A 249,929-nucleotide genomic window follows, 5' to 3' on the forward strand; every position below is an offset into this window, starting at 1 on the left:
TTATGTAATCACAGCATCTTCTCTATCACACAAATAAATATTGTTGGAAAAGAGAAGATAACATGATGCAGCAGAAAGTATGAATCATAATAGCATTAAATTTAATAACAATGAACCAGTGAGAGCCTTCTAATCATAAGGTTAGTTGGTAGATCGGGAGAATAGCCTAATCCTTATTTTAAATATCGCCCAGAATTGGAGCACTCAAAAACAAGAGAGGAAAATCATGGAGGCACTAGCTAAACATAAACTATATTTATCGTTAAAAGCAGAAACTGAAGGCATAGGTTTCATCTGATGCAGAACTTCCTGTCACAGAACTCTAGGAAACTAAAGTTTGGGAAGAAGAGAGAAAAACCTATTAGCTGTTGACTGAAACATTTGAGCTAGCTTAATAAATTGGTAAAGAACGGAGCAAATTCTTAGTGTATCAAGAAAAGAATAACTGCTGTGAGGAATAGCAAGTCTGGATAAGGGGGAGATACTTTACTGAGAAGTTTCCGATTAGAATAGTTGCAGAACACAAGTCGTTAGAGTGAAACCAGGAAGTTGAAGAATCAAAGCGTCCTGCAGGGTGTCCAGCGGGAACTGGCTGTAAAGCCATGTAGCTGAAGACATGTGGGAAGAGGACGAAAGATGAGAAAATCAGAAAACCCAGATGTAAAATTCGAGTAAGAATCGTTGTAACAGGCGAGGAAAGCCGTCTTCTTATGATATCTTTAACTTTTGTACACTGAAAACAATGCTGGAAACATTACTTGTAAGAGTTGGTAAGGTCAGTCTGAAAGAAAGTGAAAGGAGAAAAGAAAAGAAAAACATGACTTGCAAGATCTGCAGCGACATTCGGAAAAGATTGAAAAGAAGTAGAAAGATAATTAAAGAAATCTCTTTAGACCGTCTGGTTATAGGTATCACTATATTAGACCTATTTCTCACTCTTGCGATCGGTTGTGTCAGAAGTTGGATTGTGGACGGTGACGGTGATGCTTAAAACGAAGAAGCAAGCGAAGAAACTCATACCCATTAGCTGAAAATGAAAATAAAGAGTTCATAAAGTAGAAGAAGAAAGAAGAAAATGATGAGGATCTCTTCACCGGGAAACAAAAATAAAAGTAAAGAACAAGAAGAAGAAGAAAGGAAAAAAAAAACTGATTGTACATAATCCTTGAACAATCTAACCTTCGAGCAATTCATCATCTTCAATAGATAGCAATCCGCTCATCCACACAATCTGCTCGAATTGGTTACCCAACTTCAGTTCGAAAAATTACAAGATGAAGAAGACATAAGAGAGTGGCTGGCTGGCTGGCAGGCTGGACAGCCGTCTGATTTTCTCAGTAAGGAGGTCTTGCAGTGGCATTCCCGGCCCAATCCACGGGCAGCTGACAATTGGCCATATTGAGCGGCAAATTGAAGAACGGTAACGCCGATGATGGGTCGGGAAAAGGGTTAGGGATGCCGCCGCCGCTTCCACCGCCGGAAGATTGAGAAACCGGCGGCTGTATCTGCAAAGGCTCCTCGTCATCAAGCGGGAGCCTCTCATACGCCACGTTGGTGAACGACGCCGCGATCACGATAACCGGCCCCGCCGCGATAAGGGCGCCCACCACGCTCCCCCCGACGACCTGACCCTGCCCACCGGCCAGAAATATGGTCAGACTCGTGGCCCCAGGCGGTGCCGGCGGCGGCAAGAAGGAACCCGACAGCGACAGTATATCAAATCTCCCATGTAGCGTAACGATAGCCCCCGCGGCCGCCGGCTGTCGCAGGCTAACGTTGGTTACAGTCCCGCTGCCGCTAAGAATACAGATCCCGCGCTGCCGCCGGCGGGCGTACGTCGACACGCTCTCGAACACGTCGCAGCCGCTCCCGACCTCCAGAATATGCGCCCGCAGCGTATTAGCACTCTCTCGCGTGATAATAACGGGGGGCTTGGGCTTGTTCTTGGAACCCGGCGGTCGGCCGCGGGGGCGACGCCCGATGATGTCATCCGGGCCCAGATTAGCGGAGACGAGCTCCAAGCCCTGTCCGGAGTCATCCCGCTCGGCGGAAAACTCATGAGCCCTGGCGTTGTCCTCATCGGAGTCCTGGACCTGCTGCAGGTGCAAGTCCGACCGGTGAAGCTGGTGGTGCACGTATCTCGACGCCGTTCCTAAATCCAAGCCCGCCATGGCCACATCCAAATAACAAAGAGATGAAAAGAAGGAAATAATATAAATTTGGATTTTAATATTTATAAAGAAAGGATGGAGTTGAAACCCAGAACGCTAGAGAGAGCTGAGGGAAAGGGAAGGGGAGACGGAGACGGGAGGGAGAGAGGAGGGAGACGCGGACACTGATGGAAATGCAGCCATTCCCAGACCCCGCTTTCTTTTCTATTTCTCCCCTATTAATTAAACAATTCTTTCCTTTTTTCCCCTTAAAAAAAGAGCGAGTGGGCCCGATGAAGCGAGTTGTAACATCTCGGTTATCAATTAATTTAAATCCAACGGAGGAGGGTGGTCAGCGCGAGCTTTAATCAGGGTTTAAGGAATTTAACCCATGGTTAAGAGTATCGTGGGGTCCACTTGAAAACGAAGGAGGGGGATGGGCAAGTGGCCGGGAGCTGCGGCGCGTGGGGCCAACCTTGTCGCTTCGTGACGGCTTCGACTACCGGCTGGTATGGCTCCACTTTAGCGCCGGGCTACATGAATGATGGAGACCAGAAATCCTCCTTTTTATCAACATACTTGAAATATTAACTCCAATAACTATTATTTATTATAGTCTCAGTTGACAATCACTAAGAATTTATTAGTAACTAATTACTTAATTAGTAACTAATTTTTCTTTTTAATTTTAGGTCTTTTTGAGGTTTTATGTTTTGCATTTGTATGTAGGAAACCGAGTGGAAAATTCGTGAGCTCTACTCATATAGAGGTTGAAGAGTTGGTTGATGAAAACGCCATTGTGTGTAAGGTTCGTGGAGCTAGGTCGGGTTACGTTAAGAGCTTGAATTTGTCTCAACCACCTCTACGTAGGATGCTTTGACCGTCACTTACGAACAGTTAAGAAATGTTCAGTGTTGTGAGAGCATGATCATCATGTTGGGAATTATGATAGAAAGATAGAAGAACCCAGAGATGAAGCTGCAATGGTTCTTTCAATAGGTACAAACTCATAGCCGACCACCTCAAGATTCTCCCTCTAATGGTTTGTAGTTTTTTATTATTTTAAATTATTTATAGATTTTGTATTTTTAAAAATATCTTGTATAATTTGTAAAGTTTCTAGGTATTTTATTATACATATTTCATATATTGGTAATTTTATATTTAATTAATTATTTTAATTTTAACGAACTTATCTATTAAATATGAAAAAATACTTTTAAAAGAGTAATAAAATTATATTAAAAATGATTTACCCCATAATTGTGAAAATAAGAAATTCTCTGGCATGGGTTGCACATCAAAAGGACCCCCTTGTCAACAAAATCAGTGAAACTCGCTGGCAAAGATAAAAAATTCCAAGTAGAAAAACTTTTTAATTTTGCTGGCATAGATTTTGATTTGCTAGTAAAATTTTAACTTTTTTCAGCAAAAAATTAGCTGACAAAAGTCTAATTACTTGTAGTGTCTCTAATATCGATCTAACCACCTAAATAGTTTTCAAGTGGCACATAATTTTTTTTTTACCTAATTCGAAATTGGTATCACTTAAAGAGCTTTGTAACACAATAAAACCTGGCTACTTAATACGGATACGATACCACTAGAAAAACTTCCTATCAGTACACAAAACTCTAGAACATATAGATTATGTTAAGAAAGGGTAAAACCATGTCTCTACCCTAGATAACCCTTTTTAAAAGATAAATTTAAGTGGTTTTAAGTATCTCTAAGAGATCAACTAGAATTTAAATTATTTTATCTTGTTTAACTTTATAACTAGTATGTAATGAAAAAGAAAAAAATGCAATATATATAGGCTGGTTATGTTAGTTATAAATTTGGATGCCTTAAAGATATATAGCTAATGCTAGTCCATATGCTCAAGGCATGGCAAGTGCTCAAAATTATGTTTCATGGTTAGTGCTATAGTGTTTGATTAGGCAAGGATGAGTTTTGACACCATGACTTGGAAATAGTTTAAGTTGTGGAAAAATATTTGTATGGAAAAGAGGTCACTCGAATTTCTAATACTTGCATCCCCTTTGCCCACCGAAAAAAAAAACTCGTACAAATAAATTAAATCTTACATATTTAAAATAAAGCAATGACCATTTAAAAAGTAGGTTTTAAAAAATAGGACGGTTGCGATATTTAAAAAAAATATTACCTTAAAAAAAATGGATCATAAGACAACACTAAGTGAGCCTGTCCATAGTAATATTACCGACCCTAGATTAAATGCTTCATTTTTAATGCCTAAATAGGTTATAACCCATAACAAACCCTAATTCTATCTCCATTTCTTCCAATCTGAACAATTTGACCAACTTATTCAACCAACTAATATATGAGATATTAATTAATTTATTTCCCTCCGTAGTTGTAGTTATATTCAATGAGTTTCCAACTGCATCTTCAGACTTGATAGAGATTTTTATAACTATAAATACATGTATCAATGAAAGTAATATCATCGGGAAACATTCTTTTATCACTTGCTATAAGAATTACACTTACCCTTCAAAATTATGACATCTCTCTCTCTCTCTTCCCAGTTTTTTGTAATATAGTGTTTGATTACTGTCTAATTACGGATTAAACTTCAAATTTAAGCAGTGTAAACGTGATTAGCAATTCAAAGTCGCGCCTCAGGTAAATCTATCGTCGTGTTTGACTTTACTTAACCTGAAGACGATTGAATACAGAAAAATAACTCCAGAAAGTAAAAAAATGGAGAAAAAGATGGCCGAACGTCGTCTAATCTGTAGAATATTTAGCCAATTGGAGATGAAAATCAATCGAAAGCGATAGACGTTGAATTCAAACTTGTTTTTTCTTTGGGACAAAGGAAGCTTCTACTCTTTTGGCTTTCCCGTGTTCTCTTTCCTCAAACAAGTCCTCTTCTCCTGGAGCTGGTAGAACTGCTGCTTCTGGAGTCAAATCTCTCTTCAGTACATAACTGATGAGTTTAGTAATGGCTTCGTACCGTACGGTATAGTGGCGGAAATGCCAAAAATTAAAGGAAACAAGAACGTCGAAAGACTCACAACAACCAGACAAGGAAGATAACCCTAGCATCGAAACTTGTTTTGCTAGCTTTTATAGTCTCTTTTAATTAATTCTCTTATTTGCGTGCAATGAAAGGGATCCTTTATTTATTTCTCTGGGTCCTTCGAGAAAATTACATTGGATTCAGACGCCCAAATAAGATTTTCACGAATCATTCGATCTGTTTGTCCCAACAAATTGTTTCCTGAAACTCCCTTAAACTGACAATCACAATAGACAAGACGTTCAGAAAGGATTGATTACTCTTGAAATAACAGTTGGAGTCTTTTTGGCTATTATCCTTACGACATTGTGAAACTTGGGTTTCATTTTTAAGGAAGGAAGGGATACCGCGGTAGAGAGCGGAGGAGAACAGCAGCGCCGGAAAACTAGCGTAAATGGGCGGCGGTCATCTTTCGTTGTTTACTTACAAGAACGGCGATCAAGCGACTTCAAGGGACAGACGATAAGGTTTAGGAGAGGAGATGGAATCATCGAAATTGAATAAGAAATTATTGTGGGAAATCCGCAGCAGCAGCAGGAGCAAGAGTGGCTGCTGGTCGTCGGAGTCTATGGTCGCTAACTCACACAAGGAACACGCGAGACAGACGGATCGGAGGATCCACCTAATACTGAAGCAGACTCTGCTCGGCTCGGCTCAGCTCGGCTCCGGAGGTGAGGGTGTGGTTCTGTCGATCACGTGCGGTCATTAAGTCAAGAGCGCCGATGGAGAGGGTGCACCGAATAGCTGTCGGCCACGATTGGCTTTCATCGGGAATTGGTCAACTTGACCCATGACCTGACGCGATCCGACTCACCTCGACTCGACTCGACTCGACTGTGTCCGATCCAACCTGTCATCTCTCTCCTCGTCCCCTTCTGGGTCAGTCGGCTTTCCTTTCTGGTTCCTCTGCAACGCTGCGGGATCGCTGAAGCGCGAAAGTGAGAGGGAGAAAGAGAAAAAGGAGAGGCTTGTCTGAAACCTGGAAGTCCGAACTCCCGGGTTTCCGGGAAAAAGAAGGGAGAAACTCAGTGACGATTAGATGTCGCCGCAGTCTGAAGTCTGAGCCCTCCGGCAGTCCGCACGAGCCATCTCGTTCTACTTCTCCTCCGCTGACCGCCTGACATTGTAATTTTACTAGAGACAAGTCAGAAAGACAAAGTAGATGTGACCGCGATTGCATCCGTCCTTGAACCATTCACCTACCCAGATCACCCACGTCAATATCAATTGTCACCGTCCCTCCTCCCTCTCTCGTCAACCCCACACGTCCCCCGCTCTTCTCCGGCGAATAATTAAGCAGAAGAGCCATTTTCAAATTTGCAAATTACGTTGGGCGGAAAGAAGGAATGGGTCCGACTCTCCCAGCTTGCACACTTGCTCAAGGAAACTGGGGTCCCATTCTGCTTCCTTTCTTTGTCGCTTTGCGGTGACGCCCTCACCACTTATCTCCGTCTTCCTCTCTCTCTCTCTCTCTTCCATCATGGAGCCCAACAGCAATCACTAACCTCAGCTTTTGTTTATTTTCAGTTATCTCAACCTGGTTTTTAGGGTGAAAGAATGCTTCTCTTTTGGCCTCCACTCCGATATCTTTTGTCCTACTGAAACCTAAAGTCGATTTAACGAAAACTTTCTGTCATCTTTCCCTGATTGTCGAAGGTTGGCCTCAAATAAACAAACGAGCTACTGTACTCACTGTGGAGAAACCAAGAGAGAGACACAGAGAACAGATTAAATTCGATGAGTTGGGAAAAAAAATTACAGAAATTTAATTGATAGATTCAACGACAACTGAATCATGAGTTGGGTACTGTTCCATGATTGCTCCAACAATTATATAATGCAATCTAGTAATATTTTGGTCCACTTAAATGCATAAATAATGTTTGATCTAACTAACTATTTTACTAGCTTATATTAATTATGCAACAAGATCATATCTGCCGACGTGCTTAGGTATCTTTAACCATGGTTAAGGACCCAGAAGCTTTGTTCTTCAAAGTTCATAGTTATCGTCGTCTTGAATTGTTCAGAGTCATTGGCTCTGTGTGAATCATCCCTGTAAGTTGAAACCCTAATGCAACTACCCCAGTCTGTCTTTTTTGCTTAAGAAAACTAAACATAGTTTATTTCGATAACCTCAATGCTAACATCATCATCGACGAATCAGAACCGCGTCTTCGGACACGAGAGAAAAAATTAAAGCCGACTAATCGGTGTTCAAGTCCGTCGAACCGGCTAATCACATTTCGACAACAACCATAGTTCTTCATCTTTGAATTGGCAGCACTATTTTAACACCTGAATTCTGCATAGGGTTTCATTCCTCCATGTTAGGACCAACTGTCATCTCATTAGACCCAAAGCTTCCTTTAGAGAAAAGACAAAGCTCCTTGCTTGGTCTATGACAAGATAATGAATTCAAATCTTGTATGAAGCCTTAGTTTAATAACTTCACCTACTACAATTAACAAAGTCATTAGTGAGTTAATCGAGTCGGATAAAAATAAGTAGACCCTTTATAATATGAACAATACATTTACAGTTTGTTCAATTTCAGCTGTGAAATTTAGGGGGTTCAAAAGGGTACTTGATGCTGGTGCAGATTATACATTAAATAAAACAATTTTCTTATGTGTTTCATGTCCTTTTGCTTGTTTTTTTTTCGGTTTTTCCTTTCAATCATTCAATGATGAGCTTCCTTAAAGGTCATTTCAAAACACCATAGATGAACTAAATAATTGTAATTGACTTGGATCTTTGTCATTAAAAAGTAACTATTTTTTATTTAAAAAATAAATAAATTTTGTAATTGGTTCAGTATAAAATTGACTAAGTAACACTTTTCATGGTGGATAATTGATATAGAAACACACATCTAAGAAACTAGATTATTGTATCAAATATTTATTTCTTCTTAGACTAGAGGCCTTGTTCCTTAAAATTTAAATTTGGAGGTCAAATATTAGAATAATGTGTTGGTTGTGCATCAAAATGATTTTATTATTACACTAACTTACAACCACTACTTGAGCATAACACCTTTTTCCTCACCTAATTAATCTACATGAAATGATATTCCCTCTTGAGCACTAAAAAATTACAAAAAATCCAAGCATAGATAGTAGTAAATGCTTTTAGGGCGAATTTTTTAATCGAAAGTTCAGATATGATAGTATTAATTTTTCACTTGAGTCCTTTTTATTCGGAAACTCGAGAAGGTTAAATAAATGAGTAGAGAAGATAAAAGAGACATAAATAATTGAAACGAGCGACTTCGGATTAGTGAAATCTCAAGGCTCGCTAATGACTTTCAAAAAGTTGATTGACTAGGTAACTTTAGAGTCATTTCTTGAGATCAAATAGGGGAGGTGATGGATTAAGAATGATTTTGCTAATAATAAAGTAAAGATGGAAAGTGTTTCTTTGATGCTTTGGGGTTCTTATAAGAATGGTTTTTTGAAGAAGACTTAGGTAGGTAAATAACCTATGATTTGATGAAATGAATTTATTATAGAACTCTTTCATGATTATTAGATTGTACTAATGATACCTTATTATCAGTTCTCACTAATTTTTTATTTTTTGTCTAATTTTCTTTTGAACAAAACCAGGTTGTCAACCTTCCTTATAAGAATCTAAAGCATGATTGAAGAAGAAAGAAGCCATGGGAAGACTGATCTAAAGGGCCAACACAATGGCCAAGGGCCAAGTCTTTCCTAACCAGGGACAGCTCCAAACTTATCAACATCACCTTGACTAAGCATTTCTTAAATTCTTAATCAGCTTTTGGCCAACTTAGGAACCTTGATATAATATTCAAATGGAGGAAAAGATTGGGTGGATCACATAAAAAATGTTCCTATCCCCTAGTGCTTAAACTATTCCTAGGAAAATGTCCTCTTAATATAATTATATACCCACACAACCATTACAGCATAGATTCGATGGAGCCCCGAGATTAATTAATTCCACTAATTTCCCTCGGTTAGAACCAAACACTAAGGGGGCAAGGGTTGCCCTTCGCCGTTCACGAGTCACCACGTGATCGATAATGATTGCATTATCGTCGTCGTTTTATTTTCAAATTTTCGTCTAAGCTATTTGGGATGAAACATAGGATTTGTTTCCTTGTGTGTGTTAGTTCTAATTACAATTACTTAGGAGCTTAAACATGGAGTGAAATGAGAAGGGAGGAATATACGTATTTGAGTATTTGGGACCGTAGATTGGCCGTATGGCGGGAATCACGTGCAGGGTAATGTCTCATCCTTAGATTTCATTCATTCCCAGGTAGGAAGCTCCGTACCGGCGCACGTGCGCGCGGAATTCGGAGAAGGAGACGCATGTGCGCGGTTAATGGGTTTGGATTTATCATCCGACTCACGCTCCCACGTGACGGCCGGCCGTGGGTGCATTTCACTCTAACCTTTACCCTTCGTCTAGAACGAAATTACAAAACGTACCTCACCGGCCACCACCTCGAGTAGCCTTCCTAGGGTTTTGAACTGGAGGAGAATTTTTCTTTAATAACTTAAACGTATACGTATACGTATTTATCATGAAACGTAGGTCTTGGATTGAGGCCGGCTTCTCGGTATAGTTGACACGTATCATGTATCGCTACTACGTACGATATTTCGAGGATCAAGAGAGTGCTAAAGAATAACATATGCCTTATACGTTCAAACATACGGTGACGATGTAACGGACATATACTAATACTAATACTAATACTCACCACCCTAGCTTAACATATATGCTCTAGTGTATGTAATGTGTAGCAAGAAATAAAGTGGTGAAATATGTAATGTTGGATTATTAAAAGTGACACAGCATAAAATATGCAAGATATATGTCAACCCCACTAAGGCCATGTGGGTTGAGGGCTGTAAGTAAAGGAGATTAGGCTCTCTTTTTTGGCCTTGATGGAGAACCCACCAAATATAATATGATTAAGGATGCTAAGAGAGGAGCATTATGACATAAAGCAGGGAAAGAAAGGAGGGGGGAGAGGTAATGGTGGGCACAGTTCCAGGGGCTCTTTATTGGAAGCCACTCTGCCCTAATGGAGAGCATATGCAAGTGGGAAGGGAGATGGAGAAGGTTGGTCACCATCCCTTCTTCCTCATTGCTTGGATTCTCTTTGACTAAAGGGGTTTTAGTTCCTTTCCTCATCTTTGCCTTTTCTTCCCTCAATGAAACTCTCACATGCATTAGAGAGAGAGAGAGAGAGAGAGAGAATCAAGTTGTGGGTCTTAAGCAAGGATAGATGAATCAAGTTGACAAGAGAGTATTAATTTGTCAGAGTTTGCTTTGAGCTTTATCTCTTTCTTTAAAATGGTTTCTAAGTTGATCAAAGCTAGGTAGTGATTACATGTATAAATAACAATGGAATTGTGGTCTTTGTTCTTGATACAGAGAACAGGGATAAAGAATATGCAGTCTAAAGGGGTGACTGTGGAGATTATAATACTAGAGCTTTTATCCCATTTTAATTTATACGTTGTGTGGGCTTAACAAATGGGTTCTTTCCTAACGCTATTTAGGTTGAAACTCCTCTTTTTTTTGTTTCTTTCTGTTTGCTTGATTTGGTTGACTCCTATTGAGGGTCAGTTCCTTTTTATTTTCCTTTTTATTGGGCTTGACTCCTCTAAAATGACTGATTTGCCTTTGTTTTCTATAAAACATTCATGGGTATACTATGATTAAGTGTATGAGTTTGTTATAATCAAAATTAGGACATTTAGAAGAATCTTGAGCCTTTATTCTAATATTTGTATCCATTGTTGTCTCACTTGTATTTTTAGTTTAATTTTTTTAAACAATTATACTTGAAATAAATAATAAAAATATTTACCATGAAAATTTCCTCCATTAGTAGTTTTCACATTCATGGGGTTTGCCCCATGAAAACCTTTCACAGGTTTGAGGCATCGATGGTGTTCCTACCCAAAAATCATCTTTTCAACTTGTTGGGATGTTACTTTGAGAAAAAAAAACTATCCGTATATAAATTCCAAGAATCAACGAAGAGGTTTCTGGGTAGAAAGTGAGGAATAAAAAGCCCTGTGAAGAAGCTCCCATCCACCCTGATTCAACCTTCTTAAAGATTTTCTGCAACACGCTGTCCTCTCCCAAACAGATAAGTTCTTCGACTGTGTGGAAATGGCGAGGACGAAGGCATCCTTTGTGTCCCATACCTCCAACGTCAAAGAGAGGAAGACATAAGGCCTCCTACCAACTTCCTTCTTTGTGAGACAAAGAGAGGCTGCCGGGTCTCCTCCTCGCCATCTTTTTTCGTCAATGGAGATGGAATAAGGTGCCGCCCCTCGCCAAATGTTTCTTATATTAAATAATTAATTAGAATTAATTATTATTTTACTATAGAAGGTATTAAATAAAATTTTAAAATAAAGCGTAATTCTATTAGTTCAATTGATGTCTAAAATTTGATTTCATAAGGTCCTACTTGAAAATTAAGGCAAAATTTAGATAATTTTATTAGAAAATATGAGTCATATAAGAATTTATAGCTTATCTATTAATTATGATAGCATATTGACACGGCTTTATGTTAAATTTCTGAAAAAGAAAAATACTTCACTTACTTGATGTGATTTGAGTATAATGAACCTCTACTTATAATAGAGTAAACAAGTAAAATTTAATCCCAGTTACACTCAAAATTAAACACTAAAAGATAAATTTTAACAATTGAACAATTGAACTACTGAACAATTCAACATAAATAGAAAACTAGCATAACTAAAATACTTTTATCCGAGACTCTTCTGTGAGACCTCCTCTTGTGAAACTCATGTACGAATTTACCATATTAATTTTAGCTCTATGAGACTTATTATTATGAGAGTTATGTAAGATTCTTTCATATCTGCTTTTCAACACTCCCCCTCAAGCTGGAGTTCATAACTTTAATTTGCAATGAAACAAAAAATTGATCCTCGATTTTCATTTGCTAAATGTTTTTCATATATATTAAATCTTCATCATTTGTTGCCCCCCTTTCTTGAAAATTTTGGTCACATAAAAATTACCACTACATGTAAAATAAAACACCTTTTTTTTTACACTTATTATTCTACTTCTTAGCCTCAAGTTGGGGATAAAAATGACATAGAAACCCAATTTGGACAAAACACAATGTGTGAGAAAAAAATCACTCCTAGTTGTACGAAAAAGCACCATACACTAGTCAAAATGGTCATAGTTTGAAACATAGTCCGCTTAATTTTAAAGGTGAAAAAAAGGCCTAACTTTAGGGCTTAATAAAGAGACTACTCACTTTTAAAGGTAGTTAAAACACAAATTACCTCTTGGGTGAATAATAAAATATTTGACTCAAGCACGATGTTGGGCACACTCATATACTTCTTAGGTAGTGGGTCTAGGCATTACTCTGAAGTGATAAAAACACAAGAAGATAAATTGAAGAAATACTAGAAGAAAACAACTTTAACCAGAAGGAAGCGACTATGTAACACTTATACTTCCAAACGAATCTAGAATATAACTATTTAAAAAAAAATTGGGGGAGTAGAACTTAATAAATTTGATCAAGTATAATTATTTTGAGGGTGACCACAATTTTCAGAGTTGATGATGCATAAGATACACAACCAAGTAGCTAAAATACAAAACTTGAAAATCACATCGAAGCAGGAATTTTTTGCATACCATGAACAAGCACATCATAGAGTGATTAATTCTGACTAAAAATCTATGATTAGATGATAAATTTGGCTAAAAAATAGGATTCTAGGAGAAAAGGAAACTCAATTTACATCAATACAGGGAGAGATAATAAAAGAGATAATTGGAAGAAAAAAAGACAATTTTGGCAAAATTGACCTTCAATATTTCTTATATCAATTTATCCCACAATATAGATCAAAATAATAAATCATTTATTGTTTAAGAAACCAGACTCAAAGAGATTTAATTTTATACCTAATTTAACATAAAAATATTTGTTCTTGAATATGTTAAGTTTCCAATGTGAATATCTCCTTACATATATATCAGATTGACATGAAATTTTCTGTTTCTGAAACTAAAATGCAATACCTTTCATTAAAGTATATATTTTATTTATAAAATATACTTCTTTTGAGAGAAAGAATTTGATAGATTTCGAACTCTGTAGTCTGTCTGAACTGTATACTGTTTCTTCTTTAGCCAACATGACCATTGACTCTTCTGATATTTATATCTCCCTTTAGAAAACCCAGATTGAGAATTGGTTTAATAAGTAAAAAGACAGACTTATGGATCTATCTTTTGACATATATTTCTCCATAGAGTCTCATTCTTGAAGGTATAAAATGCCTAAAAATTGAAGCATTTTGTTGCTGCTCAAACCTCTCTTGCAGTCTGACCTTTGCAACTGCAAATGTAAATTTCTCTCTGTAAAACTCTGATTGATAAAATTCTTTTTGCGTTGGAAAGTAGACTCAAAGATTTTTTCATCAATATATAATTTGTAATATGAAAAGTTTAGTATGGAAGTACGAACACCAAGAAAATAATAGGTACTTGGAGATAAATGAAAGTAAAAATATAGATTACAAACCTAAATTACTAGAGATGATAAATAAGAAAACCATCACATCATCTTTGTGGGTTGACCGAGTCAACTTACATAACCTACTCTGATACTAAGTTGAATTTCTAGAAAAGAAAAATAGTTCATTGATTTGATGTAATTTGAGTACAATGAATTTCTATTTATAATAGAGAAAACTAATAGAATCCAATTGCAATTAAACTATCCTTATCACCGTTACACCCAAAATTAAACACTAAAAGATAAGTCCTAGAACAATTGAATAATTGAACATAAATAGGATACTAACATAACTAAAACACCTTTAACTTAGACTCTTTAGTGAGAGCTCATCCTGTGAGACTCTTGTAAGACTCCATATTAATTTTGGCTGTCGAAAATTTCTTTATATGAGAGTTATGTAAAACTCTTCCATATTTTTTCTTCAACACTTTGCTACATAAAAGGAAGATATTAAGTTGCATACATATGATAGATTTTCAGAACTAATCTCTTCCATATTGACCCACTGCTAATTAATTCAACGAAAATCTTCTGTTGACTAGCTAATTGAATCCACAACTATAACATGCAGCAGCTCTCTTTGCATATTTGAACTTTTGCATTTCTTTATGATTAACTTAGCTTAAGAGGCTAACTAAATCATCCATTCATGTCTGGCTCAATGTGAATGGTGAGCGATACTGTGACAACCATTGGACATCCTAGGGATGTACATGACCAAGGGTTAGATCTGCTAGTAGTATTGAACTGATCCCCAACAAATAGATGAAGATGATGAATATATCTCATTTCTTTTTAAATAGGTCTCTTTCAACTTTTGAGGGAACCAACCCTGTTGCTAATAGACGAACCAGCAAATTTGATCTCTAGAACAGTCATATCTTCTGAGAATCATAGATAGTCTTTTCCATCTTCAGAATCTCCAAAAGCCAGGATAAAAGAAATAAAATATAGCAAGGAGAATATCAGATTGGAACAGATAGCAAAAGAATAAGTAAAGATATAAAGGAATCAAGAACACGTAAGAGATGCCATGAAGCTTCTATACTACAATATATATATCAATATCTTGCCTCATTCTCACCGCCCTGGAGCACAGATTGTCACGAAAATCCCAACACAACCTTTTTCTTCTTTGTAAACTAATCAAAAGTTCAGTTAAAATGTCTGTCATCCCAAGTTTTTTCGGCACCAAAACAAACATCTACGACCCCTTCGATCTGTTCGATCATGGCTTCCCATTCAACAAGAGTTTATCACCCATGAGCACTGAGACTTCCGCCTTCGCAAACACTCATGTCGACTGGAGAGAAACTCCAGAAGCTCACATCTTTAAGGCCGACCTTCCAGGAGTAAACAAGGACGAGATAAAGGTGGAGGTGAAACACGAGAACATCCTTCAGATAAGCGGGCAGAGGAGCAAAGAGTTCGAAGAGAAGAACGGTAAGTGGCATCGGATGGAGAGGAGCAGTGGAGGGTTCTTGAGGAGGTTTTCTCTGCCTGATAATGCTAAGGTTGAGCGAATGAAGGCATCAGTGGAGAATGGAGTGCTCACTGTCACTGTGCCCAAGGGAGAAGACAAGAAGACCAAACTGCGCCCAAAATAGATATTGTTCCGTTGAGAAATCTGTGTTCTAATCAGGGACAACTTATCAATCTATGATATACTGCTGCAGAACAGAAAATAAAATAGTTATTAGTTTCTTCGTAGTCAGGTTTGAGATCAGGGATATGCTAGACCACTTCATCCAGTAAACAATCATTCCAAGTTCTTGTACTTCAGCATAGATGCTGCTCAATAACCTATTATACCATGTACTTAATGCTTTACGGTCCAAAAGAGTCCTTCTGATGTAAATATTTTGAACTTACAAGGTTCAAGTATTGGACTGTTTCAAGTATTGAATGGGTACTTTCTTCTTAGGCCTACATGACCTCTGATTCTTTTGATATTGATATCTCCCTTTAGAAAACTCAGATTGAGAATTGGTTTAATAGGTAAAAATAGACTTATAGATCTATCGTTTGACATATATTTCTCTATATAATGTTTCATTTTATGACATAAAATATCTCGGAAGTTGAAGATTGCTGCTACTTATCGAACCTTTCTTGCAGTCTGACCTTTGATACTTCAAATATTAATTTTTCTCTATAAAAATTTTCATTGACCAAAAAAAAAAATTGCATTAGAAAGTAGACTCGAATATTTTTCCGTGAATATATAATTTGTAATAGGAAATATTCGGTATAGAAGTACGAACACCAAGAAAACAATGGGTACAGGGACATCAATGAAAGAAACAAAATAGAATACAGACCTAAACTACTAGAGATGATATATCAAAAAAACCATCACATCATCTTTGAGGGTTGATTGAGTCAGCTCACTGAACCCGCTTGGATACCATGTTGAATTTCTAGAAAAGAAAGATATTTCACTGACTTAATGTTATTTGAGTACAATGAGCTTCTATTTATAATAGAGGAAACAAAATAGAATCCAATTACAATTAAACTACCTTTATCCCAATTACACCCAAAGTTAAACATTAAAAGATAAGTCATAAAATAATTGGACAACTAAACATAAATGGAAGACTAACATAATTAAAACACCTTTAGTTGAGACTCTTCTGTTAGACCACCTTTTGTGAGACTCCTGTAAGACTCTACCATATTAATTTTAGCTCTATGAGATTTCTTATTATGAGAGTTATGTAAGACTCTTACATATCTGCTCTTCAACACTTTGTTACATAAAAGGAAGATATTTTATTGCATACATATCATATATATGGTTTGAGGTTTGTTTATTGTTGGAAGATGAGCACAAGCCCCCATGATCACACGAGTTGGTGGGACCCATCATATCACGTGAGGTGGCATTATGAGTCTTACATAAAAAAAAGTCTTACAGAGCCATAATTATTATGGAAGAAGGTCTCACAGAAGAGTTTCAATTTAAAGGTGTTTAATCATGTTAGTCTTCTATTTATGTTGGGTAATTTAATTATGCTAGAACTTATCTTTTAGTATTAGAGTTTGGATGTAATTGGGACAAAGGTAGTTTAATTTTAATTGGACTCTACTACTTTCTTCTATTATAAATAGAGGTTTATGTACTCTGATTATATTAAGTAAATGAAGTATTTCTCTTTTCCATAAATTCAACATGGTATCAGAGCCAGGTTTTATGAGTTGACTCGATCAACCCACAGAGGTAATGTGATCTTTTCTGATTTATTATCTCTAGCAGTTTAGGTTCGTATTTATCTTTTTTTCAATCCCTATACCTGTTATTTGCTTTATGTTTTCACCTCCATAATGAGTTTTTCATATTGCAAATTATATATTGACGGAAATATATTTGAGTCTACTTTCCAAGGAAATAATATTTTTTCTAATTGGATTTATCTAAAAAGAGAAATCGATATTTGTAGTAGCAAAGGTTAGATTCCAAAAGAGGTTCAAGCAGCAGTAGAAAGTTTCAACTTTTGAGATATTTTATGCTATCACGAACAAGGCTTTATATGGAGAATTATTTATCATAAGAAAGATCTGTAAATCTATTTTATTACCTATTCAACCAATTCTCGATATGAGTTTTTTATATGGAAATATCGATCTTGAAAGAGTCAATGGTCATGCTGGCAAAAGGAGAATGAGTACTTAGTTAGGCCAGATTATAGAGACCAAAATCTATCATATTATATATTTCAATAAAAGTATATGGATAAAAGGTATTTAAGTCTATTTTCAAAAGAAGAAAGTTTCATATCAATCTGATTTATATTTAAGGATATATTTGCATTGGAAGAATCAAATGTCATATTGGTATCCCGTTGCATTGAAAAATCCGAATTTAAGCCGAATTATTTAATGTGTCCTTATTACTCTTAAGGACTTTCATTATTTACCGTTTATCTACTGCTATACTACTACAAATTTGGTAAATGTTATTTGAGCATTGGCCCATTTTCACAGCTTCTATTGTGTCTCTTTGATTGAGATATTATTATGAAAGAAGGACTCCTCAGTTGCTATCTATTGTCAGCATTGGTTATCCTGATAAAGATTTGAATAAAGAACATTGTGGCTCCACCATCTTATCTTCCTTTTATTCCCATTATCATGTTATTGTTATTGTTATTACGACATCTATGTTATTTGGTTCAAGCCGTGATAATTGTCATTACCTCCCAACTTGAGGGGGAGAAGTAGTAGAAAAAGTATAAGAAAGAGGTATTTTATATGTTGTGGTAATTTTAATGTGACAAAAATATTCAAGAAAAGGGGGAACACAAAGATGAAGTTTTTGCATCTAAGAAATTTTTTTTGCAGCAAATAAAATTGAGGACCAAGAATCCTGACTCACAATAGTAATTGTGGTAATTATTGGTGATACCTGACTCGATTCTATTTTTCAGGCTGGATTATTATTTTGAGGTATTCACAACATATTCCTTAGTCAACATATTATTTGGTGCAAATACTCGCAACGAATTATTTCATGGGTCCTTTTACAAGGATTTTATTGTTCTGGTTTGTGTTATATGGGCACAAGCTCATTTCAGCTGCAATTATTGTGTCTATTTGGATGAGACACTATTATTGAAGAAGTGGTGGCCTCAGCGTCCTATCTTTGTCTTTACCCATTACCCTTTGGTTATTTGGCAGTCTTTCTCCTACCATCCTTTATTCGACTCTCACATACCTCTTTGGGCTAACCTTTTGTGTGTTGCTTCGGTTGGGAGTTTAAGTTCATCATGGTTGGGTGCTTTAAGTCCATTGAGACTTTATATATATACACACACACACTCGTGGGTCTTTTATCACCGTCTTGTGAATGACAAGCATTACCACTTATCACGTCTTTTATTGTCATCTTGTGAATGACAAGCATTTATCATGTATCACATTTTTTATTGTTGTCTTATGAATGACAGGCATTTATCACCCATTTCTACCTGTGAGAGTCAGTACCTGGGTTGGGACACTGTGATGGAGGAGCTTATTACTACATATATGTTACCCCCCTTAATTGGTATTTATTACTCCTACCACTTGAGAGTCGTTATCCTGTGGAGGGACACGGTGATGGAGGAGTTTATTACTACATATATGTTACCCTCATTAATTGGCATTTATTACTCCTACCACTTGACAGTCGTTGTCTTGTGGAGGGACATGGTGATGGAGGAGTTTTACTACACTTCTGAACAATGCGTATAGACCCACTACTTGTGAAAGATAGGAGTGCCACTACCTACGAATGATAGGCGTGTGCCCTACATCCAACATGGGTTATGACTGGAGTATGGAGCGATGTCATACGGCTTGGAGTGATTTTACTCTCACTTATCTTTTGCCAATTGGGCCTCATGGAAGAAAGCACCAGTGTGAGGGGGAGTGTTGGAAGATATGAAGGATTGCCATTTTATATGAGAAGATCATATACATCATTTGCAGCAAGCTAGGAATTCATGATGTTTTCTCACCCCCAGTTTGAGGGGGAGTGTTGGAAGATGGGCCCTAGCCCACACGACCAAGGAAGACCCACATATCCAAGTGTGTTGGAAGATGGGCCCAAGCCCATAAGATATGGACCCACCATGATCACGTGAGGTGGTATTATGAGTCTTACACAATAAGAAGTCTTACACAAGAAGAAGTCTTACAGGGCTACATTTATTATGGAAGGAGGTCTCACAGAAGAGTTTCAGTTTAAAGGTGTTTTAGTCATGTTAGTCTTCTATTTATATTGGGTTATTTAATTATGCTAAGACTTATCTAAGTGTTAAAGTTTGGGTGTAATTGGGACAAAGGTAGTTTAATTGTAATTGGACTCTACTACTTTCCTCTATTATAAATAGAAGGTTCATGTACTCTGATTATATTAAGTCAATGAAGTATTTCTCTTTTCCATAAATTCAATATTGTGAAGTTGGGTCCAAGGCCCATCCCAAATAGACAAGCCCACTTAGGAAGTCTCTTTCCCAACTAATAAACTCAAGATCTTTATACTCACTAATTCATGTAGGACTATTCCTTAACACTCCCTTTTCACGTGTAGACCCTCTTTTTTTGTGGCTCTACATGTGGATAATTTGGGTGGAAGCTCACATATGAATATCTGCAATGATACTATGTGAACTTGGGTCCAAGGTCCATCCCAAATTGACTAGCCCACTTAGGAGGCCTCTTTCCCAGTTAATAAACTAAGGTTTAGGGTCTCATGATGTTGATCTCTTTGCATATGTGAACTTTGAGTTTCCTTAAGATCAACTTAGCGTAAGATGCTAACTAAATCATCCATTCATATCTGGCTCAATGTGAATGGTGACTACCATTGGACACCCTAGGGATGTACATGACCTGGGGTTAGATCTGCTAGTAGTGTCCAACTGATCCCCAACAATCAGATGAAGGTGATGAATAAATCTCATTTCTTTTTTAAATAGGTCTCATTCATCTTTTTAGGGAACCAACCCTATTGTTAATAGACGAACCAGCAAATTTGATCTCTATAAGTTATCTCTTCTGAGAATCATAGATCTGTCTGCTAGTCTATTCTTTTCCATCTTCAGAATCTCTAAAAGCCACTATAAAAGAAATAAAATCAAGCAAGGAGAATATCAGATTGGAACAGAGAGAAAAAGAATAAGTAAAGATATAAAGGAATCAAGAACACGTAAGAGATGCCATGAAGCTTCTACACTACACTATATATCAATGTCATGTTCTCACGAAAATCCCAACACAACCTTTTTCCTCTTCGTAAACTAATCAAAAGTTCAGTTAAAATGTCTGTCATCCCAAGTTTCGTCGGGACCAAAACAAACATCTACGACCCGTTCGATCACGGCTTCCCATTCAACAAGAGTTTATCACCCATTAGCACTGAGACTTCCGCCTCGCAAACACTCATGTTGACTGGAGAGAAACTCCAGAAGCTCACATCTTTAAGGCCGACCTTCCAGGAGTAAACAAGGACGAGATAAAGGTGGAGGTGAAACACGAGAACATCCTTCAGATAAGCGGGAAGAGGAGCAAGGAGTTCGAAGAGAAGAACTGTAAGTGGCATCGGATGGAGAGGAGCAGTGGAGGGTTCTTGAGGAGGTTTTCTCTGCCTGATAATGCTAAGGTTGATCGAATGAAGGCATCAATGGAGAATGGAGTGCTTACTGTCACCGCGCCTCTGTTCTTATCAAGGACAGCTTATAAATCTATGATATACTTCAGCAGAACTGAAATAAAATAGTTACTAGTTTCTTCATAGTCAGGTTTGAGACCAGGGGATATGCCAAATCACTGCATCGAGTAAACAATCATTCCAAGTTCTTGTACTTCACCATAAATCTTAATGCTTTACAGTTCGAAAGAGTCCTTCTGATGTGAATATGTTAAACTTACTAGGTTCAAGTATTGGACTGGTTCTAATTTGGGCGAGTAATTGTAGAGTCCTACGGTGTGACAGTAAAGAGTCTATTCTTTTAATCATAATTTGTGCCGACTAAAAACGATTTATCACTCAAGACCGTGAGATGAAGACGACGAAAACGATGAATCCATGGCCACGGACGTATCAAAGGATAGCCAGAGGAGAGAATAAGCTGAAACAACAAGACGAGTTGCATGTGGAGACAAAGAGAACGACGCAGAGATTAATACGTTCGACGCAGGAGCCACCGTGCAAGGAGGAGGCCTAAACGTTAGGCGGAGGATCAGACACGTCCAGGCCAGTCTGTTACACGCAACATTTTGCCTTTAAGCTGCAACAAGACGACGCCCATAACAGGGATAGCTCAATTTCTCTTTCGTAAAGAAAAAAATCCGATTTCCCTTTCAAATCTACACTTTTTAAAAGGGTTATCCACTAATAGCGATTGCCCACCATAAAACTGGCTTGCAGGGTACATAGACGGCTTTTGCCTGTTCTTCTGCTCTGACCTTGGGTTTTGGGTTGCTGCAATCTCTGATATAACTGCTCATATTCTCGCCAACATATTGTTGCTGTCAAGTACAGCTTCTCCTCTCTGGACTTGTGATTGTCATCTTCCCTTTTCTCGTTTCTGGTTCTTGCACGGAGCTACCATGCACCATACACCCAGTAGAGTCGTAGGTTTGAATTCGCAGGCAGAGACAATTAGGATATTTTTCCTGCATCGGTTCCGCTCCCCCTCATTTTCTTTCCTCTCTTCCCAACCCGTTTCTGTTCTCCCTTCCTTAGCAGCTCATCACCATTGTGCCGTGCCGCTGGTTTCTATATTACCCTTTTTTTAAAATAATAACATAAATAACTAATTTTTGAACTTAATTGTAAAAATGTCCAACATTGACCGGTCAACTACATGTGTGTGCAGTCGAAAGTCACAGATAAGTTTTGACCGCACATCATCATGCTACATCACAAAGACTTATGCCTTGTCATCGATAAGCCACGTCATCTTCCTTGTACGTCATCTTCCTTGTAGGATGACACATCATTTGCCATGTCAATGTATGCCACAAAGCCCTCCACGTCAATTTGCCTTTTTTCTCCCATTTTTTATTCATGATTTATTTAGGTTATTTAATAATTAATTTCTTGTTTTGAAAAATCTTACAAATTTCATTACATTCATTTTAAAATAATAAAAATATAACAAAATCATTATTAATTATATTAAAAAAATATTTTTTAATATAATTAATAATTTTATTTACTTGATACCTTAATGTAATTATTTTAATTTAAGATATTATTTTATTTAATACAATATTTAGTAAAAAATAATTTAGTTTTAAAATTCTTATTTTTTGGTACAAATATTCTACCTTCTTTTTATAATAACAAAACATTTATTCTTACCTATTTAACACCTTTAATTATCAATTTAAATATTTTTAATTTAAAAATATTATTTAAACAAATATTTAAGAGTTTAAAAATCTAATTTATCAGTACATGTTTTATTAGCTTATATATAAAAATAATTTAAAATAATTATTTTTTTATAAAATTTATTAAAATCATAATTGTTTTAGAAAATATATATTTTTTAAATAAATATTATTTTTAAAAATTATTCATTCCATGACATGTCATGATGAAGTGGCACCCTTCGGGGTGATAGTCATTTAGTAATCATATTTTACAAGAATGACCTTATAATCGAATTTTAATCCACATAGGCATTTAAGTTACTAATAACTAATAAAATAATTAAAACTCAACTAAATTAGAGTTATTAAAATTAAAAAATATATAAATATTTTTTAAAAAAAGTGGAGTAGTCTTCCTCCTCCTCCATATATGTTTGCGAGTAAAGCAAGAGTATGGCCTTCCCATGTCCCCATCTATGTCGTCTAGGCCTCCTCCTCTCGACCTCCTTGCTCCAATATTAAAAACTTGGATAAAACCAACCATTAAATATGGTCCACCAATCTAATTCTTAGTTCTTGTGGTTCAATTGTAGAATTATGTACTAAACTAGTCTAGATTGAATCCCTCTGTCATCTTTTCTCTCCCTTTTAGTTAAACATGGGAGATTTGTTTTCAAATAAATTTAAATACGAAGATGGAATTATAATGTAACCCACATACAAACATTTCATGGGGTAAGAAAGAATTGTCCTAACTATGTTATTGTCAAATGGGTAAAGTTATAGAACTAGCAACTAGAGAAATTGCTAGAACTATACCAGCCTTTGCCAACTTGTGGTTAAGCCTTAGACTATGCTGCCAATAGAAATAAATGGAGTGGGTACCCATTTTTGCATAGGAAGTCCTCTTGGGTGCAATGAAGTACATAAGGCAATCACCACTTCAATTTCTTAAAATTTTTAGTTTTATTGTATAAATGGCATCTGGATTAACTACTGATTTTTGAATTTTGACAATTAAAGTAGTTGACCCATTATAAAGAATTAAACTTGGTAAATTACTCATTTTGACAAATTTGACTTCGAGAACTTGAGATGGATAGACTTTAAGTCTTGTGTCATTATTTCCATATATCAAACTATCAATTAGTTCTTCAAAATTAGTAATCATACCTTAAGGTTTGAATTTCTAGGCAATCTAAATTTACAAGAAACCCTAAATACCCTAAACCCTAAACACTAAAACCTTAGACCTTAAACCCCAAAACCCAAACCCTTAAAGATCCTAAACCATATTGCTGAAATGCTAAATTACCTCAACTCTAAAGACCCTAAAACCTATTTTTGAAACCCAAAATTACCGTAAACCCTAAATACTAAAAATACTAGATTAATTACCCTAAACCCTAAAGACCCTAACTACTAAAAACTCTAGACCTTAAACCTTAAAAACCCCAAACCCTATTTTTGAAACCCTACACACTAAAAAAAACCTTAATCTCCATGCGGCAAGGAGATTATTTTCCATTGTGAAAGAGGGGGAATATGATGGAACCATTGTATGAATTTTTTTTCTATTTATGTGTTGCAGGATGAATTATAGTTGCCAATTTTTCTTTGATTACCTTACTTACTAGGTTGGGTAGTCAATGGAAGAGTCGGATGACCATAAGTTTGATCGAGTTTAATTCTAGCAATAATACAAACAATAAGACAAGCATAACATGTAGAAACAAAAAAACAAACATAATGTGAAACAAATGATAGGAGTAATCACATGTAACAACTCCAAGTATAATACACAACATATAATTCAACAAAAGCCTAACTACAAAATGTGTAATAATTCATAACATTATACATAACATGTATAATGCTCAATCAAACTTTATTACTGGTCAAAACTTTAGTGGTTTGTGGCCCGCTTGAATTAAATAGACATCTATCATCTTGGTATGGGTTCCATATTAAACAACAACTGCTAAAGTTACATTGTTAATCCCACGCACATCCACAACGAGCAACTTGAGGCAAATCGTAGGACTCAAAATAGCGGCACTGTAGTAAATGAATTCTACGAGGACAAGTACTTTGATTACTATGGGGTTATAACTGATATAAGTAGACCACAATAACTAGGAAATAATTTAGTTTATGTGCTCAAGTGCAAGTAGTTTGATGTAAGCAATTGTAGACAAGGTGTTAGGAATGATAATTGGTTGACCAATGTTAACATGCTACAAACATGGTGCAATAGTGACACATTGGCATTGGTATTTTAAGCAAAACAAGTTTATATGTAGCTGATTCTAAAAATCGTAGCCCATGGCTTGTAATTCAGAAATTGATTATGAGAAATGTATATGATGAGTTAGAGAAACCATTAACCATATCTAATGAAACAAATGCCTTCCAAAAAGAGGTGTCAAGTGATAATCTCCATGTTGTCGAAGTAGATGATGAAGTTGAGAACTTGGTAAGGTCAAACATTTTGCCTGAATGCATAGTATGCGTATTCACATGGTAGAAAATGAACACAATGAAGATGAGGAAGAAGAACAAGAAGGAGGAGAAGAGGAACGTATGGACATAAACAAAAAAGAAGTGTAATTATCTATGCCAGTGAAGCTCCCATTTTGCTGGCATAGTTCGAAACCTATGCTTGCAAAATTCCTAGTTTGGTTGGCAAAGTTCCAAGTCTATGCCATTGAATGAGAAACTTTGCTGGCATAGTTTAAACTTTATAACAACAAGATGAAAATTCGCCAACAGAGTCTACAATAAAATGTGAAATTCACTGGCAAAGTTCAAATTCTATGCCAACAGTTTTCCAAATAAGTTCTCTTAGTTTTTCGAACTATGCCAGTGAATTTCTTATTTCATTGGCAAAAAGTCTACTAGCGAATTTTTCATTGGGAAAGGTTTTGCCAGTGAAATTTAAACTTCTACCAACAAAAGTCGTATTCATTGTAGTGTTATAATTTCATGAGCAAAGGTTTCTTGCAAAAGAATTTTTCTCTTAAGAAACATTTTTCCCAAGGAAATTTTATTCTCCCACGGGAAACCATTTCCAGTGGTAGTTGATCCTCATCAGCGATTTCACATTCCATTTTAGCAACTTGATCTTTGGTGCCTAGTTTCTCAATGATTGTTCTCTTTAATTTTTATGTATTTGTGTGATATTGTATCAAAGTGGAGAGAAGGCGGTGGGGGATAATTATCTTGCTATTGAAAAGGCCTCAACCAACAACATTTATAGTTTTCTATTACAAAAAAAAAAAAAAAAACTTTATACTAATGAATTTCTAATTCATTGTTAATTGTTCACATAAACAAGCAAATTAAAAAAAATATTAGTAAATAGCTATCACGAGAAATATTCCCACTCCTGGGAATATATTTTCACCAATGAATTCTTCAATCTATCGACATCTATCTGTTAGTTGGTCTCTACGCAAGCAAATTTACATTTTTCCAGGGCCTTTGATATTTTTAGGTTGGACTTAATTGGCCTATTAAAATTTTATTAACATTGCAAATGGTCACATAGTGTGGAACCATTTGAATTTAAAGGCAAAGAAGTTCAAGGCTTACATGCCCAACCAGTCGGCCCACGGGTACCCCCATATTTAGGTAACTATTAAATATTTTTTTCGATTATTGCTTCTTTTTACACTTGACTTTGTTGCTAATTTTTATCATGATGTTTTATTTTGTTTGTTTGAAGGGAAATTTTCTGGTTGATTTAAAAAATAACACATATGCATGCAAGGTCAACATGCTTTGAATATGGGGGTTTGCATTTCAATAATTTTGGACTAGTAAACACGATTGTTTCAAGCAAAATGGGAGTTATCCTCAATCAAGGTTGATACCCTGTCAAGGGGCTCCTCTCCAAGATTGAGAGTGGCTTTGTGATAAAATCTTCAAGACTAAGCAGTTCCAAGTAAATAGAATCATAATGTTAAATATAATAATTTTAATTATATGAATTAATACTAAAGTTATGTAAGTTTAAATATAAAGAGTTTTCCAACAAAATACCAAAAACATTAGTAAACAAACAATTTGACAGAGTACGGGTCTCAAGTCCTTCACATGTGTTAGGTTCTGGGGTTGCATGTTTAGAGAACTTATGGTTTGTAAAGAGAAAGTGGAAGAAGAAGAGAAGAGAGAAAGGGAGAGAGGAAGACAGATCAAGCAAGTGAGAATAGAGAAAAACAAGGGTTGAGAGCATGTTCAGTATGCCCTCCCCCTCACCACTTAATTTATAGATTTGAGGGCATAAAAACTCCAATACATGAGTGAAGAAAAAGACTTAAAAAGTTTTACATAATTATATCTCCATGCGACTCATTCTCTAAATTACATAAGATGTCACTTTCTTCTTTAACACTCTCCCTCAAGTTGGTGAGAAAACATCGTAGATTCTCAGCTTAGAATATGTTGCTGAGAGAAATTTTACTGTGATGGCCTTTGTAAAGATATATACTAGTTGATTCTTGGATGGAATGTGTTGTATTGATATCATCCCATCTTGTAACTTTCACGAACAAAATGACAGTTTATCTCGATATGTTTTGTTCTTTCATGAAACACTGGGTCGATTATGATAGAAGACTAACATAACTAAAACACTTTTAACTGAGACTCTTCTACGAGACTCTTCTACGAGACTCCTTTCATGAGACTTTGCTTAAACTCCACCATATTATTTTTGGCTTTGTGAGGCTTCTTTTTGTGAGAGTTATGTAAGTCTCTTTCATACATGCTATTCAACAATATTCTATTTTTTTTCTTTCTTTCATGTCACAATACCTATTGTTTTCATATTGTTTGCACCTCCATACTGAATTTTTTATATTATAAATTATTTATTGACGGAAATATCTTTGAGTCTAATTTCCAATAAAAAATAATTTTTTGGCAATCGGAGTTTTCAAAAAAAAGAAATTGATATTTGAAGCAGCAAAGGTCAAACTACAAGAGAGCTATAAGAACTGACAGAAAGCTTCAAACTCTGAATCATTTTATGCCATCAAGAACAAGAATCTATATATATAATTATAGATTTGTAAGTCTATTTTTTTACTTATAAAACCAATTCTCAATCTGAGTTTTCTAGAGGGAGAAATCAATATTTAAGGAGTCAATGGTAATGTTGGCCAATGAAGAAAGAGTATTCAATTCGGCTAGATTACAGAGCCCAAAATATATCAGACTCTTTCTCTCAAAATAAGTATATTTACTTAAAAGAAAAGTATCAAAGTTTAATTTCTTAAGGAGAAAAATTCATGTCAATCTGATCTGTATGTAAGAAGATATTTGCATATGAGTTGGCAACCATCAAGCTACAAAATGAAGAAAATAAAGAGATCATAACAGATTCACGAACGAAGCTTTTTATGTCAAATTAGGTATCAAATTAAAAAAAAATTAGTCTAGTTTCTTAAAAAACATAAGTATTATGATTCTAATATATATTTTTGGAGATATTGATATCAAAAGTACTAAAGGTCAGTTATACTGAAAATCTCTCATTTTTCCTATTTTCTCTCCTATTATCTCTCCTTGCATTAGTGTGAATTGAGTTTCCTTCTCTCCTAGCATTCTAGTTTTTTAACCAAATTTCTCTTCTAATCAAAGAGTTTTGGTCAGACTTAATCACTTCATGATGTACTCGTTCAAAGTATTCAAAACATTTCTGCTTCAATGTTGTTTTCAAGTTTTGCGTTTTTGTTACTTGGTTGTGTATCTTTTACAGCGTCAACTCCAAAAATTGTGATCACCCACAAAAAGTTATACTTGGTCAAGTTTATTAAGTTCTATTGATATAGTCACCCCTAGTTTTTCAAAAAAAAAAAAAAAGGGTCATATTCTAGATTTTTTTGGAAGTATGAGTGTTGCATATTCATCTCATTCATATTAAAGTTGTTTTCCTCCAGTATTTCTTCAGTTTATCTTTTTGTGTTTTCATCACTTCAAAACAATGCCTAGACCCAATACCTAAAAGATATAGGAGTATGGCTAACATCCTGCTTGAGTCAAGTCTTTTATTCTTCGCTTAAAAGGTGATTTGTGTCTTAGCTACCCATAAAAAAATGAGAAGTCTCTTTATTAAGCTCTGAAATTGGGTTGGTTTTTCGCCTTTAAAATTGAGCAAAGTGTGTTTTAGAGTATGACCATTTTAATTGGAATATGGAGCTTTGTCATACGGCTAGGAATGATTTTTTTCTCCCACATTATGTTTTGTCCAAGTTGGGTCTATATGTCATGTCTATCGCCAGCTTGAGGGGGAGAAGTAGAAGAATAAGTACAAGAAAGAAATATTTTGTTCCACACGTAGTGGTAATTTTTTATGTAACCAAAATATTCAAGAAAGGGGGAGAACAAATTATGAAGATTTAACATCTATGATAAAAAAAAATTAGCCAATGGAGATTGAAGACCAAGATTCATTTTCATTGCATGCTAAAACTATAAACTCCAGCTTGAGGGGGAGTGTTGAATAGCAAATATAGAAGAGTCTTACATGACTTTCACAGTATGAAGTTTCACAAAGCCAAAATTAATATGGTCTCACAAGAAGAGGTCTGACAAAAGAGTCTCGGTTAAAGGTGTTTTAGTTATGTTAGTCTTTTATTTATGTTCAGTTGTTCAATTATTCTAAGACTTATCTTTTAGTATTTTACTTCGGGTGTAACTGGGATAAGGGTAGTTTAATTAGAATAAGATTCTACTTGTTTCCTCTATTATAAATAGAGACTCATTATACTCAAATTACATCAAGACAATAAAGTTTTTCACTATTCCAAAAATTCAACATTCATATTCATTTCTCAACTCTCTTTGGGCAATAGCTTTGCATATTTATCATTGAGTTTATCATTCTCTTTCTCTAGTTCTTCTAATTTTGAGGAAGTCTATCACAGAAGCTTTTGAGACTCAATCTCTTTTTCTAACTTAGGGAGTTTCACACCAAGTTCATTACTTTCTTGTGTTTTCCTTTTCAATACAATCATTGACTCATCTAGAAAGGATAATAATGTTTCTAAGTTGGGTTTCTCATCACCTCACTATTTATCTCACCATCTCCATATGAATAAAATTGGCTGCCTACACAATGCCTTATGTTTCCCACAACAGCAAATCCAATTTGTCAACTTCCATTTCTCAACTACAACAACATCTCTCAAATTCTTTGTGGTGAAAACGGTCTTTACCACTAAAGGTTTGACCCAAATTACAAAGATTACTTGCTTACAATGAAGCCCAATGTACACAATTTGCCTCCCAATAGGCTACTTTCATGATCTAAGCTCAACAAATAGGCACATTGATCCTTAGTAGCTAAATATTATCAATAACATAAAATAGTCCCTAGAAACTTGATTTTAAAGTTAAGACAACACATATAGTTTTCAATGACTTGATTTGAATAAATATGCAGCTCAAGATGACTTGCTTTAAAAACGTGTGCTCAACGTAGATCTGGGATTGGTTTTTCCAAGTAGGAGAATGCACACAAAACAACTAAATGTTACATTTGATTTCAAAATATATCCCGCGAGAAGTAATTTGAACTTATACATATGATTTTAAAGTATTCTAGCTTTAGCTCAATGTACTCTACCAAGTATAATCAATCTATTTTAAAGTATGAACATATAAATACTTGGATTTGAAATATTATCCCCAAATTTTATTTTACTTTGTTGCAAAACCCCCCTTTCAAATGCCCTAATAAATAAGCATATAAATATGTAAGATATTTTGATAATATAGATTTTGAATGGTAATTAAACGCACAATTACTCACAATATAATCGCTAGATCAAATATGATGTTAAAAACACGTGGTATACATTCAACAAACTGATTCTAAGTATTCAATCAAGATTTAAAAGATTGACACTAAAATACTTAGTTTAATGAAGAAAATTTTCAAATTTGATTTTACTTCAAGGCTTGGAGGAGACTAAAACTTCTGAAAACAAGTATGAGGACTCGAGAGACTTGGTTTTCACTATGGGGAGAGTGAGTATTTGTTTGGGTTAAATTACATGATTCCCAATGTTCAAAAATCTAGTAGCTATGAATGGATAAACTTATTTTTGGTATTTAGTAAAAATAGGTCAAAATTCAAATATTAATGAATAATTTGATTTTTATATTGAACATGTTGGTAGGTAATTTACAAAAATCTAGTATTCAGAAAATTTGAATTTGTGCAGCAAGGGTACAAATCTTCTCCCCAGGATTCGGATCTATTCCTTCAAATGATAAGATTTTGTAGTCAAATCCACCCTTCGGTTCGACTCTTTAGACTCTTGCTTCTATTAAAGGTCAAATCCATCATTTGTGCCAAAACTTTATTTTATTAGGGTTCTCATCCTTTTTGTTATTTTTCACCCATATGGGGTCAAATCCACCCATAGGTTCAACTCCTATGGTGTGCGTTTATGGTACAAGTTTCGAATCAACTTTTAATCCCAAAAGTTTATGTAACTAGGGTTCGCATCATTTTTATTTTCTTTGCTGGTGTGGCGATTCACATCCTGTCACTTGGGTTTGAATCCTCCCATGGGTTCAAATCCACTCATAGGCGCCAACTTCTTTTCTTCCTTTTCTACTATATGTATGACTCCTTCTATCTTTTCACTTCAATTGATTTTCCCCTCCACATGGCCTAGTTGTTAAGTTTACGGGTCTAGATAAGCTAAGTTTCCTAGTCTGAATAGAAGAACTGAGAAAGATATGTTTCATAGTTTAAATAGTAGAAGCACAGAGAGAGTTTCATTCCAAATCATGGCTAGGGGTATGCAAACTCTAAAGCTTCTATCTTGTACCCACTCCACTCCTTTGGCACGATCCTAGAGCTTCAACTCTTTTTTCCTCCCTTGCTCTTCATGAAGCCTAGCCTTGGTACTTGTGCAATTCATCTCCTTCCCAAGCATGGAGTTTGAGGTCTTAGACTTATGCAAAAAAAAATTCTTAACCTTCAATAGTTGTCTAGATATAAAAGCTGTATAGAAGTATTATTTAAATATTTCTATGGGTTTAATATTTGGTGGACCAATTGAAATGAAAAGCAACTTGTAGGTCATTTCTTCTAAATATTTTCACAAAGTAACAAGCTTCTTGACCATCCAATTAGTACTTCATCCATCCCTAGAGACTATAAGATAATAAAATGATAGAAAATTCATTTTCACTTTGACTAATTTTCGCATTAAAAATCTTTCCAAGTAGAAAAAAAAGTCTTTTTGACCCATTTTCTGTGTTCATGTTACCTTCTCGTATTTTTTATATTATTACTTATTGGAGTAATAGGAAACTCATTTTTTTATTATTTCTAGTATTTTTTGGGATAAAAGAAATCATAAATAAAAATTTTCTCATCGTCTAAAACTAACACAAACACGAGAAAATTTTAATGAACAAAAAAATTTCTATTTGCACTTTTTACATATGATTAATTTCATATTGTGACAAATGCACCCTTAAAACAAAACCAGTGACAATGTATTATGGTCCTGGGGTTAAGTACATATGTCTTCCGTTCCTAACAGGCCGATCTTTTGGATAGTATTGGCTAGGTGCTTAACATTTGGTATCAGAGCTGGCGCTACGTCCCGAGTTTGACTCCCGCACGGGGCGTCTGTGTGTGTTAATCTCGGCAGCCATGGTCGTTGGCTCGTAAGGGTGGGTGTACTGTTATGGTCCTGGGGTTAAGTACCTATGCCTCCGCTCCTAATAGGCTGGTCTTTTGGGTAGTATTAGCTAGGTGTTTAACACAATGGCCATCATGCATGTAACTCAAGTTTGGTTTCTAATTATTCAACTCATGAATAGATGTTTAGATAAGCAAGTCCATTAACACAAGTTTGGTTTCTAATTATTCAACTCATGAATAGATGTTTAGATAAGCAAGTCCATTAACAAGTTTATGACTTCTATGATGGTATTTACTGAAGTCACTGACAATAAATACTCGAAGCACCAAAATTTTATGTAGACAATCCTTCTTTCTTCTCTAATTTTGGACCCCAAGGCACGAGTTCCAATTACATTATTTGGGATTAAGAAAAAAAATATGCGCTGTAATAGTAATATCCTGAAGATTTTGCCTGATTAAAGCCAAATTCTAACAAGAGCTGTTCCTGTCAAAGCATTAATGAAACTCTAGACTGCTCGAAGCGTAAAACTTCGTTACCCAGAAGCTCTGCAGACCTATTTCAGTTGAAGCAGGTTACGAGTTCAGAGGATTCCGGCACTCAATAAACGTCTCTGGTTTCCATACGAAAACAAATCCGACAGAAAAAAGTTACTGCAGATTTATTGATCCCTGAACAGGGTCAAATTCATTAGGAGCAGGTACGTGAAAGCGTCTCGATAGGCTTTTACGAACCGTACCTGGACCACCACTGTAAATTACTTCAGCCCAGAACGATCTCCAACAACATTCACCAGAACCCGAGCACGAAGACGAACACCTCCCATCTAATTCACCGTTGACACACATTAATTCAAAAATTGATTTCCAACAGATAAGACTGCAGCGCTGCAGCTGCGCTTGTTTGGAGTGGACGCACAGATTAACAAAATCGCCGTTCGTCAATCTAGCGTACGTACGACAGCCTGGGAGAAAAAAGAAACTGTTTGCAGGGAGCGACTGAGCAGGACCGTGGTGGTCCCTCGAGGTCCCCCCCCTTCCCTCTCCACAGAGGGAATGGACGTTTCCGTCACGGAACAGTGACCTGAGATGAGGAGTTCCCAGAGAAGAAGAGCCTTCCCCTCCCCCATTTCCCTCTCCGAGCTGTACCGAATCTGGGAGAAAACAAAGAGAAAATTCTCGAGGGGTTAATAGGATCTTGCTGAAAGGTGTCGCACCGACGTGGTTGGGAGAAGGGAGGGAGTGGTCGCCATCGGGAAGGCGGAGGCGCAGAGGGGGAGAGACAGAGAAGGAAAAGAGAGGGAGTGAGATGTGGTATCTGAGTTCAGGTGGGGTGCACTTTGAGGGGATGCAGCAGCCATGTGCTGCTTTCTTCTTAAATCCAACGCAAACGACATCTCTGGCCGCTACGTTCCCGCCTTGGTCCTATAAAAGTGGATAATATGTTTCACTATTCTCCCCACTCATCTCTTTAACTACATAAATGCCCCTCCACTTATAAAAACATAAATAACAATTTAGTAATTTTCTAATAGGGTCTCTTTATATGCCTTAATTTCAAATCTAGTTATTTAAATATCGATTTTTCTAATATCTTTCCGAAAAAATAACCGAGCCATACGATATCTATATAGAGGGTAGCATTAGAAGGGAGGGTGGGTGCCACTTCCCCTTTCGGGCCAACCGCCAATAATGACGAAAGTGAGGGGGGAGCCCTACTTTGGCTACAATAATTTATTTTTTTATTTTAGAGTGTAACAACATAAATACACTAGATCTTGATTATTTTTTTTTATAAAATTCAATATTTAAATGTTTCATTTTGAAATATGACATTAAGTGCTAATTTTGACAAAAGGAAATTAAGGACCTATGTCTATAAAACTTTTGTGCACCCAATTTCAATTTAACTGACAAATTTTATTCATTTTTATTTTACATTTATTTATTATCTCATGCACTTATATTGATGTTAATTTGAAATATTTTAAATTTTTATCAAATATTAATGGTAAAATATAGATAATGGTATTATTGTAAATATACTGAGATGACATTCTTGTGAGAAAAATAATTTTTTTTAGAAAAAAAAATTTTTTGAGTGCAACTAAGGTTAGTTTGATTGGTCCAACCTCCTTTCCCTAACTAGAAAATTATTCAAAATAATAAAATGAGCCTAGGGTTCTTGTTGCATCTCAACCACAACTCTCCATCTATATTGGCTTCCACATTAAGGAAATATGATAGTCTTATTTGGTTTCATGTTAAAAGGTAGCTAGAAAGAACTCAAAAGAAATACAATCGAAAGAGGCGGTTTCATGCATTCATTTAAGACCCACAACTCAGGAAATATTCAGGGCCAGGCCAACAGAAATAGTTGAATTGGCGTAGTGTGACGAACTTAAGTATAGAATAATGACTCAAACATGTTCTAAGTCGAGGTCTTTTCCATGTTGACAAGTTTTACACAAAAGCATACTAGTACGAAATGCTTGGGGCCTCGACGACGAAAATGTTGGCTAGTGACATGGTTACCCTATTTATTAATCATATAATAAGGTTGATAATAATGGAAAATTTTATGTGACAAATATATAAAAAAAACTGAAGAATCATGATGAATATCTTTTTTAAAAAAAAATATTACATGTTGCTTGTTGTTTTTGAGTTTGATAGTTTTCACTAAACTAAAGAGCTCATATTTGATAGGAACAATGGCATTGGTCTCATTCAAATAAACTGCTTTGGAACATTTACATGACAAATGGATCTTATTAGCCCTTTTTTGTGTGATTGAAAGAGATATTTCACATGCTACCATATCTCACCCTAAACTGCTGATAGAATTTATTATCACAAAGAAGCATTGAGCCACTAAATTTGATGAAGCTCAGAGCTTTTCATTTTCTAGTCATGGAAATAATGAAAATCCAGACAGTAGCAAGATCTATAAAATCTGCAATCTGGGTTTGGTGACATCCGCTTTAAAGGAGCCGTTTATGAGTTATATTTTCAGATATTAACCTGAATCTTTGGCTGGAATTCGTTCTGGTTCAACTCCAACAGACAAAAAAGCATGTAACCAGAAAGACAAACAGTGGGCACGGAACCATGGTGTTCTCACTGTGCGCTCATGGTAAAAGCTTCACTTTCCTGCTTCATCGTGTAACCAAACAAACCAGATTTCATTACTATGAAGATACGCAGTGTAGTGATATTTCTCCTTTTCTGATCTTCTGCACAAGTTGGTTTCTCTCTGAAGTTTCTCGAAGATGAATTCTGGTTATTAATAATGAGGAAAACAGGAAAAAAAAAAAAAAAGATAAAAGAGTATTTCAGCCCTCGCATTTCAGTCGCCTCCATTGAAGAACAGAAGTGGTCGTCTCTCTGTTTTTCTTTTCTTCCTCGGAGAATAAAACAGGGATGAAGGGCATTTTGGTAGTTTGAACGGCGAAGGATATCAAATCTTTTCCTAACACCAAAAACATAGTCCCCACGGAATGCAGAACCAGAAAACCGCGAGCTCTAACAAATGTGTAAAAGAAAACGACATTGAACTGCAAGCTGTATTCTCCTTCGGCACTCCTTTTCCCCTAATCCCACTCTTACTAGTACACGCTCTCTTCAGTGCTTAATTTCTCTCATGGCGGACGCTAGCTTACAAGTGAAAGAATCAGACAATGCGGGTTCATCTCATTGCACTAGTCTGTGGGTTGCAAGTGGTTGATATAAACTTGCACAGAAGGAATCAAGCAAAGAAATCCACACTCACAGTATAGATTAGAAGACCAGACTAAAAAAAACCCATACTCACGTATAGATAAGGAAACCAGATTAACTAATTTTGTTCCCCAGTCGCAGCTCTAAATCCAGATCTTCAACTACAGCTTGGGCGTTGTTGCTGGCGTAGTTATTGTCTTCATCATCACCATGGCTGATTAGTACTTTGTGTTCAATAGTCTGCAGAGTAAGTGAAGGTGAACATGGCGACATGTACCCTTTGGCAGGATGATAAGGCGAGACGGAGAGAAGAGTAGAAGGAGGAGAATCCAGGGAACCATGGAAGGAAGGCATAGGAGGAAGAAAACCATGCGTGGCGTTTGGAAAGGGGTAGAGAAGGCACAGACCGCCATTGGCGACAAGCTCCTGAGCTGGGAAGAGGAGGGCCGATGAGGAGGCGGCAGAGGAAGAAGAAGCGTCGGAGCTAGGGGGAGACTGCTTGAGACGAGCTCGGTCGCGGCGGTGAACGTTCATGTGGCCACCCAGCGCCTGCGCTGATCTGAATTCGCGCCTGCAGAAGGTGCAAGTGTAAGACCGTGGAGGCCATGTCGTGCCCATGATGCTCCCCGTGTCTTCCGCAAAGGCTCGGACCTCCCATGAGTCGTCCTCCTCCGGCGCCCGCCTCGTGGTCCACATCCAAGTCCCCGGAATGGAGCTAGGGTTTGCGTTTTGTTGAGCCAGTTTCTGCAGTTGGGTTAAAGACATGAGACCGAGCTCCGCAGTCATGAAGATGAAAGAGGTGGTCGCTTCTGCACTGCTAGTAGCATCTAGGAAGACGAGGGCAGGACGAATGGTGTTTGAACTTGGCCTCGCATACGATTAAATAGCAGCAAAAGGGCTGATTTCTTTGTTGCCGGAAGTGCCAAAAAAACCCTAGCACCGATTATATCACCGAAATCTTCTTTAAATGATTGGAATTTAGTAAACCGCATGAGAGGCCCCAGTATTATAATAAACAGACCACGACTCACGCAACTGGTCTGGGTTCTGTTCCATGGAAAGAAGACGACATCTGACCTTGGCTTGAACGCCCGCTCCTCCCATTTACCTCTTCCAAATTACCCAACTTCTCACGCCTTTCCCTTCTTTTGATCCTGCTTCTCGAGCTGTATTTTTCTCCTCTGATGCTGCAGACAACGACGTCAAGCAAGTGCTTTCCTGCAACTGAAAGCACACAGAGGTTGAGGTCTCCATGTCTTCAAGGTAGCCTTATTGTCCCAGTACTGTGCCCATCCTGTCAAATAATCTGGACGGTGGACCACGTGCATAATCTAAATTATCTAGGGATCCTACCCATCTCATGATTAGCCTTTTTTTCTTATTTCATTGTCTTATGATGATATCCAGGCATTACTGTACAGTAACTGATGCAGTTTATTAGGCAACGCCACACCATTAATCAATGCATTAAGCTCAAATTTTCCAAGTACCAATCGTCTCCGTCTTCGGAAGATGTGACTTGTATAGTCGCCTTCAGTTGGGAATATCCTCAAACAATTACTGTACCTCTTCCATTTATTTCTCTGGTTTCTGCCCATGCCCACCATTTCCACATGCTGTCATGGAAGTAGACTGTTATTCCCAGGATAATCAATTCCCATCTCCTTCAAATTATTTATATTCCCCCGCTTGTTTCTTTCTCTTTGACTTCACTGATCGACATTCCCTTACCGATCAAACCTTCTTTCTTTAACGCACGAACAGCATTAGACTAATTTAATTCTGAGTTGGCAGCAGCAGTTCTCGTCCTACGCTTCCTGCAATTTTGAAGGATAAACAGAAGAAAAAGTCTCCTACGCTTCCCTAGCTTGCATCGCCGTTCGACGAAACCAATGAAAATCCAATCTCACTTTGGTCTGCCTTTTCGCCATTGTTTCCATCGTCTCACAGCTCTTGCCACCACCGAACCCCGACAGCCTCCATTAAAGAATCTGTCAACTGGTCAGTTAACGAAATTCTCATACTCAGATACATCTTTTGTCCCACCACCGAGCAGTTCCGATGACTTGAACTAGTTAAACTCGATTAATTTAACAACCCTTCCACTCAATTTCTCGATTTGCTTATGTCTTGCTTGAGTTTTCAGAAAGAGAAAATGGAGGCATGCGCTTGTCATGTCGCTTCTGGTTTATCGGTTGTGCCGAATGGAGAGGATAGGATACTCTGAGGGGATGGGGGGTTGACATATGCTTTGATTCAGCCATGCGCGTACGTGGATTAATCAGTTACGTCGGGAAGGAGAAGAGAAGCGATTCGTCCAGTGTATCTGCGTTTCCCCAGCACAGCCACTTTGGGAAGTGGGTCCCGAAGCGAGTGGCTTATCAAGGTTGACCTTCTTGGGACCTTCTCATGCCATATTTTAGACCATTCGCCTTAATTTAATCAAAGCATGTCAAATTAAATAAACCCTTGTAAGTTCATTTTAACTCGTGGCAAACCGACATGAAGAAGATGTTTATGTGCTTAATTTAGTGATTAAATCTTTAAGAAAGTATTTAAACAGTCTTGTTGATTTGTTCAAGTAAGCCTACTTAAACTGCTTCATCTTGCTAGTCGTTGGTGCGGTTCACGTAGGTTTTATATACTTCCGGGAGGGGAGAAAGGAAAAAAAAAAATACTTCTTTTTGATTGTTAATGGCACTAGTACTTTGAAAGCGGAGAAAGGAAAAAAAGAAAAAGTGGAGAAAAACGAAAAAAATAAAAAGGAAGTGAAGGAGAGGGGAAAAGGAAAAAATAAAAATAGGAGGCGAAGGAAAAAAGAAAAAGGAAAAAAATTTTGAGGAAAAAGAGAAAAAGAAAAAAAAAAAAGGAAAAATAAATTAATTTATAAATAATATTTAAAATTTTAAAAAGTAGTAATCTTTTGTGTTCCATTAGCTTCCCCAAGATGCAATTGAGGTTTAGAGAAATTCGAAACTATAAAACTTTGTGCATGCAATTTTTTGCGAACCCCATTTCATGGATTCTTAATGTTAATGCATAGAACTCGGTTACTTTGTTTAGCTCTGGTCGTGAATTATGTAAGCACAATCTATTTTCATTGTTTGTGTGAGTAGCTCATTAAGGCGTTCTCTTTTTATGATGTTTTCTTCGTACGTTGAAATTAATAAAATTTTATTTGAAAATAGACTAGTAGTACATTAGATTAGTTATTTGGTTAATTAATTCAATAATTAGTTAGATAATTAGCAACTATTCAATTAGTTAATTCACTTTTACTATTTAATTATTAATTAATTAATTGAATTATTAATTATTACATTAAATTGGTTATTGGGTTAATTAATTGAAAAAATATGGAATTAATTAGTAAGTATTCAGTTATATAATTAGTTATTACAGTGAACTGTTAATTAATAATTAATTACTTAAATTATATAATTATATATTGATTAATTATTTGATTCTTCCATTAATTGTTAATTATAATTAATTACTTAATTATATAATTATATCTTGATTAGTTACTTGATTCTTCCTTTAATTGGTTCATTTAGTAATTTAATTAATTATTTCTATATTTGTGAAAAGGCACAATGCAGTTCAATAAGAAGTCAAGTTTGATAATTTAACTTGTTTGATAATTTAACTTGAACTTAACCCAATTGTTACTAGTATCACTACTTTGAAAACAAGGTCGAGATACTCGATCAAATTAAACAGATGAGTAGAAGTATTTTTATGGGTTTGCTTTTTTTAAGTGATTAATTATCCATTTAGTCACAGTAAATAATTAAGTATAATCTATTGAAAATTAATTATAACATCTTATTAAGATTGTTTACACTATTGAATTGAATAGTTTATTTTATTTACTTAAAAAAAATGAATTCTATTTGTTTCAAAATACAATAGATATAAAATTAAAATTAAATTAATGACCAAAATAAATAAATAGTGTCTACAATAGATATATTTATTTAGTTAAGATTTAAAATTTATTAAAATATATTATTTCAATTAAAATTTAAAAAATTATAATCAAAATATATAATATGAAAAACTTTATTATTTTAATTTTTATTTAAAGTAGACAATACTAAATATAAAATAAAATTTTAAAATAAAATTAGTTATAAAAATAAATTTTACTTTAGTGAAATATATTTTTATTTTAAATTTTATAATAAATTATTTAACCAATTATCCAATCAAATAATTAATTAAAAATAATTTTAAAATATTTAGAAATTAATTTATTTTTCCTTATCCTCTTTTTATTTTCTCCTTTCCTCCTCCTACTTTTTCCTTCTCCTCTTGTTTTTTTCATTTCTTCCCCACTTTTTTCCTTTTTTTTCCTTTCTCCCCTTCTTTTTTCTTTTCTTTTTTCCCTCCCTCATGTTTTTTCCCTCCCTTCTTTTTCTTTTCTTCTTTCCCTCCTACCTTGCCTCAAGCCGTATGCATAAGAACTTCTCCTTCCTTCTTTTTTCCCTTATGTTAATTTTTTGGACTAATACATAAACACAAGATATCTCAAGGAAATGGGAGAAGAGAAGAACTCTAGCTGTTGGGAGAGAGGAAAAAAGAACCAAAGGGAGAGAAAGAAGAGGAAAAGAGAAAAAGGTATAAGAACAAATTTGAGCTAAGAGGAACATGTTTGAATGCGATACCCCATGCGATACAGTTGTATTTATACTTGTGAAAATGTACTTATAATGACTATAATGCCCTTAGGACTACATTATTCAAAAGAAAAAAAGACGTAAGAGGACATATACTAGCTTGCATAATCACAATTCTATGTTATCCCAATGGAAGTTCTCCTTATTTACTAGTCATGTCACCCTACACATATGGGTGGGTGTCTTTTAATACTCCCTATCAAGCTAATGTTTGTAACTTCCTTTTCCAAATAATCTTGGTCAAAACTCTTGTATGCTTGTAAAGAAATTTTAATTTTGTGAGACACGAAAAAAAGAAATCTTGATTGTCTTACTTTGATTCATTTTGCTCTTGTTCACATTTTGCTTGTAGTATACATATTCTTTTCCCTGTAACGTTCAAACACTATTTACTAAATAATAAAAATAACTTAATTGACCTAATTATAACTTTAAAATATATAAATACATTGTTATATAAAAACTATTATGCAATTTTTATCACTTCCAATAAATAATTAAATATTTAAAAAAATTGATAAAAAAAAGATTGAATCTAATTGAGTTTTATGAAATTACCTATTTTTCAATGAATTTTTATTTAGTTTACACATAAAATACAAGATAATATATATTTATCAACAAAATAATAAAAATTAGTAATGAAAAATTAGAAGGAAGAAGATTAAGGATTTTTCCATTTTTAAGGACATACGATAGAATTGATTAATAAGATATTTATATCTGAATATTTCATAATTAATGGATTTTTAGATGCTTTAATAATGTCATTTTAAGCATTTTGTTTGTTAAGTAAATAATATTAGTGATATAACAATAAAGAAGATGGTTAAAAAATAGTTGTATCATTAATAGCAAGTTTTTTTACAAAAATAAATACAGGGAATGATTTTAAAGATATAAAAACCTTAAAGAGGGGTATTTTAGATAATTTTCAACACTAATTTTAAGCTCATATAATGTCGGTGATTATGTATTTCGAGGTCTCTAAGCAATTAATAATTAAAAGGATTTTTTTGTATTGTAGCCTTTAAATTTGAAAGTAGTTTGTAGGGGCATTCACTTAATTGAAATATTTTGAACCTATTTTTAATTTATATTAATAATTTTTTATCTTTTATTTTTTTATTTTTTCATTTTTCCTTCTTCTCTTTTTCTAACTCTAATTTTCTTTTTTTTTCTTGTTTTCCTTATTTATTTCCTTTGTATTTTTTTTCCAAATTTCTCCTCCTTATTTTCGTCATCTTTTTTCTCTTTTTTAACTAACAAGATTGAACAATATTAACTATCAAAAATTTCGATTCTCCTAGAAAACTTTCTCCTATTACCAAAACTGGGAAAACCCTTCAATGGAAAAAAAAAAATTAACAAACATAAAAAAATGTTAGCGTAAAAAGAATAATAATAGAAAATACAAATAGCTAATAATATTAAATCTGAAAAATATACACTAAAATTAAATTGATTAAGCATTTTACAAGTCATAAGAATTTAAAGGTTTTTGAGTTATTTTATTGTAGAAATTATTTTTTTAGCACTAAGAAAAAGACAATTTACATATAAGATTTTTTTAAACAAGCACCAAATGTATACATTAAAAATTAATTTATTGATATATTTATTTAAATTTTTAAAAAAATTTATTTAAATTTCTGAAAAAAGAAATATGTATTTTACTTTTTAATTAGTTAGTCTTTTACCCTATTATTTTTATTACTCTTTTAAATAATAATATATTTATTATTTAATATTTTATAATTTAACTTAGTTTATCTTTTTCTATTTTTATTAAATAAAAGTAAAAAAATCCTTGTATTTTTATTAATTCATTTATTTACTTTATTTTATGTCATATGTTCTATTTTTATTGCTATAAATAACTTATTTAATTTTATTTTCCATTTTATTATTTTGTATAGCTATTAATAATTTTAATTTTCACTTTAGAATTTTAATTACTAATTGAATTTATTTTCCTTATTTATATTGTCAAAACATTTTATTATTAACTAAAAATTATTTATTAAATTTTTATTCCTGTATATTGATTTATTGTTGTTGGAAGTGGTTCAAAGGATCTTTTGTCACTGTTTCGAGTGGTTTAAATTCACATCAAATTGTTAAATATAATACTCAATCCTTTATATCTGATTTTGCTCCATAAGAAAAACACGTCCCATAATGGAGTAGGTCGGGTTAAGACGGGTTCATATTGGTTTTTAATTTTTTATAGGTTTTTAAAAGCCTTTCTAAAAAAAAAAATTATTTAAATAAAAGGACATTTATTTCCATAAATTCACTAAATAATAAATGTTTAAATGGAATCATTTAACATAATTTTCATATATTAGAAATACATTATTCAATTTTCTCACCTCTAAGCATCTAATAAATACCTAAACACCATAATAATAAATAAATATACAACTAATGAAATATCAGTTATAATTTTGCCTATTTCTAAGGAACATTTTTATATTTAATTTACTTATAAATTATATGAATGAAAAAATTATATTGAACTGCAATTTATGATCATACCTCTTTTCGAATGAAAATGATTATATTCGATTTATACAAATATATTTCTCTCTGTTAGTTAATAAATTTTCTCTTATAAAACGATAGAATTTGGGGAGAAAAGAAGAAGAAATAAAAATTTGAGATAAATTTTTAATCATAAAAAAATTTAAAATATTATTAATTTTCTTTTCTTTTTCATTTTATAACATGGTATTATTGGCAATAAAGATTTCATTTTCCGGGAAACTTTTTTGTTAGAAAGTTGGTCCAATTTATGGTGCAGATGTAAATAGGTTTATTTCAATGTTATTTATGTGTATTTTGGCACGTGTCACAATAGAGGCATGTGGGGTCCCCGTGCGAGACTGCGACGCTCTCCTCCGCTGGTCGCCTCCGTTTGCCACAGAAAAGGAAACAAGAAAAAGGGATTTAAAATCACGAAATCGGCGCTCCGTTAAATCCCAATAAAGAGGCTTTTTCCCCCATTTTAGAGATTTTGCAGCAGCAGCAGCAACAGAGCACGCTTCTCTCTACTCTTCATCCCTTCTCTCACTCCGCCTCAGATTCGCCCAATTTTTTTCTTCACTCTCCGTTGCGCACGTTAATTATCTTCAAATACCTAATTCGCGTTAGCATCCCCCCCATTCCGCCCTGATTTCCTCTTCTTTTTCTCCGCGGCTGGGTCTTGCGGTAGCACACAGGACGGTAAACCCTAATCTGATCGGAATGGAACCAATTTAATCCGATCGATCGACCGTTCTCTGACAGCTTATGACGAGACGCAAGGAGCGGACCTTAAAGGAGCTGTATCATATCACTCGGAAGATTTCACTACCGCAGGCATGTAAAGAAGTTATAATTTGGTGATAATTAGGGGTTCTTGGGATTTTTGAAGATTCGATTAATCTCATTTTTGTTTACCGATTGCTTTTCGGAGTCTGTGCCTTGGTTTTTTCTTTATTGGATTATGACATTCATCGTGGAAATACTGTGTAGGGGTTGTTTTTTGGTTCTGCTCCTTTTGGAAGGGGTCACAATAATTCTTATTGGTTTTTTTAACCTGTTAATAGTTCGGTTTCGGGAATTAGTTTTTTTTATCATTATTTTTCTTGTTGAGTGGGGAAGCGTACTGGGGTCTTTTTTGGTATAATCTAGATGGCATCTGTTTTTAGGATGGTTTTCCTGATGAATATCTGACTGAGCTGATTGATTTTATGCTCTGTTCGTTTAGTTTCTGCGTTGTTCTTTATACTGCAGATTCTTTCCTCGTTTTCCTTGTCCATTGGAAGGTAATTTACGTGGTTCTTTATATTCTTTTTAGATCACACCAGTCTTGAGAGGGTGTTTCCGTATACAAGGACCCATGGATGAGGCACACCAGGAACTTCGGGGAAATAAGGTAAGGGTTATTTGAAGGAGATTAGATTCATTGTCCGGTCTTTCTGTATGTACGGGTATGGGTATTATTCATTTTTTGGATATGCTAATGGGTTTCATGCGAAAAATCTCATGATAGAATTTTCATCTATCGCTGAATTCACTTCACTTCCTATCTTGCTGATTGCTTGAAATTCTTTTTAGCCCTTTCCCTGTGTTTTTAGTGAGAGGCTTCTTCTTATTTCTTTCACTTTCTTTATGAAACCGATCAGCCATTTAAAAAAAAATAGTTATTCCCGTTAGGTGGAAAACGGGATTTGAGTATGGAAAATCTAGTTTGCATAAGAAATTTTTACAAATCATTTCTGATGGCTTGGAAATTTTGAGGTATTGAGATGTCTATGTATTAGATTTTGCCTTTTATATGTCATCCGTAAGGAGCTCATAGCCCCATAAATGCAAATGACTTGGGTTTCCTTGTGCTGCATCTAAATCAGATTCCTTTTAGATGATTGATCATGTAGGATACTTTTCACTTATCTTATTTCTAATAGTCTAAGGGAAACTAAATTGATCAGTGTATCAACATAAAAAGTCAAAAATGGAAATTTGGTGCAGAATCAACAATGTCTGTTATTCTTGGTTTGAAATTATTTTTTGATAGCTCTTTCATAAAATTGTTATGAGCTATCACCATAGGAAATGTTATATATGTATAGCTCTTTACCTCTAATGCATAGTGGCTTTGGAAATGGAAAAGACAAAAAGGGATAAGGAAAAAAAAAGAGCCAGACTTCTTGTAAAATAGAGAGAGAAGTGTTTGATAGAGTGGAGGCAAAAATGTGGGTAAAATCAGGATAAAATTTTCTTTTCAGAAAAGTGCTTTTTTAGAAATTTAAAATGTAAAATGTAAGGCATTTTAGCTAAACTTGCTCCTTGGCTTTGTTCAACTGTTTAAACATAACAATTGTCTATGATGACTGGACCAGGGGTTGTGTAGAGAAATTTTGGAATTGATCTTAATTTACTCATGTCATGATGGTTTTAGAATTGGAGATTCGAAATAGTTGGTTGAATCTCTACATGAACTATCTGAATCTTCAATGGAACTTGCAGAGTCTTCATTACTTGGCTAAGCAACTATCAGTGCTAATGTGCAGAAATCTGCTATTCCAAGTATTGATGATTGGAAATCAAGTCTGGTGAGAAGTGCCTCAGTTGCAGCAGCATTGATGAAAATCCACCCATGCCTGGAAACTGAGTCTGGTGACAGTGAGAATGTGCCTTCTAAGGTGACAGAATCTCTGGTCATTCACAATCAAAATGGAGACAGCATTTCACTTTATGAAGAAACAAAAACACAAAAACCTTCATCCCAGTTGGTCTCTGACAGTGAACCATCTGGATCAGATGTTTTGGAAGATGACGTGAGTTTTCTCTGAGAAGTTCTTTTTTATGGTGTTTTCATCATTGTTTTATGTGTACATAACCTCTAATGGTTTTTCTATTTCATTGTGATAAAAGCTTCTGCCTCTTGTGTTAGTCTCACTGAAGGCAGTTAGATCTTTAACATCATTGTGTTGCTAAAAGAAGTTGGTTCAACAGGTCAAGGTATGTGATATTTGTGGAGAGACAGGTCGAGAGGAATTGCTTGCTATTTGTAGCAGATGTAGTGATGGTGCTGAACACACGTAAGTCCTATATAGGAATCATCAAAACCCTTCTTTTTTGGCTTTTTTTTAGAAGAAGGTTTCCATTGGAATCCTTTTTAAAACTTTAAAATAACAAATTTGGATTTGTCATTACTTGTTTTTTTTTCTTCCAATCAGCTATTGCATGCGAATTATGCTGGATAAAGTTCCAGAAGTTCATTGGCTGTGTGAAGGCTGCAAGCTCAAGGAGGATGCAGAAAATGAAAAATCTGAAAAACATGAAAATGATAATGTATCTGGAAAAACTGAATCAGCAGCTTCTTCGAAGTTGCCATCTTTGAGTGGCCTGACTCAGCATGATGGACCTGCTTTGAGTCAAAAAGACAGGCTGCAGCCCAAGTTGGATACGAAACCACAAGAAGCAGAGGGTGCTCACTTAAAGTCTGTCACGAATCCTCTATCAGTTAAGAGATTATCCGACAATATGGAAGTTTCCTCAAAGCAAAAGAGACAGGCTAATGAAACTATCGTTGGATCTAATGGCAAAAGAACTGCTTTGACCCGAGAGAGTTCCTTCAAGAACTTGGATGCTGAGAAATTGAAATCAGTCCAAATTCAGGCTGCAAACAGGAACCATCTTCAGGAATCTTTTCAATCTTTTGCAGTCTCTAGTCCCAGCTCATCAAAGATAGGCACACGACTTTTGTCACCCAAGGGCAAGTTATTGTTCCTTGTAACATTTGCATGAAGTTGTTCAATAACTACGTTTGCTCCTCCCCCCCCCCCCCCCCCCCCCCCTCTGTCTATACTGAAATATAGCTCCATGATCTTTTTTCAGGTTCACTTTCAATGTCAAATGCATTTAGCAGCATAAACTCAAAACCTAAAGTCAAGCAGGTTTTGGATGACTGCACTCAAAAACAAAAATTGGCCAAAGAAGTGGGTATTAACGATGTTAAAAAAGAGGGGTTCAACCAAGCTTTAAATAAGTCGTCGTCGTTCAAACCCACAAGCTTGGGTCATTCAAATTCCAATGCCTCACGAGCTGAAGTTGCAAGAGGATTCAAGTTTGCTAAAGAGAAGCAGCCATTAGAAGGGAGGAATACTTCGAAGCCTGAGCGCCCCATGGTCAATTCTATGCCATCCTCTCCCAGTATTCAGTCTTTTCCAAAGCCTGATTCTGTTATTGCTGGTGTGAGTAAGGGACTCGAACTTCTTGTTTCAGGTATGCTGCTACTGTTACACTTTTACCTTTAACAGAAAAGTAGGTGAAAATTTATTTTCATGTTTAAATTTGAAATAGATTCATCTTTTGCCATTTTGTCTTATTCTTTCCTACATCCGTTGTTGTACTTAGGCGGAGGTGGTGAAGAGAAGAAGTTGCTAGCATCCAATGGTGTTTGCAACTCCGAGGAACAGAAACCATATCATGTCAGACACAGGCAAGATGCTAAGACAAAAGATATCTCCTTCCTCAGTGGAACCCAACAGGCCATTTCTGCTGGGGGTAGGGTTAATCGATGTCTCAAATGTAATGACACAGGACACAATGCCCAATTTTGTACATTTAACAAGCTTCGTGCTTCAGCACATAAGGCTCCAGCGGCAAGAAATTCAAGGGAAGGGCTGCAGGTGCAAGCTGCTATGACTGCGAGTAAGCTGTCTGAACAGTTTGATGAGCAGACTATGTCAAGCATTGATATAGGTTTTGAGGCAGTTAGCAAGAAAGATCAATTGTGTAGTTCTTCAAGCTATTTGAGAAATTTCTCTTCCCTTGAATTAGCACAACCTTCTAAAGAGATAGACCAGATGCCATCCATGTCAAATAAGTCTTGGACGACAGGAATGTCAAGTCAGACTTCTGAACTTGGACAACTATTGAGAAACTCAGCCATCCCAGAGCATGACTACATATGGCAGTATGAACCATCTTCTTTTCCAAAGTTAAGAATTTTGGTTTGTTGTAGGATCCATGTTACTTTGAATGTTCCTGAGTTTCTGAGCTTATATGGCTTGCAGGGGTGGTTTTGAAGTGCAGAGAAGCGGTCGAAGGTGCTTTGAGTTCTTCGATGGACTTCAAGCTCACATATCTAGCCTTGCATCACCTAAAGTTCCAGAAGTTGTAAAAAAGTTTCCTCCCAAACTTCAGGTGGAGGAGGTACCTCGCATGAACTCATGGCCTATACAATTTCAGAGAAAAGGTGCTGCGGAAGATGACATTGCCGTTTATTTATTTGCAAAAGATCTAGAGAGGTACTCTTTTGTGATTATTTTTTATACCCTTAGACTAATATCTGATACATATATTGATTTCTTTTCTGGTTTTCATAGCACAGTTATAGAAGGTGTTATAAGAAGTTAGTTGAGAAGATGGTTAAGAATGATTTGGCTCTCAAAGCAAATTTCGGTGGGGTTGATCTTCTTGTATTCCCTTCAAACCAGCTGCCAGAGAAAGCTCATCGTAAGTTAATTGGTCCCAAAATTGCCACTTGCATTGGTCTTTTGTTCGATAATCCTGACAATAACATTTAGCAATTTCTTGACTGCAAATTCATTGGCTTGTCCAGGTTGGAACAAACTTTTCTACCTTTGGGCTGTTTTCATAGCAAGAAGGGAAAATGGTGCGCAACCCTTTCCATCTTCCTTGAAACATGTTTGTGGGAATGGTTTGGGTGTGGATCACACTTTAGGAGAAAGTGGAACCAATAGGAATGGCACAAATAGAGAGAAAATCTGGGAGCAAGAGTACAGGGTGGATAATGGACATCAGCCAGAGAGAGATATTAAGAGGGATCCAATTAAGAATGAAGACATGGAGTTCAGGGTCAACAAAAAGCGGCCTCGTTCAGATTGTTTAGAGATCATGTCTGAAGCTTCTGTTGAAACATCTAGGGCAAGTCAATCAAAGACCTTGCCAGAAAAGGCAGATTGTACTCTATTTGATGGAGAAAAAGATCATAAGAAGCAGAAGAGTAATATTGAATTACCTTTTAGGGATAGTTCTCAAGGAGACAGATTTTCTTGCAGAACAAACTCAGACGCCCTGTTTCCTGAGACTTTTAGGGCCACTGAAAGATCATTCTTCTCAGTAGATTTTGGTCCTGCCAAGGATAATAAGTTAGAATCAACATCCTGGAACATGGTCTCATCAAAAGAAGAAGACCCTGCAGAATCAGACCTGCCAAATCTTGAACTTGCATTGGGAGGTGAGAAGTCATCTAAGAAAGAGGTTTTACCTTTGTTTCTTCAATTGATAGAAGAAAAGAGTATCAACAGCAAGACTATGGAGCCTCCCATAGATGATGGTGTTGACGAAGCTTCGGCTGCTCTTTTGCTCTCCCTTGCTTTTCCTGCCCCTGAAAAGAAACAACTATGAGGCCTGTTTCAAAAACTGAGCAACTCTTACCTGAAAGCAGACATGTTAGTACGTCTGTCTCTCTTGCTCTTTGGTGGCTTCACTAATACTTGGATCCAGTAAATACCCATCCCTTTTTAAAGGGAGTGGCGTATCGATGTCTGTCAAATACATCCAGAGATGATTGAGGATCATCCATGGGTATTAACGTGCCCGTCCTCCAATATGTTAATATATATACCAATTTTTTTTTTTTTTCCTTTTTACCTTGTACCCCCTTTTCTGGGTTCTTGGTTTTGGGAGTCACGGCTTTTGTATATAAGAGAAGGAAGGCCGGAGTCTTGTACCATGCGGGACTCTTTTCACTAGTCTGTAAGTGGTGGCCAATCTACACAGTTTCATATCACCTTACATGTTTTACTTTGTGTTAAAAGATGGCAGATTATAGTATAAAATGGGCTTCTAAGGTCATATTTTGATTTGCTTGCAAGCGGTAATGTTTTCTCGAGCAACAATATATTTCATCGTTGTTGTCTGCTTGTTTAATTTGTATCTCTGCTGAAGCTTCTAATGGATTTGTTGTTGAAAAACACTAGCATCAACTTGAAATTTCATTGTTGGTGTGGCATCTAGGACAAGCAGTACTCTTCATAATATCCAAAGGCACCCTGTGTCTTGAACTCGAGCTAATGTTTACCTGCAGCTGGTTCAATCTTTTTGGATTCTTTACTTACCTCAAGTAGCCCCTTTTCAAAGGTGCATTACTCTCTTGTATTACGCATACGAGAAAGTCAGATGGATCAATTCATATTGTTGCCTTTACTACCTCTGAACTTAAAGTTCTGCATACTGTTCCTTTTAACATCGTTTCAGTTCACGGTTTTACTGTTTTAACGTTTACCTATTTAAAATCTAAATAGTGATATTTAGCGACTGGGTTTTCATAAATTATTCTGTTAAACACTTTTGGTTTCATCAATGGGGCAACCTCGTCCTCTCTTTCTGTTATTGCATGAAAGAAGAGAAGGGGAATTGCTTCCTTCAAGGGAGGTGCAACATTTTGTTATCAAATGATTTTTTTTGTAGGTTTGTGGGATGATGAATTACATGAATAGTGAACTCTGATGAATCATGACTAAGGTGGACTCGTGCAATTTATTAAGCTTGGAGGGAGGTGCCCCGATGAGCCATCGAGTTAGTTGAACGATAGACAATGAGTCTAAACGCAGAAAAGAGGAAATACAATATCCATAATCATGTGATATGTCATCCAATGTTGCCATGTAGCTCCGCAGCAGATGAACACCATCTGATCAAATCCAGAGTCACCTTTGATGACAAGAGGTCCACTGAGAGCAGAGAGTTCCGCCTCAGTGGAATTGGTTAAAACCTAAGGATCCGCATAAGATAAGAGGGTAGATCCTTGAGAATCTCTGAAGACACCACCAACTCTAGCAATACCTAGGCAACCATCAAAATTGAGTTTGATAAAATCAGGAGGGGGTGGCATCCAAGCAATGTTGGGAGGAAAGTGTGACGAGGGATGTGCCCATGAAACAAGCAAATTCTTTCTTGGTGTGAAGCCAAGTGGAAATCTGGCCGGTGAGGGAGATGCAAAGTTCTTAAGCAGATCAGGATTTATGAACAAAAAGTCTTTGGTTTCACTCCTTCCAAATTACCCGAGGAATGTGGGCAAGGCAGGCTAAAAGTAGAACTTTCCCAGCTAGGGAAGCTGAATTCCAAGGATAAATGCCAACAATACATGATTTTAGGAGAGTGATCCCGCCAGCTTTTGATAGGAGGTGACTTCTCCAGGTGGCAGATCTGACTTCCAATTGTCCAATGATAGGGAACCAAAATAGTTTGTTTGGTCAGCAGTCGAATGGGAGAAGAGCCAGATGAATAATGAGACACCCGAGAAAGGAAGCCATCTGCCATAGCTGATTATCATCAATGTAGACTCCAATAATGGACGTTTCCGTTCCCCCCTCCCCCCAATCGAACATCCCACTAAATCAAGCAGCCACGCCAATCGCCGATAGCTTCTGTTTCCCGAGGACTTCTTTGTAGTAATCTTGCCTGATTATGCATATTGAACTAGAGCAGCACACATGAACTTAGTTTGATCAGCAACATCTATGGACTCATCAGATGGATTAGCAGGTGGGTCAGGATAATTTGGTGAAGTAGAACTGGTGGCACTAGTAGAAATACTGTCATAGCCGACGGTTGTAAGTTTTCTTTGCTAAGATGATAAGTAAGGAATTGTGTAAGTTCTTTAAACATGAATTCAACTCTATTTATACTATTTAGAAAGATAAAGAGTATTTGTAGTTTCACATAATTTCTTACGAATCTTACCACTACATATATCTCTTTGAGTGCAGGTGAAGTGTTCCTTCATTGTGTTGGTTTGAGGACGATTATTAGATAAAAAAGCTTTCTGGGATTCTTGGAGATACTGTCTAATTTCTTTTATCATTCATAAAGACGTTTTCTCATTGCCAAAAATGACAACCAACAAAAAAGTTTTTGCATCTTTAAGCATTGATCTCTATATTGATTAATGGATTTTCCAGTTTTAGATGAAGGTGAATAGTGATTCTTAGAAGTTTGTAGTCACCTTTTGGCTGGTGCTTTCAGGCTATGTGGCTAGCCACATCTCGACCTTTATACCCAAGGTAGATGTGCTTTGTATGGAACAACATACATGGACATTGCAGACACTTTGGGTTACTCATCATGACTCTCCCTTCCTCCTACCTTGGCCTCCCTCTTATTGACTGTAAGCTACGGATGGGGCTGTGGGCCCCGATGATTGAGAGGCTCGATCGACGGCAGTCTACTTGGAAGGGTAGGCTTCTCTCCAAAACTAGCAAATTAACCCTTCTCAACTCTTGTTTGGCCGGTATATCCAACTACTTCTGTTTCTTTTTTGCCCCGCCTCTGTTTACAGGCGCATTGACATGATTAAGAGGTGATTCCTATGGTGTGGTACTAGTAATGAGTTCCACTATCAGCTCATCAGTTGAGAAGATGTTTGTATGGCGAAGTTCTTGGGCTGAGACAAAGTACAGGTTGCCACTAAGATCAACATTAACTTCTTCTTTAAATTACATACAAACCTTTAGAAATACAAGTAACAATTGGATGAAAGTCCCTTAAAACAATATTCTGTGTTTACGACCATTGTTTGGATCTATCTAGCTTTTTTAAACTATCAATAACAATTTGATATCATGAAACGAGAGCTTTAGAAATCATACTAGCAAACGAAGAACATCACCATCCTAAGACGCTAATCGAAGTGAACAGGGAATACAACATCTTCCTTCCAATCTAATCAAATAAATAAGCCGTTTGAACCATTGGTCAACTTGCCTGATAACGCCCTATGAACCTATGGACATGGATCACCTTCTCCTTATACCTGGACTTTTTGCTTTGAAACACTATAACAGTGGAGAGACGTCATTTCACATGATTCAACCGAGTTCAGATTTAGCATTTTCTTTTTTAAGAAAAAATGATCTGTTTTGAAGAAGATATCAGGTCAAATTTAACATAAAACTGGAAGGCAGCGCTAGGTTCGTGGTTGGCCCTTTTGCAAGGGCTGGTAACCTGGTCCAAGGACTAATTGTAAAAAACGAGGGGTCCAAAACATGATCTGATTCAGCTTTTTTATTCTAGATTTTTGAGCATTACAAAATGCTCAAATTAAGTGGAAGTAGTTGCAATTTGTCAGGACTCGACTGTACGCAGACAAAAGATAAATATGGGCAACAGATATCTACATTGCAGCTTCCACTTCAGAGTCGGTCTCGATCTGCTCAATAGGCTCCTTCGATGCACTATTACCACCTCTCAGGCGTGACGATACATTGTCAATTGCAGAATTGAGCTGGCCAATCTTTGCATTGAGAGTCTGCCGGGTTTTCTGCATGTCCAAAATTGAGAGCTGAATTAACTGCTATTTAAGTGGATATTCTTCAAATAAGAGGTGAAAAAAGTAAAGATTGAAGAGAATATAGAGAGAGAACGAGGGGAGAGAGAGGAACAAAGAGAGCTCCAAGTTTCGGAGGTGGTGCTCGACCCCCTCTCTATTTAATGAAGTGATTAGCATAATTACTAAAAATGCCCCTTCTTACGCTTAATCACTTAACTCCTTATATCTCCTATTCTACATATCTAAATTACATTAAAATTGAACTATAAACTTAAAAAAAAAACACAGAGAACAAGATGACATAGCAATATGTAATATATACAGAGATAAAATGACCAAAATACCTTTAGGTGGATTTTCTAACACTCTCCCTCAAACTAGAACATATATGTCCATAAGAGCCAACTTGTTCTAGAATATTATAAATTCATGTTTTCTTAAAACCTTAGTGAACACATCTTCAAGTTGACATCCAAAATGAACATAAATGGTGACTACTTCCTTCCTAACAACAGCATCCCGAATAAAATGACAATCCACCTCTTTGTGTTTTGTCCTTTGTTTTAATATTAGATTTTTGGCAATAAATGTTGTTGCTTGATTGTCACAATACAGTTCATTCAGACAAAAACCTAACTCATGTGTCACAAAATTTTTCCCCCAGATCAATTCACTAACAGTGTGAGCGCTCGCTCTATATTTTGCTTTAGCACTAGACCGAGCTACAACCTTCTATTTATTACTTTTCTAGTTTATCAAATTTCTATCCAAAAACACACAATACCAGGTAATAGACTTCCTATCTAATTGGAACCAGCATAGTCAGCATAAAAAAAGGCTTCAATTTTTAGGTGATCACTAGGTCTAAAGAAGAGACTTTTTTTTCCAAGAGATCCTTTCAGATATTTCAAGATTCTATGTACAGCTCCAAATGAATCTTTTGTTCCATAAATTGACTCACCACACTAACCACAAAAGAGATATTTGGGCAAGTTACTGTAGTATATATGAGCTTGCCAACCAATCTTCTATACATTGTCTTATCATTGAGTTAAGCACTTTAATGATCGTGGAGATCATGTCCAACTTCCATTGGGATATCAACCGGTTTAGCTCCCAACAAGGCCTTCCTTAGTTCTTCCCATTTCAACACCCAAAAAATATTTAACTAAGGACCTTTTACCCAGTGTTGCTGCAACACCAAATGACCGCTTCAAGACAAACAATGAATGGTCAAAATGTCTTCTAAAACACTTCATTGACATCACCATTTGGCTGAATTTCTCAAACCACGCCCGTGGACTCTCTTTTAAGCCATATATTGCTTTCTTGAGTCTACACACTTTATGCCTCTCCCCTGAGTAACATATCTTGGAAGTTGCTCCATAAAAACTTCTTCTTCAAGATCACAATACAAGAAAGCATTTTTTATGCCAAGTTGGCATAAGGACCATCCTTGATTCACAGCAAGAGAGACTAAAATTTTGACAGAAGATAACCTGACAACTGGGGAGAATATCTCAAACACATCTATGACATAAGTTTGTATATATCCCTTAGCTACCAACCGACCATTGAACCTATCAATGTAAACATCAACCTTATATTTCACTGTATATACCCAACAACAACTGCTCTCGAAGGGAAGTCATATAATTGCCATGCTCTCGATCTAACAGTGCCTCCATTTCAACATCCATGGTCTGCTTCCACTGTGGAGAAGAAAGAGCATCATGCACTGAAGAAGGAATAGTGCAAGTAGATAGAGACAACACAAACCTTTTATATTTGTCACACAAGGAATCAAAAGAAACAAAATGGGACAATGGATGATGAGGTACCTTGTCTTAAACCTTTCCGTAGAGCAACAAGATGTACTTACCTCTGGATCTATAGACAAAATCAAGGTCATGAGCCAACATGAGAAAGGGAACTGTAGGTTGAATAGAGGGCACTCACCGTCGATGATATACCTGCAGTAATTTCTCAACATTAGCATTCGGTGAAAGTCGAGGACAATTATTTACCAGGAGAGAAATAACAGATCCAGTACCCATAGAGGAAGAAGGAACAACTTCAAATACAAATGTCTTTCTCGTATACCCCAAGAAGATGCATTTGACTACACAAGATTGATCAAACACGAGCAAAACATACCCAAACAAAAACACAAGGTGACACAGGAAACAACAAAGCAGAAAGAAGCAAAACCTAGATAGGGATTTTAGCCTCAAGGAAAGAAGAGGGCATCATGTAGATAAGAAAGTAAGCAGTAAGAACATCATCGCCCCAATATGACTTTAGTGTATTCATATGAAACATCATTGTGCATTCCACTTCCAACAAATGATGTTTTTTGCATTCAACTACTCCGTTTTGTTGAGGACACCCAACAAATGATGTTTTTTGCATTCAACTACTCCGTTTTGTTGAGGACACAAGACGACTGATGAGTGATTCCTTGACTTTGAAAAAAAAATATCAATTTTTTTATTCATGAACTCAAGACCATTATGAGTACGCAACAAATGAACAAAAACAGTAAACTAATTTTTTATTTCATTATTCTCCAAAAGGAAATATACCTAAGTACACCTACTAAAATCATCAATAAAGGAAATGAAATATCTATAAAAAAATAAACTACTTACAAGACAAGGACCCCAAACATCTGAGTGAATAACTTCAACAACTGATCAATCTTGTAATGCGAGACTGAAAACGGATTTCCATGACACTTGCCTAGCTAACACGATTCACACTGAAATGAAAAACTGGAAGAAAATGCAGGAAAGAACTGAATCAATTTTGCCGAAGATGGATGACCTAATCATAAATGCCACTATAGAGGTGAGACTGCAGAGTGCAACGCATGTAAAGTATTATCTAGCAAGTGACTCTCCAATAATACAATCATTCTCCCTCACGAGCGGAGCCAATCATCTCTTTCATCATGAAATCGTAAAACATGCAATGAGAGTTGGATAGAAAGTCAAAGAACCATTCATCGACTTAGTCAATTGACTAACCGACAACAGAATTAAAGAAAATTTAAGAACTAGTAAAGCAGGTTGAGGAGATAAGAAAGGCACAGGAGTAACAATACCAACACTTTGAACAAATGAAACAGACCCATTAGCTAGATTAACATGTTTAACATTTTTTTTTTTTTTGAGAAAAAGTGTGAAAGTATATTACTGAGAGAGAGAGAGATACAAACCTAACTAAACAAGACCTTCCTCCACAACAAGATGTTGGAGAAAAATACATGTTTTAGCTTGTTTATCCGCTAAGTGATTAGCGGATGTAGGAATATAATTCCATGTACATTGTAATTGAGAAGTTAAGGTACATACATCATCAAATAGATTCTAGTGACGCCAAGGCGGTTTACATTTCTTAGTCCCCCAACTGATAACGACTTGAGAATCGCCTTCAACATATAATGGGCCTACTAACCTTTGATGGAATAGTTTGAGACCATTAAATAATCCAGATAATTCTGTCGTAGTAGAATCTGAAATCCCAATAGGTCCAGCAAAAAAAAGGAGAAGATTCCCTTTATCATCGTGAATAACCCCACCATAGCCAACAGGTCCTGGAAAACCAAATGCATTTCTATCAAAGTTTAGTTTAAAGTACCTGACCGGGGGGGGGGGGGGGACCAAGTCTTCATTATAGGAGGTCGAGGGGGATACGTCATTTTTGCAACCAGATTCCAGTTTTCTCGTAAGTTGATTCCTTCAAGGATTTTAAATTCTTTTCTCATACGAATCCAAGATGTAACTTGCCCAATAACTTGATTGCTAAGAACACTATTAGGGAGCGATTTTTTATTAAACCTTCAATTATTCCGCTCTTTCCAAAGGGCTCAGATGATGTGACCAACGCAGCAAGAGATTAAAAGCTTTCCAAGTTTTGGGTGATTAGACTTAGTGATTGTATGAATAGTTTCTGTGCGGTTTTGATAAGAGCAATACTGCAGGCCGATTTTGTTGATGAGTGGTCCACACCGAGTGAGCATATTTACACAACAATAATATATGATCCGCAGTTTCAGTGGAGACAAAGTAGAACGGGCACATAGGATCAGCAACTTGAGTTCCGCGATATATTAACGAGTCCGAAGTCAATATTTTATTTTGGCAAGTCGTTCACATAGGAATTGTGCAAAGTCCACGCAATTGCAGAGGAGTGACCAGATTGAGTAGGGGGGTGAGAAGAGTTTTATATGCAATTGAGGTAGAGAACGTATCAAGAGCATTGCTTACGCAAACCGCAGATAATTTCGTAATAAAATCAACAACTTCAAGAGTTTCTGTTTCTATTAGAGTTCTACGGAGATTTAAGTTCCAGTTACCAGAGTTCTGCCAGACCACTGAAATATAATCGTCATTGTTCCTTGCAAGAGAGAAGATTTGACAAAAGCTAGAGTTTAGGCTAGCTTGGGCAATCCGTCCAAAATTTTGTCCTATTTCCAGATCCCACATAGCACTTGACGGATTTTTTAAAAACAGGGAGCAGCGCTGCTATATTTTTCCAAACAGAAGATAGCTTGTTATACCTTCCTCCTTCAGTCCACCATCCGGAGGATTTGTTTGCTTTACCGGCCACTATATTCTGCCAAATCAGAGACGGAAATATATTGAATTTCCAGAGCCATTTCAGAAGAAAAGCTGAGTTAGTTGTTGCAATGTCACGAATCCCAAGATCACCCTCAGCATAAGGCTTACAAACGTCAACCCATTTTACAAGACTATATTTTTTTTCCCCGTTTGCCCTCCCCATAAAAATCGTCTTTTCAGAAACTTGATTCTCTTGCTGACAGAGACAAGACAGCGGTACAGGGAAAGAAAATAAGATGGAATACCATGTAAACAAGACTTGATCAGAATGAGTTTACCAACTTTAGACAACAATTTCCCTTTCCAGGAAGAGAGCCCACCTTCCAGCCGCTCAATGACGGGGTGCCAAGAAGATTTCGAGGGCAAGGCAGAGGATAGGAGGAGACCCAAATACGTTCCCGGAGATGAATCAACTATACAGCCCAGATAATTCCCCATGGAGTTGAGAACCAGGGGGTCAATATTAAAACCTAAAATAGAAGATTTAGCCCAACTTACCTTCTGTCCAGAGGACAACTCAAAGAGATTTAGCAAAGCTTTCAAATGCGAGATTTGAGAGAAGGAGCCTTCTTCGAAAAAAACGGTATCATCAGCATATTGTAGTAAAGGAATGTCCTGGCCCGAATCTGTTGAGATAGGATTGAGCCAGCCGGATCTTTTGGCAAATTCGACCATAGAAGCAAGATGCTCCCCCAAGAGAGTGAAAAGGAAGGGGGACAGAGGGTCACCTTGTCTTATTCCTCTCGTGGCTTTGAAATAACCACAAGGAGTCCCATTTACTAGAACAAAAAAAAAAATGGGGAAGATATGCAGCTTCTCATCCAAAATTTCCACCGAGTCCCGAAACCCATTTTATCAAACAGGTAATCAATAAGTTTCCAATTTACACGGTCAAAGGCTTTCTCAAAGTAAATTTTAAGAACAAACCTTGGTCTATTTGATTTTTGAAGGTGTCAAGAAGCCCATGGGCAGCCATGGCAGAATCTAGAATGTTTCTTTCTTTTATAAAAGCACTTTAGCAGGGGCTAATAATTTTGGAGAGGTGGGGCCGAAGGCGGTTAGCTAGCAAACGGGCAATGATTTTATAATAACTTGTGGTGAGGCTGATAGGTCTAAAATCTTGGGGATGAGAGACAGCAGATTTTTTCGGAATAAGTGCAATAAAAGAAGCACCTACTAGAATCTAACTGACCTGAAGTTTCTTTCAAGGTGTTGATTCGAGCAAAACACGTTATATTCTATTTCCCCATTATATTCTGGTCTAATACCACTGTCACTGTGGCCCATAGAATAACACAGGTGGACGTATATGGAACAACCATAATAATTAATTTGTTGTTCACCAAAACTCTTTTTTATGCTTTATGCATATGGAACTCAACCCAATTCTGTTATGTTAGACTAGTAATAAGTCTAGTAAGTATGTATTCATCATGCCTTGTGAGTGATGCCAACTTGGTGGAAATTTCGGACAAATTCGAAAACTTCTGGTTTGATGGTATCCCAAAACTTATGATAGAACTCACCATTAAACCCGTCCGGACCGAGCGCTTTGTCCTTCGGAAGCTTCATCGTAGCAAGTTCAATTTCTTCATTGTTGAAGGGCTTTTCCAGATCTGCAGCCTCAGCCAAGGAGATTCTCGAGTAGCTGAGCTGAGGCAACTTCGGCCGGTTGAAGTGTTCTTTGGAATACAACTCTGAGAAAAACTTGACAAAAATGTTAGAGATGGAGGGGCTATCCGTAATCACTTGGTCTTCATGGCAGATAGAAGTGATACGGCTAAACCTCCTCCTGGCCGAGCCTATAGCATGGAAAAACTTCGTATTTCCATCCCCCTCGGCCATCCAGCGAAATCTTGCCCACGGTTTCCAATGAATAGTTTCACAACGAAGCAAACCAGAAAGCTCAGAATTTAATTGACATCTAAGATTTAACTCAAGGGAAGAAATAGACCTTTGTTCTTCAAGTAGATCAAGCTCCGATATGCGGCGACGAACTAAATTCTTCCAAGAAGCAACAGCAGCACGATAGGATATAGACCACGATCGAATCTTTAACTTCAAAGCTTTCAGTTTAAGGGCAAGATTCCCTAGAAGCCTACAATGAGAGTACTAAACAAAAAAAACGTTTAGAAACTCTTCAGAAATTAAACAAGTTACAAATCTGTAACATTTGTTTTTATGAGAAGTATTACTGCGAGTTTGCAAGTTACTTCTATAAACTGCAAAAAGAAGATCAGAAACCTTATCTGTCTATCTTTTATGCAAAATTGCCAGAACCATTTGCACATGTAGCTGAAAAAGACTACATTACAAAGTATTGGCAAAACAATCCAGAACTTGGTACATTAACCATGGACATTTTCCTAAACATTGATACTTTAGGAAGAAGACATAGATTTGTACAAGACATGTTGGCAAATCTTTGTGAAGCCCAAAAACTACAAAAGAAAAGTAGTAAGGCAAACAAACAAACATTATGTTGTTCAAACCAGAACAAAAATGTAGGAGCTTATGGTTGCAAAACCACCTCCCATAAGCAACGAAAATATCCTAAGAAATTTCAACAGAAAAAATTTAGGATACAAAAAAGTTCTACAACAAGGTATACTCCTAAAAAGAGATACTTTCGAAAAAGAACAAATTTTGGCCCCACCACATCCAGTAAAGGGTCAAATGCATACTGCCCAAAGGGGAAAACCCCAAGCAAATGCAAATGCTGGATATGCCAGAAAGAAGGACATTTCGCCAGAGATTGTCCAAATGAAAAACAACAACGACGGTACAGTACATACATGGTACTAGCCGAAGAAAATGGATTGGAAATCATCCATTATGATGACATCCAGTCAGAAGATGAAGTATATGAACTTCATCTCAAAACTGAGTCTTCCTCCTCAGAAAACTCAGAGAACATGTCAGACTCTTCAGGTTCCTTCTCTGAATGAGTATCCGAATAAACGCAGAGCATGTTGCATCTGGAAATTCTTATATCACGGTCATGCTTAAACTACCTGGATATATCAAATTCCATATACACGCTCTCGTAGACACAGGAAGTTCATATTGTCTAGCTCGACAAAATCTACTTCCCACGGATCTATGGAAACCGCTTGAAGTACCTCTTCAAGTAACAGTTGGCTCCGGCGACACTATCTCTCTCCCTGCCGAAGCTCGAAACATTCATCTCGACATTGGAGGTGAAAAGTTTATGATTCCAAAACTCATTAGTTTAGGATCAAACATAAATACAGGACCAGATTTAGTCCTAGGAAATGAATGGCTCATGTTTCATGCCCCAGTAGAGCAAACACCAGCCTACTATAAACTTCGATGTCGCACTCGACGTGAGATCGATAATACTACTGTATTTGTCTACGCAGTAAAACCCACTGAAGCCTATGCCATTTCTGGCAATGGAGATGTCCTCCATCAAGTCTTCAAAAAACGCAGCAAGCGTGGTGATGAGATTCCTCCCTTAGAAACTCTGCTCCTCGCTGAGTCCTGTGAATCTGAAGTTCAGCAACTTCTAGAATCCACTTGTTCCACCCAGGATTTGGGTGATGATTCAGTTCTTCCCACCAGACCGGGATGGAAGAATTGAAAACTTCCAACAGAGTCCAAGAGTTTTCAAACCGGAATGGAGAAGGATTCCGAGAGGGGGGGAATGTATTGATATGAATGGGCCAGTGGTCGGAACCGATTTTGTTAAGAACTTGGCCAAATGTGTTTGGAAAAAGATTAAGCCAATCATTGTTAACAAAAAAGTGGTCCAACTTTGAGAGGATAGGAGGGCATTGGCAATTTGACCATGTGAACTTTTCCTAGATAAAAACATTTCTGAGAGATTAAGACTACAGATGCGGTCGGAGAAGGCCCGCATTGCAGAGGTGGTTCTGGGAGCAAGAGGGCTTTTTTCAGAGCAAAGCAAAATAGAGTTGAAATTGCCTGCTAGAAGCCAAGGCAAGTCCCATAAGCGGACTAAGTAAAATAGTTCTTCCCAAAAAAACGCACGATTAGCCGATCTAGTCGGACCATACACACCAGCAGGACCCCACGACGTGCCCAAGGTATGATCGTAAAAACGGATACCAATGGAGTACTGCCCCAATTGGCTGAGGTTAGCGTCCAAAGCTTTTGGATCCCAGAGGACAAGAATGCCACCTGAGTGCCCAATAGCATCAACCGTTGCCCACGCTGGGTCCAAGTTATACCATAACTCGCAGGCGATAGAATAATCAAAAGTTTGTAGTTTAGTTTCCACAAGAACTACAATTTTTGGCTTACATTCCATAAGGGTGGCTTTGATGATAGCACGCTTAGAGTGTGACCTAATTCCTCGGACATTCCATGACATGATAATCATTGAGAAACTGGCAGGTTGATATCCTTCTCTGGCTAGCGAGAAGCGTTGGGGTAAGAGCTGAAGATCACGGCAAGTTCAGCTAGTTCGATGTATTCTTCAGGTGGGAGATTGACTACTTGCTCTTCCAAGAAAAAGAGGATATCCTCAGCCGGGGTGAGTTTGCGCTGAGTTTGGCTGGTTCAGGTAGGGACTGAGGCAGAGTAGCTGGGGATACGTGTATTCCATTGGAGGTATTGGGGGAGGCGGGAGGGGGGTGGGGAGGTAGTGAGGAGGGGAGGATGGGGATGTTCATGTACTGGGAGGAGGTGGATTTCGCTTTTCCCTTTTTCTTTTTTTGGAGTAGGTAAAGAGGGTCGGGGTGGTTAACGTTCTTTTTTTCTTTCTCGGGGTTTGCCATATCAGAGGCTGGGGATAGGGGAGTTCTGCTTTTAGAAGTTGACGCCTCCATGGTGGGATTTGGTTTGAATGTTTGTAAAGGAACGGGTGGAGAGGTAGAGGTCGTGGGGGGGGGGGGGAAGGAATTTATATGTGTTTGGGGAAGGTAGTATCCCAGACGGTATCAGAATTGGCAGAGATTTTGTTTGATTTGGCCAAGTTGTCAGACTGATTGGCGTCAGTCCGAATGGGATTGTACTGGTAGATTGCCCGTCTAGGAATGTGATGTGGTGGGGGAGGTTTCGAAGATATCTTTATGCCTGGTTTAGGAAGGGAGAAGGATTTTTTTGGGTTGGAAATTGTGTTGTGTGGGGCTCGAGGGAAATGAGGGGATTTACAGAAATTTGGATATGAAAGGTTATTTCTGTCAGGTGTGGAAGATGCCTGATCGGAAAGGAAAGTTGACGTGGAGGGAGATTTTTTAGAGGCTCGAGGGAGGATATGAGGGTGAAGAGTGTTGCTTTGTTTCGAGGGCAGCGGAGTCAGAAAGGTGACTGGGGGAGTAAACGAGGTGTTATGAGTGGGTTGTCTTTTCAGGTTGCGGACCAGGGGTAGAGAGGTTGAAATAACATGTGAAGTGATGAAGGGTAATGGAGGTTCAAGGTATGAAGTGAGAGATCGGGCTTCAAGATTTGGGTAAGTCAGAGAAGGATGTGACGACGACGAAAGGTTTTGGTTGTCATGGAGGGAGGATGGGACATATAGGAGTTTAGTAGTTGGGGTTGCGGGATTCTGACACGAGGAAGGAGTCAGGGGCATATCGAGGGGGGATGGCGGAATGATGGGAGAAAGTGAGAGAATGTCGGGATGAGAGTTGGAAGGCAGCAATGGGATTGTGTGGGCTAGAGTTGTGATGTTTGGAAGAGGGTGTGATGTGAGGCGGACCTTCGAGGGAAGGTAGCGGAGGTGTGAGGATAGAAAGTTCAAAAGGTGATGATGTTAATGTTTTGATTTTGGCAGTCTGACATGAGGACGGGCATGGGAGGTTTTTAATGGGTGGCAATGGGATGTTTGGAAAAAGGAGGGATTCGCCAGTTTGACATAAGGACGGGGGCGGGATGTTTCCCAAGGGTGGCGATGGGATGTTTGGAAGAAAGGGCGGTTTGGCAGTCTGACATGAGGACGAAGGCGGGAGGTTTCCCAAGGGTGGCGATGGGATGTTTGGAAAAAGGGACGGTTCAGCAGTCTGACATGAGGACGGGGGCCGGAGGTTTCCCAAGGGTGGCGATGGGATGTTTGGAAGAAGGGGCAATTTGGCAGTCTGACATGAGGACGGGGGCTAAAGGTTTCCCAAGGGTGGCGATGGGATGTTTGGAAAAAAGAGTGGTTCGTCAATCTGACATGAGGATGGGGACGGGAGGTTTCCCAAGGGTGGCGATGGGATGTTAGGAAAAAAAGGACGATTGGTTGTATTGGGATGTGACTCGGGCGGCGATGGTGGAGATACGTTTGGTGGAGATGTGATAGTTGGCCAGAGGTTTTGGTTTTTCTGGAAAGGAAGGTTAGGATGTGGCGAGGAAGTGGGGCGATCTAGACTAGGTAATAATGATTTTGTGGGGAGGGAGATGGCATGTAAATAGGTTTTTTGGATTTTTTGGCTGTTTGGAGTATCGAGAAGGGGATTTTCCCTATGCACGGCCATGATTATTGCTTGCCCCTGAGTTGATTTGGTTAACTCAAAGCCTGATTTTGGGCAAGCTAGGATTCTGTTCAACTCAGGACTTGGCGGTTTCCCGAGTCTAGTGTGGGTTAACTCGGAAGCTTGCGAGTCAATGTTCATGGAGTGGAGACAGGTCATCTCCCTGAACTCCAGAGTAATCCAAGTAAAAAAGTTTCCAGAGTGGAGTTTGATGAGATGCGTACCACTTACAGGGGCCTTTTGGCTTGATGATGAACTTTAGCAAGAACAATTATGTGGCTTTTTCTTCCACCCAAGCTAGCTCTCCAAAAATGTTGGCTAGGCTTTCCAGGGTATGTCTACATTGGAGCTCCGATGGAATACCTCGGGCAATAGCCCAATGACTGTTTAAGACGAGCCCAATGGTCTAGCAAGCTAGGCTCTCGATTGGAGATGTAGTCTCATTTTGCAAGCGGAATAATTCATTTCTATCTTCTTGTGTTTGAGAAAGCAGTAACCAGCTTTGGTCTTGTATGTGCATGATGTCTAGATTCTTTCGAAATTTTTCTCTTATCCATTCCCCAATCTGTTTTGCATTGTTGGACTCCGGATGCACAGTGATGATTATTGCCATTGATAAGCGCTTCTGGCCGTCTATCATGGCTTGGTCCGGAAGAATTAAGGAGATGTGGTTTTCGTGGTGGCTGAATTTGGAGGAGGGAAGGGGCGGGAGCTTGGCATTCATTTCTGGGGTATTTAGGATGTTTTTGCTTTGATGGGGCGGCAATGCCCTTTTCTGAGAGATTTCTTGGACAGGAATGGAGGGAATTAAGGCGGTAAGATTTTTCTGGAGATTGGCGGATGGTGGAAGGGGAATGGGTAATTTGGTGAATGATTCTTTCTGTGATAGTTGGAGGATCATATTGTAGAAATTTTTCCAACCCATCCCAGATTGGGAACTCTAGGGAAGTAAGATCATGCCCATGATTTTTGCTCCTCTTCTCTGCGAAATTGAACATTCAAGCTTACCTCAATGGTATTGTGTGTGCATCTGGAATTCCAACTCCCTAGTGAATAGAGATCTTCCGTGGTTCGACCCGTTTTTCCATTACATACTCTAATCAGTATGATGCCGAAAGCTTCCAGTGCTTGGCTGGGTATGGAGATGAAGGATTTCTTTGCTCCTGATCTGGAAGTGATGCGGAAGAAGGATCCATTGTTGATTTTTAATTTCTGAATAGAGATGGAACCTTTTTCGTTTTTGAATTGTATTTCGTCTGGATTCTCCACCCTGATTCTCCTTCTTGATGTTCGATTGATGACCGTCAGCCATTCCGATTCGTCTTCCTATACCTTCGAGTGGGGGGGGATTGTGCTATCACTAGGATCCGTTTATGTGGCTGCTTTCTCTGCTGCTGCGGTGGACTGGTTCACTCCGAACGATCAGAGCTCTGCTCTACTTGGAGAGGTGGGGTAGGGTGATGGTTTGTGGGTGATGGTGGTGGGTTTCGGGGGGGTCCCAGGAGGGGCTCACTCTCGCTCATTTCTCATAGCCCATCCAGAAGCTTCAGAGACAAAAAGCTAATACACAACAAGTTTAACATTGAAAGACTCTTTCAGATCAAATAACAAAGACGTAATACCTGACATAAGCCCCTCAGTCAAGAACCCACATAGATGACAGACACACATGAAGAGTAAACATACCTGAACTTGCCTGAGTGGCAATAGAAGCAAAAGCCTGAGCAACAGACACAAAAAGGGAGGCAGCTAAAACCTGAGCCATAGATGCAAAAGGAGGGGTAGCTAAAAGTTGAGCCAATTTGTTGTTGTTGTTGTAGTAACCGGTGCATCTCATCTGGAGCCCCTGGTGTAGCAGTGTTCACCACCTCAGTCGAGGTTTCACTATTGTCATGAATGGTCGAGTTTGCCGGTTTACCACATTTAATCCACCACCTATCCGAGAAGTGATTTGTTCTTCCAAAATGGTTACATTTCCTCTCAGACTTACCATCACTTTAGCTTCAACCTCGACTAGATCCATCTCTACATATGCCTCTGCTAGCACTGTTGCGACCCCTAGATGATTTTGTGAAACCAACAGTATTAAGGATAGTGGCTTCCACCACTTTAACTCCTTTACCCCCCTTGGGTACAACCATATTCCAAGCTTGCATAATTTTGTTCAAAGTGATGGACAATGTAGACACATTATCTGAAGCAAGTACATGGGCTTTAATTCCATCAATTTCAGAACCTAAGCCATCAAGGAATTTAGCGATCAACAACTTATTCTCTTGCTTCCTTAACTCATGTTCATCTATAGTGAATGGATGATACACATTAATTTCCTGCCAAACTCATAGAAATTCACTAGAGTACTCAGTAATAGACCTATTACCCCTCTTAAAGCCAAAGAAGTTAGTATACAATTCACACACTCAAGACAAATTTCTTGTGCATACAAAAATTCTAGGGACACCCACATGGCTTTTGTAGTTTGACAATCTATGTAATTGAAAATCCAAGTCATAGCCTAACTGTCCTCAACCTCTCAATCATCATTCATAGGAATTGGAGGATCATCCCAAATATAATAGGACTTCCTCTTGGCTTTCAAGTACATTTGGACAGACTCTACCCAATTAAGATAATTTGGTTCATGCAGCATTTCCGAACTAATCACATCCGTGTTTTTCCCATCAAAACTACTAACTTCTCTAGATGGAGTGTAAACTTCACCTGAATCAACCATACCAATAGAATATTTTCTAATCCAATGAACTCCTATGCGTGGACCAAGTATGTGAGCCCCACTTCAAAAAATAAGGGTTAAGACAATAATATGATGTGAGCACTTAAAGAAATCTCAACAACCACAATTAATACAATTTTAGAAGAATTAATCCAAATACACCTCAATTAGGGCTGACATCAACCTAGGGTAGGATGATGCAGGCACTGGGACGGGGTAGGTTTGTGCACATTCCAAGAAATAGGCTTGAGCCTAATAAACCCTCATAGGGCAATTAAATACTTCAGAACTACTCAATAAGCAGCAGAACCATTAACCCTAGGGTTATGGTACAGAAAAAAGGAAAAAAATTGAGTTTTTACCAACCAGTCAAGCACGATTTGTGCACATTCCAAGAAATAGGCTTGAGCCTAATAAACCCTCATAGGGCAATTAAATACTTCGAAACTACTCAATAGGCTGCACAGAACCATTAACACTAGGGTTATGGCAGAGAAAGAATGGAAAAAAATTGAGTTTTTACCAACCAGTCAAGCACAAAGTTTGAGAGATCCCTCTTCTAGGAATTCACACCCTTCAATAGAGTATGCTGATGGCAAAGAAGGCCTCCCAAATGCGATCTACTGTTCTAATAATATTAAAAAAAGTAAAGATTGTTGAGTCTAGAGAGAGAATGAGGGGAGAGAGGAGAAAAGAGAGGTCTAAAAAAGAGTCTCATTGGGGATCGTGTCAACCCCCTTCTCTATTTAATAATGTGATTAGCACAATTATAAAAACGCCCCCTTCTTACACCTAATCACTTAACTCCTTATATCTCCCATTCTACATATCTAAATTACATGAAATATGAACTATAAACATAACAAAATATGTAGAACAAGATGACATGGAAATATGTAACATACACAGAGGAAAAATGACCAAAATACACCTGAGTAGATTTTCTAACAAGAGGAATCTCACCTCTAAACCTTCATCATAGTATATTGGTCGTTTAGCCCTACGAAACCCATATTCGTCCTCATTCAGTATGGATCTCCTGATCTGCTTAAGGAAACACCAATCAGATTGAAGGCTCCTGAGCATTTAACCATTATTAGTGGCATAATGGACATAGGTTAGACGTCTGAATGCTCATGAATTCAATAAACACCCAACTTTGACATCAGATCAGGGATAAATAGCAATCCTGATAACATCAGAAACTACTGAAGTGTATGCAATAACTACAGTCGATATTAAAGTATGACCTGTGGAGCAAAGACATATGCAAGTGTCCCAAAGATTGCCCCTCCCAGAAGGAACCCAGCAAGGAAGTCCCCACCTCCACCTCTTGAACCATCACTGCACATATGAAAAAAAAAAAAATGATATAATACAAATAACATAGCTCCCACAAATATCTTCTGTGGGTCAAGGAAAAACAAACAGGCTTAATTCAGCACTTGTCCAATCCTTGAAGCTGTGTACATCATTTACCATCAATTCTTTTCAAAATAGGTAAAGACAGGACAGGGAAATGTGATCTCAACATCAGAATCAGGTTCGAACCCAGAAAGAGTGAGAGCACCAAAAACCTCATTCACCATATATTGTCTATTTCTGTCTGACAAAACCTTAACTACTTTATATTACCAAAAAAAAAAAAACACTTCAAAAAAGACACAGCAACTGAATATTTCACTAGTAAAAGAGATGAGAAGCAGAAGCATAATAAAAAATGTAATGAAGAAGGCATTGAGTAGAGATCTAGAGTAACTCTTTCCATATCAAGACCAGCTGCTCGAGGGTTTACTTGCAGTGGACATTTAAATGTTAAGATGTCAAACAGGTCCTGTATTTCTTCTCAGCTGCTCAGCATCTTCCGAACAGCAGCAGATGGGAACAGCCCATGCTTTCCCATTCCATAAAAGATATTCTCCAATTTTGATATAGTTCATTTTTGCTTCTTTTTCTTTTTTTCTAAGCCACCAAGCTTCATGTTCTCCAATTCTTTCTTTTCTATGTTTTTTTCCTCTATTTAACATATTGAATCAGAGGCGAATCAAAATAAAATTGATTCCACTTCCTGGAAGGGAAGTAGAGATAATGAGCCCTGAACGATAAGATGAATTTTAAAGGGTGTGACACTTTGTATGGACAACAACCTATTTCCAGAATTTCTCTTGAGAGAAAGAAAAATTAAAAGTTCGCACGACCCCAAACCATGAATGAAAATACTCACTGTTCAACAAAAACACAAAAATAAAAGAAATTTTTATTTTTTAGCACCAAATTATTAAAAAATGTCAAAGTAGATTGATAAATTTTTCTAATGAACAACAAGAAATATAGTAATCAATATTTATTGAGAATTGTGTTGGCATTTGGGCGGGGCAGCAAAGTACAAAGAGATAAACAAAAAGAGAGACAATCCTTTTCATCAAAAAAAAAAAAAAAAGAGAGAGAGAGAGAGACAAGGCACATCATTCGTGTGTCTTTCTCCCCTCTCCCTTATGTCACTCCCTTCAAATGAAACCCATCACCATAAGAATATCATCTCTTTTCTTACTTGAATCTATGACCGTTTCCAGAAAACACAAGTGGGCTCCCTCCTCTATTTCATTCTTTTCTTACTTGCGTACAAAACTATTTATTTGCCATTGTATCAGATTACTCGTGCTTAAATATTTGGGTTTTTTTTTTAATAGAACATATTCTAAATTCAGCAATTGGCAATCAAGACATTTTTCACATAATTACGGGTCTCTGACAAAGAAAATGTTGATTCTTCACTTGGAAAACATTAACATGCACACCTACATCATCTAGGCTTTTCCAATTAAAGTGCTGGTATAACCCCAGAACTTCAGAAAACAAATATGATGTTCACCAGCTCATTAACAGGAATGTTGCAACTTGGTTAAAGAAAATGAAGACTTCATTAAACTAGAAGCATCATGGAGTTGTTACAAAACACACATTCAAGCAAGCCATTCATTTGGTAGCACATGTATACACAAGAAATGTTAATAAGGTCCAATTAAGCAGAAAAAAATCTAATATCGATTAAAAATTAATAATTAATATTCCAGGAAGCTGATTCTTTGGTTCTTATAGTAACTTTTAACTTTTAATTTCCAGAAAGAACAACTTCGACCCAACTCCCAATTAATTTCCATTCAATGCCCAATCAAATAATATATTTTATTAGGAAATTCTGAAAGCTGAGAATATCATACTTGTACTCTGCACAAACACAGAGGCTTGGTCTTGATTGGCTCAGTTTTCTTCCAGATGCTGCTCTCACTTGCCTCCCAAAAGTGTGGAGCTTTGTGGACTGAAGGTCAATTGACTTGAAATGAGATCCATCTGCAAATAAAAATAAGTGAAAGCATGATAATCAACTATCAAACATTTTACAGCTATTGCTATTAGACCCTTCAAACTCACATTATTTGGTAGAAACAAAATTAAAAAAAAAAACACAGACAATAAAAAAAAGGGCAGCGGATAGCACATGAATGAATGATCGGAATAAATTTTCAACGCCCGTCATCAAGAATGAGTGACCTAAGTAGTTTTGCACAAGACAGGGATTTGAAATTTTTAAGGATACGAAATTTACATTTATGGGACAACGGAATGCGGTGACTCAGAAAGTTTACTCTTACATTCCAATTATTATAACATACTGCCACCCACCCTTTACTCTCTGACAGCCAAACAGTGCACGTCGCGCCAGCTTTCCAAAAACCCTTTTCAACCACCAAGATGATAACCCCCCCGGATTTTTCAACCTTGGCCTTGAGTCGACCCTATTGAATTTATGGAAAAACCAACCTTTTGCAGACGAGTCCGTGGCTCCACCAAAATCAACACAACCCCGATGAACTCCAAAGCCAACCTCACCTCTGGGGAGATGGACGCGCCGGATGACTCCTCCCAGCACTCTCCGCGGGATCCCGCAGATTTATCGGATTCTGGATCCACAACTGAGGCAGTTCCCTGTCCAGAAATACCATCACCACTAAATTCTGGCTACATACCCGAGATGAAGAAGAAGAACTACTCCAACCGCCCCTCCCCCCCCCCCCAACTGTAGCCGTCTACCCCTTCCTCCTCCAAATGATAGATCTCAGAGGCTGGTCGCGAACATACAGTCAGAGCGTCATCGGTACGATGACGAAACATGGCAAAATATGATGAATTTGACTCAGCTATTGGGGGTGGTTTACCATGGTCAGCTTCTAGGAGATAACAATTATTCGGGAGTCCAAAAGGAGAACCATAAATGATTCTGATCTCCTGGAATGTTTGGAGAGTAGGTTCTGCTCTGAAGCAAGCAATTATCTATCGCTTCCCGACCCAATTCAAGCCTTCCATTATTGTGCTTCAGGAGACAAGTGTGAAACCTCAGACAACAGGCTCGCTCAAGACCTCTGGATTTGCTCCTCCTTAAATTGGGCGGCTTTAAATGCTATTGGCCACTCAGGAGGGATTTTGGTGCTTTGGGACACTTCATTGTTTGCGGCTATAGATATTCACTATGGGAGGTTCTCAGTTGGCATCCATTTTTGGGATCGTACCTCGGACTCCTATTGGTGTCTTGCTGGGGTCTATGGGCCAAACTGATATCGATGGGCCAAACTGATATCGAGAGAGAATAAGTTTTTGGGAGGAGCTCCAACTTCGGTGGTATTCGCCTTGGATTTTTGCGTGATGAACTTAAAAAAAATCGCCACTATCGCTGCACCGGAGCTTCTAGAAGCCAATAATCATAACATAACTGAGGATTCTAATACAAGAAAAATTGCATCAATCCTTTCGTGCACAGCATATAGTTAGTAGAACGTTAATCACAGCAATTCTTCAGTAAAACGTGAGATGCATCTTACGGTTCATGCATAAAGAAAACGGAAAATACAGTTTGAACAGACAGCAATCCATGATCAACAGATCAACATGAAGAGAAACTAAAACCCTAAGCTTCATGGAGATCAGGAATGAATATCATCTAGACGAGGACTCATGGTAGTTAATACTTACTGGAAAGTGAAACCGCAGATGCGGACACAGCCATGGCACCTTAGGCAAGCTGGAGAGAGGCTCAAGAGAGGCCACTAGAGGACTGCAGAAAGGAAATGCTGCTCGGCGGGCATGCCATAAATATCCTCGCTTGAATCGCGACAGGGTAGTGGTTTTATTGGCGTTGGATTGTCCGTCCGTCTATCTGTCTCAGTAAACGGGTCCTACAACCGGCTTCAGCTCAACTAACAAGGTTCCGAATCCGAAATCATTTATTCGCCCAACCGTAACCGATTCCACGACTCATGTTGGCTTCTTTTATTTATTTTTTCTTTTTCGATTTTTCAAGTTGAATTATGGGTAACTTGGTTGAGTCAGTTGGGGCAAAACCTTGTCCTCGCCCCTATTGCCAATGGGGGCGCAAAGATGGGCGGATGGGGTAAGATTATTAGTAAAATTCAAATAATTAAATAAATGAAAAAATTAAGTATAATTATTATATTAAAATATATATATTTAAAAAATAATTAATTATTAAAGTATTGACATTTAATAAATAAAAGACATAAAATAAAAATAAATAGAGATTATAAATATTTAATAAATAAATAGAGATTACAGATAATTAATAAATAAATAGTCAAATATCATACTAAATATGAATGAATTTGTGCAATTCAAATTGCGCTTTCTCTCTTATCGGTTTGTTTAATTTGTATCACCTGAAAAATATTGTATATGTATCTTTTTTTATCAACTATTGATGGGCGATGGTTTCGATCTAATTGATTTGTTACTCTTATCGACAAAGATTTATTAACATTCTTCTCAAAATTGGTATTCTTTTCATTTTTACAGCTATATGTTAATGGTTGTATATCCCATGGACCATGGTAAAAACTACTAGGGCACCATAAACAAATATGTCTATCCCTAAAGAGTCAAAAGTGTGGGTACATGAAGACTCATTTATTTTTTAAACTTTCATTCACACCCAAAAGGAAGGAGAGTTTGATCGACTCTTATCTCCTATTTCTTTGAACTCCCAAGTTTTTCACTCCTCTCCCATAAATTTTGTGTACATAGAGGATGGGGCAAGAAGAAGAGTTACATTTTCAGCACACTTAAAACCTATCAAATATCATTGTTATACTAACTATAATAGGGTTGATCCAATACAAAAGGCGATTTCGTGAGAAACATACGAAACGGTTATCTTAGTCGGAAAGGGTTGTCTTAGTCTTTGATCTTAATCAATGGCGCAATAGGCTAGGCGAGACATGAGAAGAAGGGAAAAAAAAAAGGGGAGTGAGGAGTAGGAACTAGGTTTGGCTTTTGTGCTGTTGATGAAGACCAGATGCCTGAAATAACCATTTCCAAGTTTTTCACTCCTCTCCCATAAATTTTGTGTACATAGAGGATGGGGCAAGAAGAAGAGTTACATTTTCAGCATACTTAAAACTTATCAAATCTCATTGTTATACTAACTATAATAGGGTTGATCCAATACAAAAGGCGATTTCATGAGAAACATGCGAAACGATTATCTTAGTCGTTTGATCTTAATCAATGGCGTGATAGGCTAGGCGAGACACGAGAAGAGGGGGAAAAAAAGGGGAGTGAGGAGTAGGAATAGGGTTTGGCTTTTGTGCCGTTGATGAAGATCATATGCCTGAAATAACCATTTCACATATTTCGTACGAAATCACTTTTCGTATTTGATCAACCCTCCTACTATATAAAGATAAATATTTGTACCAATATAACCCATTAGTGGAGTGCCTCCATCTCCCTTTTCCCATGGCAAAAAGGAAAGAGATGAGAGGTGGGTCTATACTCTTATCGATCTAAGTTCTTTATTTTGTGTTTTTCCAACGTTGTGTTATCAAACTTAACCAAATTGATCTAAAACATGAAATTTTTGGGGAGGGGAAAATGAATTTTGAAACCCATGAAGCCATATGAATGACTTGAACATTTCTCCCAAATTCTCTCGCACTATGATTAGGTCAAAATTCTCATTTTCTTAATTACCCTTGCTAAAACTAATATTAATTAAAATCTCATATATCTCATAAGGCCCAGACTTGCCAAAGAGCCAGGTCAAGACGAAAGGGTCGGTCTTCTTTTCCTTTTTCTAGTAGCCGAAAGCGTGTCGCTTTTAGTAGCCGGGAACGTAATCAAATTGTCCGAGAGATCCCTTTCACAAAATTAAAATTCAGGGCTCTAATTTATAATTAGTTTCTCGAGGAGGGACGATTATGAAATATTTCTGAACACTTCGTCCTCCCCGTGATCTAGCATAGCTTCACTTTCTTCATCATCTGCATTTTCAAAACCGCGTCGCTTCTCGTACCCTCACTAAATTTCCAATTTGTTTCCGTTTGTTGCTTGATTCGTTACGTTCTCCAGCGTATGGAGCATCCGGTCAAGCACCGGCATCGTCAGTATTAGATCTTCTTTCGCTCTTGTTTTTGGCGGAAATAGGGTTTCGACGTCCTGGCAATGGCTAGGGCTTACCACAATTGGGAGCGCCTGGTGCGTGCGACATTACAGAGGGAGCAGCTCCATGGCGCAGGCCAGGGCCATGGCCGGACCTCGAGCGGGCTCGCTGGCGCTGTTCCGCCATCACTTGGGAAGAGCACAAATATTGATGCTATATTACAGGCCGCCGATGAGATCCAAGACGAGGATCCGAATGTTGCCAGGATATGTAAGTCCAAAATAGTTCTTATTTCCGTGCTGATTTATTGTTTCTGGCTTTTCTATTTTTTTGGAGTGCTAGTGATTCTTCTTTCCTCAACGCACTAGTATTTTACAGATTCGTAAACAGGGTGCTGTTTTACTTGAAGCTGAACTGAGTTTGTCGATGAATAATATAAGTCAGTGGCTTTTTGGTGGGATAATTTTTTTCCCCAAATTTGTTTCGAGGGTTGTTGAGTGACGTATAAAACAGTTCAGATGCGATATAGAATACGCAGGCCTGATTTTTTGAGCTTGAAAGTGTGTTCCTTCTCGTTTTTTTTAGCAAAAAGAAGTTAGTGCGAAGAAGTTCAGATTTTCCAGTTTACTCAGAAATCATTTTTCTTTAATCTCTATGACTTATGGAGAAGTTAGGCGAGTCTAACCAAATTAAAGTATGTCAAACTGTACTCGAGTCATTCGTTTTACATAAAAAAAACCTCTCCATGTTAGAGTTAGACTCTTATCTGCTTTCATGTTCGCCATATTGTTAGAACTTTAAACTGACAAAAAATGGCTGGAGTATCTGTCCAACATATGGAGGTCCTGCATATAGGGTGGTATCAACTGGCCAGAAATTCACCCCATTTGCAGGACACTGTTACAAGTGATAAGGTTTGGATTCTCAGCAACTCCTGCAAAATATGTGCGGTTTAAGGTAATCGAGTCCCTTTAAGTCAATTTCTTTTTATATGTGTCTGCTGTACACTAATTTCTGAAGACTCTTATGTTACTGATAGTTTGCTATTATACTATGTAAGTTTTATCCTGGCTAGCCTTTCTTTTTAACCAATAAAATTTATAACTATTATTTTTACTTTCATGTTTAATTTTGTCAGATTCACCTTTACTTATGTATTTGTCTTCAATAACAGTGTGTGAACAAGCATACACAATGGCTCAAAACCTAGACCCCAACAGTGATGGCAGAGGCGTTCTCCAGTTCAAGACTGGTCTAATGTCTGTCATTAAGGTACTCCAATTAACTTATGGATGGTTGATATCATACAGTAATCCCATATTTAAACTGATGCATCTGGAGATTTTATTTTCATTGTAGGCCATTTTTTTCTGCATTTTTATAGGGTTATCTCAATTTTTTCTAAGCCTTAGATTGATATTGTGCAGCAAAAGCTTGCTAAAAAGGATGGATCAAGAATTGATCGTAATCGTGATATTGAGCGTTTGTGGAAGTTTTATCTAGCTTATAAACGGCGACATAGAGTGGAGGATCTTCAAAAGGAAGAAGAGAAATGGAGAGAGTCTGGAACCTATAGCACAACTTTTGGAGAGTATGCACTAATTCAAGTCTTGTCTTTCTTTTAATTGCGTTTGTCAGGATCTAGCCATCGACATTGATTAGTGTTGTGCTGGTTGATATTATGATATTGAAGAAAGCGGGATACATTCTCTACCAAGAAGCCATTTCATCCCATCCCTAATTCACTTGAATATATGAGTTACTGAATTTGTTTCAATCATTTTGCTTTTATAACTTAGTTTTCTCTAGAGATGTTTTGTATTTTTAATTAATTGTTTATTTTAAATTTCAGTTGCAACCAAGAAACTCTTATGCGTTTGTAGAATTTGATTGACTTTATTTTTCACATATATTGATCCCATTATATTGGTGACTTCTCGAAGAGTCATTTGGTGTTTGATGCTTTTTATGATATGCAACAAAATCTTCTAATACCAGGTCATCCACAGATGCCGGTTTCTTTTGTTATTCCAACATGTGCAAAATGGCTGATTTTGAATAATTTCTTGTTTCAGCTCGGAACTTCGATCACATGAAATGAGAAAAGTTTATGCTACCTTGAGAGCCTTAATCGAGGTCATGGAGGCTCTTGCTAGAGATGTGGTAACTGATGATGGGGTTGGCAGACTCATTATGGAGGAGGTAAACTGTCCTGTTCTCATAGCAATTAGATATTATGTACAGTTTGAGTGGCCATGACCCTCAAGAATTCATGAATCTGGTGTTTCTGTTGACAAAACAATTCAAGCGTGCAGAGTGAAAAGTCTCTAGTTTTTTCAGAAAATTGCTTTCATGGTTTTGTCAAAAGCAGGGCCATGAGAATATATTAATTTCCCTTCAAGTTGCATAGTAATTATCTCATGATAGACTTGAAAAGTTGGATTGTAACTGGAAGGTGATATATGAATAAGCCTTTCCTTTTTTTTTTTTTTAAATTTTCATGTGTTTTGTCAAACATCACTAAGGAATACATGCTTTAAAAAGGTAAGCTGCTTTGTCTTCAAGAAACCTTTGTGTAGCTTTGAATCCTTTTGCAGTTTAATGAAGATTTATTTAGTAATTGGATCTTGTCATGAAAACACTGGCTTGTATTTTTATTGAATCTTCTTTCTTCAACACACCTATTGACTCTTTCTTTCTTTATTTAAACTTTTGACTTTAATTCAGCCAGTATTCTATTTATGGTGTCTTGCAGTTAAGGAAGGTGAAGAAATCTGAGGCAACATTGACGGGAGAGCTCACTCCTTACAATATTGTCCCCTTAGATGCTCCATCAATGACAAACCTTATCGGACTTTTCCCAGAGGTAGACTTCTCTAGATGGTTACTGTGTTTGTGTATGCATAGATCCCCATTGTGTTATATAGTTTTTTATGCTTACAACCGGTGTAAAGCAGTAGATTGTACCATGTCCATGTAACTATAAACTTTTCTTTTAGAATAATATAAGAGAAATCTGTATGGCAATAAAGTGCTGGTACTTCTATCTCTGCTGTGTGTTTGTTGCACATAATGAAACATAATTACATATATCATGTTTTTTTGAATTTTTAAGTAAGAATTTTATTAAGAAAGTTGGCTCCAAGGGGCCAAGAGCAGCTACAGAAAACCCAAAATAACACACAAATACATCCAACTAGAAAAGTACCTCCAAAGCGATCAATAATCAGAAAACATCAAGAACTAAGAGGAATAGAGTCTCAACATTGGACTTTGTTTAAGTTGATCTTAAAATGCTTATGATGCTTTATTCAGGTGAGAGCTGCTGCATCTGCAATACATTACACAGAACATTTTCCCAAATTTTCTGCTGATTTTGAAGTTCCTCAACTGCGAAATTTGGATATGTTTGATCTCCTCCAGTATGTGTTTGGTTTTCAGGTTTGTCTGTGACTCTCTCTCTCTTTCTCTCTCTCTTATCTATCCATATCTCTTTCTTTTAATCATTTAACATGTGATTAATTCATCTTGTTATTCTAGTACCATTTTCATGAAAATAAGAGCAGAATTTTCTAATTGAAGTTTAATTTTGTAAAGTTTATGTTTTCTTGCATTTTTTCGGGAAAAACAGGGTATGATAGGGAAAAATTAGGTTTGCTATTTTTTATTTTGAAAGACAAGTGTTGTGTGTTACTATAGATAAATGTAGAAGACAATGAATCCATGAGACCATCATGAATATTGAGTAATATGTGTGTGTGTGAAATTTGACCAAACGATGTATGGAAATCATTGTTTTTCATCTACTACATTTGTTTGTAGTATTATCTCATTTGAACATGTCAAAAACATTTAAAACTAGGTCTCTTTTGATTTTTTTTTTTTGAAAAAGATGTATTTATACTAACAAGAGAAAAATTACAAAGGATGAGGGAGCAGATCCCTTACAACAAGAGATTGTAGGGAAGCTCCCTGCTTGGCAAGCACATCAGTTGCCGAATTTGCAAATCTCGGAATGTGAGACCAAATACAAGAAAATGATGAAACGATATCTAAAATTTCCTGAAATATGTCCCAAGGCCTCCATGGCGGAGGGGAATTACGCTGACACCAACCAATCACTACCTTGGAGTCCCCTTCAATGTGGATAGGCCCACTGCAGTTGTCTCTGAACACACGGAGCCCATTAAGAAGGCCATGTAACTCTTAGAGTCTGAGATGCCTAATGGACCAGCAAAAGAGAAACATTGATTTCCAGATAAATCCAAAATCACACCCCCAAAACCAGCAATCCCCGGATTGCCAAGAGAAGAGCCATCGAAATTCAATTTTAAATAGCCAACCTTCGGGGGAGTCTACTCCTTCATTACTTGAACCTTGGTCCCAATGTGCATCCTTGCCAGATTGCTCCAGTTATCTCGAATGGCGGTGCCCTTGAGAGAGCAAAAAGGCTTTTTAGTCAGAAGCCAGGTGGATATTTGCCCTGTCACTCTTTCAGCTACTCTTGCCTCAAATTCACTTTTAGCATCAAACCTCCGTGTATTCCGTTCATTCCAAAGCCCCCATGGAACGAAACTAGCGTAGGCTGAGATTATCAATTTATCGAGACCAGGAAGGGGATAGCCAATGATCGACTTGCAAAAACCGATCAAATCAGCATATATACAGAATTGCATCCCCAACTTGCATAAAACAGAGGTCCACACATTCCATGAGAATTGACACAGGAGTAGAGTATGGCTGGCGGATTCGGCTTCATTGTTGCAAAAAGGACATAGTGGGTCTGTAGATGGGTGACCTCTTATTCGGAGTACAGCCGTAAGAATTTTACTTTGGCAAGCACTCCACATGAAGAGTTTTATCTTTTGAGGGGCGCATAGATGCCAAACGAAGTAGATATCATGCTCACTTTGCGTTGGATCCCAACCATTAATGTATCTATATGCCGATGAAACTGAGAATTTTTTGCTTTTGTCAGGCCACCAAATGAGCTTGTCTGCATTGGAAGGCCTTGACATGATTCAAAGAATCCAATAAACTGCTTGCTTCCATAGCCTCCGTGTCAGATAGACCCCTTCAGGGATGTAGGTTCATACCACCCCCCTCAAATGCATCGGCTACTGAGATCTCCCTTTGTGTGGAGAGAAGGAAAAAATTTCTGAAAGAGTTTCACAAAGGTTCTTGCCCTGTCCACCAATCATCCCAGAATTTAAGAGATCTCCCACTGCCAACAAAGAATCTAGAGGCTGAGGAGAAGTTCTAGAGAAGCAGATAAAGAGATCTCCATATTGAGGATAGCCCTCTCCGATTTCCTCTGGACATTCACCATGGCGGATTCGACCCTAGCTCTGCCCGAACCATTTCCTTCCAAAGATTAGAAGAATTTGTGTTGAACTTCCAAATCCATTTAAGAAGTAAAGCTTTATTCATTTCTTTTGATTTTCGAATCCCTAATCCACCCAATCTCTTAGGAAGACATACTTCATCCCATCTGACCAAGTGGTATTTGAAAGAATCACTTGATCCTCTCCAATGGAATCTTCTTTTCATTTTATCCATGGCTTTGCATATAGAAGATGGGCAAGGCATAAAGGATAGAGCATAGTTAGGGATGCCATTAATACATGATTTAAGGAGGATTACTCTGCCCGCCTTACTGAGGAGGCACCCCTTCCAAGTTGCGCTAACCGTTAGTCAATCTTTTCAACCACTAGGTTCCATAAACTTTGGGAGATACGCCCATGAAAGAGAGGGAGGCCAAGATACTTTGTCGGAAGAGTAGCCGTAGAGCAACCAAATAAATTTGCCATCTCTGCAAGATTCTCCGGGCTCACATTAAATCCTATAAGAGAGGTCTTCCCCCAATTAACTTTCTGCCTGATGCTATTTTAAAAAGCCCTAATACTGCTTTTATCCTCCTTGCACTATCCATATCACCGATTCCAAAAATAATAGTATCATCCGCATATTGCAAAATAGGTATATTAAATGCCTGGTGGGGGCTTGTTGGGGAGAGCCATCCAAGGTCAACCGCCGAATAAAACATAGCAGAGAGGAATTTTGCTACTATGTTGAATAAGAGCGGGGTCACCTTGCCTAATCCCCCTAGTTCCTTTAAAATATCCACATATCGAACCGTTAAGGGTCAAGGAGTAGGATGCTGAGCCCACACAACTTTCTTATCCAAAATCGCCATTTTTCTCCAACTCCCATTTTTTCCATTGTCTCAGCAAGTAGGATCCAATTAACTTTGTCAAAAGCTTTTTCAAGATCATCTTGAGGGCAATTCTTGGGTCCTTGTTACGCCTGAAGTGGTTCATAAGCTTATGCGCGGCCATTGTGGAGTCTAAAATTTCTCTCCCCTTGAGGAAAACGCCTTGCCCTTTGTGGATGACGATGGGGAGCAATACCTTTCAATGGTGGGCTAGGAGTCTTGCAATAATTTTGTATGCACTCATGACCATATTGATAGGGCGAAAATCCTCTGGTTTCTCCACACTTGCTTTCTTTGGAACCAAAGTGATAAATGATGCACCGATGCTGCGGAATGTTATGCCATTTCTAAAAAAAACCCCAATCATAGCACTGATATCTTCCTTAAGATGGGCCCAAAACTTTTTCAAAAAGTATCCATTAAAACCATCAGGACCTGGGGCCCTGTCACTTTCCATGCCCAAGACGGTGCGTTCAATTTCGTCCGAAGAGAAAGGAGATTCTATAAGTGAGGCAGCTGCTGTGGAGATACGAGAGAAACTAATGTGCGAAAACCTCGGCCTGTTGGTACACTCCGTCGAATATAAATCTGTAAAAAACTTAACCAACTCTTTAGTGATTGAGGTGCGACACGACGTTACCTCATTATTAATGCATAATGAGGTAATTCGGTTGGATCTCCTCTTTGCCGAGGCGACGACATGGAAAAACTTTGTATTCGCATCTCCCTCCTGTAGCCATTTAAATCTAGCTCTTTGCTTCCACCGAATCTTCTCTTGATGCAAGATAATATTGAGTTTATAATTTAGAGAATTTCGGAGCGAAAACTCATCAGAATTTAAATACCTTTGTTCCTTCAAGGTAGTGATTGGTTGGTGCCAGCGTAATTCCCCTCCTCCATAGAGGCATTGGGACATATTTCAGGAGATTTTAGATATTGCATCATCTTTTTCTTGTATTTAGTCTCACATTCCGAGATTTGCAAAATCGACAGCTGATGTGCTTGCCTAGCAGGGAGCCTCCCTGCAATCTCTTGTTGTAAGGGATCTGCTCCCTCATCCTTTGTAAATTTTCTCTTGTTAATATAAATACATCTTTTTCAAAAAAAAAAAAAAGAGCCCTTCTCGGCAACCATAGAGGTCTGGCGACTCGTGGCCCACTCTTTAATTTTTCCTTTTAATAATCACAGCTTTAGAGGGAATGCCCACTCCCGTCTACTGAAGCTAGGACCCGCATCCCACCAATCATCAATAAGAGCTTCAAAATTTTTCTCCATTAACCATGAGTTTTCAAAACGGGAAGGCGAGGGCCCCCACTTTTCGAATGCGGTAGTCAGCATGATAGGCCAATGGTTGGAGCCGACCTTATTGAGAACTCTTCCTGTGACATTCTCAAACATCTGCAGCCAGTCATGGTACGCCAAGAAACGATCCAAGTTTGATAGTATGGGCTGTTGCTGGCCATTAGTCCACGTGTAATTCTTCCTGGATAAGGAAATCTCATCTAGCCCACACCCACCAATGAAATCTGAGAAGCCTCGCATAGAGGCCGAAATTCGGACTGACGGAGGCTTCTTTTCATGACAATATCTGATAGCATTGAAATCCCTTGCAAAGATCCACGGGAGATACCAATTCTGCTGAAGCAAATTGAGCTCGTCCCAAAAAAGGCTCCGATCCCCGTATCTGGTCGGACCATACACTCCGCCCCCACACCAACTTCTGTCGGAAGAGAGATCTCTAAATTGAATACCCAGTGAAAATCGGTCCTCAATGATATTAATAGAGTCATATTTAGCCGAGTCCCAGGCTAAGAATATACCTCCAGAGTGGCCAATAGCATTCACAACTGCCCACTTAATTGAGGGGCACGACCAGAGCTCCTTGGCAATGGCATCTGTCATCTCTTGACACTTTGTTTCTTGGAAGATAACTATAGAAGGCTTGAATTGAGAAAGGAAGCTTGATATCATGCCGCGCTTCCGGACAACACCAATTCCTCTGACATTTCAAGATAGCAAGATCATTTGCTACCTTGGTTTTGAACTCCCGATGCAATACTGTCCCCAAGCAGCTGACCTTGGTAAACAACCCCCATTAAGCGTGCCAATCTCATCATGTTTTGCCATGTCTCTTTGTCATAATTATGACGCTCCACTTGGAGTTCCTCCACAAGACGAGTAGATCGTTATTTGGAAGGGGGGGTGTTTGAGCCATATTTTTCCTCTCAGCAAGTCGAGTAGATTCTCTCTTCGGTAAATTAGTTTCCAAATGCCTTCTTCTTCTTTGATATGTAGCCAGGATAGGTGGAGAGATTGGTTGCGGATGAGGGGGGGGGTTTTTCTAGGTCTGGAAATTTCGACTGCTCAAGTTCCATTTGAGTGCACTGAGGTGGGGTGGAGTCCGTCTGCCTTTCTGTTCTTGTAGAGACAAAGTCTTGCTCCACAGGAGTGGGACAAAGGTTTCGGTCTGTGAGGGTGGCTTCGGGCAGGTGTTCAGTCCGATCCCTAAAAGAGACAGAGTTAGATCCACTTTTATGATGGCATTCTGTGATCCCGGTGTGTTGCTTCTCTTTCTCGTTCGACGACATTCCGGTGGTCTCAATATGCAGAGTTCCCCGAAGGACACCTCTATCCACACGAAATCACCACTGAAACTTAATTTTTGAAAACAAGGCTCTCTTCAACGGGAGTTTGGGTCGACAAATGCCATTGCAACGTCGAGCTTTGATCCTTCCGTTGTGGTGTCCGACCACTGGATGATCCTTCCGAATGTGTTAAAGATTTTGTTGAGCACCTCGATCGACCATAACTCAAACGGGAGGCCTCGGATCGAAACCCATTGGCCGAGAGGCTGGCATATCGGAGTTTCTTCCCACTTCGATACAAGTAAATCTTCTTTCCGTAACCATTTCCTGTTCTCCAGGATATCTTTCGTCTCCTCCTTCGTTTTAGGGAGAACCAGCCATTTCTGAGGCTCCATCCACGCTACCATGGGCTGAAACATGAAGGACTCGACGAACCAAAGCGTGAGGCTAGTGCTATTCCATCTTTCAGAGGATGATTCCACGATTAATCCGACGTTGAGCTTTTGTTTCCCATTTTCGAATATTTCGGGGGGTAAGGTTATGGTCGGGATCTGGACAGTCGTTTGGGAGATATTCTGAAGGGGTGATATGGAGGGTGGTGGTTTAGGAGTTGGGCTTTTCGAGTTGTGAGTTGGAAAGGGGGGGAAGTGTCGAAGGTCTTTTCTGGGTTGGGAGTGGGTTTTTCCATTTATTGGCATGGGAAGTTCAGCATACTTCTCTCCGATGGCCAGGATTGAGTTCCGCATCTCTTTCCAGCACTGAGCCTGCCCGAGAGTCTCTGGTAGGTATACCCGCACCATGATTGTAAGCCCTCTTCTCATGATTACCTTGAGCTCTCAAGTCCCTTGTTTTCTGAATACGGAAAGGGAGAAGGAGATCTCCCCACTTCTGATTTCACGTAGTCTCGAAACATTTCCAGGATCTCCCTCCTCCAGGCATCGCGCGAAATCTGAGACAGAGGTCAGGGGAATCGAAATAAAGGAGCTTCTTTGCCCGTAGCGTGATTTGGATTACCTTGGTATTCTATGATCTCAGAATTGCCGTAACTCCATGATGAGTCTCCCGCCTTGACACTTCCTTTCCTTCTCGCTGATCTTCCTTTCGCCGTGCTCCAGGGGCCATCCTCCTCCGTCGCCGGCGATTTGCCGCGGTCTTCTTGTCTCAGCTGAGTCCCTGTAACGGGATTCTCCGTTGCGACTGCTCTTCCGAGGAGATGATGTCGATCTTTCTCCTGGTCCGCTGCTGCCAAGGTGAGAGTCTGATGAAACTTCTTCTCGAGCAACGACGTTTCCTCCTCACGTTCCTTCGGGCGTCGCCTCATTCTCCTTCAGTGCCCTACTCTGATTTGGACCAAAGGTCTCTTCTGATAAGATTGTTGGATGCTGTACCAATTATGAAAAGGATAACTCAGTAAATAATGATGACCACCTGAGATCATTTCAAATCCAGCTCTCATGCAGAATCTGGCATGCATAAAAGACTTGGCTCATTTTGGGTAAATTTGAGCCTAGTTGGATGAGACTTAGTTCATGTTATAATTTTTTTTCTTCAAAATAGATTGAGTTAATATTGCTAGTTCCATGTAGAAACAAGGCCATGGCCTGAAAGTGCGATGTAGTTATATTTTTAAAATGAAAAACACTTTAAAAATAAAAAGAGAAGGCAGGAAATAGGTGTTCAATAAGTGCAAGTCCCTTGCAAATTATTTGCTAAATTTAGGTTGTCTTTTTTCAACTATTAAGTGAAGGATTTTCCAAGTTGAAACCAGCACGGGATTCTCCCTTTTACTCTGAGTCACAATCTGCTAACTTGAGAAATGGGTACCCATACTGATGCAAAATGCTAGGACTTTACCCCTGCCAATGCTCACCTTCATGTGCAGATTCCAGTTGTAAATGAGGAACTTGGCATTAGACGTATATGACAAGTTCAAATGGGCCATAGGACACACACACAAAGGCCCTTAAACAGAAAGAGATGTTCTTGGGTTCACTCTTACACCATGTTGGAGTTGGGCTGATTCCTTTTAGAATGACTGGGCGTAGTTAGGAGGACCTTTTCCAATTAATAAGTGTATGATCTTTCCTAGTGAAACCATTTTCATACTATTATCCCCCAATTTAACTCACTCTCCACTAGTGTAACATGTGGAACACATGTAAATCCATAGAATCGTATGACCCTTTACCCATCAATTCTAGACATCAAATTTGAGTGTTAGTCTACAGTGTCAACTATTTTTTTGTGGATTATTTAAAAAAACTATTTTTTTGTAGATAACAGGTATGAGAATTATTTAAACATTGGGAATTACAAAAAGTAACTGCGAAAATTGTAATACAAAGCAAGTTTTCTTTTACTTCCTTCCCTAGGCCTTCCCTTACTTCTTCAGAACACTACTTATTCTATCTTTGCTGAGTGACCAAGCAATGGAGGGTACGAGAGGGGGTTTCAAGAGAGACCGACATGCAAGAGGAAATCCAGGGAGAAAAGATGCGGTTTTGACAGGACATTCATAGGGCAAAGATGGAGTTTTGGTTGCGGATCATGAGGAAGATGCTGGATGGTAGATGGTCACACAAAGGAATCAGATGTACCAGAGACGAAGAAGTGATAGTCTCACTACAATGGAACAGTCCTGAAAACCAAAGAAATAGGACCAAAGAGCTCCCAATCTATAAAGATCTTTGTCATCAACAGTGAGCCAAAGTCCTTGTTAGTGATTCCATCCAATGTTATTCTCCTTTTCGTACAACAACTGGAATCACCGTTCAAAAAGCATGATGGAAAAATCTTCTGCAAAAAAGTTACATCATCTCAGTCTTTCACTACATGTGGACTGAGTGCAAGATCATCCATCTTCGTGCAATGAAGCTAATCGCATGTATCTACATTCCAATGTCACCGGAAAATGGCTTTAACTGGTTCCAATTTCTGGCCTCCTTAAACCAATTCAGAAAACCCAACGATAATCAACAACCTCTTGGTCTGGACACTCCACTAAAACCAGAGGGGCCTGCTTTACCAATAGAGAAGCCTTTAAAGTATAGTATAATGGTGCCAAAAATAGGAGGTTCCTAGACAGCGGTCCTGGCAGGTTCAAGATTTTTGGCTGTATTCCAGATTCACTCCACTGGCTCACTATTTTCAGCGTTGGCCTCAGGCTCCCTTGGCTTGGCCACAGTATTTTCAAGGCATGTCTTATCTTTATTCCCTGGAACATCTGGTTTGAGCGAAACTTGAGAATCTTTTAGAACGCCTCATCCTCCCGGCTTATGGTTGTGGAAAAATTGCTCTCTTGTGATTTCTTGACTTGGATCCCTTGAAGCCTTTTGAGGACGTTGGTTCAGTTGCTATCTGACGTGAGTGGCTTTAGGTTTCTCCCTCCTCCCACCCATATACAACATGAGAAGCAACAATGAAGAAGATCGTCAATGTCCTTGTCTGCTTGCTGGTAAAGGGAACAAGAATGGCTAGGAATTTGTCACCCCGACGGATAAGGTCGTCTCTGGTGAAGATTTTCAGGTGAAGAGCATTCCATAAGAAAAATTTAGCCTTTGCCAGCCGTGACAGAGTCCACACTAAGGCTATTAGGCTAGAGGAAGTGCCCTAAAGCAACAATGTATAGCATGAAGTGACAGAGAATTTCCCATTTTCATGGGGCACCAGACAAGCTTATTAGAATGATTTCGATGGATGAATACCTTGCTCAGTTGATACAGAAAATTGTTGATCTCAATAGTCTCCTCAACATTAAAATTCCTAAAAAAAAGTAGACTCCAATTGACATCCAAAAACGCACCATTGATGAGAATGTCAGAAAGGGAGGCATTGGGTGTCTAGCAAGCAAGAAACGCAAAAGGAATTGCTCTTTCCACACCCCCAGATCTGGCAATCATTTGACATACTTTCACTCTAAACGGGGATCTTCCCTCCAACACCTTGTTGTGGAGGACGGCCCACCCCGCTAGGTTGTATTTCTCTCTCGTTTTATTGAATTTTCACACACCTTTCTTTAAAAAAAGGAATTGCTCTTTGAGGGGGGTTTTTGCCACACCAAATATCTTACTAGAGTCGAATTCTGTCATTGGTGCTAGGGAAGAGTCTAATATTATGGTTGAAGAGGGTGAACCCCTTATGGATGTACTTCCAAATGGGGGAAAGGCGATTGAAGAAGCCATTACCAAGATGCCATGGCTCATTAACTTCCCTGAGTTTGCGCCTAACAAAGGGGATCCATTGGAGATTACTATACAAATTGATTCTGTAGCATCATTTGGTTAAGAAAGCTTTGATTGTCTCCAAAATCTTCCTAATACCCATCCCATCATGACACTTCTCTTTAAAGACATTAGACCACTTAACTAAGTGATGCTTAAAACCATCCGTGGAGCCTTTGTAAAGAATTTTTTTCATAATCTTCTCAATTTCTTTGGCAACCTTTACCAGGCAATGGAGAAAAAGAAAGGTATTGGGAAAGATACCCTTTTTTGGACTAGCTATCAGAGATATTCCAGACTTCGGGCTCACCCTCGCTCTTCGTGGGCAATTTAAATGCCCTTTGTTTCTTTAGCGAGAAGAAGCCCCCAACTCCCTCCATCTCCTCCTCTATGTGGGGTGTTCTAGGCTTCATCAGTACTTGTGCTTTGGACGAAATCACAGTCAGGGAAAAACTTTACCTGATCAACTGGCCAACAACAACCAATTCTATCTAACCTGGACTGCTTTTTTGCCTGTCCAACGTGGCTGCAGTTTTTTGGAAACGTCACCAGAAGGTTGCTGAATAAGGTGGGGTCTGATCATTGGCCTATTATGCTCTCCATCTCTTTTGAGAGATGGGGGACCTCCCCCTTTCCGCTTCGAAAATTCATGGTTGTTGGAGAAAAATTTCGACTCTCTCATTAATGGCTGGTGGTCCAAAGGCCCAATATATGGTAGAAGGGAGTGGGCTTTTCCTCTTAAACTCTACTTCCTAAAAGGAAAAATCAAGGAATGGTGTTAAGTTGTGGAGCCTAATCAACGCCCTATGCTAAGTCGGTACACAGATCAATCTTTGCAGTAAGGTCGCCGTGGGGGGTTGCCGCCCCCCTCCCGGGGGTGTGTGTAGGGGTGGCATCGAACCAAGCCTGTTCGCGAGCCGCTCAAGCTCGGCTCGATTCGATTCGATTTTTCTGGATCTCGAACCAGATGAGGCTCGTTTAAATTAACGAGCCGAGCTCGACCGAACCATGATTCGGTTCGAAAGCTCGCAAACTGACTCGTTAACTTAACGAGGCCCAAGAGGTGCGAGCCGGGAGCGGGACGGGATGTCTTCGAGTTTCAACTCGTAGAGTCGAAACTCATCGCTGATTCACCCCGCCCAGGTAAGTGCGTTTTGCCATCCTTCTATCTAGAGTTTTATAAGCCCTCCTCTCATGTGATTCTCTTCTTGTTACCTATGTGGGACTAATAAGCCTCTAGTGAAGAGGAGAAGGAAAAAAGAAAAGAAAAAGGAAGGGGGTAAAGAAAAAATAAGGGAAGAAAATAGGAAAAAATGGGAGAATAAGGAAAAAAAAGAACATGAAAAAAATGGAGAGGAAAAAAGGAAAATAAAAATAAATAAGAGTTGAATGCCAAAAGGAAAAGGAAACAAATAGCAAGAAGAGGAGAAGAGTGAAGGAAAAAATAAAAAATAAAAAATAAATTTAAAATTTTAAAATGAATTAAAATTATCATTAAAGCGAAAATGAGGAAATAAATATAAACTATTTTATAAAAATATAAAGAAAAAATAAGGGAAAAAAGGAAAAAAAGAGGAGAGGGAAAAAGGAAAAAAAAGATTTGAAAGACAAAAAGAAAAGGAAACAAATAGCAAGAAGAGGAGAAGAGTAAAGGAAAAAATTAAAAATCAAAATATATATTTAAAAATTTTAAATGAATTAAAATTATAATTAAAGTGAAAAATGTGGAAATTAAATATAAACTATTTTATAAAAAATATAGAAAAAGGAAAAATGGGAGAATAAGGAAAAAAAGGAAAATGAAAAAAAAGGAGGAGAGGAAAAAAGGAAAAGAAAAATAAATAAGAGTTGAAGGACAAAAGTAAAAGAAAACAAATCGCAAGAAGAGGAGAAGAGTGAAGGAAAAAATTAAAATATATATTTAAAATTTTTAAATGAATTAAAAATATAATTAAAGTGAAAATTGAGGAAAATAAATATAAACTATTTTATAAAAATGATATTTTTATACATAAGAAATATTTTGTTAATATTTTCTTATACAATTGAGCCATGTACTTAAATCTTGTTCTCAGTTTGAAAGTTTCTCTTGTTCATAACTTAGAATGTATTTCAATTCTTTGTGAGGCCCGAAAGGTCGAAACCAGATGAAAGTAGGGAGCAGTAAGTAAAGGAGATGAACTTGATCCTATTAATTAAGACTCAATTATTAATATGGATTGTCAAGTAAATAAGACTCAACTAGAATACCCTTTCAATTTAATTGACCCATCACATAGAAAAATTTCTTGACATACAAAATATGTAATAAAAATTTATCAAAAACGAAGCCATATTAGTGTTTTTTTAAAGAAATGTTGAAAAGACATTTTTAGTAGAAATACGTTTCTAGGGACTATTAGTGCCTCATGTTTTTGGAAACATTTTTCTAATTGGAAATTCTTATTAAAAAAATCAAATAATTTTCTAAGTAAAATTTTCTTATCAAGATAGGTTTGAAAACCATATAGAAAATTTTTGAATAAGTATTTGACAGTTGATGCTTATTCACCAAAGACAAGAAGATCGCGGCAAATTGTTGGCGACGAAGGATGATGGTCCTTGGAGCACGGCGAAGGGAAGATCTGCGGGCCGGAAAGGAAATACCAGAAAGGGAGACACATCGTGGGTATATGGTGACTCTGAGATCTCGTTGGCCCTAACACAAGGGCGAAATGCCAAGGTAATACGTATAACGATGAGGAATGGACGAAGGAGATCTTTTATCTCAATCCCCCTAGCCTTTGTCTCGGATTTTGCTCGTTGTTTTGAGGAGGGAGATTCCGGAAGTGCTCCGAGGCTCCGCGAAATCCGAATCGGGGAAATTTCTTTCTCCTTTTCCGTGTTCCGAAAAAAGGGTATCAGAGAGCTCAAAATAATCCAGCGGAGAGGATTAACAGTCATGGCGCGCGTCTACCTACTGGAAACTCTCGGAGATTCTCACTGTTGGAAAGAGCTATGAAGCTCGATCCTAGCCATCAGCGAGAAGTTTGCTGAGGTCTCCATACCTAGAAAAGGAAAAAACCATCCTCCCCCCAGAAAAGACCTTCGTCATTTCCCCCCCTTTTCAGTCCCCATCTCGGAAAACCCAACCCCTAAATCACCTTTCTCTATATCACCCCCAAGCCCCCACCAGAAAATCCCCCAACCTTCTGTCCAACTCCCGACATCTTCAAAAATGGGAAACTGAAGCTCAGCACCAGCCTAATCGTGGAATCCCCCTCTGAGCGATGGAATAGCACTAGCCTTACTCTTTGGTTCGGCGAGTCCTTCATGTTTCAGCCCAAAATAGCATGGATGGAACCCCGGAAATGGTTGGTTCTTACCAAATCGAGGGAGGAGACAGAAGAAATCCTGAAAATTAGGGTATGGTTACAAGAAGAGGAACTATTTGTGTCGGAATGGGAAGCAACTCCGGTAGGTCAACCGCTCGGTCAATGGGTTTCGATCCGAGGTCTCCCAATCGAATTGTGGACGAATGAGGTACTCAGCAAAATCTTTAACACTTTCGGTAAGATTATACAATGGTTGGACACCACGTCGGAAGGTTCAAAGCTCTACGTTGCGATGGGTTTCATTGACCCCAACTACCGATGGAGAGAGGCTTGCTACCTAAAACTGATTTTCAGTGACGCGAAAGAGAAGAAGGTTCCTCTAGAGGCGTTCAAGTGATGCTTTTAAGTATCACTTGGTCAGTAGGGAGGATGTGTGTTTCCCAAAATACTCTGGAGGGGGGGGATTCGGAAATCAAAGGACATGAACTAGGCCTTGCTATTAAAGTGGATTTGGAAATTCATCACAATCTCTTCCTACCTCTGGAAGGAAGTGGTCATCACCAAGCTTGGATGTTCGTCTCCTTGGTGGATTTATGGAGGTAACAGAAGGAGTCTACCGCCAATTTGGAGATCCCTCTACTTGCTTCTTCCGACTTTTACCTCGGCTGTCTGATTTTATGCGGGTAATGGTAGGTCCTTAAAATTTCTAGGGAGACTTGGTGGGGAAGGAGCCTTTTCAGAGAGCTTTCAGAAATCTCTATCTTCCCTCCTTGTGGCACGACATTTTGGTGGTTGTGGGTTTTGAGGACGGTGGTTGAACCTTCACCCCCAAAGGGTTTGTTTAGATACTAAGGCCTTGGAGGCATGTTAGTTGATGGAAACTATTCGCTTGATAAGCTCATTTGGTGGCCCAATAAGAGCAGTACCTTTTCTGTGTCATCTTCTTACGATTACATCAAAGGTTTGCACTCAGATCAAGTGGAGTATGAAGTTATTTTCTCGTGGTGCCTTTGCGCCCTGCCCAAGGTAAAATTCTTAATGTGGAGTGCTTGCTTAAACAAGATCCTCCCGGCCGAGGCTCTTCGACGGAGAGGACACCCCTCAATTGATCCCCTTTGCTCATTTTGTAATTCAGAGGAAGAAACAATCAGCCATATCCTCCTGCTGTGCTCCTTCTCGTGGATAGTGTGGACCTTCACTCTTCGTAAGGTCGGGCTTCAATTCTGTATGCTAGCGGACCTGGTCGCTTTCAGTAAAATGTTCACTAGTACTTCCCTTCCTGGTCTGGGAAAGCTAATGCTCTCGGCCTGGGCTGCTTACATTCCGTGGGGCCTTTGGAATGAGCGTAATTGCAGGTGTTTCGATGCTAAGTATGTCCCAGTGGAGAGAGTTGTAGACCGGATCTCGGGTCACATTTCCGCTTGTCTTCTTTCTAAGGTGGCTTTCTCTTCTTTTGTGGGCACCTCTATCCGCGATAACTGGAATTGCTTGGCTAGAATACAGATTGGTAACAAGCCCCCTATCATGAAGACATGGTCCTCTCCGAAGCCCGGATTTCTTAAGTTAAACTTCGATGGCTCTTCCCTCGGCAATCCCAAGATTGCTGGCTTCGGCGGTGTTATCTTTGACTCCTCGGGTAACCAATGTTTCTCCTATGTCGGCCCCCTAAGTATCTTTGATTCAACTACGACGGAGCTACATGGCCTTATTAGTGGGCTTCATATCTTTAGGGACAATTGTGGGGATCCCCTTCACATCGAAGGTGACTCTAAGGTGGTTATCGACTGGTGTGATCGTGCAACCTCCCCCCCCGGCACCACTGGGATGTCTTCTTGGAGATTCTGGATATTGTTTCTCACTTTCCTTGTATTTGGTCTCACATTCTAAGATCCACTAATTCGGCTGCTGATGTGCTTGCCAAGCAGGGAGCAACCTTCCAATCCCCTGTTGTTAGGGGTTTGCTCCTCTAATTTTGTTTGTTTCCTCTTTATTAGTATATCCATCATCATTGTTTTTTAAAAAAAAGGGTACAACCAAGCTGAGTTTGAGTTTTCCTTGGTCAAGGAGAGTTTCTGGAAGTCGAAGGTGGTGTAAGGGTGGTGATAAGGATGAGAATAGGGAAAGGAAAGGGGGTTAGGCGTCCTTTGAAGTGGTTGTGGAGCAAGGTTGATTTGAGACAGGTGTTGTATGTGTTTGACTCTATATTGGCCTCTTATGCTGGTCTTCTTGATGTCTCTAACTCCATCACAGCAGAGCTTCAAGCTCTCTGCCATGATCTCTTGGTCTTCAAAGATAAATTCGTGGTGGTCACCTCCATGTTGTAGGCGACTTGAGATGTGTTGTCAACTTGTGTGCTGGTTTGAAGGGGTCACCTTGGAGTCATTGGACTTGTTTTTTTCGAAACACAGGATCGTACTAGATCTATTGGATGTACTTGGAGTCATGTTCCTAGAGTGGCTAATGGTTTAGCTGCCTCTCTTGCGAGAGAGGGGGTTTTCCTTCAAGTGCTCATTATTAGGAGCTCCTCCTTTGTTGTAATTGCTCTTGGCGCTTTTTTGATAAAATTTTGCCTGTCTAAAAAAAAAAAACTACTTATATTATCTTTCCTTTAACCAAAAAGAAGATAATTTTATGTATATTTTTTTTTATCAAGCTTAACTTAAGTGTCTTTCTTTATCTTTGTAATTTTTTTGTGTGCTAACATTTATATCAAGTTAGCATTATTTTCTTCAACAATAAAAGGAAAAGTTGGCTTTATTCCGAAGTGAAAGTAACCAAAGCAAGTTTAATGTAATTTGAAGTGTTCCTTTTTGTACACCGAATAAGCACATGATAATATCTTGCCATTTAAGTTCCATAGTAATTTGTATCAACCAGAGTTTTTTTATTTTATTTTAAATTTTTAGGAAAGGTTCATTTCTTTCCAAGCCGGAAGGCAAGAAAAATGAAAAACACATGCAATATATATTTATATTAATATCTTTATATATATACCTATGGTATTAGTCAAAATGTTTGTCTTTATGTTTAAATTTGTAAATAAATTTCCATCTGTAAATTGTGCATGTATTAATGTGCTTGGCTGTTTGTCTCTGCAGAAAGATAACATCAGGAACCAGCGTGAGAATCTGGTTCTTTCTATTGCAAATGCCCAATCGCGCCTTGGCATACCTGATGGAGTTGAGCCAGTGAGTAATGTGCTGTATTTAAGGGTGAATTAGTTAAATGTGTTGTATTGCAGCTTATCTGGTTCAATGCTTGAGGAAAAATCATTTAACTTGTATTATTATTTTTTGAGATTGTTGGGTTGAACCTGGTTCCATCCCAAAATGATTAGCAACTAAGTTGGCCTAATGCTTAACCTTATATAACTCAATAACTTTTCTTAACATATCTCAATGTGGGGTTTTTTTTTCCAGGCAACACAAGCCTCCACTTCCAGGCTCACACAAAAAGGGTCTAAGATGTGAGCACAAACTCCTAAAAAAAACACAACACTCAAACTCTCACCTCATGAGCTCACAACACATAAATAACTTGGGGATCACAAATTGGGGCTTGACACAAACATCCTGCTCTAATACTATTTTTGAATTGAATCTGGTTCCATCTCAAAATGACTAGCCTTTTAGGTGGCCTATTGCTCTCAACAGAGATTATGTAAAAAATATTTTAGTTTGTATAAACGCATGCAAACAGGCGTGCACACTCATAGGTCAAAAACTTCACTTTCTGTACCTTTCAATTATACTTTTGAATTTTTATCCTTTTGTTAATGTTTATTTACTTCAATGATTTCTGCAGAAAGTAGATGAGAAAGCAATTACTGGGGTTTTTCTTAAAGTTTTGGATAACTATATGAAATGGTGCAAATACCTGCGTATACGGCTTGCATGGACTAGGTGATGTTATTTTCTTTTCTTCCAAATACTGTAGGTGGTTGTTATCCTTTTTTCATTTTTCACTTTGTTGTTGTCCATATATAACTTGAAAAAGAATATGTTGTTTGCAGTATAGAAGCAATCAATCGAGACAGGAAGGTTATTTTGGTTGCTTTATACTTTCTTATATGGGGTGAGGCTGCTAATGTTCGTTTTGCTCCAGAATGCCTGTGCTATATATTCCATCATGTGAGTGGTACACGTCAATTTTCAATAAATAGATTACTTTCTTTTTTGTTTTACCTTTTTTACATTTCCCTCACTTTATTTCAGTTTCTTCTCTCACACATGTTCTATATTCTCTAATATAAAAATGTCCCAACTACCTAAAATCTATTGCCATTTTGTTTTCAAGTGGTCTCATCTGTAAGCCTTAGTTTGGTTCATTGACATGTATTGCAAGTTAACGTGCCTGTCATTACTTGAATTTAGAAGGGTAGTTTGGTATTACTTTTGTATTTGTGTCCTCTCTCTTGGAGTAACAGGTATTGGTTATTGATCTATTCGGCCAAGAACTTGGGTTGGCTCCTCCCCACGTCGGACTGTGCAACCTTTGATGTGCTGATCCTTCAATTTGCAGACGATACCATTTGCTTTGGGGTTGGTACTAAGGATCAGATCCGAAAACTGCGTGTTGTATTGGGACTATTTGAATTGGCTTATGGTCAGAACATTAACTGGAAGAAAACCACCCTCCTAGGCTATCATATCAACTCACCTGTGCTTCAGGGTATGGCTGATTTTTGGGGGTGCTCAGTGGAAAATTTGCCAGTTACATATCTTGGACTCCCACTTTTTGACCCTTCCTTCGGCAATGCTTTGGTCCCCCCTTATTGAGAAATTTGAGAAGAGACTAGTTACTTGGAAGGGTAGACTTTTATCTACTGTAGGGCGACTCACTCGTCTCAAGTCTTGTTTGGCAGGACTGCCAAACTATTTATTTTCCTTCATGTACTGTCCGGCCTCCGTTTGCAAAAGGATTGATGCCATCCGTCAGTGTTTTCTCTGGAGAGGATCAGAGGACACCTTCAGATATCATTTGGTGAGTTGGAAGGATATTTGCGTGCCCCTCAATCGGGGTGGTTTAGGCATCCGGCCTACGAAGGAGATGAACAATGCCCTTATGCTCAAATGGATCTGGAACTTCAACATCAATCATAACAGCCTATTGGGAGATATGGTCAGGTTCTATCTTCAACCTTTGGGTGCCTGGTGGAGCGAGGATGGCGCTACTTGTCAAAGTGGTTCCGTCCACTCTTGTAGGCGGTAACTTTCCGCACCTAACAGATCGGTCTATTGGCTTGTATTGGTTAGCCGCTGTCATGGTATCAGAGTTGGGCACGCCACGTCCCGCGTTTGAATCCCGTGAGAGGTGGTCAAGAATGGGCGGGGTGCGTGTCAGAGTGGTTCCGTCCACTCTTGTAGGCGGTAACTTTCCTCACCTAACAAACCGGTCTTTTGGGTTGTATTGGCTCGACGTTTGACATGGTATTAGAGCTGGGCATGCCACGTCCCGCGTTCGAATCCCGTGAGAGGCGATAGAGAATGGGTGGGGTGGGTGTCAGAGTGGTTCCGTCTACTCTTATCTTGGATAAGTGTGCTATGCTTTCCGCACCTAACAAGTCGGCCTTTTCGGTTGTATTGGCTAGGCACTTGACACTACTCGCTCCTATCCCTGATATGGAAATCAATTCAAAAGCTCCTCCCAATATTCAAAGATGCAACTTCCTTTCACACATGCAAACCCTCCTCATTTGGTTGGATGAATAGTGCGGCCCCCGCCTCCTCTCCGAGGACTTCCCAGGGATCTCTAGGGTAGCGAGGGACCTCTCTTGCTCAGTGGCTGATTCTTGGAGAGATCGCTCATGGAGTCTCACGTTTCGCCGAGGATTAAATGATGAGGAAACTTCAGCTTTTTGCTCTCTCCTCTCCAGACTCAGCAACATTACTATTCGTGAGCATGCAGTTGATAAACTGACATGGAAGCCCAACGTTAATGGCCGATTCACAGTTGCATCCGCCTACTCTCACATTAGAAAGCAAGATTACAACATGCATGAGCACAAGGCAAACCTGGCATGAAAACTCTCAGCGCCTAGTAAAATCAAATTCTTCGTGTAGACGGTCATCAGGGAACAAATCATCACTTCTGACAACCTCCATAAAAGAGCTTACACAACCCATGATTGTACTTGTCCCCTTTGTGGTGTGTGCAACGAGACAGTCTATCATGTTCTCTTACATTGTGATTTTTCCTGGCAAGTCTAGATGAAGATATTTCAGAAGATTTGACTCCAAATAGGGCTACATCCGGACCTTTCGGCACCTATGAGATGGTTATGGGGATCCGCCTTCCTAGGTTGGGCAAGATAATTCTCTTGGCATGCCTTGCGCATGTCCCATGGTGGCTCGAGCGAAATAATCGAAGATTCAACTCCAAGGCTAGCACCCCGGATAATACAACTTCTCAGGCAGTGGGCCTTATCTCGAGTTGGTTACATACTAGGAAGGAGTTTGCCTCTCTATCGGGCGTTTCCCTGCGGAAAAATTTGGGTTTGATCACGCATATGGCGGGCCCTTGTAGGAATCTGGTTATGGCCACCTGGGATCCTTCCCCTTCTGACTGCATCAAACTCAATTTTGATGGCAGTGCTTTAGACTGTCCTGGGTCGGCTGGAGCTAGTGGTGTTTTAAGAGACAGCAGTGGAGACCCTATTCTATCTTATGTTGGGCCGGTGGGTATTGTTGATTCAAATACTACTGAAGTGTGTGCTCTTCTATTCAACCTCCAAATCTTTAAAGAGCGGCTTCATGGCAAACTGCTTATTGAAGGAGACTTAAAAACTGTCATCAGCTGGTTTTCAAAAGATAGCTCCCCCCCTTGGTGCCACTGGCCAATCACTGATTGCATTGCTGACATTGTGTCATCGATTCATTGTAATTGCAACCTCATTCCTAGATCAACCAATTCTTTGGTTAATAAATTGGCAAAATTCGGAACTTCCCAGCATTCTCTCATTGTTTGGGAAGGCTTCCCCTCTCGTAATCTGCTTGTTTGAGCTCTCTTAATAAAATTCAGCATCATTTAAAAAAAAAAGGTATTGGTTATTGGGTAAAGTTAGGCAGTTTGGTTTTTTCAACTGTGTTCTATTTTATGGGTTTTATTGGTAGTAATAGAAAGGGGCAATTCAATCACGGATGGCGACTGTTGAGGCTGACCAACTGAGCACGCAGATTGTACTCTGTGAGCGAGGTGGAATCGAAAGACTCGCTGACGATGGATTTGATTCACCAAAGATGAGATGAGAAGAGACGAGACGAGACGGAGCACTACCTGATCGGAGACGACCAACTTGGATGATAGAGTCCTTGCGCTTAGACTTCAAATCACCTTCTCAATGTTGCGAGCACAAGACTTCTCGATATGGCATTTTGATCGACAATGTGAGGACCGTTGAAGCTGAAGACGACAACAGTGAATGAACCACTATGCACAGAAGATCAACCCATGCCAATACCCACCATGACCTTGCTCCCTTGCTCTCTGGTCCCTTCCGCTTCGCCTATGGCCTCACTACCCTTGTAATCACCAGAGTAGACCTGTGTTTTACTCCTTGCATTCACGTGATAGTCCAAAACGTCGAGAAGCACTCATTTATTTCCATCTCCACGATAGCCTGCACCTCCTGCATACACCAGTTCGCGGAAGCCACAACCCCACACCAAGCCATCACACCAAGGACAAAGGAACTCTGGATAGTGTCATTGTGCACCGGAGAAACCCCACTGAATGCCGAATCGTTCAGTATCGGGGATGCACCGTCATGCCGCATATTGCTATTCCTTAAGCCACCAACGCCTCCTTCAGATGGGACCGCTTTCTCCAATGCTTGTGTAGCTTCCTACCGCCTCCACCATCCATGCACCAATGATACAACTGCATTCCCCTCTGTCCAAATCAACGCCCCAACTCAACCAGGAACCCACCAATACCCTCCCTGCCACCCCAGGCTCTCCCCCCTCACCTACCCTTGTCACCCTGACCTCTCTCACTCCACCTGCCTCAAACAATCACCCCCCTATCAACAATGCTGAGGAGAACCCACGTCCAATCACACCCGAAACCCTTGAACAGCCCACCGTCACCCCCTCCCCCTCTCTTGCTTCGTAGCCGTCTAGAGAAATTGGCATTTGCTGCCAATGCCAACTTTGGCGCCTCACCCAACAATGTGTATTGCTCTGGTTTGCCCAACAACTTCAATTGGATTATCACCCGCCATCCTCATATTTGAGACTTTTTTTTTTATGAAGGATGTAAAAATTTTTATAAAAGAGGGAGAGAAATATACAAACCTAACTTAGTGGGCCTTCCTCCACAAGTTGTTGGAGGGAAACACCCAACTTAACTTGAGAATCTGCCAAGTGATTGGTAGACCTAGGGATGTGGTCCAAGTACAATTCAAAAGAGAAGTTATATTACATATTTCAAAGCAAATGTCTCAATGTTGCTAGGGAGGATTGTTTGCCTTTGCGCACTACTCAATGACAATATTGGAGTTGCCTTCATAAGGAGGGGACCCACAAGATGGCCCTGGAAGACCTGAAGCCCATTGAGTAATCTAGAGAGTTCTGCAGTGGTGGAGTCGGAAATTCCCAACGGTCCGGCGAAAGAGTAAAGGAGACGACTATTTTCGTCATGGATTACTCCTTCGAAATCAGCAGGACCAGGGTAGCCAAAGGCGCTACCATCGAAGTTCAGCTTATAGTGGCCGCTGGTGGAGGAGCCCAGATCGCCATTGTTGGAGGACGAGTAGGATGCGCCTTCTCAACAACCAAACGCCTGTTCCCTCTGAGATTAGAGCCACTGAGGTAACTGAATTCCTTCTGAGTCATGTGCAAGGTTGATACTTGACCAACAATTTTATCTACCAGAACTTCAATTGTGGAAGATTTAAATTGAATTTTCGGCTATTCCTTTCCTTCCATAAGGCCCAAAGGATATGGCCCATACAATTAGATATGAGCCGTTTTCCGAGTTTTCAGAGTCTTGCACTAGTGATTGAGAGGATAGTGGATGGTAAATTTTGGGAGGTACAGTACTAGAGACCGATTTTATTAAGGAGGCTAGTCCAAACTGTATGGGCAAAGTGGTAGTGGAGAAGGACATGTGTGGCTGTTTCGGGGGTATTTTGGCAAAAGGGGTCCTGGACAGAAGTGCCGCGCCTAATGAGGGAATCAAAGATGAGAATTTTATTTCTACAAGCACTCCAAATGAAAAATTTCGCACAAGGTGGGGCAAGTAAGGTCCAAGCAATGGCTGCAAGGTTGCTTGGTTTAGGGGAGTTGGGACTGCGAAGGAAGTCATAGGCTGAAGTGGTGGTAAAAGATCCTTTGGGGCAAGGGGTCCAGATAAGTGTATCCGGCAAAGATGCCCGGATTTTTACCTTGGAGAGGCTGGTAAGGAGATTTGATGCCAAGATGGCCTCAGAGCCCGTAAAAGCTTTCTGAAGGTTCAAATTCCAGCCACCAGTTTCAGACCAGAGGTCAGAGATAGAAAGGTCAGAGATAGAAACATCAGTGCTCCTGGCCAAGTTTGATATGGAACCATGACTGCTTTCAAGACTACTTATGTGAGGTCAGCTGATCAGCTTGAAGATGTTTTACCAAGGTCCTCAGGAAGCAAGAGTTTTTCTTTTTGTAATAAACTAGGTTTTTTTGTATATCTGTGCTTTGATTGAGGGAAAGTGTTAGAAAATATTGCTATTTATGTAATTTCACACTATATATTTTGTTCCTCATTGGTTAAGAAGTGTCACAGGTCTTTGTAGAAATTGTTAGAAGTAAAAAATCAGAGAGTTATTAAGTGAATAGGTAAGGTTTATTACTCACATATATGGGCCGCAATTTAGTTGGTGGATGTAAGTTAATATGGAATGGTGAGGGGCCGCTTTGTGACCCCTAACGTGACTGCTCTGTCTGCAATGGATCCATATTTTCTCTCCTTTCCTCTCTTTTGCGTCTCTTTCTCATGCTTCTATACTCTTAATTATAAATTTAACAGTAAACAAGGACTTGCATTAGTTAATAAGAAGTCTTAACTTTTTCTTGGTTTGCTCCTAAAACCTTATTTGGGTCTGGTACCTGTGCTTTGTTTTTTGGCACTTGCAGTTGAAAGTCGCTTTACTGCTTTACTCACTTGTTGTGGCTTTAGCAAGTGCTTGAATTCTCATCATTCAGATTGCAAGTCTTGCTTTGAGTTCTCATTTCGGCTGGATTGATGGCTATTTTAAATAAAACAAAGAATTGTTGTTGAAGAACTTCCATGACCAACTCAAGGAAAGGGACAAAGGCCTTGCCTGTCTCACACCATGTTTTCTTGGGAAGTATCCAATGGCACACCCGTTAGAAAGTTAGATAACTGGGTTCTCAAGCCATGCTTACTTGGCAAGTATGGTTTATTTTTCATCCTAAACTTTTATGGTATGCAGATGATTCCCTGAAATAAAGTGGGTTTAATAGACAGATAGGGATCCATCCTACACTTATTTTCAAGAGAAATTCATTGATACTATTGGAGTGAAAACTCCTGACCTAAGTCCGTGAAGTGCATTGTCCATTGTGCAAACCATGGTTTAGATATGTTCTTGCTGTATAGAGGCATATGGAAGTGTTACAGAGGTTGAAGCCTAGTATTTGTACATTAATTGTCAGAGTGTTCCAAGTATTGTTTCTGAGTATGTATTTGAGAAAAGCATTTAAGTTGGTAAATATTCTCTTTTGGTAGGTTGTAATAGTTTCTAGCTTGAATTGTATTTAGTTCCTTATTCTGAGTTCCAAGTCTAAAAAACTTAAGTAATATCTCAAAAAAACAAAAGATCAGAATTGAAGTATGACTGGTCCATCAAAAATCAGTGAGGAGGCTTCTCTTTTCTTTGCACTCTATCAAAATTTCCTACTTCTCGACTGGCTCATTCTACTTTCTCTCCCTCTTTCTCTCTCTCACCACACACACAGGTTGAGAAAAAGAAATTACTAAGAAGAGTACATGTGACTACTTAAGGATGCATATTTGTCTCTATCCAAATTCTCTCTTATTGCTCATATCTTCTTCTATTAGACAGAATAACTAACATGCATGCACGTCTCAAATGACACATATGTGTCATTAGAGATGTGTATGCATGTTAGTTAGTGGTTCTTTCTTACATGGTCAGCTGGTACCATCTTTTATCAAATATTTGATTTCTGTGAACTTTAGATGGCCAAAGAGCTTGATGCAATATTGGATCATTCTGAAGCAAAATCAGCTGCAAGTTGCACCAGCGACAATGGTTCTGTGTCTTTTCTCCAAGAAATTATATTTCCTATTTATGAGACAATGGCAAAGGTCAGTGCCTCTTCTGTCTTAGGTTCTGTACTGAGTTTTGTTTATTGCAACTTTCTCTCATCAACACTAGAACCTTTACAAATCTGCTTTCTCTATATTTGCAGGAGGCTGATAGAAATAACAATGGGAAGGCGGCTCATTCATCTTGGAGGAATTATGATGACTTTAATGAATATTTTTGGTTAGGATCTCTGTATTTTTGTGATATTGGCCTGTCTCATGCCCACATTTCCTTCTTAATCTTCCTTTCTTACTTCTGTTATTGGTGCTTCTATTTGTAGGTCACCAGTTTGCTTTGAGTTAAACTGGCCAATGCGTAAGGATGCTCGATTTTTGTTGGAACCAAAGGGATGGAAAAGGGTAACTGAAGAGCAGATAATTAATGCCAATCTTTGCTATGTGGATAGTTTTTTTATTGTTGTTATTGTTGTTGTTAAATTGAAGTTCGAATTGTTTCTGATAGAATTTTGATTTTATGAGGCATCTTCTACATATCTCATGTTAGTTTGCTGTCCTTCTCTCACTGCTGTCCTTCCAGCACACACACACACAACAAAAAAAAAAAAAAAAAAAAAAAAAGACAATAGCTTCTATTGCTCACCTTAGTTGAATTTTATCTTTACCTCAATTTGCCTAGTAGTTTGTATTTCAGAGAGCTTCACAAAATGAGGGTGACAGATCATGACTAGGACATAAGTTTGCCTGGCACTTGAGTTTCATGCTTTTTTTAGAGGGAGGGAAAACATTAAAGCTAATATGTTAAAATATTTAGTCCTAAAGCTTTGAAGTCGTGACAGTGTTCTATTCGCTATAAAGATCAATTCTCAATTTGGCCATATTTTGTTCTTGTGTTTACAATATGTGCTAAAGGTTTGCCAAATTAAACTGGAGATGTTTGTTTGTTGTTGAAGTATAAATCTCAATGCACCCAATTCCTGATTTCCATCGATAGATCAACTTCTTTGAACGAATGTGTCTTATGGGACAGTTGTTGTGTGGTGATGCATTGCTGTTGGTAGAATCGGTTTCAGTTTACTTTATCTCTCATTGCCAGACAGGAAAAAGCACATTTGTTGAGCACCGGACGTTCCTTCATTTGTATAGAAGTTTTCACCGGCTGTGGATATTTTTGGTCTTAATGTTCCAGGTTCAGCACTGAATAATTTTTTTTTCTTTAGCCCTAAGACATTCACTATGCTTGAGTTGACATTGGTTGTGCTGTCATTCCACATTCAGGCATTGACAATTGTAGCTTTCAACCATGGCAACATAAACCTTGACACTTTCAAAGAAGTTCTTAGTGTTGGCCCCACTTTTGCAATTATGAATTTCTTGGAAAGTATGTTACTTCCATTGAAGTTGGATTTTCATTTTTGTTTCTCCATTTTGTGCTTTCTGCACATTATATCTCCTCATTTTCTGAAAAGTATTGTGTTTGCAGGTTTTCTGGATGTCCTGCTCATGTTTGGAGCCTACACAACAGCAAGGGGGTTTGCAATTTCAAGATTGGTTATCAGATTCTTTTGGTTTGGCATCTGTTCAGCATTCATTACATATGTCTACTTGTGAGTAATAACGACAATGAAGGCCACTATTGCCATGTGTTGTGCTTTTCGTATCAGATTTCCCTTTAGATTGATGATGTCCTGTTAACTTTCTCTCAGGAAGGTTTTACTGGAAAGGAATGATCAGAGTTCAAATTCAGACTATTTTCGCATTTATATTCTTGTGTTAGGTGTATATGCTGCCGTTCGCGTATTTCTTGCTTTATTCCTTAAATTGCCTGGCTGCCATACTTTATCCGAGATGTCAGATCAGCCATTCTTTCAATTCTTTAAGTGGATCTATCAGGTGAGTTGTCCTTGGTTAAATATATTGTTCCCTTGAATCTGGTTGGAATCTAGCTGCTCTAGAGCTTATGTGTAAAATAGAATGTTAAGTTTCATATTGAAACCATTTGCCACATGGAAGGCTCTAGAATCCGTATGCTCAGTCTATTCAATCTAGATGTTTAACTATGCATCTGCATACTACAGGAGCGGTACTATGTGGGCCGTGGTCTTTTTGAAAGGACAAGTGACTATCTCAGGTTTGTAAACTCATTATGAAAATATGAATACGTGATCCATCAATAAATAATGTTGCATTGTTACATTAGTAGTATGATTATGAGCTTTGGAGGGGATATCATCCCTTCTCATGATAGGGGAATCATTTGTTTATAATTGTTTTTATATTGGCGATTAGCCCTTGACTTTATAGCCACATAGGGGTGGGGGTGGTGGACGGGAGGGGAGAGGGGCTTTTGAGTGAGGTTTTGAGTTGGAGTCTCACCAGGGAGTTTGGTTGCAGTTCCTGTGTGTCATCTGCATTAAAAAAAGTGTTTAAAGTAATTCCTTTTCACAAGTGGGGAATCATTTTGTCACCAATTATTTGGTTGTTTTCCTCCTTGGTTAATGAAGGATATTCCTTTTGGCAATAAAATAGTTACCAGAGATGTAGTAGACTTGTATCTTTACAGCTCTTTGCTTCTTGCTTTAATCGATTGGATTTGACATTGTTTCTTCCCTTGAATAACAAATTTCCTGCATCTGGCATCGCAGATATGTTCTTTTCTGGTTGGTGATTTTTGCATGTAAATTTTCTTTTACATACTTTCTTCAGGTAAGCAACTAATTCTTTCACAAATCATTCCTATAAATTTCTCTGCTTTTCTTATCTCTTTTTTGTAAGCTTATTTTCTTCTTAAAATTATTTTTGTTACTGTTTGGTCTCTTTGCTATGGTGTTCCATTGCAGATTCAGCCTCTGGTCAAACCTACCAATGTAATCATTAATATTCCAGATTTAGAGTACTCTTGGCATGATCTTGTCTCTAAGGGTGAGCTTCAATGTTAAACGTTTACTCTTCTGCAGGAATAAAATGATTTTTTACTCCATAACATACGGTCTGATGATCATTCTTCTTCTTTTTTTTTTTGTGAACTGAATGATCATTCATTATACAGTATGTGTACAATGAGAAAATCTATTATTTCTTGCTTCATCTCTGGCTTGGTGTGAACAGATTGTTGGGTTGATATGATTGTATCGTTTTGTATATCTAATAGTTTTCAGTTGCTCATTTACTTTCTGCTAATCCACAAAGATTAGGTATTTGAGCTTAAATTATGATCATGGTGACTCTTGCTTCTGCTAGACATGTTATTTATGTTCATATTGTGTTGCTTCAGCTAGACATGTTATTTATGTTCATATTGTGTTGTTGCTGGAATAACGTCTTTTATTTTTTGCCAATTTCCTACTAAGAAAGATATCGTGAATGCAAAGTTCTCATATATTTTTTATGATTATTTTATGCAGGCAACCATCATGTTTTGACAGTTGTTAGCCTGTGGGCACCTGTTGTGGCAGTATGTTTTTTATTGTAGTGTGGTTTGGTTATGCCATTTGACATAGCATCTCTCAAACAAAAACTTAATTGCATTTTTCAGATCTACATCATGGACATCCACATATGGTACACTCTCATGTCTGCTGTTGTTGGTGGTTTGATGGGTGCCCGGGGTCGTTTAGGAGAGGTAGTGCTGCACAGCTGTGCTAGATCTTGTAGGCCTTTTTGTTCCCCATTTGGTGGATCGTTGAATATATAATATTAAAAGATGCTCGATGAATGTTCATTTGTTTATAATGGTAACTTATTCCAATTGATTGTAATTATTGTCACATATACTGCAGATTCGCACAATTGAGATGGTCCATAAGCGCTTTGAGAGCTTCCCAGAAGCCTTTGTGAAAAATCTTGTGTCAAACCAAACAAGAAGGTTGCTGTTGAGATGTGCATACTATCATTTTCTTTTCCCCTTAAACTCAAGTACGTTTCTTTTGTGTCTCTTGCTGAATGTTGCCTATTTCTCTTCCAGGATGGCTGTTGAAAGACAACAATCTCAGGTATGTATTTCTGCCTGTATTTTTCAAGTTGTGCTCTGTCTTATGAAGAATGGAACTGTTATTGCATTCAAATGTGTCTGCTCTGAGAGGAATTTTTGCTTTCTTTTAAGGATCCTTTTCTTTTGAAAATCAGTCTCCAGAAATTGGCATTCTGTATCGTGGTTTCATGCAAGAACAATGATATCTAAGGGCAGCATTTTTTTTTTAAATGTTGATAATTTTATTTCAAAGAAAAAGAAGATACAGCAAGGGAGACCTCCCCTAACAACAAGAGATTGAGAGAGGGGGAGGGGGGGTGGCTAATTTAGCGCACAAATCAGCAACCGAATTGGCTGATCTAGGTACATGAGACCAAGTTCAAGAAATGCTGCTGATCTTGTAATTAGTTGTTTTTTCAAATATGTAGAAAGTGTGGGCAATATGCAATGAGAAAAAAGCTAAGTTTCCAAAGGATATAAGAGCCTAACAGAAGGATCATTAAGACAAAGCAAAAGAACATTGAAGTCACAAAAAAAGGAATCTATTTAACAGAAGAGCATTGCCCACAACTAGGTGTTGAGAGGAGGATTTCAATTCTAGCCAAGGAAGTAGTTAGCTGTTGGAGGTAATTCATTGTTGATTATTTCAGGATCCTCAAGAAGTGGACAAAATATATGCAGCAAAGTTCTCTCCGTTCTGGAATGAGATAATAAAAAGCTTGCGAGAAGAGGATTATATCAGTAACAGGTATGATGCATCATGCGGCTGAATATATGTATGTATATATCTACATCTATATATTATATTTGTGAGGTGCAGATGGATATGTTTTAGTATATGGATTGTCTTTCAAAACAGTTATTTTTTTTTTTTTTTTTTGAAAAGGTTCAAACCCTGTATTTTGAAACAAAATCATCACCGTTTAAAAAAAATGCTGTATTTTGCTCCTTGTTAATGTTTTCACCATTCTTTATTTCTTTGGCTGTTATTTTAGGTATATGCTATTTGAAAGGTGCAGATGGGATATGTTTTATCTTTCAAACACAGTTTTATTTCTCTTTTAAAAACGTTTCCGGAGTTGTTTTTTTTTTTCTTGAAATGTCTCGTTTCTTCATTTTTTTGTTTGTTATTTTAGAGAGATGGACTTGCTTTCAAATCCAAGCAACAGTGGCAGCTTAAGATTAGTCCAGTGGCCTTTGTTTCTTCTAAGTAGTAAGGTATATGCTGTTCACTTATTCAACCATTACTATGGTGCCTTATTCTAGTCTCTTGAGTTGCTACTTAAACTATCTTGTTTCTGTGACTGTTAGATTCTGTTGGCTATAGATTTGGCATTGGACTGCAAGGATACACAGGCTGACCTATGGAGCAGAATATCTCGTGATGAGTACATGGCATATGCTGTTAAGGAGTGCTACTACAGTATTGAGAAGATTTTACACTCGCTGGTTGATAGAGAAGGAAGACTCTGGTATAGACTTTTTGGTTTTTTCTTTTGTTATGTCGTTAAGATGATATTGGTTTCAGTGGAGTTGCAAGAATTGGATTCTATCTTTGTTTCTTATGTAATGTTTCTTCAAAATACAAGTATGTAATCTGATCTCCTTTATTAGCTAAGGAGGGGGTTAACCCGCAATCTCGTTAACCCGCAATCTCTTATTGTAAAGGGTTCCCCCCTCCTGTTCTGTCTTCCTTAGCCTTCGGACTTTGAAACGAAACATGTCCTTTTTCAAAAACAAAATCTGATCTCCTTTATTTACCATGATATTCTCAGGGTAGAGAGGTTGTACCATGAGATTAATGACAGCATCATGGAAGGTTCTCTTCTGGTGACATTATCACTCAAAAAGTTGCCACTTGTTGTCTCAAGACTCACAGCATTGACTGGTTTGCTAGTAAGTGTGACTGGATCTTCTTTAATTGTCAATGTGGTTGTGGTCTTTCTTTTACTAGATTTCTTTGGAAAGATACTTTCTTTTTTGTGATCTTGTATCTCCTTTTCTTAAATGAAATTATCATTGTTTCAAAAAGATGTAGTTGTGATTCTTAGCTGTTTTTAAAATTTTAAAGTTTCCGCTTTTGTTTGTTGAAAAGATTCATTTTTATGATAAAACAACAAGTAGATTATCATTTTTGCTGCTGGCCTAGGCCTGCCTTAAAAAGGGTCTGGGAGTGTTATTGTATCAGGTAGGTTGATGGCTGGTGTAAAACGTTTGCCACATGTTACAACATGAATCAAGGATTATATAGTCGGTCCTTATATTTATGGGACAGACAAGCAGAATGTTGCATTTCCATTTTGTTATTATGTTGCTGTATTTATAAGATTATGTATAAAATTCTCCTCTGCAGATACGAAATGAGACCCCTGAACTAGCAAGAGGTGTTGCAAAGGCTGTGTTTGACCTATATGATGTTGTTACTCATGACCTGTTGTCATCAAATCTAAGGTACTGAGGTTCCCATATACTACTGTTTTCTGCATGGTGTTGAAATTTGTTAATGATGGTGTTGAAATTTGTATTGGAAAATTATAACAAAATATATCAACTGTTCTGGAAAATTAGATATATCAACTGATTAGTTTTTATATTTTTCAGGGAGCAATTCGATACATGGCAAATTTTAGCAAGGGCAAGAAATGAAGGCCGCCTCTTTTCTAAGATAGAGTGGCCCAAGGAACCTGAAATTGTATGCCACTTTTTGAATAATTCTCGATGCATTTGAGTTAATTATATGTTGTGCTAATTGTTTAGTTAATCTCTACTGCAGAAGGAGCAGGTGAAAAGGTTGCACCTTCTTCTCACTGTAAAGGATTCATCAGCTAATATTCCGAAGAATTTAGAAGCAAGGAGGCGGCTTGAGTTTTTTACCAACTCTTTATTCATGAAAATGCCTTCTGCAAAGCCTGTCAGCGAGATGATTTCTTTCAGGTATTTGTAGGACTACAACTATGAGTACATCTAACTATGACTACAACTATGTGTTTCTTTGAATGTGCACATCTAACTTGATCTCTTTGCTTGAATATAGTGTGTTTACCCCGTACTACAGTGAGACTGTATTGTACAGTTCCTCGGAACTACGGGTTGAAAATGAGGATGGCATCTCTATACTTTTCTATCTTCAAAAAATCTTTCCAGGTAATCGTCCTTTTTCCTTTTATTAGATCAGCAATCTCTGTTATTTTGTTATTCTTGTTTTCATAATATTGAACTTATCTGTTCAGCATCTTATGTGGTTGTATAGTGTTTTAAATCATGTTAAAACGTCACTCTCCGAAAAAAGAAGAAAATCATGTGAATACCTTGTGGCAATTCTCTGTTCAATTGATGCCCTGCTCATGCAGCATCTTCATTAATTGGTTGACTTCATACTGACTGTCTTTTGAATAGATGAATGGGAGAACTTTTTGGAACGGATTGGTCGTGGTGAATATACCGGAGATGCTGAATTACAAGATAGCTCAAGGGATGCCCTGGAGCTGCGATTTTGGGTATCTTACCGTGGCCAAACTTTGGCCAGAACAGGTAAGAGATTTAAATTAGCTTTATCTTGGTATCAGGCCTATATGTTCCCTGGTGCATGTGATACTTCTGCTTTAGGTTTTTTTCTAGTGACAAATATTTACAAGACATTTTTGCTCACGAGTAACACTCTAACAGACTATTTGTTGCTCTTTAAAATTTAGTGCGTGGTATGATGTACTATAGAAGGGCCTTAATGCTACAAAGTTATTTGGAAAAGAGAGTGCTTGGAGGTAATAATAATGACAATCCCAATATTTGTTATGTTGATCTTACTTGAAACTTTCTTACCCCTTTTGCCTAACCTTGAAGAAATTGAGGATGGCAATTCTGGATTTGATTTCACTAGCGTAGAAGGATATGAACTGTCTCGTGAATCTCGGGCACAAGCTGATTTGAAATTTACATATGTGGTGTCATGCCAAATTTATGGGCAACAGAAACAGAAAAAGGCTCCAGAGGCCGCTGATATTGCCCTTCTGTTACAAAGGTTGGTCATTTCTTTTCTGCATGTTTTCATTTGTCTAATAATGCATGAGTGATAGAATTATTGACCTTATGTTGGAGCTCCTGTCTAATGTTAATGGAAATTAGGTAAGAAGTAATTTTTATATATATATATATATATATATATATATATTTTTTTTTTTTTTTTTTTGAAAAGGTGATGATTTTATTGCAAACAAAAGGAAAACATAAAATACATCAAGGGAGCCCTCCTTTTACAACAAGAGATTGCAGGGTGGTTCCTAATTTAGCATAAGAGTCAGCAATAGAGTTTACTGATTGGGAAATATGAGACCATGTACATGAAATAGACGAAACAAGGTCCAAAATATCTAGGAAAACATACCAATGACACCATGGAGGGCTTGAGGGTGAAGAACACCAGCCGATCACCATTTTAGAGTCTCTTTCAATGATGAGGAGGCCGCTAAACTAGTATAAGGGAAGATTAGAAGACCATGAAGAATGCCTGAAAGCTCAGCAATAGTAGAATCAGCAATGCCTATTGGTCCAGAATTTGAGATGAGGGGGTGCCTCCAAAAAGAAGTAATTTATAAATGATATCTAACCCTTTTTTTTTTTTGAAGACAATGAGAAATGATCCTCCAGTATCAGCATGTAGCAAAAAGATGAAATACGTATAACCAAGAAATGTCCTATGTGAAAGCAAGTGGGAGGAATTTCTCAACAACAAGATGTTGCTAGAACATTCAAAAAGATAAAAAAAATGTTGTTAGGATCCATTCATCGTGGGAGAATCAGCCAGATGGTTGGCTTTGCGCGGAATGTGTATCCCAAGTTGCTAAGTTGAGAAAATGTTCACAATCTCATTGACATATTAGTGGACTGCTAAGGAAGATCAGAATAACCAAAAACCCAACTAATATGTAAGTCTGAGGACATTGCCTTTATCCTCCAATTGCTTGATTAACAACCTTTCTAGGCTCAAAAGTGGAGAGGCTCGGCTTGAGACGAAGATTATTTGAAGAGATATTTTCTCATTAACACCATCCACAGATCTAGTTTTCCCTTTGAAAGTGTGACTTATCCTCTCTTTCTACATGGCCAATGTGATGGCTGCAAAGGACAAATGCCAAAGGAGTTTCCTAAACTTAGTTGTATGCCAATGAAAAAGCTGCTATCAATGTTGTTTGATCTGACCTCTCCATTGATCTGAAAGGTTGCTGCGCAGGGTTCAACAAGAAAAACCTGCCAATCGATTGGGCATGATGATGAAAATAAATAACAGTCAGACCAGAATCACTGCAACAATGATTTCTCATAGTTCATCAATGACTATTGTCTCATTGACCCATCACTGGCTGATGTATACGTGGTGGAATAGCAGACATATTCTCATACTCTGAATACTTGTCAGTTTCCTTGTGAACCAAGAATGGGTAGTGACATACACCCAACTACTGGATGAGTTTTGTCTTTGGACAGCCTCAGACCACAGCCCAGTATCGTTTGAACACCCCTCGCTTTGCTCTGAAGTTGGATCTTGAGAAGGCCTTTGATAGGGTAAATTGGGATCTTCTGGATGACTTATTGGGTCGGATGGGATTTGGCGACTGATGATGATTATGGATTAGGAGCTGCCTCTCTTCGGCCTCCTTCTCCCTTCTCATCAATGGGATAGTTTGAGGCTTCTCAAGGGGACCCACGAATAGGACTAGGAGATCTGTTATCCCCTCTCTTATTCAATATTGTTGCTGAGCTCCTCTCATCTATGATCTACAAGGCTAAGGATGTTGGCTGGTTGGAGCTGATTAGCAGTATTGCCGCTTTTGATGTTCCCCTTCTCCAATATGTGGATGACACTCTTATCTTTGCGGTCGGATCCTTGGATTACATTATGAAGAGCAAGGCTTTGCTGGGATTATTTGAAATTGCTTTAGGTCAGAAAATCAACTAGCAGAAGACCACTCTAATGGGGTTTAATATCAACCCGGATCAATAAGGAGCTTTTGAACCTGGTTATTGAAAGGCTGGAGATTCGGCTGGCCACCTGGAGGGGCCCCACTTTCTTTCAAAGGCTGGAAGACTTATTTCTTCCCAAATCCTGTTTGGTCGGTATCCCCAATTATTTTCTCTCATTTTTGCATTGACCTGCTTCAATTTGCTAGCAAATCGATAGATTGATGAGAAGAATTCTTTTGCATGGTACCTCTTCGTACTTTAAGTTCCATCTTGTGGCTTCAAAGAGCAACTCCATGACAAGCTGTTTATTGAAGGAGACTCAAAGACTGTCATCAGCTGGTGTTCAAAAGATTGCTCCCCCCCCCTTGGCGCCATTGGCGTATCACTGATTGTATTGTTGTCATTGTGTCTTCCATTCATTGTAATTGGAACCTCGTTCCTAGATCAACCAATTTTTTGTCTGATAAATTGGCAAAATTCGGAACCTCCCAACAATCTCTCATTGTTTGGGAAGACTTCCCCCCTTGTAATCTGCTCGTTTGAGCTTCTCTTAATAAAATTCAGCATCATTTAAAAAAAAGTTTCATCTTGTGGGCTGGAAGGATGTGTAAACTTCCAAATCTAGAGGAGGTTTGGGTATTCGGCTTACCAAAGATATTAACATGACCCTCCTCCTCAAGTGGATTTGGAAATTCCACAATGTTGGTGACAACCTTTGGAGATCGATGGTGACTTCCAAACTAAACTGGCAGGAGCACTTGTTGACCTCAGAAGGAAGGAGATATGCCCTCTTTCCAATATGGAGAGCTATCTACCTTCTTTTCCCTTTATTCTGTTCGGGCATTCAGTTTCACGTTGGTAATGGTTGCTCGATTCGGTTTTGGAGGATTGGTGGGTCAGATCTGGGCCTTTGAGGACTTCCTTCAATAGTGTTTGGTGGGCTTCCACCCAATATTGTCTCTCAGTTGCTGATGTTTGGGGATCTGGTGCTTGGGACCTCCGCTTCCGTCGTGGTCTTGACGATTCAGATGCCCTGCTTGCTTCTCGCCTTCTGGAGGCAATTTCCTCTTCTAGGCCTAGAGATTCCTTGGCTAAATCGATGATTTGGTTGTCAGAGGCTAGTGGTGCGTTTTTTGTCTATTCCATTTACTCCCTCATCAAGGGATGGATTGAAGCATCTCTTGATCATGATGTAGCTCTTATTTGGCAATTATGTGCCCCCTTGAAGGTTGAATTCTTCTTGTGGAGTGTCGGGCTCAATAAAATTCTCACTGCTAACAACCTTCACCATCGTGGTAACCACAATGTGTGCACCTCTTGCCCTCTCTGTGGTCTCGAGGAGGAGACTATCAATTATCTTCTCATATCTTGCCCCTTCTCTTGGTCGGTTTGGATGAGCACTCTCAGTCGGATTGGCCTTCAATTATGTTTGCCTCATGACCTCCTCCCGGTCGGTCGTATGCTTCTTGGGATTTCTATCTCCAAATTGGGCAAGATGATCATGTCTACTTGTGTTGCCTTCATTCCCTAGGGCATCTAGAAGGAACACAATAATAAGCAATTCATTGCAAAATACCTCTCCCATGAGCGGGTCACCTCTTCTATCATTGGCCTCATCTCCTCTTGGCTTCACTGTAGGAAGGAGTTTTCCTCTCTTTCGGGTCACTTGCTTAGGGACAATTGGAGTGCCATTGCTCAAATGGGCTCCCCGACGAGACCTCCCACTATGCAAGAGTGGCAGCCTCCTCAACCGGGCTTAACTAAACTGCATTTCGATGGTAGCTCCCTCGACCATCCTAGTATGGCAGGCTTTTGTCGTCTTTCGTGATTCTGAGGCAATCAGCTCATGTCATACTTTGGGCCTATGGATATTTCAGATTGCACTTCTGCAGAGCATCAAGCCTCCTCAATGGACTCACTGTCTTTTGTGAGTATCTCTCCAGCCCTCTCTACATTGAGGGAGACTCGGCAGTGATTATTGGATGGTTTTCCTCTCCCTCCACCCCACTGTGACGGCATTGGAATGCTTACTACTCTGTTTTGGACATTCTCCCTTCATTACTTGTATTTAGTTCCATGTTCCCAAATGTGCCAATTCTGTTGTTGATTCTTTTGCTAAGCAGGGAGCCTCTCTCCAATCCCTTGTCGTAAGGGGTGTGCTTCCCTAGTTTGTTATTTGCTTCTCTTAGTTAATAAAATTATCACTTTATAAAAAAAAAAACAAGTTTGAGAGAGAATTTAGGAACAAATATGACAAATTGCGGTGATATAAAAGTAGATGGAATCAATGTACCTATTCTTCGTATGCATTGGTCCATCGGCCAAGTTAACATTTTTTTATAGAAGTTGACTTTTTTAAATAAAAAAACAAGGTGGACATATCTGACATGTGAGTTAACGCTCTCGTGTCAAAGACCCAAGTGGAGGATGGACACACATGAAGGGCCGACATACCTGAATTGGCCAATGTGGCTGTAGGAGTAGAAGATCGAGTCACAAATGCTGAAGAGGAGGTAGCATTAAATCGTGCCATACGTTGAATCAATTGCTGCATTTCATTGGAGGTGCCTCTTACAACTTGTACATGGATGATTCAGAACTCTAATGAACAAGAGAGTTGACCCATGCAGGTTTACCAAACTTCTCCCAACACTTTTCAGAGAAGTGGTTTGTACAGCCTCATTGAATACATTTCTATTTGGTTTAGTGTCACCTCTACCTTTTCCTCTTCCTTAATTATCTTTGCCTTTTCTTCTATTGTTCCAATTCTGCCCTGAGAGTTCAGTGCTGATGTTGGAATGCTGGCCACGTCTAGCCTTCTTTGCACGCAATACTTGACTATAGGCTGTGGATAATGATTGAGCATCCTCAAAGGCTAATAATTAAGCTCTAATAGAGTCAAATTCATGGCCTAATCCATCAAGACATTTAGCAATGTGTACTTGTCTATTCTGTTTTCTTATTCCCCTTTTGTTCGTAGTGATGGGATGAAAAGCATTAATCTCCTGTAGTATATGAATCAACTTACTGTAGTATGTAGTGACAGACCTCTGACCTCTTTTGAGGCTAAACATTTTGGCATACAGCTAAAAAACACGTGACAAATTGCTTTCTTGTGCATAAACAGATTCTAAGGAATTCCACATTTCCTTAGTTGTGCCATAGTTCATTACCTGATTTCTTAAGTCAGTATTTAGGTTGTTAAGTATCTAGGTCGTAACCTGACTATCTCCAGCTTCCCAGTCTCCATTCAATGGGACAAGAGGGTCATCCCTAATGAATTTTGTCTTTTTCTTACCCTTCAAATGTTGAGTGACTGATCTTGACCAACTCTAGTAATTTTGGCGATTGAGTCTCTCAGTAGTTATCATAATAGTATCCCTTCTTTCTGAACTTATAGAACCCCTTGAAGGAGTAAAAACCTCACCCCAATTAACCATTAACCATTAGAGTTCCTAAACAACTCCAAAACAACACACAAAGTCAATATACACAGTTGTTGTGGGCCCCACTTTGCAGAAAAAAATTAGGGTCTTACAAACTGGAAGAACCAATTTACCCTAACATGCAATTCTATCTTCATTTGGGCATGATACTGGTGCTGGGGACTTGAGAGCATCAAAGCCTGCGATGCAGCCTTGCTGTCGAGTTTTTTCTTGATCAAGCCCTATACTATGAGAAAGATTTCAATCAATTATCTGAATTCATGATTGATATTCATCTGCATAAGTGGTTCAGGATTTTATATCACATTTCTGATTGGGACCAAGTCATGATTGGTGATTTGGGATTTGCAGTTTTCTGTTTGTTTTTGTTGCAGAACATTGTGAGGGTTCAGGTGGAGGGGATGCGTTGGGCAGGGTCAGAAGTGGGCCTGCGGAAAAGAAGAGTTGCAAATTGGTGAGAGGTTGGGAGAGGGGGTGGGCATTCTGGTTTGTGTTGAAGCATACAGAGGGGCTGCAATGCTTTTGTGCTGCTGATTTGAATGGCCAAGATGGGGGTGGATGGAGGGAGCTTTTAGATACGTCATTGACGTCCACAGAACAGCAAGATCAGGTGGTCTTTAGAAGGGGAATAGTGTATTGAAGCTTTTCTGTGTGAGTGTGGTGGATTAGTTGCTCTGCACTTTAGGAATTAAGACTGGATGGCTGGAAAAGTGTAAGGGGCATTATCATAGAAGTAGTGGGGTCAGGGCGCATGACTCAGATGTGTGGATCACACTTGAAGAAATTGGTTAAGAATCCTCTAGGATTATGGTTCTGTGAGGGTTGTTAGTTTTGTATCCTGGTTGTGTTTTTCAACCGTTGGGTTTATTTTTGTTTTTTGCAATTAACTCATTTCATCTCTATAAAAAGAAATTATTTTGGTTTACTGAACTCCTCTAATTGGTTATTTAAGTATTACATTTCATTCCTTATCTGGTTTTTCGTTTCAGGAATGAGGCTCTTCGAGTAGCATTCATCCATATAGAGGAGAATATCAAAGCTGATGGAAAGGTGTCAAAGGAATTTTATTCCAAGCTTGTTAAAGCTGATATGCATGGAAAAGATCAGGTCAGTGGCCATTATTACTTGAAAAAACAGGTTATTCTTGTTTTGGAAAAAGGTCTTTTGGATTTATTGTCAATGCTCCAAAGGGCTCGAATACACCAAAAGAATGTGTCCATTATGATCATGATGATCCCACTACCTACCAATCCCAGAGTTCCAAGAGCTACTATCAAAGTTCAGCTTGTAAGATCCTATTGGAGGGATGCAACTGGCAATTCGCTTTGGCAAATGAGAGGACTGGTTAAAGGATTCCATAGTTGTCTCTAATGAGGGGCCCCTGGGAGTTCACAAAGTAATTCCATAACCTCTCCCTATACATTTGAAGCCCATATTGTATGGTTTAGGTAGGAGGAAAAAACAAGCAGTCTTGATACGTTTATTTTGGAGAATGGAATCTTCGCCGCATTGAATTCTTCTGATTAGCAAACTCCAAAGCCGTTGGGAAGGGGATTGATTCATGAGCATATAGATCTGTTTCCTAATCCGCATAGAGATTTAGGAAGACAAATGTCACTCAACTGGTCAATGCCTTCCCAAAGTAATTTCTTGAGACATGGCTTGGAGGAAAATAGAGGAATCTTCTTACATGGAAGTTATTTTAATAAAAAAGAGTACAGAAGTAGGAAAACGTTATGTCAACTAATAGGTGGAATTAAACGAATTAATGCATTCTATTTTGTATTGATTTGAATTTTTGTTTTTTACATTTAAAAAAAAAATTGATTTAACGAATTAATACATTCTATTTTGTATTGATTGAATTTTTTTTTTTACATTTCAAAAAAAAAAATTGATTTGAATTTTTTTCCTTTTTTCTGTCTTTCTCACATGTTCTATTTAGTTTTTAGAGTTGCACAATTTGACACAATATGCTGGAAGTAATGCCTCACCTCTTTCATATTTTGCGAAACAAGGTTTTTATGGTTCTCCAATGATCTGAACAGGAAGTATATTCAATAAAGCTGCCTGGAGATCCAAAGCTTGGAGAAGGCAAACCTGAAAATCAAAATCATGCCATAATTTTCACACGTGGAGATGCCATTCAAACTATCGATATGAATCAGGTTAAGATTTGGCCTGAAACATTTATTGTGACAAATTCAGCGTTTAAAATCTGAACTTCTAATTGGATTGTTGAACCATATATGCATGAGATTTATGATTGAAATGGCTTTTTTACTTGGTATAACTTAACTATGTTCTTGGTGGAATAACTTCGGCTGCTTTAGTGCATTGGAATGATCTAAAGTGTCCTTCTGGTATGACATGCAGGATAACTACCTGGAGGAGGCCATGAAAATGAGAAATCTTCTAGAAGAATTCTGGCAAAATCATGGGCTTAGACCACCAACTATCCTTGGTGTGAGAGAGCATGTCTTTACTGGAAGGTAGCCCTGTTTATAGCTCTTATTTTTAGTCCGCTGAGTTTGTTCTTATATCTTTTTATTTGAATGTTAACTTGGGGTGCAGTGTGTGGTAAAGTGAAAGAAATTAAATGTATGAGATGTGACCTGCTTCCAGGTTAGCTTTTTGCAGTTATAAGCTAGTCTTTACTAATGCATAAAGTTTGAGTTGATACACCAGTCTGGAAGAATCACCATGGAAATATCTATTGTAAAAGAGTAACTATGCAAATATCTATTGTAGAAGAGTAACTATGCAAGTATCAATTGTAGAAGAGTAAATATGCAAATATCTATTGTAGAAGAGTAACTATGCAAATATCTATTTTAGGAGATTCCGTTACTGTTGACCACTAGAGTTTGATGAGTGAAATACATGTGTTAGATAATCCATATGATTGCCTAATTCGTTTTTGTTGCATCTCTTCAGTGTCTCATCCTTAGCCTGGTTTATGTCCAACCAAGAGACCAGTTTTGTAACATTGGGTCAACGTGTTTTGGCAAATCCTCTCAAGTAAGTGAAATTTATATACATATTTACTTCTTGAAGTTCTTAAAAGGTTTATGAAAGAAGGATAAAAATAGAAGAATAGAAGAAGAAAGAAGAAGAAGGAAGTGAAAGGGAGTGGAGAGAAGAGAGTTTGTTGAAGGGGAATGGGAGGTTATATCAGAAAATTTTGAGCCCCTCTCCTTTTATTGATAACTTTTTAAGTTGATTACAAATGATATTTTTGCCTCTACTCACTTAAACCACCATAACTTCCTAATTACATATCAGAATGACATGTAACTTGAAATATAGACATCTAACAACTAACCAATCTGATTAAATCAACTGCAAATTAATACAACACGTATGAAATGACCAAAATACCCTTACTTGATACTTTAACACTCCCCCCTCAAGCTGGAGCATATATGTTAAAAAGCCCTAGCTTACTACTAAACATATTGAACTCATACTTACCCAATGCTTTGGTAAAGATATCACCCAGATGATCCCCTAATTGAACATATGGCTTAAAAACTTATTTCTTCATCTCTGCATCTTTAAATAAAGTCGTGGTCAACTTCTATATTTTAGTTTGTTCATGAAACACTAGATTGATTGCAATAAGAATAGCTGCCTAGTTATTATAATAGATAATCATGGGTTCTACAGTATGCATGTTCAGCTCCTGGAGAACAAATTTGATCCACATTAACTCACTTACATCGTGAGCCATTGCACTTGAGTGAACCACACTATTTTGCTTCTTGCTTTTCCAGCTCACTAAATTTCCACCTACAAATACACAATATCTCTTTGTGGACTTTCTACCTACAAATACACAATATCTATTTGTGGACTTTCTACTTACAAATACACAATATGTATTTGTGAACTTTCTACCTATAAATACAATATTTATTTGTGGACTTTTTATCTTGCTTTGACCTTGGATAATCTGCATTTAAGAAGGCCTCTATCTGCAGAAGACGGTGAGGCTCAAACAATAACCCATTTCCTGGTGATCCCTTTTAATTATTCCAAATCCTTTGAGCAGCTTTCATATGTACCTTTTGTGGATACTCCATGAATTGACTCTCCATACCCACAACAAATGGTATATTGGGACGCGGAATAGTAACATAAATCAATTTATGATCCTATCTTTGATACATTGTTTTATCTCTTAGTTCATCATTGTCCCCATTATGAAGATCATTACCAACTTCAATTGGTGTCTCAATAGGTTTATCTTCGAATAATCCATACTCCTATAGCATGTTAGTAACATATTTCCTTTGGGTTAAAAATAGCTCCAACCTTACTATGAGCAACTTCTATCCCAAGGAAACCCAGATCTTTAGTTTGAAAATGTTTAACCAAATGTTCTTTTACCTCTTCAATTCCTTTGTTGTCATCTCCAAACAAAACAATATCATTTACATAGACAAGCAACACAACAACTCCGAATGGTCTTTTCATAACAAATAAAAAGTGATCACAATGACTTCTAGAAAAGTCTTATGACAGTACTACCTCACTGAATTTATCAAACCATGTTCAAGGACTTTGCTTGGGTCCATAGGAGTACCTCCTTTAACTTGCATACTTCCCGAGTTTCCCCTTGAACAACATATCTAAGAGGTTGCTCCATATACACTTCTTCCTCTAGATTACCGTACAAGAAGGGAATTTTAATATCCAGTTGAAGGAACGACCATCCTTAGTCACAACCACTGATAGAAGACTGTGCAAAGAGGTGAACATAGCAAGAATAAAGAAAGTTTCAAACACATCTATATCATAAGTCTGGGTATAACCTTTTTTGCTACCAATCGACTTTATATCTGCCAATGGAGCCATCAACATTATATTTAATAGTATAAACCCAACAACATCCCGTAATTGCTGCATCATGAGGTGGATCATATAATATCCATGTACCTTGATCATGTAGAGCCCCCATCCCAGCATCTATAGCTTGCTTCCATTGTGGAGATACTAAAACATCTTGTCTTAAAGGAATGGTATAGGAAGATAGAGACAATGCAAATGATTTGAAATGACCACCAAGGGAATCAAATGAGACAATTACAAATAGGGTGTCTAGTTGACTTGCAAACACTTTTTTAACAACAACATGTAGATGTAAATCACTTACCTCAGGATTCGTAGACGAAGAGGTTTCTGGCACAAGTTGGAGAGAACATTTTCTTTTTTCTTATCCATGTTTCTATAGTGGCTTTTGTTGTGTATTGTCATGCGAGTTGTTGGGGACATCCTTCATTGGAGTAGATGCAACAACCTTTGTATCAACCATAGATGGTTTAGACCTTTGAACTTACCTTGAAAAGAATGGAACATCTTTAAGAAATATCACATTAGCATATATAAATGTTGTTTTGGTGGAAGGACGATAACATTTATATCCCTTATGTGTACGGGAAAACCAAGAAACACACATTTGATGGCCCGTGGGGACAATTTATCAATAGATGGCCCAAGTGCATGTACATAACATACACAACCAAATGTACGGGGATAGAGAGTAAAGAACACAACCTTTGGATTGAGTATTTGAAATGGAATTTGGCCACCAAGTACTGAAGAAGGCATCTTATTAATAAGAAAACACGCATTAAGCATTGTTTGACTCCAATAAGATTTTGGGAATAACATAGTACGAGCAACTTCCATAAGATGGCAATTTTTCATCCTGGCTACTTCATTTTGTTATGGAGTAAACGCACACGAAGATTGATGAATAGTCCCATGAGATTTATAAAAAAAGTTAAAAATTATATGATTCATGAATTATAAGCCATTGTCAATACGGAATATGCAAAGAGAAGCATCAAACTAAGTCTTTATTTCATTGTAAAAAATTTGAAATACGTTGGACACTTCTGACTTCTTTGGTAGGAAATATACCCACATAGATCGACTAAAATCATCAATAAAGGACAAAAATACTTATAACCAAAGACATATGAAACCAAACACGGTCCCCATACATCAGAATGTACTATTTCAAATAAGCCATTGTCTAACTCAAAGGAAACGAGGTTCGATGATGTTTTTCGAGTTGACATAATTCACACTGAAAAGATAAACTTGAGGGTAACTCTGGAAGTAGCTGAACCAACTTTTGTTGGAGAAGGATGTTCTAACAGTAGATGCCACTGATATGGTGAGATTGCAACATGAAATGATGATGGATTATGTTGTGATGAACCTTCTAAATGATAAGGTTCATCTCTCTTATGCCCTAAACCCTTCATCCTCCTCCTTGTTAGATCTTGAAACACACAATGAGTAAACTAAAACGCTACTAAACAATTCATAGATTTTTGTGAATTGACTGATTGAGAGAAGATTAATACGAAACTTGGAAATAAATAATACAAAGTGTAATGACAGAGATGAAGTATGTTTAATTTTGCCCACTCTATGGACATGGGAAATTGCCCATTAGCAAGAGTGATTTGTTTAAAAGACGATGATGGAATAAAACTTGTAAAAAGAGAGGACATACCTGACATATGTGATGACGCTCCTGAGTCAATATCCTAGGAAAGACTAGAATTCACATACGAGGTAGACGTGCATAAACTAACAAGAGTCACGATAGCAAGTGGATGTTGAGTTGTAGATGCAGAGGAGGATACAAATGTCAACTGAGTCCTTTGTGCTAGTTGCTGAAGTTCATCAGGAGAACCAGGGATAATCCCAATTACTTGAATAGAAGATCATTGCTTTCTTGAATAATAGACTTGGCCCATGTTGGTTTTCCAAATTTATCCCAACACTTATCTGAGAAATGGTTGGTGCATCGAGAGTGCACACACCTATCAGCTTTGCCATCACCATGGCCCCGGCCTCTACTAGATCCATCACGGCCTCTACCCCTACCATATCCACCACAACCTCTCATAGAATCTGACCTCCCTTGAGTATTAAGAGCATTTGCTTCAACCTCTTTAGTTTCCTTTGCACCTTTGGAGTTACTACTATTTTTGCACACATTGCCCGATTGAATGCCTTACAGAGTATGGAATATAATTTGGTGCAAGTAATTGACCTCTAACTGCATCAAATTCTGGTCCTAAACCATCAAAAAATTTGCTACATGAATTTGACCTTATTGCTTTCTCAGTTTTTTTTCATTTGCAGTGAAGGGGTTAAAAATGCTAATTTCTTGCAAAATACTTTGTAATTCACTTTAGTACTTGGTCTCTGTTCTTGTAACTCTCTTCAGACTTAATATTTTAGCATACTAAAACCTAGAAAGATTACTCTCCTATGCTTACAAGGCTTCAAGTGATACCTATATTTCTTTAGCTGTTTTGCAATTCATTATTTGTTTTCGCAACTTAGAGTCCATACTATTCGGTAGTCAAGTCGTAACTCGGCTATATTCTACTTCCTAATCGTTTGTAGTGGGAATAGGTAGATCATCTCGGATAAATTTTGACTTTTCTTTTAGCTTTCAGGTTAAATGGGACAATTTTGGACCACGTTAAGTAGTTTTGACCATTCAGTTTCTCCATAGTGATGACTATGGTATCTTTCCCATCAAAACTTCCAAACTCTCTAATTGGTGTGATTATCTCTCCCATATCAACCATAGATACCAACAAACAAACACACAACAGTCACAATTATCAATTTGAAATACATTGTCAGGCAGTGTGGGCTCTACTTCAATAAAATTAGGGTTTCATGCACAATACTTCAGGTCACGCATAAATAGGCACATCAAGACTCAATAGTATCATTTAACACCCTAAACAGGTCACCAAACTGCATATGTATGCTGACATCACCTATTAAACATATGATGCAAGCTGTAAACACAGGAAGGGACCTTGCACAACTTTCGATTGGGAAAAAATTCCCAAGTTACAACCCTCTTGGGGCACTAATCAAGCATATATATACTTAACAGATGGTAGAAGCCATTAACCTTAGGGATATGACACGAATAAGATGATAAAAAATTAATTTTTACTTCTGATCAACCATAGATTCTGAAATCACTTTCGCGGAGTACTCAGATGTCAAAAAAAAGAAGAGAAGTCTTGTAGGCTCCAAATCAGTATCTTACTACTCTGATGCCATGAAAGAAAGATAAAAATAGAAGAATAGAAGAAGAAAAAAGAAGGAAGATAAAGGGGGTGGAGAGAAGAGAGTACGTCAAAGGGGAATGTGAGGTTAGGTCAGAAAATTTCGACCTCCTCTCCTTTTATTGATAACTTAGTTGGCGTGATCACAAATTACATTCTTGCCCCTACTCAATTAAATCGGCATAACTTCCTAATTACATATCAGAATGACATGTATTTAAAAAAATAGACATCTAACAACTAACCAATCTGATTAATCCTACTGCAGGTTAATACAACACATGCAAAATGACCAAAATGCCCTTACTTGATATTTTAACAGTTTATTTCATAAATGTTTTAGAAAGATATCTCCTTTTTGTCCACAAGCCATTATTTGTCTGGGTGACACCTTTGATGATTATTTGCTATTTTATTATCATGTTTTATGGTTTTTATGTGTTGAAGTGCTGGTTGAGTAAAGCTATTTTATCACTTCGTTTCAGTAGTTTATTTAACGGAGATACTCTGCATCATTACCTAGGTGAAAATTAGTCCATGATTATCTGTTATAAGTTTTCATTTTTGTGATTAATTGCACATACTTTGAGTGTGTCAACATCTGTATAACCTTTCTGCACTTTTTTCTGTTTGAATCAACAGTATGAGCTCTAATATCTGCATTACTGTCTGAAATTTATTATAAATGTCATGGCATGGCATTACAGGATCCGCATGCACTACGGGCATCCTGATGTGTTTGATCGGATCTTTCACATAACACGTGGTGGCATCAGCAAGGCATCTCGTGTAATTAATATTAGTGAGGATATCTATGCTGGTCAGTTTGACAGATGCTGATCTTTTACTCCCATTATTGTCATGTATTCATGAGTTTGACAGCTTGTTATTTAGTATCTTACAATAAAGTCACTGGTGTATCCTTATTGTCTTTTTTTAAAAGCCAACGACCATTAAAAAAATCACTGGTGCATGTTTCTGGCTTTTGAAATCTCTTGACATCTTTCCATTGTATTTGAGAATGAAGACAGTAGGTCTTGATGAAGATTCTCGAATAGTATTTAGGGGCATGGGCCCATCTTTATTTGCGGAATGACAAGATTGCCTTCTGAGGCATTTAAATAGTATAATCTCATAGTATGCATTTATTGGGTATCAACTGGCTATTGTGATCCTTGTTTCAGAAAGATTCTTCTTCATATACTCGTTATCTAATGAATTTGGAATAATACTGCAGGGTTCAATTCCACATTACGGCAGGGCAATATTACTCACCATGAATACATTCAGGTTTCCTTTTGGTATCTTGTTGTGTAGTTCTCTGCAATCATCAAATCTGCTTTGGAGTTCTTAACTTTCTCCTTTTTGTGAAGGTTGGGAAAGGAAGAGATGTTGGCTTGAACCAGATTGCACTTTTTGAAGGGAAAGTGGCTGGTGGTAATGGAGAGCAAGTCCTGAGTAGAGACGTGTACCGTCTGGGTCAACTTTTGGACTTCTTCAGAATGATATCCTTTTTTGTGACAACTGTTGGTTTCTACCTATGCACAATGGTATGCTCCTTCTTTCATTTGAAATTATGTTTCTGTATAGTTTGGAGGATTGTAATATGTACTATTTCTGAGAGAGACTGTAATTGCAGATGACGGTTCTGACAGTGTATGTCTTCTTATATGGAAGGGTCTACTTGGTAAGTCAACACCTTAGCTGTGTTTTTCATTATATTTTTGTATTGAATGTTAATCTTCCTTGCATTATGTACTTGAAGTGTCATTGATAAACTTAATAAGGTGGGCTCTTAATGTGGTTTTTTTTAGAAATAAGTAACTTTTTGTTTTTTGTGTATGTGTTTTGGGTGGGTGGGTTGGGGAAATGGGAAAGTGTTAGTCGTACTTTCACATTTCCTGAGAAGAGACTAGTTGGTGCTAAAAACGATGTGGCAAACCTGGAAAATTGTTAGTTGTACTTTCATATTTACAGGTTAATTCAGAGATTCAATGTGTGGATCCTGGTCTAGAACTTATCAGACTTCAGCAGTAGGGTGCTGGTGTTGTCTGATTGATTATGGACCTCAATACAATCTTGGCTATATGTTATCAAATGGACATGGCCTCTTGTAATATAATGGCAGTTTCCCCCTATTTCGTTCAATAATAGCTGTCCTACAAAAATAATTCCCATGAATTTGCTTCCACTTGCAAGGACAAAACCATGCTTCACAATCGTGGTTGTTCTGTTTTAGCGAAGACGACCCTACTCTGATCCTTGTTTTGTCATGGCATAACCACCATTTTTGCATTGTCCACCTCTATGAAACTGAAAGTAATAATTGTTTCCAGGATCAGGAAAATGATTTGGTCAAGGCTTGAAACTTGTGTCAATTAAGTACTGTTGTTAAGAGCCAAGTACGGCTAATGTTTGCAATACTCTCACATTAGTTTGGTAAAGTTTTAACAACTTCATTAGAGCTTTGATTGGGCCTCTCTATCCTAAGCTCAAATTTTGAGTTGGATGTCTTTCCTTGTGGTATTAAAATTGGTCCATTAGGCTTCCATTGGCAGCTAGGCCTGCTTCTAAATTATCCATGTATTCAGAGCCAAAGTAAAGACTTACATATGAGGGAGTATGTCGAGAATAATCTCACATTGGTTGTGAATTGCTCCACATCATAGCATAAGAATTTTTTTTTTCTGAAATGCCCTAGCATAAGAACTTGGATTGAACCTTTCCACATGAGGTTTGCATTTTTGAGCTAGGTATCTTTCTTCAGCTTAGATATCTATAGATCCAGTTGGTATCAGATTTTGGTTCAGTTATATTATATTATTTTTATTTTCTCTTAATGGTGTGTCCAAGTGTACAACATATACTGGGCCAAAGTTGGGGTCCTAATGGACTACTTGTTTGTTTTCTTTAATGAATTTTTATCTTGCCAACCTTGCAGGCATTTTCCGGACTTGATCAGGGAATTTCAAGAGAAGCAAAAATTTTGGGCAACACTGCTCTAGATGCAGCTCTAAATGCTCAATTCTTGGTCCAGATTGGTGTTTTTACTGCAGTGCCAATGATTATAGGTTTCATTTTGGAACTAGGATTGCTTCAGGTCATTGTTCTCTGCTCTTTATTTGAGATGTTAATTCTTGAATGATGAATTAGGCCTTTCCATATTTTCATTTCAATCTTTTGATGTCCATTTTGATATGGTTTATGTCAGGTGCTGAATGTTTCTATTTTCATTGGTCACTTATCAAGGGATCTCTTTCTCATTGTGTTAAAAAATGATAACCATCCTAGTTTCTTTTTTCTTTCTGTCCTCCTACATTTCGTTTTACTGTTTACTTTTTGTTTATACTTTTTAGTTAACTCCAATTTATCTTATGTTTCAGGCTGTTGTAAGTTTTATTACCATGCAACTTCAGCTATGCTCTGTATTCTTTACATTTTCCTTGGGTACTAGAACACATTATTTTGGACGAACGATCCTCCACGGGGGTGCAAAAGTATGTAATTTCTTCATTCTTTTATTTTCAAACAATCATCTTGGAGATGAGATATATCAATATTGATATCTCAAAAACGATTATCAGTACAAGGCAACTGGTCGAGGTTTTGTTGTTCGTCACATCAAGTTTGCTGAAAACTACAGGCTTTACTCAAGGAGTCATTTTGTCAAGGCGTGAGTAGTATTTTCAGCTACACTTTTTGCTACTTGAATGTGCTTTTTCTAATCAACTAACAGATTTATCATGTGTGCAGGCTTGAGGTGGCACTTCTTCTAATAGTTTATATCGCCTACGGTTATACACGGGGAGGGGCAACTTCATTTATCCTAATTACTATCAGTAGTTGGTTCCTCGTTATCTCATGGCTCTTTGCTCCTTATATCTTCAATCCCTCGGGATTTGAGTGGCAAAAGTAAGTCATTGATGAATTGGTGCATTATTTAAGATTTTTTATACTTGAAGTTTCATTTTGTTCAGATTAACTGACAACAGTGAAGTATTAGTAAACTGCATGATCAGTGATTATCTGCTGGACATCATTCTTTCTTATTTGGTGAATATTTTTCTGTAAAATTAATAGGACTGTGGAGGACTTTGATGATTGGACTGGTTGGCTTCTTTATAAAGGTGGAGTTGGGGTGAAAGGGGAGCATAGCTGGGAATCTTGGTGGGAGGAAGAGCAGGTGCTATTCTTTCCAAAAAAGTAGTCGTATCTATCAAACTTGGATGACTTCCATACCTACCTTTTCTGTTCAATACTTGAAGCATAAAGCTTCTTTTAAATAATTTTTCTGAATTTTATAGTAGTTTGTATTCTTCCATGTCAAGAGGATTTTAGCAACTGAAAATTGTTCTGGGATCTGTATTTAGGTAATGAAGTGGTTATTTTCATTATATCAAGGAGTGCTTCATTCACTTAGTGAAACTGTAATTAAGTGGGGTTATATGGCTATGCAATCTTTTCTGCTATTTGTTATTCTTTTAAATCCTTATTGCTCTTCTTCTTAAGTGAACTTTTCTTTCTCTGTTCTTTTCCTCATTGTTCTTTCTCTTCCAAGTAATCGCACTGACTACAGAATTGTCTTCTTACACTTGCTGTTTTCTTCCAGATGCATATTCAAACACTGCGAGGCCGTCTCTTGGAGACGATCTTGAGCCTGAGATTTTTGATGTTTCAATATGGTATTGTCTACAAATTCCATCTGACAGGGAAAGATACGTCACTTGCGGTAAGTATGTTGGCACTCCATAAATGCTAACACATTGACTTAGAGAAATAGTTCGTAAAGGCAAACACACCCACAGAAAAAAAAGTGTTTGTGAACATAGCTTGCTGTTCACTGTGTTGTTTGGGTTATCAATTAGTGCCACGCTAGGCCAACCATGACGTGCAGTAAGAGTGGAATAGGGGGAAAAACTTCATATAGGAACGGACATCAGTAAGGCAGCAAGAGTGGAAGAGGGGAAAAAACATCTCTTTAGATCCAGTGCCTGTAAGGATTGGAGTGGGGTCTAATTTCCATTATATTTGGATGGCTTCCATGGGACCAGACCTGGCTGAAGCTGGAGCTAGAGGACTCACTTGATCATCCTTTTAGTGGGTCTATTTCTTACTGGATATGCTATAATCCTAATTACTTGACATCTTAAATGGAGATATAATGTTAGATATTCTTTTACTCCTAAAATCAACTGACTATTCATCATTTTCAGATTTATGGATTTTCTTGGATTGTGCTAGTCGGCCTTGTTATAATATTCAAGGTTAGCTTTGAGTTTCTGAGAACTGTTCTTTTTTCTGTACTGCATTCATAATGTGGTTCCTCCATCACCAACAGCTTCTCTTTCTGTATTTGCAGATTTTTACATTTAGCCCTAAGAAGTCCAACTTCCAACTGTGGATGCGATTCATTCAGGGAGTCTTCTCCATAGGAATGCTCACAGCTCTTGTTCTCGTTGTTGCCTTTACAAACCTGTCTGTTCCAGACTTGTTTGCCAGTATTCTGGCATTTGTACCTACAGGATGGACCATTTTATGTGTAAGTGAAAATTTGTCTCTATATGATCATGCACATTAAAATGCTTGGAGAATACAAACAGATGCTATATGTTCTTGCGAGAAACTATACACTGCATCCTTGGTCTCTTGGGTATACAAGCCCCCCTTTATTGGTTGAAGTCCATGGTTTGTGATAGTTGATTGACATTCTGTTGGCATGGATCTTGTTGCTCCTGCCAATAAAGGTTGGCACTTGGTTCTTTTGTGTTACAAGGGAGTTGTATAGCTTGACCAAGTAGCTTAATAATGTTGTGTTAGTTGTTAACTGGTCAAATATGGGGCACAAATTAAGTTACTATAGCTTGGAGGTAAGCATGTTGTAACTGAGCTGAAACTTGTGTTGATTCCTTGGCAGTTGGCTATCACATGGAGAGGATTGATGAGAAGGTTGGGTCTCTGGGATTCTGTGCGGGAGTTTGCACGGTTGTATGATGCTGGAATGGGTATGATCATATTTGCTCCGGTGGCATTCCTGTCATGGTTTCCTTTTATATCTACCTTTCAATCTCGTCTTCTTTTCAACCAAGCTTTCAGCAGAGGGCTGGAGATTTCCATCATCCTTGCTGGCAACAAAGCCAATGTCCAATTATAATATCTACAATGAAACACCTTGTTGGAAATACTTCTATGTTGTACCTTAATCCTGGTAGAAACTAATTTTGTAAATAGTTATTGTACAATTGAGTTAGTATGTATTCTCAGGTGAAAAAAACTACTGCTGTTTGATAATGAGTCCTAGCCTTTTCTGCACATGCTTACTATAATATAATATCTGGGCTTTACTTTTGTATTCTATTTTAAGCTTGAGATATCTTAAAGATTTCAGTGTCAGATTAACAAAGCAAGGGGTAGGCTTCTCTGTTTTGGGAGACGCTTTGCTTATGTAAAAGGTTGAGATGTTTTACTGATACACGAGACGTTCTGGTGAGACACTGGCTCAAAAGAGATCGGAAAACGTGGATTGCGAAGCAGGTACTTGACTTTCAGATACCATTCAACCTTTTGAAGCACCGGCTAGCAGGCACGTTTTGAAAACAAACAGCTCTGTCCAGAATTACTCTTGGACTCTTGCTACCATTTTCTTTCAACATTTGTTAGGTTGGTGCTACATCAGGTATACCAGCTCAGTTAGAATGACTCGTCAGTCCTCGTGATAAAAGAGTTAGAATTCCCTTTCTATATTCAAAATTAAAAGTGATAGCTGAAGTGCTGCTTTTGCTACATTCGATGCATTCCACATGTTTGTAATATTAAGGTTTGACGGTATTATTACTTACATAATATTTCAAGTTTATGTAGGTCAACCTAAGAGGTTGATCTAATAGGAAAAACCAAATGGTGTGAAACATGTGGTCAATCTACAATCTAATTGAGGGAAGAACCACATATGAACTCAGGCACTCTTTTGTATCATCAAATACAAATTGCAAGGAAAAGTCCCGCAGTTTACTCACCGAGGAGACCTAAACATTCGGTGAAAAGTATTCCATGTCTGGCAGCTGAGAGTGTCGAAGTTGAAAACAAAGACGTTGCTGCCAAACTAGGAAAAGTTGCAGTGTTGTTTTTGAAAATAATGGCAGGGCCATAGTTGAAAATTGCTTTATAGCTATAGACGTACAGAATTTTATTTGAAGCCTCCTCTGTCATCATATTTCGGAAGTGGAATTCCCCTCAGCTCCACGTACGCTTGTATGGCCAATTCGCTCGGATTCTTTCTCCAACCAGCCCCGTTGATACGGTTAAATAGAGACGAAAGCCTCTGTGGTGCAATTCATCTCCCCATTGTCCAGCGTCTGTCGGACTCTTCAGGGAATTTTTCATCCAGTAGTCAAGAGTCACTTTGTCGGTTCTCTGTCATCTTCTGATTCCGTTTCGCCACTCGGCCACGTCGGTCGTATTTTTTTTTCTTAACGCTAGCATCTCTGTGCGTCAGAAAAAATATTAGGGTTACTTGCGGCCCGTGAGGCATCAATCCTAACAAGTTACTTGTGGCTAGAGTTCATGAGACTGTCTATTTATGGAGATTCTCCGATTGGAATCAAGAAGACGAGTCTTGAATTGTTCTTTTTCGGATCTTATTTGAAGAAAATAAGAAAAGAGAAAAGGGCTTTGCAGTGATGTGTTGATGATTTTTTAAGAGAGGATTTTTTTTTTTTTTTGGTTTCCGTAACAGATCCCTGGATGAGTAGAACTACTGGTCCCTTGCATTAGGTAACTTATTCATACTTTTTTTTTTAATTTATTTTTGCTTTAAAGGTTCAAATGGTTGTTCATTTCTCATTTCTTTGTTTGGTTTTCAGCCGAGGATTGTGAGTTTCCGGATATCGTAGCGATCTGCTGTTCCTTGATTGCAGTTCTTTTGCAGATAATCTAGCGTACGGTAAATTCTTTTTGCTGAGCTTCAGATTTCACTCTTCCCTTAAAAAAAATGTTGGTGCTTCAGAAGTTATTTGAACGATTCTGCGTGTTTCTAGATTATTCTTTAATCGGCACAAATCATAGTTTTATGTAGCATTGCATCTTTGTAATCGCTATTAGCCAGAGATACTTGAACAATAAAATGTGAGATTGGGTTTTCGAGTTTCCATTTGGGTGTTTTTGCCAACAGCACTTTCGTTGTTTTGTTGTCTGTAGTTTTATGTAAATAATATACAAATTATCTCTATCTGATGCTCCTAACACCATTGTTAGAGATAAAATTAGCCACATCACCATGTTGTATACAACTTAGGAGCATCAGATAGGGAATAACTTGTATATTATTTATATAAGCCACGTTGTTATATCGACATGGTGATGTGGCTTATAATATGCAAATTATCTCTATCTGAGCCTTCTGATGTGGTTTTTTGCATTGTGTATGATTTCGTGCTGTTGTATTTGTTGATCATAGTTGACAAGCTCATTGTACACAAGTCTAGACCTTGCATTGCACATAAGTTTTTAACCCTTCCCAGAAACTTGTGGCCAAATGTCTCATACTTTATGTATTTGTCAGAAAAATGGTATGACCCTTTAGGCTTTAGGTAATATGACATGCTGGATATACCATATGCCCTGTGGCATCATATTGCAAGATCAATGGTGTACATTTATATGACACGTTCAATCACTTCGGTATCAACACTCATTTTCTTAGATCAAACAAAGGCAACAAAGTCACTTTGTTTGATTCTCTAACTAGCTGTTCTGAATGATATAGGACAATGTTATGTAATGTGATGTTTTATGCTACTGGGGGAAATTGTGTAGAGAGTATTAGACTTTTAGCACTTAATTGTTGAGTCGGATCCATTCTGCGCCTGATCAATCATGGGCAAGGGTGCTAGATATATGTTTTCTGTTGTTTTAAGGGTGAGCGTAGTTCAAGAGGGATGGTTGTTAAAATATCTGCACGAAATTATAACTTTAAAAGCATGCTTCATATTCTTCTAACAATTTCTGAATGCAACAGATGGGGGACGTAGCCAAAGATTTGACTGCTGGGACTGTTGGTGGTGCTGCACAGTTGATATGTGGCCATCCCTTTGACACCATCAAAGTCAAACTCCAAAGTCAACCAGCCCCGCTACCGGGGCAACTCCCCAAGTATTCTGGTGCCATAGATGCTGTTAAGCAGACAATTGCAGCAGAAGGCTCCAGGGGCTTGTACAAGGGAATGGGGGCTCCACTTGCTACTGTGGCAGCTTTCAATGCAGTTCTCTTCACTGTGAGGGGGCAAATGGAGGCTTTTTTGAGGTCTGAACCTGGTGCTCCTCTTTCAGTCAACCAGCAGATAGTCTGTGGAGCAGGTGCCGGATTTGCTGTGTCCTTTCTTGCATGTCCTACAGAGTTGATCAAGTGCAGGTCAGTGGTTATTAAGTATATGTTTCTTTTCCAAAATTCAATCCATCATTTAGCTGTTATACTGGAGCCTCCATTGAGGAGAATGGATTCTGGAACCTTTTAGGTACGTTAAAGAGTATTTGTTATCTTGGGAATCTCCTTTTTCAGAAATGAACAAGCAATGCATTACTTGGTTGTCACAACACATTTAAGTGAAACCATGCAAGGGAGATTAAATGGATTATTTAGATCTCACTTTTGAAAAAAAAAAATTCTTTGTCTATTTGACTTTATGGCTGTTATTTGCTACTCGTGGAGGTTCTCAAATCTGAGAGATTGAAAACATGTAGTTGGCACAAGTTCTCTTTCAGTCGTCATTGGTTTTTCCTGTTGTATTAGCTTGCAAGTACTTTGGCATGGTTGGCATAGAAATCTGTTACGCTTGCCAAATTGTCTCTCAGATGCATACCCACAAAATGAGTTCTATATTTCTAAATACTAACTAAGTATTTTTTGTTTTTATTTGCAACAACTCTCCAGGTTACAAGCCCAGAGTGCATTGGCAGGTTCTGGTGCATCTACTGGTGCAGTAAAATATGGAGGTCCAATGGATGTGGCAAAGCATGTGCTCAGATCAGAAGGAGGTGCTAGGGGCTTATTTAAAGGTTTGGTTCCTACCTTGGCACGTGAAGTGCCTGGAAATGCCGCTATGTTTGGTGTGTATGAAGCTCTTAAACAGTACTTGGCTGGGGGCACTGACACTTCAGGGCTTGGGAGGGGTTCTTTAGTTGTAGCTGGAGGCTTGGCTGGGGGGTCGTTTTGGGCTGCAGTTTATCCCACTGATGTCGTGAAGAGTGTGATTCAAGTTGATAACTACAAGAACCCTAAATTCTCGGGTTCCTTAGATGCTTTCAGGAAGATTTTGGCATCAGAGGGGGTGAAAGGCCTTTACAAAGGGTTCGGACCTGCTATGGCTCGCAGTGTTCCAGCAAATGCAGCTTGTTTCTTAGCATATGAGATGACTAGGTCCAGTTTGGGATGAATCTTTAATTTCGTCTTTTATTTTTATTTTTTTAGCTCTGAAGGAAGAGCAAAAGAAAAACTACCATCTGATTGTTTCCTGCTTACAAAGGATTTCTTTAAGCATTGTTCAATTTCCCCTCTTGTTCATGTCTCGAGTAATTTTGCCTGCCATCAGTGATCGTTTTCTCAACTATCAAGAGTTCGAATGTTGGTCACACTTCTAGATAACTTTCTATTTCTCTCCGCTTCCTTTTCATTATAGCTTCACGCATACCATATTCCGAGTTCTAAAGCAAGTATTTTCTTCCTTTTTTGTTGATTTGACATTTAAATTTGCTTCTAAAGAATCAGCATATAAGCTTTTAAGGATTGAAGAGAAGATGAGATGGTGCTATTCCATGCTAAATCAACTCTCTAGAATGGAAGAAACTTCTAAGATTGCAATTCAAATTCAAGTTTGAAAGGAGAACAATAGGTGAGAAGTAAATGTGAGAACGTTCAATAGACTTGTCCTCCCTCCTCCGTCAACTTTCATTTGTCTATTGAAAACAAGTAGTTAATATTTAGAAATGTTTATCCTGATTATAAGTTTCTAATAAATCATAAGTCGAGATCTTATTACTGACCGTCTTTAACACATTGGCTGAAAATTTGTTAAACTTTCTAATTAGTTATTTGTGTAATTTTAAAAAATATAATTTGTGTATCTTACTTTATATCCATATAATATAAAATATATTTTAAAAGAGGGAGGACAACAGATAAGGGGTGGCAGGAAGCCAAATTAGCTCTCAAACTATTTGAGCTCAACTCAATTCAGTTTTTATTTGAGCTTGCCTCGAGGTCAAACTTGAAATAAAGTTAGTAGTTCATGAGCTCTAATTACTTTATTTGGTTGATAATTATTCTTATTTACCTCAAACCTCAAAGACGATCGATCGTTCAACCTTTTTTTGAGTCCCTCAATATCTATTGTTGTTGTTTGTCAATGGAATAAACTCTATTGATATAGATGTTTGCTCTTTCTTTTAGGTCAATTAAACTAGTTATTATATATTAGTATGCTTTATTGCAAAGTCTTGCACTCTTTTGTAATACCAATATCATCTCAATATTCTCTTTATTTATTTTTGTAATTTAATAGATTTTTGTTAGAATTCAATCTAAATAAAAAAGGTCCCACCAAGTAGAGAAGGGTATGTCAAATGTGGGTTTATCTCGAGCAAGAGATTATCAAATCTATAACATCGACAGTTCCTAAAGCAAGCAGAAGACCTAAACAACAGGACAAATTCAGGAAATGCCCCTTACAGTTCCGCAACAGCAGAGACTAGCCTAAGATAAGCTTAATTATTAGGAAAAAAATCAGCCGGGAGGAAAAAAAATTTGATGAATCTTCAGAGTGTGCAACAATGATAAGTCGGCAGCTTACAAGACCGTCAGGTTCTTCGAACCAGAGGATGCAATGAGAGAGAGGATTTGTAAAACAGAAGCCATGGAACTCAAGGCAGCTTTCAGTACGTCCTGTGAACAGCCTGGTTTCACCATGATTTTCACCTGCGATGCTCAACAGAATTACTTGGATCTTCAATACCGAGCTTCAACTTCTTCATATTTTCAGACGGTGATAATACGTTTGTAGATCATATTAAAAGGGCACTTTAACTAACCTTGTCAAGGTAAGCTTGCAATTCCTTTATCTTCCCCATATAATCCTTGTCTTCTGCACAAAGACTTATAGGCTTGGAGTCGCTACCTGCTCCTGCAAACTGAAGAGGTCCTGGATTACAGTAAATATCATCCATCAAAAGCCTCTCCGCAGTTTGAAGCAGCATCCTGCGCCAAACATTTGATGTTTAAAACTTTGAGAAATGGCAAGAAGATCCAATTTGAATTTGAGTTGGTTACTGTCTGCCTCTTGACAGAGTGAATTGGCAAATGTAAAGTTTCTTACCCATAGGGTTTTCCAGTCAAATCGACTGGAGCGGGTTGAATTGATGGCTTCCCAATGGTTGAGACTCCTAGACCGTGCCCCAACCGATTCACGGTCATCATTGCCTGCCACACATAAGAACATCCATTCAGTACCGTGCCCATGAGAACAGAGAAAAGCTCAAAGAAAACTCTTTCATGATAATTGTGACTACTTGTTATTTTTAGGAATTCCCTGAATTCTTGTTATTTTTGGAATTTCTGATTAAAGAGGTCATGACGAGCTTCTTATGATAATTGTGATGTTGATTAAATTAAAGAACGATGTCTGCAAAATGGGAATCGCAATTGTAGTTCGTCATCATTCTTGTTTTTAGTTCTGCAAATAGTCCAGTTCTTACATGACAAACCTTACAATAAAGTTGAGAGACATACCGTCAATGGAGCACCACCACAACGCCACTCAGAAATAGGCTCTTTAAGGTTGGTCACTGTAGCCATGTAACCGTTAAATCCAGCTGCTATAAGATGATAAGAAACATGGCCAAGAGCCTGCGTGTATTTTACACATTAAATGTTTGTTTAACACAATTGAAGCAAATCGAAAAGATGATATATGAAGAACATTAAATCTCCTCACGTATCCATAGTCGCAATCAAATTTAGATGGTAATGATCCTCGAGCTTGATACCCGAAGAAGTGGCAAATAGAATTGAATTTCTTCCCATTGTATCTCCCATTTTTCTGTAGTTTGCAGCAACCAAACTAGAAATAGTTAGAAGATGGTCATAATAGTTACACTTCTTTCTTTATAATGAGAAATGACTCCAGAAATTTTCTGGAAATATCATTGGAATTTAGATCAAATACTCTATCTGCGTTAAATTTAAGAAATGATTCATCCTTCGTTTCTGAACTACTTGGAACCTACCGTTCGTGTGTTCATCTCTGTCTCAACTAACTGAGCTAAAAGCTTCTCGGTTTCAATCTGTCATAAAAGGTTTATGTAGGTTAAACGATTCTATGGAACAAAGAGAAGTTGTTGACAAGTGTCACCCCTAGTTTTACCTGTGACAACTGTGCTGAGTCGTCCGATTCGGGAGTCAGCACAAGCTGCATAGAAAATGTTTGTCATTGTAAGTCCAAAACATACTGTTCAACATAGACTATGGGGATCAACAGAAGATAAATTATGACAGTCCAAATAGTTTTGGACTTCAGAAATTAGAGTCGATGGGAACCAATTTCTAACTAATGGTTGAAAGAGGGGCTTACGGAGTTCTCAAGTGAACAGAAAAACTGTGATACCTGTTTCCGGATAAATGGTGGCAAGAATTGATACAAAGCAGAAGCCCAAGGTGACAATTGGGTTGAAATATTGTCAGCAGAAACTCCTTTTTTGAAGAGATTATGTATTTCCTGAATAAATGTAACTTATTAGTTCTTTCTCAAAAAAAATAAAAACATGGACACTTATTATTTGAATTTGTTCATAGATCATTTATAACTTCGAAACAAACTTCATGTTCAGGATTCAAATAGGAAATGATTCTAAGTAATCAGTAACTTAAAAATGCATATAAATTACCTGCAATAGAGCATGCACTTCAGGTATATTTTCAATTAGTCCTTCCGGTAAGAGGATAACCCCATGATATTTATCTAAGATAAAGCAGGAAATTGTAAAATAAGATATATGAATAACAATCCAAAAAGGACAGAATATTGGCTCTTCAATTGAGCACTAAAGAAAATCATGAAAAAATTGGAAATAAGTGATGATTTCATCAGACACAAAAACTGACCCGTTTCTGCCCTTGCTTCAACTGCATCACAAATTCGTTTCGTTAGATCAAACAGTGTGAGCTTCGAGGCAGCAACCTCCTCACTAAGGATGACCTTGTCATAAAACGAAAGACATCAGATTGACTTATGACAATGTCCACCAATAATGATAAAACATAGTGCCTCCTAGAAAGGATACTAACCATGTTAGGATGAGACTGGAGTGTGCATTCCAGGACAACATGAGATGCCCTTCTTCCCATAACCCGAATGAAATAGTAGTACTAAAATACACGAGAATAAAGTTTGTCATTCATACAGACTGAGCACTTTTGACAGAGTAAAATGAGAAACGCTCCTTGCTTTGCACAGATAGGACTCACTATCACAAACATATGATGGATCAGTATCTATACTCGTTTATTCTACTCCTACTCGTTGAGCTCAGATATGACCGTCGATTCATCGAAAAGATGTATCATTAACGCGTTTGAACAAGATATACAACTTCGAGGTGTATAAATTCAACTAAATAGGATTTTTCTTTTATAAAAGTTACCAATGTCCGCGGCTGGAGATTTTTCATGTTATAACAGTTACGCTAAATATATCAAAGAAGATGGGAGAAGAGAAGCTGTATGGATAGATGACTAAAAGTCTGAGAATTCACAGGCCGTACCTTCTCTGCGGAGAGAGCATCAGTGCATATGTTACTAATCAGCTGAGAATTCACCTGAAATAGATATGTGAGACACACATGAAATTTCTATACTGTAAAGGAATGCTTTCCCTGCAATGCAGCAATAAATTTATACAATGGGTCTAAACAGAGATAGTTGATCCAGTATACCTTACATATTGTATCAAATCCGACATTAGCTTCAACAAACTGGTTCTTCAGATCACCATACAGGGTAACAGGAACTCCGATTACCTACGACTCCAATCACTACCTTGATAAGTATAAGGAACATTAAGTCTTTTAATTACCCAATGTACATGGTATAGAGTTGAAGTCTTCTGAAATTATTGGGATATAGAAGTTATAAAATAACAAGGAAATGAAATAATGATCTTAGGTTGTCAGACATAAGAAATACTTTTGTTTGGCATTTTGCTTTCTCAAATGTCTCGGCAAGTTGAGCTGCATCAGTATTGGACGTAACACCTACACAAGACAGACTTAAATAACCGGGTTCCAAAATTAGAATGTATAGAAAGATATATTGATAAACAACTGGATCTCTGCGCACCTCCAACAATTACTAGCCCATCTAACTTCAATGCTTGGCATGTAGCTAATGCATTCTTCACTTGTTCAGTTGTCCTTATTTGATCCTTTGTCCTTCCCAGCATATCATAACCACCTTAAAAGTGAAAATGACCAAGTCAAGATTGATATTACTTGAAGAGATCAGGTTATTTAATGTTGATGCGGCATAATAAGTATCATTATTGTCACAAAGTTTTAAAGGTAGACGAGTGAAAAAAGGTAGACAAATACCCTGATTGCGGTAAGTGGAGACCATATCCTCAGTGATCTCAATGGATTTTTGTGAAAATAAACCTTCAGTTCCACCTGTTATTAAGAAAGAAACAAGCTTACTTTAAGGCAAGGAAAAAAAACGGATTAACAAACATGTAACGTATATTCTAATTTGCATCCTCTCAACAGTTTAAATGTAACACGAAACGTCATGAGTTTGGAACAGTATCAATCTTCAAATACATTACACACCACAAAATCCAATCAAGGTGCTTTTCGAATTGTGAGATTTCATGGCATCATAAAGCCCACAAATAATATTATGGCCTCCAGGAGATTGACGCCCACAGAAGACAACCCCAACCCTGAAAGCGGCCGTAGAGTCGTGTAAGTTTGAGCTATATTAATATATGAAGAAATTTTTGGTGGTGAACTCGAAGAAAGTAGCTGTGAGATGCCGAAGCAGTATTACATGAATCAAGATTCAGTGATATTGTAACATACGCGTACAAAATCCAGCAGTGACGTTAAAAGCAGAAGTCAAAATTTTATTGTCACGCTGAAGCTGTCGAAGGCCTTACATGGTCAAGGCTTCCACTCTTTTTGGGTTTTTCAGCTCAAAACTAAAACGGAATTGAAGAAATGAGGTAGTTTCGATCACTTACCTCATCGCTGTCGCCTCTTTTCTCCCATGAGAGTCCAAGCCTTTAACATTTGAGAAATGAATAAGTGGCTGGCGGTAAGTAAGAGGAAATGATCGACTGACTGGTTGGGCATCTGATGGATCTGGAACAGTTGCTTCTTCACCCAATTCAACTCTGACATTTATCTGTTACAAGTGATAAATAAAAATAAAATTAGTATACCTGTAATGCAGCATACAAAACTAAGCTGTGCCCATTATTTTCTCGGATCAAAGATGCGACAGAGCATAAAGTCCATAATCAGAGATCTCAGAGCTCAGATCTTTTCCTTGTGTAATTTAACATATATAACGTCAAAAATCATAGAACACCCATGCGAGAACACTATCTCATGCCATCAAGAGTTGTCCGGTACTAGATTACATCATTTACTTGAAATCATGAAATTAATAAATAGAAAAGCGCGAAGGTCTATTTAGTGGAAACAAAAAAGCTCCAATAAGAAAAGAATAAATATTCCAATAATCAATTACACGCTAACAGGTTCTAAATAATTTTTTTCACAACGAGTAAATTAAAAATCAGTACTAAAAGTAAAATTACCTGAAAAATCACCACAGATCTTCTGAAAACAAGGAGATCATGAACTCAAAATACGCGAAAGACACATCCAAGTAACACACACCACAATCGAAAACGCAAAAAAGCTTACAGATCAAACTAGAACTACAGATTTTTAGACGAAGTTTTAGTTTAGTATCAGAACCGTCAAAGAGAAGAATACGAAAGGCGGAGGTAAGAATACCTGAAGACAGCCCGGAAGTTCAGGGACATAGAGGCTCCTACTCTTCTGTAATCCCGACAATTCTCTCACCACTCCATACTCCATCCCTGTTTTTCCGACGAGAGAAACCGAGAGGACGAAAATCAGATCCGGAGGAAACGAATTTCGAAACGGAAAGATGTAGATTGGAAGAGAGCAAAACAATATATTCCTGGCCTGCGTAGAGAATATATATACGAGTGAGCCGCGGGAAAGGCGCGAGCAAACCGTAGTTTCAAAAGAGAGCGAAGAGTTCGGATTTTTATTGCCAGATGTGTCCCCAGTCGTTGGGCAGTGGGGCCATGCGAGCAAGCCGACGGAGCACGCGAAGCGGTAGTCTTAACGGGCATTCTACTCGCCATCGTAGGAGCCGACTGTTTCATCCCCGTCCTTGTCGTGAACCGTTTCGATTGAGAGGATATTTACGATTGTACCACTGGTGAAATTTTGCACCCCGTAATGGGGAGAGTTTTACATATTTACCCCCAAATCATTAGAGTTTTCTTCTAAATATCTGGTATGTAAGTAACAACCTAACATGTGTATGTCATGTTGCAATCCAAACAAGTGAAGTCTAATGATCTGAATACTTGTGCTCTAGTGCTCTAGTTCGAGTTTAGCCTCGAGTCCAAAAATTTAAATTGAGTTTTAGCTCGAACTGGGTTCAAGACCGAGCAAATATATCTATCAGTAGTATTTATTCCATTGACAAATAATAATATTAGATGTTGAGGGACCCAAAAAGGAATTGACGAAAGTAATTAGAGTAAATAATAATTTAGTAAAAAAATTTATATTAATGAATCGGTTCACGAGTTAACAAACTGAGTTTGGTATACTTAGCGAGCCTTATTTCAAGTTTAAACTCGAGTTAAGCTCAAGTAAAAACTGAATTGAACTCGAACAGTTAGCAAGCCAACTTGGTGGCACCCCTAAACCAGTGACGGATCCTTTCCATTTATATTATTTATTCTTATATATTTATACCCCTGAATAATTATAAAATTAAACTATTACGTATTAATAAATATAAATTTAGAAAAGGTCAATAAGGGGTGGTGGCGCAGTTGGCTAGCGCGTAGGTCTCATAGCTTTAAGAGTGATCCTGAGGTCGAGAGTTCGAGCCTCTCTCACCCCATCTCTTTTTCGTTTAAACTACTATCAAGAACATACCAGATTTGACAATCTTTCTCCATTTTTGTCGCAGACCAAGCCCTTTTCCCAGAAATTTTGCTCCTAAACCTACCAGCAGGCAACGGGATTTTCAAGATCGTTGGAGATTATAGAGAAAGATCAAATTACATCAGGTGAGATCGATTTGTAATCTAAATCTGTAAAACGAGACAAACTGACGGAAGATAAGCAACAGTCTCCTCTGATTAACGACAACTTCCATTGTTTCCTTGCTGATCCGCAGCACTTTCTACAGTTAAACAGCTCTAGTCTGTGAATAAACAATCTTCATCGTCTTCTCCCTGTTCTTTTCCATTTTTGTTGTGATCCATCTTTCTGTGCGATTTTAGTGGTTGACCATGCGGGCTCGAAATAAAAAAGAATCTTCAGTATCGTGACTCCCCAGTTTCAATCAACAGTCGTGATCGTAAACCACCCACCATTGGAATCTTTCCAGGGACCTTTCGGCACCCTCAAAAGAGCCAGAAATTTCATGAGACAGATCCGTTAAGAGGTCCAATTTCTGTAATTTTTCGCCTTCCTTATATTTTATGCTTTTTAGTTTACTTCATCCATCAATGATGAACAGTGAGATGAGATCAGAAGAATGTCTGGGTTTAATAATCCTCCCTTCGAAGATTTTAGGCCATTAATGATTGTTTGAAATGAAAATTATTGCTCTTTGTTACATTCGACATTGAAATAAGAATCGATTGCTAAGACTAGAAAGAATCTTTTTTGGGAAGATTTATAACTTCCACTTGCTTTAATCAATCAATTCGATGCTTGATAATCATATAATTGTTCGGAATCTTCACCTTTCAAAAACGAAAAGGCGAAAAGACAAACCAAATGGGGTCGCCACATTGAACACCACTCATCATCGACCTTGAATCATGTTTCTGTTTCTGAGAAACATCGAAGGCAAATGACGCTTCTTCTTTCTGAGAAGCCTGCATGTAGGCTGTAGCAGAAAGTGAATTTAATGTCGAGAGAATTTTTTTTTTTTTTTAATGGCGAGACGAAGGGGTTAGATCAAAGCAGAGCTCTTCGGCGAACCAGCGAGATTTAAAAATTTAAAGATATCATATGATAAGGAAAAAGGCTTATCTTTTTCCTTTCGCCTCCATCAGTAGGACCAGTGCCGCATCTTCGTCGCTGGGTATTAAATAACTGGGTGTTCTTACAGTGTTGGGATTATTCAATTCGATCGATCGATCGATCAACGAATAGGCTTACCCTTTTCATACTGTGGAGAGAAGGATTCGAGACAAACGGATATATGATCGCCGTCATCACTGTCCCACTCATCGGACATTAATTACTGAGCAAAGACTTCGAGCAGAGAAGATGCGACGGCTCTTGCTTCTACCCAGGAGAGCTCAACCGTCCATGGCCTCTGCAATTCGAGGTGGCGACAGCTTTATCCCTGCATTATTGAAATCACAAGACCGTCTTCTCAACAGAACTTGCATGGCTCTCCACGGAGAATTAAAGCGATGTGACCACCGATCGCCGGCTGCCGGACTGCGGTGGCGTAGGAGAGCCAAACAGACCCCACACATCTCAACGACTGCTCCCAGAGTGGGAAACGGGGTTCCTCTTTAGGGGAAAAAGACGGTCCCGGAATCAACCGCCTAAAATCTCGATTCCTGCTGATGCAGACACTAATGTGTGTCCGATAGAACTGAATTTCTACTGCTCGGAGTCACCTTCTTTCCGTTCTCTTAATATGCGGTGTTAACGTTTGCTGGGAGATGCAGATAATCATGTGGAAGGGAGATATTTCAATTCTAATAATGGAAGTAGGAAGTGGGGAAGGTCCTATAGGGTCTCGTTCGTTTTGGGAGAATCTTCTGACAGTGCCTCTTCCGGCAACGATTCAAGAACTGGCGGATTTGCGATCTCGTTTTGATCCGATAACCTCCTCAATCTCAAGATCACATGAATACCCATCTCTACAGTTAAACCCTAACTTCTTCACGGTTTTTGTTTCATTTAGAGTCTGAGTAACGGTGTCAGACTGAAGCTGAGGAGAGAATCCGAAGCTGGACGTGCAAAGAGGCAGTGACATCTCTGCACAGAAAATGGAAAAGAACGAAGAAGAAGAAATGCTTCCACGAGTAAAACTTGAATAAAGGAGACGCATTTACAGTGTCTACTGAATGTATTTGAGTCCACAAACATACAAAGGTTCTTCGTCCAAACTGGATTCCTAATTTTTTGCAGAAACACAAACCCAATTTCTCCATCACAAAAACAAGGACCCAGTAGTACAAAGGACGGAGATACCAGAAACGGAAAAAAAAAAAAAAAAAAGGAAATTACAAAGACCTCCATTGTTTTTTCTCGAAAGTGACACCGACACCCACCTCAATCACAGAAGCGTTATTGCCGCCGTTTTAGATATTGGTAGATGCACAATGAAAGGAACTCCGACACTGCTTTCCACCAATAAAAAGAACCACAACAATCACCAGAACACCACCTCTGTAAATGATCTGATGATGGGCCTTCATGTTCTCCGGCAGCAAACCATTACTTCTAAATGAAACGGAAACAGACTTAGAAGAAAGAAAGAAGAGAAATCAGGGCATGCCAGTCATTTTCTTTAGCAAAAGGAGGTCTGTGTAATTTCACCCAAGAAAAAGCAGGAAATTTTTCTTTCTGTTTCGTTACTGTCTTTCACGGTTCTGTTTTCTCTTCCTTGGCCATCCCTTCCGCGACGGATCTGAGCTTCTGTAGATTAAGCTTCACGACGGTGTCCGCAAACATCCGTGTATCCTCCTCCGTGTTCCCTTCCGGCACATCAACCACATACGACTCCAAAACAACGCACCAGACTTTCCCTTCCCTCTTAAACTCGTTCACGCTCGTCATCGACTTGTAGTTCCTCAACCGATGCTCCCCTCCGATGATGCTGAATCCCGCAACGTGATGTTCGTCGTCCAGTACATCCAGCCTCTCCGTGCTGGTACTCGCCGGCAGCCCGGAGATGACGTTGACCTCCCTGAGGCACCCCACCACTATCCGATCGCCCTTGAACGCGCAGCTCTTGATGAAGTGTTTGTAAACCTGTGGCCTGTCGAATTTCTGGACGATGGACCAGACGGTCTCCAAGGGGGCGTGAACACGCTGCGCCAGGAGAGAACAGCATTGCCCCGTCTCCGCCATGCTGTAAGTGTGGTAATCGCTGATACAGGTCTTCAGCTCCTCGAATTCTCCTTCCGTAATCCCGCTCCGGACTGGGTACTCGAAATCCGCCTTCGATTTCGATGTCTCCCCGTCTTCCTCCATCACCGCCGAATCCCTCCGCGCGAGAGAAAGAGAGAGAGAGAGAGAGAGAGAGAGAGAGCGAGAGAGAGGGAAGGGACGATACTTATTTTTATTTTCACTGGAAAAAAAAATAAAGAAAAAGGGGAAAACACAAGCAATAATAAGGATATATTAATATATTCCTTTTCATTATTAAATAATTAAATAATTAAATATTAAAATAATATAATAATTTCTGTCTCTTTCGGTCCTTTCAATTTCTGGGGTTTTTCATGGGGCATTTGGAGAGCTGTCAAGTGGGTGATGTGGACGCTTTGGCTCGGACTAATTGTGTTCTGGCTCATAGCCGATCGAGCGCCGAGTCAGACTAGTCACGTACTTTTCTCACTTGCACGAAACCCCCACGCCATTTGAGGCCCATGTGAGTTGCTTCCCTTTTGGGCCCACAGCAACTTCGCGGGCCCGTTTTTATGTCAACGTCGTCTTCTTCCTGGGAGTCGTTTACCAGACCTACCAGATAACGTGCATGGAAGAACGGAGGAAGGAAAGCGAAATCCGATCGAAAAAAAGAAAAAGATTGTAGGCCGGCGGCCGACAATTCGGTCGACACTACTTCTTTTTATCCACCTATTGACATTGGAAGACAGGTATTACACGGTCAAGAGACAAAAGTGAGAGGCTTTTGACTGTCGTAAGCGGAGAAAGGTTTTATTGTCTGGAGTTATCACCTTCCTCCACTGAATCCGAACCCTTTCCTTGGCTTAGTAGTATGACTGAGAGGTCCGAATGGCGAACAGACCCGCCCCCACTTTCTTTGATGAAGATCGAAACTGTCTGGGTGGATATCAGGAAAGGAATTGTTTCCATTTATCAGTTAGGGATGATCATCTCGTCTGCTCCAAGGGAGGTTGCTTTACTGACTTGGGACATTGACAAGGAGGGACATCGACTAACGTGGGTAGTAGAGGGTGTCGAATTTGAGAGAGGATTATTTGTTAAGGAATAGTCCACGTGGATTAGTGAGTATAAATATATTAAGCCTATTAGTTGGCAAAGAGATTTCTTAGTTGGTTAGTTATTTTGGGATGGACATTGGTATTTGGTATTTTTTTTCTCCTTTTTCTTCCCCAGTCGCACTTTTCCCGCCCAGCCTCCCCCACCGCCCATGCTGTCATTTTTTACTCATGGCTCCTGAAGATACTCAAACCACTATTTCTAATGACCATGATCTAACCCAACCTCTTACGGTGCTCAACATTCACAATTCTGTCAAACTCATATCCACCAACAATCTTTGCTGGAAGTTCAAGATGAAAACCATTCTTGTCGGTTATGATCTATAAAATTTTGTTGATGGTTTCTATTATGCGCCCTCAGCCACAAAGACTATCAATCCCGAATACCAAAAATGGTAATCTCTTCCTCTTTCCTTTTCTTCACATGATATCAGAGCCGGGACTCCACCCAAATTATCTATTTGTAGAACTACAAAAAAGGGCCTACACGTGAAAGGGAAGATGTAAGCTACATGAACTCAATGCCTCCAAAACTTGACTAGGAAAACTCTACTCCCACAACCACTACCACCATCACTATGATCAAACAAAATTGGGAAGGTTGGGAAGGTGCTCTCCTTTTTTTATCAATGGAGAAGGGTCCCCTACCCTCTCCCCCACCTTGTGGAGGTTCTTCACGATAGAAGCAAGAATTTTAAGCTTTTTCTTTTCCTAAAACTTGCAAGGGCCTTAAAAAATTTTAGTTAAAGACTGATGATGATTTTGTCAGTTCCTCCCATGGAAGGTGGAGACCCAGTCAATTTGGGCTTTGCAAGCCGCTTAAGGATTTGGAGCTTCATCAACACTAAAGACATGATGATGAAGCCATGGACTTGAATAATGACGAAATTCCACCATAGCCTGCAACTTGCCATTAATAAACATCAAAGAAAGGGTGAGGGGGACAAAGCTTGCGTGGTTCCCTCCCAACTCCACTTGTTCTTGATTCCTCTCTCTATATTAGTTGCCCTTCCATCGTTCATTATGGGAGCCAAAAGTTAACCAGCTTTCGCTGCGATTCGCCTATTCTTCTAATTGACTTTGAATCCCCTAAAATGGAAAACCGAATCATTCAAACTGTTTGCGTCTTTTATGGAGGAATGGGATCTACCCAGTACTCTGAGAGGCGATAGCCCTTCTTCTCCAATAAGACCTCTTTGGAAGATTTATTGACTCCTATTTGTTATTTACAGGATTAGATCAAACTTTACAGAGAAAATTCTCTCACGAGAACGTGAGAGGAAGATGAAGAGGTAGCTATTCTCAAAAAGAAAAATCACAAACGGGACTTAATCAAAAAGCATATTTTAACATTATATCGTAAATCTTTATAGGAGAGATTCTTTCACTAAAAATTCTCAAGAACAACAAATCCTCGGAGGTTACTCTCGTCCTAACCTTGCAAAGACGGTCTCATCGAAGAACACTGAAAGAAAGCGATTTCAATAGGGATTTTCGTCGAATTTACTATGATTTCCTGAACATGTTCTTTAAGAACATCTACAACCCATTCGTCTTGTTTACAACCTCGTCTTGGCCATGCAATGGCTTCACCCGGAAAATGTTCAGTTTCGACAAGGTGAAAGTGGTAGACTACTGTGCTGCGGTAAGCATAAGTTTTCTTTAATAATGAAATTAAGATGAGGGAATTCATGTGAATGGAGAGCTGAAGATTGATTGTATGGAATATCGATTGCCGGACTCAAAAGCCATGGAGGTATACGGGCAAAGAGGAGAACATGCAGAGGGAAGACATCAAGATGTTGGTGAAGACATAGTGGGACATTTACAACGAGGAGTCCTTGGAGAGACACGGCAGGGTGCCGGAGCCTACCGGTGTGCGGCCATGTCGGAGGCCGGAGTTGTTCACTGTAGAACAGCGCTATCGGCGGCGTAGACGCCCAGGGTCTGATTTGGTAGAATTGTTGGGGTCCTCAAGCATTAATGTTGGATCCCAGGAGCTACGGAATCTCCTCCATTGAAGCTTCTGGGAGAGACTGTCATATTGAGATTGTCGTATTGGGTCTGGTTTCGTCCTCGACATGAAGTTTCCTTACGGAAATCCTGAGAATGAGCGGTAGCCCATAAGCTACAGAATCTCCTCCATTGAAGCTTCTGGGAGAAACTGTCATATTCAGATTGTCGTATTGGGTCTGGTTTCGTCCGGGACTGTTAGGATCAGGTAACCGGTTCCTTGTCTTTGTTTCTATTGCATTCTATCTCATTGTATCACAGAGTTTATAGGAAAAAGAAAAGATTGTGAACATTCTACTTCCATATCTGTCTTATGTTCATGTATAAATTCTATTATACTTATGTCATTTTGATGTTCAAAAGTCCTATTTGTGTAAAAAGAAGTCTATTTAGACAAAAGTATTTTATTACATTCATTGATAATCTTACTGTTTCTCTCAAAAGATAGGTAAGAAGTCTTTGATGTATTCCAATAATTTTTAATAAAGTAAAGGTTTAATTTTCTTCTAATATTCATGTAGTGTGTTCTAAGAGTACAAGAAACATACTAAAAGAATGCTCAGGTCTGCTCAAACCGAAATCTAACCTTTCAGGTTGTTTTGTTTTATTCTGTGAAATGCACCTGAGTTAGGTCTCACCATGCAGTGCCATGCAAGAACTTCTCCATCCAAACTATGTAAGAAGAGACAGAGAGGCTGAATCAACGAGCTTGATCCCATTCGTTGTCATCAATCCAATCACCATAGATTCTACTGATCTTGTCCGGCCCTTTCCATTTTTGAAGAGGCCTCTGCCCCTGTCTCAGACTAACTCCAGTAGATCTCTGAGAAGAAACACCCATGTAAATATCTACTGTATGAGGAACTGATGTACTACTTGCAACAACACCGTCTGCCTGCGTCTTTGAAGCTGCTCCAGCCTGCTTCCCATCCACTGTAATTGTTGAAGAATCTCTGCCCTCCTCCACAAGTCCACCACCATATCTATGAAGCTCTGTTGTCAGATTCATGAAGAAAACATAGAAAAATTAATTCAGAGAGTACTTACATTAAGCATTTCACCCCTCTCATTTGACACTCAATTTTGCTAACATTACTGGATAGAAACAAAAGCAATATTCTTCATCCAAAGGTAAATATTTTGCTAAATTAGCTGAGTGTTGAATTTACAGATGAGGTAAACCAGAAAAAAGAGACTAGCATGCAGAAAGGCCAGGGGAAATCCATCAAGATTCTGGCCGTCGGGTGAAGATCCACCTGAAAGTATGCTGTCCTTGTTTTTTTTTTTTTTTCAACTACATTTACTGCAAACTTTTCTCTGAGAAGTACCAGAACAAATTTCACAGTTCAGAGATGTCAAATTCTCTAATTCCCAATGTTTACCAAATTGAACAGCTTTACACACAAATTTTGTATCAAAGTACCTCTGGTACTCAGATACGTTTTTAGCAAGACGAAATTTGCCACACAGACAAAAAACCCAAAATCACACTGCAGAGGCTGCTTTTTTAAGATCACACTTAGAAAAGAAGCCCGAATCTTATATTCTGTAAAATAACTGGAAGCATATTCATGGACAAGCACATGAAGCTGGGAACATGAAATTCAAATCTAAAACTTGTTTACAAAATTCAAATCTACAACAGAAAGTATGTTCACAAGCAGATGCAACTGAATAATTCTAAAAGCTCTTCAAGAAAGGGTTTTTTACAAAATTGTTGATTGATTGAAGGTTGAAGGTAAAAGGCTAGGCTTTTTTCATTAATTTCTGTCATAACTCTTATGGTTAATGGTTACTGCTGTCAATTGAACAACTTCATATAATATTTGTGCCCCTAGAGGGTTGTTAGGATTCTCTTACCCTATTCTTGCCTGTGCATGCCATACAAACACTGTTTGCCTGCGTCATCAACATCTGGGCAGACATCAGCCCTTATTAACCATTTTGAATGCTTTTATTTGTGGATTATTGGAGTGTAGAGGTGTCATCTACAATTGCAGTTTAGTCACCCTAATTACTCGGTGGTGTGTGGGACGCACCTGACCTATGCAAGCTAATCTGGGTTTCTATTAATACAGATGATTCTAAATTATATTCCAGCGTGTGTAGTGGAATTTTTTGTTGAGAATTACTGAATGGCCAATTCCGGTAAGGTAGTTACACCCTCAAAGAGTTCAGGGAATTCTGTTTCCAAGGAATCACATACTATTCAGATAACCTCTACTAAACTCAATGAGGCAATTATATTAATTGGTCTAGGGTTGTTCAAATGTTTCTTAAAGCTAAGACGAAGCTAAAGTTTCTGAAAGAGGTTCCTCCATTCCATCCTAATGATGATTGAGAAGTTGAAGATAGTCAAGTTATGACTTGACTTGTTAATAGCATGGAGGACAGTCAAAGTGATCAGGTTATGAGTTGTAACATTACAAGATCTGGGATACTCTAAAAGACTATTTTTTTCACAAGAAACTAATTTGTCACGAATCTATGAGCTCTATGCAAAGTTCTTTGGTATGTCCAGGAATGAGAGAACAGTCACTCAATATTTTACAGAGATGAGGAGCATTTTGCAAGAAATTAACACCTTTCATCCTTTTACTACTGATGCAACTGAGTTCTGGAAAGAGAAAAATCAGATTCAAGTAACTCGTTTTCTAGATGGATGTAGACCATAATATGACACTATACGGGCACAAATATTGGCTGATGATAGTGATCATAAATTGGAAAAGGTTTAAAACAGAGTTCTTCGGGCTGAAGGAGTAGTGAAAAATGGTAAAACTACTACGAGTTCTGATTCTGCTCTACACATTTCTTCTTCTATTTCTAGGTCTGAATTGTCTAGAGGAGGACTTGGAGGTAGAGGACATGGCAATCACAACACAGGACAAGGTAGAGATTGTGCAGATAGAAAGTGTGTGCAGTGTGCCAGATCTAATCACTTCTCAAATAAATGTTGAAAATTTTTTGGAAGCTAATTCTAGTGTGTCAGTGGACAGTGGAGAAGTGGTTAACAGTGAATAGCATCATCTGGGAGTACCCAGGAGACACTACAGATGATACTACAGCAGTTGAGTCAACTAGCTTTAGCAACTACTCCAACTTCTCAAGCCTCCTGAATCCTCTAACTGTCAATACTACAATGACAAGCTCAGGTATGTCTGCACTTCATATTTCCTATCTTCGTCCTAAGTGGTAGATTCTAGCGCGTCCAGCCATATGTCAGGTATGTCTTCCATTTTCTCAAATATGTCACCATCTTCATCTCACAAATTAGTTTCCTTGGCTGATGGTTCTAGGGTTTGGTATCTCTTTAACTTTTGTGATGTATGTTCCAAAATTTATTATCAATGTATTGTTTGTCAGCGAAATTACTCAGTTACTTAATTTCTCAATCACATTTTCCATCTCACCGTGTACTTCAGGACTTGCAGACGACGAGGCAGATCAGTTTTGAGCATGAGAGTGACTGACTGTACTATCGTGATGTTGTTCCAGAAGAGAAGTTCGATGCTTTACAAGCTACATTATCTCCTTATGGCATTTGCGCTTGGGACATCCGTCAATATTCAAGCTCCATCAATTTGTTCCTACTCTTCCTTTTGGTACATCGTTTGACTAGGGAAACACCACCGTAGTTCATTTCCACTAAGTAGTCGACAGAGTCATCACCTTTTCCTTTGGAACATTCAGATGTATGGGGCCCATGTCAGGTTTCTAGTCCTTTTGGTTTTAAATATTTTTTGACTTTCATTGATGATTATTGTCGTGTGACTTGGGTGCATCTTCTTCAAAGAGAAATCAGAAGTATTTGATATATTTCTCAAGTTTTGTGCTGAAATAAAAATACAATTTAGTGCTTCCTTTCTTATTTTTTATTCAAACAATGACCTTGAATTTGCTAATAGTAGATTCTCCACTTTTTGCAATATGCATGGCATCATTCATCAAACCTCCTATGTGTACACTCCACGGTAAAATGGAGTAGTAGAGCTAAGACTAGACATTTACTTGAAATTGCTCGAATACTTTTATTTCAAATGAATGTTTCAAAGTCATTTTGGGGGATTTGGTGCCTACATCTTATTATTAATTAATCGAATGCCATCTTCTGTGTTAGGTGGTCGCATTCCTATGCATTTGTTAAAATCTAGGAGTAAGCCATTCGATGTATCCCCTCAAGTTTTTGGCTCAAACTGCTTTGTTTATTGTGTTAGTCCACATATTGATAAATTCTCTCCTCAGGCTATTGGTGTTCTTTCTTGGGTATTCTAGGACACAAAAAGGTTATCAGTGTTATGATTATATGTCTGAAAAGGTGTATGTTTCTGCAAATGTTATCTTCTTTGAGAGTACACCTTATTTTTCATCGTCTGAGGAACTCACTTCTGAATACAATATCTATCTTTAAGCCTCCTTTACATATTCCTATTCTTGATGTCCCTAGTACAAGCACTACTCAACAACCACAAAAGCCATTACAAGTGTATCAAAGTTGGCATATGTGTGTGCAATGCTCACTAGTGAAGAGAACAGAACAACTATCAACAACACCCATCCTCAATACCTATAAATCCTATGGTAAGTGACCTCGATCTTCTTGTTTCTCTCGAGAAAGCTAAACAATCTTGCACTCAACATCCTTTATCTCGTGATGTGTCATTTGCTTCTCTCTCTCTCCGCAATATCGATCTTTTGCCATGTTTGTTTCCAATCTCTATTCCCACATAGTGTGCAGGATGCCTAATGCAGGAGAAGCCAAGTCGGATGATGCTGAGTTGTCAGATAGCACGTTGCTGGCATTGAAATACCTCAAGTTGATAGATCAGCGCAAAGAGGGCAGGTAATCGGATCTTTTCCCTGAACCCGGGTTGGGCCAGAATTTTGAGGGTTTGGGGTTTGCCTTCTTTCTTTGAGCTATGCAGCCCGGCTTGTCGGGGGCGTGAATTTTTTTGTTTAAGGCTCTGTTCTGTGAACAAGGCAGATTATTATTGGATTTGGAAATTTTGTATCGAATACCAGAGAAGGTTTTCTCTGTGTTTTAGGGCATACCTCTTGCATTCTTCCCGTGGATCATCAGTTGGATTCGCCAGCATGATAATCGCTATCTTGTTCGGCGTCAATGCCTTAACTTCCCCAAAGTGGGAAAATGTTATAGATGCCTTGATTACTCGAAAGACATGGTTGTTGATTGTAGATGGGTATGTACAAATACCATGCGAATGGAACTATGAAACACTGTAAAGGTCGATTGGTGGCGAAGGTATACTGAAACATGTGGTTTTGATGTCTTAGACACATTCTCACCAGTTGCTTGGCTTAGCATTTTTTGGATTTTGATATCACTAGCAGTTAATCAGGGCAGGTCCTTATACCAGTTTGATATTAAAAATGTGTTTTTAAAAGGAGATGTGAAGGACGAAGTGTATATGAAAAAACTCCAAGGTATGTTGCTCAGGGAGAGAGAAGTAAAATGTGCAATTTTCAAAAGGCCATTTATGGTTTGAAACAGAGCCCATGTGCATGGTTTGAAAATTTTAGTAACATGATGATGTTGTTTGGGTTTCTCAAAAGCCATAGTGACCACTCTATATTTATTTTGCGCATGCAGATTGGAATTGTGGTTTTAGTGGTATATGTTGATGATATTGTACCCACTAGGGATGATATTGAAGGTATCAAGGATGTGAAGAATTATCTCAAACAGCCTTTTCAGACTAAGGACCTTGGTATACTAAAATACTTCTTCGGGATAAAAGTGACAAGAAGTAAAAAAAGGTATGATTTTACCTAAGATAAAATATGTGATTGGTATGTTGAATGAGTATGGTCTATTGGGAAATTTTCCGCCATGGAGGCATTAGGAAATTTTCCAGGAGATTTTAGAGATTACCACATTATTTTCTTGTATTTGGTCTCACATTCCGAGATCTGCAAATTCGGCAGCAGATGTGCTTGCCAAACAGGGAGCATCTCTTCAACATCTTGTTGTTAGGGATTTGCTCCCTATCTCTTTGTAATTTTTCGCCTTTTTAATGAATTACATCTTTATAAAAAAAAAAAAAAAAAGAGGTGAATTAGGTGTTCATCAATGTAATTTTTACTTAGTTTTATTACTGTTTGGAAGCAGTAAGAGAGATAGCTAGAGTAGGGGCAATTCTGTCGTTTTCTCTTGTAATAACTTAAAGCTAATATAAAGAGATTAGGGGTCGATCTTATTCCCTATCCCTGACAATTTCTTCAATGTCTCTTCCTCTCCTCTTCCTCTTCTCTTTCTCACTTCTTCCAAAAAAATTTCTTTTCATTATTTTACAAGGTTTTTAGCCACAATTAAGATCTTCGAGAAAGAAAAATGTAAGAAAATGAGACAAGCTTGAAAGCAGAGTATGTTGTTACCATTAAATACATACAGCAAACTCGGAATCCAAGCTAAAGCCATGAACCCATTTTGAAACCGTGAAGGCAGAGTTCTTGGAGTGTTAAGAATAACTTCGTGACCAGAAAATTAAGGTATCTTGGTTTACAATATTCAGAAAGTAAAGCAGACTATTAAGGTTAATCTAAGATGGATAAATGGAACCAAAAGGAGAGTTTAAATATAGCATACCTCCTAGGCCATGAGCAAAATGGCACTTGCTCCCGAACGGACAGTACCCAGTAGTCTCCCACTTGTTGCATACTCTAGTTTTCCAATTTGAAGGCTTTTGATTCAGGCCATTCCCACTGGCACCATAACCACTGCCGACAGTGGGACCCAAGCTTATAGCCACACTTTCCCGAGCTTTAGAGTGCTCATCGTGCAAAAAAGTACACATATCTCCATAAGGGCATCCCTCATCAGTGTAAAACTTCTTGCAGTGGCGGCCTTTGTAAGATCTCTGGGTCTCCCCAACCAAACCAGAAGAACTCAAAGAAGGTATTTGATGTTCCTCTCTGGGTTCTATGGTTCCCCGCTCCTCATCCTGCGCTGCAATAATCTCTTGCCAATTAGGAGGAGGTTTGCGCAGTTCCTCTATCCCGTGAGCAAAATTGCAATTAGTAATGTACGGGCAAGTCCCGGCACGAAACTTGCAACAGAGTTTTGTCTTAAAGAACATCTTGCCAATGGCTTTGGATCGACTCCCAGAATCCCTATTCAACTGAGAATCTGACTGCGAGTTCCTTGTTTTTTTATTGGACGGCTCGCTTCCGGAACGAGTTTGGGAATGCCGTCCATCATAATTCGAAGTAGAGAACGTGTCAGCGGAGGTTTCTCCATTCCAAGCACCGTAGTCTTCTTCAGTTGCCCACATTGCCTGATCAGCTACTCCTGGAATCCAGATGTCAGGACCCGGACCGGGCATTTCTGGCGTCATCTGCCCAATATTGCCACCTGAGAACCCTACTTCTCCACTGTAATCCATGGGCGGCCAACAGAAAACCAACCACCGAAAATTCAAAACTGAGGGAGGCCAGGACAATCAAAAACCCTAGCTCAGACTCGTAATCAGCAACAAGGAGTAAAACCGCTAATTCTTTTAAAGACCGGAAATCCTAATTTAGCAGCTTACACTACCAACAGAGAACAAGTGTACGAAATTCCAGAAAATCCACGAAAACGGAACCCTAGAATTCAATAAACTCTACCAAATACACAAAGAATATTTACTATACAACAAATCAACCAACTCACGAACAGAGTTACGTGAGCTCAGAGCCCAGTAACTTATCACGAATAAAAATGAGAAGCAAATCACTAAACACCCCCTAAAACCAATCAGTTCATCGTCTTCCAAAAACTCAACGACAGCGACCCACCAGCTCACTGACCGTACCACGATTCACCGTGAGCTTCAAAAGATTCCCAGAAGATGAAAGCAAAGGTACGACATTACTAAGATCGAACATAGCTCTTACTTCCCTCAGAGGTTGAAACAGGACGAAATCAGAAATTTAACCATAAACGAAAAAACGGGAAAAAGAAGAGAAGAGAAGGAATTTGCAGGCAGCAGAAATGGAAAGAGGGTTTTAGATTTTCCAGCCTGCGTCCAGAAGAGGGAGAATGGCTAGGATCTGTGCTCGCTTTCAATCGGAAATCAGAAAAGAGGGACGCGGAGCAATGAAAACGGTAGGTAATACTAATAAATGGAAGTCTACAAAAGAATTAGATTTTGGAGTTGATGTTTAGTTCTAGTAAACCTTCACCACGTGTCGAAAGGTAATCTAGTCTAAATTCGATATGGGTCCCACTTCAACACTTGAAAGTGACTCCAAGTACGAAGATTTGAAATGCAGCAGAGGTTGTCCCCCAAAACCTGCAAAACCATAACATTTTGCATCGAAAGAGAAAAAGGTTTTTTTAGTGAAAATATCTGGGGAGACTTTCTCCATTGTAGAGGCAAATACACTTTGTTGCAGCTCAACAATTAAGTTCATCCAGGAGAGTTCCTCAAATCGTCACTCTTACTTCGTTGGGGTGTCCGATATCCCTTTCTTCCCCACCTCCATTAGCTTGCAGATCAACCCCATAATATTTAATAGCATGTTGTGCTGATTTGAATCTGGAGAATTGAAATTGTTCTTACGCGGTGTTCTTCAAAAAAGGGCCAGAGAAAGAAAAGGATCCTTCTTCATGACACAGACAGAGCCTCATCTCCAGCACGTCTGCTGACAACTCGATGCAAATCTCACAAAAATATGATTTATTTTGATTTAGTGTTGACGATTGGGTTCCAGAGCTGGCCGATGCTTGCAAGACTTAGAGAAAAGTTGAGATTTCAGATTACAAAAGATTTGCTTTTCCTGGACATTCAACAAACATAAAAAAATGAAGAAAAAAGATATTCCAGCTGACTACGGAAAAGATTAAGTAGTTTTTTCTTCTACTAGCAATGAGAAATGTACAATAAATACAAACTGAATCACTGAATCAGCGATATGAATAAATCTGGTTCTTCCTCTGAGTCGTTAGAGATCCGAACTGGAGAAGATTTTGGATCGTTCTTTCTTGTAAGTTATTGACTCGGCCAACTTAACAGCATCTTGGACCCCAAGACGAGTGCCCCTTTGGCCAACCACCACTGATGCAACTCTTGAAGCTAACATACCCATACCCTTCACGTCTGAGGCTCCTCTTAGAATGCCATACAGAATACCTGATGCGTAAGCGTCTCCGGCACCGCATGTATCCACGGGCACACACAGAGTAGGGGGTATATACAGTGCTTCACCTTTCACACCGATGTAGGAGCCCTTTTGCCCATCAGTAACAGTGACCAACGGCACAAAACGGCTCAGGTACCTTGCTGCTGAATTGGGACTCTCCTTGGAAGAAAATCTGCAGAAGGCTCTCGCCTCATCGCTGTTCGCAAATACAATATCCGCATAGTTTCCAATGATTTCCCTGGGGATAGAATATCCATGCACTTGTGATTAGTTATATGGGGTTGTCAGTAGGATAGACTAAGACTGCACTAGAACTTTGATATGGTTTTACCAAAAATGGTCATATCGCTTCTCAATGCATGATACATCAGATGCTGTAACAGCTACCAGAGCACCATTCTTATGAGCATCCTCACATGCTTTCACAATTGCTTCGGCCGTATGCGGGAATTCAAATAAATACCCCTCAACCACAAGAATGTTGGTTTTGGAAACCATGCTAGATAAGCACGAGTCATGATTGATGGTAGAAGACGTACCCTGGTGAACAAAGAAGGAATGATCTGTAAGCATGACATGACTTCAGTCTTGAAATAATACACAGCTTCCCAAATTCTGTCTGTGCTCTTTTCTGTTTCATTTTGACTCATAATGAAGGTTTAGAATGAAGGAAATCAAAAAAACACTAGATGGCGGATTCCCAATAACCATCTTAACTGTTTCCATGGCAGCCAATAAAAGAAGTTACCAGGTATTATGAAAAAATTTCTGTTTTATTTGTTCCAATAGTGAGGATTTCGAACGAAGGAAATCAAAACAATAGAGATGGTGGACTCCCAATAAACATCTTAATTGTTTCCAAGGCAGCTAATAAAAGAAGTAATCAGGTTATATGAAGATTGCTCCAGCTCCAACATGTAAAAACTTCTGAGAGAGCACTAACCTGATATGCAAGCATTGTCCGTTGTGCATCAGGAGTTGTCAGAACTATAACTGTTCCAGTTGTTCCATCCTTGACCGGTGTAGAGAGAAAGTGCACATTTGCCCGTCGCAATTTTGCCCTGAAAGTAAACAAAAAGTGAAGTATTCTCCAGATTCTAGTTAGAAGCAGCATTGTATCCATCTCAATTACTTCAGCAAACTCAAACCTAGATTGACAAACTTCATGGATGATCCATTTGCAAATGAGGAAGCTTCAAGATACTAAATTCTTCATCGTTCGTACTGTTCCCTAAAAACTAAGAAGACAATGAAAACTACGATAATACAGGTAGTTCAAATTATAAACAAGTTTCTAAGATGAGTACTTCACCACAAAAGTCAGCAATCCTGTTTCTTTATCAGACCTATGATAGCTTTCTTGTAAAAGTTATTGCCTCTTTCCTACAAATAACTTAAGAACCAAGACTATGCATGGTGGTTCCAAATAAAATAGATGGGACACAGATGATGATGATGATGCAAGAGATGGCAGACCTGATTCCAACAGAACCATGAAGGTAAAATAACAGGTAAAGTTTGGAGATGATTCTTGGATTTCCATGGTCATTTTAATTGGTTCTAAGAATTTGTCTTTTTTAAAGAAAAACAAACACTTTCACATCATATATACCAAATTCCTAATTTTCTGATTAAAAAATCGTTGGCATATTTGATATCCTCAGTTTTATAATTACATTCATAGGACTAAAGTACAAGGCATAAATTCCAAAAGTTCTTGTGATTGTACTGAGAAGTTCAACTACGCTTTCAAACAGGTGTCCAGTTATAATGTGTACCTGTAAAACCCACCCAAAGGATCACTCCCCACACTTCCAGCCATGGCTACATTTAAGCTCGGTCCTCCAATGGCAGACCCTCCAAGTCTTGCCAGAGCAACAAGAGTGTTCGAAAGAGATCCTCCTGCAGCAGCCTTGTAGCTTCGGCCATCCATGGCTCGCAAGATCCTACCCCTCTCCTCATGATTAATGATTTTCCTGGTCCCTTTTTCTATACCTAAGCTCTCTAAAAGGGCATCATCAACCATGCCTGAAAAGTCAACCTGGAAGGTGAAAACTCATCAGTTTAACCATCATCAATAATTGATATTACAATTTCATTGCAGAGGAACTTTGAACGCTACCAGTCCATAGGGACACCAATGCTCAACTTCAAACATTTCTTTCAAAGAAATGGAATGACTGACCAAATAAGCTAATTCTCATATAGATAAATATAACCTGCTTCAACAACTGTTAAAAAACAGAGCAACAGACCAGGAGGGAATAGGTCTTCGGGCTTGGAGAAAGATTAAAGACTCAAAACTGTCGCAGACCCATATAGTATTCAAAATAAATTTTAAAGTTTTCCTTTATTAATACCAGCAAGAGATAAGATACTACGAAATCTGAAATTCAGCTGTCTACAAAATTGAAAGTACTTCGAACAACCATTAACGGAATTGACAAACAACCATACTGAAGCTTTGGCATATTCAAGAGCATAAAATTTAACATACTCCTCACAACTAGTTCAGAGAAGCGAAAAGGTTATGCAAGGATGAGATGAAATCCAAAATTGAAGACAATAAACAAAAAATTAAATTAAATTAAAAAAATTAAAAAAAAAATCCAAGCAGCCAAATCAAAGAAAAGAGGTAACCGCACCATAGCCTGGCCGAGACCCAAAACATCCCATCTCTCAGGCACAACTGGCCCCATCACTTCTCCTTCCCCATCCTCCTCCTCACTTTCGATTCCCATCCCCTCTTTCTCCGTCTCTCCTTCCCCTCCAAATCCTAAAACCCCAAATACACTACTTCTCTTTACCTTCACAACTTCGTTAACCTCTCGTCTCCACCTCCACAGAAGCCGTTCTTCTGAACTCAATGAAATTCCAGTCCTCCGACAACATTTGGAAGAATAAATACAAGATACGGCATGGCCAAAAAGAGGACTGTTCGAGATTTTCGGGAGTTGGTAAGTCACCTGACCGCCACTGAGGAGGAAGAGAGCCATTGCCGCGGATTCCTGCTATGGAGGAGGATTCGGCTCCATTGAAAATTGAGACATGGAGCCTGGATATGGGTAATACCGGTTATCCGCTATTTATGGAATTCTAAATTCCCAAAAATATCCCCAGTGTTCGTGGCAGACATTTTTGAAGAACTGCCAGAATTGTAGCTTCGCCGAATTTGGGCCTAGGCAGAAAAATATACTTTAAAAAAGAAAAACCAGAATTTAGCAAAAATAAACAACAAAAACCAGATTTAAGATCAAAATCCAAATAAAGTATTCAGTTGCAAAAAATTGGATATTTGATAAAATGCCTAATGAAATGATAAAAATAGAAATTCTAAAAAGAAGAAAGGAAAATAGAAAAACAGAGAAGATTGACGAGGTTCCCACGGAGACTCGAACTCGGGCTATTAGATTCTATTCGTATTCACCCCCCGCCGACTGTTGCCATCGTAGCCACATGCCCCGCACACGGAACCACAACACGTGACACTCACGATTCCACCGCACAATTTCTCATTTCCCTTAAATTTACTATATTACCCTTAAAAGTCGCAAAAAGCTTCCAATCCTCGCGCGTCTTCGTAAAAGCGAAAGTCCACGTTAAACAATTCACCACGTTTCGTAGTCTATCAAAGTGAACCGACTCTCGACGAGGCTGGCACGGGTTGAATTAAATGGAACCCGACCCGATCCGAGTTTGACCAATTCGATTCAAGTTATCCTTCCATCGAGACCCATTTTTCATCAATATTGCATTTAAAATAATATTTTATTAAAATTAGATATAAATTTTCACAAAAAATTATTATATATTTTTTAAAAAATTATATTATATTATTTTTATCTGTAAACCTGGCTTAAAATCTATTCATGTAAAAAGAGATATCAGCAGGAACGGGTTCTAGTCTGGTTCACCAGATCGGGTTGGATTTTCAAAAACTCGACCCGTGCCTAAAAGTGGGGATATTTTGGTAACTTTACGTAGGTTTTTATATTTTTTAATGATTCCGTAGTTTGCTTCCATCTGCGTACGTTGGGTCTATTATTTATTACTTTAAGAGCCGACCTTTCCTTTCTGCCAGGTCTACAAAATTTTATTCCTTTCTCATTTTCTGATTCTGTCCAATTTCTCTCGTTTCCTGTCTCGGCGTGGATCTGATCCGATCGAGTATCTGTGCCGGTGAAGTCAGGGAGCACGGTGTCTCGTATAGCAGTCCGTAGTCCTCTCAGTTTCGCGATCTCGCCATGAATCCGGAGTAGTAAGTTCGAAAACCTTATCTGAGTTTCTTCTCTGATTTTCGGTTCCTTCTCGCTCTTAGATAGTTGATAATCTCATTCTCTGTTTAAATTTTTTACCTGATGATCCTAGGATAGATGGATTTGTTCTCCATATTAAATCTTCGCGTGAAGTTATTCGATTTGGAACTTTTTATGACTTACTAGGTCCAACTGGAGTGAATTCTTGTTTGATTTGCCGGTGGTGTGTGTGTGATGAGTCAGATCTGACGATTACTGCGGGTCTGAACTGTCGTTTGGTTCGCTTGCTAAAGTTTTTATGCGAGATCGTTGTGATTCGTTTTCGTAATTGATTTCCTAATTGAATTGAATAAATAAGTGTTACTGTGAGCTTTCTCGTTATGATCTGGTTGTTCGGATATGTATTTAAGAAAAATTAGCTCTGATCTAATGAAGCTGGCTGTTATGAAGTGATCTGTTCATAATTTGGTTGTTTCTACAATTGATCTTGCTGCGTCAGCAAGCTCTGCCTGGCTCTGACAATATTAATGGGATGAAATAAACTGCTTCATTGGGATGTTCACTAGATTTCGAGATGTTATCCTCTGACACAGTACGGCTGATCAAAAGTATTTCAGTATGATGTATACGTGGGAAGTGTTAGCTCAGAAGTTAATCATATACTCAGGGCGTGTATCTTTTTGAGGCCTATTATGGGAAAATGATACCCTAAAGGGACAGCTTGTGTGCTGAGTGTTCTTTGTTCTTCAGTTCTTTCTTAAATGTAAAATGTGTCCTTGTCAGGGTTTTCAGTTATGGTGAATTGGCGTTTGACTCATTGTCCATATTTGTGTGTGTGCGCATTAGGTGGGGGTTCGAGATATCTTACATGTGACTAATTTATAAAAAATGTCTCAGATACATATTTATTGGGCTTTTTTGGGTTACTTTTTGGTCTTGCGTTTGTATTAAAGCTGTTGCAGTTGAGAAATGGAATTGGAGTAAACAGATGGACATACATATGTATGCCAGCATATTCATTCGATATATTTGTTTTTCTCGTTTTACTAGATATTTTAATAATTTTGAACTGTAACTAACCATTAGGCAGGTATTTAAGGTCTCTTGGGAGTTGTTTCATAGTCCTATTAATTCTGCTAACCTTTCAGATACATATTTTAGATACATATATTTTTATGATTCTCTTGACTGCCATGTACAACACATACATCACACTGACTGTTCATTTTATTAAGCAATTGCATAATTTCTGTTTGTTGAAGTGTTTTCTCTTTTTGGATTATGATGGTAGCTTCATCTGGATTCTCATGCTCCCCGTGCTTTTGAAGACACTATTACACGCTTTAAACATTTACTTTTTTTCCACTTGTTGATTCGGGTAAAGAAGTCAATGAAGGCTTCAATGAGAATGAGGAACCCTAGACATGATTTGTGTAGTTCTACTTTGTATACTTTGTTGCTTACATCCAATTATCTGGACATTTATGTAAATAAAAAGAGACCGCTCTGAATCCTATTCGATCATATAACTTAACCATCTCAAGCTGAGTATTTTTAAGCAGTCTCGCTGCATGAAACTTTTTACACTTGTTTTATTCTACTAGTGACACATTGCATTCTCTTGAGAACACCTTACTCTAGACATGGATTGCCATGTGCTGTGATCCAAAAGTCTCGTATGTACAGGCTGATAAGGCTGGTAACAAAGTGTCGGAGTCAACATTTGGTACATAATAATTCAGTATGTGTATGGCTATCTGCGTGTATCAGCTGATGCAAACCTGTACTGGCCTCCTCAAAACCAGAATGTATTACTTGTGCATGATATGTATTTGCATGCGGCAAACTTTGATGGCACTAGCATTATGTAACTTCAAACTGCAGCAAACTATGGCAAGAATAGCATGTGTAACTCCCAATGTGTCATATGCAATAGGTATTGGCTGATAGTGGAAACTGGTAAACTTTGATTCTAGTAGTTTTTGGTTTCCAGTACCCCTTGATTCTATTAAATGTGACTGGTGGTGATGTTGCTTTTACAAACACCATTCTATACTGAATGCGTACCTGATTTTCTCGTCACACCACCTCTCAGTAGCCTTTCTTCTTTTTGGTATTTCCTTATGATGTCTCTGGTGACATTATTATATTTGAAGCTCCTGTTCCTAGCATCTTAATGTACCTTGGTTTGATTATGGTCTATTAATTTAGGGTTAGTTGAGAAGACAATGGCAGATTGGATCTCCATTAAGGCTCATACAGTGTTATAACTTTTAACCTATTACTATTATTATTATTTTTCTTTTTTGGAATTTTATTTAAAAGTACTACTGTTTTAGATGTGGCAGGACTTGTGGTATACAGTTATCAACTCCAAATGTCTATCTTTCCTACTAAAATTTCATGAGGTGATTGATAAGAGTTGTAGGTGATAACTTGATATGCTATAGAAAGGAGTTTTTACTGAACAAATTTGTTAAGGTCATACAGTGGAAAATAAAAATGAACTGCTGAACTGGCTTAGAGCTTTTATGATGGTCTCACCACACTAATTGTCATTTCTGGCATTTGCTGGGGTTGAAGAAGTTAGAATGTAAAAACCTGCAGCTTAGTCTGCTCCTAAACTGTAACAACCCAGATAACTCTTTTAGGTGGATTGGTTGAACTGATGATCTGGAGGACCTTTCTTAGACTACCAGAGGAAGGTAGACAGTTGAGCATCATAACAACTATCATTTACACATATAACTCTCGTGGCATGCATTTCAATATTAAAAATTAGTGTCTATGGTTGGAAAATTTTCTGCTATTTGGGACCAATTCTCAGGAAAAAGGGTTGGCAAAAGTGAGTAATAATTCAAAATACTGAGCAAAGTGTGAAGTCCTTAACCTATAACTTTAATCCATATAGTGGTTATATCCTTTTCTACAATTTGCCATGTAATTTTTTCTTATTATCAACCCTGTATGTGTATATAATAAGATGTTTACTTTGTTTGTTCTTATCTTCCAATTTGATTATGACATATACAGAACTTTCCTCATCGGTCTTTCTATTTTGCAGTGATTATCTATTTAAGCTTTTGCTTATTGGAGATTCAGGTGTTGGCAAATCATGCCTTCTTTTGAGATTTGCGGTAAGAACTAAGAATCTTAGCTAATTGTTGTTTATCATTGGTAATTCACATTAAGGAGTTGAGATATGTTATTGTTAGGTTCAGTTTTATCCCAACTAATAACTACAAGACGGACATTGACCTATGGAAACTAATAACTAGAAGATCTCTCATGACATTAACCTATGTAAAACTATTTCCACGAACACTTCCCCTCATATATAAACCTACACAAATGGAAAACGGGTCTGGGACATGGACATCACAAATGGGTACAAACCAAACGGGACACTGACTAGACCCAACAAAATACACATTGTGTCTTTGATACCATATTGCAGTTTGGTCAAGAGTCTTCTCAAATTGATCAGCTGAAGTTTACTCTATTTTCCAACGAATATCGATGGAATCTTTCCTAACATTATCTTTGTAGGACTATCCTATCTAACAAAATATAAAGTGGGCTTTGGTCATTATTTAACATGATCTGTTGAACATGTGCCACATCTTAATTTGTTGTTAACAACATGGAAAGCTTTGAGACGAAACCCTCCTAAATAATTTCTTTTTTTAAATGTTGATTAACAACCAAAACCCCCCTTTATCCCCTGGTGAGACTTGTAACTCAAGATTTCACCTAGAAACCCCCATGTTTACCATTGAGTTTTTGGCCCAAGCCACCCTCCAAAATAGTTTTTGTGAGTTACAAATGGTCGTTTTCTTCATTAAAATAAAAAAATAAAGACATTTCAGGTAGTGTTGACTTGTTTATGCTCTTTCTTTCTTGAAGCCTGTTGCTGCACTTGGGAGTGATCTAGTTAAATTCTTTTTAACAGTAATGATGCAGTTATGTTTCTGATCATATTACTCAACTAATCTGTGTGATACAGGATGATTCATATCTGGAAAGTTATATCAGCACTATTGGAGTTGATTTTGTGAGTAATTGTTCTTTACTGCACTTTTTTTTAGGGGGTGGGGGAGGGTTGGTACTGATTGTATTTTCTGATTTTTGTTGTAGAAAATACGAACTGTTGAGCAGGATGGGAAGACAATTAAGCTTCAGATAGTAAGTTGCTTATATTTATTTGCTAAAGAATTTCAGCTTACTGGAACCAAAAGGTCTCCTTAAATCTAAGTACTTATTTGTAATTATTTTCCACAAATAATCACTGATTTCCTGGGTCACAGTGGGATACTGCTGGACAAGAACGTTTCAGGACGATAACAAGTAGTTACTACCGTGGTGCTCATGGCATTATTGTAAGTGTTCAATTTATTTGGATACCTGCTCTGTTACACCTCCAGTCTATTTCTGATCGTTTGTGTCATCTTTGCAGGTCGTCTATGATGTTACAGACCAGGAAAGCTTCAACAATGTCAAGCAATGGTTGAATGAAATTGACCGTTATGCAAGTGAGAATGTCAACAAGCTCCTCGTTGGGAACAAATGTGATCTCACTGACAAGAAAGTAGTTTCCTATGAGACAGCAAAGGTATCACTCTTCATTTATTGCTAGTTAGTTACGGCCATTCTGCTCATTGTTAAGGCTTTGTTGTAAATATGCCTGAGCGTAATCAGTTTTCAAATCCAAAGAGGGTGAGGTCACGTTATCCTGGAATAAGCCTGCGATACTAACTAGCATACAAGGCCCTCCTTACTAACTTGAAGCTCTGCAACAAACAGGGTAACAGTAATCCACCCTAACATATCTCGTGCTGAAGGTGGCAGCACTTTTCTTACCCTAATAGTTTAGAAGGGTAGACTTTGCAACCCCTTATCCAATAGGGGCGTGGCTCTTTTCTTTCCCCTAGTTTAGGGGTTGTGCTTGAAAACCCTTATGCAGTTGGGGTGTGAAGCCTTTGCACGCAAGCTCAAGTAGCAAAAGTTTGGTGAGTTTAATTTCCTGGTTTATCAGGATGGTTGAACAGAGCAGAGCATATTTTGTAGTTTTGAGAGTTCATGGTTCTTTTGCTCTCTACAGGCATTTGCTGATGAGATTGGTATCCCATTCTTGGAAACAAGTGCAAAAAATTCAACTAATGTGGAGCAGGCCTTCATGGCTATGGCTGCGGAGATCAAGAACAGGTACTATTGATAACTACCTTTCGGATCCGACATTTTGACTGTTCTCTTAGTAAAAGTTCTGTAATTTTGTATCCAATTGGAGAAAATATTAATTGCCACTTGTTCTTTATTCTGTTTATGACACACGCTAGGATGGCAAGTCAACCAGCAATGAGCAATGCAAGACCTCCCACCGTCCAGATTCGTGGACAACCGGTGGCTCAAAAGGGCGGCTGCTGCTCTTCTTAGGTGGGGACGTTCATATTTCCTCAGTGGTATTTGTTCTGGCATGTAAAAGTAGATGGTTCATTTTACGATTGAAAGAGACCTCGTGATGGTGTCATATGTCTAACGTTCCATTCTTTTCAACTATTTAATTTTATTAAGCATGTACAAATCAGGAATTAGTTTCTAATACTAAATCTAGTTCCTGTTACTATTGAAATTAGACACATTTCTTTTATGCTCATCTTTTCTCTCTTGTTTTTAAAGGGTTAATTTCGTTCGGTTCGGCGCTAAGCGACCCGGCCTCCACTCATGTGGCACATCCTCTTTATTGCGTATTTGCGTGCGAATAACATTATTGGGGCACGCTATTTTTCATTTCGTTTGCTTGCCTTGGTGTTTCAGTGTAAAGATGTCATAACACTGGCTACTCTGCAACTAGAGACAGCATTCAATTAGATGATGAAATTCAGTCGTCATCTCGATACGTGCTTGGTGCGGTCCACAACCTTAAAATTTGTCGCCTGCTTGGTTATATTGTATACACCTGCATTGAGTGATGAGGTCCGGAAGAAGGCAGCCCTTTTTCAATGCACAAACTTCAGGTTTCTCGTGCATTTAACTTCATTGGTCCTATTTCTCTCTTTTTTCTTTATTGTAGCCAACTTTCGGTGACCAAACGGCGATGCCCAAAAAGGATAGTGATCGTTTTTCATTCACCTCCTCTCTTGACTAAAAAACAAAACCTAAGGGAGCGCTTACAACCATGGATACTTTATGCCCTGGATTCTCCAATTTAGCGTTTCGTATAATTATAGCGTTCACTTGATAACAACATTCTGTAACCTACTCAGTTTTAATAGATAAACAACATCCACTTGGTTTATCTATTGACACATCCCTCATTTTTAAAACACATCCCATTCAAATGGCTTCTATAACAGTCCTAGAAAACAAAAATCATCAATCAATACTGTCAGCACGCTTCCAAACAAGGCCCCAGACCGGCCAAAAACGAATCCAGCAAATCCAGGATCACCACAGCTCAGACCCGCCCGAATCCCCCCATGAAATCACTCGACGGTAGTAAACAAGCTATGACCGATCACGTGACAACTAGATATCAATCTTTCATTGTTTACATTAACAAAAGAAATATACAGTCGGGTAACCAATGTTGATTCTAAGGCATTTTTATATTAGAAATTTTGGATATCAAATAGACCAAAATTTAAGCTACATCAGAGTTATCACACCAGCAGACCAACGGACTCCTATCAAATAATCCCAAACAAACTGCTAAAAGATTCGAAAAACCCGAAAATTCTAACTATCAGTTGCGTAAAATCACAAGAGTAGAACACCTACATATACATTAAAACATTCAAGATCTTTTGATACAGGAAGCCTCGTTATTCCTGCAGATCTGCCACTCTTGACAACTCTTCCAAAACCAAAACCCAATAAAAAAAAATAAAAAAAAAGATCAACTGGGAGGGAAAGAGATAGAGAGAGAGAGTAGACAAAACAGGCGATCTCACTTAGCACCGAGCGTGGGGAACTGGCCAGGATCTTCAATTGATGGTGCAGGCACATTAAGACTATTGCCTCCAGCGTATCCAGCACGGAAGCCACGGCCCCCACGTCCTCGACCACGGCCACCATAGTATGATTCACCTTCAGCTGGCTTCAGGAATTCGTTAATACTGAGAGACTGCAGAAAAGGCAATAAAACGTGTCAATAAACTACAAAATGGTTACAACTCCACAACATGCATAAATGCAGACAATGAACAATGGATTCTAAAATGGTTCGTTTGTTCATGGCTGCAAAATAGGAAACCACAACCCACACCCACCAAACTGTAGTTCAGGACTGCAATGCACATTACACAAACTTATTTTGCATTCAACACTTTGAGAGAGGAGAAAATCTGATCAACAGAAGAAAGCACAATAACAAGAAGATGCTTCATGAATTCTAAAAAGAGCATGACAGTGAAGCAAAAAGCTACCGATATCAAGCAGTACAAGGTGGTATAGAGAAGGAAATCTTATAAACCTTTTTTGCTTTCTCTTCTTTATCAGCATTTTCTTTGCGCTTGTCCTTATCAGAGCCCTAGGCCAGAAATATACCACAGTTCAATCAAAACCAATTTCTCATAACTTTACCATGATGCAATAGAGAAAGCACTTGAGAAAATTCACCAATTTAATGAAGATGTCATCGTTTCCCTTCTTGTTAGCAAGCTGCTGCATGGATTCAAGCTCCTTGTCAAGAGCCACCTTTCTTTCTTCCATCTTCAGGGCCTGCAAAGCTTTCCTCTTTTCCTCAAGTACCTTCTGGTACTCCTCCAAAGTCATCTCCTATTTACAGTCATAAAGTAAGTCTTTAAATAAACAAAATTCTGTGACTCATGAGGCAATGGAAAACAAACAACAAAAAAGAAAAATTATAGAATATTCACAACCAACACCATAGAGTGCACAGAACCAAATCACTAGTTCAAAATTCAATGGTAAAAGAACCTCAATTCAAGAAAGGGCACAGTGACGAAAGAATAAAACACACTCTTACTCTAGTCTAGAATTTCCTTTGATAAGAAACGTGATTAGCAGAATTACTTTGGGCTAACAAGTAAGAAAATAGTAGACACCTTTTTTTCAAAAAAAGTAATACAAAATTATAGAAAATATTCTTATTCTGACTTAAAGAACAAAACCGAAGTGAACCATTAATCTGACAATAGTTCAACAACCTCAATTTTAAAAGCTTATGTCCAACCACATTCAAGTATACTAGGCTCAATAAAACTCCACCTGCATGTCAGTTACTAACAACAGAAGAGAAAAGTAAAGATCAACTAGCAGTTGGAATAAAATATGCATATAATGGTCTGGTCCTTCTAAAGACACCTTATCTTCAGGTTCTTTTTCTTCTGCTTCAACTGCAGTATTCTCCTTGTTGCCACCTGTCACATCTTCATCTCCAGGTTGCTTCTCAGGGCTAGTGTTCTTCTCATTTATGACCTCCTCGGTTTCCCTGAATCACATTCACCACTAATAAACTCGTACATAGTTCAAAGAATTTTCATATTGAATTGCAAAAGCAAGTAACAAGGTACAATAATAGTATGGTTTAGGCCATTGAAAGTATTGAACTCACGGAACAATTTCATCAGTTGGAGTTCCCCAATTACCACGGCCAGATCCATCACGCTTAAGTTCACTACTGTAGACAACATACAAGAAAGTTAAAGTAAAACAAAAGCCCATAAAATAGATACATGCACACTAAGTACCATAAAAACAAATTATGATAATATGTACCCTCGCCCACTCCCACTGCGACGTTCAAACTGCCTCCGAGGATGTTCACCTTCGCCTGTCTCTCCATTACTGAAGGCCCCACGACGGCCTCCCCGAAAGGCACCTCGAGGTCTGTCACCATAGGAACGAGATCCTCCTGAATGCTTAGTTACATCTCCATCCTCAGATGCACCATAGCCTCCAGAAATTCCATTAAATGCATTCTCATTATTGGTGGAATCACGACTAAATCCAGAGCCACGTCCACGTCCAAATCCACGACCAGGACCACGGCCTCCTCGCCCAGCACCATCACTCTTTCCTTCTCTCACTATTCAAATAAAGGGGAAAACACAAATAAACAAGCAGGGAATAACACATAACATTCCAAAAGAATTGCTCGAGTCAACATTTCAAGTTCTTATACCCAAAAGAATGTTTAAGATACTCAGCTATGATCAACCAACCGAAACATTAAAATCTGATATTACTGGAAAGGCTCAGTAGAAGGAGAAAGGCCGCAATATTATCTACAAAGTCAGCTGATTATTTTCTTCAACTTGTATATAATTCAGAACAAATTCTGAGAGAAACAGTAACATCAAATAAAGAAAATAAAGGACTCTTCAATATACTATTCTCTAATCCATAAAGAAAAAAAAATTAAAAATGGGCTGCCAATCTTAAGTCCACCGCACCTCAGGTGCAATCATAATGATGTTGCAGTACTTAATGTTAGTGCACGTAAATGCTATAAAAGCCTGAAAAAGAGTTGAGAGGACCAGATAAAATAACCGACTGATGCCTAATTGCGATACTACAAGAAGTTTGGAGTAAATTAGGTTTCCCTTTATTACGTCACAAATCAACAATTTCAGAATAATCAATTATCTAAAAACAACAAACCAAATTCATCTCCACTTCTTTAGAGAAGTATCAAACTTACAGAACACACGCACACACACTCCGCTGATCCAAATTGTAAAGCAATTTGGTGCAAAACAGGCTGAGATAAGTTTCACATGTTTCGTACCAAATGGTTTTTCATATTGGATCTCTCTCTATCTCTCTCTCTCTCTCAATTTGGTGCAAAACATGACGGCTGAGATAAGTTTCACATGTTTCGTACCAAATGGTTTTTCGTATTGGATCTCTCTCTCTCTCTCTCTCTCTCTCTCTCTCTCTCTCTCTGATGATGATGATGATTATGATGATGATGATGATGATTATAGGTAAAAGACGGCATCAATTTTATCACAGATGATGGAAATGACAGTACGATGAAAAAATGGATACTAATTTTGCTTAATAACACCAATTAACAATCCGAATCAATGCACCTTAATAAAGGTGCAATAGACTGTATACCCAATGCAAATACTCTTCTCAAATCAATCCATGAGGAAAGCACATCAATTCAATAAATAAATAAATAAATAAAAGATAGTCAACTTGATTAGAAAGTAAGAAAACAACAAAATTAGTATATAGAAAGAGATGAAAATACCTGCTTGAGCGGGAGGGAGAGGTTTCCCAGGCAGTTTGGCAGCCGCCGGCTTCTGCTGAGCATTAGACTGAACAGGAGTTAGGGTTTTCATCGGCACCACTTTCTGCACCTGCGCAGCCAAGAGCAGCGAGGGGTCATCGTTATCGTTGTCCCCCAAGAGATCAAAAGGGTTGGTAGTCGCCATTTTCGCCCCCGGCCGAAAAGAAAAACCCTAAATCGCTGAGAATCGAAGGATATCCTAATTACTCGCCATGGCTGGAAATCCGAGTAAAAGATCCAACGAGAGAAGAAACATAATGACAGTAGAAAACCCTAGCCACAGGGAAAGAGAATTGGGGTGGGGTGGGGGGTGAGTGAGCGAGAGGGAGCAGAGAAGAAAAGCAAGGGAGCCGCTGCATTTGCCAAAAGACCTAATCTCAACCTATTTATCGCCTCCGCGGGCTCTCGTGGGTTAACATCCATTGTTTGTTTATTATATATTTTCAGGCCAATACACCTAATTCTTTTTACCTATTTTACCACCCTACCTTTCACTAATTACGACGATGCCATTCATGTCGTCGGCTTGTTCCTTGTTTAGAAAAGATCTGGACAGTTGATGTAGGTGGGGTCAGGCGAAAGTATGATCCAGTACGAAGCAACATTTTTACCACCCTACCTTTCACTAATTACGATGATGCCATTCATGCCGTCGGCTATTTTGTTCCGTGTTTCTAAAAGATCTGGACAGTTGATGTTGGTGGGGCCTAGGAGAGGTCATGATCCAATACGAAACAACAATTTTACCACCCTAACTTTCACTAATTACGATGATGCCATTCATGCCATCGGCTATTTTGTTCCTTGTGTCGAAAAGATCTGGACAGTTGATGTAGGTGGGGTCAGGGGAAAGTCGTGATCCAGTACGAAGCAACGTTTTTACCTCCCTACCTTTCACTAATTACGATGATGCCATTCATGCCGTCGGCTATTTTGTTCCTTGTTTCGAAAAGATCTGGACAGTTGATGTAGGTGGGGCCCAGGGGAGGTCATGATCCAATACGAAACTTGAATCTGTACCGTTGACTCAACGCATTTGGTAGATCAATGGCCCTTATTTTATTTTCCCTATCTTACCATCAAAGTGATTTTCTGGTTCGTCATTCCCTCCTCTCATCCGGCCCCGTTCTACGCCACCGTCGAAGCACCTTCAAGCTCCTCCTTGTTGTCGTTGTTCATCGCCCGCCACCTTCAAGCACAACCGCGAGGTCAGCCCTTTAACTCGATCGACGGTTAGTTTAAAAAAAAAACACTTAACATTCCCTTACAGAAATAAATTTGGTCGCCCCCTTGCTCCCGTCTGATGGAGAGAACTGCATCATTCATTCTCCGCCGCCCCCCGCCCCCGCTAACCCATTTATCCATATCTCTCTGTTTCTCTTCTTCTGGTCAATCTCTACAAGTTTGCCTCCTTGCCACCGATTAGGATAAGTACGAAACTCCACGCCCATCACTCATTCAATATCTACCTTCTCCTCAAGCTTCGTCTCTCTTCTTCTCCCAATTTGTGCTTTATGTAATATACCTAAACTGTCCCTTCTATAATTAGTATTTTAATATAATATTAAAATGCATTAACATAATAAATAATTAAATAGAATGTTTTATTAATAAAATAAGATAGATTGTAGTTTAGTTTAAATTAATAAAATAAATAGGATTAAAATTAAATTATTAATTTAATTAATTATAAAATATATAATAATCAAACAAAAATGTTTTCCTTTATAATGTCCAGATACTTGATCAAATTCTTAGTTTAACAATATCTTAATTATCACTCTTAAATTGGTAATTTAATATAATATTAATAGTAATAAATATAATAAATAAATAACATATGGTGTTTTATTAATAATATAAGATAGATTTTAATGTAGTACAAATTATTAATATAATTATGAAGTAAAATAAAATTATTACTTTAATTAGTTATGACAAATAAAAAGACTTTGATAGAGAGAAGAGGGTTAGAACAGCGAGAGAGGGAAGAAAGAGAAGAGCTGAGACTAGGGGTGGCTTCGAACCGAGCCGGCTCGTGAGCAGCTCAAGTTCGGCTCGGTGCTGGCTCTGTTCGATTCGTTATCTATCGAGCTCTGAAATCGGCTCGTTTACCTTAACGAGCCGAGCTCGACTGAAGCCAGGTTCGGTTCGTCGGCTCGCGAGGCGGCTTGAGGTGAGTCGGTATCGGGTCGGGAGCGACAGGAGGGGGGGGATAAAAAAATTTCCTTTTTCCCCCCTCGTCACCGCCGAGCCCCTCCTGTCGGCTGTTGTCGCCGCCTCTACTGCCGTCAACAACTACTCGTTAGCCGCCTCTGTGGCCGTCCGTTCAATTTCTTCCTCTCCTCGCCGTCGCCTCTATTTCCGTCGTCGCCGCCGTCATCCCCGACTACAGGTCCTCCTCGGCATCGTAACCCCCTTCCTTCCGCATCGTCTCAACGGAAAACCTTAACCAGTAAATTCAAGGGAGAAATAATCCCCCCCCGGGCGAAGATGATTTCGCACGTTCAAGGGAGAAATAATTCCCCCCCACCTCCCCCATGCGAAGATGATTTCGCACGTGCGATATCATAAAGTAACGAAAAAAATATTTTTTCCTTAAACTCTCATTTCTCATAGCTCTTAAAAAAATTAAAAATACATTTTATAGAAATAAGTTTTTATGAACTATTAGTGTCTCATGTTTTTTTTTAAACATTTTTTTAATTGAAAATTCTTATTAAAAATCATATAATTTTCTAAGTAAGATTTTCCTACCAAGATGGAGTAGAAAACTATATAGAAATTTTTTGAATAAGCATTTAACAGTTGATGCTATAATACTTTTAGCATGAAGCAATTTTCATTGCAATTTTGTGTTTGACATTTTATTTGATTAAAAGTTTATAGATAAGTATAATAATATATTAGATTGATTATAAATTTTTATTTATTACCCTAGAAGAGGCAATAAAAGGTCCATTTAACTTTCCTAAGAAAATCTTAAAATATTTCTTGTAATTTTCTAATAAGTCACTAATAGTAATAGGATTTTATTTAAAGGTTTTTTTGGGAATATGTATTATAGGAAAAATTGTTATGGTCCCTAGCCATGGATCTAGTAACTCGGCGAGTCAAATAAGGATCCAGCACTGTTAGAGGGTTTCTTAACACGTTTTTGTGAAAAAAAAACTCTCTTTTACTTCCCTCACATGTTATAATTGAAAAGGATTTTCCTTTTTTCAATTATAGATGCACCAATTCAATCAAGAGACTGTTTTAAGGATCCAATTATGAAACCCCACTTTATACCTCACGTCAATGAGTAGGGTTTCTGAATTCATGCAACTACCAATGCTGAATGTAAAGAGGGCAGTCTCTAACTCTTCTAAACTCGGAAAAGATAGATAAAAATACCTCTTGAAGACCTCCTTCAATTCAGCAACTCGAAAATCCCTTTCTTGATGCTAAGGCTCACACAAATCCTCCTTCCCTCACTGCTGGTTCGTGGAAGAGATGGATGACTATTGCAGCATGGAAGAGAAGGTTGATTCCTCCTCCTTTTACTTCCAAGATCTCCTCAAAGACTCCCCAATGGATGCAGCAAACCCCCAAGAGAGTTCAAGCCAAGAACCCTAGAATAGAGAGCCTAGAAAGAACCTAAATTACCCTAGTTTATGCTAATTTCGAACTTCCTTTATTTCTCCATCCTTACCCTTAAATAGGGTAATTAACATCAACATGGGTTAGGGTTATAAAACTCAATTCTACCCCTACCTTTAAGTCTTATGACAAATCAATAAAATTTGAAATTAAAAGCAACATAAATAATAAAAGTAAAAGTAGATGACTCAGTCTTATTGAGTCCATAACAAAAATATTTTTAGTTTTTCCTAGAATATAAATTTTCATCTAGGGGCACTAAGAAGGCCACAGTAAATTTATGGCTAGATTCAAAAATTACAAAACAAGCTAAACAACAATTGGAGTAAAAATGATTAATATTGATGCATTTTAATCCATCATTGAAATTCAATCCTGAACCCTAAAAAAAAACTCTTTGTCCCTTCCTCATGGCTCTTGAAGAAATTGAAAAGATATTTTAGTAGAAATACGTTTCTAGAGACTATTAGTGGTTTTTTTCAATAAATGTTGAAAAGACATTTTTAGTAGAAATATAGGGACCATTAGTGCCTAATGTTTTTTGAAAATATTTTTCTAATTTTAAATTCTTGTTAAAAAATCATATAATTTTCTAAGTAAGATTTTCTTACCAAGATGGGCTAGAAAACCGTATAGAAAAATTTTGAATAAGTATTTGACAGTTGATGATATAATCTTTTAGCATGAGGCAATTTTCATAGCAATTTTGTGTTTGTCATTTTATTTGATTAAAAATTTATCGATAAGTATAATAATATATTAGATTAATTATTAATTTTTATTTATTTCCTTAGAAAAGGTAATAAGAGGTCCATTTAACTTTCATAAGAAAAATTTAAAATATTTCTTGTAATTTTTTAGTAAGTCTCTAATAGTAATAAGATTTGATTTAAAAGATTTATAGTTTTTATTTGGGTGATTGTAAATTGATAGTGATATTTCATTTTATTTTGTTGTGTTTGATTATTGTGTGAAGTTTATTCATAATGTTATACATTGTATGGAGTGTTTAGACTATTTTATGGAGTGTATGGAGTGTATAAACAATTTCATGGAGTGTTTATGGAATGTATAGACAATTTTATGGAGTGTTTATGGAGTGTTTATGCAGGTATTATGTATATAGATTATGCCCAATTTTAAGTAGAGGTCATGCCAAATTTCATATATGTATTATATACATAGATTATGCTCAATTTTAAGTAGAGGTCATACCCAATCTTATACATGTAGTATATTTAAAACTTTTCAATGAATATATATAAAATAAATTGTATATAAAATTATGCATATATTTTACATAAAATTGGGCATAATATATATATATATATATATTATGCCCAATTTTATGTAAAATATATGCATAATTTTATATACAATTTATTTTATATATATTTATTGAAAAGTTTTAAATATATGTTGAAGCTCGAGCTCGGTTAAAATTTTTGGGCTCAAACATTTAAATCAAGCTCGACTCAAACATAGACAGGTTCGGGCTCGGTCCGGCTCGATGCCACCCTTAGTTGAGATGATGAGAGGGGGAAGAAAGAGAGGAGAAGAGACAACAAGAGGGGGGAGAGAGGAGTTGAGACGGCGAGAGGAGGCAGCACAACGAGCCAACAAAGAGCGAGAGACGAGAGAGATGACCGTTGGAAAGTAGAAAGGGTTAAGAGAGAGGAGGACAGAGAGGGAAAGTCGAGAGGGGGGACGCAGAGAGCATTGAGCGAGCGAGTGAAAGTGAATGAACTAGGTTTAGGGTTGAAATTCACTTTCACTCATTTTACACTGGAGCAAGTGAAATTGAATGAACTAGTTCATTTCCTTTTAATTTCCATCATGTGCACGCATTAATGTTTTTGGGCAAGTGAGAGTGAAATACACTGGAGCAAGTGAAAGTGAATGAACTAGTTCATTTTCTTTCACTTTCCATCATGTGCACGCACTAACGTTTTTGGGCAAGTGAAAGTGAAATCACTTTCACTCTCCCTCTAGGTGCACTAATAGGCCCTAAGGGAAAGTTGGCATGTCCAACGTGTAAGAGTCAAACACACACCGTGTAGTTGAAACAAGGAAGAAATGAGTGTTATATGAGTAATCGATGTTTTTATCCATGAACAATAGTTGGCGAAATGATAGAAAGTTTGATGGTAAGCTAGAGCCTCGACCCTCCTAGTTCAGTTATTTGGACGTGACATTGAGAGAGAACTGCATGAGCTCCCATGTGTGTTGCATGACAAAACATAGGCCAATAGCAAAAAGAAACAATCTAATCCCATAAATTGAATTGGAAGAAGAAAAACATGTTTTTTTGAGTTGAGTTATTGGTCAAAGATAAATCTAAGACATAATTTAAAAAATATATATGATAGTATTTTCCATCTTGATTGTTTATGTGATGACCCATCTGACAAGTTCATCTACATCATGAAGCATTACTTTGTGGTCCAATACAATATCAATGGATGTACCCGATTGAAAGTTTTTTTTAAAAATTGACAATATCGGAATAGAATAAAGCTCGTTAAGAAGGTTCAATTACTAAGGAGTATATTGACAATGAAGTTTTGACATTCTACTCTATGTACTTAGATGGGGTTGAAACAAGATTTAATCAAACAGAACAAAATTACGATGGAGATATCATTAGCCTCAGGGACAAAATATTGGTTTTATCACACACTGCTCATGAGCTAAGTGGAAGAACCGAATTGACACTTGACATGAAGTTGTATAAAAAATATTGTGGGATGTATTGAACAACTACAATGAGATTGATGAATATCTTTTGTAAGTATTATTTAATTTAATTTTATTGGATTAGTTATAGCATATGATTGTTAATCATCTACAATCTCTCTTAAATAGTGAACACAAGGAAGTATTATGAATCGATGGTACAACCAATCAGGACCAATGACACGAAGGAGAGTTTGTCATTTGGTTTAAACATAAGGTTAGTTGTATCTTTTAAGATGGTGTTGGCTCAAATATTATTTTTATTATGTGGCATAGCACTGATATCTTATAATATGTCATAGGTAAAAAATTTAGCTGCCCGTGGCCAACTTGTTTTAAATAGTAACATTTATCACCTTGATTTGGGTACTATATCAAACAACAACTACTTAAGTTGTATTGTTAATGGCATGCACATCTACACCTAATAACTTGAGGCAAATTGTATGACTCAAAACAATGTCATCGTTATAAAAGGATACTATAGTGACAATTACCTTGACTATTATGTGGTTGTAATTGATATAAAAGAACTAAGGTACATGGGCAATAATTCAATTTATGTGTTCACGTGCAAGTAGTTTGATGAAAGCAGTAGTAGACAAAGTCTTAAGACTCATAAATGGTTTACTGGTGCTAATACTAAAGGACATGGTGCAATGACGACCTTTTTTTTATTGGCATTTGAAACATAATAAATTATTATTTGGATGTTCCTAAAAATGGTGGCCTGTGGTGTGTAGCTAAGAAATCAGTCATAAAAAAATGCATTTGATGGGTTAGAGTAGCATTTAACCTCATCTAATAAAGCAAATGACTTCCAACAACAATTGTTAAGTGATAATCTTCGAGTTGTCTAGGTAGACAATGAAGTTGGGCTCTTGGCAAAGTCAGACATTTTGCCTGAATGTAAAAGTGTGACAATTCACATGGTAGTGAATGAAGACAATGAAGATGAGGAAGAAGACGTGTATGAGGAAGACGAACCAAAAGAAGAAGAAGGAGAAGATGAATGTATTGAAAAAAAGAAAAGAAGTGCAATTAGATGTCAGTGAATCCAAATAATTTTCGATAGTCAACAATGTTATTTTATTTAATGCCTTTATGTTAAAGTCTTTTGTGTCATTTTAGTTAGTAACATTATTAATATTGTAAAAAATAATTTGCAAATCATCTTACATCATGTCTCTTCGTCTACCTAGGCTATTACTCCCCCCGTCTTGCACCATCAATGAGTTCTGGTATGCATGACTATGGGCCACTTGGGGAGGCCTATCGCGTCCCAGAGACCCAAGGTATTAAAGATTACTCAAGACTTATTTTTATTTATCATAAATTACTATATGTTCATAGTTTATTATTTACTTTTCGTATAAATCTTTAGCATATATAGATGCCTCCACATTTTTTCCATCCATGACACATTTGTCCACATCATGTCTGTCTACTTCTACATCTAGTCCATTCATATCTCTATCCAAATCCTCCATTTGGGAAGGAAGTGGCCCGTTGAAAGGCTCCTAAGTGGATGACATCATGAACGAGCAAGGTAGGAAGATCCTATGGAGTTTAAGGATTCATAGAGGAATGCATCGGATATTTATCATGCCCTCTTCCCTCAATGAGTAGGTCATGTCTTTAGCAACCACATGGATGTGAGGCTAGAGAAGTTCAAGACTTACATTGATGATCACTTAATATTGGTTACTTGTATATCAAGGTAAATATTACAAATTACTCAATTATATTTTTTTCTTGCATTTATATTGATAAAATTTGTTTAGTGTTATTCTTCGATCCATTATAAGTTTGCCATTATCATACAAAGTAATGCAACAACACAAGCTGAAGTGTATTCCATATGGGGTGCTACATTTCGATAACACCAGACTAGCATGCACGGGCATATAGGGGTAGTAGTTGTACCAATGTAATTGAGGGACTTAGGTTCTTGGTAATTGGTTTTGTAAGGTTTTTATTTTTAGTTTTCTAATGTTTAATTCTATGTCGAAGAGACATTCCCATGTGAATATAAAAAATGTTAGAAAACAAAAAGTTCAACATACGATGGAATCAAAGTCTTTTATGCACATTCGAGATTAAAAAAGATAGAAATAAGATTCCACTTGGGAAGAAAGGGGATATTGTTTAATCATTATATGTAATAAAATAGATTCGGTGAGTCAGTGGCGGTCATGAGTCATGACTAATCCCAGAGCAAACTCGGTCGAGCACTCTCTTGAGTCTTGAAGAAAAAACCTTTGGTAATTGATTCGAAGAAAAAACCTTTTACCCAAAACTTTGACCAAGTCCAAATAAATTATCTGCCCTGATTTTTTATATTCTTTAATTAGGTAAACTATTTTTAGTAATTTTTTTAATAAAAATCTAAAGAAAAAGAAGCATATGGGGAGGAGTTTCTAATCATTTCTATTATTTTTATTATTAACTCACCTTCATAATCCTATTTTCAAGTCAAATTACCTGATTTCTGATAATGTAAAAAGGCTTAATAAAAAATAAAACAAACATCAATCCATTTTATTTTCATCATATTTAGAATTTTTTGAGGATAATTATAAAAATAATTTAATCTAATTATTGATTATTATAAAATTTTAATGAATATAAAATATTTTTTTATTAATAAATTGTTATCATCGTGTAGGGAATGTGGTGTTTTATTAATAGCTAAGAAGAGTTTTTTCTCCTAAAAACCCTCACTAAGTTATAAGAATCCAAGTAGTATTTAAGGGGCCATGGGTAAAAATAAGAAATTCTAAATATTTTTCTAAAAAAGGTCAATTTCAGATCTCCCCCTCCTCTCCGGTTTGTTTCAGAGGATGCAGTTTCCTAATCTGAGGCCTGATCTCTCTAAATTTTCGTTTGAACGTCCATTCTCCCCGGAAGCCACGTCTGGTCCCTCTTTCCCTCCTCCGTCTCTTCCATCTCGATGCCGCGGTGTTGCTTCTCCTATCTCCTCCGCTACCTTCTTCTTCTAACACAGTAGCCGCCCGCCCTGACAATCCACGTTCATGCCCATGACACTTTCTGGAGGGACAGGTCGGCGGCTGGCCTCATTTATCTATCCCTCCATCTTCGTTATTCTTATCATTTTGCCTTTTCAAGTCTCGACGGGAGAGGAGTTCTCTCCGGCAGATACCTATCTTCTCGATTGCGGAGCACCCAAGAGCACCTCCTTAGAAGATGGCAGGACCTTCCGCTCTGACCCACAATCTTCATCTTTCCTCTCCACCTCCGAGAACGTCCAAGCGTCGACGTCTAACATTTCTACGGACGCGATCAGCTCGGTGCTCTACCTTACGGCCAGAATATTCCTGGACGACTCCACCTACAGCTTCTTCATTTCCCAGCAGGGATGGCACTGGCTCCGTCTCTACTTTTACCCAGTTCAACATCCTATATATGATCTTACAACTGCCGTCTTCTCTGTTGCCACCGACGCTTACGTCCTCCTCCATGATTTCTCCGTCATCGACCCTGATGCAATTGTCTTCAAAGAGTACCTTATTAACGTTACATCCGATCGGTTCTCGATCTCCTTCTTTCCTATGAAGAATTCTTTTGCGTTCGTCAACGCTATCGAGATCGTCACAGCTCCGAATTCGCTGATTTCTGACACTTCCACGAGCATTTCGCCTGCCGGGCAGTTCACCGGCTTATCTGGCCATGCCCTGGAAGTGAAATACAGGCTAAACGTCGGGGGAAAGGCGATCACCTCAGTTAACGACACGTTGGCACGAACGTGGGAGCCCGACGGCGCTTACATGAAGCTCGCTGCCATGGGAAAGAATGTGTCAGTCTCACCCAAGATCATCAAGTACAACGATGGCACCGGTTCTTCGCCGCTGATTGCTCCGAGCTCGGTTTACGCATCGGCGGTGGAGATGGCGGATTCACAAGTTGATACGCCTAATTTCAACATCACCTGGGAACTGAAGGTCGACCCGACTTTCTCCTACCTTGTCCGGCTTCACTTCTGTGATATTGTGAGTAAAAGCTTGAACGATCTCTACTTCAATGTCTACATCGGTGGGATGATGGGAGTCTCCAGCCTCGATCTCTCCACCCTCGCATCAGCCCTCGACACAGCTTATTACCAAGACTTCGTCATTAACGCCACCGCTGTCGCGGTGGGAAACGGTACCCTCCTGGTACAGGTCGGCCCCGCGTCAGGAGCCAACACGGGCAACCCCAATGCGATCCTCAACGGCATTGAGGTGATGAAGATAAGCAACTCTGCCGGCAGCCTTGACGGGCTTTTCGCCGTTGATGGGTCGAAGATAGTCAACATGAGCGCCGATTCAGGGGCGGGCAGTAGACGTGCCGTGGCCATAGTAGGCATAGTACTCGCTGTCGGGGCCATCTTAATGCTATCCGCTATCTTCACCCGGTGGCAGAAACGGCCGCAGGGATGGGAGAAGCGGAATAGCTTCTCGTCCTGGCTTCTGCCTCTCCATGTCTCCAATACCGGCTTCGGTGGATCCCACCGCCACCTATTCGGTTCCCACAAGAGCAAAAGCGGTTACTCCGGCTTCTTTTCCTCCAGCCTCGGCCTCGGCAGGTTCTTCACTTTCGCCGAACTGCAGGAGGCGACCCAAAACTTTGACGAGAAGGAAGTGATCGGAGTCGGAGGATTCGGGAAGGTTTATCTGGGCGCCCTCGAGGACGGAACCAAACTCGCTGTAAAGCGTGGCAACCCACAATCTGAACAAGGGATCAACGAATTCCAAACGGAGATTCAAATGCTCTCTAAGCTCAGGCATCGACATCTCGTCTCTCTCATAGGCTACTGCGACGAACAGTCCGAAATGATCCTCGTCTACGAGTACATGTCCAACGGACCACTCCGTGATCATCTCTACGGCTCCAACCTCCGCCACCTCTCGTGGAAGCAACGCCTGGAGATCTGCATCGGTGCGGCTCGTGGACTACATTATCTCCACACTGGAGCTGCCCAGGGTATCATTCACCGTGACGTGAAGACAACCAACATTCTCCTCGACGAGAATTTTGTTGCCAAGGTTGCCGACTTCGGTCTCTCTAAAGCTGCACCTTCGATAGAACAAACCCATGTTAGTACTGCAGTTAAAGGCAGCTTCGGGTACCTGGATCCGGAGTACTTCAGAAGGCAACAACTCACAGAGAAATCCGATGTTTACAGCTTCGGAGTCGTCCTCTTCGAAGTGTTGTGCGCTAGGCCAGCCCTCAATCCTGCATTGCCTAGGGAGCAGGTAAACTTGGCCGAGTGGGCGATGCAGTGGCATAGGAAAGGTCTGATGGAGAAGATCATAGACTCGCACCTCTCCGGCACCATTAGCGCCACTTCCTTGAAGAAATACGTCGAAGCGGCCGAGAAATGTTTAGCTGAGTATGGAGTTGATCGACCCTCCATGGGAGACGTGCTGTGGAACCTCGAATACGCCTTGCAGCTTCAAGAGGCCTCATTGCAGCCAGAGCCTCAGGAAGATCAAATTCCAAAGCTCATCTCGTTAGAGTCCAACACCCATAAGAGCTCGGAAGCGGAAAACAGTGCGGCGGCAAGTGCCATCAGCGACGACTCTGGGCCAGTTCTAGCAACTCCTCCGTTCACTCAAGGGCGGTGAAACTGGTAGATCATGAATACGCACAAGCTTTCTCACTTTTCAAGGGACTGAAACTATGGACTTAGATTATGAAGCCTTCTTTTATAATCATACATGGGATCTCGTTCCTAAAGACCTATCCATGCCTGTAGTTGGATCCCTATTGGTTTTCATCCAAAGAACAAACCTGAAAAAAAACCCTAGGTTGCTCTAGGGCGAAACAAGTAGGACTCAATTGTAATTTAACATTGACTGCAATTAAGCCTCAAAGTTTAGAACGTATTCTTATGCATGTTGTAAACACCAATAAACATGGATACCAATAGGTGGTCCTTATATGAGTTTGATATAAATAATGCCTTTTTAAATGACTAATTTTAAAAAGGTGGTGTATATGAAGCAACCGCTAGGTTATGAGGACCCGACAAAACCCTATCGTAAACTTAGCATAATGTTGCATAGGCTTAAGTTAGCTTGTTGAACTTGGTTCTATACTCCCCTTGACGTTCATATTTGCGGTTGATCGTACATCATTATCGAATAGTCTTTGTTAGAGTTCTTCGATCGTGTACATCTAATTCATTGTTCGTCTTCTCGTACTCTACTAGTTGTATATGCCAAACTTGCTACCAAAAGGTCTTCATTGTCAAACCTTTCCTTTTATCCAAGTATTTCAATGGTTTCCAATATGAAACCCTTATAAGACCTGTTCTTTCTTACTTTGCAAACTCTACAAAAGTTCGATTATCTTGATTATATGCATTCTATGCTACATCAAAGACACATTAGACATAGGTGTGTTAAGGAATCATTCTTTGTGTGTCATAGAATCTCTCAAGATTCACAAGCATCTCCATATCATCAACACTACTCAGTAATCATCTCTCAGATGTTAATCTTGTACACCTAATTCTTGCATGAGCTCATTATGCCCAAAATTTTAAAGGGTTTAATGAGAATTTTCTTGTTCCTAAGGGGATCAAACGTTCTCGTCAAACACCAAAGGAAGCTAACTACAAAATTGAGGCTAATCAACCAAGAAAGTTCCAATATATACATTAGATTAAGCAAGACTTTAATCAAGTTCATGCGTGAAGATCGAATCAAAGGACTCTATAGAGATCAACCTCACATAAACTAAAACCTTGTGAGTTTTTTTGTGATTGTACTTGTAGTCACACTAGTTCACAAACCATATCCCTTTGTATGTCAATAATGGTAAATGCTTAAAATGCTCATCACTATTCATCACAATGTAAGTAGTTCTTCAAGATATTGAAGTGCTACATCTACCACATCAGATTAATGATGCTCTAGAATCATTTTAAAACTTCAAGTTAGAGAGTGAGATATCAACAAATGAAAGAATAAAACATTACATACTACTAGGGTGAAGTGTATTGAAATTTGAATTGTTCTTAGAATTTTGTAAGGAAATTGAATCATTCAGAGAGTTTTCGTTCAATTTTTTTTTATAGGTCTCGTACTTCTTAATATAATGAAATTTGGTTGAGAGAGAAAAAAAAAAAAAGGACCTTACTAGTAAAGGATGATTCATGATGAAACTTGAAAAATGCCCATGTTGTGATTGTGAGAAGTTCTTATAACAATAACTATATTTTAAATAGAGTGCCTCTTAATTCAAATCCATATTAAGACACTATAAGTTATTGTATGAGAAGAACCAAGTACTTATGTTTTCCGCTCCTAATATGCTTTTTTGGATAGTATTATTTAGGTATTTAATATTTTATATCAGAACACGTTCGACCGTTTCGGAGGAATATATATTTTATATGTTTCAACAAATAAAATTATCTTAGAGAAAAAAAAATTTGGATATTCATAATAGACATAATTTGATTACGACCATTCTCCGTGGAGCAGATGACGTAGATACCGTGAGAGTTCACTCAGACCAAGGAGAAGCGAGGAAACAATGGCGACTGCGAACGGAACGGTCGCCGTTCCAGACGAAGACGGTGAAGCCACGGTGTCGGCAATTAATTTCGGCAGTCCGGGAACCATGTCCCGGATCCGCTCCCTCACTGACATCGGCTCCATGACTCGCCTTCTCCACGAATGCATTGCTTACCAGCGGTCTCTCCATCTCGACCTCGAAAACCTCCTTTCTCAACGTGCCGACCTCGAGAAGCAGCTCTTCTCCCTCCAGAAATCGGCCCAAGTTCTCGATATTCTCAAAGCGGATTCGAACCATATGCTCGCCTCCATCAGCTCGACTTGTGATCTCGCGGATCAGGTCAGTGGCAAGGTCCGGGAACTCGATCTAGCCCAGTCCCGCGTCCAGTCCACTCTCTCTCGTATTGATGCCATTGTTGAAAGGAACAACTGCCTTGAAGGGGTTAAGAAGGCTTTAGAATCCGAGGACTACGAATCCGCAGCGAATTTCGTGAAAACCTTTCTACAGATTGACGCCATGTATCGGGATTCCGGATCCGACCAGCGAGACCAGCTTCTCGATTCGAAGAAGCAACTGGATGGAATTGTCCGCAAGCGGTTAGCTGCTGCCGTGGATCAGAGAGATCATCCTACCATTCTGAGGTATGTCAAACTCTTCTCGCCTTTGGGGCTTGAAGAGGAAGGCCTGCAAATTTATGTCTCATATTTGAAGAAAGTGATTGCTATGAGGTCTAGATTGGAATTCGAGCAGTTAATGGAGATTATGGAACAAAATGTAGAGAAAAGTCAGGTAAATTTTGTCGGTTGCTTGACTAATTTATTTACGGATATTGTATTGGCTATCGAGGAAAATGATGAGATATTGGGGAGTCTGTGTGGTGAGGATGGAGTTGTTTATGCAATCTGCGAACTGCAGGAAGAATGTGATTCTAGAGGTTCTTTGATATTGAAAAGGTATATGGATTATAGGAAATTAGGTAGATTAGCTTCAGAAATTAATTCGTACAGTAAGAATCTTCTATCAGTTGGAGCTCCAGTAGGGCCAGAACCAAGAGAGGTTGAAGTGTATTTGGAAGAGATCTTAACCCTTACGCGGCGGGGCGAGGAGTACACAGAATACATGATCTCGAAGATCAGAGGATTGACTTCGGTTGATCCAGAGCTGGGCCCACGGGCTACAAAAGCATTTAGGAGTGGAAGCTTTAGTAGGGTGGTTCAAGATCTCATTGGATTTTATGTCATCTTGGAAGAGTTCTTCATGGTGGAGAATGTGAGGAAGGCAATAAAGATTGATGAGCTTGTGGCTGATAGTCTCACTACTTCGATGGTGGATGATGTATTTTACGTTCTGCAGAGTTGTTGTAGGAGGGCTATTTCAACTTCAAATATCAATTCAGTGCTTGCTCTTCTGAGTGGGGCTATTAATCTTTTGAGCAATGAGTACCATGAGGCTTTGCAACAGAAAATGCGAGAGCCCAATCTGGGAGCAAAGCTGTTCTTGGGAGGTGTAGGTGTGCAAAAGACTGGAACTGAGATTGCTACAGCTTTGAATAATATGGATGTGAGTAGTGAATATGTTTTGAAGCTTAAGCAGGAGATCGAAGAGCAATGTGCAGAGGTAAGTTGTTCATTTTCTTTTTCTTATGAATGCAGGCCAGCGATTTCTTCTTAATTGATGCTTGAATTCTTTTGGTCGTCTTATTGGAAAAAACTTATTTCATGTTTCTCAACATTCCGTTCCTTTTTATTTGAAGAAAAGGGTTATCGATTTATAATGTTTTCTTCTCTGTATTTTATTCGGTTTAGATATCTGATTACGCTCATAAAATTCATAAGTTTCCTATTATGGCTGTGTTTTCTTTTTTAAGCTAAATGTAGGTTTGTGCAAGCTGTCTTTAGGTTTCATTCTATTAATTTGATAATATCAAGTTCCCCATTCCATGCCATAGAGAAACAGTTTTTTTTTTTGTCAGTGTCAAAATTTCAATATAAAGGTTGTTATAAAACTATTCCAGCTATGTGATGTTCTTCTATTACTCAAGTCAACATAACTGTTATACTCTAGGTTATTGTGGTGAATGGTTTTTGTGGTGTTTATTGAGTCACTGACTCGGGAGAAACCCATGCTTAGTGAACAAGTTGCAGCGTAAATTATATTTTCTGGTCAGTTCATTATTTTTAACTTATCCAGAACTACTTTTCTGCTGGTCATCTAAGAATTTGCTCTAGGTAGAGAGATTCCTGAGCTGCTCCTTGAATATTTGGTACAGATATCTTTGGGGCACTAGGCAGAATCTCTGCTTCTTGTATTTGGTTACTTTCTCTTGGTCCATGCAGAAAGTAAGAAGCTTTAAAACTTTTTAGTGGAAGAACATTCAAGTAGTAAGGTCATTAAGAAAGTAATCCATACATTCTGTTATGAGTTAATAAAGCCTTAACTTTGCCATCTACCTAAGTCTATTATTGAAGAAATCAGAGGTTGGTTGGTTCGTTCTTGTAGTCCAGGATTAGGGCTTCCTTTGAGTGCATGATTTATGCTCAACTTTGAAGACAATTCTCAAGGAATATTTGTCTAGTTCAATTTGCCCCTTTTAGTCTTTGGCACCATGGATGCAGACTGGGGCTTTGTCATTGAATCACTTCTGGGTCTTAGAGTTTACATCAATCACCTTACTAACCGATTTGTCATTGTTGCTGTGGGAATAATCCCACATATATTATTGTTAAGAAAAACAATGTGGTTATTACTGGAGAAAAAGCTTCATAACTTTAGCTAGTCTTTTTAGGATGGACCTAGACTCAACTTTAACATGATATAAGAGCAAGATATTTGTTCCGTTTACCTTGTTTATTGCCTGTTTAGTTTGTACCTGGTTTATGTTGTCCACATTTTAGACACATTGTTCGTTTATCTAGGGTAAGACGTGGGGGTGAGTGTTAGTGGGAAAAGGCCTAATCTGACTAGTCATTTTAAGATGGAGTTGGATCCAACATTAATAGAAGAGGGATTCAGTAACTGTTATGGATTCATGACTGTTATCAGCAGGGTCATGGAAAAAAAACCCCACCTTAGCACTTGTTATAGATTCATGACGCACTGAACAATCTACACAAGCCTCAAATAGTTTCTTGGATCCATATCCCTATACATGGACATCACCTTGCTGACTCCCTGGCTGAGTATAAAGGTTTCCATCAACATCCCATTGTGTGAAATTTTCTTCCACTTGCTATTAATGCTTTCTTCACTACCTCTCTCTGCATGCATCTCTCACCATACGAACATTTCCATTTCCTTTTAAATTTAAACTTAGCAATATCTGGTGTCTCCTACAGAAGCTCTTGAATTCAACCTTTGCTAGTGCCCTCAGTTTTTGTGCAACAAAATCTTAAAACAGATAAAGAAAGAAAGGAATTTTGGGCGTGTTGCACTTACATGTTGCCCTTATATCTGATCTGGTTTTGGCTCTGAGTTGAAGATTTTAAAGTTCTTTATCTTTTTCACTTTGGCTACAAGGTCCCATCAAGCATTCAATACATATAAGAGAACAACCTAACATTAAGATGCTATTGAGTCCCAAACTTCTGTTAAAATCTCCTTCTGGTAAGAATTATCATCGTTTGTGAAACTTCTAGAGGAGTTTTTGCTCTAGCTAGGTGTGGGAGACCTTTCTTGCAAATGTTGTCCGCTTTTATTAAGATTGCACCAACTAGGTGGGTCCACACTTGTACATCTTTAGCTCATTCCTTTATACTTAATAGCCGGTTAATTGATCCAAGGATTTGATAGGTTGATCCTTGATTCTCCTTATTATAACACATTGTTAGGGAGGCTCTACCTTGAACTTGGACCTGGGATAGAGCTCTATGATTTCTAAGCTTCAGTTTTCCAACTTCAATTCTTTATCATATTAATACCAAAATATAGTGGTTATAATTGGCCATAAAGAGTCATCAATTCATAAGAGGTTTATTTTTCTGCCTAATTGACCTGTTTCTAGATGTAAAAGGGCAGAAAAATAACCTTTGAAAACCTAATATTTAGTACTAAATGTCTTGGCCTATGGTGAACTGATTACTTTCAAGTAAGTACCTTGACCTGCATTTTTTAGTTCCTGGGCAGATTTAGGATGCATTGTTGAATCCAAAGAGTTGTAAATTTTAGTTCACTTTGTTGTTGGGGAAGACATGGTTGCTCTTCCATGAATCTCTTTAATCCAGTTCAATCCAGTTCCTGACAACTTTTAGTTTTCATGTTTTTAAACAAATTGCACTCTTAGGTACTCTTTAGGCTTGAATAACAGCTAAAGTGCCTACTGCAAGAGGCTCCAAGCAACCCTCACAAGAAAAGGAGCAAAAGAAAAGATTAGGAGCTGGGGCTCTGGAAACATTTCAGTATTTCTCTTAATTTGCTGGAACATGTCTGCTCTTTAAAGTACATGACAGCTAGGAGTACAAAAGCTGAAGTTGAGATTTGCCGTATCTGGAAGAACAGGCTGGGTATTTTGTGCTGAATGTTCCGTCCTTTGGAAGATGATGCTTACAGAAAAACAGGGTCCTCTTGCCCCGTGTCAGAAAGATCTTTTGTTCATTAGAGATCTTTTTTTTCACCAACCTTGACTTTTGCCTAGTTTTGAGTGATCCTGATGTGATTCTGGCATTGTGGCAGAATTTGTTGTGTCATTGGAATTGATGGAGGAGCAATCAGTTCAGTTTGTAGCTTTCTGGTGCATTTTAACAGCTCTAAGATTGGCAGATGCAAAGTTTTATCAGAGGTGAGGGAGCAAGGTTTATCTTAAGGGTTGATTCTTGGAATCAGCTGTTCCTGTACTACTGAAGTGGTTCTTTGGGCTTACAAATATTCAAGATTCAACTGGCCATGCTCCTGTCACTTACTCAGCTGGTTGAAGTGTGCTCTGCTACCCGTCCATCCCATAATCAAGTTTCTGCGGAGAGGAACACAGTAATTGTGCTCTGAGATACTGTCATAAGTCGCCTATCATCCTTGAGAGAGTCTGATACCATCAATAGAGACATCTGGTAAAGACTGGTGGGATGCTATTTTTGAACTTGAACTAAAGGTGGTCTCAAAGTTCACTTGATCTCAAAATCCAATGTTGCAGAAAGTTGACCTTAATGTTTCTCAATTGTTTTTGTCGACTGACCACCAACTTACTGGTTGGTTCCACCTTGTAAATTTTCTCTAAGACAAAGATTTACTAGCTTCTTTTAACATATGTAAAATCCTCTTATGTTGGTGTAGTCCTATAGAAGGGTTTCATTTGTTTCTTCGATTTTTTCTGATATGCTAGAGAAGAGAGTATGTTACTAAGAGGAAAAAGTTGAAAAAAGCAACAAAGAAAGGAAAGGTCATTCAATAGAAGATGATTTGATGCAAAAAGCCAATCTTGAGACCGGGTTACGGACAGAGTGGTTGGGCATATATCAACTTGGCTTTTAACAAAGAAAACATTCTCTTCCTATCTGGGTTCCTCCATTCGTGAAAATTGAAGAAACTTGGCTTTGATGCACATTATGAAAAAACCTCCGGTCATGCAAGAATGGACTCCTCCTGATCCTGGTTATCTAAAGTTAAATTTTGACGGCTCGTCTCGTGGCAACCCTGGTATTTCTGGTTTCGGAGGAGTTATTTCAGACCATTCTGGAAATCAGCTCTTCACTTAGGCCGGCCACCTTGGTATATCAGACTCTACGTATGCTGAGTTACATGGTCTCCTCTCCGGTCTTCGTGTCTTTAGAGATAAACGCATGGGGGCCCTACATGTTGAAGCGGACTCAAAAGTGGTGATAGGATGGTGTGAGAACGCGTCTTCTCCTCCGTGGAGGCACTGAGATACTTTTAAAGAAATTTTAGAAATTACCTGAATTGTTTCTTGTATTTGGTCTCACATTCCGAGATCCGCAAATTCGGTGGCTAATGTGCTTGCCAGGCAGGGAGCTACCTTACAATCGCTGGTTGTAAGCGACATGCTCCCCCAAAATTTGTAATTTCTCCTATTTTATTGATACATATTTTTCAAAAAAGAGTTGAATTAAGTCAACAAGATATTGTGGGAGGTTCCCGATCCTTACATGCAATTTGGCAATGGTTTTTGTTAAAGTTGGGTCTAAATCAAATGACTAGCTAAAGTTAAGAGGATGTTTCCCAACTAATGACCATAATTTTTTTCTAACATTAATGTGTATGAGACTATTCTTAATAATACTCCCCCTCACTTTCAGGTCTAGACAAATAAATAGCAGAATTGAGACTTGGACAACACAAATTGCATATCAATAAATAGTGTATTAACTAGGCCCAACTGAACAAACTTCCTTGATATCATGTTAAAATTGCATGTCCATGGAAAAATGACTGGCCAAGTTAGGAGGCTATTTTCTAAGTAATACCTGTAGGATTTTTCTTAGCACTTATCTATGTGGGTTATTCCCACTAACAGGTTCACTTCATACAAGGTATGAATAATGTCCAAGTGCGCAGCCATGTCCTTAATCTCATTAAAGCATTTTCAAAGGCACCAAGTAGAGGGGGAGTGACAAGGATTATGACTGCTAAGACCCCTTCAACTAAGAGAGAGTTGAAGAAAAAATCCAATAAAGTCTCAGCCCTGAAGGATGGCACACATCTCATCTCTGTAGAGTCCAAAGAGTGGAGAAAGCAAGGACGATAAGGACGATCTTCCCTATCATCTTGTAGAAATATCTTTCCAGTATATCGCATGGGCAAGGAACGGGAGTATCGGCCATGGGATTTTGCTAGCTACACCTACTAGTATCAGACATATTTGTAGGTCATCAATTTTCTAATTGCCCCAAATTATTAGTGAGGAGGGAAACCACTCTATCAAGAATGTTTTTCGCCAGCTGCCCCTTGCGACTGATATTTTATGCCTCTCTCTCTCTCTCTCTCTCTCTCTCTCTCTCCCTCTCTCTTTTACAGTTTCCTTTATTCATCATGATTCACTCTGTTCAAAGAAATTGCTCATCATGATTTTTTTGCAGTCTTTGGAACAAAAGAAAAGTTTCTTCTTGCCAGGTAGTTCACACCACTGGGATCGAGTCATTCAGTCTGTAGAGTGCTGCATTCATTACTATTTGTTTCATTCATGTGCCTAAAATATCTTCAATGCTATTTTCTTTCAAAACAGACATGAAATGAGATTATAATGTTAAAATTCACAATTTCAACTGCTTGATCTTGGTTATAATGGTATACTGACCTTCAGCATTGTCTGAATCTGAAGTCGATGCCTTTTGCACATGCATGAGGCAGTGAAATTGTTAAAAAGACAATTGTGTCATTCATCCCTAGTGAATTCTGATTACTTATCTATAATCACCAGGTGTTCTCTTCTGCAACTGATCGGGAAAAAGTGAAGTCTTGCATATCTGAATTGGGTGAGATGAGCAATGGTTTTAAACAAATCCTAAATGCTGGCATGGAGCAACTTGTGTCAACTGTGACACCACGGATCCGCCCGGTATTGGACATTGTAGGCACCATTAGCTATGAGCTGTCTGAGGCTGAGTATGCTGAGAATGAAGTGAATGATCCATGGGTTCAGAAGCTTCTTCATTCTGTGGAGACAAATGCAGCTTGGCTTCAACCTGTAATGACGCCGAACAATTATGACTTGTTTGTACATTTGGTTATAGATTTCATAGTGAAGAGACTTGAAGTTATTATGATGCAGAAGAGGTTTAGCCAGTTGGGCGGGCTCCAACTTGACAGAGATGCAAGAGCTCTTGTAAGCCATTTCTCCGGCATGGCTACGAGGACCGTGAGAGACAAATTTGCTCGTCTTACTCAAATGGCAACCATTCTAAACTTGGAAAAGGTATCCGAAATCTTGGATTTCTGGGGTGAGAACTCCGGGCCAATGACATGGAGACTTACGCCCGCCGAGGTTAGAAGGGTGTTAAGTCTGAGAGCGGATTTTAAACCTGATGCAATTGCGGCACTCAAATTGTGATTTTTGTTTCTATATTTTTTCTTGTTCTCTGCTTCTCTTGTCTGTACTTGTATATAATTGATTTTCTGATAGGTGCATACGCCCTTGTAGATAATGTGCGGTTCATTAGCTTAGGGAAACATCTAGATCCCCTTTGGTGCAAGAGAAGACGGTGAGAAGAAAGAAAGAGAGTGAGACAAAAGTATCTTGTTTCATTTCGTTTAAAAGAAACAAGGAGACCAGAAGATTTCTCTCATCAGTTATAGACTTTGGGCAGGAATTCGAACAAAAAAGGAAGAAAATGTTAAGGTAAAGCAGATTTTATATACAAATTTGCTCGTGTTGCTGCTATTCCTTACTTTTTGCCTTGGAAGTCTATTCCTTACTTTTAACTGACCGGAAATGTGAGAAGAGATGCAAGATTGATATTGTGTTTTGGAACTGCTGTTTGCAACTGGCTTTCCTCGTAGGCTCTACAATTCGATTTGATCATAATTTTTATTTTTGACCCAGATGTGGCTTTTTCATAGGCTAATGCTTGCAGGAAACTTCAAAATACCCTTCTCGTGTTCATTGGATTGATTCGACTCTTAATAGATGTATTTGCTTCTCTATTGTTTCCATTGTCTTTGTTTGATGGTCTCTAATAAGCCAAATTGAAGTTTTAGATATGCAGTAGTTTTTTTTCTCTTACCTTTTGAACAAAATAATAAGGGATAAATATAAGATCCCAATAGATTTATCTCATGTTGTATTTATCTTATCATGTAAAACTTATCTTTTTTATTCTAAATTGTATAACTACGACCCTTATTCAATTGTAAAGGTGTGGTTCAGTTCATCCCCTAATGTAGTTTAGTTCAATATTCAACATAGTATCAGAGCAGATCGATCTTTTCAATCTGCCATCTTTCGAATTTTTTTCGCTTTCTCTTCTTCTTCACCTGTAACTCACGTTTGCCACACTCCCCAAAGTTGAACCACCTGAACGATTCACTTTTGATTCAATTCGCCTTGTCCACTCTCCCTTTTGCTATTTCCTTGCTCTTATATGATATTGAAAAAAAAAAAAAAAAACTTTTTGCAAACGATGCATTATCTTCGATTATGTTTGTCTCAACCGTTACCAGTGTCGTTGTTTTTTCTAGCCGTTACCAATGTCGTTGCTCTTTCTAGCTGCTCTCAGGGCCATTGTTTTTCCTAGCTGATTTTCTTAGCTACTACCGGTGCTACTGCTCTTCCCAGCCGCTCCCAATGCCACTGCTCTTTTTAGTTACTAGCTCTTCCCATCCTTTTGCTTCCAAGAACCCTCCGAACAAGTGGCCTATCTTTAGGGGGGCATGATAAAGGCTAAACATAATTATAAAATTCCATTAGATTTAACCCAAGTGGTATTTATGTGTAAAATTTATTTTTTTATATTTTAAATTATATAAATACCATCAATACTCAATTATAAAAATTGTGGTTCAGTTTATCCTTTAATATGGTTAAATTCAGTATCTAACACAAAATACTAACGTAAACTGGATTCACTTGCCATTAAGGGCAATATGCCTATCAGAATACTAAGCGTAAACTCGATTCATTTGGCGTTACTTCCCATGCAGTTTCCCTTCCAGAATTTCTACATGGAAACAGATATGACGAACCTCCGACTCGGTCTGGGTCTTTGACTGCTCGCGTTGCCAACACTGGTCTCTGGTCAACTCTTCGATGACCAGGTCCAGTCGCTTCTCTCTTCTTCTCAGGAGTCCCGAAGGCGGCTACCGATCAGCCACACGCTGATTTACGCGTGGACGGGCGAAGCTGTTTCCGAGTCGGTTCGGTACTCCGACTTGTCTTTCTTGGAAAGCAAGGAAGAAGCTCCCCTGCAATCTCCCCGTTCGGCATATAAATATCCGGCTCTCTTCTTCTCCGTAACAACCCAATCTCCAGCACTTTCTCCTCCAATTGTTTGTAGATTCTGTTTCGGAACTGTACCATTCAGAATGGCGATGAATACAAGCTTTGCTGCTGCGGCTGCAATTGAGTCCATGGCGAGGGAAGATGGAAGTCAGAGCCAGAGCCAGAGAAGAGGACCTTCCGCGGTGCCGACCGAGAAGACGATAAAAGAAAATTGCTCACAGCCGCCGCCGCAAGTGGCAAATCAGCGCCGACGGAGAGTCATTTCCTTTGCACCGGAGTTTGATGGCATAAACTGCTTCGAGACTTTAATCATCCATTGATTCTTCCCTCCCTCTTCATTCTATCTGTATACAAGTCGGAGAAATATTCTTTTATTGGTTACAGTGGGATAATTCTGTAGTTTTATTTTATGTTTTGAACACATTATTCAATGCAATCCGATTGCCATATATTACATCAAGATTGTTTTCCCTGTCGAATTCAACTTTTTGCTGTGTTCCGCGATGTTCGTAAATCTGGATTGAGAGCTATCCCTGAGAAACTCAAGTAGGTCGAACGTAAAAAACTTGAAACAACTGTATATGTTAGAGTGTAGTTTGATTTATGAGGAGATATTTATATCGGGCCAGTCCTTGTATAAGATCCGTGTAGTTGCTTTCTTATAATGTTCGAACTTTTTAGCTCACTTGTTTTAATACGGTATCAAAGCAGGTTGGTCCCGATTTCAAATCCTGCTCCCACCAAGTTTCCACGGTTGTCCTGCGCTATCTGCATTTATGAGTTTCAACGAGTTTCAACATGAATCGGGTTGACTATATTTAAAATTATAAAATAAATAAATAAATAAATATTATGATAAATTTAATATGCAAGTTATCGTATAGGATTCCAAGAATTTGAAATAGAGCATATTAATATATAATAATTAGCTTAATAGACCTAAAAAAAGAGTAAATATTTTTATCAATAGTATTTATTTTAATTGTAAACAATAAAATTAGATATTGAGGAACCCAAAAAGGCTGAACTATTGATCGTTTTTTAGGTTTTAGGTAAATAAGAGTAACTATCAACCAACTAAAGATGCAATTGACGAGATCAATTAGAGTAAAAGGGTATTTTCGTAAAAAAATTATGCTAACGAATAAGGGTATCTTTAAAAATTCTAATTTAATATTTTTAAGTTTATTTGTATTTTAAATTTTATATAATTTTATTTACAAACAATGATATAATACAAGGTATAGAAAAATCAATCTCCTTACAGGGTGAGGTGAGGTGAGGTTGAATAACTAACCCTATCATAGAGTAAGAGGTGGTCCAACTCGATTGACCAAAGTTCAACCTGATTAGGTGGTTATTAGGTCAATTTTTATAACATTACTTGTAAGATTCCGCGGCTTTGAAGAATCCTAATGCTTTTATTTTCTTAACTATGATGAAACATTACGATATATCTATAATTCATTCGATCGACAATATAAACAAATTTCATGTTGTTTGTGCAATTTGTTAGTAGGAAATAGGAATTTACATAAAAAAAGTGTGGTTAATGTGTTTAGAAGGAACATTCTCTAGAGAAAAGAAACTATTAATATACATACAAGGGGTATTTTGGTTATTTTCAATCACTAGTGTACACACTGAAAGTTAGAAGTAGATTATATGTTTGTTAAGAACTTGTGAATGTTGTTTAGAGCACTCTCTCCTATCATCTCTTTATTCTCTCTTCTCTTTATTATTGCCTTCTTAATTTCTTCCAATTTTTCATGGTATCAAAGAAATAAGATCATGTTTCAAGTCTGGTGGGGGTTCTTTTTTCTTTGAGAGATTTCTATATGTAAGATTTGCGCCCTTAAAGAGTGTTATCGTGAGGAATCTTTCAACCCTAGTCTGCATAAGTTTGCACTATCTGCATCATCCTCCAAGAAGGTAACATCATCCAAGATTTTTCCTAATCGAGGGGGAATCAATATATTATACCAATTATTAATATCGTTCTTGACCTAATTGTTTGTGTGGCCACTTCGCCACAGAGAGATTAAATGGCCAAAACTATCCAAACTGGTCAAAATCAATTACGATCTATTTAAAGGCTAAGATGAAGACTAAATACTTGAGAGATGACCCTCTTGTGCCATTGAATAATGTTTTCCAGTACACATGAAGTCGTCTGCACTAATAACAAGTTCGAAGATTAATTTCATGTAGATAATGAAATGAATTTGAATAAGGAGATGAAGATGAACTTCAAATTTCCATTTTGTTAACTAACCCCCCTTAAAGCTTAGTGTAGAATTGTGAAACTGCAAAAGGGATATGGATGTCTCTAGAGTCCGTATACCTCTCTCTCTGGCTCCGATCGCCGGATCCCCACCACGGCGCCCCTCCCAATTTGGTTCTATGATTAGATCTTCACGTAAGAATTTCCAGGTCTGATTTCCCATGGAATTTCAATCCAGTTCTTTGGTTCAAGGAGCTGCCTTGAATAACCTCCTATGGAATCGTCTATTCTAAGGACTAACCGTGTGAACAAAACCGAAGTCGCTCCTTGTTCTCATGGCATCGTCTTCTCGTTGCTGCCCCGCCTTCTGTTGCCCATACGGACGCCATGCTCGCTCCTTGGTAGAACACGAACGGAAGCAATGCCGGGAAAATTGACGAACGATGTCTGTAAAATGTTGTCAATCAACTCAAATCTGTTTACTTATTTTTAAACCAGATAAGTCTGATTGAACTCGATTCAACTGGTCAATCCGGTCCAGATTTTATTAGTTGGTACGTTGGGAGTGGAAAATACGCTCCCCAGTTGTGTTTCCCGTTTGAAACAGCTGGTAATTACGATGGAGGTGGTTGAGTTTCCTCTTCGTCCCTTTGAAAAGAGGGTCAACAGGGCGGCTGGGCCTCCCCTCAGTGAAGCGAAAACGGTTAGGGTTGTTGCAGAGGCGAAGCCCCGGCCACCCGCTTGTCCACAACTAGGCAAAGTGAGAAGCATCTAGAAACCCTTCTCTGAGAAAATTACAGACCAGATCTGATACCAGACCGCGCCTCATATCCACTAAGGCATAACTACTAATTTCCAGGGAAATCTCACTCATACTCATGGAATTGTAATTCTAGTCTCAGCTCCAGGCCAGTACCCTCATCTTATCTTTATTTTTGTAAATCTTTTCTCACATGGCTCTTCTTATGTGAGTCAGAGATCCACCCAGAGGCATCCAATCTTAAAATATCTGGAGAAGATGACATTTATGCATCCTATCAAATCATACTTTATCAATTGTTTGATATGATTCTCTTATCGCATATATTTGACAACCCATTAATGGCAACAGAAGCCCTACCGCTATTCTATCCTTCTCAATCTGGAGCACGCACCACAGACAATGAGAACTGTTCCAATCCAGGATTTCAGTGGCCTTACCTCATCCTGGTACACTAATACTCACAAAAAATTATTCATGGATCTTGACATGAACAAATGAAAACCAAATAAGCATCTGAACAGCATTACTGAAATATATGGAAGGAAGCAAAGGGTAGTTCATTATCTAAATACATGGACACATTTCTTGACACTTTATTGCCATATCTCAATAAGCCAAAAAATACTGCAACTCTGACAGAGCCTCCACCAAGAAGTAAAACCACCAGGGTTCTTTTCTTTCAACTCTTGATTTGTTTACAGCTCATATACCTTGAGCTTTCTTTCTTATTTCAGAGAAGCAGAGACTGAATGGGTACCTGAACATATCAGATGACATGAATAGCGCCTGAATAATTAGTGGTACCGGGGGATAATTTGTTTGTGTTTAGTGGCCGTGGTGGGGCGATGGTGAGTTCTAAATCACCGCATTCTGTTGATGGAGAGCATGAGCTTGCTGCAGACAGGCGATGTGGGTCAGACTGTGTTCGTGGGTTGAAGGATAACTTAAGAAAGCTGGGCCCATAGAGAGTGGTTTCGAAATTGGATTTTGGAGAAAAAGGTATACTCTGGGCAGGGAAATCAACAGTTGGGGTGAGAGATAGGGTAGGGAGAACTGGAGAAAGTCCCACAGTTGCCTGCTTGTTTACATCCACCTGTTCAAACATCAAATCTGCTGCATCAGTAAAGATGCTTGACTCGTAACATAACCAAAGATTAAATCATTACTTCTCCTCAGGGCAAAAACCCCTTTGCAAGAGGAAATGTCCGGTGCCAGGCCCACTTATGGACCTAATGGTGGTATAATAATCAGACGATCTTTACCACTAACCAAACCTGATGAGCAGCTTCCATCTCTGAGGTGCAACCAAAGATTGGGGCCTTGACAGATCTTTTAGATCATTGAACACCAGCACCCACCAATGAAACCAAAATCATGTAAAGAAAATAGAGCCAGCACCATACAATCCACACCAAACAGGTGATAAGTAGACAATACATAGTCACGAGAGATATATACCACGTAATTACTGCTACGGAAGCTGGAAAGGCCACCAGGAGTTCTGGCAAAGGGTGAAGTTGGATAAGCTTCAGAAGTCCTAACCAATTCATGGGCTGCAATTCTAGCTGAAGTACACTGCTGTAAAGCAGAAGAAATATTTAACCAAATGTGGAAAATCTAACCATATATGGGCCCAATTTTGTATTTTCGTTTTCTCAAAAGCTTACCATATAACCATTGTGATGGTGAAGACTACTCTGTTCAGGAGTTTCCTGCTTCACTAGGTTCAGAGCAGGAGAGCTTTCGGAGGTTGAAGCCTGGAAATATCTATTGAGTTAGCAAACAGAAAATTTCAAAATTCCAGAAAGAGAAAGAGAGCAAAAGTCTTACAGAGTCACTAATTACCATGTCAAAAAGACTAGACCTGCGCTTCCTTTTATTTTGGGTACTTTGCCTGAGAAAATACTTCTGAGCATGGCTGGCTACTTGAGTTGGTGTCTTAGTAGTAACAAAGTTCCGTGAAATTCCCCTCCAATCCCCTTTGCCAAGCTTTTCCAGACCAGCCAAAAATGTCCTGTGCTCTTCCTCTGTCCATGGCACTCCTAAAGACGGAGAGGATTCTGTGAGTATAAAATTTCAGACCACCAAATATGAAATAAAATTCAATACTCTCTCTACTGCCCTGGCCATCATCCAAGAGTCATAAACAGAAAAAAAAAAAAAAAAAGGGGTAGAATATAAGCATGCAGAAGAGAGGGCTTGAGAAACTACAGTATAGGAGATCGACAGATTTGCCATTGCAGCGCTATCTTCAATAAAACATGCATTAATATACCACATCCTGTCATAATTCATGAAGACTAGCTATCCAATGTAGCAATCCATAATGGATAGAATTCTTGTAATATAGTTCTAAGTGGTTTTGTGTCCACTAGATCTCCTCAAATCATGACATACAGAAAATACAGTTGTTTACCTTTCTATGATACCTATACCCTAGCATGCAATCCATTGGTGATGTTTCTTGGCAAAAAGCCCAATCCCTCTTCACTTGAACTAATCCAATCTTCTTGAAAAATGCACTAGAAGTAGAAAGTGCAAAATTATCTTCTTTCTACTGGATCCTCAGAAAGATGGGTTTCACAGAATACCTTCATATTTTATCAAACATGGCATGAATTACAGTTTCAAATTTGACAGCAAAGAATAAGTATAACGTTTACAGACGCTCCAAAAAACAGAGTATGAATGAATAAAATGAACACAAAATAAAAAAACTTGAACAAGTGATTATTCCAGGAAATCCAATCTTCCTTATTTTTATAACAAGACAAGGGCTCATCAACGAAGGAGTAAGAATCGAAGACACAAGAGTTAACTTCAAATTTAAACAGAAAAGATTTACAGAACATCGCCAACAAAAATACTGCTTGCATACGATGAATGAGAGAGCAAGGTATCAAAATGAAACAAACAACCAAATTACCTTTTTTCCTTTCATGCCCGCTTGTTCTTGAGGAGTGAACAGGGCCATCAGATAAATACCCATTATCGCGAGCTCCATTATCGGAAGCCACAAACGCAGAAAGATTCCCCAGACTCTTGCTCTTCCTCATCACCTCTTCTCCTTCATCCAAAATTCTCACCCCAAAAAGCTTCAAACCCTTGTCGTTGCATGTCCTCGAATTATGCCCATTGTTCCCACAGTGGGAGCATTTTCTGCTCATGTCCTTCCCCATCAATGAAACCACCAGTTACCCGATACAACCGCTCTTCTTTTTCTTCCACCCAGACGGATGACGAAAACAAAACTTTGGCAACAAGGGGAGGTCGGAGCTCGACCCATATACATACAGAAGTAGTCCGGGGATTGGCCTTAGAATATACCATCTTGAGCTTTTTTCTGTTGAGGAGTCGATATGTTGTCACATAAATGCCCTCAAGACTGAATTTGGAAATCCAACTCAAGAAATGGTGGATTTGCTGTTAGTATGGTGGCCTGGAAGGAGGCCTACATACGGTTTTATATTACAAGTATTTAATGAGCCCAGGATATACGGTTCTGGATGAAACTAATTCCCTTCTATTTTCAGACATTCAAATATCTGGAAATCCTCCTTCATTAGAAACTACCCATATTTTCTGTTTATGATTCTTTAATCTCTAAAGCAGTTTCTGTCAAACACAGCCTGTATTATGGAAGATGAAGATAGATTTCAGGATAGGCACAACCTTTTATGAAGAGCTATCTAAAATTTAAATTAATTATCATGAGATTATGTCTCTAAAATTCAAGATGAAGGATTTATACTTCTTACCGAATTATAACCAATAGTTTTGTGACTTAAAAATTGGGATCCAAATTGGCCTTGGTGATTTTTGGTTGGAATAGTCCGAGTGAGATTGGGTCACCACTGAGTACAGAAGTTGGATTCAGGTGTGCTGAGTGACTAGCTTGACCCGACCTTGTAAGCTAATCATGAATTTCTAATTAATCACATAAAATTCATTGAATAAATATAAACTGAAACCTGAAATCTTCCCTTCTTCCATACGATCAAACTCCGTAAAATTCACCGACGGTCTCTGCTTCTGTTTGGCTCTTCCACTCTCTAATCACTCTTAGTGATGGTGTAAGCTGAAGGTTTGAATGAGTGAACAAGATTGGAGACCAAATACTGTATTTATAAGCCATACTTCCATCAAGCTTCTTGGTTTCCTGTAATTGTCGATTTATCGACTTCCTGCAACTTCCGATGAGTGGGACGTGGTTTTTAATTTCCAAAACGGTTCCACTTTTTCCATGAGAGAAGTTGACAAAAATGAAATTGAAATTGTTTAATTTCTATATTTTCTTTCTTGGACCATTGTTTTCGAAACTGAAAGGAAGTTGGACCAACTACTGTTTTCGAACTGAAACCAAACAGCAGTTAACAAACCTAGCTGAGTCGTGGGTCAAAGTCTATGAGTTGAATAAGTTGGTAAATCTACTAAGAATATGACAATAAGGTATAACAAGAAAGATGTTGCTGCTTAGGCACTGTTGATCCAATACAAAAAACTATTTGGTGCGAAACAAGTGAAACGGTTATTTCAGCTGTTTGATCACGATCGAACGCTTGAGATAATCGTTTATTGGAAGGCTGCAATAGCGGTTGATCATGGTTGAAATAACGTTTTGCATATTTTGCACTAGATGACTTTTCGTATTGGATAATCATTTACTTTCAGGTATTTCTGGGCTTAAATTAAAGGCAAATAACCGAGACTGAACTGCCAAGAATTAGTTGCGGAAATGGGCGAAGAATCAGAGAAAGTAATGGTACGCAAGTTTCTACGCATTCATCTGACAAGAGCACCCACTCGGGCTGCATCCCGAAATACCTAACACCATTCCCTGAATCGATCGCAGATCCTGTCGTTTCGTCGTGGATTTTTTCTTATCTAAAATCTGAACCCGACAAAAGGGCACAAAACAAAAATGTTCAATTGGAGACGGAAATTTTCAACAGCAAACCTCAGCTCAACAGTCAACTAAATCCATTAAAACATGGAATAGAAGTTGATGGATGACTCCTTTGTTGGTCGCCGAAATGAGGGGGGAAATGACAGCAGTGGTGAATGGAAACTAGTGAGGGTTGAAGGGGAAAAGTTACATCTGGAAAACAGATTGACGGGCTTTTGAGGGGCAGGCCAGAGCGAAGATGTAGGAGAAAATGTTAACAAAACCTTGTTTTTCTGGTTCATCGATGCTGCTCGTAGAAAAATCTGCTCAAAAGCACAGAGGTGGCAAAGGGTGAGTTCAGATTTGTCAATCTAAAAGAAACGCTGTTAAAAGGGATGAATCGAATTTGACTTATTTATTAAACAGGTTGACATTAAACTTGAGCCTAGATCTTTGGGTTTGGGTTGGTTTCGGTTTTTCTTGACTATTGGTTTAAATGAAATCATGTACTGTAGTTAAAATTTTTCCATCTTGTGAATACATGCCATGCTTATAATCTCCTTCTAGTCTAAATTTAACCCAGAAAGAGAACTGATTAAAGAGCTCAGACCATTAGATCGATGGGAAGCAATAGATGGAGGAGTCTCAATCACTTCAGACACGAATGATTGGGCTGTTTATTACACAAGGAGAATCACATCCATTATTGCAATTGATTAGAACAATTCCCTCCAGTCCAAATTCAACCTAGAAAGACAACTGATTATAGAGCTCAGATCATTAGACCGATGGGAAGCAAGAGATGGAGGAGTCTCAATCCCTTCAAACACGCACAGTTGGGTTGTGTACTACACAAGGAGAGTCACATCCTTTACTGCAACTGATTAGAACAATTCCCTCCAGTCCAAATTCAACCCAGAAAGACAATTGATTACAGAGCTCGAATCATTAGACCGATGAGAAGCAGGAGATGGAAGAGTCTCAATCACTTCAGACATGTACGGTGGGTTGTTTACTGCACAAGGAAAGTCACATCTTTTACTTCAACTGATTAGAACAATTCCCTCTAGTCCAAATTCAACCCACAAAGACAACTGATTACAGAACTCAGATCATTCGACCGATGGAAAGCAGAAGTTGGAAGAGTATCAATCACTTCAGACACGCATGGTTGGTCTGTTTACTGCATAGGGAGAATCACGTCCATTATAGCAACTGATTAGAACAGTTCCCTCCAGTCCATATTCAACCTAGAAAGACAACTGATTATAGTGCTCAGACCATTAGACCGATGGGAAGTAGGAGATTGAGGAGTCTCAATCACTTCAGACATGCATAGTTGGGTTTTTTATTTCACATGGAGAGTCACATTCTTTACTGTAACTGATTAGAACAATTCCCTCCAGTCCAAATTCAACCCAGAAAGACAACTAATTATAGAGATCGGATCATTAGACCGATGGGAAGCAGGAGATAGAGGAGTATCAATCACTTTAGACACGCACAATTGGGTTGTTTACTGCACAGGGAGAGTCACATCCTTTACTGCAACTAATTAGAACATTTCTCTCCAATCCAAATTTAACCCAGAAAGACAACTGATTATAGAGCTCAGATCATTAGACTGATGGGAAGTAGGAGATGGAGGAGTCTCAATCACTTCAGACACGCACGGTTGGGCTGTTTACTGCACAGGGAGAGTCACATCCTCTACTACAACTAATTAGAACAATTCCCTCCAGTCCAAATTCAACCCAAAAAGACAATTAATTACAATGCTCAAATCATTAGACCTATGGGAAGCAGGAGATGGAGGAGTATCAATCACTTCAGACATGCACGGTTGGGTTGTTACTGCACTGGGAGAATCACATCCATTACTGCAACTAATTAGAATAGTTCCCACCAGTCCATATTCAACCCAAAAAGACAACTGATTACAGAGCTCGGACCATAGCAATGGGAAGCAGGAGATGGAGGAGTCTCAATCACTTCAGAGACGCACGGTTGGGCTATTTACTGCACAGGGAGAATCATGTCCATTACTGCAACTGATTAGAACAACTCCCTCCAAACCAAATTCAATCCAAAAAGACAACTGATTACAGGGCTCAGATCATTAGACCGATGGGAAACAAAAGATGGGGGAGTCTCAATCACTTCAGACACGCACGGTTGGGTTGTTTATTGTATAGGGAGAATCACGTCCATTAATGCAACTGATTAGAACAATTCCCTCTAGTCCATATTTAACCCAGAAAGACAACTGATTATAGACCTCAGACCATTAGACCGATGAGAAGCAGGAGATGGAGGAGTCTTAATCACTTCAGACACGCACAGTTGGAGTGTTTACTGCACAGGAAGAATCACGTCCATTACTACAACTGATTAGAATAGTTCCCTCCTGTCCATGTTCAACCTAGAAAAAGATTTGATTACAGAGCTTGGATCATTAGACTGATGGGAAGCAGGAGATGGAGGAGTCTCAATCACTTCAAACACGCACAGTTGGACTGTTTACTGCACAGGGAGAATCACATCCATTACTGCAACTGATTGGAAAAGTTCCCTTCAGTCCATGTTCAACCTAGAAAGAGATCTGATTACAAAGCTCGAACTATTAGACCGATGGGAAGCAGGAGATGGAGGAGTCTATATCACTTCAGACACGCATGGTTGGATTGTTTACTGCATAGGGAGAATCACGTCCATTACTACAATTGATTAGAACAATTCCCTCCAGTCCATATGCAACTTAGAAAGAGATCTGATTACAAAGCTCAGACCATTAGATTGATGGGAAGCAGGAAATGGAGGAGTCTCAATCACTTCAGACAAGCACGGTTGGGTTGTTTACTACACAAGGAGAGTCACGTCCTTTACTGCAACTGATTAGAACAGTTCCCTCCAGTTCAGATTCAACCCAGAAAGACAACTGATTACATAACTCAAGTCATTAGATCGATGGGAAGCAGGAGATGGAGGAGTCTCAATCACTTTAGACATGCACGGTTGGGCTGTTTACTGCACAAGGAGAATCACGTCCACTACTGCAACTGAATAGAATAGTTCCCTCTTAATAGAATAGTTCCCTCCAGTCCATATTCAACCCAAAAAGACAACTAATTATAAAGCTTGGATCATTCGACCGATGGGAAGCAAGAAATGGAAGAGTCTCAATCACTTCAGACACGCACAATTGGGCTATTTACTGCATAGGGAGAATCATGTCCATTACTTGAATATTACTTGTATATATGGACAGGAAGAACACTCCAAGAGGGATGATGTGAATTACTTTAATGCACTTGTTATTAATCATTTGTTTTATGTGGAACTCATGGGAAATTGAGAATGGATGATCTTGATTCATATGGTGATGCGGTTAAAAAAACTCGAGCTGTTAACAATAATTAAAAATATTAATGTTGATGAAATGTTAATTTGATTTGTATGGATGAAATTAACATAAAAGAGTTTTGAAGCTTACGTGACAACGTATTGCCTATGAACTCATTCAAACAAAATTCTTTAAATCAAATCTTCTTCCTCCTTCCCTTGCTCATTTTGTCTTTCTTTCTGATCTCCATTCATTTCCTCTCTTTTTGTTGTTTTCTTTAATTAACAGTAATAAGCTTTATTAAGCACAAATAGCTCGAGGGTTGAATTATGAGTCAGGAGAGAGAGAGAGAGAGAGAGAGAGAGAGAGAGAGAGAGAGAGAGCCACTTACAATGATGGATCAGGAATCTTCACTTCACTAGCAAGCATATCAGTATGAAAATTAGCTAAACTAGAAGCATGGGATGAAGAGCTACGAGTGGTTTATTATAGGAGGTTTTCTAACTCCTATTTTGTAGGAGAAGATAATGCCACATCATGAGTAAATTCCTTAGCAAATGGAAAATTATTTTTTCTTGAACTAAGGAGAAACTTCTCCCTTCCATTAACTACCTGGAATAGATCCTAGCTGCTCATCAAAGATCCCACCCAAATCAATCTCTTTTCTTAATGAAGTCAAATATGACCTACAAGGTTTTAGAGTGTTTTAGTTGTTAGATCCTACAAAGATAAACCTAGAGGGAGGGAGTGGAGGACAGTGAAAAGGTTTAACAAAATTTATGGCTAATTTATAAATTACTTACATATGTAACAAAAACATACAAATAAGCCAATCAACCATTATGTCAAGGATTTTTATAATGGTTTACAAGCAATATTTCAGATTGTTGTTGCACTCTTAAGGATCCCGTGCCCTGGAATTAAAGGGTTTTATTATAATTAGCCAAACGACATCTACATCTTAGAGCCTCAAGAGACTTAAGTACAATACCAATCAAAACTCCTTGAGACTTATGGTCAACAACTCCTAGGTCTATATCCCAATTAAGGGATTTACAACTTTCAATAAGATTTAATAAGTTTTGCAAAGGTTACTTGGTACAAATATGCCTCTTGTAAGACAGATATAACATTAATATCAAAGTGAGTACACCAAACCTATGATAAATCTACCAACAATTTTCAGTAGTATTAATGATATGAGTTTCAAAGATCAAGGTTCTTGACCCTGTAAGAAAAGCTGGCTATAAGGAAGGATTTGTAAGATGTGATAAAATGATATGAGGATCAAACCCAAAATAGTATAAACTTAAAGTAATCACCTTCCACCGTTCAAAAAGCAAGTATTCAAAACATATCTATAAATCAGTGCATATAAATACTTAGTTTTCAATGACAAACTTAACATTAAACACCTTTTCTTGGCTTTTAATGGCACTGACACTTTGAGAAGTTACTTGGAAGTGCTTGGGAGCATTGAAATTTGTGTAAGCAAGTATATTTAGAAGTTTGGGTGAGTTTCACATATATAGCATGTTTCCCAATATTCAAAACTAGTCGTAACAGTAGATAAGGTTGATTTTGTTAATTTACAAAAATAAGTGAAAATATGAGCTAAAAATTGACAAAAAATAATCAATAAATCCAATTTTTTCTTAAGAACATGTTGGTAGCTCACTTAAAAAATTTGAAGACTTATAATCGATTGAAATTTCTCTAACATTATGAAAATTTGACTTTTTGTTACAAGGGTTCGAATCCAGTGCCAAGGATTCAAATCCATTCCTTCTAATGGTTTAATTCTGTAGTCAAATGCACCCTTGGGTTTGATACCTAAGTCTTCTGCTCCCTTCATGGTTCTCAAATCCACCTTTAACTCCCAAAGTTACTGTTTGTGGGGTTTGCATCCTTGTTGTTGAGTTTCCTTTAGATGGATTTGAAATCTCCCATGGATTTGATCCCTATAGTGTGCTTTCTTTATACAAGGTTCAAATCCTCTAAATTCAAAATTTTCTATAAGTGTGGTTCACATATTTTTTTATTTCTTGGCTTATTTGAGGTTCACATCCTCTTGTCTAGGTTTGAATACATCTCCTTTTTCAAACATAAAAGCACCTCATTTACCCAAACTGTCCTTGTGCCAACACATCATAATTTTTGATTTAGCAACATGTCTGGATGTAGTAAAAGCTAACCACTGTGCATTATCTTCAACACCGTTACTACCATCCTTATTTTGGGACTTGCCCCACCCTAGCCATTGATAGTACAATTGGCTTTGATGTGAGACATAATATTATTCATTGTTTCCACTTGAAGTTCATTAGAGACAGGATGACCTAATCTTGCCAATTCCTTTGCAATCACAAACATGACAACAATATACTGTTTATTCATAAAATTAAATGCAATTAACCTAACATTCTTGTCTTCCAGAACAAAATTTTCATAAGTTGATTTAATAGATTCATCAACAATTCCTTTGAAGGACTAACAAATCCCATAAATGGCATATTATCATTTCGTATATAATAATCAACCTTAATCATGAGACTAATAACTCAATTAAACAAATATGAGGTTATAAATTATTTTGGAGACTGAATAAAAAAAATCCCAAATTACTGGCACATAGTCTTCCATGGTGTAGCTCTAATGACAATGTAGGATCTATTTGAATTTGGGTTTTGTTAATTGTAAATAATAAATAACATAATTGAAACAAAAATAGAAAGATCAAACCTACAATGTGGGGGTAGATCTCTCTCCTTTCTAGGGAAAAAACTTGCTACTTATGAACTTCTAAAAAAAAAAAAAAATAGAGAAAAGGGATAAGGAAAGAGCTCACACCTTTATCCATCCATACGGTCCTTCTTCGATGAGGCCAACATTGTTTATCTCTTCTTCTCACTATATGCTAGAACATGGACATTGTTTTCTACATATAGGAGCATAGAGAGAACTATTTTTCTCTTCCAAGGGAGGAAATCTAAAGTTAAACCTTTGTAGAAGGAGATAGTGCCTTCTCATGAGTAATAATGGATATTCTTTGATCACTCATCAAAGATCCCACAAAAATCGTTCTCCTTTCTTAGTAAAGCCAAATTTGACCCACAAGGTTGTCTAGTTTTGGTAATTCATCTAAACACCTTATTACTTAGACAATGGGTACAAGTCTACTTGAACCCAAACCACGGTGGTGAAAGCTCTTGGACATCCTAGGAGGAGGAATAGAGAGAGAAAAAGAAAAGAAAAGAAAATAAGGTTGCAAGTTCTAGATGATATGACATTTTCTATAATTGATAACTGTCACGTCGTGTCACATTATTTGTGAAAAGCTAGTGTTTTAATGTGAGTAGTTGGCAACATTGTAACATTAATAGGGGTCTCTTGGACCCCATTAATCACCTGACTGACTATGAATGGACTCCATTACATCGTGGGACCTGATTACAACCTTGTAGAGTTTTTAATTAAGAAACAGAGAAAATATTAGCATAAGAGAAGCTGTTATAATCACAACTTAGACGCAGAGATCTAATATAGTTTTATGGCCATCTCTTGATCAAAACCAACCCTAATTAATTTGCAACATACACATTAGATTATTTTACAAAGAAAGCTACCATTTTCCAGTTCATTTTCTTTCTCCTTTCTGGGTTTAATCGAGACTTCAAGGACTCGCCAGGCAAGGAGTAGTTTGAAGAGTAGTCTGAACTCCAACTGGTCTGTCCAAATTTAACGTCAAGTTTTCCACCTTGTTGGTGTATAACTTCTTCATGTTCGACCTCTGCTCGTTCAGAAGCCTCCGTATGGGTCTCTTGGCGTTCTCCCTGAAGGGGCACTCCGACCCCAGGAAGCCGTCCACCAAGTGCAGGTACGCCTCCAGGTCGTGGCAGCACGCCACGTCCGCGTCCGGTTTCAGAAACGGCGACTTCTTGCTGTCCAGCCGGAGCTCGCTCCCGACGTGCGAGTACCCCAACGGCGTCTCTTCCAGCACGTCCGACCCTTCCCCAATGAACACTCCGGGGACCTTCGTAATCACGTCGCGGGTGTTGACCACTCGCAGCACTTTCACGCCGTTGTTCGACACGCGCGCGCCGAAAGCCTTGTTTCCCACCCGCGGCCCGCCGAAGGAGATGACGGCGATGGGTGGGACGTTGTCAGCGCAGGTGCTGAGCTCGTCGGCAACGAGGAGGGCGAGGGCGGCGCCGAGGCTGTGCCCGGTGACCGTGATGCTCAGCTGCTCGCCCTTGTATTGGTTGATAAGTCTCTTTACTTCTTCGACGACGGCTTCTGATAGACTGGGGACGTGGGCACCGGCGGTCTTGTACAAACTCCAGAACCCGCATTCCACTTTGGGCTGAGACCGGCCCGGTTCGGTATCCAGAAGAGGGACGAGAGCAGCCCGCGCATTCTCGGCCCATTCGAGGCAGGTGGCGGTCCCCCGCAGTGAGATGACAATGTCTCGCCTGCCCATCCGTTCGATCTCCCTCTGGTTGTCACAGACAGCCACGTATCCTATCCAGCTCGACTGCTGAGTCATCCATCCCAGGTCGGGCGCTATGTCATTTATCCAGCCCGGCAGGCCGACAGACGACGTAGCATAGAGACTTTTTGTTACCCGGAAAGTCGAATCGGAGATCGACACCTGCCGGGACAACGGCGACGAATCCTGCGCTGTCGCGGGATTCGAGTGGAAGGTGTGGTAGGCGCCTTGGACAAACTCGCCGTACCTGACGACCTCTCGCCGGAGATTCTCGTTGAGGGGCTCGAGCAAGCCGGCCCAGTCGTTACGTCCGTGGTACTCCTCCCAGCGGGAGCCGAGGTGGTTCCGAGGCGAGTACTCAGCCGTCTTGGAGAGAAGCCTCTTCAACTTGTTGAGATTTCGCGGCGACATTTCCTCTACCTTCTTCGTCCCCGGCCAGATCCCGTTGAGATTCAAGCCATCGAAGAGACCTCTATTTCTCTTCTCCGGCGAAGAAACTCTGACGACGGATTCGTTCTCGGAAGGATCAGGTAGAGGGGGAGACGAGGACTTCTGGAGGACCTTCTCAAGATTGGCGAGGTGGGTTGGGATGGACTCATCAAATTTTAGAGCTGTGATGGTCGGCTTCTCGAGCGTCTGCAGGGAGGCCACCGTCTTCCTCAGGGGATTCAGAGGCGAAGCGCGGGTGATTGAAGTACTGCGCTGCACTCGAAAAATTGGCTGTGTTGGAGGCGAGATGATTGATTTAATCTGCATTTCCCGACGGCAAGCAAGCAATCAAGGAGGAAGAAGAAGAAGAAGAAAGCCGGCGCTCAGAGCTCGAAGAAATTGCACAGCAGGAAAAATCTGAAATTTATGCGCAGGGCTGGAATTGATGATAATTCCACTTCTGGGTAATATATAGAGCGAAAAAGCTGGAAATGACGAGTAACTACAAGCGTATTTCCTTAAATGCCCTTAACAAAATCCCGTTCTCAGTTGCATGGACCACGGACCACGGACCACGGACCATGGACCACTACTCAAATGTAGAAAAAGAGGGCACGGTGGGAGATGATAGTGGTGGGCACTAAGCCCTCCATCATCCGAAAAAGGTTTTCCGTGTGGGGACTGACCACCCAACACGTGTTCCATAAGAACAAATTATGGACACATGAGTTAGCTAGTACCTGCCGCCACAATGGTGAGGGTTTAGTGGGCCACCAATAAGCTCACTTTTGGTGGGTTTGGTTGCGACAATTTAAGTATAGAATTTTGATTTTTGTCACATGCATGTGTAAGCGTGACAGGACGTGATAGTCATTTTCGAATTGTTAAGGGTATTCGAGGGGCAGAATTCGTTGGTCTAGCCTGGGGTCCGATACGTTGAAATTTGAATAATACGATCGTGTGAACTTGACATTCTCCATTAACGACTCCTACTCCCCAAGGTAACTACTCATTCCCTTAGACAACGAATTCCCCTTTGCCAAGCTCTTGAAAACGCAGCCATGGTTCAAACGAGGAAACGAAGAAGAACAGAAAAAAAAGGGGGGCGACGGCGCTCTCTCTTTTGCTGTTCATTCCTTGCAAGCAAGCCACGAAAGGGTCTTCGTTTTTTAACGAAAAGTATTAGTTTCTGAATGTGGCTATCGTTGTTGTTATCGTGGTGCTGGAGTTCGTTATTTCTTTGTTCAGAAACTAAGAAGATTGAAGAAGGAAGGTTCGAGGGAAGTACAGAGATTAGATACGTAAAGTGTTTTCAATTTTCACTGGGGGGAAATTTTAAAACACATGGTACCGTGACAGCTTTCGCTGCCGAGTAGACAAAGACGGAGGCCGAACGAGTGACGTTATGAAAATCAAAGTCAAGACTCGTAGAAAACTCAACCATTCAAAAACTCGACGAAAGGACTGATCTGGCGTGGTGAGATCACTGGATTTGATTTCTAAAGTCTGTACACAGGACGTCATCCTCGTGTCGCCGAGCTTGGGTTGAACGCTGTGAAGTCAAGGTATTTGGATATTGTTAGGGGTTTAACGATGACAAACGAGTACGGAAGCTTGGAATTTTTAATGGGTTCTGACTTGTCGGCGTGAGTACAGTAAGAGATTATACAAGTTTTTTCAGTCTTTCCAGCGTCGAAATCGTGTTAAGAGAGAGGAGAGGGACTGAGGGCAGGGATGAGGTAGAGAAAACAGTTTGAGTTGGTTAAAGTTAATTAATTAAAAGGAGAATGACTTTTGAGACAGTTGGTAGAGGTTGCTAATGGGGTTGGTGGCAAAGGTGAAAGGTAAGGATCTGCAGACAATTACTTGAGGGGGGGGCATGAAACCTATTTTCCATGTGAATGAATCCTATCACCGTCCATTAGTGTAGTGACGGTGGAAAGGTAAGGATCTCTCTCTCTCTATGTAAGAGAGGGTGGAGGGAAGGGTCACTGAAGTAGGGTGCATGAAACCTATTTTCCATGTGAATTCTCCATCTATAAGTTGTACTGACAGTGGGACTCTCTCTCTCTCTCTCTCTCTCTCTCTCTCTCTCTCTCTCTCTCTTAATGTAAGAGAGGGGGGAGGGAAGGGCCCTTACTGACAGTGGAATCAAAAACTTTTAGAACTATGTTGTTGTTTTAGGAGAGAGGTGTCAAGCACATTCATACTATGTCTAAATTTTCAAATTTAAAAATCATTAATATTTAGTTGAAATTTTTTGAAAAGAATATTAGAGAGAAAATTGAACTTGAGAGGCAAGAGGAAACTTGTTTTCTCCCTAATTTACTCTTCTCTTCATCTTTCCCTCATATATCTCTATTTTTGTTCTTCCTTTTCTACTTAGAGTAGCACTCTTAGGGAGAAAACAATTTTGAAACTTAAAAAAAAAAAAAAAAAAGAGGCCTGGGGAAGACTCCCCTTCCATTACCCTCCATTTTTACAAAGTGGGGTAGGTCCAATTTTAAGGAGGCACTTTTCAAGTAACTTATTCCACTTGAAATTCTGAAATGGTATTTAAAATTTGGTCACATTTAACATGTGTAAATAGTCATATTTGAAAATTACATATTTAAGAGGGCCATATTTTAACATACCCATAACATTAAGTTATTAGCATGTAATCATGAATTTTCAAAATTGGTTCAATTTTGTCTTAAAAGTTGGAAGGGACTCTAAAAAAAGTAAAATAAGGTATAAATTGCTAGTGGAGATGCACTTTTGAGAAATAAAAATGATACTAAATTTCACAACGAACATCCATTGTTATAGCCCGTCGCACATCAAAAGATTTGTGAAATAACATTCACTGTAACCATGTAATTTTTTTAATTTATTTACACTTGATAGTACTTGATAATCGCTCCTTTGAGCGTATTGTTGATGACCATTACATCCGCATCAATCTCTTACACAAAATAAGACTTTCCTATCTACTTTTATACAATCTACCAAAAGAATTAGGGTACAACCTCATTTGACTTCCCCTACAGGAGGAAGGTCTCCTAAAGAGATAACATGTACAACTACATGACAAAAGAAAATTATTCAATCTACCATGCCCACCAATTTCTGCCTCAATGAGGCCCTCTTACCTGGCACTAGTAGCTCTCATACTTTTCCCTGATCTTCTTAAAATGTTTCAACAAGTGTGTGAGTAAACTTAGTAAGTTCTACTCCTAGTCACAATAAACTGTAAAACCATATAAGAGTCCAAAGCATAATCAAATTCAAAACTTATGAATGATTATTTTAGAAATCCCGCACCTACTTTTATACAATCTACTAAAAGAATTAGAGGTACAACCCCATTTGTCTTCCCTTACCTGAGGAAGGTCTTATTTTGTGCAAGAGACCAATCCCAATGTAATGGTCATCAACAATAGCCTCAAAGGAGCAATTATCCAATATTGCCATGTGAATATATACACACACACATGATTATGATGAATGTGATTTCACAAATCTGTTGATGTGCGACGGGCTATAACAGTTGGTATTTGAACCAGGTTTCAATCCTGGGACCTATGGGTTATGGGCCCACCATGCTTCTGCTACGTGGGAAGTTTGTAAAGATATTTAGCACGAACATGGATCTATTTCAACTTCAAATCTTCAAATTGTATGAATTTACACATTAGTAAATTATAATATATGGCTATTCCTTTCATATAATACTACCTAAGGACATGTATTTGCTAAACGCACGAATGGAGTCCTTAACCTTCAATATTACTGAAATACAAACTTTCAAACTTTACATGACTTCATTTTAATCACACATCCACACCCTTATAGACTGCTCAACTAGGGTCCTTAGTTATTTGTAGGAGTTATTCTACTCATACTAATATACCCTTATTGATTTCCCAATAAAGTCCCTATTTCTTATTTGGTAATCGTTCAACTCACACATACATCACTTTATTGATTTCCAAGTAAAGTTCTTATTTATCAAATAGAGGTTGTTTTACACATATACATACCCATTTTGGTCTCCCAATAAAGTCCTTATTTCTCGTGTAATAATAGTTCCACTTACACATACATACCCATATGGGTTTTCTAATATGGTCCTTATTCCTCATGAAGTAATTGTTTCACACACACTCACTCACACACACACACACATACCCTTATTAGTTTTTCCAATAAGGTCCTTTTTCCAGAGCTGGACTCAATAAGATCATAAACATAATATTGGCTAGTTCACAACCCTCAATCATCTTCTCGAAAGAGGTCATGATTCCCCACTTGGCATCCCAAGTGAAGTCCACATCATCTTGTTAGTATCTTAACGAGGTTCATATAATCCTCTTCCAGACAACTAGACGAGACCTAGACTCACTACTACAATGAGGCACAATTATATTTCCTTTCCTAGTCACCCAGTTGAGGCCCAGACTCCTCTATGCAGACAGGGCACAATATTTTTCCTCTCCTAGTCATCCAACTGAGGCCCAAATTCCCCACTATAATTGGGGCACACATTCCCCCTATAAGCATATGCTTAACCCCATATGCCAAAGGTCCAAATCGTAAGGTTTGTTTTGTTTGTTTATTTATTTATTATATATAGAGGGTTGATCCAATACGAAAAACGACTATCTTAGTCGTTCGATCATAATCGAACGGCTGCAATAGTCATTTCACACCAAATGGTTTTTCGTATTAGATCATTTGTGGGTGTATATATATACATATTTAAAGGAATCCAAAGTTCCTTTCCCTTATAACTAAGTAAGGTCAATTATGACAATTCGCTTGAGTCTATTGTGAGACTCTTAATCCAAATCCCCAATATTGTATCCATTATTATTACTTACAAATTCACTAATTGGTCCATAACTGTACTTACAATATGACCAATCGACCTTTCTAGTTATTCAAGAAGACTTAGAGACTGACTCATTAGAATTTCAATCCCAATTTCTAGAACATTGTTTTCTACCTTATAACTATAGCCAAAATTTCTCAACAAGGGAAGAACCTCTAGGATGTTGTCGATGTCTTTGTATAACATTGCGAGAAAACTAAGGGCAAAGCTCAATTGGGATTTAAGTTGACTTCTTAGGCTTCTCTATGTTAAACAAAACAAGAACCTAGGATTATTCATGCACTACTGTTCACTCAATCCCACAATCTTATACTTGGAACTTATTTAAGAAAATATCCTCACTTAGAGATTTTTTAGCATTCGCCTAGCTTTGTTCAATCCATGGGTGGCCGACTTTCTAATAATCACTAAAATAGTCCACAATAAGACTTGGTTAGCTATCATTGTGGTTGAGACATCACCTTTAAGTAATAAGCTCCCTTCGGAGATTTTTAAACCAAAAAGGGGACCTTTGCACCCTAACATCCTACTATCCTAGTTGACCAGCTTTTCTAGACTCATTCAAGGACTTTCTCATAAAAAGCAAATTTTTCTTGCAACATACTACTTTAGTACAATATCAATCCCTTGGAGAGTCCCTTAACCTATAAGATAACATTCCCAAAACCTTGAACCCATTACACTACTACTCATGCTTACCTAAATAAAACATGGATTCATAGAGTTCAACTCTTTATCAGTTTTAATCAGAGTTATCGATTTCAGAAATACAAGTCAATATGTTTTTTATTATGTTAGAACAAACGAGGTATAATCCTCAAAACCAAACCCTAGTCCAATATCAGTCCACTAACTTTAGAGGTTCATTTTCAATAAACCCCTATTTATGTCTGAGACAGACAAACCTAAGCTTCAGAAGCCAATTTTGAAAATCACTAACTCCACTACATCAGTATTTCAACCCTTTTTCTTACAAATAGCCCATAACTAAAACTTACTAGGAGAAGATCCATCTCAATCTACATCTCATGTAATAAACTCAACTGCATTTAACTAGAGGCAAACCATATAAAACCAACTCAACAATTTGATGTCCTTGGCTTTACCAACTCAGAATCAACGAAGCAATAAATAACATAAAAAAAGAGTCATCATCCCTTTTTTCTCTATATCCAACTATTCATGCATGAATCAAACATAATACAAAATTCCAAAAAAAAAAACTTAAAATTGTCTTTAATCTTCTCCAACCTCTCCATTTCATCAATTCTTCCTTCGTATTCAACTAATTATCTATAAACTCATCCCAAAAACCAACCACTTTAATCAACCTCAGGTCACCAATTTCTATAACCCACACACATTCAGGTAGTAGCATCTAAATTGAACCGAATTTTGAAATTTCAAATATTACCTAACTCAAATCCAGTTCAAACCTTCAATTTCAAAAATCCGCACTCCATACTCAACTAATCATGCTTATAATAATCAAGGACAAGCAATTCTACTAATTAAAACGACTCCCATTTAACCTAGATTTTCAATTTCAATGCTCCACATTCTTCATTCAACTTAAAATTTTCAACTTAGACCTTTAATTCCAGAAATCCATACTCAAGACTCAACTAACTATACTTGAATTGATCAAAACATGAAAATTTCAGGAGTTAAAAAACTACACAGATCTATCCCAAGTCTTCCATTTCAATGCTTCACACCCCTTACTCTCTTAATCCAAAATCAAATAGAGGTATCAAATTCCAAAAATCGAATGAAATTAGAAATTCAAGACCTTCAATTCTTAAAATACATACTCAACATCCAACTAGCTATACTTAAATTGATCAAAATGTGAAATTTTAGCAGTTAAAAAACCACATAGATCTATCCTAGGTCTTCAATTTCAATGTTTCACGCTCCTTAATCTATTAATTATATCAAATCGAATAGAGGTATCAAATTCTAGAAATCAAACAAACTAAAAATTCAACTCAAACCTTCAATTCCCGAAATCCATACTCAACACTCCACTATTTATGCATAAATCAAGCAATACAAAATTTCATAAACTTAAGCAACCCTAATCTAAATTAGAACCCTTGATTTTCAAAAAATTAAGCTCGATACATGACAAATCAAGCATGAATTGAAGTAAACGTAAAAAAATTTGAGACCTAACCTAAACCCCAAATCACCAATTTCGGAAACTAGAACCCAATACACGATCAATTTTGCATAAAACAAACAAGGCATGAATTTTTTGAACCCTAGAGGCTTACATCCGAATTCAAACACCTCGGTTCAAACAAAAGATCAATTCTCTATTTAAAAAAAAAAAACTAAAAGAAGAAGACAAATTAAAGATACAAAATCAAAGAGAAAATAGACAGTGACTTCAAATTCGAACTTATCCTTCATCTTTTCCTCCCTTTCTCCTTCCTCATCGCCTCCTCTTCCTTTCCTTCACTCACTCTCGTTCTCTCTCTCTCCCCCCTTCTTCCTCCTTGTTAAAACCTGGGATTCCATGATGTATAATCAAAGTAGAAGAGGATTAAAGGGTGAGAAGAAGAAAAAGAGTTGTGGAGAGAATTTAGGAGGAGCAGAAGAAAAAAAGAGTTGTGGAGAGAGTTTAGGAGGAGAAGAAGAAGAGTAACGAATTTGGAGAAAGAGAAAGAGGTTGGAGAATTAGGGTTATGGACTTGTTCCAAACCCTCTCCCTTAAACTCTATTTATAAATCACAAAATATAATATTACAAGTATACCCTTCACCATAGTAAGAGTGAAGAAGAGACATTAAACATAAAATAATTAAATCAATGACCCTCCAACATATTTATATCTTCCAGCACTCCCCCTCAAGCTTGGATGTAATGGTAGTAATCCCAACTTGAAACAAATAACATAGATGTAGTAATAAGATCCTCCATCACGGTGTCCCAAGGATAATTGCGACATTGTGCACAAACTCTCAAAGGGTAGAAATAAGTGATAAAATATAAGTTGAAACCAACCTCAAATGATTTTGAATAAATATAGTCATAATTATCACGAAAGTGGGTAATGTCTGTCATTCACAAGACAACGATAAAAAACCCAAGGGTACCAATAAAAAGTCTCAAAGGACTTAAGAACACCCATATATATAAAAGGGAACAACCAAATCAATGCTCCAAAAGGGTTGACCAAAGGGGTAAATGAGAGTCAAATAAAGGATGGTAGGAGAAAGGCTACCAAATAATAAGAGGGTAATGGGAATCAAAGGAAGATAAGATGTTGGGGCCACCGTGTGCTTTATTGTCCGAAGTAATTCAAATTCTTCATCATATGAACCAATGCCAACAACAGTCAACATATAATGAACCCAAGGCAAGCAATTGAGGAGTTCTTTTTCAATAGTAATGTATCAATCAAAGAGACACAATAGCCGTTGCGTTAATGAGCCAATGCTCAAAAAACACATACCAAATATGTTGTTATATAGCAACGGATAACCGATAAATAATAAAAATTGTTAAGAGTAATGAGGACACATGAGATAATCTGCAACAAGTCCATCCTTGAAAAAGGAAGATGTGCACCAAATAAAAAGCTAAAATTGAGTAATAAGTTGCCAATAAGTTGAACCAAGTAGAGTTAATCTTCCAAAAAAAAAAAGTGAACTGGGTGTTGCTGGTTCCGAGAGAAGCCGCAAGGTAGATATTTGTTTTGATATATAACTCTTCATATAAAATATCGTTCTTGATGAAAAAAATTACTCAAAAGTTGAAGCTTTCTGTTGTTGCAAAGAATTTTTCTACTGCTTCACCTTTGATACTTCAAATGTTGATTTATTTTTCTAAAAAAATCTAATTTCAAAGATTCTTTTTTCCAATGGAAATTAGACTCATCTAATGCAAAACAGGAAAAGAGAAAGAAAGACTTAAGTAAAAACGAGAAACTACTCTTTTTTCTTTTTCTTTTTCTTTTTCTTTCTCCCTTTCTTCTCCATCTTCGTCTCTTTTTCCATCTCAGATCTTTGATCACTCGGATACCATGTTAAAACTTAGGATTTCATGACGTATAATCAAAGTAGAAGATGATTAAGGGGTGAGAAGAAGAAGAAGAGTTGTGGAGAGAAAGTTTAGGAGGAGAAGAAGAAGAAGAGTGAGCAATTTGGAGAAGGAGAAAGAGGATGGAGAATTAGGGTTATGGACTTGTTCCAAACCCTCCCCCTTAAGCTTTATTTATAAATCATAAAGTATAATATTATAATTAAACCTTTCACCCTAGTAAAAGTGAAGAAGAGACATTAAACATAAAATAATTACATCAATGATCCTCCAACAAATTCATATCTTCCGACACTACTCTTTTTTTCCTTCTCGTCGTCTCCTCCTCCCTTCTCCCTCATGTTCTTCCTCTTTTCCTGCCTTTCTCCTTCCTTGTCACTTCCTCTACCTGTCCCTCTCCCCCCTTCTTCTTCCTTCTCTTTTCTTCCCCTCTCACATCTCTCTCTCTTTGTTTTTTCCACTCTCTCTCACATCTGTCTTTGGTTCCTTTTTATATGTGTGATTCACTTAATTAGTTGAAATTGAAAATTATATCCATTGAAAGCAATTCATAGATTTCATAATGTTTCTTTAATAGATTTCAAAGACGAGGATAGAAAAATCTTTAGAAGTAAAATCACGCAAATGTTTCAAGCACTAATAAACCTCGAGAACACGTTAAAAAAACATAAACATGATATGACAAACCTTTCTACTTTGCCCTCTAATCAAACAAAGAGAACTGCTACGTGAAGAACTCCACCTCGTTTAATTTTTTTTAGGGAATTTTACCAAAATACCGGTTTTAAACAACTTATTTATGAAAATAACGAAGACCACAAATTATTTACAAAACTACCGAACTTTGACCGGTCCACCGTATATGTGGACAGTCAAAGGTGACACGTAAGCTTTGACTGCTTACATGTCGCTCCATCATCAGAGTGATGCTGTAGATGAACACATAGACTGCCACATCATTATTATTGACACGTCATTTGCCACGTCATTATATGATAAAATTTTGAATAAATTTAAAAAAAATTAAAAAATCACATACACTTTTTATTACCAAATATCTAAAATAAAAAATTATTTAAAAAATTAATAAACAATTAAAAAATTAACTCTTACTTATTTAACACCATTTAATATCAATTAAAATATTTATTAATTAAAAAAATTATCGTTATACTTTTTATTTCTTCATATTTTACAAAATAAAATAAAATAAGTAAATTAATTAGATTTAAAATATTTATAAATTAAAAAAATACAAAAAAAATATTTTAGAGTTTAAAAATACAATTTATTTGTATATTTTTATCACCTTATTTACGAAATAATAATATTTAAAAATTTTAAATATTTATAAATTTAAAAAATCTTACTCTTAAGTCTTACCCATATATTATAGATTTAAAATATTTAAAATTTTAAAAAAATACAAAAAAACTATTTTAGAGTTTAAAAATATAATTTATTTGTATATTTTTATCACCTTATTTATAAAATAATATTTAGAAATTTTAAATATTTATAAATAAAAATAATCTAACTCTTACCCATTTACTATGGATTTAAAATATTTATAAATAATTTTTTTTATTTTTAAGTCTTACCCATATATTATCTATTTAAAATATTTATAAATAGAAAAAAATTTACTCTTAAATCTTACCCATATATTATCCATTTAAAATATTTATAAATTAAAAAAAATATACAAAAAAATTGTTTTAGATTTTAAAAATATAATTTATTTGTATACTTTTTATCACCTTATTTACAAAATAATAAATTATTAAAAAATATATTATTTAATTAAAAATCGAGCGGCAGCAGGGGAGGCGAGCGGCAACAGGGGAGGTGAGCGGCAGCAGGGGAGGCGGCAGAAGGCGAGCGACGAGAGGAGAGCAGCCGAGACGAGAGGCGAGGAGAAAATCGTGGAGGAGAAAATCGCCTGCGGCCGCTGCTCTGCCTCGGCCTCGTCCCCGCTGCCGCCGCTCGCCTGCGGCTGCTGCTCTGCCTCGGCCTCGACCTCGCCCCTGTTGCCGCCGCTCGGCCTCGCCCTCGACGCCCTCCGCTCAACCACTCTCTCTTCGTCTCAGCCTTATCATTCGTTCTTTTTCTCCGTTCCCCTTTGTTCATCCTCTCGCCGCCGACGTTCTTTCCCTTCCCCTTTGTTCGTCCCGGCCATTCTCTCAAAACCTTGGGGTGATTTTTTAGGGTTTTTGTTAATTGAATAGAATTATTATATTTAATTATAATGTTAATTTGAATTTAGGTGTTTAATTACTGTATTGATTTTTATGTGATTTACTGTTTAATTTCTGATTTTATGTTAATAAATTTTTTGCCAAATTAAAATTATTGTAAAATTTTGTAAGATTTTTAATTAAATAATATATTTTTTAATAATTTATTATTTTGTAAATAAGGTGATAAAAAGTATACAAATAAATTATATTTTTAAAATCTAAAACAATTTTTTTTAATTTATAAATATTTTAAATGGATAATATATGGGTAAGATTTAAGAGTAAATTTTTTTCTATTTATAAATATTTTAAATAGATAATATATGGTAAGACTTAAAAATATAAAAAATTATTTATAAATATTTTAAATCCATAGTAAATGGGTAAGAGTTAGATTATTTTTATTTATAAATATTTAAAATTTCTAAATATTATTTTATAAATAAGGTGATAAAATTATACAAATAAATTATATTTTTAAACTCTAAAATAGTTTTTTTGTATTTTTTTAAAATTTTAAATATTTTAAATCTATAATATATGGGTAAGACTTAAGAGTAAGATTTTTTAAATTTATAAATATTTAAAATTTGTAAATATTATTATTTCGTAAATAAGGTGATAAAAATATACAAATAAATTGTATTTTTAAACTCTAAAATATTTTTTTTTGTATTTTTTTAATTTATAAATATTTTAAATCTAATTAATTTACTTATTTTATTTTATTTTGTAAAATATGAAGAAATAAAAAGTATAACGATAATTTTTTTAATTAATAAATATTTTAATTGATATTAAATGGTGTTAAATAAGTAAGAGTTAATTTTTTAATTGTTTATTAATTTTTTTAAATAATTTTTTATTTTAGATATAAGGTAATAAAAAGTGTATGTGATTTTTTAATTTTTTTAAATTTATTCAAAATTTTATCATGTAACGACGTGGCAAATGACGTGTCAATAATAATGACGTGGCAGTCTATGTGTTCATCTACAGCATCGCTCTGATGATGGAACGACACGTAAGCAATCAAAGCTTACGTGTCACCTTTGACTGTCCACATATACAGTGGACCGGTCAAAATTCGGTAGTTTTGTAAATAATTTATGGTCTTCGTTATTTTCATAAATAAGTTGTTTAAAACCAGTATTTTGGTAAAATTCCCTTTTTTTTATCGTAACTTAGCAGCTCAGTTGGAGTCACTCTAATGGCGGAGAGTCACACACCGCTCGGTTTTCATAGTTTTGCAGCGAAAAGTCATGATCAAAGCAGTTTAATTAGTACTTCTTAAGCTCAAAAACTTGCTGTTTTATGTATTAATCAACCATAGAAACAGGTCTAAATCGTCTCATAGCTACTCGTTGACGCATTTCCTCAAACTATACGCGTACGAATTTTTAATTTTTAAAGGATTAAACAAGAGTTCAACGATGGATGAAAGAAAACCCGTTATTTGTCTGTTTCTGAGCTTCGACAACAAAACGACGATTTATGGGCATTTCAGTACATAAAATTTTCATTTCATTGAGCGCATACGTGATTAATAAATGGTTTCTCTGGTCGGAAGGAGTGGGAGGGAAGCGCCACTGGTTTGTTTAGTTCAGTCTTCAGAGCAGAAGAAATGGCCACCACAGAACATGAAAATGAACGATGGAACCCTTCTCTTCATATTAATACCTATTTATCCTCTCCATATTATTAAAAAGGGTTGACCCTATTGCTACATTATAATCTAACACATCTGGTTGACCCTATTGAGGCCAATGCAATGCTTTCTGCTGCACTATTAAATATAACTTTGGATATAATTTTTAATATGATCAAAATTTAAATTTAATCAATGAAGTTGAATAAAATAGTCATTAACAAAATTTTAATTAAAATAATAAAAAATGGGTCATACTTGATCCCATTTCTATGAGTTGAAAAAATGTTTTCGAGCAAAGAGTTACCATGTCTGGTTGTAAAACCCATTCTTTCATAAACAATTTCAACATATAGCTTCAAGGAAGATTTTCTATTAGAAAAATATAGCTTTAAGAAGACTTACTTGTTGTCTCTTCTCGATTTCCCTTTGTTGACTATAGGTTGACTCTCACATCGTTTTTTTATGATAGCAAAACTTAATTGATTTAATAACTTGCAAATCTAAAGTATTTCAAATGCTTCGTCTTCAAGAGCATTTGAAGGTCTAAAATATCAAAGCCAAATTGAAGACCTCAAGCACAATTGAAGAACACTTCTTGAAGAATCACCCACAAGGAAAAAAGGCAATGAAAACACGTTCAAGCATCACAGACAAACATTTTAACTCAGTCAATTTTTATAAGAGAAGATGATAACTCCTAGTCCTTAAGTACTTGTGAGATCGGAGCTTTTTGAAATAAATTGCATATAAACATGTTTAGAATCATCATACACATCACTTAGAAACATATTAAAACACTTAGAAATAAATTATCATGCTTTATAAAATATACATTTTTAATCTGGCATTAGAATAAATGATCAATCACTGACTATGATCGATCATCCAGAACTGTGCAGACCAGAAATATAAAGTATGATTGATCAACCGTTGATTGATCGATCATCCATGACATGATTATTTTGTGCTATAACGCATGATCAATCATCTCTCATAGATTGATCGATCATAGTTATCTAGGCAAGTAGAATTAACATAGAATGATCGATCATCCCTCTAGATTGATCAATCTGTCAAAACCTTGCTAGTAAAGGACTTCAAGCATGATCAATAAAATAAAAATACATTGATCAATCATACTTGTGTTGCATAGCCAGAGGGAATCTCGATTGATTGATCAACCATTGGCAATGATCGATAAACTTAACTTTTCTGGACCAATGGTAACATATTGATCAATCAGTCCATCGATCAATAAGTCATTGTCTGACAGAAGCGTAGTTGTTATGATTGATTGATCGATCAATCATTTACCAATAATCGATCAATCAACGGTCTGATTTTTGCAAACGGGTAAATAATTGCTAGTTTGAGTTGGGCAAGATATAAATTCTCCACCAAACTGTGAGTAAAAGAGTGAATGATCATTTGTTGGCATATCATCAAGCCACACACCTTTATCTTGTAAATTATCACTTAAAGTGATCTAGAGAGAAAGAGAGAAAGCCTTATCTTTGAAAAACCTTCAATCTCTTTCAACCATCCTTGCATGCATCATAGTACAAACTCTTTGATCTATTCACAATGTGCTACAAAGGAAGAAACAACTTGAATCTCTCAAGGAGAAGCATCTCGTTAACTAAGGTTGTAATTTTTCCCTTTCTTTTTATGTTATTGTGAAAGGTTCATCTAGAACGAGTTAATCTTTTATGGAGATTGGCTTGTGTAAAAATATTGTATTGAGTTACACAAGGCCAAATAGAGCCAAAATCTCTTTGTAATTTTTCAGCTATTAGTGCGTATTAGCGAAAATTTTCCTAAGCAAGGGTTCTTGGGTGGTTACTACCACTATGGGAATATCGATAACAAAAAATCTTTTTATCCCTGTGGTGTGTGCTTGTTGCCATTTATATTGAATTACTTTTATGCATGATATTTTGATTACACACACAAATTGGTTTTAAACCACCCACCTCTCTTGATAAGCTAGTTGGGCCAACAATTGGTATTAGAGCAAGCCAAAAATTTAATTGAACTCAAAATCTCCTTGAATTTGAAAACGATAAATGGCATATCAAGATAAATTGCTCCTTCCCCAAGTCAATCTGCCTACCGTCCACCGTTATTTAATGGAACAATTATGGATATTACAAGTTAAGAATAGAATTCTTTCTTCAATTCATGGATTGAGACATTTGGCATGCGACTAAGAATGACCCATATAAGCCCAGAAAGCTTGAAAATGGCGTCTTGATTGTAAAGGAATTTAATGAATTAACTAGGGAAGACAAGGAGCAACTCAAAACAAACTCCAAGGCTATAAACCTCTTGTTATGTGCCTTAAGAGCAAACGAGTTCAATAAGGTCTCCATATCTAAGACCGCTAAGGAAATTTTGAAAAAAACTTGAGGTCACACATGAAGGAACCATTAGAGTAAAAGACTCTAGAATCAATCTTTTGATAGCCTAATGTGATAAATTTAAAATGAAACTGGGTGAATCAATTATTGAGATGAACTCAAGGTTCACTCATATAGTAAATGAGTTGAATATCTGAGGAGAATAAATTTCTTTGTATAGGCAAAATGATAAGTTTCTCAAGGCACTTCTAAGGTCATGGGATATGAGGAAGACAACCATTCGTGAGATTGCTAACTTTAGAACTATAAGCTCGGATGAGCTAATAGGAATTCTTCTCACATATGAGATGGAACCTAAAGATGAAGAGGAAGAGCAACCTAAGAAGAACATTGGTCTTAAGACCAAAACATGTGCTAAAAGTAGTTCTAGTGAAGAGAGCTCAGATGAAGTAATTTTTATCACTAGATATATTCAAAGGATTTATGGGAAGAAGAGAGAGTTCAGAAAAGGCCAATTTAAAACCCAAAGATAAATTTTTTTAAAAAAATGATGTTTATTTTAAGTGTGCTAGACCAGGACATAGAAGGAGCAAAAGTCATAATTGAGAAAGTTTTGATCTCAGCTTGGAATGCAATGGAGGAAGAGTCTAGGCACTCAGAAGAAGAAGAAAGTGATGTAAGACTCATGGCTTTTGAAGAAAATGATAACGAGTCTAGAACTTCTAAAGAGGTAAGTGACTTCGACTATGAGCATGAACTTCAATTACTTTTGGAAAAATTCATTCATAGTCTAAATACGTACAAATAAAAATGCAATGCTCAACTACATGAGATTGCAACGCTCAAGGAAAAGCTAATAGTCTTGAAGGAGGCAAATGAAAGTCACATAACTAATGCCTCAAGACAAGGTGGATTAATAGACAAGTTATAATGCGATAGACTTGCTTTTGAGAAGAAAAGATTGAATTTAGAACAACAAGACAAACTTGTATCTCTCAAATCCACACCCAAGAGGAAAGATGGGAAGAATACAACAAAGAAAAATAAGAAGTTCTCTCCCATTCCTCACATTAGATGCCTCTATTGCAATGAGTTAGGTCACCCATTCCTCACATTAGATGCCTCTATTGCAATGAGTTGGGTCACAAGCCCACATTTATAAGGTTAAGAATGAAAACAACATCAAACAAACTTGGGTACCCAAATCAACCGAAAAGGTTGTGATACCCAAAAAAACTTGGGCAAACAAACTTGGAAGCCCAAATCATCTAGCACTTAAATGTCTCTAAGGGTTAAATGGTGTTGGTATGTCTCCGAGCCAAGGCATTGAAAAATGTTTGGATTTTGGATAGCCGTTGCTCAAGGCACAACAATTAGACATTGAATTTATTTGATTAGCAGTAGCAGAAGTGAGTAGACCTTCTGTGACTCTTCTTTGTTTGGATAAGTATTTGTAGACGTCGATTAACAGCAGCAGAAGGAACAAGAGAGTCTATTTGAATACTTACTCTTCTCTATGTTTTGAGAAAACTTGTAGCAGGCAACAATTCTTGAAGCAACTCTTGGCAATTCACGTTTCTTGCTATTGAAGAAGAGCCTAGCAATGTTTCTGCTATATATTGTTGCTACATAATCAGGTTGGGAGGAAAATATTTGCAGTAGCCTTGGGGGAGTAGCAGAGTAAGAGAGTTTTTTTCCAATTTGAATACTCTTGATTCTTCCAGCAGCAGAGGTTAATATTCTGCTATGGTGAGATGTTGAGAAGCCTTCTTAATTCTGAATTCTGATCATAGATAATTGCTGGAGTTTTTTATGTTTGGCACCTCAACAAGCTCTCCGTGTCAAGACAGATTCTACATTTGTCACCTACTTTGATATGAGAAGCAGCTATTGCTTGCTCCTTTCTTTTGAATTCCACCATGATGATGACTCCAAGTTGTTGTTGTTGCTATTTTTATCTAGCTGGGGAATCAGCATGAGTTTTGACTTATAGATTATCACTGATATTGATAAAATAGAAGCATCAGACAATTAGAATAGTTTTGGTTAGTATTGAAATTTACTATTGTCCGAGATGCTATACTGTTGATATATGTGCCCTTGCTGCTAATAATTTGATCAACCAATTTTTTTACATCTGCTTCCTCATTCTTCTTACCATTGAATGAATTAAATTACACCTGATGGGTTGGTAACTCAGTTATAGCAGCACATTTGCAATCCAGTTGATATTGCTGCTATCTCATGCTTCCTTCCAACCAGACGTAGACTACAACTCCATAATACTGATTTATATGCATGAAGGTATCGAGTACTTATCCTTGATGCACCTACCTAGTGATAATTCCAGCACATGCTTTTGGAATTTTGGTTGATTTATTGATGATTTCAACACCTATTTATGGATTATGGAATTTACTCCTTGGAAGTATTTAGCTGCACTCCCAATTGTCTTGCTCCCTTGGCAAAGGTGATCCATGATAATAAAAAGGTAATGAGGAATCAAAGGAAGATAAGATAAATAAGTTGAGGCCATAATGTGCTTCATTTTCTTAAGTAATTCAAAATTTTCATCATATGAACCAATGCTGACAGCAGTCGGCAAATAATGAAACCAAGGTAAACAACCAAGGATTTATTCTTCAACAATAATGCTTCAATCAATGAAACACAATAGCAATCGCGGTAATGAACAACTGCCCAAATAACACATACCAAATATGTAGTTATATAATAGCACAAAACCGATAAATAATGAAAGTCCTTAAGAGTAATAAAGACACGTGAAATAATCTACAACGAATCTATCCATGAATAAGAAAGTTGTGCACCAAGTAATAAGTTTGAACCGAGTAATGAGATGCGATATAACTCCATAACTAAACAAGTTCTGAAATCGAGCAGTGAAAGATCAAGTGTTTAGTTGTCTCTTCTCATGGTTATCCATGATAAATACTTGGTATTAAGATGAGGTATTTACTTGTTGTCTCTTCTCAATTTTCCTCTATTGACCTTAGATTGACTCCCACATTGCTTTTGATGATAACAAAACTTAATTGAACTAATAACTTGCAAATCTAAAGTATTTTAGATACTTCACCTTGAAGAGCATCTCTAGGTCTAAAGCATCAATGCCAAATTGAAGACCTCAAGCACAATTGAAGAAGCACCCACAAGGAAGAAGACAACAAGAAGACTCAAGTTCAAGAATCATAGACAAACATTTAAACTCAATCAATTTTTGTAAGAGATGATGCTAAGTCGTATTCCTTTAATAATTGTGAGATCAGAGCTTTAGGACATAAATTGCATATAGACATGTTTAGAATCACCATTCACATAACTTAGAAACATGTTAATGTTAAGTTGTGGAGCCTAATTAACGCCTTATGCAGAGTTGGTACGTGGGTCATTAAGGGTAGTTTGGGGATTTCACATTTGTAATATGGTTGCCCTAATTTTCTCTTCATATTTTGAGGTACCGTTGTTAGGGTTTTATGACCCAAAGTATTATCATCTGAGGAGCATCTTGAGTTGCAGCCCGAGAGAGGTTAGTGAAAACACTTGTAAGTGTATTCGATTTCTCTTGTAAATTATTTCATCTTCATAGTGGATTACTGCAGCAGTGGATGATAGGACATAGTCTCACCTTGAGGCGAACCTATATAAATCTTGTTGTTTTAATTCCTACTTGTTTTTCCTTTCTCCCGCATGCCAGAAATATAAAGCATGATCAATCAACCAACAAAATTCTAGATTGATCGATCAGTCAGAACCTCTCTAGTAAGGGACTTCAAGCATGATCGATCAACTGAAAAATGCAGTGATCGATCATACTTGTATTGCACATCTAGAGAGAAACTCAATTGATCAATTAGTGAAATACTTGAATGCATATAAATACTTGGATTTGAAATCTTATCCCTAATTAAATCTCTTGCAAAACCTCTTTCATTTGTTGCATTAAATTGAGAATATTTGCATGTATGAAGTGATTTGAAAATAGAAAACCCAAGCAAGTTTAATAACAAGTGGAAGTCAATAATAACACAAACATTCAAAATGCAATTGTTGAATCAAAACAATCTTAAAATCAATAGTCACATGTTCAAAAAACTAATATCAGAGTATTCTAAAAGGATTTAAAATAAAGATAGTAGAATACTTAGCTCAATTGAGAGAACTATTGATTTTGACTTCCTTTGGAGCTTGGAAGAAGGCTAAATGTTCTCAAATTGTATGTGAAGGCTTACAAGGCATAAAAAATGCTTTGCCCAAGAGAAGAAATCATGTGGGGTGAGTTTGGCTTCAATAGAAGATTCTCCAATGTTCAAAAAAATAGTTGTTAGAACTAAAAAAATGATGTCTTTGTCATTTATAAAATATGGGTCAAATAGGTTACAAATTTGAAGAAATCTTCATTAAATCCTATTTTTTATTTGGACACAATGGTCAATCACTTTAAAATTTTGAAGAAATCTTTTCATATTTGAATTTCTACATAAATGAGTCAGATTTTATGCTATGTGGTTGACTCATGATGGATTTTGCTCCTTTTCAATTTTAAAACCTTTTGTAAGTAGGGGTCGACTTCTTCTTGCCTTATGAAGCCAAATCCTTATGCTAATGGTCGACTTCTTATGATAGATTCTGCTCTTTTTTAATTTTAAAACTTTTAGTAAGAAGGGTTCGACTTCTTTCTACCCTATGGTGTCGAACCTTATGCCAAGAGTTGACTCATCGTAATGGATTTAACTTTTTTTCTCCTTTTTCACCACATGCTTGACTCCTTTTTGTGCTTCATGGCTTCATCTCTCCTATTGAGGTGCACTATTCCTATGCATGAGCTCATCTCCTTTGACCCTTACTTTAATTCTTCAATTTTTTAATTGTAATGGTTGACTCCTACCCATTTTACTCTTCTTACTTCTTCTATGTTGGCTGCTTATTTCATTTTCTTGTCCAATTAAACGATGTTACTAGGCTATTTGGATGGTGTGCTTTTTAGCATTTGTTGCTTGTTCATTGTTGATGTAAGGGCTATTCAAACAATCTTTTGCCACTTGAATGGATATCCTACCAAAAATTCTTTTAAGAGATTTTTGAACTGCACAACATACTTAATTTACATTATTAGTAACTTAAGTGTTTGTTATCATCAAAATTATCTCATTGGGATCTTGACCACTAACATTTTCCCCTTTTTTTTATGATGACAAACACTCATAAGCATATAAAAATAGAAACACAGATGAGTGGATAAATATGAATGAATTTACATCAAATATAAAAATCTAACTCAGCTTAACTCTGATTTTGCTCCCCACTTATAAGCATTTTTATGCGCTCACTACAAAATTTCTGCCCCTTTTGATACCATCAAAATTTATAATGGGGACTATAAGTATTCTTCTCCCTAAAGTGATGCTCCCTCTCTCATCATGCAATACTCTCCCATTGGCTATTGTATAATACTCCTCCCTATTTTATGGTAAGTGCATTAGTGTGTACTTAAACTCCCCCTCAATTTTACAGTCAGCAATCTCAAATAATATTACAATCACGCACGACTCTCTTATAAGCGATCTTGAGATTGAAGATTGTCTTCTATTTCACAATTACACACAAATCAACAAAGAGTAATTAAAAACTCAGCCTCTAATCAAATTTAGGCTTATTGAGGAGTATTTGGGGTAATTTGTTTATAGAGTTGAGCTATTAATGGTTCCACACTCGCTTTTAGCTATTGTAGGATCTCCTAGAGGTTACTTCTCAACCTCTAAATAGTGTTTTCTTTTCTTCCACATCGACTTTTGAACTAAGCCATTTTTCTTCCTAGCTTCCTACTTGTCATTTCTAAACTTCTCTTCTCATTAACTCCTTACAGGGCTCCATTTGTAGTTGTATCCTTCCTTCTTCTTCTATACCCATCATACTTGCCCACTTAAACCAATTTTTTTAAAAAGTATTATAAACTTCATATCCCAAGCAACTGATTAATTTTTAACTAGCCACTAATCATAGTGCTCTTCATGGGGTTGATCAATTTCATCATTTCATTCAACTTTAAGTTCTAAACAAGTGATGAATTGAATCAAAGGCTCATGTAGATTTCAAATTTTAGTCCAAGGCATTTGACTTCTACTCTAGCATACATTGACTTTTGAGTTTTATAAAGACGTGACTATAAGCTCTCTCAAGGAATATGCTAGATTGGACCATACAAGTAGTCACACTTAGTCAAGCCCAATTTGATTTAACTATTCTTCTCTGGTCTAGGTTATCATCTCAATCTTAACCTAGAACTAATGTGTTTAGTGATGACCTTCGACTCATTCTTAATGTAATCTCTTTGTGATTTTTAACACTCATTGGGGCTGTCGAATTAGCCATCTATCACATATTGCCTAGCTCATGATTTTGGTGCACCCTGAAAATACTTCATAAAACCATTGTTGTCTAATTCATTCAAGCCATAGATCACATCTTGCTAAGCTCATGATTTTGGTGCGCCCTTAAGATACTTCATAAAACCATGCATCATTCAAATTGATGCCAAGGTGGGAATATCTATCAATTTCACCACGAAACCTCACGGCCAATGCCCAAGAGTAACTTGTTGAAAACCTCTTCCAACTCAATGTGGTTGTGACTTCTAAATTTCAATTTTTTTCATGGATAGGTAACAAATTCAACCTAACCTTTTAGAGTACACTAGCCAGTTAAACATAAATAAGTTATGTCTATTCTTCAAATCAAGAGTGACAATCAAGATTATAGGATTCATGCAAAGAATCAAAACATGGATTTTACAATATAGGCATATTTAATTTACTTTGCCATGATATGAGATTATCAAAATCTTGAAAGACATCCAAAAATAAGTCTATTTGATTCCAAATCAAGGTCTCAAAGATAAAGACATCCTAAGTAGTTACATCTTATTCCCACTACTAGTTGGCCTAGGTGGCTACTCAAGGGGTACTTGAATAAAATACACACTCCACAAGAAGACCAAGATTTTTTGTTTCAATATTTCCCTAGTTGTTGTCGCTGCCAAAGAACCCTTGCTAAAAAAAATTCATTAATGTGCTCTATTAGCTGAAATTATAAGTAAAGAAACTATGATTCTCTTTAAGCCAAGTGTAATACCCTATTATACAAACCAAATCTCTCCTAAAGAGATCTTCTTATAACTAGATTTTGGCTCAAGCGAGCACTCTTCTTCTAGACTAGGGTTCTAGAAAAGCTCTTTCAAAATAAACTAAGAATACAAAAAGACAATGAAAAAGTTACACCTTCTTATAGGAGAGACAACCTTCTCCAAGAAAGATCCAAGCTTTAACTCCTTATAGAACTTTAATGGAGTATGCAAAGCTTTGATTCAACTGGGAATACCAATAGATTTTAGAGAAATTGAAATATTTGGGTAGATTAAACATTTTTCTGTTAAACAAGGAAAAAATTATAATTTTAAATATGAAAAATCTTTTGTAAAAGCTTTGGTATACTAATAAATGCTCGGTTATTGCTCTCCATTGAGTATGGGTATGGGATCCTACTTATAAGATTCTAGCCAAAACAATTGTATCGTTTCCAAAAAGCTGTAAAAAGTGTTGATACATCAACGAAAATGTATAAATGATCAACCTTGTATAATGACATGGGGCCAAAGTATGGCAACAAGGAGGGTTAGAAAAAACTTTTGTAATGCTTTTCTTTATTTAATCATCTATTTCATTATAATTTTAACATAGTGGATACCTTACCAAAATTATTTTGACTTTAATATAATACTAGTCAAAATTATATCTTTATCTTGTTAAGAGGTTCTTAAAATAAATTATCTAAAAATATTTATCTAAATGTTAAAATTTCATAAATATTTACCAATTTATACCATATCATTAATTTGATTAGAATACTAGATAAGCGGTGCATTGGTGCAACTTTCAAACATGTCACTAATTTTTTTAATTTAATAAAGTGAGACAACATAAAGAAGTTACTGCAACCATAATAGTATTATAATAATATGACATTGATACTTTAGTTTTTATTATGAAATCATAAAATAGATATTTCATACATCTTAGTTGTTATTAATAAACATCCTATGAAAATTATATGAGTTAATAAATTTTATTCAAATTTTGATTGATTTTGTATTCTAATGTGAGCTTTGTATGATAGGAGCAATAGTACAACAAATAAAAATATATTATATTATTAACTTATTCAAGTTAAATAACATTCAAATTCTCTAATATGTAAGTCTCGAGTACTTATTAAGTTTGGAACTTTATATTATACATGTATTTATTGTGAAAATTTGAATTCTACTAGATAAATTCTAGTAATATAATTCCAAACAAATGGAAAGAGAAAAGAAATTTTATACAATTTTTTTTATGTTACTGGTTTAACTGATTATGATAATGGATCATTTGATCTAGAAGAGTGTCCTACTCTTTGTTCCAATAGCTAAACTTCGGCTTATGATACCTTCTTGCCTCAGTTCAGGCTCAGGCGATTCTCACTTGGGTTGAGATTAGGGGTAACCGATCCGGTTCACGAATAGCTCGAGCTCGGCTTAGTTCGATTCAAAATTTTAGTTCTCAAATTGAATTCGAGATCAGTTTTGGGTTCATTTAAGTCAACGATCTAAACTCGAACGAGGGAAAGTTTCGTTTTTGAGTTCACGAGTGGGCTAGTTTACTTAAACCAACCCGAGGAAGGTGGGAACAAGTCGTTCAACTTCGATTTGGGTCTTTCCATCATTAGGCATTCATAAATCATGAAGAGGCATTTCGTCGAGAGAACAAGGCAGAAGCAACTCCACCTCCTCGGCTCTCTGCCCACCGAAATCCGATTGTCTTTCTTTTCCCTCTCTAGGTTATGACCTTTCTATTGTTGCTTCCATGGCTGCTCTATGACTTACATTTCTCATTCTCCTGTTCGTTGTCACTCCTAAGCCAAGAACTTCGACAAATTTAGAGGGTGTGCATATGATTACCCTGCAGCCTTTTTGCAAGACATGCAAAACTCTTTAGTTCTTCTCTTGTTCCTTATGTGGTCTGCTTTGTTTTCACGTCACCTACGATGGCAAAAGACCACTTTATTTGACTGTGGGGGAATCTGCTGAACTCTAGCTTGAAATTTGCTATTGGTTTCATCTCGAAAACTTTTCGGAACTTTTTCTGTTACAAGGATTGGAGGAATTCTAATGTTACTGGTAGTTTTGAGTCTGGAGATTGCAAAGCTCCAACATCTTCAGTATTTGTGAGTGATTATTATCTTTGAACAAGGGTTCCCTTTCCAAAGTTTTCTTTTGTTGTCACTTCTGTATTGTGCAAAAAAATGTAGAGAAACAACCTCGATGGTAGAATTCCAAAGGAGTTGGGGAATTTGAAAAATCTTGTGAGCATGGATTTGTACGCCAACCGATTTGATGGGCTAGTGAATTCTGTTTTTTCTTAATCAAAGACAAAAACAAAAAATGAACTTTTCATTTCTACTTTTTTTTTAAGCTTGATGTGCAGAATTCTTTTTATCATGTTATAGTGTTTCTTTTAGATAGAAAACTAACAGTGGAGTATATTTTTTAATTTGATTGCTCCTCTACCATACAATTCAGCAAAGTATGCCTTTTTAATTTGTTTTATGGTTTCTAACTGAACCTTAGGACTCATGGGTAAGCTTGGCATGTTGGGAGCTGTCCAATTATTGTTCTAGCTGGAGTTAGCACTGAGATACTCTGCATTCCCTAGTTTTCATGTCTTCTTTGGCTGTATTTTGTCATTTATCTAAATGGCATTAGATCAAAATAGACGTATATTCATTACTTGAGATATAATTTTTTGTGTTTCATGGATTATCTTTAAAGTATCCCTACCTCTCACTGGTGAGATAAGAGGCATTACCTCTTTTTATTGCGAGAAAGTAATCGAGCACATTTTCCTTTGAAAGAAAAACAAGACTTGGCAAAGTATGAAGAGAAAGAAGTGCTAGATTATCTTTATACATTCTAGTATCATATGAAAGGAATTGTTGCAATCTCATTAGGTGAGAACAGTGACCAGTGTAGCATTTTTCTTTATGCAGTGTTTATGAACAATTTTATATAGTGTATAAACAATTTTATGTAACGTCTATATACAATTTTATGCAGAGGTTATGCACAATTTTATGTATAATTTATGCAATGTTTTAAATATAGGTTGGAGTTCGAACCAGGATCAAGTTTGAGCTTAAACTCAATTAAAATTCTTTGGTTCGAGCTTGATTCTAATTTTAGGTTCGAGCTCAAGTTTGAAGTATTCAGATCAAGCCAAGCTTGAACACATGCATGTACGAGCTTGGGTCGACTCAATGCCACTCCTAGTTTTATGAAAACAAACTTTCTAATCCCAAGTAGTGTTAAGACGGTGGACAAAGAAAGTCTGTCAAAGGAGTATGTTTGCCGACAACTAAGTTTTATTATACAAACGAGTCAATAAATAGAAAAAATTACCATGATCGTTGACGTAAAGATCCCAAGACATTTGCATGAAAAATTGATTCTTGTCCTAATTGAATCGAGTCAAGCAGCACGAAAGAGTATGAACGTGAGAAACAAAACTCAGCCTGAAGCAGCCAGGGGACCAGGGAACTCTTCTAAGAGCGGAATAAGCCATAAAGTCTCCTCCAACTGTAATCTCCGTACCTTCCAACAGGTTTTTCCATGGCTTCCATCGAACCAAGAGAATCGCGTGCGTGCAGATCTATCAGTTTCGACAAGCTTCCGGTCAATGCCAGCTATACTTCCATTGACGTTCCCACAGATGAGATAATATATACTTAAAGTTTGCTTTTTCATCGTGTTAGGTCATGTTAGGCGGGTCTAGATTCCAGAATATTTGTGCTTCGCCGTATCCTTCCACACTTCACCTTTTCCCTCTTATAATGAACAGCAGAAGCCAGATTTTCTGTCTCTCAAGTCTTCCTTTTGCTGGGTGTCAACCAGTCCTGCGAACAGCTCGAAGACCTCGCTGGTGTTCGGCCACACCGACACGACTGCCGTCAATCTGAAAGATTTTGGCTTAACCTAACTTAGATTTCTGCAACTCTGGAGTAGTTGAATTCAAGCAGGAGCAGAGTCGCAGAGAGCTTCTCTCCTAGCGGGGAAGAGAATCCAGAAGTGTCGAATCTAATGTGAGATATCTCAATCACGAATGAATAATCGAACTCATTTCTGCATGCGATAGGAGAAGTATGGAGGCGTAAGGGAGCCAATCGCAATCCGTTGACTATCCACAGAGATTGTTAACTCAAAAATCAAGGCACCATCATCTCAACAAACGTCATCTGAATATCTACAGAAATCAACGTACCATGCAATGCTGATGAGCGACGCATGCCAGTCCGTAGCCGGTGGCCCACGCCGGTTTCCCCGGTTACGTACGTATGACCATCAATAAATTCAAAGCTCAAACCTGTGGCTCTCCATGCCCTCACCTTTTGAAATCTTTCTCTGTCAAAATTTTATGCCACAAATGTCTCTGTCTATGAACAGTATTACTCAAACTTATATAATTCCTAAGAGACGGTTACTTGTATGTGGCAATCCTAAACCCTAACCCTAAATTTGAGAGTGGTCACTAGTCTAAAGGGATTTGTGTCCCACGTCGTCTAGATTAACACAACATGAAATCCAAAGTTGATATAATCCAAAGCACGAATTCAACAAGCAAATATACAAAAGTTTCATCCAAAGTGCTTGACATGATCATAGAGATTCATAATCCAAACTCGTAGGAGTGCAACAATTCGATTGTGCATCAGATTTCAGCACTGGCGACTAATTTTGAAGAGACGATTACGGTACTCCCATTGTACCCTTGTCTTTGCTTCTTCATAAATTGTATGATGCAATCGTGGCATGTGATCTCCTACACCCTCAACCCTAAAAATATATGTGAGTGGTCACTAGCCTAAAGGGTTTTGGTCCATTCCTTACCGTTAATAATTTTTGCTCCACCTCATCTAGATAATGACACAACATGAAATCCAGGGTTGATATAATCCAAAGTACAATTTCAACAAGCAATTATACAAAAGTCTCGTAGAAAGTTTGAAACTGGTCCAAAGTGATTGACATGATCATAGAGATTCATAATCCAAGCCCTTTGGATTGCAAAAATTCCGTTGTGCATCAGATTTCATCACGTGCGACTAATTTAGGGTTTAGGGTGTAGGAGATCACATGCCACGATTGCCTCATACAATTTATGAAGAGACGATTATGGTACTCCCATTGTACCCTTGTCACTGCCTTCTTCATAAATTGTATGAGGCAATCGTGGCATGTGATCTCCTACACCTTAAACCCTAAACCCTAAAAATATATGTGAGTGGTTTCTAGCCTAAAGGGATTTGGTCCATTCCTTACCGTTAATAATTTTTGCTCCACCTCATCTAGATAATGACACAACATGAAATCCAGGGTTGATATAATCCAAAGTACAATTTCAACAAGCAATTATACAAAAGTCTCGTAGAAAGTTTGAAACTAGTCCAAAGTGATTGACATGATCATAGAGATTCATAATCCAAGCCCTTTGGATTGCAAAAATTCCGTTGTGCATCAGATTTCATCACGTGCGACTAATTTAGGGTTTAGGGTGTAGGAGATCACATGCCACGATTGCCTCATACAATTTATGAAGAGACGATTATGGTACTCCCATTGTACCCTTGTCACTGCCTTCTTCATAAATTGTATGAGGCAATCGTAGCATGTGATCTCCTACACCTTAAACCCTAAACCCTAAAAATATATGTGAGTGGTCACTAGCCTAAAGGGATTTGGTCCATTCCTTACCGTTAATAATTTTTGCTCCACCTCATCTAGATAATGACACAACATGAAATCCAGGGTTGATATAATCCAAAGTACAATTTCAACAAGCAATTATACAAAAATCTCGTAAAAAGTTTGAAACGGGTCCAAAGTGATTGACATGATCATAGAGATTCATAATCCAAGCCCTTTGGATTGCAAAAATTCCGTTGTGCATCAGATTTCATCACGTGCGACTAATTTAGGGTTTAGGGTGTAGGAGATCACATGCCACGATTGCCTCATACAATTTATGAAGAGACGATTATGGTACTCCCATTGTACCCTTGTCACTGCCTTCTTCATAAATTGTATGAGGCAATCGTGGCATGTGATCTCCTACACCTTAAACCCTAAACCCTAAAAATATATGTGAGTGGTCACTAGCCTAAAGGGATTTGGTCCATTCCTTACCGTTAATAATTTTTGCTCCACCTCATCTAGATAATGACACAACATGAAATCCAGGGTTGATATAATCCAAAGTACAATTTCAACAAGCAATTATACAAAAGTCTCGTAGAAAGTTTGAAACTAGTTCAAAGTGATTGACATGATCATAGAGATTCATAATCCAAGCCCTTTGGAGTGCAAAAATTCTGTTGTGCATCAGAATTCATCGCGTGCGACTAATTTAGGGTTTAGGGTGTAGGAGATCACATGCCACGATTGCCTCATACAATTTATGAAGAGACAATTATGGTACTCCCATTGTACCCTTGTCTCTGCCCTCTTCATAAATTGTATGAGGAAATTGTGGCATGTGATCTCCTACACCCTATACCCTAAACCCTACAAATATATGTGAGTGGTCACTAGCCTAAAGGGATTTGGTCCATTCGTTACCACTAATAATTTTTACTCGACATCATCTGACCAATGACACAACATGAAATCCAGGTTGATATAATCACAAGTCCAATTTCAACAAGCAATTATACAAAAGCCTAGTAGAAAATAATTAAATTGGTGGTGGAGATTCATAATCGAAGCTCTAGGAGTGCTTGTGCATCAGATTTCAACTCTCAAAATAAATTTGGATGATGTAAGTTTTAAGGGCTATAACAGTGGCACGAGCACTAAGAGTCAACTCTCAGCTCAGTGCCGGCTGAGAGAGGTCGGAAATCGTACGATTCGTAACTGCCACGTGGGCGTCCAATCAGTTGATCGAACTCACAGAGTACGGAATGACGATATTCATCGCAGTACGGACGCACGGTTGATTAGAATAATGGGACAAATACGGCCTTTCTCCGCGTTTCCATTCGGTGCTTTCCAAAATTGGACCACGAACCGGTTCCTCGACTCGAACCGATTATAATTGGACAAAAATGCCCTTACACCATTTTGTTAATTCTAACGAAATACTTTTGTTGCATGGATAGGCAACTTGAGCTAAATGCGCTTGAGAATTTATAAAATTAAAGAGTGTAATTTGGAAGATTCGGAGGTTAAGTTTCGTAAACCGGCACATGAGGAGGCCGGTGGTGGTGGGATCCTTCTCAGTTCAGTCTCCCGCCGCAAAACCACAGAGTCGGTGAAACTGAACGGTTGAAATCTGGGTAGATTTCAAAGCCACGTATCAATCAACCCTTCCTAATTTGGATGTCGGAAACAATTTTTTTTTCCAAATCTTTTACCGTTTCAAGAAGATCGACCAATCAAGACGTTGCCGTCAATAATTATATAATGTCAGCACCGAAAGAAGATCATATTCAGCAGATTTTTCTTAATAAAAAGATTGTCTCATGTTAAGACAGGTTATCGAATCCTAATTGGTTCAGCTAACTGCACTGCTGCTGCTTTAAATTCGCCGACACGATAATCAGCAGCAGTCGGAGTTCAGAAATGGTCATTCATGCCGCAATATATACAGGCTCGGATATATACTTGAAACTGAGTCTCCGTTTCCTGGCGATCAAATCGAGAGGCTCGCCTTTCTGGCAGAAGATTTCCTCCTCAGGTTTGATAACTCGGCCTTGGCCGCCGCCTTGAACGGACAGGTTGAGCTCGAGTACCCGCTCACCAAGTTCAGGTACATGTCCAGGTCGTGGCACTTTGCCACATTTCCGGCGTGCCGGCTGAGATCAGGGCAGTCCAATGTGCTCAACCGGAGCTCCTCCCCCACGTCTGCATAGTCCCAACGAGTGTCCAGCAGACTCTTCAGTAGCTTCACAGGGAGGTAACTCTTCGTTCGGCACCTCTCTGGCGATTCCACATCGTCGTCGAGCACAATGCCGGGGACCTTGGTAATCACGTCCTGGGAGTTGACGATCCGCAGGATCTTGCTGCCGTGCCTCTCCACGTGCAGTCTGAAGCTTTCGTTCCCGACGCGTGGTCCGGCGAAGGAGTAGACCGTCACCGGCAGCGACTGGTGGCGGAACGTCATTGTGATATCGTACGCCGTCAGCACGGCCAACGCTGCCCCGAGACTGTGGCCCGTTACGGTTATACTGATGGGCTCGTCTTTGTATCGCTTTAACAGTCTCCTCACCTCGTCCCTCACTGTTTCGCACAGGCTCGGCCGTTTCAAGCTCCCGGACGTGAAGAGACTCCAGAAGCCGTTCTCCACCATGGGGCTGCATCCTGACGTGGCGCAGCCGGGAATCTGAGTGAGAATCGACCGCATATTCTCCAGCCATTCCAAGCAGGTGACGGTCCCCCGGTAAGCGATGACGACGTCTCGCCTGCCGAGCCTGGAGATTGTCTCGGGGTCGTCAGTGACTGCCACGTACCCAATCCAACTGGATTGTTTTGACATCCAGCTCGGCGCTCTGTTGACCCAACGTGGCAATTGAATGCTCGACGTGGCAAGCAGGTTCCGCGTCGGCACGTAGCCGGAGTCAGGCATGCCCGAGCGGAGAAGCAACTCTTGTTTCCGGTACCGACATGTCGCGTAAGAGTGGGACGAGACGTCGAACTCGAAGGCATCATAGGTGGACTGTACAAACTTGCCGTAACGGAGTATCTCCGCCCTGAGGCTGTCGTCAAGAGGGTCGAGCAAGCCTTTCCAGTTGTTGCAGCCCTGCAGCTCTGACCACCTCTTGGCCATCGTCAAACTCGACGGCTGAGTTACGGCTACCCGGGTGGCACTGACTGGGGACGTGTATCGAAAAGTAAAGAGACGGGAAGGGCAACCATGTCCGGCAGCTAGTCTCATTTTTGCTTACTAGAATGAATGCACTACTCACTCGCTATAACTCGAGCTCCTCGGACGAGTTAGAACGGGTGAAGAGCTCAAGAAGACTGATAAGTAGGTGGCTGTTCTCTGCACCTCCAATGGAGTAGGGTGGGGTTTTATAACCAGAGGAAGAGAGGAGCCGACGAGTCATCAAGAGAGGAAAAAGATTGGACGGTGAGAGCGATTCGTCTGTCTTTGGAGTAGGTAGATACGGATGATGATTAAGAAAGACTCAGAGTAGCGCTGGTAAGCACGGCCGTAATCAAGAAATCATAAAGCAGGACAAGGCAGATCACGGAGGTCAAGATCATTTTTCCGGAGCCACAAGTCTTCTTCGTTTGACTCGCCTCGCCGCATTCGAGTTTTCCCCATATCGACAAACTGAATTACTTTCCGACGGACACGTGTGCCACGATGTACCCCTAGAAGCTGTTCCGCCCCTGAAACTATAACTGATCTCTCTGCTCTGTTACTGCTGCAGTCAGGAGCCGTGATGCTATCTCTTTGCGGGTTTTCTTTAGATTTTGATCCTTCCCAGTTTCTAAGTGGGATACTTGAAAAATGTCTCATGTGGTTGCTCTTGTCAGTAAATCTTCTTCATCATGGAAGCTAGCTTAGCAACGTCAAATCTGTTAAAAGCTGGGTCACTGTTGGATATTCTTTTCATTTTTCTCGTCGTATCCATGAAAGTAGTTTGATCGTGAAAATATCTGCAAGTTGGAGTAAGAGAAAGAGATAGATTTTCCATTACTGAAACTACCACTTAAAGTTGCTGAAACAACTTCTTCTCATCGGTTTTATAATCTAGGTCTCTCGCTTATTCTCTTCCACATATATTGCATCTTCTCGCTTCCGTAACAATCTGCTTTTCTTTCTGAATCGAAATCGGTGAAAGAGCTAATACGACTTTCCTGCTTGCATACATGCTCGCTTGGTTTGCTCTAATTTCTGTTTTAATACACGAACTCTCCACATGCAAGAAGAGAAGGCCTAGGCTCTACTCGATTCGAATGTGCAGAAACGGAAATCAGACATGAGATTGTTCAGTTTAGTGTTTCACAGTTCTCTCTAGCTGCACCACGTGAAAGACGCAACAGGATCTCGTTAAGGGCACCTTGCCTTCTCCCCTCGGCTTCCCCATTTTCGAGCATCTTCTCTCTTCCTGCTACCGTTAATACGAGAGCAGATGAGGGCATTCTGCAGCAGCTTTGCTTTTCTGAGAAAGTTTGAAACTCCTCTATTTTCAGGCTTTTCACTCTTTTCAGAACTTGGAAAAAAATCATTTCCCACAAGGGTTGCATGCGCACAACTCGAGTTGAACAGAGTCGGAAACGAGTTGCCGGACTCAAGAGCACTCAAGACCTTTAAATGGACGCAAGCAGCTCTGCAACTTCGAAGTACCAACTGATTGGATCCTTTCAAATTTGGGAAAGCCGTCGTTACAATAGTACGTACAGATAGCGACTGCTCACAACCTGAAACTGACATTATTCATTCCCCTCTTCTCCATCTTAATCCCAGAAGCTTCCTCTCCGAGATTACATTTTGCTTAACTTTCTCTCCCCTGTCGCCATTCCTCTTCTCCCAGAAAACTCAATTCGGCATTGACAACTTTTTAACTAGAAAGCCACCAACAAGTATAAGAAAGTACAAGAGAATGTCTACAAATTTCAGCAGTTGAGTACTGTATCAAGCGGTGCAACCAAGTCGTTCGCCACGAAAAAGTAGTTTACAAGAAAAGACGGAAGAAGATGATACAGTAAATTAGATAGCTCAGGACAACGTAAGTGGAGAGATAGAAGCAGAGAAAAGGCAGTTCGAAGAGCGACTGTCCAATTTCTCTCCATGGATTATATCGAAAAGGTAACGCTTTACTCTGGATTCTGAGTCGAGTCTGTGATTGAATGCATCGATGACCGGCGTCTGAACAGTCGCCGGGTGGGTCTGAACTGGATTCGGTTTGCGTCAGCTCGGGTCACCGCCGTCCACATCGCTAAAAAAAACGTAGCCAATTATTTCATTAAACTTAAATGACATTTACACCCTCAGTGGAGCTAAGGAAGGAGGGTTGTCACTTCATAGACCATGTAGGCAAATTGGTCAATTAAGTTAATGCACAAAACTACTAGCACAACTAATGCTAGCAAAATCTAAGGGAAAAAATGAAATAAGTAGTATTGGTGTGTCTTTATGAGTGTGAATTACTTGTAACATTCATGGTTGCACTTTTCAATATGTTGTGCACAATAAATTGGGTCATCAGGTTTGGTTAGGGCCATAAAATGCAAATGGGTTTTCTGAATCAATACGAACGTTTTTTTAGTCAAGTTCGAACGGCTTTACGAGCCGGTTTGACTTAGTGCTACCCCTAGCAACGGTTTGATTTGGTGCTACCCCTAGCGATCACCATTTTGAATGGCGATCGTAAGATGAGATCGTAAGTAAGTCCAAGAAAATCTGTAGGGAACAAAATGAAGAAAAGAAAGTAGATGAAAGTGACATTTTTCAACTTGTTCTAAGTATGAAATGGTTAAGCCACCTGGCCTTTGGATGAGTAGGGTTTTCCTCTAGGATTTGCCATGAAGAGTTAAAAAGGAAAAATAAAAATCAACAAGGTCGAGCCAAGTAGTTGACCGACTGCATGCATAGTCCATCAGACCTTGACTCCAATGCCACCCTTAATGGGACAAAATATAACCTTTATCTTTTAAAACATCTTCTCCAGATTGCCTGCAAGAGTCGGCTCAAATGATTTATGCCCGACTGTTGCCACAAAAGAACTCACCTGTAACTTGAAAATGATCTATCTAACACCAACTTAGGTTTATGTTGCGGAAGTGATGAGTTCTCCATCCACGATCGGTTTTTTTTAATCATTCAAGACGAGGAGATATGGCTTTTTATGAATAGAAGATCTCTGAAGATGAGCTGCGGAAAGCTTAACTAGCTTTTTGACATTACGTCTGAACTATCTGGCTCAAGAAATATTATTGGATTTTAATGTCTTTGACCTTTTTAAACAATTCTTTTGCCACTCTTGTGTCATGGGGTCTTCTGTTCATCAAACTTTCGTATCGCAAAACTTTAAAGTTTCTTCTATTTTTATAAGGAATTTTAGTATTTTACAAAAAAAAAACAATTTTTAAACTTAATTATACAAATACCCAACATTAACTGGTCAACTACACATGTGTATAATCAAAGGTAATACGTAAACTTTGATGGCTTAAGTAGTACCAGGTCATCACGCGACATCAGTACCCGAAGAGTCTTACGCCATGTGACTTGCAACATCATCGGGAAGCCTTGTCACCCATAGGATGCCACATCAACGAATAAATATTTCAAAAAAATTAATTTAAAAAATAAATATTTTAATATTTTTTATTTTAAATATTTTACATATATTTAATGTTTATAAATTATTTTAAATATTTTAAAATATTAAAATATTTACTTTCTAAAAGAATATTTGAAAATTGTTTTTATGATTTAAATATTTTAAAATAATAAATTATTATTTTAAAATATTTTAAATATAAGGTAATAAAACATGTACTCAGAAATTAGATTTTTTAAACTCAATATTATTTTTTAAATAAAATTTTAATTAATTTTTTTTAAATTGATAATAAAAGGTGTTAAATAAAATAAATAATATTTTAAAACTAATTTTTTACTAAATATTATATTAAATTAAATACATGTTAAAGTAACATAATTACATTAAGGTATTAAGTAAAATAAAGTATTAATTATATTTTAAAATGTTTTTGAAATAATTAATAATCAAATTTTATTTTATTTTTATATTAAAGTGAAGGTAAAGAAATGAAATTTGTAAAAAAATATAAAACCAGAAATTATTATTTTTAAAAAAATAAATAAAATAACCTAAATCAATCATGAAAAGAAAATGTGAGAAAAAGTGGCATTCAATGACATGGCAGTTGACATGTCATCCTAGATGGAGGATGACATGGCTTGCTAATGACATGGCGGGTGGCTTGGCGTAACTCTTTGGGTGCTAACGTGGTGTGATGATGTGGTACCATGTAAGTAGTCAAAGCTTACATGCCACCTTTGACTGTACACATGTATTACTGACCGGTCAAAGTTGGGTATTTGTGCAACTAAGTTAAAAAATTGGTTATTTATGTTATTATTATTTTAAAAATGGGTAGTATGCTAAAATTCTCTTCTTTCTATATTTAAATGGGCATTGACGGATAGTGACTGTTGAACGCTTCAATTATTTGGATCCTGAGAGATAGCTGACCCACCTCTCGTTATCATGGCTTGTCGACGAGAAACATCATTCAATTTCAGTCCTAGCCAAGCTCATCCAAACCACTCGAATCATCGAAAAAGTATGTGGCATTCATTATTGGAGTCTAGGGGTGGCATCGAGTCGAGCGAAGCTCAAACCTGTGTAAGTTTGAGTTTGGCTTGACCATACAACTTCAAACTTGAGCTTAGCATTGAGCTTTAAATTTAACTCGACCTCGAGCTCAAAAATTTTAAATGAGTTCAACCTTGACCTCGAGCCAGGTTCGAGCTCAACATACATTTAAAACTACAAAAACAAAAATAAACAAAAATAAATAAAGAGAATATGGCGATGAGTTTGGCACCATTGAACTGTAAGCTATCACACATGGTTAAACACGTACATCAATATCGTTTATTCCATTGGCAAGCAACAACATTAGCTGTTGAGTAACCTAAAGGGTTGAATGACCGATTATCTTTGAGGTTTGAGGTAAATAAGAGCAACTATCAACTAGCTAAATAGAGAATTGATGAGAGTAATTAGAGTAAAGGATATTTTCATAAAATATATAGATATAGATATAGATTAACGAACCTTGTTTCAAGTTTGAACTCAAACAAAACTCAAATAAAAACTGAACTGAGCCTGACCAACCGGTATAGATTGGTACCACCCCTACTGACGATAGGGTTTAGGGTTGGTCTTCGTTCCCTACTTTGTAGACAGTAGCAGAGTCACGCAGTGGCATCCAAAATCAACATCGCTTTCTGCAAATAATCATCTATCCAGAGAGAAGATATCTTTTCAAGGCGGTTTTGGCGGTCACTCGTCGTTGCTTCAGGAGTTCCTTCCTGAAGTCTCCCCATGTGAAAGAGGCGTACTTCCGGTGAGTTTCTCCCTCGCCGTCGACCAGATGAGACGGGCATTCAATGAGGGTATCGGCTGTGGGGCTCAGAAAGTAAGCCGCAGATAACCGTTTCTTCTCTTTGTTGACGATTGCTCTGTGGACGACACTCTTCAGTCTTCCGTTTGTCCATGCCTGCACCGATGAGAAACAATTAAAATAATTTAATGCGTGTCACGATTCCAGAGATATCGTTTACTAGAAAATAATTTTTTAAGATGAACATGAATCAAACCAATTATAATATCATCTTAGTCTTCACTCAAGATTATTCATTTAATATTATAAAGTTGTTGTGTTTATGACTTAGAAAAAGGATCTTAAAATAACTTTAAATAAGATTTTCACAAAGCTTCTTTTGTCAATCTTAGTATAAGATGAAATTAGGTAATTCATTAATAAGGAATTTAATTAAATGAATGCCATGATTCAATCAGATATCTATGTTGGACATATAAACTGGATCGATGATCCATGATCCAAACCCAACTCAAGAAAATTTTGTGATTAAGAGATAAGTCAGTAGCTAAAGTCGGTTTCTTGGAGATAAGCTCATCGCTGGCAAAGAACTTTGGAGAAGAAAGAAACGTGTATGGAAAGAATTTGCCATGTACCAGAGGTTTATGTGGTGATTTTCACTCTTGATGTCTATAAATACCACCATAAGTTATGTAAAATGATAAGAAGAAAATAGATTGAATACAGAGAGAGTTATAGAAGTTGTTCTTCTTATTCCATCTCTGTAAGAAATAGAAACTTACAAAGATGTTAAACAGAGAGAAAGATATCAGAGCTAGCTGGAATCCTTGTACTACACTTCCGTTGCAAGCTTCAGGTGAAACAACGCTTCCAGTGGAGATTTTCTGGCAAAGGTTTCTGAAAACAGAAACAGAGACAACACTCGGGTTTTTTGGGAGAGGAAAGAAGAAGACGATGGTTCAGGTTCGATTTTTCTGATTTCTCCTCAACCCGGTTTCTGATTTCAACCCGGTTCACAAATCAGGATCCATTAACTCAACTCAATGAATCCTGACCCGGTTCACGAATCTCGAATCATGATTTTTAATTAATCAAGATCCATTAAAACGATGGTTCCCGGGCAGACAACTCGTCTGGTTTTCACTCAACTCGGTTGGTTCAGTTCAACTCAGTGAGTGGACTCATCAAAGTTCTGGGGGCCCGTAACAGCTCGTTTGAGGTCCGACTAAGGTGATTTTGGAGGTGTTGGATTCGCCTCATTGAGAGCTTCGATTTGATAGGGTATAAATTTTGAAACAATTTTCACAAATTTTTTTATAAAAAAAAATGGCAAATAGTATGACGTCCTTCCAAGTTTCGACTCTCAACAACAATAATTACGACAATTAGAGTATCAAGATGAAACATCTTCTTGGAGCACACGATATTTGGGACATCGTTG

General features: G+C 38.1%; 19 protein-coding genes and 1 non-coding gene across 27 annotated transcripts in view; 8 read left to right on the forward strand and 12 right to left on the reverse strand.

Annotated features, from left to right (window-relative positions):
* Positions 1 to 1,334: 1,334 nt before the first annotated feature.
* Positions 1,335 to 2,255, reverse strand: LOC137934664 (AT-hook motif nuclear-localized protein 23-like). The gene has a single exon (XM_068779121.1). It carries the CDS (start codon positions 2,169 to 2,171, stop codon positions 1,335 to 1,337), a length of 837 nt encoding a protein of 278 aa, XP_068635222.1. The 5' UTR covers positions 2,172 to 2,255.
* A 12,700-nt stretch (positions 2,256 to 14,955) lies between these two features.
* LOC137934339 (17.8 kDa class I heat shock protein-like) lies at positions 14,956 to 15,399 on the forward strand. The gene has a single exon (XM_068778622.1). It carries the CDS (start codon positions 14,956 to 14,958, stop codon positions 15,397 to 15,399), a length of 444 nt encoding a protein of 147 aa, XP_068634723.1.
* A 20,520-nt stretch (positions 15,400 to 35,919) lies between these two features.
* On the reverse strand, positions 35,920 to 36,913 carry LOC137935539 (transcriptional regulator SUPERMAN-like). The gene has a single exon (XM_068780190.1). It carries the CDS (start codon positions 36,840 to 36,842, stop codon positions 36,171 to 36,173), a length of 672 nt encoding a protein of 223 aa, XP_068636291.1. The 5' UTR covers positions 36,843 to 36,913; the 3' UTR covers positions 35,920 to 36,170.
* A 6,842-nt stretch (positions 36,914 to 43,755) lies between these two features.
* Positions 43,756 to 50,051, forward strand: LOC137934183 (ASI1-immunoprecipitated protein 2-like). Of its 5 annotated transcripts, none has more exons than XM_068778437.1 (10): positions 43,756 to 44,101; positions 44,583 to 44,660; positions 45,799 to 46,065; positions 46,244 to 46,329; positions 46,468 to 47,006; positions 47,129 to 47,515; positions 47,648 to 48,209; positions 48,310 to 48,543; positions 48,627 to 48,751; positions 48,858 to 50,051. In XM_068778437.1, the coding sequence occupies exons 1-10, from the start codon at positions 44,033 to 44,035 to the stop codon at positions 49,664 to 49,666; spliced, it is 3,156 nt and encodes a 1,051-aa protein (XP_068634538.1). In that variant the 5' UTR covers positions 43,756 to 44,032; the 3' UTR covers positions 49,667 to 50,051. The 5 variants fall into 5 exon arrangements, with proteins under 5 accessions (XP_068634538.1, XP_068634543.1, XP_068634540.1 ...); XM_068778439.1 differs by having other exon boundaries at positions 44,013 to 44,101; positions 44,593 to 44,660; positions 45,786 to 46,065; XM_068778438.1 differs by having other exon boundaries at positions 44,017 to 44,101; positions 45,786 to 46,065.
* A 3,257-nt stretch (positions 50,052 to 53,308) lies between these two features.
* Positions 53,309 to 72,531, reverse strand: LOC137934843 (uncharacterized). Its single transcript, XM_068779388.1, has 5 exons — positions 72,419 to 72,531; positions 70,612 to 70,741; positions 68,641 to 68,734; positions 68,354 to 68,434; positions 53,309 to 53,582 (listed from the first exon to the last, which is right to left on the reverse strand). The coding sequence occupies exons 1-5, from the start codon at positions 72,450 to 72,452 to the stop codon at positions 53,436 to 53,438; spliced, it is 486 nt and encodes a 161-aa protein (XP_068635489.1). The 5' UTR covers positions 72,453 to 72,531; the 3' UTR covers positions 53,309 to 53,435.
* Positions 72,532 to 74,609: 2,078 nt separating this feature from the next.
* Positions 74,610 to 130,308, forward strand: LOC137934103 (callose synthase 10). Its single transcript, XM_068778333.1, has 51 exons — positions 74,610 to 75,110; positions 76,015 to 76,112; positions 76,268 to 76,431; positions 76,916 to 77,042; positions 77,596 to 77,706; positions 78,156 to 78,281; positions 94,272 to 94,361; positions 94,978 to 95,075; positions 95,186 to 95,303; positions 102,373 to 102,501; positions 102,606 to 102,682; positions 102,783 to 102,861; positions 103,556 to 103,648; positions 103,738 to 103,840; positions 103,943 to 104,066; positions 104,166 to 104,352; positions 104,538 to 104,590; positions 105,105 to 105,165; positions 105,300 to 105,381; positions 105,864 to 105,913; positions 105,995 to 106,081; positions 106,239 to 106,324; positions 106,424 to 106,451; positions 107,080 to 107,177; positions 107,566 to 107,647; positions 107,741 to 107,901; positions 108,205 to 108,325; positions 108,783 to 108,880; positions 109,031 to 109,121; positions 109,203 to 109,363; positions 109,464 to 109,573; positions 109,826 to 109,960; positions 110,122 to 110,190; positions 110,270 to 110,447; positions 116,823 to 116,940; positions 117,882 to 118,001; positions 118,210 to 118,325; positions 118,771 to 118,854; positions 124,664 to 124,776; positions 125,194 to 125,246; positions 125,330 to 125,506; positions 125,596 to 125,643; positions 126,898 to 127,056; positions 127,340 to 127,453; positions 127,541 to 127,629; positions 127,710 to 127,868; positions 128,037 to 128,139; positions 128,566 to 128,685; positions 129,170 to 129,220; positions 129,316 to 129,495; positions 129,871 to 130,308. The coding sequence occupies exons 1-51, from the start codon at positions 74,903 to 74,905 to the stop codon at positions 130,105 to 130,107; spliced, it is 5,724 nt and encodes a 1,907-aa protein (XP_068634434.1). The 5' UTR covers positions 74,610 to 74,902; the 3' UTR covers positions 130,108 to 130,308.
* Positions 130,309 to 131,046: 738 nt separating this feature from the next.
* On the forward strand, positions 131,047 to 134,532 carry LOC137934532 (mitochondrial carnitine/acylcarnitine carrier-like protein). 2 transcript variants are annotated; one of them, XM_068778935.1, is made up of 4 exons: positions 131,047 to 131,726; positions 131,816 to 131,890; positions 132,970 to 133,361; positions 133,881 to 134,532. In XM_068778935.1, exons 3-4 carry the CDS (start codon positions 132,970 to 132,972, stop codon positions 134,380 to 134,382), a joined length of 894 nt encoding a protein of 297 aa, XP_068635036.1. In that variant the 5' UTR covers positions 131,047 to 131,726; positions 131,816 to 131,890; the 3' UTR covers positions 134,383 to 134,532. The 2 variants fall into 2 exon arrangements, with proteins under 2 accessions (XP_068635036.1, XP_068635035.1); XM_068778934.1 differs by having other exon boundaries at positions 131,048 to 131,726; positions 131,816 to 131,895.
* Positions 134,533 to 135,654: 1,122 nt separating this feature from the next.
* LOC137934501 (pyrophosphate--fructose 6-phosphate 1-phosphotransferase subunit alpha-like) lies at positions 135,655 to 141,100 on the reverse strand. The gene is made up of 19 exons (XM_068778881.1): positions 141,017 to 141,100; positions 140,233 to 140,396; positions 139,820 to 139,932; positions 139,586 to 139,660; positions 139,335 to 139,448; positions 139,182 to 139,249; positions 138,932 to 139,015; positions 138,761 to 138,814; positions 138,285 to 138,365; positions 138,102 to 138,195; positions 137,885 to 137,958; positions 137,605 to 137,715; positions 137,365 to 137,409; positions 137,228 to 137,284; positions 136,936 to 137,040; positions 136,731 to 136,847; positions 136,318 to 136,421; positions 136,034 to 136,199; positions 135,655 to 135,920 (listed from the first exon to the last, which is right to left on the reverse strand). The coding sequence occupies exons 1-19, from the start codon at positions 141,098 to 141,100 to the stop codon at positions 135,792 to 135,794; spliced, it is 1,839 nt and encodes a 612-aa protein (XP_068634982.1). The 3' UTR covers positions 135,655 to 135,791.
* Positions 141,101 to 142,086: 986 nt separating this feature from the next.
* TRNAM-CAU (transfer RNA methionine (anticodon CAU)) lies at positions 142,087 to 142,172 on the forward strand. Its single transcript is given in 2 exon segments — positions 142,087 to 142,124; positions 142,137 to 142,172. It is a non-coding gene; the product is annotated as a tRNA-Met (tRNA).
* Positions 142,173 to 144,331: 2,159 nt separating this feature from the next.
* On the reverse strand, positions 144,332 to 145,567 carry LOC137934593 (abscisic acid receptor PYR1-like). Its single transcript, XM_068779030.1, has one exon. The coding sequence runs from the start codon at positions 145,502 to 145,504 to the stop codon at positions 144,893 to 144,895; it is 612 nt and encodes a 203-aa protein (XP_068635131.1). The 5' UTR covers positions 145,505 to 145,567; the 3' UTR covers positions 144,332 to 144,892.
* A 3,417-nt stretch (positions 145,568 to 148,984) lies between these two features.
* Positions 148,985 to 156,622, reverse strand: LOC137934658 (zinc finger CCCH domain-containing protein 56-like). The gene is made up of 2 exons (XM_068779111.1): positions 155,120 to 156,622; positions 148,985 to 149,505 (listed from the first exon to the last, which is right to left on the reverse strand). The coding sequence occupies exons 1-2, from the start codon at positions 155,913 to 155,915 to the stop codon at positions 149,213 to 149,215; spliced, it is 1,089 nt and encodes a 362-aa protein (XP_068635212.1). The 5' UTR covers positions 155,916 to 156,622; the 3' UTR covers positions 148,985 to 149,212.
* Positions 156,623 to 157,216: 594 nt separating this feature from the next.
* LOC137934539 (uncharacterized) lies at positions 157,217 to 160,721 on the reverse strand. 2 transcript variants are annotated; one of them, XM_068778942.1, is made up of 5 exons: positions 160,302 to 160,721; positions 159,435 to 159,697; positions 158,600 to 158,717; positions 157,988 to 158,196; positions 157,217 to 157,894 (listed from the first exon to the last, which is right to left on the reverse strand). In XM_068778942.1, exons 1-5 carry the CDS (start codon positions 160,650 to 160,652, stop codon positions 157,459 to 157,461), a joined length of 1,377 nt encoding a protein of 458 aa, XP_068635043.1. In that variant the 5' UTR covers positions 160,653 to 160,721; the 3' UTR covers positions 157,217 to 157,458. The 2 variants fall into 2 exon arrangements, with proteins under 2 accessions (XP_068635043.1, XP_068635044.1); XM_068778943.1 differs by having other exon boundaries at positions 160,623 to 160,712.
* Positions 160,722 to 161,722: 1,001 nt separating this feature from the next.
* LOC137933889 (GTP-binding protein YPTM2-like) lies at positions 161,723 to 167,800 on the forward strand. The gene is made up of 8 exons (XM_068777975.1): positions 161,723 to 161,914; positions 164,977 to 165,049; positions 165,919 to 165,966; positions 166,050 to 166,097; positions 166,220 to 166,291; positions 166,369 to 166,524; positions 167,014 to 167,117; positions 167,249 to 167,800. Exons 1-8 carry the CDS (start codon positions 161,901 to 161,903, stop codon positions 167,343 to 167,345), a joined length of 612 nt encoding a protein of 203 aa, XP_068634076.1. The 5' UTR covers positions 161,723 to 161,900; the 3' UTR covers positions 167,346 to 167,800.
* Positions 167,801 to 168,628: 828 nt separating this feature from the next.
* Positions 168,629 to 172,555, reverse strand: LOC137934022 (RGG repeats nuclear RNA binding protein A-like). 2 transcript variants are annotated; one of them, XM_068778205.1, is made up of 7 exons: positions 172,138 to 172,555; positions 170,652 to 170,961; positions 170,488 to 170,550; positions 170,238 to 170,364; positions 169,530 to 169,688; positions 169,384 to 169,440; positions 168,629 to 169,035 (listed from the first exon to the last, which is right to left on the reverse strand). In XM_068778205.1, the coding sequence occupies exons 1-7, from the start codon at positions 172,319 to 172,321 to the stop codon at positions 168,859 to 168,861; spliced, it is 1,077 nt and encodes a 358-aa protein (XP_068634306.1). In that variant the 5' UTR covers positions 172,322 to 172,555; the 3' UTR covers positions 168,629 to 168,858. The 2 variants fall into 2 exon arrangements, with proteins under 2 accessions (XP_068634306.1, XP_068634305.1); XM_068778204.1 differs by having other exon boundaries at positions 170,488 to 170,553; positions 172,138 to 172,554.
* A 9,034-nt stretch (positions 172,556 to 181,589) lies between these two features.
* On the forward strand, positions 181,590 to 184,181 carry LOC137934340 (probable receptor-like protein kinase At5g61350). The gene has a single exon (XM_068778623.1). The coding sequence runs from the start codon at positions 181,590 to 181,592 to the stop codon at positions 184,179 to 184,181; it is 2,592 nt and encodes an 863-aa protein (XP_068634724.1).
* A 1,876-nt stretch (positions 184,182 to 186,057) lies between these two features.
* Positions 186,058 to 194,411, forward strand: LOC137935062 (conserved oligomeric Golgi complex subunit 4-like). Its single transcript, XM_068779703.1, has 2 exons — positions 186,058 to 187,698; positions 193,445 to 194,411. The coding sequence occupies exons 1-2, from the start codon at positions 186,100 to 186,102 to the stop codon at positions 194,072 to 194,074; spliced, it is 2,229 nt and encodes a 742-aa protein (XP_068635804.1). The 5' UTR covers positions 186,058 to 186,099; the 3' UTR covers positions 194,075 to 194,411.
* Positions 194,412 to 199,386: 4,975 nt separating this feature from the next.
* On the reverse strand, positions 199,387 to 202,219 carry LOC137935084 (transcription factor MYBS3-like). Its single transcript, XM_068779733.1, has 5 exons — positions 201,875 to 202,219; positions 200,794 to 200,990; positions 200,616 to 200,705; positions 200,407 to 200,526; positions 199,387 to 200,041 (listed from the first exon to the last, which is right to left on the reverse strand). The coding sequence occupies exons 1-5, from the start codon at positions 202,125 to 202,127 to the stop codon at positions 199,715 to 199,717; spliced, it is 987 nt and encodes a 328-aa protein (XP_068635834.1). The 5' UTR covers positions 202,128 to 202,219; the 3' UTR covers positions 199,387 to 199,714.
* An 8,518-nt stretch (positions 202,220 to 210,737) lies between these two features.
* Positions 210,738 to 212,500, reverse strand: LOC137935103 (phospholipase A1-Ibeta2, chloroplastic-like). Its single transcript, XM_068779764.1, has one exon. It carries the CDS (start codon positions 212,419 to 212,421, stop codon positions 210,850 to 210,852), a length of 1,572 nt encoding a protein of 523 aa, XP_068635865.1. The 5' UTR covers positions 212,422 to 212,500; the 3' UTR covers positions 210,738 to 210,849.
* Positions 212,501 to 242,069: 29,569 nt separating this feature from the next.
* Positions 242,070 to 243,203, reverse strand: LOC137934341 (phospholipase A(1) DAD1, chloroplastic-like). Its single transcript, XM_068778624.1, has one exon. It carries the CDS (start codon positions 243,201 to 243,203, stop codon positions 242,070 to 242,072), a length of 1,134 nt encoding a protein of 377 aa, XP_068634725.1.
* Positions 243,204 to 248,386: 5,183 nt separating this feature from the next.
* LOC137934343 (gibberellin 20 oxidase 2-like) overlaps positions 248,387 to 249,929 on the reverse strand; it is a 4,160-nt gene continuing 2,617 nt past the window's right edge. Inside the window, exon 3 of the mRNA XM_068778626.1 lies at positions 248,387 to 248,644. Coding sequence (XP_068634727.1) covers positions 248,387 to 248,644 — 258 coding nt within the window. The remainder of the gene's footprint in view (positions 248,645 to 249,929) is intronic.

Source organism: Aristolochia californica, unplaced genomic scaffold (genome assembly GCF_029961685.1).
Source record: "Aristolochia californica isolate CCGP_79_NKW_82.1479 unplaced genomic scaffold, dmAriCali1.0.hap1 SCAF_6, whole genome shotgun sequence".
Taxonomy (NCBI): domain Eukaryota; kingdom Viridiplantae; phylum Streptophyta; class Magnoliopsida; order Piperales; family Aristolochiaceae; genus Aristolochia; species Aristolochia californica.

Coding starts and splice junctions, on each gene's coding strand:
- LOC137934664 (XM_068779121.1), bottom strand. CDS start 2,171: ATGGCGGGCTTGGATTTAGGAACGGCGTCGAGATACGTGCACCACCAG.
- LOC137934339 (XM_068778622.1), top strand. CDS start 14,956: ATGTCTGTCATCCCAAGTTTTTTCGGCACCAAAACAAACATCTACGAC.
- LOC137935539 (XM_068780190.1), bottom strand. CDS start 36,842: ATGACTGCGGAGCTCGGTCTCATGTCTTTAACCCAACTGCAGAAACTG.
- LOC137934183 (XM_068778437.1), top strand. CDS start 44,033: ATGACGAGACGCAAGGAGCGGACCTTAAAGGAGCTGTATCATATCACT. Junction 46,330..46,467: donor AGTGATGGTGCTGAACACAC/GTAAGTCCTATA, acceptor TCTTCCAATCAG/CTATTGCATGCGAATTATGC. Junction 48,752..48,857: donor GCTGCCAGAGAAAGCTCATC/GTAAGTTAATTG, acceptor TGGCTTGTCCAG/GTTGGAACAAACTTTTCTAC.
- LOC137934843 (XM_068779388.1), bottom strand. CDS start 72,452: ATGGCTGTGTCCGCATCTGCGGTTTCACTTTCCA. Junction 68,735..70,611: donor TGTGTTTGTGCAGAGTACAA/GTATGATATTCT, acceptor TCATATGTGCAG/TGATGGTTCAAGAGGTGGAG. Junction 53,583..68,353: donor ACTATGATGAAGGTTTAGAG/GTGAGATTCCTC, acceptor TTGGACATGCAG/AAAACCCGGCAGACTCTCAA.
- LOC137934103 (XM_068778333.1), top strand. CDS start 74,903: ATGGCTAGGGCTTACCACAATTGGGAGCGCCTGGTGCGTGCGACATTA. Junction 105,382..105,863: donor GCATGATCTTGTCTCTAAGG/GTGAGCTTCAAT, acceptor TATTTTATGCAG/GCAACCATCATGTTTTGACA. Junction 127,454..127,540: donor TCCTCCACGGGGGTGCAAAA/GTATGTAATTTC, acceptor AACGATTATCAG/TACAAGGCAACTGGTCGAGG.
- LOC137934532 (XM_068778935.1), top strand. CDS start 132,970: ATGGGGGACGTAGCCAAAGATTTGACTGCTGGGACTGTTGGTGGTGCT. Junction 133,362..133,880: donor ACAGAGTTGATCAAGTGCAG/GTCAGTGGTTAT, acceptor ACAACTCTCCAG/GTTACAAGCCCAGAGTGCAT.
- LOC137934501 (XM_068778881.1), bottom strand. CDS start 141,100: ATGGAGTATGGAGTGGTGAGAGAATTGTCGGGATTACAGAAGAGTAGG. Junction 137,285..137,364: donor ACTCAGCACAGTTGTCACAG/GTAAAACTAGGG, acceptor CTTTTATGACAG/ATTGAAACCGAGAAGCTTTT. Junction 136,422..136,730: donor GTGGTGGTGCTCCATTGACG/GTATGTCTCTCA, acceptor TATGTGTGGCAG/GCAATGATGACCGTGAATCG.
- LOC137934593 (XM_068779030.1), bottom strand. CDS start 145,504: ATGGAGGAAGACGGGGAGACATCGAAATCGAAGGCGGATTTCGAGTAC.
- LOC137934658 (XM_068779111.1), bottom strand. CDS start 155,915: ATGGATTACAGTGGAGAAGTAGGGTTCTCAGGTGGCAATATTGGGCAG. Junction 149,506..155,119: donor TTTTGCTCATGGCCTAGGAG/GTATGCTATATT, acceptor ATCTGACAACAG/AGCTTCATAGATATGGTGGT.
- LOC137934539 (XM_068778942.1), bottom strand. CDS start 160,652: ATGGCTCTCTTCCTCCTCAGTGGCGGTCAGGTGACTTACCAACTCCCG. Junction 158,718..159,434: donor CCTTTGGGTGGGTTTTACAG/GTACACATTATA, acceptor GTTTACTTTCAG/GGCAAAATTGCGACGGGCAA. Junction 157,895..157,987: donor AAGCGATATGACCATTTTTG/GTAAAACCATAT, acceptor TTCTATCCCCAG/GGAAATCATTGGAAACTATG.
- LOC137933889 (XM_068777975.1), top strand. Junction 166,098..166,219: donor AGACAATTAAGCTTCAGATA/GTAAGTTGCTTA, acceptor CCTGGGTCACAG/TGGGATACTGCTGGACAAGA. Junction 166,525..167,013: donor TTTCCTATGAGACAGCAAAG/GTATCACTCTTC, acceptor TGCTCTCTACAG/GCATTTGCTGATGAGATTGG.
- LOC137934022 (XM_068778204.1), bottom strand. CDS start 172,321: ATGGCGACTACCAACCCTTTTGATCTCTTGGGGGACAACGATAACGAT. Junction 169,689..170,237: donor AAAAAGAACCTGAAGATAAG/GTGTCTTTAGAA, acceptor GACTGTAAATAG/GAGATGACTTTGGAGGAGTA. Junction 169,441..169,529: donor ATGACATCTTCATTAAATTG/GTGAATTTTCTC, acceptor TTTCTGGCCTAG/GGCTCTGATAAGGACAAGCG.
- LOC137934340 (XM_068778623.1), top strand. CDS start 181,590: ATGCCCATGACACTTTCTGGAGGGACAGGTCGGCGGCTGGCCTCATTT.
- LOC137935062 (XM_068779703.1), top strand. CDS start 186,100: ATGGCGACTGCGAACGGAACGGTCGCCGTTCCAGACGAAGACGGTGAA. Junction 187,699..193,444: donor TCGAAGAGCAATGTGCAGAG/GTAAGTTGTTCA, acceptor TATAATCACCAG/GTGTTCTCTTCTGCAACTGA.
- LOC137935084 (XM_068779733.1), bottom strand. CDS start 202,127: ATGGGGAAGGACATGAGCAGAAAATGCTCCCACTGTGGGAACAATGGG. Junction 200,991..201,874: donor CGGGCATGAAAGGAAAAAAG/GTAATTTGGTTG, acceptor CTCCGTCTTTAG/GAGTGCCATGGACAGAGGAA. Junction 200,042..200,406: donor TCCGTAGCAGTAATTACGTG/GTATATATCTCT, acceptor ATGTTTGAACAG/GTGGATGTAAACAAGCAGGC.
- LOC137935103 (XM_068779764.1), bottom strand. CDS start 212,421: ATGCAGATTAAATCAATCATCTCGCCTCCAACACAGCCAATTTTTCGA.
- LOC137934341 (XM_068778624.1), bottom strand. CDS start 243,203: ATGGCCAAGAGGTGGTCAGAGCTGCAGGGCTGCAACAACTGGAAAGGC.